The sequence below is a fragment of the Taurulus bubalis genome (assembly GCF_910589615.1).
Source record: "Taurulus bubalis genome assembly, chromosome: 2".
Classification (NCBI taxonomy): domain Eukaryota; kingdom Metazoa; phylum Chordata; class Actinopteri; order Perciformes; family Cottidae; genus Taurulus; species Taurulus bubalis.
In genome coordinates, this window is record NC_136590.1 from 30,929,224 (window position 1) to 31,203,597 (window position 274,374).

The 274,374-nt window shown below is 40.3% G+C and overlaps 11 protein-coding genes across 12 annotated transcripts in view; 5 read left to right on the plus strand and 6 right to left on the minus strand.

Annotated features, from left to right (window-relative positions):
* The window catches only part of LOC306733284 (serine/threonine-protein kinase PAK 3), a gene marked incomplete at its 5' end in the record, with an annotated part of 12,989 nt that extends 8,246 nt beyond the window's left edge, over nucleotides 1-4,743 (minus strand). Inside the window, 4 exons of one of the 2 annotated variants that reach the window (XM_079214499.1) lie at nucleotides 1,962-1,999; nucleotides 2,113-2,266; nucleotides 4,336-4,436; nucleotides 4,572-4,743. In XM_079214499.1, coding sequence (XP_079070625.1) covers nucleotides 1,962-1,999; nucleotides 2,113-2,266; nucleotides 4,336-4,436; nucleotides 4,572-4,743 — 465 coding nt within the window. Of the gene's footprint in view, nucleotides 1-1,961; nucleotides 2,000-2,112; nucleotides 2,285-4,335; nucleotides 4,437-4,571 lie in introns of both variants that reach the window. The other variant, XM_079214500.1, reaches the window with a different exon arrangement.
* A 25,609-nt stretch (nucleotides 4,744-30,352) lies between these two features.
* Nucleotides 30,353-39,980, plus strand: LOC306753535 (7SK snRNA methylphosphate capping enzyme-like). Its single transcript, XM_079237415.1, has 5 exons — nucleotides 30,353-30,717; nucleotides 31,424-33,276; nucleotides 36,730-36,948; nucleotides 37,102-37,225; nucleotides 37,321-39,980. The coding sequence occupies exons 2-5, from the start codon at nucleotides 31,480-31,482 to the stop codon at nucleotides 37,353-37,355; spliced, it is 2,175 nt and encodes a 724-aa protein (XP_079093541.1). The 5' UTR covers nucleotides 30,353-30,717; nucleotides 31,424-31,479; the 3' UTR covers nucleotides 37,356-39,980.
* Nucleotides 39,981-46,983: 7,003 nt separating this feature from the next.
* On the plus strand, nucleotides 46,984-51,210 carry spag7 (sperm associated antigen 7; the record flags this gene model as incomplete). Its single annotated transcript, XM_079214558.1, has 7 exons — nucleotides 46,984-47,068; nucleotides 48,262-48,329; nucleotides 48,730-48,818; nucleotides 48,929-49,013; nucleotides 49,103-49,192; nucleotides 49,905-50,061; nucleotides 50,176-51,210. The coding sequence occupies 7 exons, from the start codon at nucleotides 46,984-46,986 to the stop codon at nucleotides 50,289-50,291; spliced, it is 690 nt and encodes a 229-aa protein (XP_079070684.1). The 3' UTR covers nucleotides 50,292-51,210.
* A 2,840-nt stretch (nucleotides 51,211-54,050) lies between these two features.
* chrdl2 (chordin-like 2) lies at nucleotides 54,051-59,727 on the plus strand (the record flags this gene model as incomplete). Its single annotated transcript, XM_079237432.1, has 11 exons — nucleotides 54,051-54,117; nucleotides 54,493-54,605; nucleotides 54,722-54,815; nucleotides 54,914-55,059; nucleotides 56,215-56,308; nucleotides 56,780-56,841; nucleotides 57,403-57,571; nucleotides 57,694-57,882; nucleotides 57,983-58,156; nucleotides 58,668-58,760; nucleotides 58,835-59,727. The coding sequence occupies 11 exons, from the start codon at nucleotides 54,051-54,053 to the stop codon at nucleotides 58,966-58,968; spliced, it is 1,335 nt and encodes a 444-aa protein (XP_079093558.1). The 3' UTR covers nucleotides 58,969-59,727.
* Nucleotides 59,728-68,202: 8,475 nt separating this feature from the next.
* Nucleotides 68,203-73,227, minus strand: xrra1 (X-ray radiation resistance associated 1; the record flags this gene model as incomplete). The annotated part of the gene is made up of 17 exons (XM_079237822.1): nucleotides 68,203-68,964; nucleotides 69,051-69,156; nucleotides 69,276-69,391; nucleotides 69,496-69,616; nucleotides 69,700-69,855; nucleotides 69,943-70,061; nucleotides 70,147-70,240; nucleotides 70,317-70,394; nucleotides 70,474-70,526; nucleotides 70,620-70,738; nucleotides 70,867-70,971; nucleotides 71,908-72,056; nucleotides 72,355-72,452; nucleotides 72,543-72,615; nucleotides 72,693-72,764; nucleotides 72,861-72,982; nucleotides 73,137-73,227. The coding sequence occupies 17 exons, from the start codon at nucleotides 73,225-73,227 to the stop codon at nucleotides 68,771-68,773; spliced, it is 1,866 nt and encodes a 621-aa protein (XP_079093948.1). The 3' UTR covers nucleotides 68,203-68,770.
* Nucleotides 73,228-74,216: 989 nt separating this feature from the next.
* On the plus strand, nucleotides 74,217-76,646 carry LOC306752485 (sialidase-3-like; the record flags this gene model as incomplete). The annotated part of the gene is made up of 2 exons (XM_079236247.1): nucleotides 74,217-74,441; nucleotides 74,548-76,646. 2 exons carry the CDS (start codon nucleotides 74,217-74,219, stop codon nucleotides 75,553-75,555), a joined length of 1,233 nt encoding a protein of 410 aa, XP_079092373.1. The 3' UTR covers nucleotides 75,556-76,646.
* Nucleotides 76,647-81,301: 4,655 nt separating this feature from the next.
* On the minus strand, nucleotides 81,302-98,467 carry LOC306753491 (voltage-gated potassium channel subunit beta-2-like; the record flags this gene model as incomplete). The annotated part of the gene is made up of 14 exons (XM_079237366.1): nucleotides 81,302-81,391; nucleotides 81,543-81,631; nucleotides 82,251-82,371; nucleotides 82,515-82,609; nucleotides 82,704-82,824; nucleotides 82,923-83,008; nucleotides 83,104-83,190; nucleotides 85,490-85,533; nucleotides 85,620-85,664; nucleotides 86,126-86,170; nucleotides 86,380-86,459; nucleotides 86,732-86,769; nucleotides 86,855-86,898; nucleotides 98,172-98,467. 14 exons carry the CDS (start codon nucleotides 98,465-98,467, stop codon nucleotides 81,302-81,304), a joined length of 1,281 nt encoding a protein of 426 aa, XP_079093492.1.
* Nucleotides 98,468-114,896: 16,429 nt separating this feature from the next.
* LOC306751054 (ephrin type-B receptor 4a-like) lies at nucleotides 114,897-145,283 on the minus strand (the record flags this gene model as incomplete). Its single annotated transcript, XM_079234568.1, has 17 exons — nucleotides 114,897-115,006; nucleotides 115,286-115,444; nucleotides 115,892-116,085; nucleotides 116,374-116,523; nucleotides 116,702-116,917; nucleotides 116,996-117,243; nucleotides 117,673-117,786; nucleotides 117,940-118,004; nucleotides 119,191-119,290; nucleotides 119,593-119,758; nucleotides 120,726-120,850; nucleotides 120,939-121,274; nucleotides 123,031-123,183; nucleotides 125,363-125,753; nucleotides 127,239-127,520; nucleotides 129,448-129,518; nucleotides 145,205-145,283. The coding sequence occupies 17 exons, from the start codon at nucleotides 145,281-145,283 to the stop codon at nucleotides 114,898-114,900; spliced, it is 2,958 nt and encodes a 985-aa protein (XP_079090694.1). The 3' UTR covers nucleotide 114,897.
* An 11,599-nt stretch (nucleotides 145,284-156,882) lies between these two features.
* dlg4a (discs, large homolog 4a) lies at nucleotides 156,883-196,569 on the minus strand (the record flags this gene model as incomplete). The annotated part of the gene is given in 22 exon segments (XM_079214488.1): nucleotides 156,883-156,989; nucleotides 157,846-157,937; nucleotides 158,054-158,163; nucleotides 158,405-158,577; nucleotides 158,723-158,824; nucleotides 158,931-158,958; nucleotides 158,961-158,975; nucleotides 159,652-159,694; nucleotides 159,848-160,024; nucleotides 163,258-163,372; nucleotides 163,631-163,733; nucleotides 163,846-164,002; nucleotides 164,150-164,285; nucleotides 164,685-164,829; nucleotides 166,043-166,179; nucleotides 166,347-166,516; nucleotides 168,913-169,037; nucleotides 169,190-169,240; nucleotides 170,103-170,156; nucleotides 178,654-178,710; nucleotides 184,655-184,816; nucleotides 196,468-196,569. Coding segments are annotated over 22 exon segments (2,361 nt in total).
* Nucleotides 196,570-234,964: 38,395 nt separating this feature from the next.
* zbtb20 (zinc finger and BTB domain containing 20) lies at nucleotides 234,965-255,944 on the plus strand (the record flags this gene model as incomplete). Its single annotated transcript, XM_079214137.1, has 4 exons — nucleotides 234,965-235,138; nucleotides 250,555-250,699; nucleotides 251,958-253,481; nucleotides 255,409-255,944. The coding sequence occupies exons 3-4, from the start codon at nucleotides 251,978-251,980 to the stop codon at nucleotides 255,942-255,944; spliced, it is 2,040 nt and encodes a 679-aa protein (XP_079070263.1). The 5' UTR covers nucleotides 234,965-235,138; nucleotides 250,555-250,699; nucleotides 251,958-251,977.
* Nucleotides 255,945-270,245: 14,301 nt separating this feature from the next.
* On the minus strand, nucleotides 270,246-272,684 carry LOC306753188 (ADP/ATP translocase 2). The gene is made up of 4 exons (XM_079237047.1): nucleotides 272,501-272,684; nucleotides 271,115-271,601; nucleotides 270,884-271,024; nucleotides 270,246-270,679 (listed from the first exon to the last, which is right to left on the minus strand). The coding sequence occupies exons 1-4, from the start codon at nucleotides 272,609-272,611 to the stop codon at nucleotides 270,522-270,524; spliced, it is 897 nt and encodes a 298-aa protein (XP_079093173.1). The 5' UTR covers nucleotides 272,612-272,684; the 3' UTR covers nucleotides 270,246-270,521.
* Nucleotides 272,685-274,374: the final 1,690 nt, after the last annotated feature.

Below are 274,374 nucleotides of genomic sequence, written 5' to 3' on the forward strand. Positions count from 1 at the left end.
TTTTTGTGAAGTTGAACAGCAATGTCGACAATACACAAGAGATGAAATGTCAAGTACAATGTGAAGCAGTGTGAAACACACACTCTGATAAACAAACAGCCAATACTGAGTCATGTGGTCTGACACTCAGGACTTCCTGGTTTGTAGCAGAACTAATATGACATGAAAGATATGACTAAACTGACAGCAGCAACAAAGAGGTAATCAAATGGATCCTGAAACACAGCCAATGTCTCTTAAGTTTGTGTATTATAAAAGTGTTTGTTTCAGAGAAGACAATTTCCTGGTTGAATATTGGCTGGTGCAGGTGGACAATATCAAACAATATTTAGCCCGTCAGGCACATGAAGTGAAGTCTTAGCGAGATCCTAGAACCTGAAACTTACATACAACTTGGTCTGACCAAAGCTTGAATTATAATGCAACACAGTGCCCCCTCTCGCTGCATTATCCACCATTATAAATAGAAGGTGATGCACGTGATCGACCTACAACACAAACGACTGGTTCAAACAGACGATTAATGGAGTTAAATCAAACACAGAGCTCTTACAGTGTGAGTCTGTTTTTTCCATCTGACTAAAAGAAGTTATTTTTCTCCTTTAATCCCTAATGACAAGACTAGAAAACTGCAGGGTAGACATGGACTGCAGCAGGCGATAAGAAGAGAAGCAAGTTGCTCGAGGAAAACAACACGCCAGCTCTCAAACATTCACCTGCATTGCAGGTCAGTAGAAGTTGTTGCTGTTCAAAATCATCTGACAGGGAGCATCAGGCAGCTCGTGTTTGGTTTCTCTTCCTCTCTTAAAAGGAGAAAGTTGGTTTCACAAATCAAATATTGGCACCTCTCCTGCAGTTCTGCTTGCCTGAGACAGTGAAGAGGAAGTTTGTGGCACCGTAGCCAACAGCTGAGTCACCTCTGCAGGCCGAGGACCTCAGTGACGCTCAAGAGATGCTCTCAAACACCTTTGCTGGGCTCGCACAACCTTTTAGTCTCACTGCCACACCCGCGTGCCCTTCACTGGCAAAGAGCTCTCTCAATCAACAGCCCTGCATTAAGTGATGCCTTTGTCGTTAGCCCGGGGCAGCGAGTCCCACTGAACAGACTTGGTTTTCCACTTCTTCACCCGGCTGAGCGTGTGCAGGCCAAGGCATTCAAAGCATAGATTACTCTGGTCAAAGCCTGGAATGAGGTCACCCCAGCGGGAGTCCTTCTAGATGCGGTTGAGCCTGCAGTGAAGCTTGTCTATCGGTATTTCAAAATCTGGTTGAGTAGATTGGAAAAATAAACAATGAGCAGCGGTGGCTCTCACAGCCGTCAGCGTTTCCATGCAGGAGCTGCCGACTGATTGGCATGTACAACAAATTCAGGGCATTAGGCCGCATAGTAGGCCTCTAGAGGGGAGCACACACAAGTTTCACCCATTAGAGGCAAAAGTTAGTGTGAAATGAACGCGCTGCAGAGTAACACAGTCTATCACAGAAATTCACCGATAGAGTTCGTGGGAGTAAAGTGAGGAAGATTCACTGGGGTGTCGTTGGAGAGGCAGAATTACACTGAGGTTCAAGGCGATGAAATGAAGCCATAATGTTGCAACTTACCTGTTTTTTATTTTATTACATAGTTAAATGTATATAAATCATGAGGAAATACATATTTGAGGTGAGAGATGTTCCAATAAAATGTGTCAGAGATTGTGCATAGCTAAAAACCAGAGATTGGGTTGATTTGTATTTTTATTTTAATAACCAGACAGTCTGGTGAGGTCAATATCTGCAGTGCAGCAATAAAAAACCTTCATGAAACGGACAAAGGAGCAACCTCCAACAAAAAATTATCATGATTCATTTATAATTCAACATTAAATAGTAGGTTGTATTAACTGTATGGTGCCTTCTCTGTTATTAATTTAGGTTTATCCAACACGAGCCAAGTATGTTTAGATATTAAAAGAACTCACCAGAGTGTTTGCTGCTATGTACCCATGTGCCGACTTGTCTGAAACAGAAGGGAACATTGTTATAATATGTTGTATTATACATAAGAATACATATGAAATGTTTTTGTTGTCTTGGTGGATTTTATTCTATCAGTGCTCTGGTGCTGTTTACCTCCCGAGGTGAAGCTCATGTATTTCTGGTTGTTGACAGTCTCTTTGGAGTCGTAGAACTTCAAGACGTCCAAGACGGCCTGCGGGTTCTTCTTCTGCTCCAGCTTGGTGATGTTCGAGGTCTGGAGGAGCCGTGCCCATTGCTCCGGGATACCCTGCACAAATAGAGAGGTCTAATGTTCAAGTTTTGTCTTGAGGAAAGCGTGTTGGTTGTTAATACTTCTTCAAACACTGCCAGAAACTGTTGTGGATGTAGAGCTTCACACACAGGCTTTTAGGAGCGTGAATACTGCAGACAAGCGATCACTACAGCTGTCAATCAACCCAACATATCCCCAAACCTACCGCTATTTAACCCTTAATACGCTTTATAAAGAAATATTTCTTCACATTGCCACTCTTTAGAAGAACATACATTTGGTGAAGAAAATATTACATTTTCTGATAAACTTTTTTTTACTAAAATGAGTTACTCTCTGAAAGCCTGTACTAAATTAACCGTAAAGGAATGGTTCGACATAATCAGAAATAAGCCAATTCGCTCTCTTCTTTATCTTATAGCTAGCCTAACCATTACATGCTGTTTTCACATTTCTGGTTAAACAAACCAGGTTAAACATACTAATTAATTAGCTTTACAGATGCTGGTAGGCAGATCTTTTAAACTTTTGAACTTAACTAGTTAGAGCCAAGCTAGTTGTTTCCCCCTGCTACTGGTTTTAATGGTAAGCTAAACTAACTGGCTGCTGGCTGTAGCTTCATATTTAATATACATATATGAGAGTAGTACAGAGCTTCTCATCTAACTCTAATAAAGTGTATTTCCCAAAATGTCGAACTAATCTTTTGAGGGACTTTGTTTTGCATGTTTGAATGGTAAACAGTAACACTTTTACAGGAGCTGAATGCAGGATAAGAATCGGTTTCATTCATTCTATCTTGTGGATATATTTACACTTAAAGCAACTGTTGAAAGACATAGTCTACTGTTCTATGGAAGCAGAAAAAGATGATACTCGGGAGGGGGTTCAAGGAGCAAATCACCATATCATGACAGAGAGGAAATCAAAGTGATTTGGTTTCAAACTTAATGAGGGTCTGTGTGTTTGTCATACATTCACAGCTTATCCAATGAACAAGGAGCTGCTTGTTACTAATGTCATGGATTGAGTGCTGGACATTAGGAAGTCAAACAGACATGCAGTATTCCTGAGAGTAAAAGGGCTTTTAAGTCGTAGATTGCTCATCAGTTATTTTATCTCAAAATAGTTATTGTCAACAAACATGACTATTCCTGGTATTGTGAAACCATTTCCGATTCATGTTTTACATGTTACAGTTCCATTATAATGCTAACATGCATGTTTTCAATTGCAAAATTAAAGGAATTAACAGTAAGTACATTAACATCAGTTTATGTATGTGTTCTTTACAGCTGGAAGTCAATACTTTTCCCATAACAGAAGATCACCTCAAGGATAAATTATTACCATAAAGAAGCGCAACAATATCATGAACCCTTTTACAATATAATGCAATACATTGCAACAACTTCCCCTCCGGTCTGTAGGATGAACAAAATTCAAGGAACCATAGTAGAATATATATAATACAAGACCACGAGAGCTGAATATGATCATGTCAAACAGATGTCTAAGTGTAATAGTCCAAATATATATTTGGACTATTATTATTATTATTATTATTATTATTATTATATATACAATTGTTGTTGTTTGTTCGAAAGTTCTCAATTGTTTTTCATCCAAGGATCCAATGAACTACGCACATCACTTTGGGAATCACCAAAAAAATTTAACTATTCCAGACCTTCTATATGAATACTGTAACTGAAAGAAATTATGAAATTCAGTGTAAAATGCAATATACTGAGAAAATAAAAGAAAGAGAAAATACTGATCATATTATATATCTTGGCTTGTGTAAGAATAAAATGTCTCCTGCCAAGAGAAACTGCAGCTAAAAGAAGCACTGCAGGATTCCAGTGCAATATTCACCTCATAGCGGAGGGTTCGTGATTGTTATTCAAGTCACTTGTATTACCAACTTTATGTGAAGGAAAAGATATCATTTAGTTGACTCTGTCTCCTCAGAGAATTGTGATTATATGAACGCTTGCCTGGGCTTTCAGATGGGAGGATGATTTTAGAAGCACATCAGTCCGTGTTTATATGCCTGATTATCAGGTGAAATAGATACTCACTGTGAATTCTCCTGTTATCGCATCAAAGCCGACATGAATGGTGTGTTCAAAATCTGAAGGTAGGGATATCTCAGGACGTTCCTTCTCCTTCTTCTTGTTTGCTACAGGAGATGGACAAAAACATGATCACAGGCTGATTTCTAGTATTTCTAGACACAGGTAAAATACATGAACCAATGTGGGGTAGGGTGTGTGTATGTGGGGGTTGGTTGGGGGGGTATGGGGGGGGTACTCACTCTTGTCTCCCCCGGGGAAGATGGAGCGCAGGCGGACCTTCTTGTTTTTCTCGTCGGGAGCCATTGGAAGTGGTTTAGAGGCGTGATTCAGTGATGTAGAGTCTCGGGAACTACTGTTCATTCTCAGGGGGGGGGCTGGTGGTTTCTCTTCAATATCAACACTATCAGACATCTTTAGCAGCACTCACAATGTCCTATGAGAGAGAGGAGAGAAATGGAGGAGTTCAGTACTTTAAAAAAGCTGGGTATTGATGTGCAATCGTGAAGTTTATTAAATCACTCTGGATGTACCAAACATGAGTCATGACAACCTTGATTTTTGACTTGAGTGTAAAGAAAGACCATATCGAGGGACTTCAATTAAATTCAATGTGGCTTTATTGGCATGAAAGTTCCAGAAAAACAATGTTGCCAAAGCATCAAAATAAAAATGTACACATAATATTCATATGAACATGAACACAACGCTAACACAACATTACGATTGGTATGTTTTAAGATTGTTATAATCTGCCCTAAACATTCATGTCTGAGCTTCTTGTTTGATTTTGTTACCATCCTCTTGTTTCACTTCACTTCCTGCCTTTGTGTGTTTTCCCGCCAGTATTGGTTGTCTGTCCCGTCCTGATTAGTTTCACCTGTCTCTCATTAGTCCCGTTCACCTGCTCCCGCTTCACCAATCATTAGCTACATATACAGCCCAGTTCCTTTGATCTTTGTTTGTCTTAGTGCATCCATATGTAGCCTTCCTGTCGTTTTGTTTCTCCTAGTGTCAATTTCTCCCAGTGAGTTGTCTTCCTGGATTTTCCTGTTACCTGCCTGCTGGACCGACTGTTTCATTTGGACTTTGTAAGCTTTTTCTAATACATCACTAAAATCATTCTGCTGCCTCCTCTACTGTCTGCATCTGGGTTCACTTACTTTATTTCTATCTAACCAACCATGACAAACCAAACTATATAAAATCTAAAATGCTGAAATTCATAATAGAAAAAGCTGGGACCAGTGAGTTTTCTTGACATCTTTTGCAAAATGAAGGTTTCGTTTCATTAATTAATTCTTCCAGCATAATAACAGTCACACATTTAATTTTTTTTGTTTACACGTGAATCAAAAGTTTTCTACGTCATGGACATCTGACTTGTAATTTGCTTTGTACCTGAGTATGCTATTAAAATGTGGGCTAGTTGGGGAAGTAATACAGTAGAAGTTGCAGAATTCCGTGTCTGGTTTCTGAAGCAGCAGAACTGGGGAAATGTGAATGTGACGAAGCCATTTTAAAACGTGTTGGCTGCTTTCAAGCAGATCAAACGCGTACAGAAGACTCCTAGTTACAGTTTCGATCTATTGTATTTTTAGAGCTTTGGCCTACTTTAGCATTGTAACATGAGGAATCCTGGTACAGCGACACCGGCTGCAGGTTTGAAAGATTCTCTGCCAACACATCTGATACTTTACAGCAGATTTAGATATTATTTAGATTTGCTATTTGAATGGAGGCTGTTTTAGGGTCTGATGTTCTGTGAGTCTCTTCAGCTGTGAAAACAGTAATGAGGAGTTGATTCTAAGAGAAACCGGCAAGAGTAAACGCTCCCATCACTCACCCCGCTCCTCTTCCATCTACCCATCCCGCGACCATCTTAAACTCCCTTCACTGCCTCACCCCGAGGCCAAGCCCATCATGTGATGTGCACTGCGTTCGTCCCAGAAAGCCGCCCCCCCCCCCTTAGTGGAGACCTACATACGCAAACAAAGGCCCCTCCCCGGCTCTTACACAGGGCTCACTGCCTCTGACAAATTACACATGTGTCTTCACGGTGGCCTTTACCATTTTATGTAACCATCTTTCTGCACGGGACAACATCTGGATGGTTACACCCTGACTTCCCAAACGCATGTATGAAGCAATGAGATGAGTGGGGAAATGTAATATTGATTAATAAGAAGCCATGATTTAATCAGTCTACAGTAACATCATTATTGCATAAGACATTCGTCAGAAATGTGTCACTTCCTGTTTGGACAGGTCAACCAGAATTTGTATTACTAATACTTGTTGGGAATTGAGTTTAAGTCCTGAGCTGATAACATGTCTGGGCATTTCACCTAGATCCCTTCATTTACTTATTAGCTACTGGACAACTACAAGTTCATGTAAATACATTTTATCTCCATAAGGACGGAACAGATTCTCATCCAATCAGTTATTTTCCCCTTAGATAACATCAACAATTAATGTGTAATTAAACTGATTATGTTTTATTCATAAAGACTAGACTTCAAAATATCTGCCAATACCTATGTGGAAATAAAACATTGGTCTGACATAAAAGACTACCGACTTTATCTTCATGCTTTCTAATAAACTGGACAGAGTTTTTTGTTCCACTCTGCTGGTGGCGTGATGAGAATAACAATTTAGTTTCACTTGGCAAGAGAATGTAACACAGAAACTGCATTGAAATCATTTCAACTGGACAAATGCTTCTGATATCTGCAGTAAATCATTTGGCACATAGCAGCCCATACTTTTCTGTCGGCACGCTGTAGATTAATTCTCGTTCAACAAATGGTGGACATTCATGTTACACACTGAACAAATGATTGCATGAGTAGTATCTATGACCCAAGACGGGTTCATGAGAAGGTGACTCACTCCTGACAGATTGGTTAACAACACTAATAAAAGTGACATGTTGATTCCTCTTAGCTGAGGGGAGGGGCGCACACTATTAATAAATAACCAGGCATTTAACAAGAAACACTTTATGATCTTAATGTCCTTTTAGATTAAAAAATATTTTCCTGGTGTTCTTCCAGAGTCGTGTGCGAGATGCCGGTGGTGGCGGTGACTGCTGGCAGTTTCTACCGTGTTGGGTGACTTCCAGGTAAGAGTCCAGACAATAGCAGCAAACAGGTTATTTTAGGTTGGAGGTTAGGCGTGTCACTAACAACAAAACCCAGTGAAACTCTGTTGATACGCTGTTTACAAAGAAATGTCTCAATGTTGACTGTGCAACGGGGAGCTGCTGACAACATGGCTATCGCAACAAAACAAAAAAGCTACAAGAGGTTACTAAGGCAATGAAGAAGACATGAGGAAGTCTGATAGACACATGACAAATATGAAGTTAAAAGGACCATAGGCACTATTGTCTACCAAGCAATATATATATATATATTTGTGTCATTACAAAGACACATGTTGTTTGCCTGTTCAGACTATGCAGCTGTGACTGATGCCCCTGTTTAAAACCATTAACATAATCTTTTTAACACATTATATGCATTATTATAACTGCTGCCGCATCAAATAATGACGAGGTTCTGAACCATTTACAGAAAACATTGATAATTGCTTGAGGTTTATTGGGGGAATCCTACTGAAGAATCCACTTCCATAAAAAAAGTGAAGGTGAAGTGAATGCTCATCAATATGATAATTTCAGACACAACTGCCACTGGAGAGCAGCGTTGATTAATTATGTAGCGAAAGGAACTCTTCAGTGTCTGACTGTGGTCACTTCTATATCAGGTAGCTGCAGCAGAATGCAGAAGGAAACCACAGCCAATCAAATGATCTTCAATGTTGCACAAACTCCGGTCATCACTGCCGTGAATCTGTTTGGCTAATCACCTGCAGCAGCTCTGCTAAAGATGGCAGATTAATGGAGGCCCAGACATGACTTGATTCTTCCTTCACATAAAACACTGACCTATTTACTGTGCAGACTGACAGGCAAGCAGTCAGTGAGTGCACTGTCCCTGAAACAAGCAGCTCCTATTTCTGAAACACACATAGGCTTGTCTCCCAACATTATAAATCAACTGAGGCCGAACTAGCATTTCAACAGACAAGGAAGCAAAGATCATCAAGAGACCAATCTCTGTCGTAAATGCAGCTATTACACTGATCCAAAATATGCAAATGTGTTAGAAATTACAACCAGACCTCATGCTGCTTGGCTCGCTTTGGTAGGAAGTGACGTTTTGACAGCAGAATCTGTATGAATGCACGAGTGTCTGAAAAAACACACGCATGGACGACCACAAACATACCGGATCAACTCAAGATATTGCTGAGAATGTTTTCACATTTCTTTTCCATCAAATATTAATCTATCCATGAAGAGCAGACATTTTCTCTGCTCTTTCAAACATTAATGCAGAATTTGAATGGGTAACACAGGGAGAGGCTCTAATCTGGAGACCATGGCTGCCCAGTAATGGCCCCGCAGTGGGGGAGGGCTCCATAAACCCAGCTCTTCGTGCCCCTGATTAGGACACACTCTCTGTTTGACTTGGCTTTAGCTTTGGCTGTGCCTCTTTGAACGATGCTGATTACTTGGATGGGACGGACAGCTAGAGGACATTCAAAGGATAAGGAGGCAGGGAGGATACTAGAGCTGCAGTTTACCATTGTTATCTCCTTCATCTTGGTGCTGACGGTACTTGGTACTCTGGTCAGAAAAGTTGGCCCATTCTCCTGTCGGCAAGAGCAAAGAATGACGAGAGCAGTTCACTCGACAGCCTTCATATAACACAGAACCTTCACACGGACACGAGAGGCCGACGACACACAGATGTCAACATGCACAAATGCTCCTCTCTCACATGGTTGGCCTCTCAAGGTCAGAATTTAACACATAACATCACAATGCAGATGCCCTCCCCCCTTTTAATTTAAAAGGGAAGGTTGAGGGGGGAGGAGTTTGGCGTCAGAGTTTAATTCTGTAAAAAAAAAGGACACGAGTAGAAACTACGGCCACAAGATCAAAATCGCATGTGGTCAAACGAGGACATCATCAAATCAAATCTCATGTTTATTTGTAGTTGATAGAAAAACTTAACATGAGGAGAAATGCTTTTTACTTAAAAACACTGTTAGGTGACTGAGCCTCATGGCTATTATGTAATAGACCCTTTTCCTGAAGATTCATTACTTCTACAGGATTTTGAGTCCAGTCTCAAATGGGTGTGTATCAGAGTTTGCATCCAGTAGCAGACCTGGAATTGATGAACGTATTCCAGGCTTTGTTAATATTCTTGTATGGCGACGGAATTTGGGCTTTAAATGTACGGCTCACTCCGAATCATAAATATATTTTTTCCCTCTCACTTGTAGTGCTATTAATCTAGATTGTTTTGGTGTGAGTGGCCTAGTTTTGTAGCTATCGGCCAAAGAGATGTCTGCCAGCTCTCAAATATAGTGGAATTAGATCGTACTCGGCTTGTGATGCTCGAAGTGCCAAAAACAAGCATTTAAAAAACTCAACAGCAGTGTCTCTTTCTAGAAATCATGACGCAGTTACTTGAAGATAATCCACAGACCTTGCTGTGAGCAGTCGCTTGTTACATGAGTAGTTTAACATCCTAGAGAAACACCTATTTGCCGTCTTGCACAGAATTAGATGAGAAGATTGATACCACTCTTATAGTTGTATGGTTAATATTAGCTTAGCATAAAGACCAGAAACCGCTAGCCTGGCTCTAAAGGTAACTGAATCCGCCTGCCAGCACCTCTAAAGCTCCCTAATTAACACGTTATATCTGGTTTGTCAGACTTCGTAGATTAGTGACATAAAAGCATAACACATGCAACAAACATTGAACCTTGAATCTCCAAAACATAAAAATACAGCTGGCTACTGTTGAACACAATTGACGGGTGTGACTTGGTTTCTGTGATATAAAAATGTTTGACATATCATCTTTTGTCTGAGGCTCCACCTCTCTGGTTTGGTCCCCGTCCTGCAGAACTCTGCTTTGCATACAGCTGCCAATGTTTGGTTCAAGAAAGAAATACGTCACAGCCATCTCATCCGTTTGCTTATAACAGGTGGCAGGTGAGATGGGAGTGTGTGAGTTTATTCTCAGTTCGACAGCTGAGCATGAATCTGGTTGGTTCACTTTCAGTTGCCGTCTCTTATTTCATTGCAACAATTTTGAAGTGGCGGCAAGCACCTTTTATACAGGGTAGCAACAAATATAAACTCAATAACATATTAGTGATGCTTGATTAAGGCTTCATTACATATTCATGCGTACTGATTGATTCAGTGGACAGCTTTCATGAAGTGTGAATTTATTCTTTCGTTGTTTGTCTATTACATCGCAGCAGTAGAGTCATGTATTTCATTACCGAACAAAAAAGTGAAAATCAAACTTTTCTTTTAACTCCTATTTGTAGCTGATGTACATACATACCTTGGGAGAAAGCCATGGAAATGTTGAACGTGAATATCTTTTAATAGTGTTGGTATAAAAGGCTTATACCGTTTATAATATGCTAACTAGAGCATGATTACACCATGCCAAAAGCAAACCTAAATGGATGAAATAGTTAATCTGTGTCTATTCACACTGACCTTCCACATTACACCCTCGGAGATCTGAAAAACCCTCTACGCATAACCCTTTCAAGATTATTTTTAATAAAACTAGCAGTTCAGTGCATAAACACCTCTAATCGGTAAATATTGATTTATTATTAGCCACCAACAAGATGTCGGTCTGAACTTGTTTCACTTCATTCTACATGAGCAGCAACACTGAGATGGAACAACCATGACAAAAAAAAAATAAATCACACAAATAATTCTTCCCACAAATTCAAAATATTACCACGCAATATCTGACTTACTTAACATTACTTATATTCAAAACAAAGCAGAACAAAACAGGATATCCATTTATTCACCACAGCCTTCAGCACCATGACTCTCCTTGCAGGCTTCTTCCTCTCCATAACTCCCCTGCCGGAGAGGCTTTTGAGCTTGTTGTCATTTAATATTTAGTTTGGGTGAAACCGCCCTTGTGCTGCTCTCTTAGAGCCCCACATGCATGTGTGTGCACAGACGCACCCAGTTAGATACCTGTCATGCTGGTTTTCTCATTTTCATCCGATTTTTGTATCAACATCTCAAAAGTACTCGTTTTGGTATGTGTTTTCTGGGGCAATTTCATTTTCTGTTTGCACACTTTATATAAACATTACATTAAAAGCGTGAAATACAATTGAACAGTGCAGCTGACAAAACCGCTGTGCATCGTGTTGTGACAGTTGGAGCGCCTGGATGAGTTACCGATAGAATAAAAGTGCTTCAAAGTGAGGCAGTTTATTTTGTCAGGTGGCAAACTCTATGAAAATGGATTGCCAGCAGTCTTTTTTAGTCAGCAATCTTGACCAGGACTGAGGATTATCCTGGATAAATAAAGGTTAAATACCAAAACAAAATGTGCTTTAAAATATGGTGCCTCATTCTGTCAAGAAAAAAAGATAATAAAAGCTTAGCTACCTTATTTACACTCCTGGCTGTCTGTTAGAAAGGCCTAATTTTATTCAAAGCACATTTCTATAATTGTTTATTCTGATAGGCATTTCCTGCCTGACGGAGCCAATTTATCATGTTAGTACCTTTTTTGATAGCTTTTCTATTCTCCCTGACAGAACGAACGCTTCCTCACTTGTCAGAACGCTTTATTTTCAGAGTCCATCAAGACAAATAAAGTATTTTTGCATTCATGTTTTACTCTTACTTTTCATACATTGTAATTCCAGTACACAATAAAGACACAAGATGGATGCTTTATAGCAGCCCATTAAACAGCTTGGACATCGTTTGATGACATGTTGTCTTTATTTGACAGTTGCTCGTGGAGACTTACAGATGACAGCAGGATGATCAAATGAAGACACTGCAGCTATAAATCATGTGTCTTGGACCAGGCCTCAGGGAATGGCCAAAACCTTGAATACCTCAAACCATTTTGAAATTCCAACTAACCTTCATATTTATGCCCCATGTTGATGGCTGCAACCATGAACACTTGAATGGAATACTCTGACAGTAAAGAACGATACAATATGTCAGTGTTCAAGATGTCAAGTAAGAGACACCAACGGTTCCCTGTATGTGACTCGACCGTCCTTCAAACTCACACTTTCTCGGCCAACCGTCGCTGTCAGTATATATGAATTTCAAATATACTGTAGAATTTAATTTCAAAACTCTCTCCTTGAACTTGAAAAGGCATTCAAGCAATCAAGATAAGCCCACTATTGGTTTCATATGATCAAAAACTTAGACTGTAACTAGTCTTGAATCAGTAGTGTGGCTTCTTCCTCCAAGAGACAATGTCAGCTTCATTAAGTTTGTGCCTGACAAAGATGTGGGCACCAAGCACAGGTATGGCTCGAATTTTCCACTTTAGGGGACAAAAGTGTGTTGTTGTTTTTTTGCATTTGTGTGGCATGGGTGGGCATGTTTGAGTGCCAGCTGGAGGCAGAGAGGGGAGTGGATTCCCTCCTGCAAGGCCAGCTGGTGCACCTGCTCTGATTCCCGTAGAAAGGGTTAAAATGCACATTGAAAGGAAACATTGCATGTGTGCAAGGTCAATCAGTGTATTGTTTTGAGATTAAATGTAATATCCTTCTGTGTATATCATGTTCTACAACAGACACAACTTTCTACACACACAGTAGTTGCACCTCCATGCAGCAGAGAAAAATAAACTGAATCCCTCTCAGTTTATTTGTAAGCTAAGTAACAGTGTGACAGCGCTGCTCTGAATGTGTTACTTGTTTGAGACGGATGAGTAGTTCCCTTCTACCTGGAGATACACATCTTGGATCCTGTGGTCATGGCAACTGCTTTGCTAAAAATCCAGGCACCAAAAGTGTGCCTGGATTTTTTTAATTCAGTAATTCAGCTTCATTTTGTCAGCATTCCTGTTTAATGTCATTGACAAATCATAATCAAACACAGGCTGGATGCATTTAAACTTCAGTTGAAGTTAAAGCCTCCCTTATCTTATATCTATAATATTATAGTTGGAGCCTGTGTGAAGGCCTCATCTCAGAAGATGGAGTATACAAAACAGAACAAGGGCCACAATGATAACTGGTATAACAATCACAGCAATTATTCTTATGGAATAGAATAAATAGTACATTTTCTAACCACATCTAAGTCATTGGCAGTCTTTTCATTCTCTCTCTCTCAGACCCCTCTCCGACTCTCGGCAAACTTGACCCAGTGAAACTTGTTAATCTCTTAAACCCCCTGAACCTGTTTCCTCCTCTGCAACATTTCATCCTTCTCTTCTCGCCAGTCTCTTTCCATCTAGAATGTCTACCCCCATTGCATCATCTTACTGTAAAGGCTTGAACACCTCTCCCTTACAGACATGGCCCTGACTTCCTCGAGGCCACATTTGCAGTTTGTGTTTGATGTCAGAAACAGGACTGTTTTTAACACACACACACACACACACACACACACACACACACACACACACACACACAGAGAGACAACCCCAATCTAAGTAGCAACAGACATCAAGTAGGGAGATTACGAAAGGAGCTGTGTCAATGTGTCAGTGTGTGAGCGTTTCCTCTGTCTGTCTCTCTCCCTGTCTCTCTCCATCCATCTCTCTCACTTACGTCCCCCCCACCCCCCTTTTCCAAGACAAAATGGCCAGATGGCTTCCAATCCTACATGCTAATCCACAACACAGACTGCAGCTCTGACACACCTACCTCAAGACTACAGCTCCACTTGAGACCGCTATGCCCTTAAACACACAAACACCCCGCACGAGGCCACTGCACATTTATAAACTGTCAACAAGAGTCCGAAATGATAACGACATTGAACAATAGCAGCATAACTCATCCAGACTATAAATCCTCAACGGATGGAGGCCCACTTGTATGTGTTGTGCATCTGACTATCGTATTACAGGCAGCCCAGTTAGCCGGCTACGAGCCAATATGAGGTTCGGTGTCTACTGCTTTTGTTAGCCGAGGTGAGGTAAGAGAAGCTGTGTGTGTTGGGTTACACTGGCCAGTGGAAAACTAGGGAAAGCCCAGAACAGCACGCTAATAGCCATGGAGACAGGCAGGGAGATGTACTGAAAAAAAGAAATGGTTCACCAATAAAATTCTGATGTGCTGTCTGTGATCGTAATAAATAAAAGGTGCAGGGCATATTATACTTATATGTTGTGGCAGATTAGATATTTCATTTTGTTCACACAGGTCAATGTTAAAAACCAAGGAGAATGAAACGTATAGTACATGTATCCAAGTAGGCAAAGTGATAATGAGGCCTGGTAGGGCATTGCACAAAATACTTGCCTGACAAATGAAGATAGAATAAAATACTCCATTATTCAAGCAAAATTTCACATTTCTTTTGTCAAGCTGCAAAATACATACCATAATTGATTACAGTGGCATAGAAAAATACATTACAAAAATTACATTAAATAACAATCCATATGTGAATTTGGTTAATAGTTTCCCTCCCTTCAATCCTGAAAGGTATTCCTAACTTTAGGTATTTCACAAATATTAATATTTAGGGATGCACCGATTGGACTTTTTCAAATGCCTGTGTATTGGGTATTGGCCAATACTGAGTGCCAATGCGATACCAGTGTTTTTATCAATAAGCTGTATGCCTCATTGTGTGGAAGAGGCTGTGATCATTCTTTATTGTGAGGAGGCATTAGGCTTGACTTCAATGTTGCTTTTTTAACTTTGTAAAACTAAATTTAACAGATATGAATGTGCTGAATTATTACTTATTAAAATAATTGTGTCTGATAGCAGATTGGCCCATTGTCACCAATACCTAATCCAGTTTTTTGAGTCAGTATTGATCTGATATCTGATATCAGTATCTTTACTGTATCTCTTTAAAAGAGTAGTTTTGGTTATGCAAGTTGATCACAAGGGGCAGCTGTGAAAACATTTGCATGAAAAGCGAAGCCCCTATAAGCTTCAAATTTGCCTCCACAATCCCTGTTTACACTATAAACCGTCTGCTTTAGGGAGCAGCTTCACTTTTATTTTTAGTATTACAGAGCAGAGCGCACATGCAGATTAAGTCTGTGAGCTTTCTTCGCAGACATAAAATGTTCATGAGGTGCCTGTAACCTGCACAGAGACAAAGGCCTCTGTGAACACTTTGAACTGATGGTAGGCAGCTCTACCCAGACTTGCGTACACAAAACAGAGCTATTAACGGCCCATTTGCCTGTTACAGACCTGTGTAGATAAAGGTGATATGAACATATAATGCTTGGGGCATGTGTAGCGCAGTGTCTGAGACCCAGAGCGGCGGCCAAATACCCAGCAACGATTTCACAGATCACTTGAACAGCAGGATGTATAAAAACACTCTCATATATATCGCAGCACCTCTGTCTGATCATCTCTGACGCTGCGTTAGATTACTGCTGAGGGCAGGGTGTCTACTGCCAATCCCAGAGCTGTTGTACTGACACACAATATGTTATGCACTGACAAAATTCCCAATTATACTCCAAAGAAACAACAGTTTAGATCCTCAAATTATGTTATTGATCTAGAAGAACAAAAACGACAAAGGAGGGGCCATCATGTTGGGGGTTAGGGATGTTTGATATTTCCATCCCAAAAGAGAGAGAGAGAGAGAGAGAGCTGTGGTGTCGGGACAGATATATTAGTGATGAATGGAAGGGCAACTATCACATCCATATCAATACAGCAGGCCAATGTTCACAGGGAGTAGCACCTTTGGCATCCCATCCCCCAATTCCCCTCTCCACTCATCTCAGGCTCCCTCGATCACTGACACGACTCTCTTACATCCCTCCTTCACACGACAGCCAGACAACAGGTCTCCCGTCAGGCCCTGCTTCTCACAAACCGGAGGATGACTGCGCCCCCTTGGAGATGAATCCCCCCCCCCCCCCCCCCATCTAAATGAGCAGAAGAGATGGGGAGACACACGTTCACTACTGTCGCCGATCCTTCCTCCCTCCACCGATGGCTGTGGAAGAATCCGAGGCAGAATAGCTCGGCTTTCATAGGACCGTCCCCAGCCCCCACTCCGCTCCCCGATGAAGTCAGGTGACCAGATGTTGTATATCTCTCTGTCACTACAGCCGCCATGAAACTGCTACACACACATCCATGTTAAAGCCAGCAAACAGCAGAACAGCTCTACAGCTCGTGTGTGTGATCACTGAATGAATTACATGGAAATAAAAGACTTGCCTTCATGAAACCCTTCCTAGAAAAGCCATAGGTGAGGCAGTGCAGAGATAACAAAAGAGCACCTATCAGCATGTTACACCCCCCCCCCCCCCCCCCCCCCCCAATTCCACAGCATACACACAGCTCTGATCCATCCGTTAGCCTCTGGTCTACAGACCCAAAATAGCATCGCTTCTTTTTTGTCCCAGTGTAGCCACTGCAGCTGCTGCGTTTCTCCAGGACTGACACACACACACACACACACACACACACACACACACACACACACACACACACACACACACACACACACACACACACACACACACCACAAGGCCCGCACAAGCACCACCATTGATTCTAACACCTCCCCATCAATAGAAAAATGCTATTTGCGAGGCACAGGGGAGTGCATACATAGATGATGTGATGCAGAGGAGGGGTATATGATCACAAATACGTCCCCAGCCCATCTGATACATGCATCCATTTCCATCTCGCCCCTCTCACGGACGGACTGCTGATAAAACAGCTGCCTTCTTAGCAGGGCAGAATGAAGAGTGGAAGGAGGGGAAAAAAAGAAAGGTCTACAAAGCACCCCTACATACACAACCTCCCCCTCCTCCTCCTCCTCCCTCTCCTCCTCTTCCTCCCCCCCTTCACATCCCCCATTGCCATACACAGAGAGGGAATTACCTGAAATATGTCTTCACATTCTCTTGCTCAGTGTTTCGCCGTTGAGCCCGGAGCTCTGGTAGGTTCATCGTCAACCGTGCAGTCCTAATGACAGTTTAAAGGCAGGATTGCCATTCTCTTGTCAGACCAGTTCCTGACCCTAAAAAGCAAGCTTGTTCGGCAGGCTGGATGCTTCACTGGCTGCTCGCTGTTCCCTAGCCCATGATGTCATCCGCCCTGCTCCGCTCATTGGCTGCGAGGCCGACTATTAATGCAGGAAGCGGTTCTGTGGGAGGAGGCAGCCGACGGGCAAACAGAGTTGGTTTTCTGTTTGACAGAAGAAACCTGCTCAGTGAGAAGGCCAGGAGGGAGGGATTATATATTCATTTTCTAAGGCGGTGGTCTGTGTTATTAAAAGCCCCGTATGGACCTATATAGGTCCTTTTTTTTAAAATTTTAATTAAACTGTGTAAAACATTACAACAATTATGAACACATATATTGATGCTACATATCAAATTAAACAAGAGAACCTGGGCTACAATAATTAGTCAGCCATTTCAACACAACTCAAACACCAACTAAAATAATTATTAAAATAAAATAGTTACAATTTTGTCACGAGTCAGCCCACTCTGCATGTTTCCAGAACTAGCAGGCCGTAGCTTGGTGCTATCAGTAAAAGAAATAGCTAAAAGCAAGACAATTTCTCACAGATTCCAAATCTATTCACCAAATCCCTCTGCTGCAAAGCATCACCGAGATACGAACCAAAGAATACAGCAACATAAATCGCTGAGTCAGCATTTTGAAACTTTATTTTTTTTTGTAGAAAAAATGCATTTCCCCCAGTAAATCCACGCTGATACAAGTTAATTTAACACCATAAGTCATATGAAAGTAAAATATAAGGTTTGCTACATGAAAAAATTAAAATGTCACAGATGCGCGAAAATATGCGCAAATGTGCCGAAATGCAAATTTTGGAAACCTTGCCTGAATGCTCTCTGTACTTTACCCAATCTGAGTTTGTTCTGCTTCACTTTTTCAAGTGAAAACAGTGCAGAGAGACTGTTCACATATTGTGCTATGATTTGGGAGAGCCTCAGGGCTTAGTGAAGCATCATTTCAAGGAGATAATCATCCTGAAAGTGCTTTTTTTCTATAGGCGGACCTGGAACTTCTATTTGTTCTGTGTTTCAATCTTCATTTACTCTTAGCCAGCAACATATATACTAATATTTACACATCTGACCAAAAGCTCACAAGGGTTGCCTTTATTATTACACCAGAATTATTCAAATAGCCCTTGTGGTTGCAGAGATACACCCTTTTTAGTTTGGGTATGCTATTTCGAGCTAAATCCTAAAAAATGCCTTGGGGCTTTAAAGGTTAAATACTACAGAGAGGCTGGTAAAACGTGATGCATCAACTGCAAATTTAACAAGAACAGGCTTTGCAAAGATGTTTTTTTTTCACCTGCAAAATTTGAACTGGCAAGACCTTTAAAGATGCACTCGTTCCTCTCACAGTTATAGTTTCACAATGTATAGATTACGTCGAATAATTCAACAACAACAAAAAGATACAATAAAATGTGATCATTTGCTACAAAAGTGATCAGTTCAACAAACAGTACACAACTAATCATATCCAGAAATGTCTGCTTTTTTAATATTTCTGAAATGAATCGTACCTCCCAACATTTATATACAGTATATCTGCGGTAAATGGAATAGTACGAACACATGTTTTTATCGGAAGGGGGATTCTTTCATTTTAATAAATGGAGATGATAAACGGTAGTTAATTCTGGCCAAAAGTGTAGTTGTCTTTTTTTTTTACAGGTAGATGCTGCTGGTATATTTAGGAAATTCCTTGTAGTGCTATCTACTTCTTACGATGCTTAAGATTTCACAAACACTGACAGTAAGTTTCCATGTGAATGTATTCTAAAATACATATACAAAGAAGATACCCTGTTGATAAAAGGTAATGGTTCATGTTCTGTGCACCAGTGGGCATTTCTGGCAGAATAATGTTCATCTGATGTTGTTAAGTAACTGTAATGCTTTTCACTTATTACATATATGTGTATGTATATCTAGGTTGTCTGTTAAAATGCTTCACTGACAGTTTTGTATGCACTCTCCAAAAAATGTTTTCCCCCTGAATGCCATGGATTTCTTTATTCAGAGTATAAAAGTGACCGGATTCATAAGCAGGCGGAGACGACAACCAAAATCCTCACTGCGTTTGCCCTAATTTGCCTATGATGTCATCTTTTTCCTCTGTCTCACCTGTGATTGGCTGACTGGCACAGCATCTGCTCAGTCTCATGGAAAGTGCTTCTAGCCCAAGGTGGAGGCCTATCTGAGGCTCTGTGAATCATGGCTGGTTGTCCTGACAACCCCTGTAATGTCGACTCCTTGTCAGAGAGTAATATGGCTGTTCGGTGACAGTGTTCGCTCAAATGGAGAACCTGATGGTAACGAGAAGACAATGTTCAGAATCAGAAGGGGACTTTTAAAAACAAAAATTACATCCATATTTTCTGAAAAACCCGAAGAAAAAATTTAGTTTTTAAATAATTGAGATTGTAGAATACAATAAAAACATGCAGTATTTTTTGGTAACAATCATGAGCCTTTCTGAACTCATGGGGATTTTATCAGGAAGTTTTTCTCCAGCTTTTCAGCTGCAGGGTTTAGTAGTAGTCGAGACCTGATTAGACACAAAAGAGAGATGCAAATGTGTCTTCAGTTCCACGCAGAGAGGAGGTTCTGCTCTGACTCCTGACAGCAGACACGAGGATCCACCGTACACTTACAGATGCACAGATAATTAAAAAAAACTATGACAAAGCCTTTAAAGCGTGACAAAACAATTATGATATTGGCCCTGCAGCTAAATTCCATACAGATGTCTTTTATTTTATTTTTTAATACAATCCTACCACGAGTTTAAGAGAGCAGAAACCACTAATTCATTAATTTTCCATGCTTATGACTTCCATACAGACTGTAATTATGAATAGTCAGAGACACGGTGGGACAGGTCCACAGACAGGTCCAACAACCTCAAACATACGACCATTTTAGGGTCACCATTAATGTAATTCACAGGTCGTTGGATGAAACATGCAGAATCCAATAAGAGGAACTCTGTGAAGGGTCAGTGCTTTATCAATTTAAGTCTTTTGTGTTCTCAAATATCCAAGTGTTTTGTTTGCCAACCGTGTTTATGCCATCAACTACATGGTGAATGTTATGGTATAATGAGTTATAAAGGGCTGTTATTTCTGTTGCTGTGCGAACTTCATGTCAGCCTCCTTCAGCCAATGAACAGGGTCAGCTCTAACACGCACATACCACTTCCTTGAATGCAAGTTACCCAAACGATGCTTAAGTCCTTCTCTAACCTTTCTTTTTGCTTTCATTTAGCAAATTCAAGTAGATTTAACGGGTGATATGAGCAAAAGATTGTGTTTCACCTGGATTAACGTGCTGAGTCCGCTCCAGGAGATGAGCAGGTGTTTTTGTATTCTGAAAAAAAAAAAACATGAGATGCAACAATGATTAGAAAGGTCACAGACTTTCTAATAGCCAGTGTCCTTTCACAGCCATGTGTGTCGTTGTTTTGTCCTTTTGAGAACCCCTACCTGCTGCCTCGGAAATCTTCATAGATTTGACATATGATATAGTGTATATAGAATCAGCTTCATAAACATGGATGCAATTTTTGCTCCATTCTGCTAAATGTGACTCACAAACCTAATTGCCTAAAGCTTAGCACTGAAAGCTCAGATCAGGAGCTGACAGAACAACCTGCAGCTGCAGTGAGGAGGAGCATGATGTACTAGAATCCATAGGCTGTTGTGAGTGATCAGGTTTATATAATGCATCCTATAATTATCCTGGGAGGCAAAGCACATCTCTGTGGTGACATTTTGTAATAAGCCCCGTCTGGAATTTAGTAGTGTTGCGGGCAGAGTCTGGAAAATTGCTGTCAAAGTGAAATCTCTATCACCTACATGTGACCTATACATATATCCTGACTAATTATCTAATCAGAGAAAATACTAATAGAGGTGTCGGTCAACCACTTTCGTCCTGACTGAAATGACCAACTATTAGATAGGTTTAACCCTTGTGTGGTGTTTGGGTCTGTGGGACACATTTACATTTGTTTATCAAAACCCCACAAGGTTGCTCATTTTAGCCTCTTTTTTGTAGAAACCCATCTATATTTGCTCATTCTCTATCCCAGCTGCAAATTGGGTGCTGCCCGTGTGGTTCCTTATCACAACCGATCAAGTTGGCCAAAGGATTCTCCGCTCAGAGGGCCTTGCAATTGATTTTGGAAGAGGGAGAAGCTTTTGATGATGATGTAGAGGCAGAGGTTTCAGAAAGTGAGGATCACATTTATGAAAATTCAGAGTCTGACAGTGACTTTAAAGAAGAGGATAAGATTGAGCATCAGCTAGTTTCGAAATGAAGACTAGCACCAGAACAAGCCCGTCATCAGCAAGTGAAGAAATATGGATGATCTGAGGGTTCTCAGGGTTCTATGCTCTAACCTCAAGGTTCTATGCTCTGATCTCAGCGTTCTATGCTTTGACCTCAAGGTTCTATGCTCTGATCTAAGGGTTCTCTATGCTCTGACCTTGGGGTTCTATGCTCTGATTTCGGGGTTCTATGCTCTGACCTCAGGGTTATATGCTCTGGTTTTGGGGTTCTATGCTCTGACCTCAGGGTTCTCTGACCTCAGGGTTCTATGCTCTATCAGCATGTTAGCATTGTCATTGTGTGCATACTACGATGCAGATGTTGGCATGTAGCACAAACACCACTGTAAGCACAGTAACTAATGTTCATCAGTAAAATGCATGTGTGCATCTACTATTGGTTATTTGTATTTATAAAATGAAAAGGGTGTATGCTTGTGATTAACAAGTTTTCTCATTGCATGGCCGTCCAGCTCACTCTATTTCCTCTGCAAGAGAACTTTGGTTTACCAACTCAGCAAGGCCAGCCATTAATTCCATGAACAGATGATCATATAATTTTTGTTTGCAATATAAATATGAAATGTCTTCACTGTTCATGTGTGTGTTGTTGTTCCTGATTATCCTCCTCATCAGACCAAGAAGAATGTATCATTCTGCAAAATGGAAAGAAGAAATTGGAGATGATAGGTTCTTTGGTCCAGAATCAAATAATCACAGCACTAGTCAATCGCTACTGTATAAACCCTATCAAATTATGGTTGAGATTATCATATTATGGCAGAGCACACTGTGCCTTGGGAGCAGATGTAGAGGGAAGCTTCAGAGAGACATGCAAGCCTCGCAGGAAATGATGATATATGAGGAGGAGATGAAGCGTGTGGGTGGATCCCACTGAACTAAACTTTGCTTTCTGCTAAGGCGGTCAATAAAATATCTCACCTGTGCCCAAAAATATATCTTGAGATAATAACTGTGCAATTTGCTTTTCGTCAATGCTGAGATCAGGTAGTGCAATTTAGGAAAACACACTGTGGAGTTTGTTTTCAGTTGATTTAATTTGCCAAACTGCAAATACTGCTGTTACTTTAGCTAAATTCAGGAACACAAGACACTTGACGCTTGTTTGACCTATTCAAACTGTGGTTTACTATGATGGGGCAGTTATATTGCTTAATAACTGCGGATATTTGCTATGAAAAAGAAAATATCCCTACATTTTGGAATCAGAAAATCAAGCACATTTAAATCAAGAAAAAAAGTTAATCTGCATCACATTTTACGATCAAAATGTGTTGTGTTTAGACTCCGCTCATGCAGCATTATAGTGTGTTGCTCTAAGTATGCTGCTGTCGGTGGATCAAACGCAAGAGAGATGGCCGGTATGGACAGTGTATTAAATGCTCGTCATTTTACCACATCAGATTAACTTCTTTAAGGCCTCCTTGGCAATTTGGTAACTTGGCATGGAAAAGATAATGGGTCACGCTTATCCATGCCACAGCTAAATCCACAAACAGGAACACTACTTTTTGTGTGCGCTGGCACAGCAGAGATTACCCCCAAAGGAATATAATTGAGGTCAGTAGGCCTCTATCCTGCTGATCATGGTTAACCTATTGATAGGTTAGCGACTGTAAGAGCTCATTAAGTCACCATTTTTCATGGTGAAAAACACTCAACTGTAATATAAGCGCTGACAGCTGATTGCAGTGATTGCAGTAATTACAGATTACGGCGCAGTTTAATGTTGTGCACTTAACACCTTGGCTGTTTTGCTAAAATATTAAATGTAAGTTGTTACATGTTTTAACTTGCTGCCTCAAAGAAGATGCTAAGCCCAAGAGGGAGCAATTCTTCCAACTCACGCTACCCTGTGTTTTGGATCATGACTGCTAGTTTATGCTATAAAAACACAATTCCTTCCTCACTCTGTTAATCTGTGGTTGTAATAGTATCATCGTGTTTTGCAGTCGGCTGTGTCTGATGGCTGGGAGCGATGTGTTTAATGTGAGTATGGTTGCTGTAAATATAATACAGGATCACATGTGCTGCTGAACCAATTTGGGTTGATAAAATATGATGATATGAAAACTATTTTATTTGCACTCAGGGTACTATCACTATCTGGAGGAAACTCATTCATTTCTTAGTAATATAAATCTTTCTCCACAGCTGGAAATGATTCAGTTGTAACTGCAACAATGTAGAAATGTGCATGAAACTTGTGGATGCTGCACTACATTTCAAGACTAATCCTTAGTTTTTATTCTTCTAACACGATGTTCAGTCACATGCAGCTGATAAACATTTCCCATTCAACATCTGGATTGTAACGCAATCTGGTAAATCCATTCTTAAAAGGGATTAGTGGATTTTTATTATGACATTTGAGTGACAGTGAAATCTAAAATGTACAAATCCATCTTACACCTGAATTATCTTGGGCTTTATATGTAAGCTGTTTGATGTTATAATGTTGTGAAACAAAGTTGATGTATGTTGGCAATATTCATTAAAAACCAATTTGAGCAAGTGTGTCAGATATTAAATATACATCTCTTACCTCATTTAAAATGATGTTTAACACATAGCTGAGTTTAACAATCAGGGAGGCAAACACCATTGTGGAACTAAAGGCCACAATGAAATGTTTTACAAATGTTTATATTCCTGTTGCACACTGTCAGACAGGCCAGGAACTGCTGATATATCCAGTAAAACTGTCTAAAACTACAGAACTAAACAGCTCTGTTCTATATTATTTCAGTGTATCATTCCGTGTAGCAGCAGCTCTGATGCGGCTAAGAAGAAGCTCAGAGACACACCTTTGAATGTAAAACAGGCAAATGAGCAGCCGTTGTGTGTCAGAGCGAGGGCTTACAAAGGTAATTTATTATGAAAATGTTAGGCACACAGTATTTATGTTTTAAACAATCACTTTACATACTTACAGACTATCCATATACCCTGCTTTAACTCTGTCCTCAATTAGTACATGACAGGAGCACCTATCTGCTCTCAGAGAGCAGCGCAACACAAAGGTCCTATCCATGACAACAGTGGTCTGAACAAGCCCCTCCCACTGACAGCTGGTTTATTGTGTGCTGTGCCTCTCAAGCGGCCTTGTTTCCCTTTGCTTGGACAGTTCAATAACTAATCTCAATGCAGCCAGCAGCATGTAGTTTTGAAAGTGAGGAGGGCAGGCCTGATGGAAAGTTGTGTGTGTGTGTGTGGGGGGGGGGTAACTGGGAGGTTATCAGATATGAGTCAGAGAGGGCGCACACACCTTGGCTGAACAAATAGAATAAGAAGAAACTGATGAGTTCAAATTTGCGTGTGTCCATGTCCTCAAGTTTTTTTTTTTAATGATTCTTTAACAAGAAGGTCTTTTCACCAAAGATACCTTTCTGTTTAGCTGTTACATTGTATCCAGCCGAAAGCTCGGCACAAGTCTCGGTAATCACATTATTAACCTATTGTGCTTAATTTAACTTTGAATATTTACCACGTTGATTTAATTTAGCATTTGGTCTCCGCAGAATAATTTGGTTTGTAATCAAGTAAGTTACACCAAAAGGTTATTGCAGCACGTGCAATTATTCTTCCCAAGATTGCAAATGACATTTTGATCTGTCATTCTATCGTCCCACCCCCCCAGTAATGAAATTGGGAAAGGGCAGCAATGGATTGGTCTCCATCCTTAAGTTCATTCATCCATCTGTCACAGCTCAGACACTTCATTTTGCCTGAGCTCAGTGGAGATGATTCATGTCAACAAAGCTATATTCACTAGCTCAAGGAAGGCACGGTATGCCCTCCCTTCATTTCACGATATGAAGGATTTACTGGATCTGTGACTCCAAAAAATATTGAGTGGGTATCAACATAACTTCTATATTACACTAGCACAGAAACCTTTTATATTTGTGTGGTGTTTTAATTCAAGTTAAGTATAAAAGTTAACGTATCTATTGTGTGCAGATTGTTGTATTGGGAGGTTTGCATCATCACACCATTTGAATGAATTATGCTTCACGTTCAGAGCACATCATCTCTGATATATTGTGCTACTTTATAGAGCATGTTGGCCGGTCAATCCAACAGTTACTTTCAATGACATCACACGCAAGCAGAACAAACGGTGGATCCCGCTGATGTTACTGCACACGGGGCACGCGAGTAGACCCCCTCCCTCCGTCACATGTAGGCTAATGAACAGCAGGCTCGTGCTCTTGATGGAGGAGCCTTTTGGACCACAAGAACCATGTGTACTCACCACTTTCTGCTTGGACACACACAAATAATAGGACACGTCTGGAGTGCTTGGGGCCCAGACCCCGAGGAAGGGCAGATGGTGCCCGGGATCGAGTGCCGCACCCCATTAACATGAGAAAAGAGAGGGACAGAGGCGGGGGGAAACAGGTACCCTCTTCCCTATGTCCCCCTCTTTTATAGAGATTAGAGAGGGGGTGACATATTTAACCAAGTCTGTGGTGCTGATGTGGAACCCAATTAGGTGCAAGCTGTCAACTCGACAGCAGATAAAATCAAATGTGAGGATCCTGTTTTGGGAAGAAAACAAAATCTCATCAATGCTTAATCATATTTAAGACTTGCAGTTCATCACTTATTTAGGACATTACATTGTCCATGTGCATTAGTTTCCGAGAGGAAGTGACTCAAAGCTATCTTTTTATTACAAAATTATGGTTAAAAAGAATATATTTGAGGTTTCTACTATAAACATTTTGTTGTGTGTGTGTGGCTACAGTTGATCATCTGGATTGCTGTAATTATTTTGTGAATAAATCAAAAGATGGCTCTTTTTTTCCATTCAATTATATCCATAAGTTTAAATACCAGCAGGTGGTTGAATCAATACAAATGTTTTTCTTTATCTGCATGCATCTCTGGTTTAAGTTGACCAGCTGGCCATGCTAACTTTAAAAGCTAGATGCTCTCTTTAATGTGAGAGTAAGTATTATAGAATAGTTATCAATTATTATTTGCATCAGTTATCAGATCACTTCTGGATCTGGTTAAGATTGTTCTATATGTCTCAGTACATTACGAAACCTTTGATTTGGAGAAATCTGTTGTGCCAAAACTTCCAGCCTGTAGTATCAATAGAGAAACCGGCTGGTAGTGTTTTCCTTTCGTTCCACTGGAGACATCTTTGACGTAAAAACATAAACACTCCTGTTGCTGCAGCTGCAGACTTTAGCGCTGGAGCCTCTCTGGGTGGAATGAACCCGATCTGTTGTTTTGACTCATTAGTCATAATAAACTCAATGTGAGAATTTCTCATGGCCACTAAATTACTTTCTGAAAATGAATATCTTCCTTTTTATTTCAAAATAAACTAAATTATTGGGAAAGATATACTACAACATTTTTATGTGCAGCAATGCAATTATTAAATAATTATGATAACTGTGCAGTATACTGATGAAAAAAAAATTGAGCGAAAGAGGGAGGGAGAGAGAGTATTGAAACGCTGCTACGATACATTTCTGAAAGTGTACATACAGCCTCATGATGTACAGCATATTTAAGATCACATTTTGTCTCCCCCTAGTGGCGACATGGAGGACAGCTAGCATCTCCAGTAAATTCAGATGTCCTGAATTTAAGAAAAGGAAAAGGTGTACTGCTGACATAACATCAACTCTCACACAACTCCTTGCCATCGTATAATGCCTTTCCCCCAAACTATTGTTGCATTAATCACGGTCGCACTGTATGGTATGGCTGAATAATCACCATCTATTGTTTTCTCTAAGTATATAAAACGATAAATTTGACAATAACACAAATAGATGTAAAGGTCACTCTGCATAAAGCATGTAACTTGTATACAATTATATTATCTATAACACTAAAGTGTAAAACCTAGGTTTCTCGAGGAGGTTAAGATTCAGATGACAGGTCAAATAAAAGCTCTTATGTAGAGAATTAGTTTGGCATCAGAATCAGCTTTAATGGCAATGTAAGTTTGCACATACATGGAATTTGACTCCGGTTTCACTTTGCTCTTTGTACTTTTTCACACACAATATACAGTAAACAAGATACATTTCAAAAAAGACATTAAAGACAGTAGTAAAAAAAAAGTGCAGATAGTGCAGATGGAAGAGTCTGGTTAACTGTTCATAAGAGTGACGGCCAGTGGGAAGAAGCTGTTTCTGTGTCTGGTGGTTTTGGCGTACAGTGCTCTGTAGCGCCTTCCAGAGGGGAGGAGTTGGAAACAGCTTGTGTCCAGGGTGTGAAGGGTCTGTAGTGATCTTTCCAGCCCGCTTCGGAGGCTGTAACCAATGGTTCTCTCTGCAGACCTGACGATCCGTTGGAGTCTGACTCTGTCCTGTTTGGTGACCGATCCAAACCACACAGTGATGGAAGAGCAGAGCACAGACTGGATGATGGCGGAGTAAAACAGGATCAGCAGCTCCTGAGGCAGGTTGAACTTTCTGAGCTGGCGCAGGAAGTATAGCCTCTGCTGGGCCTTTTTGCGGATGGTGTTGATGTTGGCAGTCCACATCAGGTCCCGGGAGATTGTGGATCCCAGAAACTTGAAGGTCTCCACAGCAGAAACAGTTGTGAATGGTGAGGGGGGGGAGAGAGAGGAGAAGAGTGTTGAAGTCCACTGTCATCTCTACAGTTTTGGCCTTGTTCAGCTCCAGGTTGTTCTGACCACACCAGAGGACCATCTGTTCAACCTCCCGTCAGCAGCACTGGGCCCCAATACTCGTACATGCTTCTACTAAGTTGATTATCCAGCTTAAATTACCCCGATGATTGACGTCAGGCTAACTCGGTTTCTCAAAGGCCGATCCGTGTTTAATCAGTCTCGTTAATTCGAACCAGGCGTCAGTCATCTGGATAATGTGGAAATAGTTGAGCAATGAATCCATGATCTTCTATATTCACAATGCTTTTGGTGTGAATGCAGCTTAACACCACCGCTGTGAGGGCAAAATATGGCAAAAATATCAGACAAGTTAAATGCGTAAGTGTTGGGAAAATGTAGCAGTAGGCTACTGGCAGTAGGCTTTTTTAGAATAAGTAGATCAAAACAAGCCCAAAGAGTATCTAATTGATACAAATGAATATATACTTATGAGGATATATGTACTGTATGTGCGTATGTATCATGTGCTATATATGTCTATATACATGTATGTGTAGATTACCATATAACTAGGAGTTTGAATATGTGTATGGGCGGATCAGTGTGTATGTATTATCCATAATCAGAAATTCATTCAATTGAAGCAGTGAAAGGAAATTGTGTATGATTCTCTGTATTCTTATCATGAGTCCACCTTAATCAGTTTCTACAATAATGATATGTATTGTGTACTAATAACACTGTCATATAATTATGAGTGCTTTCAACTCATCCATAAGTTTCTTAAGCGCTAAATAAACGTTACCAACAGCACGCCATGCAGTGGCTTTCCCGATGTTCTCTGCATCGCCGGCTGTACAAACATGTACCACTCGCAAAAAAGCACAAGGCTGTGATCCAGGCTATGCATACTGTATGTGAGACGGTCGATGCTCTGCTGCGCCGTGTGGTGTTCAATGGCTCGAGAAGGTCTCGTAAATAAGTGATTTCTTGTCAGCAGAATCGATAGCGCTCGTACAGGAAGTCATCATGATGTGCGAACGGATCTTGGCGATCTCGAAGAACTTTCTCCCTATAAAACTAATATAACTAATTTCGCTCCTTCATCTCTGAGGAAGGGAGCTGGCATTTTTGTCCGGTGGGAGTGGCCAGCTTATCCAGTGAATTTCAGTTAGCCTGCGCTGAAGCAGGTTAAGGGATTTTGATGTGTTGCTATGGTGATTTTTCCAAACTTACTTTGTGGAACCGAAAAGCCTGACCTGCATCAGCTTATCCTGTACATTCAAGTCTAGTTTTTAGTCATTTTTTAATATTACATTTATTAATACACACTATAAATGTCATATGTTGTTTATTGCTATATTTATACTTGCACCTTTATTTATATTTTATATTTGCGCTATATCTGCCTTTGTACTGCAAATTCTTTAGTTTTATTCTAAGTTTTGTGTTTACACATACATGGAATGTGACTCCGGTTTCATGTAGGTCTGTCTCATAGTACATATTATATACAATAAACAAGATAAATATTAAAAAAAAGACATTAAAGCTATTAAAATGTTATATGTTTATAGGGCGTGATCATAGATATGCATAGTGATTGCATTTTGTGTTGAAGGTACATTAAACAATTACCACAATGTAATGTGAGGTTAGTCAATAATTTAAGTAGTTTATCAAGGAAAATGCAAAACATTAAGTTTCGCGGCTTTGCTCTGTTTCACACCACATAATTTGAACAATAGTTGACTTATTAATCGATAGGGGACGGACTCGGGCGCTGCAGCCTTAACGTTTCCACGCATGAGGAGGATCAGCGAGGCTCATTATCATATCGACGGAGCTCTCCTCCCAGTCAGAGATCTCCGCCCCAGTCATCTTGGACTTACAGCTCGGAGCCCGGATGCGCCGCCATGCCGACTCTTTTAGCGAATGGAATAATGTATTCACCAACCAGCCTGACGCTGGGTGCCTACTAGGAGTTTCGTCGAAGAAAGTCTCGACAAGACAGCTCGGGAGACCGAGCAGCCGTTTACCGCGGACGGGACCGTGCCGGGTCACCTCTCGCGCGCTCGCCGACCGTTGTGTTGATGTAGAGCCCTCGAGTGCTAAGCTAACGTTAGCAGAGAGAGAGAGAGAGAGAGAGAGAGAGAGAGAGAGAGAGAGAGAGAGAGAGAGAGAGAGAGAGAGAGAGAGAGAGAGAGAGAGAGAGAGAGAGAGAGAGAGAGAGAGAGAGAGAGAGAGAGAGAGAGAGAGAGAGAGAGAGAGAGAGAGAGAGACCGGAGGCGAGGAGAACCGAGAGGTGAGACTGTTACTTTGATGGTGACTACACTGTTGACTGCGTATAGGTGGCCATCTGGTAGATAGTATTACTTTCGTGAATGTGACTCGTGTATTTTTCTTCTTTAAAGGGGGGGGGGAGTCGGGCAGCAGCGTAGCGAGGTGGGTACTTGAAGCTTGTTCAAGTACCCACTTGAACAGTTAACGGCTTTTTTTGTGCGGAGCCGAACGTTGAGGCAACGTTTGAGTGTGCTGGCCCGCGAGAGAGGAGCTAGGAGCTAGCTAGATAACTGTCTAAACTTTTCAGGAACGTGAACCCCTGAGGAAGTGAGTAGACGCGCCTCAGATGTTAGAATTAAACAGTTTAATAATGGCGTGACGTTGACGTTAGTCCGACAGACTCTGCCTCATGCTTTTGTTATTCTTCTAGCAGTATGTTGGGGGGAAAGTGACAGTAGAAGGTAGTGGTTCCTCTCATGCAATACAAAGTGATTGACCACGACGTGCACTGCAGCTGACCCTCGTCTTTTGAGATGCAGGATCTCTGGATTTAAATTTGCGAATTTCAGAAACATATTCAAGTAGTTGTTGGTATATGTAACTTTGTATTGCAGTGCTGACTGTGTGATTGCTTCACATCAACATTGAAAACTATACTTTAAAGGATTTGTACTCTTTTTTTCTTTCTTTCTTTCTTGATTTGACTCATCTTTTTCTGTGACTTTCAGATCCAGAAAAAAGAAAATCCATTCCATGTCTGCATCAGCCCTGAGAACCAAAAGCGATGTCTGTTGATGAGGATACTGTAAAAACTGGCAGTCCACACGCCAGCTCCACTTCATCCCTGCAGCTCTCAGAATGCACTGGAGGTTACAGTAATATATCTTTGATGGTGGAGGGCACAGCAGCCACCCCTGATTTTGCAGCCGCATGTCCAGTCTCGGGCACTGAAGCCTCGCCAAAACACACCAGCACAACTGACGTTCTTACCAACTCGGACGATGCTGGACAGGGAGCCAGAGGGAACGAGAATAACATCAATCCCAGGAACAGCTTTCATCATTCCAAACAACCACAACAAACGAAGCTGGCAAAGCGCCGTAACACCGCAAACCCTAGTTTCAAGCATCCAATGTCTGGCAAGAGAAGGCGAAGGGCCAACTCTGAGAGTGACTCCGTTCTACCTACCAACTTCCTCCTTGGTGGGAACATTTTCGACCCACTGAATCTCAACAGCCTGCTGGATGAGGAGGTCAACAGGGCACTTAATGCAGAGACGCCCAAATCCTCCCCGCTGCCAGCGAAAAGTCGAGACCCTGTGGAGATCCTCATCCCCAGAGACATCACAGATCCACTGAACCTGAACAGCGGGCTAGCAGACGGTAGCTTCATGGTGTCTCCCTTCAAGAGTGGCGGTAGGAAGAGACACCGCAACAGACACCATGGGGGAGGAGGGGGTGGTGGTGGGATTTCAACCGCACAGGTAAACTTCTCAGAATCAGGAAAAAGTGAGGTTAAAGCCAGCACCTCCACACCGCTTCCAGGTATTTTAGCTTTGTGTTCTGCACTAGATGTCTCCAAAGAGTCCAACAGTTTCTCCAGTGTCACAGAGGATTCCCATGAGCCCTCAGCTGACAACTCAGCCAGCTGCAAGGAGGAAATGACATCTGTATCTATAGAGGATTCCACTTCCTCCATATCAGGGGCAGCAAACCAGCACACAAGCAGACGCAAGCGAAGGCGCAACTCTGGTAAAATTGAGACCCCTGCGACCCATTCTACGCCCATTGGAAAGTCAGGATGTGGAGACAGGAGTTTTGGGACAGGGGGATCAAGATATCCTCAGTCCTTCCACACGCCAAAGAGTGGTCACAAAACCGTCCCAGGATGTCGCCAGCAGCCCCACAACCAGGTGAAGGAGAAACATAAGAAGAAGTTTCAGTATGGAAACTACAACAAGTATTATGGCTACCGCAACCCAGGTGCCAGTGAAGACGCACGGGTCCGCCTGTTTCGTCCAGAATGGTTTGAAGGTAAAGATGTTCTGGATTTGGGGTGTAATTCGGGCCACCTAACACTCTATATTGCCAAAATGCTAAGACCTGCCCGCATATTGGGCCTGGATATTGACAGTGGTCTGGTGCATGCAGCTCGTAAGAACATCAGACACTATCTATCCGAACTGCAGACCCAAGAGGCCAGGCATGCATTGCAGGAGAAAAAGAGCACCAAGCAGGTGGAGAGGAATGGAGGTGAGAGTCACACAGGCACAGACAAGAAGCACAACGAAGCCAAGAGCAGGGAGGAAAACAGGGAACCGGTGAAAAGAGAAAGTGGTCTTGCAGAAGCTGGAAATGACAATGGCTCCTGCCACACAGATGAGTTGGGGACCCAGAGGCAGGTCGTCAAAACAGAGGAAATGAAGCAGGAAGGCTATTATTCACCTCCCGCTGATCACTCTGTGAGCTGCTCTTTTCCTGTGTCCCTACGGATCTCCAGGGGTCCCATTGCTGCACCTCCACTAACAGAAACATCCACCACACGGCCCGGAGAATTCCCCTCAAATGTGTCCTTCATCAAGGTAAGATGGTGTTCTCTGTGTGAATGTTTGGTGGCGACATGAATGAGGTTCCTGTGTTATACATCTTGGGGGGGCCTGGATTAAGGTAAAAATGTGAAAAACATTAGTTTACAGTTAGGCACTTAATGCATTCTGTCTGCATCATATACATATTCATCGAGACTAAGGTAGCAGCAGCATGGTGTGAAGAAACTAGCTCTTGTCCATTGGGAAACATAAAATGCACTCATTAAGAGCGAAGCAGCATGCTCGGGGGGAACACTCTGAGGTCTGACTAACTTCACAAGAGGATTTGACATAGGTGAAATATTGTATTATAGTGATAATTGTCTTGCCTTTAGATTAGCTATCGTATACTATACTGTAGATTAGCATTGTCACAGTACAGTCAGTTCAAATATAGCATACAAGTTGCACTGTGTGGCTTATCTGGACAAGAAGCATATGGTATTAACTTACCAGTTTTGAATTGCATGCAAGTTAGCATTGTACATGTAGTTTATTAGTCAATTTTTAAATGTTAGCCTACAACGATGAATAGATAAAACATGTACAGTAGCTCCCGGACACATTTCTAGGGCTGCAACAACGAATCGGTAAAATCGATAAAAATCGATTATCAAAAGTGTTGGCAACGAATTTCATTATCGATTCGTTGTGTCGCGCGATTATTACGCCGGGCAATAAGTCACGGAGAAGAAAAAAAAGAGCGGAGCAGAGCAACTGGCCGGCCAGCGTTTCTACGATTGGAGTGAGACACGAGAAAAGCTGAGGTTGTGATGTTCTCAAAAATAGAAGATCTTTGACAAGTCGAGTCTTGGCCAATCAGCGTCTTCATGTTCCTCAAACTTGTTGTTAATGGAAGTTAGTCAGCTTGCTATCACGTTAGCTAACGTGTTTGGGTTGTGTATTGTCGTTAAAGTTACGTTATGTTCAGGTTACATTTCAGTCTTGCTTGTAAAAAAACGTAACGTGATGAAACATGCCGTCACCCCCCGGTCTGGATCAGTTCACGCTGTCACTTGTAACGTTAAACCGGCACACCGGCGGATCTGGCTGCAGGTTTTTTTTTTTTTTTTACTCAAAGTAGAATGAAGCAAATCACGTAGTTGGGCTTAGCCAACAACTTGACGTCGTGGTCATAAGAGACCCGGAATGAAAGAGTTTAAGGAAGAGGACGCTCTATATGGAGCAGTACAGCTTCCTACTGTCCCAGTATTTCATACATATTGATAAAGCAGGGTATGTAAATGCAGCCTCTGGAGGGATCAATTACAGTAAAAAGGGCTCACATTTGGCAGATGTAAAGTATACATGTGTATGTTTTTAGTGTTAGTCCATTTTGTTGTTTTAATTAACAGCTCAGGGATGTTCAAGGAGCAACCTGTTTGTGCACTTTCTGAAGATGTTTTGCACTGTCACTTCTGTTTTTGAATAAAGGGTTGGAAATGAACGCTTTTTTGATAAAAACATTTTTTATCCGATTAATCGAAAAAATAATCAACCGATTAATCAATTATTAAAATAATCGTTAGTTGCAGCCCTATACATTTCCACAACTGTTTTGTTTTAATATTTTGTAATCAATATAAACTTTTAAATATTGATTACAATTAAATAAAATTGTTGTTTTCTTGTCAACCAAAAGCTGCTCTGCTCCCAGTCAAAGGGACACAGGTTTCTCTCCTCTTCTAAGTTAATACAAATGGATAAAGCATTCTCTGAGTCGACTGAGTTTATCTTTACTTGCTGAAGCTGTGGAATCTTCCACTAGTTTGTCCACCTTTTACATTTTTGTATCTATTGTAGTGTGTTTAACCAGAGGCTAACTATTCCCTGAAGCTGCCAGTGATTTTAATAACTGAAAGCTGGAAGCAGGCAGTAAAGAGGTAGCTGTCCTTTTCACAAGGCTGATGTTGCAATGTGGCTGGAAGCTTTTCTAATGCCATCGGCCTGTCATTGCCACCCATGGTTGAATATTTGAAAAATGTTACAACAGCTTTTCTCTTAAAAAAGAAATGGGTTTCTCGCGAAGGTTTTTTTAATTGTTTTAATTTCAATTTCAGTTTGTTCACTCCATTGGCCCTATGCCTACGCGGCTTTGTGTAGGCAGCTACATGAATTGGTGAGATGCGGACGACGTGGTGTTTCGGAATGAAATCGATAACTGCCCCCTCCCTGCTACGAGCATTAGAGATAATGGCAGTGCAGCACAGAGCTTATCTTTAAATGAGTGAAGCCTCACGATGACCGCCTGAGCCCCCTCCCCCCTCAGCCTGCTCAATAAGATGGATTTAAGGGAGAAATGTCATGCTGTCTAATATTTACTTGACAAATTTACCCTGGTATCAAGCTAACCTTTTGGCAGTACCTCTGTGGTCCACTAGATGGCACTCTGAGGCCATGGCCGAGTGGTTAAGAAGATCCGAATTCGGCCCGATCACAACAATATGCGTAAATGTAGCATAGAATGTATGGACTTGCCCATTAGAATTAATTACTCTTTGGCTAATTAACAATCACCGTCGATGCAGAGAAAGAAAACAGATTCTCAGTTAGCAGCTGAGTGGAGCTTCTCTTACTTTACTAGATGTTTCGTGCATACGCTAAGATTTCCTTTTGATGTGTCCTTAAATTTGACCCCTATTAAATGTGCATGCATTCAATGTAACATTGCATTGTGGGATGTGAGTAAACAGAGTCTGTGTATATGACAACAAATTAACAGTTACACTGTAAACCTGGGGGTGTGTAATTATGCTAACTATTTAAAGTTTTTATGCATTTTTAAATATGTATAGATGTTTTTTTTTAATATGATCTAAAACTGGGCTGTATGTAGCCAATAAATTCTGGTCTATATCAGAGCATAGAAGAAATGTTGAAATTGCAACTGTTGCTCCGTCTAATATACACCAAAATAATAGCGATAAGATTCACTTTTTACTCGAACTGAACTGGGTCTGGTATTAAATGCTATAGCTACCAACTGAGCTTTAGGGGGGATTATCTAATATACATTTTATTGTTGTCTATTCTCCATCTAGACTACAGCACAGCTATATTTGGGCTGTCGGTGAACGTTTAAATGCCTAAGTATAGCCTAGCCGTCAATTAGACCAGGGGTTCTCAACCTTTTGGGCCTTACGGTCCACTTTTGAACAGATTTAGATTTTGGAGGTCAAAGGTCAAGATCACTCTGATATCACAAACAGGTTTTTGACCATGACTCTAGAATGAATATGCTAATTATGACACATTCACGTAAATTACTAATAGAATAAAATGATGAAGTGCCATTTTTATATAACAGATTTTCTGCTCTGGCCAGACCCCTGATGTGTTTGTTTCAGAAAAAGTATTTACTTTATTACAGTCATAATGAGTAGCACAAAACAGTTTGTCCATTCAAGTCCTTGGTTTCCTCACCACACCTCTTTTTCTCCTTTTTAGGCCAATTATGTCCTGGAGAACGATAATCTTCTTGTGACTCAGCGGCCAGAGTACGACGTGATCATGTGCCTCAGTGTTACCAAATGGGTTCACCTGAATTGGGGAGACAGTGGCCTCAAGCGGCTCTTCAAGAGAGTCTACAGACATCTCCGTCCTGGAGGCATGTTCATCCTGGAGCCACAGCCCTGGGACTCCTATGTGAGGAGGAAGAAGCTGACTGTAAGAAACTAAGATGACAGGGCTGATGATGCAAACCATGTTTTTTGTAACAAAGCAAATATACTTGATATTTACCAGGGGGATTAGTGATTCTAAAGTCTGGTTTGATTAGTTGAAACATAAGACATATTTGTTTTCCCTCTCATTTGACAGGATGATATTAGCAGGAATTTTCACAGCATCCGCCTCAGACCTGACCAGTTTTCATCGTACCTTACAACAGAGGTGGGCTTCACCAGCTCTGAGTACCTTGGGGCCCCCAAGTGTTCAATTAGAGGTAATTCACTTATTTTAGAGCAACTGTATGCATTACATGTCATTCGCTTGATTTCATTCTTCACTTATTTTATATCCCCCCCCCCATCACAACAGGTTTTCAGAGGCCCATCTACTTGTTTCACAAATGACCACTCCTGCCTTGAAGATCATTGAATGTGAGTAGCCGAAGCCACAAACGTACATACAAGCCAGCCAGCTGCCCTGGACTGCAAGGAGTCATCTGGGTCCTTCACAGTAGCTCCAGCTTTTCAGACACGGATGATGAAATTCAGAAAGGAGAATGGGACCAAAAGTGGAATTAATTTTGTAAAGATTTGATCTGCCGAGAAGAGGCACCTATCAGAATCCTCTGGGACTTCAAATTCTTAAACCGTATGGAGTGAACTCCGATAGAACTCCACAAAGTGTAACCTTGAGCCAAACATTATAGCTTGGCCTGACTGGAAGAGGTGCTCATCCGATCATTTCCTTGGACTAGCTTAGTGCTAATGATGCTCCATTTTGATGCACGGCCATTACATGCGTTTGCAAATCTTTGGCCATATATCTTTACTTTCATAACTTTGTTCTTTGCCACCACATCACCATACGTTAAACATATTAGGGTTGGTCGATAGGGCAGACAGTTTCCAATTGTCCACCATCACCACTTTATGTGGTGATTGATGGTGTATTCACTACGTTGGCTCCATATGACCAACTGCAGTATACAACTGAATTACAAAGCCATTTAACAGACTGACATGATGTCTCTTGAAAAAGACACACTAGAGTGTGGGTTATGTTTTTCATGCTAAGTAGGACACTCTGCAGACTCCATCACAATGACTGTAGATACCATATACATGTACTCTTAGTGGTTAAATATCTGCATCATGTTTGAAGCCTTAAATCCCGTTGCAACACGCATATAATTGCCCACATTTTGGTGAATTTTAAACAGTCAAACAAATTCCATTGGGCAAAGATTCAGTCTGTTGCTAGTAGTTGATGTATTTGTCCCATCTTCCAACCCTTATATCTAGATTTGTTTTGTTATTATTTTTGCAAAATAGGCCTTAAAGCTGAATTAACTTAAAGCGGTCTCAGAGCTGTGAACATGTTTTAAGTCCACATTTTTTTAAAAGGACAATATGAAAATTTCCTAAATTGCACAAAACTAAGACGCTATGGAGTGAACAGTGGCTCATCTAAGTGATGAAGTCGGTGATGCACGATGAGAGGTGCACTCAAAACAGCCAAAACAACAAACATCTCGTGAAATAGTGAATGCTTATCCAAATGTGCAGCCGAGGTTTGGAGGACTGTTTAGAAAGCAACAAATCACTTCCTGCGTTCTTGAAGCCTTTTCAATGCTCCATCCTAATGATAGGGGGCATATATGAGCTGTGCCGACACCCAGCTGTTGGCTCAAGATAATTCAGCACAGAGACCACAAAGACTCTTTTGCAAGGTAAATCTGTAGCATGCAGTGATTTTATTTCTTATTTTTTTAATGACACTAAAGTCATAGCCCTACCTTCATATGTCATTCACAATGTCAACAATAACTGTGAGCATAATTAAATGTAAAGTATAAGGCAGAAGCCTGTTATTAAGGAACTGCTCCAGCGTCTTCAATGCTGTGTAAATCACGAGGTCATTGTTACCGGACAGACATTCAAACAGCATTAGAATCACTTTCTAGCTCCAGAGTTGGACTCAACTTCTGTCAGGCTCAACACAAATTTGTAGAAAATGGTTTGTTACTAAGGGTAATTAAATATAACCATAAGATTTTTTTTACCAAATTCAAATATTAATATGCTGTTTGTAGTGAAGCGCTGCCAAAATATTTTATGGGTCTTCTGCTTCTTGAATTTGACAAAATATGCCATTTTAGTCTTTGGCCTACCGAGGACAGTTATGGGTTCCAGTGTTTGTGATTGTGTCTTTACTGGTGTGCACTGCTCATCTCCAACTTCTCATTCAAGTGGCCGGGACTGAAAATCTTCCTTTTTATTGTGACTCGTTCCATTATAGCGTTTGGCATACGAGTGTCAGATATAATGGAAAAGATGGATGATATGTTTCTATTTTAGTACGTGATTAATGTAAATATGTTTGCAAAGATTTGTTTTACTGTTGTCAATATTAAGTTCATAACTGCTTTTGTTATTTTCCAGTGGATTTTTTTTTTTTTTTTTATGTTCGCTGCCAATTTGTGAGTGAGTCTGAGTTTTTGTCTTAAAATGGACCGCTAATCCAGCTCTGTAACAACACATGAAAATGTACATTGCAAAGTTCTGATATGTTTGCTTTGTTCTGTCCTGGCAGGCACATGGATTGTTAGATTGGCTCTTTATTTTTTTATAAACAGTTTGAAAGGAGTGTTGTTGTCAATGCACTCTTATTTCACTTTGTTTGACATCTTGTAGAGGTTTTAAACATTTTCAGAATAGAAAAGATTTGATTACTTTTTCCATCAAACTTTTTCTTCCTTAAATTGTGGAACACTTTAACCTTTAAAATGAAGCGGCGAGTTACATTTTGGATTGAAGGAGAATTGGCTTAAACCTCAGTTGGCACATCAGACACACCGCGCCAAATCCCATTTGTCTAGCTTAAGACAATCAGTTTCTCAGGCTTAGATCCGCCCGATGCTGTATTTGTAAGGGCAGTTTGCATAATGGACAAAAGATTTCCTTATTGAGTATTTTATTTGGGAAACAAATTTGAATAGGTAGTTTGTGCTTTGCCCCCAATGTGAAAGATTGCGCCTTACTGTCTCAAAAGCAGTATCTTCAGATTTTAATATATATATATATATATATATATATATATATATATATATATATATATATATATATATATATATATATATATAAAATTAATGAGAGTGCTGTGTACATTGTTGTACTCCCCTTGAGGTTTTGCACAAAGTTGTGATGAGGTCGTACTTACATTTGTGTACCTGCTTCTCATTTATTTGAAGGTACATCAAATTGTTCTACACCTGTAGTGAAATAGTAAAACTGGATGTCTTCAACTGCAAAAAATGCATAAACTTAAGGGGTGTATTCATCTTAATCGTGCTGAAATTCACCTCTTTGTGTTGAATTTACACTGACTCGAGGGAAATAAACTACATTACTACTTTTTTGCAGTGGTTTTCCATGTACCTTAATTAGATTTCCTAGAATTAGTTTTCTGGAGAAAATACACTGTTGGAATAAAATCCCCACCCCCACACTGTCAGGGAAGCTTTTAACTGTCATGCCGCTGAACAACAAGCTATATCTGCATGTTTCTCTGTTTTACATTTCTAATGATTAAAAGTGGTTCAAAATTGGTGGTTCGGTATTTGATTATACAGCAGCTCATTAGGTTACTTAAATGAAATGTAATTGTCTGTAGCCAGTAAGTCATGGGCTGCTCTTATAAATGTGTTGTTGTACCATTGATACAGATCTATTATGTGGTTCTGTAATGCAGCATTTTGGTACCTTTCGCATGTTCGTTCTTCAAAAGCTGCTTTGATGAGTAACAAGTAGTGAGCAGTGGCTGTGCTCTTATTGAGGCGGCCATCACGGCATCTGTAAAGAGGTTAGACACTTATTTTGACGGAAGCGGTGAGTTAAAAGTGAATCCATCCCCTTCATCTGCAAACAGGTTGATTGACGTCGCCAGGAAACTTTTTCACGTATGTGGGAAGGGCTACGGCGTCTATTACTGTGTTCTGGCTGCTCCTGTATAAAGGGAATTTATATATCATGCAGTTAATGTTTCCTTATAAACATGTCTGTATGATGATCAAACACAAAGACCTACAATCCAAAGTTTGGTTAGAATGCCAATAACAAAGCCTGTACATTATAATGCAAGCACACAACCGCATCACAATTATTGTGTTTATTGCAGGGCTATTGTCGTAGATTGCAAAGTACTGAACATGTGTTATTCTGTTGTATGGTACAATTACATTAGTAAGTATGTATTTGTCTTCATTTATTTCCTGTGGTTGGGAGAAATACAACATTTTAAAATGTATTGTGCCGAGAGCCTCCGCACACAGTTGTTATTCATTTACAGACATAACTCATGGTCATGAATTCCGACCCTATGCTGTGATGCTATACATTGATCCATTTCCTTAATATTATGTACAAATTTCAGGGCAAAAATCTAAACAAATGAAGTCAAAAGGAAACGAGCTCAGACAATTGCAGTGAGAAGCAGACTTGAGGAAGGGTGGAGAAACATTTGCTATAAATTGAGGTGACAGAAGACCTAAAGTTGAACTCTAACAGCTTCAGAGATCCTCTACAAGTGAACTTGCCACGACAACTGTCCATTAAGGTCCTTTTAGAACATATTCTCTGGAGTGCTCTGACTTTGGCAAAGATTCACCGTTTATCTAAACAGTGACCAGAATTACACAGGCGAGTTGCTTCAGGACAAGTCTGGATTTTTGCGATTTTTGTCTTTATAGTTGAACTTTTTTTTTCTGGCCAGGCTGCAGACTTGCACTGCTCCAACTGGTGAGGTGGAAATACTTTTATTTTGTTGATTTATAATATATAGATTTAGCTCTGACTCAATGCCAAAGCAGAAGATACACTTATACAACTTGTACGTGATAGGTTGGTATGAATATATGCCCAAATAGTATTTGTACACTGGATACTTAAATGTATATATGTATAAGTTAAAGATAATCATTAATGCTTTTACACATTTCTTGATGATGCCATGTGTTGAATGATTTCTGATTACATATATGGTATATCGTATTTGAGAATAACAGTTTGCCAAAAACAATACTAACTTTATTTATTACATTGCATGCAGAGATACAACAAAACATAAACGATGATACCATCAGAGTTAACCCAAATTAGATTAGGTATGTCAACTTTTGCAGTCAAGACACAATTGTTTTGGTCAAGTGTCGGATTTGTGATTTCTCCTTAAAGTCACCATTTTATTTTGATAGAACTAGAGCAGGGATTCCCAAAGTGTGGTGCGCGAGCTGCCTCTAGGCCCTAGAGGCAGCTCGCGCATTTTTCCTCTCGCGCAGCCCCTAGAGTCTAGGGGGTGCGCGAGAGGAAAAATGTAATGGTGGTCTAATGGTGTAATAATTAATATTAAACATAATTTAAAAAAAATTAAGTAGGATTTTTTAATTATAAAAAATCCCTTTGTAAGATTTACATTTAATTACAATTAAAAACGTACAATTTAATAAATAGATGCACTTCCGGTTCGGCCGCCAGACTGTCTTTTACATACACACTAGCTAGCTTGTGCACCTAACGTCATTTCATTCATTCAGCAACATCCATGAAAATATGTTAAACTGGCTGAAATCGGGGAAGCTGTCAGGTGGGACATCTGAAGCTATCAGCAATAAAAGAGGAGAGGGACAGAGAGAGAGTGAGGAACCATAGGCGAGAGAAACGGAGAGATGCGTTGGGGAGAGACCGGGAGAAGAAATTGACCGGGAGTCGGAGAAAGAGGAGACGGAGCGGGAGCACAGAGACCCATCGCGCAGTCAAGGTGAAAAAAGAGGAAACGAGAGTGAGCATCAGACTGGGAAAAAAAAAAAGAGGAAACATGATGACAATTATCTGGGTCTGGGCTTCACTTGGATTGGCAATGCAGATTGCCCGAAGCCACAGTGCGTGTTGTGCAGTGAGGTTCTGGCTAACAGCTGTCTGAAGCCTCTTATTTGTGCCGCCACCTGAACACTAAGCATGCCAGTGCAAGTCAGAAGCCCCTTACATTTTTTAGATCAAAATTGGAAGAGTTACAAAACAGCCAAAAACAATTGCAGTCTTATTCATGTGTTGGGTCTACACCAGGGATTCCCAAAGTGTGGTGCGCGCACCCCTGGAGCCTCCTTTTTTATTTATATCTGTTTCTGAGCCTATGCATGTGCCAGTCTTTGTTCTTTACGTGGCTTACTGTGTTTAAGTAAATACATGTGAAATGCAATCTGCCTCTGAGCCTGTGCGTGTGTCCTCACCATCCTTATTGCTCTTTAAAAGTGACGCCTTGTGTAACTAAAATGTATACAGCGGACTAAATCTTGTAACAAACGCCACAGTTCTCGCATTGGTCCGATTTTATGTGGCTATAAATAGGCTCTGTTGCGTTTTTTTTTTAAGGTGTGGGGAATTGGGGGTGCGTGAACCCGGTCGGGATGTAGAAGGGGGTGCGTGGCCTAAAAAGTTTGGGAACCGCTGGACTAGAGGAACTGCACCCCTCAGCAGGACTTACTTGGGCTGCAGTAGAATCTCTCTGTGTGATTTCTCCTTGACTTCAAAAGCACCCACAGCATCTTCAAACCCTTGTTTCTCTGCAGCAATGCAGTTCTGCACTGATGCAGTTTAAAAATACATCAATCCCGTCATAACTTTCTCATTTAAGCCGTCGGCTTTGTGAAGACAGACAGCCTCATGTAAACAGGTGCGTGGCTGGTTACCGCCTTTTGTAGTTGGGTCACGCTGCGCTGTCTGAATAGCACAAAGATTCCACTCAGATGACAATGCAGGGCACAATACAGCGGCTCGTGTTTACAAATAGCATCCATGCCTTTAACACCTACCGGTCCGGGCCAGCCATAAACCATCTTCAGATCCTGGCTTTGTTGACTGATAACATGTTTGAAAGATATAGTTGGTTGGTTGGTTGCTAAATGTTTGTATTTAATGTTCTTCCTCAAACCAAGGTGAGTATATTGTTTTTTTAGCTGGCATGTCACTTCCTAATAAAATTAAATAAAACAAAGCCAAATGGTCACCAACAAAGACGTTTGACCTACCAATCGGAGATATCGGACAATACGACAATGAATTTGCTTTGCAATCATGAATGGTGGATGGTGACATTAACGCAGACAAGAGACATACCACTTCAATTACAACATCTCTATTCAATCACAGCTATTTGGGTCAGTCACTTGACCGTTATTGTGTCATGTCTGTGCAGCCGGGAGCAAAAATAATGCTGTTCTTTCCCTGAGGTCAAGTCAAGAAGGTAAAGGGCTGCAGAGTTAGTGTTAACACTATATTTTATTTTTTTTTCACACAAATAATTACTTTATTTATAAATTTTACTTTTATAATTTTTATACTGGTGCCCCGACGACCCGCCGGGGTTATGGGATAGATCAGAGATCAGAATTACTTTGAATTGAAATTTGTATGGTATATTTCAAGCTGATGGTGATTAATATCCTAACTTAACAGCAACAAATCAAAACATCAGTCAATTTATTTTTAATGCATTTATTGGCAACACTGCATTTCAGAGAGTAGAACGGACCGTTCACAAAGCTCTGAGGTTAATAAATGTTAGATACAGGATCAGACGCATTCAGTTTCAGGCAACAATGTGCAGCCGGATTGCAGCTGCAGGCCTAATCTAACTAGGTCCAACTCAATAAAGTCCACTTCAGAAGCACTCATTCCACTGCATGTTTGACGTCCAAGAGGGGTTCATTCAGAGTAAAGTTATCCACGCTGTTTATCCAGAAGAATGTTGTCAGCTACCAGGGTTTCCCCTGCCGGCTGTACTGAAGATGTCAGCCCCATGTTGGTGCACGCAGGTGCTAAGACCGCACGGCACAGCACCTGAAAGTGAGCACAGTACAACTTAACTTGAGTCTTTCGATCAGCAATCATTTCTATAGTTTTGTATTCGCGCTAAAAGTAGAAATACTCCAATGTTATGCACGACTCCGATCTTAGCAGTCTTACCGGTATCTTCGAGGGCAACCGTGATGACCAACGATGTACTCCTGAGCATAGCAGAACCGTCTGCAGAGTCCTCTATACCCACATGTCCAGTACTGCATTTCTGGATCATTGCCTGTAAATAATTAGAAAAGAATCAAAAACTTGTTCAATGACTGAAGTTTTCCTAAACTGTAAGCACAACAACTCCATTAATCTTGAAGTTATAGCCATTCAAATGGGTAAGAAAACTGTAAAGTTGTGATGTCATAATTCAATTTTACTTCTCCTCAGAGCCACGCAATAAAACAGTGTAGTCTGAGCTTTTGCCACATCATGAGTTGCTTGATTTGATCTCACACAGTAAGAAAATGGGTGTATCCACATTGCTTACCTTCCCCGACTGCGAGCATTAGGAGAAGCACAAGGAGAACCAATTTCAGTCCCTTCATGTTTGGGTACCAATAAGCTTTCAGACACTGTTGTTGACAGGCTGATGCTGCATTTATACAGCATTTCCACCACGGGGGAGGAGTCCGTCGTGCTCTGTCCAAATCACAATAACAAAGTATCGCTGAATGATGGCAGTCTGAGGTCTGTAGGTCAGGACTATCAGCTTACTCAGCTCAGTCAACAGCTGCAGCTTCTTGAGAATTTAAGATCTCTTTCAGACATTTTACAAATTCATGTCATTTTGTTTGCCCAGTGTGATAAAACAATACTTTATTATTCAACCTGCTCTGGGATTTAGAGATACTGTAAACTACATGCACTGTTCACCAGAACACAGAAACACAGAAATCTAAATGAAAAAGGGTAAGTTCTTTTGAATTGTACTTACATACACCCTTATGGCTGTACCACAAAGGACTCCTTCAAAAGAACAAGCCCTCCAAAAGTTACAAGTATAGGTGAAATACGAATGAATCTGTTTGTTTTAGACACAGTAAGCAGCACAATGCTGTCTGTCCGGCTGTGCTTTCAGGGCTGCCCTCTGTTCGACCAATGCTCTGCCCACATGTGAATATGGCAGTAGTTAATGTGTTATTGCTGATGCTGTGAAACTACAATCAAACAGCACAAAACACTCTGCTCCAGTGACACAGGGGAGAATTGTTAACAAAACAATAACAACACAAGGCATAGACAGACAGACATGTACTTGTGTAGCATGCCCCCTAGTGCTTATGTACACACACGGGGACCAAGAAACCAACTTTAAGGGACACATCATGATCCAATCTGTTATTAAAAAGGTGTTTTTCGCCTCAGCATCCGAATGAAGCACAGGGCAGTTACACGTCAAATTTAAAAGCAACTTTCCTTTTCGAAGAGTAAAAACATACACAAGTTCTCTCATCTCAAATCACACAGGACCGCATACTCCCTTTTGTGATACATTTTAAATATTTGGATCAATGACAAAGACATTGAGACATGTCATTATCTTCTTCCCAATGAATAATAGATCATGTAGATTCAAGGTCCCTCTGGATAACTTTTTGTGCTGAAAGTATACCCATCTAATCCAGTTGAATAACGAATGTAGCAGCAATAGTGCAGAAAGCCATTTGCTACTACGCCACAATGAAAACAAATACTCTGTTACAAGAAACCCTGCATTCAAAATCGTACAATCACACTTATTATAGCCTATATTTATTGTTGGGTTATATTCCTGATTCATTATCATCTACGTGTTTTTTTTAATTGTATCACAGGGACAATAGTGCTGATTTCAACAACTGTACAGTTGGATAGTTTCCTCCAAAACAATGCTCAGTTTATAAATTGACGTATAAATCATTCATATAAAGTACTATAACGTATTAATAGGCCTACTCAAGCAGATGTAGAAGTCGGCCTTTTAAAATTCCGACACTGGTTGGTATAACTTCCTGGTACGCAGGATGGCGACACGTGTTTTAGACGCCGGTTATTCAACCAGGCGAAGAAGAACTCCGTGAATCTGCGCCTGCGTAGCTCGGTCCAGCTGCCGCCAACAACAACTGCACGGCGTTCCCCCACTCATTCCAAGATGGCGGACCTCCTAGGCTCAATCTTAAACTCGATGGAAAAGCCTCCAACTGTCGGCGACAAAGAAAGCCGACGAAAGGCTAGAGGTACATTATGTTTAGCCTAAATAAAAACTCGTGTTGCGGTCGTTTGAAGTGGCTGAAATGTACATGATGAGGGACTTAGATGTGTGTCAAAGATTAAAAGGACAGGCGAGGAGAGCGTTTCCTGCTGTTGCCATTGGCCAGTTGCGCCTTCAAGTCAGCACTGTGGCTCCCGGTTTACGTGCAGCCCTCGTGTCCCAAACCTGATGTCCGAGTCTGGACGAGAGATGTGGGACGCTACACCTTCTCTGTGCACTGAATCACAACGAAAGCACTTGGAGTTGGAAAAAAATGGTTCACTGTGTCGAGGCATTTGATGCAGTCAAAATGGCGATATCTGCTGGCCAAATCCTTGATGTGAGACCATAATCAAACAGCCAGTTTACTACAAGTGGCACTGCTGTTACTGTAATACAAGCCTGCTTAAGTTAAAACACCACTTAAACGCCCAACACCGTTTCATCTGATACAGTCTATTGGATGTTGACACAGAAAAGAAGATACATCAGAGCATTCAATAGTGGTCTGCCTTTATATAAACATCCGCCATATAAACATGTTTTCTAAGACCGTATTATTTCCATGCAGGACCAGTTTTAGCTGACTTTTCAAAAACACTTATATTTGCTCAGGCTACTTAAAACACACAAAAAGGTAGATCATGTAAATATAATGTGAACACAATGCATTGGTTGTGATGAATACTGGCTAGATAGTAATTCCCTTTGGTTTTTAAAAATAAAATGATCTATGTCTATTTGGGCATATGTTGTATTATTTCCTGTCTGTAGATATCACATTAAAAACTACTTCTCCATAACACCGTGCCAGTGCTTAGTGGAGTCTTGCTACAAATAAATGAACGTCATCCAATTTTCAGTAGTGAAGACATAACCACAAGGCGGTGGTGTTTCTGTTTTGAGTGTGCCTACCAATAAAACATCTGAGGCTGTTTGCTTGTAGCCACATGGAACAAATAATAAACTTTGTACTAGCCCCGAATGATTAGGAAATGTGGTTTTGGAAGTAGAGGAATTCTGTCCCTTGATTAGCCTTTTTACTGACTTTAGTCTTTGAAATTATAAGCAGGCCGGTTGTAGCTGCAAGACTGTGATGCATGTTTACAACGGAACTTTAAATGCTATCGGACACAAAGTAACCAAATAAAAACATACATTTCTGTCCTTTTTTTTCAGAGCAAGCAGCACGACTCAAAAAGATGGAGGACCAGGAGAGAAAAAGGAAAGCAGAGTTCAGAAAAAAAGTGAGTGATTCCATCTAATACACATTGTAAATACACATGTGGCCTGTGTATCAGACACACAACAATCTAATGCAATCCAATACAACAGCTCTCTCATAAATTCTACCTTATGTTTAGTTTTTGTTGACATGTTTCCAAGGAAATGTGTAATTTAAATTGTGTTTATTGCGGCTGTTTTATTACGGACGTGGTTAAAGGTGGTTGTACTGGTCTAAATTATATTGATAGCCTTTATTGAACCTCTATGACGATGTCAAGAAAAACATTCCAGGAACTTGTATTGCATTAGATTGTAAAAGTGTATCTAATAAAGTGATCTTTGAACTCCTGCGATCTCCCTTCATCACTGTTGGTATTTATCACACTGTTGTCACTGTTTCTCTCTCCATCGCTTGTTTAGTTGGAGAAAGAAGTGTCGGATTTCATTCAAGACAGTTTACAACAGAAACGAAAATACAATCCTATGGGGAAGATTGAAAGGAGTATATTGTAAGTAGTTACTTCAGATAAATACAATAATCGACTTTTATGCAAGAAAACATGACTTGATGCATCATATGCGCAAATGTCTTTACATCTCCTTCGTTCCGGTCTCATAGGCATGATGTTGCAGAAGTGGCTGGTCTGACTTCTTTTTCTTTTGGGGAAGACGAGGAGAGCCGCTACGTCATGCTTTTCAAAAAGGTCAGAAATTGTTTGCTTTTAATGAAGTGTTGGATAATAATGTGACGATGTGGGGAAATGTGACTGATTTCCACTGTGTGCTGTCGCAGGAGTTTGCTCCGTCAGATGAGGAGCTGGAAGCCTATCGCAAAGGAGAGGAGTGGGATCCCAAGGTGGCAGAGCAACGGCGCAGAGTAAAAGTAAGACTGGGTGTTCTTTTTCTTTTTCAATGAGACATGCACCCCTTTACATGAATCTGATTAGACTCATGTGTGAATAAGTAAGAAGTCACAGCGGTATCCTACTAGATCTGACCTATTAATCCCATTTTAAAGTTTACATTGAATGCAATCAAAGGCTTCAGCAGCACAAATGGAAACAAGCAGAGAGGGAGAGAGAAGTTTAAAATAATAGGTCAACTGTTTCACCTGTTATGCACAAAGGAAATACATTTTGTACAGATTTAACACAGATGCAAGGAGAAAAGTCCTTATGTTACGTCAATTGAGTTTAAAGAAATATAATCCCATCACGCCTCAACTTACTTTGCCAAGAAGGTCTTCTTTGGCTATAGATATCATTATTGTGGTGCTCGTTCCATGTGGTTTATTGGCACAATCTACAGTTGACTGCTATAAATCCTATTAACCTCTTAGGAGGGATGTTGAAATAAGTCAATTAATTTACAGTAGAAGCGGGCGAGGCAGGTTGTGGAGAAGCAGGTATATTTAAATATGTTTTACATTTATATTGCCAAGTAACTCCTAGAATACTTTTCACATTGCAGCTCAATGATGTCTAACATTGTATTGTATAGGGTGGGAGGAATTATTTTGATAACTGGTTGATTGATTTTTTTTTTTTGTGGTTTTTAGTAAAAGACTCAGATTTGTTGTTCCCTCTTCACTGCAGGAACAGGCTGCATTGGAAGAAACAGAATCCAGTCAGACAAAGAAGCCAGAAACGTGTCCCAACTCCAACTACAGAGACAAGTACAGTCACCTGATCGGCACCTCGTCTGCAAAAGATGCAGCACATACACTAGAGGCCAACAGCACCTATGGCTGCGGTGAGTAGATGTTGTTGCAATGATCGCTGTATTGCTTTGCCTCACTTAATTCACATCACAGTTCTCCTTCTGCGGCATCTGTATTTACTCATTACGTTTGTATTTCCCCCTCAGTGCCGGTGGCCAATAAGAGGGACACTCGCTCAATAGAGGAAGCCATGAATGAAATGAGAGCGAAGAAACGTCAGAAGCAAGAGAGCGACTCAGGGGCACGCAGCAGCAGCTCTTGAGTCTCCATTTCCCCCATCTCTGTGTGTGTGTGTGTGTGTGTGTGTGTGTGTGTGTGTGTGTGTGTGCATGCATGGTGTAATTCATCCTATAATGCAATATCTCTAGAAGTATAACTTAAACGACAGGCGTTGAATCCAGCGTTTATACCAATGTCTGTCTTGGACTGTGTAGAAATCATGGAACCCTGTTCGGTGGAGGATGCTCAGGTGAGTCTGATCCAGGAGGTGGATTTCCCTACGTGTTTAACATTTGCTTGTGACGTCAATTATCAATCCTCTCGCACACACACGATTGGACCCGTTGCAGTATGAGGAACCTGTTTTGAGTGAAGAACAACGTGTCTGGGTGTCTAGCTTTTAAAGGACATTTTTGGCAACGATTGACATGTTTGATACAGATGTGCATTCACGGTCCTAAGTGACATTTTTATTGAAAAAATATTGACGTTTTGAGAGCAAGGTTTTAGGAAATCATGGCTGAAAAGTCAAAGTTCCAAATATCCAGTGCAGCTTTTAAAAGGGAAACAGGAATGCCATCTAATAACCCGTTTTTGGTTACATTTTTGTGGATGTTATCTTGGTCTCAACCTGTTTCAGATCTTTGTAATGTTGGAAGCATACCATTTCCTCCATTTCAAGAGGAATCTCATTTCAGAAAATGCTGTTTTGTGGGTTTTAGGAATCTTTAATTAAGTCGGAGATCTTCTTTGTTTCAGTAGATCTGAATTTAACTGGTTCTTCAAATAAAACATTTTATTATGGCTACTAGACTAATTGTAGGAATATTGGTCACATCTTTTTTGTTTGTCATTTCTTCAAGTAAGTTTAAGGATTTTAATGTGATTTTTAACATGGTTGCACTGTTAAATTCCCCCATGTGTGTTAATAAATGGAAAACAGTGTTCAGTCTGGAAAACAGTATTCATCTTTGCCCTCATTTCTTTGTAGCCTAATTAGTTTGAATATTGGCTGTTTTTAGACTGGTTTTGCTGTCAATATTATTTAATCCAATACATCAGGAAAATACAGGCTAAAAAATGAGTGGGAGAGGATGGTGATTGCTTTTCACAAAACACAATCTATATTAATTTATCTCACCTTATTATGGATATTCATGCTGATATCATATTGGAATATCAATCAGTCTTAATGTAAGTGCTGATCTCGTTGCATGTCATTTCAAACAAGCAGTCCGTCCACTGCCTTTTTTTGTTCATCATATTGTGTCTAACTCGGCAGGAACAGCTGCTTCATAAAGATGTCTGTATGGATGACGACGTGTAAAAGGAGCGAGACTGAGGAAAACAGAAAGAACTGCATCTTGTGAATTGTGAGGTCAGTTAGAGGCTACACAAACAAATGGTTGCTGCGTCCCTTAATAACCAGCGGTAACACAAATGATGCGAAGAAGAAATTAACAGATTATTGTGAGGAGGAACATTAATATGAATTCCGCCTGTGGATGAGCCTGTTCGCTGATCAAAAACGACAAGTGCACAGGTTCATGAACAACATTAGGATGAAACAAAAAGATGGGGAGGGTGATGGCTGATAATAAACGATACTTACAATTATTGTAAAGTTTAAAAAACAACTATTTAAATAACAAGGCTACTGGCAGTAAAATTACTAATGTGACACTCATTTATTTATCGTCGTCGCTTGTTTCCATTTCTGTGTGATAATGTAAGTTTCTTTATAACTGGAGACTTTATTATACATTACAAACAAATAAGTGGAGATGCTCATCCTGTGCCAGATGTGTGTAAATTAGGCATATTGGAAAAGTCTGAGTGTGTGCCAAAGACTAAACACATACAAGAAATGATCAGAACAAAGTCACATCCACTCCTTTCCAAGATCCTCGACCACTGAAAGGACAATGTGACGGCCGTGTATAAATTAAAGGGATAGTTTGAGTGTTTGAAGTGGGGTTGTATGAGGTGCTTATTTATACTTGGTGCAGCAGAGGACGGTCGGCCCTAGTTTGGAGAAACAGGCAGGAGTACCGACACCGAGCAAAGCATTCTGCTGTGCAGCCAAATGTATTTAAGCCACTAGAAATAAATGCAGAGCTAAAAAAAAATCTATATCCATCCCAATATTCGATATATAGCACTTATATGGATATCTACTTTTTTTTAGGTTTGCCACTGCAAAAAGATTTTGCTGCTACTTCAATCCACAGCAGCATATTTATTTGCTTCCTGGCTCAGTCTGTTTCTGAAAACTGTGGGTTGTCTTCTGTAGGCGATACACTGATGATGGATAAATACCTCATACAACCCTCCTAAAACAAACAGACTTTTCCTTAATAACTGATTGAATTAATTATCTCATCGCTGTATCTGGCAGGAATATATAGTTACAAAGAAGTGGCTTGGCAATTGTCAGCATATATTAAGAAATCCTGGTAAAAGTAGAGTATAGTATTTCAAAATAATAATATAGTTAGACAAATGTCATAGTACAGTATGTCATGGAAAATATATTTCAAAAATGTCATAGTATAGTGTCATAAAAAACAATAAAGCTAGTCATTAAAATGGTATGGTATAGTATGCCATAAAAAATATCAAGCTAGTCATAAAAATGACAGGAACAAAATACTTTTTTTTTAGTATGCCATAAAAATATCATAAAAATGGCATAGTACAGTATTTCATGGAAACATATAAGATAGTATGCCATAAGAAATATGTAGTTAGTCATAAAAAAGTCATAGTAAAGTATGCCATGAAGTCATAAAAAGTCTAAGGCCCAATGTCCCCCCTCTTCTGGCCTCAAACCCTGAACCCTCACTGGTGTCACCTGGTGGAGTGTGAAAGGCTGGAAGGGCTTACATGCTGTGCATACAAATACCACCACAATGTCAACACATATTTTGTTAAATTGTGGGTATTTATTTTATACTTTTTACTCCCTGATTTGATAAGAGGTCATTTCCAATAATCGATTTACTTGTTTTTGTCCTAAAAAAATTAAACAGTTTGATGAATAAATGTGTAACATAGTCTCTGCTTGCATTCCTTGGATTTCATGAGTTTTTATGTTCCATCTTTAATCCTTAATGTTGGTGTGTAATTGTAACAGCCTGAACACACGTGCCCTCCTCTTTGTTTATCTCTTTTTTTGTTTTCCGTCTCCATACTTCCACTGGTAACCCCAGGTTTAACGTCACATTGCAATGAATTGTGAGTAATTCCCTTGGGCAAAGTCTGCATCTAATGCCGAGTTACAGAAAGGGTTCGTAAAGGGCTCTAAATGTCTGCCAGAGAGCCCTCAAACACTCAAGTATTTGACAGTGAGACAGCACTAAACCTTCAAGGACTTTACAGGAGATTGGTTTTGAATGAGGGGAGTTCCGCATGGTCCTAGTGCATGAAGGACATCAAGTTATCAATTATTTTGTTTATATAACGTTAGTTGTTGGACTGTGGAGGTGTCTAATGCTACCTTCTGATGAAGTGGAGTGGTCGTGTCCCCTGTGTCCTCTCCGCAAAATACGTCCTGTTATTTATAAAAAATATCTCATCACTTCCTGCACCTCTGTTATTCTCTCTCATCCCTGTTTTTGACCTGGCACTACCTTTTGTATCCTGAGGGAGGCGCCATAGATTAACCAAGAAAAATGTTGGATTTCTTTTCTTTTTTTTTTTTCTCTTTTTTTTTTTACCTTGTCTCACACTGTCCTGCATATTCTGTCCTGCAGAAACACACTTATTACGAGCTGAAGACTCAGTCACGCACATGTAAAAAATGAAGCCCACATTTTTCTTCTTTTTCATCATTTGGTTTACAGAAACGGAGCTAAAACCCAGGAAAGGTAAGGCCGAGACCCGCTGAGGCTCATTCTGTCCGGATCAAAAGGGTGTAGTGCTTAAAAGTATGGGAAAGCATGACAATGTGAGTCTCATGGGGAAAGTCAAGTTAACACTAAACTGATATATATATAAAATATACACCCTCTGTTGCTCTAAATATAACTGTTTTGTTTGTTGGTAAAGCTTATTTATATAATTCTGTTAAACTTCTGGTTGTTAATTGGATCAGTGGCATTTGCAGTCCCCATGTTTTTCTTTGGTTTGGTTTGTGTTTGACAAATGTTGTACATCATTAGTTCACCAGGAAATGTTTTTGTTGTTGTTGTTCGGTGCATCTGTGCCACATGTAGCTCATCCTCCTCCTGTTTGACACCCAGGGCCCGGGGTGGTATGCACTTTTAAAGACAAGACATACAGCCCAGGAGACAGCTGGCATCCCTATCTGGAGCCCTTCGGATTCATGTACTGCATGCGTTGTGTCTGCTCAGAGGTACATTTATAATCAAACGTCTAAAGGACTATTGCACTAAAATCGCCTGACTGTCTGAAATGATCTGTGGTTGGGATTTAAAGGTGCTTGTAAACTCTTATATTGCTCTCTCTTAGATAGGTCATGTGAAATGTAACACAATCAAGTGTCCAGCCCTGCTGTGTGAAAACCCGGTAGCTGAGCCTCAGCAGTGTTGTCCAAGATGCACAGGTAGACTGTCCAAACAACTTCCTCACAGTTGAATAAGAGGGACTCGATTCTCGGTGTGACTTTAAATATGATCCTGTCCGGTCTGATGTGCCCTTCAGATCAGCTCAGGATCCCTGCAGGCTTGAGAGCGTCTGTGAAATCCTGCAGGCATAATGGAAGTATTTATCAGCCAGGGGAGACCTTCACTAAGCTCGACCTCTTCCCATCCAGGCAAAGCAATCAGTGTGTCATGTGCACATGCTCTGTAAGTTACGTTTTATTGACTACTTTTATTGATCTGGTGCAAAAATATCACAATTGTAAATGCATGCAGTATTTGAGACATTTAAAGTCTACAATTTTACACGAGTTTATCTGTGAGATGTTGTTCATGCGCAGCTTTTAAGAGAGAAGTTACCTTGATAAAATGTGTATTTTCAGATGTATTTTAATCTTGAAAGACATATGACCATCTCAATCTTTGCCAATGAGTTTCACACAATCCTCCTTTGATTAAGAATTGCCCTTTTCTTCTCAAACAACATAGATACAAAAACTGTACTCAACACAATATCTTCCTAACAATTAGAATGTGTGTGTTTATACTCACCAAAGCATTTTTATATTACTGTTTGATGAGCCTCTAAGGCCACTTGTACAACAGTTTATCACGCGTTAAAATGTCTCATATTTCATGCAATGAAAGATTTGAGATTTTTCCCAAATTCGTTATGTGTGTTTCAGGTAGCGTTTGTTGCATCTACTAGCTTATGGCTGCTAATGCTATGCACTAAAAGTTGAAATGTATTATGCGTTGGCTTAGTTTGGTTGAGGCACAACAAAATTGATGACACTGTTAATTTAGAAAACCAAAAGCAGATATCGGAGAGGAAGCAGAAGTGAGGCCAAAATTGACATCACCAGTTATCCTTTTAAAAGGCTGCGTGATGTGAGAAGTTCATTTTATGACTTGATAAGTGGTGTTTGTTTGTTTCCTGCGAGACAACACAAAACAATATTAACAAAAAATGTGAAGTTGTTTGTGTCCTTAAGCAAAACACTGAAGACATAATTGCCTCCAATCAGCAGGACAGCACCAGCTCAGTAGCCACTGGTGTGAGTGTGTCACTGTCTCCGTGTGGCAAAAGGATATTTAAATTAATTTGGACAAAAGTGAAACAAATGTTACGTCTCATCACATTTTTGATGATGTGTTTCAAGGGTATTGGATCTCAGAAGACACTGTGATTATGTTGTTTGCACTTTGTTTCTTTTATTCTGAATCACATGAATCTGAATCCACACAGATATGGAAGCAGGTCTTCGAGAGACCTGCTGAAACCTTGCAGTACTTGTGCTTTGCTTTCTGGAGCTCATACTTGGAGATAAATGAAAACAATCCCTCTCCTTCTTTTCTCAGAATGGAAACATCTTCTGCGGTCTGAAAACATGCCAACCGATCATCTGTTCCTCACCAGTATCAGTCCAAGATACCTGCTGTTTGGTGTGTAAAGGTAATCAAACTCCTCCAAGCTGAGAAAAATGGCTTCATTCTGTTTTCAACCTGCAATAATATTTTGAGTACTAGGCCTGAGCATATGGCTTGTTAATAATAATTGTTTTGATGTAAAAACAACAAAATGCAAAAATAATCAAAATTAAAAATGGGTGACATTCGTAACACCCCATGTTTCTTTGTTGTTGTTTATTCTATGTTTTTCATCCCTTGTTTTATATGCGTATAACTAAAATGAGCATCATCTAAAAATCTGCACATGCAATGGCAATTGTCTGAAAGATATCTGTAAATGTCTAATTGATATCAATAATAAAACATGTGTTATCAAAATTAATGAATGCGGTGAATCTGTAATGGATTTAATCAGATGGCACAAAACATCACAATGATCCTATCATCATGATACAACCCTTGGCTTCCGTATTAATTACATTGTCCTCACTTTTTTTCTCTCTTTGTTCTTTAGATCATGGCACCAGCGGGTCCTCGTCCACTGAGGATGGAAACCAGCAACTGAACAGAGGCGTGGTATGTTAAAATTAACAAGATATTGCTTTATTAAACTTTACTATCTTTGAAAGTATATGTTAATGTATGCTATCAGCTGAGCAGCTGCACTTTAATGACAGGCCTTGGGTTCAAGTCTCACAGGGAAGTGTCAGCTCTGATGCAGTGTCCTTCAACATAACACTGAGGTCAGTACACGCTCCAGGGGAGCCGCTCTGGAGCCCTCGCTGACCTTTGAGCTCACTGTGCAAATCAATTATTTTTACTTGAGGATCACATTATTCAAATCATTTCTTAAAACTTCAATTTTTCAGTGATCATTAAAGACAAAGCCGTCAAATGTTCCCTTAAGATCCTTGGACCACTCGACCTGATAATAAGACTGAATAACAATATTCAATTTTAATTGCTGAAAAGAAATCTGAAATGGCAGTGATTCAGTGACTTCTGCCAGGCTCCAGACTTCTAAGATGTAGGTTACATTTGATGGTCTTTCAGCTATCACACATGGGAAAGCAAGTAAAGCCAAGAGCTGAATAGATGAAAAATAACTGTGTTTTATTATATCTATGTTTACAAAAGAGGCATTCAGTGGACCAGTGCTCTGGAGAGCAGAGCAGGGCACGGTTCGACCGTGCCACTCCTTCCAGGGTCAGGACTTTTCCTCGAGGCCTGAGCCTCAGTAAACTTAACCTCAAAGGGGCTTCAGAGACCACCGTGAAGATTTTTTTGCAGAGGAAACACCAAAGAGGTGAGACTTTGTTCAAACAGAATGATCATGTACAGGTATTTGATTTTATAGACATTTTCCTCACAACTTGACGATCACTTCCACATGTAGCACAAAACTCAGATGTTTTCCATTTCTCTCAGCTTGTTTATACAATGGCAAGACGTACTCACATGGAGACATGTGGCACCCAGTTTTGGGGAAGGTCCTGGAATGCATCCTGTGCACTTGTACTGATGGCCTCCAGGACTGCAAACGCATCACGTGTCCTAGACAGTACCCATGCCAACATCCTATGAAATCAGCGGGAAAGTGCTGCAAGACTTGTCCAGGTAGTCAAATATGGTCAACATAATGAACTGTTTAAACTGACATCATGTTGATTGGCTGTAAACACTGTCCACATAACTTGTGTCTGTTGTTTCTCTTCAGAAAGTAAAGCTGGAAGTAACCAGACCCGGTGTTATCTCGGATATAAGAATACCATCTTAGTGTATAAAGTAGACTCGTCTTTGAAAGTGGATCCACCCCATACAGTTAGGATCATTGCTGTTGAAAGACAAAGCACTGCTGAGGTTGAAGTGCGAGTATGGAAGGCTGTAGAAGGTACTGTAACTCCTGGTGGGAACTATAATAAAGGAATAGTTTGACAGATGAGAAGATGCATACCACTCTGATAGCTATCCATTAGATAAACAGCCAATCATAGTCTAGCATATAACCCTCCTTAAAAACTGAAAGACTTCAGACTTATTTTTTGTACAAATTAAAAAAGACTAAATATAACAAGTTATGTGGGTTTAGAGGTGCTGGTTGGAGGATTTTGTCAGCAGGCTCGCTATTTCCAGTCTTGATGCTAAACTAAGCTAGCAGCTTCTGGGTGTACTTTCATATTTATGGTATAGACACAAGAGTGGTATCAGTCTCCTCAACTGAAGCGGTCATTATTTCATTGTTTCTCTGGGCTGCACTTTATTTCATATTTGCAAACATATTTGAACGACAACTGCATACGTTTGCAAAAGAACAAATGAGCATTTTCCAACTATTCCTTGAAGACAAATGCACAGTATTGCTTCACAAATGTATGACTCATCTGAGTTCTTTATTCATACAGGTGTTTTACAATTAATGGAAATCGGTGACGTTCTCAGAAAAGATATTGTGGATCACCCAGAAAATTACACATTACTTGCAACACTTGATGAAGGTATTATTTAAAAATTCTGGAAATCCTCATTTTGATGACTGATTTATATATTAATTCAAGCTTTTTTTTTTCAGAGACGTGGAGAAAATTTAAAGAGCAGGGAGGAAATCTAAGTACAGCTCCTCAGACCACAATTTGTGAAGACAGCATTCGGGAGATTATGACTTTCCTAAATCCCAAGCAGATACAAGATGTATGTTCACCCTAATTGTTTTTCCTCCCCTGACACTTTTTATAGCCATATTCCCGATAACTACATGGTTAACATACACTAAATACTTTATTCATACATGTTCTGCATCATTCCTGTAATACAAGTGGAATTATTTCTCATTTTTATACATTGTGGTCCATCATATTTTAATCATCACATCATTTTACATGTTAATTATTAAGTTACAAAAGACAGTGTTTGATAACTGACATGGTCATAAACAAGGGTTGACACTTTGTTGACTCAGTGATGATGCTGAATGATTGAGTACATTTTGCAATCAGTATTTCTCCAACAAACCCTTTGCTTTAACCACATGAACATAATCTGTATTTTAGAATATGTTAGACAAAGGGCCACAGTTCGTATAGAATACAAGTTTTTTTAAGGATGTTATATGATCATCAACATATTTATTGTAAATTAAAACTAAGGGGTTTTCACCTTATTTAAAACATATTGTTTTTGTATGATTTCTGTGTATATACATTTGTCTGAATGGAATTTCTGCATGAAATGGAAAGAAGCATTGCATTCTTCATAATTCTGTATGATGTCAAACTACAGACGTACTGTAGCTATTTTTGTGCAGCCACAGGATTTGGTTTGTTAATTTAGCCTTATGACATTCTGCAGCTACACATACCAGAAATATTTGTACTTTAAAGTGGTCAATGTATCTGAATGTACTCTGTACCAATTTTATCACGTAAAGTTTCCTCAGTGTTTTATTAAAGATATGTTTTCTTTTCAGCTCTAACTATTGTAATTAAATGGTGCCTACATGTAATGAAATCATTTGCATTTGAGTCATACACAGTAAACCACTTGGAATATGTACTTGAGACATGGCTCAAGATGGGGCTCATGGAGCTCAGAGTTGTATTTGAAGGCGTTGCTTGAAAAAGCTTTGCTGATTCAGTTAGAGTCTGTATGCCGACAGCAGCAGAGCGGTTCGTACGCTGGCCGTCGCCTGAAGGCTTCCATTAAATAGAGCTCCGGAAGGCTGGATAAAGTGTTTTCCCGCTGGAGATGAAATGTTATCAGAGGAATGGAAATCAAAAGCAGAAGTTCAACCCCCCCCCCTCTCCTATCCAAACTCTCACCCACACAATATTTATCCAACATCAGTGTTTTCCTAAAAATCAATGACACTAACGTTCTGATTATCGGTTGTCTCCGTCTGTAACCTTTGTAATCACAACTTTTTTCCTCAAAATGAAAGCATTAATATAAACGCAAGGCAGACTTTTTCCTGAAGAAGGCAGGAAAATTCACCGAGCTGTATGTGCACTGGTAGAAGAGTGACTTCCTCCTGTTCTGTGGCATAAATCAATCAGTAAAAACGTATTTCTAAATCCAGTTATCCCAGCACCAAATAGAGGGACAAAGTTAGGGACTAACTGGTGAACTGAAGAGACAGATATTTTGCTCAGGAGATGGTAGAGACCAAAAATGGAGCTAAAAAGAGAGTAAATCAAGCCAGAAACACCTGAATACTAATGTTACTGCTGGATGTGTAAACAAGCACTATACACATATATATATATATATATATATATATATATATATATATATATATATATATATATATATATATATATATATATGTGTATATGTGTATATGTGTGTGTGTGTGTGTGTGTGTGTGTATGTATGTATGTATGTGCATTAATACTAATGTTACTGCTGAATGTGCAAACAAGCACTATATATTTAAGCAATAAGGTACGAGAGGCAGTACCGTGTTGTGCAATAATGTACTGTTCAAGGGAGTTGTTGGGCCCGACGTGCAGCGTAGGGCTGGCAAACCCTTGAACTGTACATTATTGTAGACACAGTACTGCCTCGAGTACCTTATTGCTTTTATAATGGGGGTTCCTGCGACTTTATAAATAGTAATAGTAAGCTCCCTTTCAGCACAAAATAGTTGTAGCCACCAAACCTTGTGTATCGCATTTCAGCAACAGAGAAAATAGTCCCGTACGTGTATGGCGGTTGCATAGCAACCGCCATACACGTACGGGACGCACATACGGGACTATAAAACTGACTTCCTGGTCATCGCCAGATCGGTTGGAAGCAGGTGGAGGATGACACGCAGCCACCGATGTAAAGAAGTGCTCTCGCTGCTTCTGTCCGTCTTTTCTCTGTCATTTTTCTCCTCAATGATGTTTAGAAAACTTGCCTCGCGTCAGGAAATGACCGACGTAATTATCTCTCACTAGAAATTATCACGATTTTGTGGTCAAACCCTTTTCATTCCTCATCTCATTTTAGGGAGGAAGTGACGTTGTGTTGTCGTTCGTTATGCTAGTGTGGGGGATGCTACGTGAGCTTGTTAGCTGTTCCGTTTGAGTTAACGTTACTGTTAGCGAAGAGCCCCGTTGCAATACTGTGAACACTCAAGCAATACACCTGCAAGTTAAGGAAACCAACGTCTATATATATATATATATATATATATATATATATATATATATATATATATATATATATATATATATATAGTGTGTGTGTGTTTTTATATAAATATATATGTATATTGTTGGACGACCTGCAATTTTATGTGAGTATTTCATCAACGTAGGGCCCTGGTCTTTTACTGCAGCTTTAACATAGGAAATGTTTCAGAGTAGAAAAACAAAATACCTTTATTGGGCAAATAAAGGAGCACCATCTCTCCCAGCCAAGTAGACTAAAAAACCATACATAGACAAAAAGAGAAGTAACGGACATTGGGGGCCTTGTGTAAAGGCACCTAAAAGCGGACCAACCCAGGGGAAGGGGCTATAGATGGCATATGACCATTAGGTCAACCCTTCCTCAGTTCCCGTGGGACAGCTAGGTCGAACCTGCTGCAGTTCCTGTGTGTAAGATGTGCCTGCGGGACTAGATATACACAAGGTCCAGTTTTATCTCGGAGGAGAGTCGCAAAATTAAGATAAGCAGATGAAGCAGATGTTTTTTTTGGAGATTCTGCTATGTTAAAGTTTAATTTTGTTGTGTGTGTTTATTTTAATTTGACATAGTGATGCTCAGGTTTTGGGATAAAAGGTGTCTATTAGAGATCTTTACCACCTTGCATAATAGTATAATATATTTTGGTGATGCTCTTACCGTATAGTCAATGCTTGGTAAAATGCATTATGAAACAAGAAGAATTGTAAACTCATGTCTTTATTAGGTTCATATGTACAATCATGATGTCTAATGTTCATTCATACTTTGTAACACCATGTGATTTTTTTGATAAAAATATCAAACTGGGAACTTGGGCAAGACAAGGCTTGTGAAACTGGGGTGTCAAAAAGGAGAAGTTAAAAAAGGAGCAGAAAAAGTGGGGGCTTTGATAAAGCCCATTTCCCTCAGCATCCCGGTAAAGGGGGTCAAGAGGTTAGATATAGGACCAAAAGTCACAAGTTTAGTTAGATACGTTTAGGCGTGTTAGGTGAAGAGTTGGAGCAATATGTAGGTGTAGTTGAGTCAATTATTTTCTCCGCACTTTCAGTAGAGTCTCTAATTTCCTAAATTCTCAATTTTCCTTCTAAATACTTTTGAGGTTGCATTTGTAACTGGTACATCCTTCTCTATCTTTTGTTAAAATAAATATTGATTGTATCGCAGTCTATATCAAGTCAGCGCGTCCGTAGCCTTTTCTTTCGTCTTCTTTAATTCTCGTTGATCGAACCACTGCATTTGGCTGTCAGGACATTGTTAATGCACTGTTCTGCAGAGACACTGTGACAGAGACACTGTGACGGAGACACTGTGACGGAGACACTGTGACGGAGACACTGTGACAGAGACACTGTGACAGAGCGCTGGAGAGAGTGTGCGACGCAGTGTTCTGCTGTGCTGACTTTATTAGAAACGTTCCACTGCTGCAACATGAATAACATGTTCCGCGCACGTTTCTGCAAAATATCTGTCTTCTGTTTTGATGACAGTCAAAGCGTGTGAAGCAGCACCCAGTTCATCAATATAATGAACTGTGTAAGTAACTCAATATGTGTTCTAAAGTTAGAAACGGTCAATTTTGAATGGAGAAAGAAACGGTATTAGCACTCCCCCGAAGAGGCACAAGTTCTTACCTTGGTTTTGGAATAAATAAAACACATTTAAAAACAATCAATCAAAGTGCAAGACCATCTGTAGGAGGGGTACGCTACAAACTGTAACTCTGAGATAACTGTGGTTACAGCGATGTCCAGTAGTCTCAGTGAGAGCAACAATTGGTGCACGTTGTAACGTAGTGCGCTCCGTTTCATACAACTTGTGTATTCTCCTAAAACGGTGCATCTCGAGGCTCATACGCCTCATTCGTTGCGATTCTAAAAAAACATGCGATTAACGCATGATAAAATCATTGTCGCTGTTAATGGATTGCTGCGTTAACACATTTATAACGCATTTACAACACATTTATAACGCATTTATAACTCATTTATAACGCATTTAGAACACATTTATAACAAATTTATAACGCGTTAACGTGCCCAGCCCTAATATATATATATATATAACAATAATAATGTCAGTGTTGTGGTCGCACCTTCCACTGCACTCAAGTGGTAAAACAAAATCAGTTATTGCAAATTGGTAAAGCATTGAAGAAGCCCCATTTGTATTTTTACAATATAATTTACAAAATAAAAAGTGCAGAAAAAATACACTTTCATTTGGCTTGAACATTTTCATCTATTTTTTCCTGGCCATCAGATGGCCCATTGTGGACATAATGGGTGAGATTGTGCTGATAGATCTAAATGTAGGCCAAGAACCTGAAGTATTTCCAAAATACTGAGTAAAGAAAGTAGACAATGCTTCCAATCCAAACACTGACATAACACAATTTCATGGAAATAATGAGCATGTAAGCATGATCTGAGAAAGTGGCCTTTCTGCTCAGCCCTGTTTGATCAACGGGTGTCAAATTATCACCGTGGTTCCAGTGACTCAGTGTGCAACTGCAGATTTTGTAGACTGAGTGGGCGCTCCAGAATAATATTGCTTCCCTTCTTTGTGAACTGCCGACGTGCTCTTCTCTCTCTTTCTCTCTCTCTCTCTCTCTCTCTCTCTCTCTCTCTCTCTTTTTCTCTCTCTCTCCCCTCCCCTCCACAATGAATCATTGTGTTTCTTTTACACTTTGAGCCACACAACTCTGTCTGTCTCTCACCAAAGGCATGAAACAATATTTTGAAATGGACGCACTCCCCTTGTATGCCTTCATTACACTCAAAAAAAGGCCGTCATATTTTCGCGTAGTTTGACCTGACAGTTTATAACAGTCTCCCTCTTAGTTGCCCAAAGAGGCTGTTCCAGTCAAAAGGGTGAGAAAGGGTTGTTCTACTTTATTGCTGCCAACTGAAATTAGTAATCAACATTTTCACGTTGCCATTTTCCCATGCAGGTCATTAAATGATGAATATGAAGTGTCCACATTTACAACAAGATGGATTTTCACCAAACATGCTGCATCTGCACTGCCTGTTTTCGATATCTTTGTTTATCGTTTTTTTTCAGTCCTTATTTTGAGGATGTTTGAATTCGTCTCACGGGCCAATTCTGCTATGCATGCTTAGTCCTGGCTCTGGAAATTGTAACAGCTGGGGGCAGTCAGTAGGTATAAATCATGCAGTCGCTCAGCTCTCTGTGTATGTGTACTCCGCCCTGCTGCCCATGCAGCCCGGATTGTGAAGAAAGGGAAGAAAATATGAGACTCAGGGTCACGACTCGGCCCGGGATTGGAGGAACGTCTGAGCAATTGTTGTAATATTAACACATCTCAGAGAACATCAATTCATGCATGTTACAGAAAAGGCTTTCACATACTTCATGTTGAGGGATTTCGTTACAGAGTTCATCTTTGAGCCTCTGCAGTAAACAAAGGAAAGCAGATGAAAAAAACAATTGAACATGTTACAGCATGTAGTTCCTCGCTGATGCATCTGCAGTGTTTGTGAGGAACTGACCATTGTAAATCAATCAGGCAGTCTTTTGATCCAAAGGGAGCCAAGTTGTGTTAATTAAGTCTGATAGATGTGTTTGCTTTCGTAGCTGATTAAGGTGCTCAGCAGAACCTGTGAGTTTATACTTCATCAAATACTTCTGAAATATATCAAGGGCTCTGTTTTTTACACCCTTACCCGCTCATTAATTATGTTGATCATTTTAGCGGAGGATTGGAGTTTGGCCAAGAGAACATGGACAATACCGGGATACATGTCATGAACACTTTGGTCTTTATCTATTTATCCTGAGCAGCTCAGTTTAAGGGTCATGAATTTAAACACATGTTGCTGCAACTGTAAACTATTAAAAACAAAGCAGAGCGAGATGTTTTCTTTCACTGGATGGAGAAGACCAGCAAATATACGCGTAATCTGCAACTAATAACGACCTCTTTTCAGATGCCAGCCAAAGTATTCAAAGCCTTTCCAGGATTTAATGAAAAGAGTGTTACAGTTCAATTGTCCTATCAAAAGAAATAATGAATAGGTCCGGTCCGCGGTGAACTCATTTGGCACTCAAGTAAGAAGGAGTGTTGATGAGATATTCAAGCTTATTCTTCCTGAGCCAAATCTGGTGTCTGATTCTCCACAGGGTCTTTCTCAACGCTTAACTGTTGGCCCTCAATTTGAGAGTCAAACAAATCTTACCCAAACATTTCTCAAGGCTCGCAGCGATGGCTGCTCCAGATGTGAGAATGTGCTGCGCTGAAATATACTGACAAAAATAAAAATACGCTTATAGATATATAAACAGAGATCCATCTTGCTGAAGACACAAACCATCGACGCCTTTGGACAGAGTATCTTGCTCTGATGCCAGAGTTTGTTATATCACTGAGAGAATGGATGAAAATGTGTTTTCAGTTAATAACTCACCTCATCAGTTGTTCATGAACAAAAGGAACAGTTCAACTGAGTCTGTTTATTCTGTGTTGAAGTTAATGTGAGGGAGAGTCCAATAAAAATAAAAAGAGACATGCATCTCTGATGGCTTAACTCTACAGCTAACGTTGTGCTTATTACAAAGAAACATTCAGAATAACAACATATTTGTAAGAAACAAATTGCAGACATGTGTGGATTTGTGTGATTATCTCCAGTCTTGAAGTGATTTGTCACATAAAAAGATCATTTTCACCTCTTTAGCATGCATGCCTCCATGAGGCAGGACAGATTTTTCGTAGTGATGTTTGAAAAGCCGTTAGCACACAGTTGGATGCTAATCAAAGAAACATCAACCAAAACATCTTAAGGAGTATTCCACCAATTTTACACATCAAGTTCAGTTTAACTTACTGTAAAAATGTGTGTATGACACCATCAAGTCTAAAAAAAAATAACCCTGATGAAGTCATCAGTGTTATCTCTGCTTGGTTTCAAAGACTATGGATTCCTAATATGATGTGGGCATTTAACAGACAGGGAGGTTTCAGTAAAAGATGCCATCGAGTGTTCGGGTGTCACGAAGTGTAGTGTTTTTGGTCTCCACTGCTTCGATTTTTGACCAGACTTGTTTGTAATATATCTCCAGTGAGTTTCCCAACTTAATGGAAGTGCAACAAAAATATAAAATACAAAATGCCTGGAGTTTCCCTTTAACAGTTGCTGTGTTTGATGCTATTGGTATTTTGTGATGATGTTAGCCAGGCCTATCTCCACAGTGGCTGTCTGCGCTAAAGAAAGCTCTGGCTCCACACATCATCCTTCTGGCAGTTTATATTTGTTTTATAACAGCTGGCACAAAGTAGAAAGCATCTTATCACGTTACTGCTATTCTCCATCTTCTCCATGTCAACATGATGTACATTATGAGGGGGGGGTCGGGGGGGAAAGACTCAGATTTTCTGTGAAGAGTTTTATGAGTCTGTGATGAAGTCAGTTAACTGCTTGGAATATAACAGCCTTTACTGTGACTGATCACTGTCCCAAACTGTTGAAAACGTAAGTACATACCTCTTGCAAAATAGTCAATTTTCTGTCTAGAATTCCAGCATGAAAACACTGCACTTATTTAACCATAAATGTCCAAAATACTAATAATTAACACTTCAAAATTACACAGTAACAGCATTCCGGTCAGGCAAAAATAAATTCATGCCAGGACTCATTGTCCAAAGAACAAACTCCATCATGTTACTGAAAGCAACAACCAATCGTCAGCAGACCTTTACTTGAGTTGCACTCGAGCCTGGATAGAGCAGTGAAAGTACTGAAGAGTGAATTCTGAAGAGATTCATCAACATTTTTGATCAAATTCAATCACACTGAGGATCAGATATTTTTAGCAGCTGTGGTGTACAATACTGTGGGATATCTTTGCAACACAGACGAGCTCTGCTGAGCCGAGCCGAGCTCCAGCGGACTGGAAAATAGTATTTCTGCAGCATGTCAAAGCTCTGCCATTTGGCACGGTGTCCTCATTACCAGCAAAGATACCGCTAAAGATGAAAAGATCCCAACCAGACCCTCAGACTGAAGGCCAGGTGTTTGATCGCATAGATCAGGAAACTTTTTAAAATGTGAATTTATTTACCAGATCAAAACGGTTCCATTTGAAATTAGACCACACTGCCGTGTATGTACACTACTCAGGAAAACAATATTGAAAAAGATGTGGATTCATAATAACAATAATAATAATACATTTTTGTATTCAATTTGAAAATGAAAAATGTGTGTTATACCTTGGCTGAACCTGCATTCCACATCTGAACACTGCTCTGGAGAAAAAGTGAAGGATGAAATCAAAAAGAGAATGAACAACAAAACCAAAACATGACTTTTTTTTTTAAAGCACCCATTGTAAGCTTTTAGGAAATGTCACATATGACATATCAACTTACGATTGTAATACTCAAGACTATGAGAGCAGGTTCCAATAGACTCAACAAAACAGAAGGCATTAGACAGTTATGAGATAGAGCATAAATGTTCTAGCTGATTTTAAGGTGTCAAACATTTGACATGGCATCAAACCATACAAATGCACATCCTCAGCCTTAGCCTACTATTGAAAAGAACATTTTTATTAACACGTTAACACGTTTACTTTACCGGGCTCATTGTGGATTTTATTGTGATGTAAATCTACACGGTTCTGTTGTCTTTCTCCTCTCAAATGGTAAAAGGGTGAAATGAATAAAGAAGTCAGAGCAGTCTTTAAAGCAGCATTGCTTTAATGCTTCAGGACACTTCAGCAGCATGGAGGCTTATGAAATGCACGCTGGAATCCAAATCTTCCTGACTGCTTATCACAGTATGTTGCATAGTACTGGAATTACACATATGACTCGACAACTAGACTCTTGGGTGTTCAAGGACATGCTCATGGAAAAAGGCTGGGCCTGAGAAAACACTGGAACTGGAACTGAAAGGATACAAATGTACACAAGTGTTCTTTTCCCAAAGAAGCTGAACTCTGGCAAACCGTTGACGCATACTATACATGCATGCTAGATTAAGTCTGCTGATAGCAGCTGTCTAAAACCATTACTCAGTCCTTGTCCCAGCATTAATCAGAAACACGCAGGGGAACAGACAGAAACACAGTTATTTCACAACACTACCACAGACACTGTCATTAGCAGCAACCTAAACCTCTCAAAGATCATATTTATATATATATATATATATAACTTCAAAATAAAGTTTATTTATCTTAGTTGTTCAATAAGATGCACAAACACCACTTTTACTTAGATTTTCTCATCAATTCCACTCACATCAATTCTATGCCAACATCTACACGGTGTGATGCTGCCAGAAAGAACATCCCAGTGTAGCTAAGCAGTGGGGAGCATCTGCACAGGTGGAGGTTCAGCTCCAATTTGGTTGGTGTTCATATCAGACTCAATGCTGGCTGCTTGTTCCATTGTTTTCTTATGCACCATCTTGTGCTTCGTCTTTAAGTCTCTCAGCAGCGAAAGAGCTTCCTTATGCTCCTGCTTGTTGACACCTATGCCTTGGAGGACACAACCTGCAGACAGACAACAGAGTGTTACATGGAGAAAGGTCATGAAAGGTGAAGTTAGCTGACTTTCATTGTGTCTGAAATGTGCATACTTAAGGGGACTTCTCTGATCGTTGTACTCTCCTTGATTTCCTTGATCATTTCATTAACCCTTTCCACTGGCTGCTTTATTGGCTTCGCAGGTGGAGGTTCCTTAATATGTGTACAGACAAGATTTTCTTTTAAAGTTATGACATACAGGTGATAACATTTTCCTTGATCTTTCCAGTCCTGGCTAAATATATTATAATATTGAGTGTGAATGCAAATTGTTCAACCCTTCTCTCTCTTTTTCTGTACGGCATCTGGATGCTATCAAGTTTTGGTTTTGAGTCTCTGTAAACGTTAAGATTCTTCAGTGTGTGTTCCAGCATTCGAACAGCGGTTTGGATTCCTGTTGAAAGACCCAAAAAAGTGAATATTCTCCTTCACTCGGTTTTCAAGGCTTGAGGAAAATGTCCAAAAATAAATATCTGCAGGTGAAACTACAGTGCTCACCAATGGGCTCCACCACAACAGGACTTGGTTTTGGTTTTGCATCCATCAATCTTTCCTGGTTCCCTGCAGTTTCTTTCTCGTCAGCTGGAAGACCAAACTCATTTTCAGGAACATCTGTTGCCTGAACATGAAATAACATCCAGCAAAGTGAGAGAATGTTGAGACTAAAAGAGAGGAGGAATATTAAAACCACAAAATACATACCTGAGTAACAAAGAAGTGCTCTGTGTTTTCTTGGAAGGTGTCGTCTCCGCTGTGCCCGCCCTCAGATTCTGTTTTTTTCTTCGTCTCACATTGGACAGAACAAGATGCATCCATCCACAATAACTTCTTTGACACCTTTGGGATTTTTTCCTCCACCTGTGATGAAAAAAACTAAAAACAGATGATTCGATAACTTTCATGAGGCGAAATCTGGAAGATCAGACACCAGGGCAGAACACTCACCTTCCATTTAGGATCGGCGGACACCGTCAGTGGAAGCTTCGCCACCTCTTGTGTCTTCTTGCGCTTTATCACAATCCCCAGTCTCTTGTGTAGATAATAGGTCAGTAAGGGAGGGTCTCCTGTGTCCAAACAGAGACATAACAGCATTGACATTTCAGAACTGATCTTTAAAAATGATCTATTTTCGGAGGAGGGAAGGGTTACCACTTCTCTGTGTGGTCAAAGGGTTGGAGTGAATGTCAATCTCTCGAAGCATTGGGAAAAGAGCAACAGCCATCAGTGCTTCCTCCTCTGCAATCTGATGACAAAACAGAGACACGCTCACTCATTTGTCAATGATTGGTTGATTTATTTGCACAAATCATCCAACACACCTTGTTGTTGGCTAAATTGAGGAACTGGAGCTCAGGCAGTGGGGAACTGGATCTTTTGCGTTGCTCCTCCAAGTTTTTCTCATAAGAGATGCAGAGATTTAAAATATGGGAAACATGATGATGAAACATCTCAAACACCAACTGTATAATTAGCTACCTGTGAAATCTTCTTAAAACCTTCAATGGTGTTCGGACGTGTCTCAGTGTGGGCTGGATTGAGGATAAAGGGGATAAAAATGACAAAATGTTTTATATTTTTTCTAAAGATGATGAGGAAAGTCATCACGCTGTTATGTTATTTACCAAGTCCTTCTACTTCAGCTTGCTCCTCAACTGAAGTTGGCCACGGTTTTGAACACACCGTCAGTTGCAAATATGGTATTTCAGAAATGAGGTTCCCCTGAAGGTTTAAATACTTCAGCCTGTAGTTGACAATTATAAATGCTTAATGAATAATTCCACATATATAGTAATGCATTGCAATATACGAGTCTGCCATAAGTAATGCCTTATGTTAGTTTAAATAGAAATCTTCAAACCACCTCATTACCTCTGAAGGTTTGCGAGACTGTTGAAGACTCCAGAGGACAGCTTGTTATTGTCGAGCATCAGAACTTCAAGCGCTCTAAACTCTGTGTCGTCTTCTTGAGCCGGCCTGTACGAAAACAGAAAAGAAAAACAAGACAATTCACCAACATCATGAAACGTACACAAACAATGGTAATACGTACATTTGTAAAATTAAAGTATATATAAATATACATACATAAATGTACATACATAAATGTACCTTCCTGTTGTGCAGATGTATAGAACGCCATTACATTTGCTTCAACATAATCAGGAGTGTGAATTTAGAACATTTGTGCACCACCTCTTGGTCAACATGAAAACATGCACCTTGAGTTTGTGGCCGTCCTCTAAAAATAAGTATTTGGTCAAGTTGATGTGTTTCATTATTGCTGAAAGGACTTTGAATAGCTTGCTATTTATTCTTACTTGTGAACTGTAACCATTTAAGGCATTGTAATACTTTGTAAGACATATATTTTATTATGTGCCTGCTTAAGGACATCAATCAAAGATATTTTCTGTCCTAATAATTGTTAAAAGCAGACTGGAGGCAGCGTCAGACTATAGTTAGATAATTTGCATGTTGTTGCATGTTGCTGAAAACGTGTTATGAAAAAGATTAGTTGTCTTTCACTTTCCAGTTATTACATGACTCACATTAAAGAGTTCTTGTAATAGCTGTTATATGGAAAACAGCCTTTTGTGAAGCTGCCGGAAAGCAACACCACGATAACTCATTTAAATCAATTTGGTATTTGTGTTTTTTTCACAGAACAAATGAGAAAATACTGTTAGCAAGGAAGTGTATTAATTTGTGTTGATTTTCTTTAATTAATTAAAATCCAACTAGGCAAAAACTATTAGCAAAGAACAGCATATGTATCCTCTGACTTGACACAGCGAGTTGTCTGATCATAGGTGAGGCCTTTTTTAAATGCTATAAATAAACCAAACATCTCATGACACACTCTGTACCTAGTCACACACAGTACTGCTTTATGGAAAACAAGGTACTAACTGTTGAGTCGGGTCATGGTTGAAGGAAGCCAGATTAGGAGGAAGATGATGAAGCTTATTTCCAGTCAGATGAAGGACTTTTAGACGTGGAAGATGACCGATGGAAACAGTATCATCAGCTGACAAACCGTTGTAGGACAAATCCAAAACCTGTGAGGAATTAAGTACATGATTTAGAGAAACATAATCACATCATGAAGACAGATAGAGAAAGCAGAAGAGTTATTGCTACAAGCTCACATTAGCAAAGTACAAGCCTGACATACTGCAATTCTAAATCAATATTACACATTTACAAATTATCGTGATCCGCGGCTTCTCTGCCAGACGCTGGCATGAATTAATTATGAATTTTACCCTTCCTCCATCGTCATCAATTTTGTTCAAACATCAAACAGGTACAAATATTGAAATTATGTTTTTTAACAGGCAAAGTCAGTCATCTTACCTGGAGATGAGGGAAGTCGGCAGCATGAAACGTCATGTTGCAAAGCCCATTTAATGACAGATTGAGTTCTCTTAAAGACACAAAACTGCTGAAAGACCCTGTAGGGAAACATTTTATGAAAGTCACCCCTTTTTGAAGAGAGCAAATCTTCTTGAAGGTAAATATGCACAATGTTTCAGAATAATCACCTAAAGAGAGGGAGTTTATAGATGCATCTATGTAAGCCACATTGTCAAACAGCTTGAGGTCTTCTGCCTTGACCTGTGCACAGAGAGGAAACACGTTGGTTTTACACGCTGCCAAATACATGTAAAAACAATGTGGAAAGTGATACTTACAGAATTCAGTTTCTGCTCACTGATGTCAACAGAGCAGAGCTCAGACGGTTTATCAACACAATGCAACTGGAGCTACAAAACAAATGTAGGTATTTGGCATCACCAAAAGGACAACGGATCTCGCTACATCTGGTCAAATAGGCACATACATAAATATCAGTGACTTACCAGGAAGAGGCCATCTAATGTGTTGTTCTCACATTCATTATAAGTCTCTTTTATTCTTCTTTGCACATTCCTGTATTGCTGCGCCTCTTCCTTTCTGTAGGCCACAAGCCAATGACCAGCACCTACAAGGGAAATACAAATTAATAATAATCAAATGATATTGTTTTCAGATTTACAAAATGTATACTTAATCACTATGTAGAAAGCCTTTGAGAGCCTCACAAGCTTGTTAAATATTTTGGCTTTTATTTAATTAATTTGTTTTAATCAAGTCACCTTCTTTTCTTCGTCGGTGTAATGCCCGAGGTGGGAAACATTTGGTAGGAGTGCTCTGTCCATCATCAAGTTTATAGGATGCTGCAGCCATCTCGTTTGCTGGTGAGATCCATCACAAACAACTCTTCGTGAGTTAGTGACCCGACACAAGTCACCATGTAGAGATAGATCCGACACTGTGGCGCTCTGTCTCCTAGCAACAGCACGTAAGGCGGCAGTTGCGCCTCCAGTCCAGTGGGGGTGGTAGGGAGGAAACACGAGGAGTTTATTCAGAGACTGAGCGGAAGAGGAAGAAATCAAAGATTGAATTCAATGATAAGATAATGGTCCACCTAACCACCCGACGGTATTCGATACATTCAACGTATATTATCACGAAGATGCCGCGGTTTTCCATAGACAACACACGGTATCCACTTACTCACCCAGACGAGTTTACGTTTGACCAGTTCGACCTTTGTTCGTTTAAACAGTTCAGCTAGCGAGCGTCTAATCGGTATTTAACCGTATTGCGCATGCGCATGGAGCCCGTATGTTTTAGCTACTCCTATACCAATAACGGTGTGTAGCTACATTGTCTGCCATTCAGATATTGTGTCATCATAATACAAACAGGAATGCTTGATCCAACTGAATCTGTGGAGCTCTGTCCGACGTTGGTGGTTAAACCTGACGTCTAGTTTAGTCAGGAAGCATCTGAGCGAACACGGAAGTGAGTGCCAGTGTGTTTGTCGCTTCAGCGCCGTCTTCTTTTCTGATGAACCCATAGCATCAGTGTCGTGAACATCAGAGGTCCCCTTCTTTGTGGCGTGAGATTAGACGGTATAATGCCTTTCACGCAAAGATCAAAGGGGACAAATGTGAAGAGTGACAAGTGAAGGTAAGGGTTTTGTTACGCGCGCTAATGTATACTGACAACGTTAGATGCAATTTGTAACAATGCAATCATTTGTGTCGACGAGGAGCTGTTGGAGTGTGACTCTTTCTGAATTAAGATTGTCATACCAACACTAAAAAAAACAAAGGCAAGACTTGTCACACATTTGGACCATTTTCAATTCGCAGGAACTCTGATCCACCATGGGAAACACGCCATCAAAGAGTGGCAGCGGAGAGGAACCGGCCAAAACAACTTTGTTTGAAAAGGAGCTAAGTGGGATAACATACAGAATCCCTGCTCTCATTTATCTGAGACACAGTCACACCTTCCTCGCCTTTGCAGAGAAAAGATCCTCTCCCTCTGATTGTCATGCCAAAATTCTTGTTATGAGAAGCGGGACGTTGAAAGATGATGGATCTGTTCAGGTTATTATTCACATGCAATAACCATCATATATCTGCTTGAATACTGACAACTGTAAACATAATCTGTGCTCCCCTTTTTAAAGGTTGTCTTTTGTCATGTTTTTAGTGGTCATCCAGCCAGGAGCTGTCAACAGCATGTCTGCAAAACCACCGCACGATGAATCCTTGCCCTGTGTATGAAAAGAACAGCAAAACACTGTTTTTATTTTTCATCTGTATCTGGGGGAACACCACAGAGCACAGGCAGATCATCACAGGTAAGAACAAGGCGCGTCTTTGCTGTGTCAGCAGCAGCGACGACGGGCAAACCTGGAGTCAAGCGAGAGACTTGACAGAAAGTGTGATTGGTGAAACTATCCATAAGTGGGCCACGTTCGCTGTGGGTCCGGGCCACGGGGTTCAGCTGGAGAACGGCAGATTGATCATCCCAGCGTACGCCTATTATGTCCCTTACAGATGCTGTTCCTTCCCCATTCCTTTTACAGTCTACCCACGTGCACTGTCGGTGTATAGCGAGGACTTTGGCCAGACGTGGCATATAGGTAAGATGCTTCGTAAAAAGTCCTGTGAATGTGAAATGGCCGAGATCATAGACCACGAGGGCAGGAGTCATCTTTACTGCAACGCTCGTAACATTGGAGGCCACAGGTGTGAGGCCCTGAGTGAAAACAGCGGTGTGCATTTTGACAAACCTCACATTGCCCCAGAGCTCGTCGAACCACCCTCAGGCTGTCAAGGCAGCGTCATTGGCTTTCCAGCTCCTGAATTTGTCCCCAATGATGACGCTGAAAGCAAAGCTTGTGGCACGTCGCTCTTGTCTCCAGACACACAGACCTGGCTCCTCTTCATCCACCCGACTAACAAGTCTAGTAGAAGGGACATGGGCGTGTATTTGAACCGATCCCCCCTGCACTCTTCAGGGTGGGACAGGCCCAGGATCATCCACAGCGGGCCCAGCGGCTACTCAGACCTGGCTTACAACGGAGACAAGGATCAGTTTTCGTGCCTGATGGAGTGCGGGAAAGAAAGTGAACTTGAGCAGATTGCGTTCATGTCGTTTACCCTTAATGATGTCATGCAGACGGGCAGTAAGAAAGACAAGAAGATGCGTTGAGCTCTCTAACATTCTCCTGCAACCTAAAAAAAAGCAACGCAAAAGCCACTAGATATGCTGTGCAGTAACATCTGTCTGTGTTTACTGTTGTTCTACAGTGTGGAGATGATAATGCATGCATGAGTCGTGTGTTTTGTTGTCTTCTTGTTTACATGAAAAAGTAATTCAAGTCTTAATCGTATTAATATGCAAGCTGTAAGGAAGGAAACTAGTATTAATAGGTTGGATGGCGGATTTTAAAGCATGCTGGGCTGGACTATCATCTTTTAAAGAGGCTTTGTGTGTAGCATGTTTGACAAGTACTTCATGCCCATCTCTGCATCTTATTAAACTGTCAGTATATTCTGAGGAGTGGAGTGAATTTGCCTACCTCTTTTTATTTTCATATGAAGATCATAGCAGGCCTTGTAAAGTAGAGCGTAGAGTTTGCTCCCTGCTCCGTCGCTCCTTTACATTTCGTATACTCTGATTCACATTTGCCTTCTAGCCTGCCAGTGCACAATCTTTTCTGTAGGTCACAGTGGGCGCCTCAAAGTCGGCAATACAACTGGACAGAAAAGATAAACATTTACTTTGTACTTGCCACATCCAGCTAATTGATGAAGAGACCAACCAAACTGTACCACATCCACGAGTCAGAGGAGAGCAGTTGATGGTTTAATAAAGCATTTGGGCTACTTTGTACTGTACACAGATTGTTATTACATTCATTTTTTAAAAGCAATATTTCACATATTATTAAAATATTTATTTTCCATTTTATGGTGCATTTAGCAAGATTTTCGGAACAGGCTTTTCCCCTCTAACATCACTATTTTAGTGCAATATCATGACCAGGTATGATTGGCTGGCTGTTGGTTATCAAGTGAACGCATGTAACAGCATGTAACAGCAGGCAGGAGAAGACTCACTATTTATACACACACAACCTTCTACTGAGCAACTTTAACATCCATCTCTGCCTAATATTGAGGGGCAAAATGCCTCCAGGTGGTTCCACACTATAGTTTAATTGTGTTTTTGTTGACTGTTGTGGAAAGTGACAAAACTGCATGAAACATGTATTTTAGTAGAAAATAAAAGTAACCTGTTATCACTCAACTCATCTTTGTTCACTTTTGTGCATTTGTTTTTCTTCTGATCATAATGTAATTACAGTAATCATTGCTTTTAACAAGTGACTGTTGGGATCCTTTTACATACACAAGACACGTTAAACAATAATTATCGGTCAAACAGGGATAAGGGATAAAACAATAGACAGCGCATGGGAGTTTTTTTAAAAGCTGCTATGAAAAACACTTTATTGGCTGTTGGGAGTATTTCATTCCCTCAGCAACTAAAGTAGGCTTAGGGCATGTTGAAATGATGTGAAGGACTTTTGTTCTAAAGCGACCTGGGGAGTTGAATGTGATTCAGCAGATGTGCAGACAGCCGGGATGAATTAGGGACAGGAAGGAGCGTCTAAGTTGAGATGGAATGTAGATATTCTGTATTTTTCAAGATATTTCTAATGTTCAAGAGAGGTAGTTATTTTTTGATGAACTGCAATTAACAAATGAAAACTAGATGTGTCACGACATGATTTAAATGCTGTCTGAGTATCTGGATGAATGAAAATAATGTAACAATACAAATAATAATTGGCTACTTCACTAACGTCACTGGTAATAGCAACGCCACTACAATTATGTGGCTGTAGTTTTTATCATACGCTACTCGGACAGGAGTCAATTGTATTGTAAGCTTATTTGAGACATACAAAATTTGAGCTGTGTTCCAAATCACATACTTTTTCTTTTTTCTTTTCGTACATACTGCATTACATACATGACACAATCACTCAGTCTTGCTCTATGAAATTACTCTAGTTGTAAAGAGATTTCAGTTGACATCTGTGACCTTTGGTGCACAGCAGCAGCAGCTACAGGCTCCTTGGTACTTCATGCTGTGCCGGATCGTTTATATATTCACTGAACTTGTGGTAAAGCAGCAACTAGGCAAGGTATCAAGTGTCATTTATTAGACGTGAAGGCTTCGTCAATCTCAAATGTGGTAATCTACTGGCTTGTTTGCTTTCTGTTTTTCATCACCTTTTCCAACCAGCTTCTTCACAGGGAGGATGAATCATGCGGTGAAACCATTTTTTTCCTCTGGCGGTGTTGCCAGTGACACATGCTACATTTTTCAGCACATATGATCATCTTTATCAGAGGGTGCCTTTTGTGTAATGCGCACACACAAGGCTAGCAGTAGTGTTGGCGTCACAGATGTGTTGTGTTTGTATGCATGTGTGGAGTCCCGGCAGGATCTGCTCTTCCAGCAGCACAGATCAGCGCAGGTCACACAGATAGCACATTGTTCATCCATTTGAATGAGCCAGAGGCCCACTGGTGACACTGCCACACATTTGGAAGGATGACAGGACTCCATTTAGTTTGTGGTTTAGTTTCTGGCGCTTTTTTCTAAAGCAGTGGAACAATCGTTTGACTTGATAGCTCTAAAAAAATGTAGCTAAAACTGTTTTTCCATCTCCCTTATACTTGTAAAGCAGTCATTTTTTTCTATTACATATTAAGTATCACCAGGGATAAGAGTAATTTACCAAAACCTCAAAATACATATAACTATAACCTGTGTAAATTTACACCTGTATTTGCATATGCAATTGTACATCTGTGTATACACAAGGGCAATAATTCAGAAGTGCCATTTATCAAACCTCAATTGCCGAATGCCACCACAGATATTTAGTAGATCTGGGCCTTTGTTACAAGTATGGGTGAGTCAGCAAAACAAAGCTGTTTAGTCGGACAATATCGAAGAAAGGTAAAAGGTTGGTCATGAGAACCACTCAGGAATAAAAGTTACAGCTTACTCTAGGTCTGCATGAGCACGTGCAGTATTTCACAAGCAGTTTTGCACTTTGCAAAAGCTTCTGATCTGCCTAGTTATATTTAAAACATCTCCACTACCACACCAGGAAGTACACACAAAGGCACATTTAGAGTTTCACTGGGTGTGGAAATGCTGCAATCAAACCGGTCCAGGGTTCAAGGAAGCCTCAAAGTATGTCTGATAAGCTTTAGAGGAAGGCATTACGCCGACTGTTGGTGTTATCTACTGGTGTCTTTACTTGCTGACTTAATTTATGAGTGCAGACGAGCTTCAACAATGAGAAAAAGCAGTCGTTCAAGGAGCTGCTGCTGCTTGTATTTACTTCGTCTGCATAAACATGTTGAATCTGAGGGATTACAGTTTTGTGCAAATACAGTCAGTAGTTAGTGAGTCATCTGTGTGACTGTACCCGTCAACAGTATGTTGTGCTGTTAAGTGTGAAGCTAAAAACCAGGAGCACATGGTATGTTACATTGGAGGGCGGTTATAATACTAGAACTCACAGCACTGTGGGTAATGGCCAATATGCAATTTAGTGTATTTTGGGGCGATAGGTTCTTTAAATGCAGCTCATAAATGTACATATATACAAATAAACTGTTTATTCCAAATGTTAACATGGAAGGTTAGATAACTTTAACATTATAGCTATGGTTGAGCCTATAGGTTAAGGTCATGAATAATAAATACACAAAACGTATCTGACTGTCGATAAACATTTTGACTCAGAATGGTGTGTGTGCATGAATTCCTGAATGGACACCCTCTTTGTCCGAATTCCAATGTAAATGTTTGCAGGACAGCTGTGAAGGTTTTTTTTTTTTTATGCAGCAGTTTCAAATAGAAACTACCTTCAAAACAAGTTATGTGCTTTGTTCCTTTAGGTTTGAGCAACAGACATGGTACATTCAGTATGAGTTGTCTCTCGTTTGGTTTCTCTTTGTTGCAAGACAGTAAAATATAAGTTATGCAAGCAAAAGTTACATTTTCAAGGTTTGATTGAAGTATCTTTGTACACTGCAAGCTACACTCAAGTCTAACTGAACATCATCAGAGTCACAGAAGGGAGCAACTTTTCAGCTGCTCCTTGAGGAATTCTTTCAGGATTCTTATATTTAACCTTTTGTTAACTCACTGCCAAACAGAAAAGCCTATTTACAGTACAATGTAACCTTGCACCAAATAAAACAAATTCATGTATCAAATCATCCGCTCTGGAGATTGGAGATGTTTTCATGAGAAAAAAAAATCCAATAAATAAAAATAAAAAATGAACAAATCCCCTTTTACATTACCAAGTATTGAAATCAATACAAAACTAAAGGAAAAATACATGAAATGCACAGTATAAAACGAGTTGTGCATGTGTGCAAGAATATAGGGAACAAACAATACAGAGAGATAGATAACTCCCAGAGAAGCTATACTTCCACAAACAAGAAATAGTTACATTTGCTAAATCTTACCCCAAGTGACTTGTGGCAAGAGTAATATCACATTTGATAAACTCAGTAATATCATTTATATTCTATCATTTGAAAACTTGTAGTTCCCCACAGTGTCTCTAAATCTTTGTGTCAGATGCTCAGGGACCTTTCCACATAGTCCAACTATCTCAAACCTCTGATTTAGAAACAATTATGCTCTTCACAAGAATGGCATCGTTGAAAGTGAGGTCAACATCTTTTGATACAGTTTAGGACAATGCAAAGTCTATACGTCAGATGGACACACCCGTGTCTGCAGACTGCAGATTCTTGAAAGCAACAGTGCACGCCGGCACAGATCCTGGATCAAACTGCCAGACCATTTATAGTAAGAAAAAATGGCACTGCAAACCTACATAAGCTATAAAAGCCATGCCACATTTACACCCTTGTTCGGGCTATTCTCTCTTAAAGGGACATGCGCACAGTTTACAAACAGGAGAGGCAAAAAGACTGCTGAGAAAGCAGCAGGGTTGGGAGAGTTACTTTCAAAATCTTACCCACTTCTGATTGCCAATTTTATATTTTAATAACTAACTTAATGCACTGTAATTAAAAAGCCAGTTTATGAATTACTGTTGCAGTACAATCCATTCATTTTTTAATTCAGACCAAGTAATTTGTGCCATCATTATTTCAGCATGTGTAAAAATGCTCACAATATTTGGTTACTTTCAAAGTAAGAAATTAATGTTTAAAACATGTCATCCGTTTTAGTTTTTTAAAGTTGTACCAGTTTATTTTTTCCCCCTGCAACAACTTTACAAGTAGTCCATTGTTCCCAACCCTGTAAAGCAGTGAGCGTGGCAGACCAGTCACATGCACAATATGGGAAATGTTAGGCTAGACACATGAGCACTAACCTTTGGCTCTCTGGCTGCTGGGTACTAAACATTATACAGAATAACAGGCAGCTGCGAGGGGAGGAAACTCATGTCCAATGAAAGCACCATTCACACTTTAAAGTTTCATTTTAGCACAGAGGTGTTTTTTTTCCTTCACATAAGAACATTTGATTAACAAGAGTCAAATCTGCTTTGATATCAGTTGAATATCTTTCAACCTGTCTCGGTCTCTTTGGATGGCAGAGACTCCCCTCTGTAGATCTAATTAAGCTGTGAACAATCGGCAATGAGCAATGTATGACCTGTTATTTCTTTTTTTTCCCCAATTGAGAGATCTTTTTTTTCATACATGATACAACGTATTGCGCAAAATGGTTGTGCGCGCATACTGGAAGCATAATGTTGCTGAGGACATGCAAGTTGTTGAGTATAGAGCAGAGCAAAAACCGATGTTTCCCTATGTCATTTGTCTTCTTCATTATCTCGAAACATCATCTGTCACTCAGATTTGCATCTTCAAGCACGCAACTCTTTCTTCGAGTGTGGCTTGTTTCCCAGCAGGGCATCGATCTCAGTAATAGTTTGAGGGGTCATTTGGGTTAAAATCTGCAAGCAGGAAGAAAGAAAGGCAATTAGCATTATTTTGTTTGTCATTTACATTGCTCACAAATAAACATACCTATTGGTTCTTACAATTATGGGTCAGTATGTCAGGCAATATTCTTTATATCAAAAGAAAAAAGGAAATCAATTATACCCGTAGGGCACCCAGGTTCTCAAGTAACTGGTCTGTATTTGACACACCCAGAAGAACTGAGCTGACTCCCTCACTGCGCAGACACCAGGCTGTAAAAAATACAAAACAATAGGAGAGAGAGAGAGCGAGAGAGAGAGAGAGAGAGAGAGAGAGAGAGAGAAAACCCCCAAAACCCACAATCAGTTGAAGTGAGTGATATCAGTGATAACCGAAGAAAAAGACAAATTTGAGTTTTTTTTGTATTTTGCAGAAATCAGATATTTAGTGTTGTCAAATGGGCAATTAAACACGTATGTACCAAACATATTTGCATCGGAATTCTGACGTAGATCAGATGACCAAATTTTGTAATAGATGGTCAAGAATACATGGTGAACAAACCATGCATTCTCAACACTATTAAACACAAAAATGGAACCCATTTGCGTTATTGACCAGGAGTAAAGTGGTTGCACAAAGGCAGACGGCCACATAGGAAACATTTGAGTGAAGCACTAAATCTGTTATTATTAACTTTGTCTTGACACAAACTCTTTTATCTTGTGTGTGAAATATGTGAACAAACATTTTTTAATTAATAGTTGTGTACCCTAAACACATTTCAGCATTGAAAAAAAGCAAATCTAAAACAGATCAATTGAAACCTTGAGTCACACAACAATAAAGCAAACCAAGTATCTGTATGTCTGTTCAGCCATGGTATTGTACCTATGGCTAACTGTGCAGCAGTGCAGCCCAGTCGGTCTGCCAGTAGATGGAGCTCCTTGATTTTAGCGAGCTGCCTGCGGCCCTCCTCGCTGTTCACTCGCTCCTTCAGCCACTGGTATCCCTTCACCAGGAGCAAAATGGAGAAACGCATTAATACAGTACTGATTTCACACCGCAATACCCCACTGATCAGGGAGAGAATTACACTGAGGCTGATTTCCAGTGAGAGTAATCCCAGAGGAGAGCCAGTCAAATCCAACTGACCTTCATTGCTGCTCTGGAGCACTCTGGAACACCATCACTGTACTTCCCTGTGATTAATCCACAAGCAAGGGGAGACCAGGTCATTGCTCCGACACCTGAAAGTGTGGAATAAGAGAAGATGTTTGAATGAAACAAAAATAACCTTCAATTTAAAGAATTAATAGATTTGTAAGAATGTGGATGTCTCACCGATCTTGTGGTAGAGCTCAGGAAGCTGCACCTCCACTTTATCCCTCTGGAAATAGTGATACTCTGCCTGCTCACACACAGGTGGTATCAGGTTGAACTGGCGTGCCACCGAATACGCCTCCTGGTGCCAAACAGGCAGAGACAAAATTGTTACCAATCAGCATTCATGTCATAACCTGACAGCCTTCAGTTTTTCAAGAGTGTGAGACCGGCATTCACCATGATTTCCATGGCACTCCAGCGTGATGTTCCCCAGTACATAGCCATACCTTGGTTTATTACAAACGTCATGGCCCGTACAATCTCTGTAAATTACAGCATACATCATATTTACATTACACTCTTTTAAACAATTCATTCAAGCAATCAGGAATAATAATTTCAAACGCCTGTAACTGACCTTCCATCGGACTGTTGACATCGTTTCTGTTGGCAAAAACAATATCCACATAATCTAGCTGGAGTCTTGATAAGGATCCTCGTAAGCCTGTCATAAACAATGGTCAGTGATTAGACGTCATTATTATCAAAGTGATTATGAATAATGACTCTGCACTTCTAAGCTAAATCCTAAAAACATGCTCACTATGAAAATGCTATTGCTTAGTAACTATATTGTTTACAATCTTAATTTATATCCTGTTGTGATAGCCTGAGTATTTTCTAATTGTGTTAAGAACTTCAGTGCCAGATGGGAATAACAGTTTCAAGTGAAGTTAAGAAGAAAACAAATATATTTCTATATACATTTGTTAATCGCATTTTTAGCGGTAATGTTATGTTTATGTTTATGTAAGTGTGATGTTAAAATCCCACAAAATATTTCAGTTTCAGTTTCAGTATGTGCTTGTTAATATCAATTAAGATGACGTGATGTGTATCATATGATTTAATCTAAAGACAATATATTAACATATTTAATTATCGCCTATCCTTATACTAATTAGCACTGAACACAAAGTGTTCTTCTGGTTTAAATAAATAAAAATAAAACATTGTCGTCCATAGAGCCACACTGCTAGCATGTCTACAACCAAGTCAGCGTGGTAGGAATGCATGAGAAAAAGACCATCTAATACAATATTTTGACAATACAGATTCCCAAAAAATAGTTGATTAACTACACTGGTCAATACAGTGCGTTACAGTAGGGCAAAAAGGAAATTATTTTTACAGAGTAATATTATGTTAGATTTTCATCTTCTCAAATGTTTTGCGTCGGTGTCTTCTGTGTGCCAACTTTCCACCCCTGGATACGTTTAGCAGTTCGATGTCGAGGTTGAGATCACAAATTAAATTAACAATGAAGTCCAAATATGAGGGCTGTCCTTGTCCACTCACTTATGCAATGGCCTCAAATCAAAAGACTCATGACAATGATGGTCAAACAGCCCATTCAACTCCTTGGTAAATGGTCACCCAGAGGCCACACTTCTTAAAAGGCCAACAGCCTCTTTCGGATTTGGGTTTTCTTTCAGATTATCTTTGGGGAGGGGGAACTGAATAAGTGTCTGGAAAGATATCCCTGTTGATCCTGACATGTTATTGGCACTGAAACGTCAGCTCCACGTTCCCTCATCTGACCCCTGTACCTTTTGTACTTTTGTCTGACTTGAAAGACAGACTTCAGTTAGCGCCAATATCTGATGGCATCCACCAAAACATCCTCGTCTGATTTCACTCTCTATTTCATCAACTTTCTCCCATTTGCTATAATCATGCTCCTCATCTCCGACCAGCAAGCAGTCCAGTGACATGCCCTTACAGCCATCAACTGTTTTAAAGGACATCGCTTTCTTTTTTTATGATAGTTTATTTGATTTAAAGGCATGTTGACACAAGACATGGAGAGGCTTTAACTGAGCGAGACAAACATTGCACGCACTCAAAGATCAAAAAGGGTCCTCAAATGATTCATCAAATCTCAGGGTTCTTGGGCCAAAACGAAAGTATTCTGGGAAACCAAATAAAAATACAATGCAATCCAATAAAATAGATTTTTAAACTTTAACCAATTCAAAACCAATCCCCTACTAGGGGGGGAAGACTGAGCGATGGTTATATAAAACTGTAAATCATAGCTTGTTTTATGAAAAAAAAAGCCCCAAACTGCCGTATTTGGATGTATTGAACACAACACAAGTTATGGTTATACAAGTGAAAATATCTGGTTTGGTACATGAGAAAATTAAAATGTCACAGATGTGCACAAATGTGCGCAAATGTGCCTGAATGCGAATTTTGGAGACCTCGTCTGAATTTTCTTTGTGCTAAACCCTCTCTAACTTTGTTCTGCTTCACTTTCTCAAAGTCAACCTTTGCAGAGAGAATGTTCACATATTGTGTTATGATTTGGGTTAGAGTTAGACCTTACAGCTGGATAATTTCAAAGAAATAATCATCCTGAAAGTGCTTTTCTTCTAGGCGGACCTGAAACCTTTTCATTTTTGCTGTGTGTCATCTTGATTTACTCTTAACCAGTAACATATAGATTGATATTTATACATCTGAACATCTCACATGTGTAGCCTTTTATTATAACACCAAAAGTGTTAAAATAGCCCTAGTGGTTTTGGCGATACACTCTTTTTAGTTTGGGTATGCAATTTTCGAGCAGAGGCCTAAAAATAGGTTGGTTTTCAAAGTAGGTTAAGCAAATACTATACGTAGACATCTTTATGTTTTTTTCTTTCCTGGAGCTAACCCTGAGCCGTCTTGTATTTGGTAATGATTGTTTATAAATATATTTCAGGTAATTCATTGTTAATAAAATAAAAATATGCTACCTTCAATAATGTGCTTTCTAGAGAGTCCTCTCTCTGTCTCTGCTCTGTGGAGAGATGAAAACACAAATTATTGATGTTCTATTGAAAGGAAAAATGAAAACAATGATTTTACCTTTAGAGTTATACTTACTGGCCTCCCCAATAGATCTTTGTGGTGATGACAAAACTTGAACGCCTGGCAAAGACACATGAGGATTAGGAGCACAGTTATCATGGGAAATTATTTTAAAGAATGTTAGTCTGAAATCTGTGATTTTCTGATTTCTAAATAAACTGTTTTCTTTCTGCAATCATTGGTACGTTTAAAACAAAAATGTGGATACTTTTTTTTCTCCAAATAAAAATATCTCAAGGATTTCCCAGACACGCAGGCAAGTCAGCCACCAGTGTTTATTTTAAAATGGTAACCTTTGAATCCTTTTATAGTCCTTCTGAGCCTAAAGCTCCTCATTTATCTAAAAAGTATGAATTTCCCTTGAGATATTTTAATACGCCTTTACCAAAAGTAATACAAACTGTGGCCATTTCAGGAAAAAGACAGGGATTTTAAATTTCAAAATGTGAATTTATAATGTAAAAGAGTTAGAAAGCTTTTGACAAGCATTCGAGTCAGTTTTGAAAAATGAGTAATATCACCTCCATCCTTTCTTCTTGACAATGTTCCCTAGAGTGATTTCCGCTCTGTGGAGAAGAAACACATAATTTACTGTGATAGGCTGATGCTACATTCAGATTGCTGCACAACAATGTTGAATCATACAAGAACTCTGCAGACATGTTATATGCTAAAGAAACCTGAACACTCAAGAGAGAAGTTGCATTAGAGGATGTGAAGAACACAGAAGCGAAAGTTTTTCTCTCCCTGCTTGGAGGAATAAGCGAAGCCTGACCTTCCAGACGCGTACACCTCTGCTGTGTCAAACAGGTTCACTCCGTTCTCATAAGCTATGGTCATCAGGTTCTCGGCCATCTGGGGGAACACAAACGTTGAGACTGAGAGAGGGGGACGGTAGACACATTCCAATTACACAGAGGTCGTCCGTGAAGGGCACAATGCAGAGAGGCTAACACAGTAGAGATAAAATCTAATATTGCACCAAAGCTACTTTAGTTTCTAGGTGTCAAGTTTGTGGGATTTTCATTTCTATAATTGAAAAACACAGATTGAACTCACAAAAGCAATACGAGTGAGGGCGTTTAGGAATCAACTTCTCATACAAATAGAGACAATGGAGAGCTCACCTCATCAGAGATCTGTGATCCAAACGTCACCCAGGTGCCTGAACGAGAGGAGAGACGGAGACGTGGTTTTGTTTGAGTGGTTGAAACAGAGATGAATATTATCCTGCCTTCAAACCAACTCACCTAACCCAAGGCAGGACACACGTAGGCCCGACTTCCCCAGGTTCCTGTGAAGAAAGAAAGAAAGAAGAACAATCTGTGAAGCTCAGAAATGAAAAACAGAAGGTATGATAGGGGGCATTTAGGATACATTTGCACAAACAATCACAGGCGAGACCCCATCTTACAGTCCGCTGATGTGTGTGAATGATAAGCGATGCATCCAATACTTAGTAGTAGATACAGTAGTATCAAAGTATTTCAGAATATTTTAACATTTTGGAAGTGCGACTGTGACTCAAATAAAAGCATTAATTTGGTTTTGTCACTGTGTACTAAAAATACTGAAAACATCAAACAAAAAGATTTATCTTAATCTTAATTTATACCCTGTTATAGCCTGAGTATTTTCACATTTTGTTCAGAACTTCAGTGCAAGATGGGCATAACAGTTTCATAAAAGAAAAATATATATATATATATATATATATATATATATATATATATATATATATATATATATATCCATATTAATTAGGGCCCGAGCACTGATGTAGTCAGAGCGGAGGACCTATTGTTCTTCAAACATTTATTATTATTATTTGTATATGTCGTCATTGCGTGGGGAAAAGAGATGCTTGGGCGAAACCTACCTTTTTCATTGTAATTGCATTTGTAATGTAAAGTTAATGTTTGTTAATAATAATAACAATAATAATATAAATATGTAACACAAATCAGATGTTGGGTTTAAAACGTAAGTTTAACACAAGATAAAATCCCATAATATGAAGTTCATTATTTCTACAGTATTCCTGGATGTGAATACTTCCTCCACCATCGCTGCTGATTGAAAGTATTTCTCGCCTGTGGTTAAATTACAGCCTGCGTCTAATTATTTCTGAACAATTGACCTTTCATCCTTCGTATGTTAGCAGTTCAGTGTATAACACGGGGGTCAGGTCAACAGCTGGAGGGAACAGGCCTCGGCTCAGATAAAGCTTCGAAAGCTTCTTTAGTCTGTGCGGTAAATGGCCCAAAATGGTCCACACGCTTAAGAAGAGTCCATTACCCAACATGCCACATCTGATTATTCAGACAGCTGAGTTTTTGAAGGGCGAGCACGGAGAAGAAGAGAGCTGCATTTCGTACCCCAGGAGCATGTGCAGCTGAAAATGATGTGGGCTTCATGCTTGCTCTCCTCCTCCATGCGTGCTCTCCCTCATTCTAATTAGCCGGGGAGCCAGCTGGAGAGGCAGCAGAACTGCAGTGCAACTCACTGCTCGCCGTCTTTTCATCTCCAGCGCCTCTCCCCTCTCTGCCTGCTTGCGTCCGCCACAAATAGCCAAATGCAGAAAGACAGACTGTCAGAGCATGTAGACTCAGTCGAACGAGTCCTGCTTTTATTTTCCCTGGTCTATTTTTAATGCTTGACCTTAAGCTATTTTTAGATTCCTGCATATGTAAGCATGTGTCCCAGTGTGTGCGTGTTTGATGCGTGTGGGCGTCAGTGTTTGGGTGTGCGCTGCAGTGTGGGTGTGAACCGCCTATTGTTTGTGTCATTCCTTTAAACTCGTCAAAATAGCACACAGGTGGAAGGTCAGGAATGTTATATCGAGGGGAAACTGTTAGTGGGGTTTGATGTTGATGTCTCCTTGTATGGTATTCTGGCTCTTGTTTGTCAACCAATGACAGCTCTGCCTGTTCTCACACACTGACAGTCACTTTGAACACTGGGAGTCAATATAAATGAGGCACATGGGAGAAAACACACTTCAGTGACTTTTTCAAATCAAATATTCAAATGATTTTTTTACTGTAAGTTTGGTTTTCCTGTACTGGTATTGTTTTGTAACATCCATCAAATTGTGCCTGTTTTGCCTCAAGTTCAGTCAGGGGAGGTTCAAGGGAAATCTTTGTCAACATTTGACAAGGTGGGACCAATAAAAGCAACCCCAAAATATTCCCTGCTAGTTTCATCCAGCTTCAAAACAGAAAAAAAGGTTTGAAATCTATATTCAAAAAGGAACTTAATATCAACTGCAAGATAAATACTGTCTGTATCTGCATACCGTGTACATACATGAGATTTTTGTGTCTGAAACTAATCCGTCTATCTATCTATCTATCTATCTATCTATCTATCTATCTATCTATCTATCTATCTATCTATATTTATTTATATATACATGTATATATATATATATATATATATATATATATATATATATATATATATATATATATATATATATATATATATATATATATATATGCATGTATGTATGTATGTATGTATGTATGTATGCATGTATGTACAGTATGTTTGTATGTATGTATGCATGTATGCACCCCTTATTATTTAGCACAAGGCTATCTTGCTCTGTTGGTAAATGTTCATTGCATCAATAAAGCTGACTGTGTTAACCACCTTCATCACACAAGAGCACCATGATGGAAAAACAGAATGCTATGTGTTATTTTACAAATGTAATGTGTGACAAATAGAAACTAACTATGAGTCAGCATTCGAGCATCCGTAGCATCCACAAGTGTTACACAAGTGCATGCTTTTTTCTGAGCCGGTATTCAATATGGATTTGAAAGAAAATAGGTGCACAGAGCTGACAGAATAACGTGTTTGTATGGGCACATCATTACAGGAGCAAAAGATAAACCAGTTTGCATTAGTGAGTGATTTCATGTTCGCTGTGCCACATAAAACACAATTATTTTCGTTTCTGGGCTATGTAGGGATGTCATTGTTTTTCTGTATGACAACAGACCGCCCCCTCCCCACTCTAAACTCAACCGCTGCAGTGCTGCAGTCTGCTGAATTACTATCAGTGAGTTTGGAGAGACACATGCTCTCTCTTTCCTCTCACTATCTCCCGTGACTATTCTCTCACACTTTCTCACACACATGCATCCAGACACAAAACCTATATTTCATTTGACATGCATTTGAGTGGCGTTGTGCGAAAAACTAACAAGATCTATATTGTGCCGGAGTGAGTGTGTGTGTGTGTGGGGGGTCATGTGAATGTTCACGCTTGAAGGGAATTACACTGCAACGCAGGCACAGATCTACATACAGTCACGCATGAGTGCACACAGAAATACAGATGCTTCTCTGTGGCTTTTAGAAGTCAGGCTTTCTGTGTTTACTCATCTATTTTCTTTCTCGCCATGAATCATGAACTCCGAACAAGGTGATTATAAGGACTTGGACGTTCCATACATTGTTAATGGGGGAGAGGAAGGAGGCACACAGGTGCTCTGTCACGGTGTAGTCAGCGTTTTAACCTGCGCTGACATTTACACGTAGTTCGCACTTGAGATGGGAGGAAGACACTATTTACAGTTGGTTAGGTGCAAATGATGGAGTTTTTCCCCCCCTGCAGTTGTCATGAAATGCCACACACATGCTGAGCAGGCTCTTCTCCAGAGGGAAGCACACATAGAGATGAATAACACTCACGTCAGTGTGTGTGTGTGTGTGTGTGTGTGTGTGTGTGTGTGTGTGTGTGTGTGTGTGTGTGTGTGTGTGTATGTGTGTGTGCCTATACACGCATTTTCTGAGCACTAACTGTGGAAAGGTGGTGGACTGTCTGTGCTCTTTAAATAATGCTGTATTCACTGTTTCAGGGTCATTTCACCGAAATTACAAAGAACACATTTTCTTACCTATGCAGAGATTTCAGTTTCTACTTCAAAACAAGGGAGGCTAATTAATTATTTCTTGCACTGACAAATTACATTATTGTTTTAATCTTTCACCAACATCTTTTTCCTATGATCAGTGTCCTTGTTACTTGATAATCCCCAGGGACTATTTCTGAAATGCATAACCAAGGACATTGTTTCTGTTGAATTGCATATTTTGAGCACCACAAACAGACTTCATCTCACTTCTATTGTGTTGAGGCAGACATTTCTGAGATATACGTCTCACAACTTGGACAAAACAATTATATCTGCACAGCTAGATACCACTGTGAGAAGTGAGAAAATGCATATAGTGTAAATGGATTAACTTTAAGGGACAAGGACCCAGTGTCATTCTGACAGCGCTCTAATTCTTGCTTCAGCTATTATTAATGCATTAGGCTAAACAACAGACTGTTCATGTAGTGTAATGTTTTTCAATTGAGATGTATTAAAACATATATTAAAACAGTTAGGAAAGTAGGTCTGTCCTAATTATGAAAATACACTGAGCAGAGCAAATGTAAGAAAAAGAAGCAGATTCTCTCTCTCTCTCACTCACACACACACACACACACACACACACACACACACACACACGGACACACACGATCTCAGCTGCTCTCTTCTAATGTTGCGTATCATCCTTTTTCTCCCCGGAAGACAATTGTTTTTTACAACAACACATGACAACACAAGAACAGAGACAACACAGTTAAGGAAATGTGAGACGTCCTGAATATAAGTGGGACGAGTCGTGTATAGTTAGTTTATGTTTTAAAGGATCACTGCACTATGACCTGCCAACCTGCATTATGTCTGTTGCGAGGTCTTACAGTAAGCCGGATATTGGGAAAGATATGTCTGGTCCGCTGCCTCATAAATATAGTCTCTGACAGCTCGATGAATTTAAAATGATCAAATGATGTCGCCAAGATGTTTTTGAGTGTCCTTCAGTTTACCTATAGTTTCTCTTGTTGTTCTGTGATTTAAAACATCTTTGCTACTTTGCCACAATTAATTAAATAGTGAAGCTATTGGAAAAACTGAAATTTCATTTGCAGTCTATGTTCCAGACAGCTGAATATTGGATACAAATGAATTATGCAAGTAACTAAAACTCCAAAGAGCTTTTACAAAGATCTTAAAAGTTGGATGATATATTTAAATACTTTTTGAGACGTTTACAGGACAGTTTTATTAGGCTGTGTTCCTGCTCTTACATAATGAAATATTATAATGACTTTGTCTCTGCTGAAAGACAACATCAGACTCCGTCTTTGACTAGACAGCCTTTTGAGAGGACGTGATGTGGATTTTCCAGCCCTGATTTCTACGCTCGCTGTCCAGAACCAGCCTGCTGACTGCCGCTGTTATCGCTTCCATCCACAGGCAAATATTGACAAATGTAAGCCTCAACAAACAACACTGACCCCACAGTCACTTCACATTTCGAAAAAGATTCAGTTATACGTTTTAAAAAACCCTTAAGGTCTCCAACCCTGCAGCTAAGCAAATATCAATCTAAAGTACTACATGGGTCTATGATTTATAAAAATAACATTCAGCAACCGGTTCATATACTGCAGGGGTGGCCAACCAGTCAGAGACTAAGAGCCACATTTTTTACTGTGTTACCGCAAAGAGTCACATCATACACATGGGCACACATGAACATCACCCCATCCCTCTGTCCCCGTGAGCCAAAAATTAAAATGTCTCTGTTACTATGACATAAATCCATTTAATTTAGGGTTAAGAAACCCACATTACTCTATCAAAGATCAAACTTAAAACAGATGAAAATAACAAAGACAAAGATTAAACGCACGTCATTATATTGACTTTGTTCAAAGCTTTTTTGTCACAGTTGAGAAGGACATAACTCTAATAAGAACATGCATGTGGTCTGGGGCAGTGGTTCAACTGGTCTGTCTGCAGGACTCACCATCACCCGGGAATGACAAACCGCGACCAAAGCGAGGAACATTTTCAACTTCTCAATTTGATTTAATGAAAATATGGTGTCGTTTGAACCTGAGATAGTATCACAGTATGCCAAACACAGAAATATTCCCTTTCACACTCAATTAAAAACCCCAAAGTGCATCTTAAGGACACAAGGTAATACAACACACATAATAATGTTATATCTTCAGCCTTTTTGAACATAACATAAAAAAAAAGTTTGGGAATGAAGCGAACTATCACAAATAGTCCGGTGTGTAAACTCACGCAAGTAAAGTGTGTTGTGAACGCAGCATTGAGGAGTGTGTGAATATTCAATTCAATTCAGTTTATTTTATATAGCCCAAAATCACAAATTAAAATGTGCAATCTGTACACATAACATCCCTGTCCCGGGGCCTCACATCAGATCAGGAAAAACTCCCCAAATAAAGATAGTAAAAACCCTTTCAGGAAGAAGCCTTCAGGAGAGCAACAGAGGAGGATCCCTCTCCTCCTCTCCCCGGACAGAAACAATAGATGTCATGTGACCAGAATGAACAACGTAACAGAGTTACAACACATTACATGAATATGACTGAAATTGAATATACTGCACTCTGCCGCATTACAAAAATCCCTTCAAAATATAAGCACAGTATTATTTTTTTTTGCCCATGCAAAGGCCCGTGACAGACTGAAAACAGCTCCGCGAATGACTGAAAACGGCTCCGCAATTTCATGGCTTTCAAGCCGTCGCGCCTTGAGTTTGACACCAGTGATCTAAAGTATTTGCAAAATCAATAAAAAGATTTTAAAAAAACAACAACAAAAAACACAAACACAAACTTCGATATGAACGTAAGAGCCGCATGAAACCAGGCAAAGAGCTGCATGCGGCTCGGGAGCCGCGGGTTGGCCAGGCCTGATATACTGTATACCAGTAGGTGGCAGATGAAATAAGCAGCCAGATTTTTGCCGTTTAACAGTCAAAAAAGTATCATAGTTTGTATATATTTGGATTAGGAGACGGGATGAAATCAAGCAAGTAAATTGGGTTACTTTGCCTAAATGTTGCAGGACATCAACGTAACGTTACTAATCAGTGAGCTGGAAACTGAAAAAAGTTAAAGGTCAAGGTTGTTGCAGCATGTGCCCTGGTTTTCTTTCCCATTTGTTTTCAATGAAAATCCTAATAACAATGAGGCCAAAGCAATTCATTATTACTCAATTAGTTATATTCATCACAACTGCACTCTGTGAAGTCCATATTTTATAACTGTTTGCTATTTATTATGGCGTCCATAGGGTTTTTAAAGTGGGAATAGTCAGCTTGCTTCAGTTTTTTTTTTTTATCTATGAGGCAACTCTAAAACTACATTAAAGTAAATAGTCTGGGATCAAATTAACTAGCTGAAGCTGAAGCTGTGAATTCATTGTGCCCTCAGCGTGTGTAAAAGGGTAACTGAGTGAGTTATAAGACTGGGGCTGAATCACTGTCTAATAGCACTAAAGGACCACAATGTTTCGGTACAACTTGACAGGGTTATTCATCAGTACAACTCAATCATTACTTCATCAGCTGCTGAGAGTTCAGGCTTTCAAAACTCACTGTTCAAGAGTACTTTGCTAGGCTAGAGAACAGCGCCTCTCTGCACGGTTGAATGTCAGGACACCTCAAATCTCCACACAAATGCAAAGCCTTGTTCTCCAGCTCAAAATGCAACTGAATATTGGTATTATCATTATTATGGTATTTTACTTCGTGGCATATCAATGGTCACTTTACTTTTAGTCAACTACAGGCCATCAAAGTACAAGAAGAAATCAGGAGCAGCAAGTTATAAATGTATAGAGATTTAGACCATGTGTTACCTTGTAAATAGTAGTTTGAAAAAATAATCTTAACTCAATGGTCACTTTTCCAGGGCTTTCATCCTCATCACCGCATCTGTGAAAACTTCATATGTGCTGATGAAGACCATGAGATGTGGGTCAAGTGGAGAAAATAGGCAGATGCTATTTGCACCTGTAGTGTCTGTAGTAGGACAGGGACAAGCACCCAGGTGTCTGTAACATGACAGCGACACGCACCCAGATGTCTGTAGCCAACAATACTATTTGCACCCGACGCGGACACACATTAGATACTGTATGTGTAACCTGCTGTCAGCTATATGTATTTTTCTTAAACCTAACCAAACAACTGATAACCGAAAATACTCAAAATAATATAAAAACAAAATAATTTGACACCTAAGTGAAAAGAATAGGCTTTTCACAGGACTCCATCTTGGATTAAGTTTGGTGAATGTCCTAAATTTGACCCATTCATCAATAACAACCGATTTCTTTCAAATACCTTACGCTCTTTATACTATTACTATCACCACTACTAGCTAATTACCATTATTAGTTGCCTTTTGGCAAGCTAACAATTTGTAGCTAAAAATTGCTAAATTAAGTAAGTTTTCAACTTTGGTTGGTTAGATTAACTAGATCACTTGCTGGTTTTGCTCCCAACATTAGTCTAGAGGGACTTATTGGGGCTATTAAGCTAAAGTGGTCGCAGCACACAGACATACAGCAGATCCTTGTGGTGTCTATAGCTGCCTGAGATGCAAGGTCAGGGGACTGTGCACTGCTTCAGCACCAACAACTACCACTAGCTGCTGCCATTTCTACACTGAGGTAAATAAAAGAAGAAAATAAAATTACAAAAATTTGCTGGAAATGTATTTAACAGTAAGATACCATGACAAGATTGGAAGAGACTTCATGTTTACCTGAGGCAATTGAACTGTAAAATGAATAGTTAGAGTTTCACAAACAACGTGGTATCATTCTTCTCATATCATGCGAAAAAAAAACGAAGGAGTATATTTCCAAAAATGTAGAACTATAATATCCTTTAACATATATAATATGTTAAAAGGATATAACATCATAATATCCTTTAACAAGTTGTGAGCTAAATTGACTGCACAGAACCTAAATGTAGCCAAATGTACAGGACTCACTGAGAAAACCATGATGATGCATTTAGAAACAGCAGAGAGCTGTGTCTCTCCTGCTGTTTCTAACGTTGTTTTAGAGTCTCATCCTCAATCTTATTTCACAATGTTAAGCTTCCCAACTTGTCTCTCTCATGCATCGAGGTAGCTGCATCCAGCTGCCTCCAACTGACTCAATGTGCCCTGCGGCCCTCACTAAAATCCATGAAAAATGTCCAACAGTGGCAGATAAATCTATCTTGGAAATGTACCTGACCTGCTTACCGGGTTGCTGTTGGTGAAAAGAGAGGACCGGTTACCATAGAAACGGCCAATTTGCTGAGTAACAGGACTTTGCAGAAGACTCGCCTCACCTCAACAGGTCCCGAAAGAAAAGAGACTGTATCTGCAGTTTTCCTATTTAGGTTTGTGGGATACACTTTATACATTTTATTGAAACTCAAGAATTTCAGTTTCAGTTTTGTAATCACAATATTTGATCAACCTCATTACTCAAAGATATATTATATGGCAACGATTGAAATATAATGTTTGAAGGCACGATGAGTCGGATGTTATAGACTCATATGAAAATAATCCCTCTCAATAGATGTGTGTGGTAGTGCTTGTTTCTGCTCTCAGCATGCATTTTCTCTTTTCTTTTCATCTTGCTTTGTACGCAAGTATAGCGAGACGAAGCGCCAAGCAGATAAAGCTCGGTTCATGGGTCGGCTTTCATCCACGGACGAGCACCCTAACCCTCATTGAGCTCGAGAGGAGGGGCCAACTTTGAGTGTTGTGCAACTGACATATCCGACCAATTGTGCCTTCTTTTGGACATGAGCAGCAGTAAATATAGTCAGAAAATATCCCTGACTGTAGACATTTCTCTGTCGTTTTCATCATTTGCATATTGGTCTTCTTTCATCACCTTTCTCCTTATCTTATAAACTACACACACATTTTCAACTTAAAAAACTGAGAATGCTGCACTGCAACATTGTCCCCTGTCATATTTTTTTTGTTTTAATTGTCAGAATTTGAGAACTGCTAATCAAAGAAAGGAGATGAAGGGAGATCCAAACGGAAGTGTTGGGGCAGGGGGTTGGCAGCAGGGGTTCATGGGAGTGACAACTGGCAGCAGGTGCCATCGTCTGCGACCTGCCGGTGAGTGATGAATGCTCACGTTAATGACATAGCGTGAGATTAGAAAACAAGCAGTCAAACGGTGCCAAGTCTGGAAACGATGGGTGCCATCTGTAGATACAGGTTTACTCACAACTGTTCACCTCTGCTCTATTGTGGTTTTCTCCCCCATGTCTCTGCACAGATTTGCAGACTCATTCATAGGGCATGCAGGCATGTTTTATGTAGATCCTGCTCCTTCCTGACCTCAGTGCGGTCGTGACAGCAGTGTAAAATGGAGAATGTGCGACCACTGAGCTGCCACAAACGCACTCTGCGGCCGGGCGGTGGGGCTTTGAGAAGACTCATTTGCGGAAGGGACTGATCAGCGACAGCAGCGATGACTGATTGGGAAATAAGGCAGACAAAAACTAAAGGCAACGCCTGGGGTGTTGCCACTGGCAACTGAAGCCGGCCATATGCTGGATAGACTTATTGTGCTGCTGCAGTCCCTGTTACCGACACTTTTCCAGAGAGAGCAGAGAAATCAGAATAACATCAGAAGAATGTATGCAATTCTCAAGGGAGATTAAACAGTAGTGAAGATATCCTGGTTTCATCTGGGGCCTCATTCCCTTTTTAAACATCCTATTAGGCTGGAGCTCTGATCCATTAAGGTGATCTGAATCAAAGAAAAGCTAAAAGAGAAAAAACCTTTCTTGCTGTTTAGCTAGTTTTCTCTCTACATTATGACTCAGGCCTGGAGTGTGCAACAACATAATATACCCGGCTGCAACTCTATTTTATAAAAATGAAATGCTTTTAAAACCTCCAAGAAAAGCTGCGGGGTCCCGAGGTGCTTTTAGGAAAGCTGGTATTGGAGGCAGGCTTTTTAATAATCTGTGGTAAAGAGAAGGAGACCAGGGCAGAATCTGCATAAAACACCTAAGCCTATGGTAGATGCTCCTATATGCATGTCTGTTATACTACGATAACATTATGGCTGTTTGCTATGGATTATATCAGCATTTTCACATCCATCAGTGCAATGCTTTTTAAGAAGTTAATATCCTTTTTTTATAATGTCAGTAAAATCACTGCTGTATGTGCGCTCGCTGAGTGCTCGCTAATGGATATGTAGGCAGCCTGCACAATGTTACAGTTTGCATGTTGGTGACAATTTAAGATAACCCTAAGTTCCCCTCGCATCTCCACAAAGACACTGACAGGTATAGAAACAGAAAGGCTGACTGGTAGCTTCGTGATTAGAGGAACCTGCCACCTCGTCACCTGGCTGGCAGAGGATTTGCCACCGATGCTCGTTATGATTATCTACTTGTGGGATAATCTAGAGGTCAAAAGGCCAAGATAATAAAATGAGTGAAATGAAAACCAGCCAGATCCCTCTGATGCAGATTAACCCTCCATCCTGATCCGATGTGAGGTCCCGGGACAGGGATGTCGTATGTGTACAGATTTTAAAGCCCTCCAAGGCAAATTTGTATTTGTGATTTTGGGCTATACAAAATAAACTGAATTGAATTGAAGCTGCTGATCTCCATACTCACCTATACTTCATACTGGTATGACGCCCGATGGCCTCCTTCATGTGGGCATGGCCCTGCGGAGTCTGACGGGACCCGGGCCCCTCCCTGGTCTTGCCCGAGCCTTGAGACATGTAGTTGCCATTGCTCCCTTGTCCACTACCTCCTCCTCCACCACCTCCACCGCCGCCTCCTCCTCCACCACCTCCCCCTACGCCTCCGCTGCTTCCTCCAGGAGGTGGGGCGGTGCGAAGGCCACAAAGTCGATCCTCACTGCGACTCTTGAGGTTGTGCTCAGTGCAGGCGAAAGACACCTGCATCCTGACCCTGGTTTCCGGACGCTCTTATTTTGATAGAGGGGGCGGGCGGGCGGGGGGAGGGGGTGGGAGACAATCACACAACCAGTAATGTCTGCAAACTGTTGGTGCTGCTCGACACTGCTTCCTGTTGCGCTGTTGTGGCGAAGCAGTGATGCTCATACAAAAGGGCTCAGACAGGACAGGTCAGAGATTTTGGCTGAGAGCTGGAGGGAGCAGGCAAGAGTCCAGCCTCTAACATGGCACACACAGAGTTACCGTCTGCTCCTCTCCTGTCTGGTGATGCAAACCTGGCAAAAGGGTTTTCACGCTCACAAGATGCATCAGGGCTGCCCTCCAGAAACCATCAGGAAGCTTGTAAGATCACAGCAGTCCTCAGACGGATTTGGGGATGTGGCAGTTTATTTGGGAAACCCCAAAAGCCTCAGTGCAACAGAAACCGGGCCTTCTCCCACACACACATGCACGGGCTGGTATGGCTTATTTTGGTTGGTAAAGCACTGGATAGCTCGCTGTCTTCTCTTCAGCTGAGGTTAGTTGTGTTTGTCTTGAGCCGAGGAGCTCCTGAGTGTGCTGCAGCAATGACACAACCACAGCTACAGGCATCCTCGCACCTCGCGTCGAAATAAGGCATATCGTTCTTTTCTTCTTCTTTTTTTTTGTCTCAAGGCTTGTCAGCAAAAAAAAAGAAGACTTTAATTGCTGGAATTTACATTGCCGAGGTGATCAGTCCGAGTCTATTCCCCTTAATAGACTTGATATGATGCGAATTCACAGAGTCAAAGCCCGCCGATGCATCATCGCCCAGCAGTCTCGCGCACCATCAAATTGATGCAACAGAAAGAGAAAGAGAAAGAGAGAGAGGATATAGAAGCAAATCCAAGCGCAAACACCGAGCCGGTTTCTTTTATTACCTTCAGCGTGTGAAGTCGCTCACATACCGGCAGCAGCTGTGCAGTTCTCCCGTTATTCGACAAAATCTCCCGGTGCACGGATTTGAAAAAAACGCCGGCACACTGGCCCCAAAAAAAGACATTTCAACCGCCCCGTGCCCTCCTCCCTCAGCATCAACCTGTCAGTTCACAGTCCGACTTTTCTTTATATCTTTTCCCTTTTTACAGGGGCTCCAAAATGTTCACGACACACACGCAATGTGGGGTTTTTCAAGATGCTCTCTCTCTTTCTCTCTGTCTCTGTCTCTCTCTCTCTCTCTCTCTCTCTCTCTCTCTCTCACTCTCTCTCACTCTCTCTCTCTCTCTCTCTCTCTCGGGTGTGATCTCTTCATTTTTCATCACGCGGGTGTATACATGCATTTCATCACATGATCATGTTACTGGAGCTTGAACACACCAGTGTTTTGATATTTTTTTAAATGCCTACATCCATTTAGCAATTTCTTCATATTGGCACACAAAAGGCTTGATATCACATATGATATTATATCACTTTGATGTCATCATCATATTCACACACGCCTCTCTCTTTTTCCAGGGATCTCTACATACCAATGTTTCCACCTTAAGCTAGTCTTTTTTCCCCCATTGATCTGCTGTGTTTTTATACCAATCACCAAATACTGCACCACTGTCATCATCTCACAAAGAGTTCTAAGTCACCTCTCATCACATCACTACGTAGCATAGCGTATCATATCGCATTGCATCAGATCACATCATGTTCAAATAGAACTGATGTGTCATTTGGTGGCCAGGCAATGATAACAGCACCTTCAAGGCTGTGCTTACAGTCTAAACTATGCTGCCATGACTTTAAAGATGACTGTCAATCCTAAAAGTTTCAGTCAGTGTTTGTTCTCTGCAAATAAAAATGCAGACACGCACTTCGAACAAACATTCATCCTTTCTGTCAATTTGTTCTTCGGAGTCGTGTCGAATGAAATCTGGCTTTAGAGCAATCTGCAGTCCCAGGATGATCCCAGAGCAGTCAGCTGCCAGCAGACTGTAACTTGGACTCTTTTTAAAGAGCTATTCGGTACATTTTGGGACGAGGAAGTTTCCAGCTGTATGGGCGGAATGAAAATGCATTGTGACATTTTAAGAGAGAAGATGGTTTATCCTGTCGTGTTAAAGCGCTGTTTGCAGACACACGTTTTCCAAGAAGCACTGTGTTCCAGACTCTGACAACCAGTTAAGCTCAATGGCATTTTTTTAGGATTTAGCTCGAAATAGCATACCCAAACTAAAAAGGGTGTATCTCTGCAACCACAAGGGCTATTTGAATAATTTTGGTGTTATAATAAAGGCAACCCTTGTGAGCTTTTGGTCAGATGTGTACATGTTAGTATATATGTTGCTGGCTAAGAGTAAATAAAGATTGAAACACAGAAAAAATAGGAGTTTCAGGTCCGCCCACTTTAAGAAAGATTATCTCCTTGAAATGATGCTTCATTAAGCCCTGAAACTCTCCCAAATCATAACACAATATGTGAACAGTCTCTCTGCAATGTTTTCACTTGAAAAAGTGAAGCAGAACAAAGTTTTATGTTGCTGTGTTCTTTGGTTCATATCTCAGTGATGCTTTGCAGCAGATGGGTTTGGTGAATAGATTTGGAATCTGTGTGGAATTGTCTTGCTTTTTGCCATTTGGTTTCCTCTGATACCACCAAGCTACGGGATGCTAGTTCCGGATACATGCAGAGTGGGCTGACTCATGACAAAATTATAACTATTTTATTTTAATAATTATTTTAGTTGGTGTTTGATGGTGTTGAAATGGCTGACTAATTATTGTAGCCCAGGTTCTCTTGTTTAATTTGATGTGTAGCATGATATATCTGTTCATGATTATTGTAATGTTTTACACAGTTTAACTAAAATGTCTAAAAAATGACCTATATAGGTTCATTCGGGGCTTAAAGTGTGAGTAGAGACAAATCTACATAATCACTCTGACTAAATCTTCATCAACACATAGGCTTAACCTTCACCTTCCAACCTGCTCAACAGCTTAGACCCAACAACACCAGTGAGCTCCCCTTCACTCACACAGAGCACCAGCTGCTCCATGTTGAAGTTCTGTATTGATAGACAACACACATGCATCTTTAAATACATCTATTCACTTCTCTGCAAATGAGAAGGCTGTTTGAAATTTCCGTCTCAGGAAATGAGATAGATGACCATCATTCTTTTGAATATATATTATATAACTGATTGGATAATGAGAACGTCCTTGAAGGGGAAGATTTTATATACAACTCTGTCATTAGACTCACCGCCAAAGCTGCTCTTGTCTTTTCCGAATGTGATCCTCTATACACAGGCGAGTTTCCGTCCTTGATAAAAATGCTCAAGATTATTCACAAAATTATTTTTCTTGTGCTGTAAGTCTCATATTTGAGGAAGGTATTCTGCAAAAACATTTGCCCATTAATTGAGTTTAGGTGTTGAATAACTCATGTCATGATATTTGTTTGGTGATTGATCTCTTCTTAGCATGTTTTAGAAAAGGGGGCGTAATCTCATTTTGACTTTACCATTCAAAGTCAAAATGACTTTGAATGGTAAAGATAACAATATAGTTAGTTTTCAGATACACAAATGTTGCCAACCAGGAAAATGAGATGAAGGAACAACATCTCTCACAGTGTCATTTTTTTCTGGTAGCTGCAGAAATGAACAGCTGGTTTTCACTTCCTTGGATTTAAGCAGAAATAAAGAATGCTGAGAAATATTTAAGTTGTGCCTCAACATGAAATGTGCATGTAGTTTAACAAAGCTGAGGGCATTTATCCTCTCCGAAACTGTAACTTTGATGTATTCCATCTGACATCTCGTTTTTCTTGCGGTTTTGGTTCATCTTAAAGCGATGCAGCCCGGCATTAAGATTGTCCCAACAAGGACAGTCAGAGGACATGATATTACATATTTTTTAGGATTGCTTTTACTTTAAATCCATCAACATTCTGGATCCATCTGACACATTGCAAATTTAAGCTTTTCCCTAGTAAAACAAGATTACACTTTCAGTCCCCCATAATCTGTTTGTCAAAATAATCTGTTTTATTTTCCCAAATTTGCTCTGCACTCAGGAGATCAGCGGATGTGTAAACATTTGACATAACGCCGGGGTAGATTGTTAGCTGTTGTATTGATTACAAGTAATGACTTTCAATCACGTGGGATTTGAAGTTGGATGCATCGATACATAAATAAACCAAACATATCACACACAGACTGCTGCCATCACAATTCACACATTCACAGTTTGAGAGATGGAAGCAGTAAAGTATCGACAATATCCTCGGTTCCTTCATTCCTTTCTATCAGTTATCAAATGTTTGCTGATAGAAAACACTGCAAAAAGATCAGAGGGTATATGAGGCATGTGTTCTGAGACTGCACGAGTCACTTATTCAAACTAATTATTCTCTATAAACTGCTATAAATTTGGTTTCTTCTCTGGTTTTGAGTCATTGAGCCACAGGGCTGATTTGTCTTCACACCGGAGTGACGCTGCCACCTAGAGGTGACTTTACTGGGCTCGTTAATGTTGTGTGAGTCTGTTTTGGACATCCATTTTCAAATAAAATGTCATATCGTGTCTGAATGTTTCCAATCTTTTTTTTTAACTCTAAATAAATTAAGTGACAAAGAAGCCACTGATATTACATGCACCAACATCTACAACATCTGTAATAACAATCTGCTGTTCATCCTCTGTGTATGCTCTATATAGTTTAATTTTGCACATTAAAAATGGATTCATGGTAACCTCTTCATCCCAAAATAGCTTATCCAAGCCCATAAAACTGAGAGATACAAACAGTGTAGCAACCAACTGCCTGTCCCCTGCTGTCAAATCACGCATCATTAACCCTAAACTTATGCCCCAGTGCTGTTGACCCTGTCAAGCTGTCTGTTTGGAAGAAAATTAGACAACAGCTGACATACAAGTCCCATGTAAGTTACTGTATCTGGCTTCAACTTTAGTGATCCCAAACAACCAGATGTTTCTGCAGTCCAGCCACATTTGTCCAGCGCTGCTGGGCTTTAAAATCTCATCAAACGTGTGATATTTCTTTTCTAGGTCACTGGTGAAAAAAAGAAAACTGCAAATATATTCCTTTTTTTCACCCATGAATGATGTCGCTACTCTCTGCCTTCAACTGAAGCCTCTTCAAACACTCAACAAATCATGCAGAATTTATATATTACAAAAAAAGTATTAAGCATGTTATTTAAATAGCTCATCCACAGATGGCGGAGTACTCAAGATGGTCTGACTCTCTCAAACGTTTAGTTTGTCTCGCTTTGAAGCGCTTAAAAATCTGACTTCGTATTATAACTGTATATAAAGTTTGTTGTTTATTTGTTATGTTTTATTTATAGTATTCCCTATTCATGAATGCAACAGAGAGGTTTAATTCTCAGGTGTTTATCTGTCCATCATCTTTTTATTCTCCGCACTTAATTCACACTGCGGTTTCACATCATTATTTTCCCTGTAGTTCTATTTTTCCACTCTTTCTGCCACCTCTTACTTGTATGTCATTGCAGAGCGCTCAGCCTCGCACTCGGCCAGGGAGAGGCCACATTCTCTCAGGTAGAGCTCCAGTCGACGTCGCTCCACCAGCCTGTGTGCCGCCTCCAGGATCTGAGAAGCCAGGGCTTCTGACTCGGTCCTCTGGTCCGGGGTCTTGCTGCTCCGGGCTCCAGATTTGGCCACAATACTCCCCGAGGAGGACGACGCCTTGGGCTTCTTACTGATTCCATAGAGGTCTTCCACTGAGTATTTCCCTCCCTTACCTCCTCCACTACCACCACGGCTGGCGAACATTGTTATGTCGAAACAAGTGCTGCAAAGTGATGAAAATCGTTTTGTCTCTGCTGCTCAGGTTTGTCTACATCTACTTTAGGCAAAAGCTGCTTCTGAGTTAGAAACAAAACAACAAGGCAGAGCTATTTTGATAAAGATTCGTGAAGATTTGAAACATCCGGCCCGAGGATGTCAGGCATCAAACCGCTGGAAAGAAGAACTTAAAGCACCTGTAAAATATCAAAAGTCTTGATTGCTCCTTTGTGGAGTCTAAATCCAAAATAAGACAAAGCCAGTCCTAACATTTCAGCAGCAACACCCAGTCACAAACAATGACTCCTGCTGATGTGTGGTGTCCCTTTGAGTAAAGATGGATGGGGAAAGCAACCAGCATCTTTCTCTCTTATCTCCTAAAAGAGGGATTTGTGTTGAAGCTCCACCAGCTTACATTTGTTCAGATTAAGAGAGCGCCCGGATGAATTATTTGTTCTTCTGTGGCAGCCATATAATCTGATACAGCAGAGGCTGTGATAGTTCAGCCCTCTGACATTTTCTTCAAATACTGTGAGTGTTAATGAATGCTTTTTTTTTGGTACCTCAGTTCATCTGCAGGGGCAATGTCATCACAACTAACAGTCCCACTGCCTTCCAGCTCCTGTTGGCTCAAACAAAAAGAGAGTGGCATCCTCCCAAAGCCTGGCAGTGGCTTCAGGCCAGTGCTGAGTGTTACTGTCGAGGTCTGGGTTAATGTGCAAACACCCAGCGCCAGGTTTTCACACAAAGCATAAAGCAGCACAGAATGTGGGAATCTCTTTCCACTGGAGGGGCAAATAAAATGCCTTACCACTGATGTGCTGTTCATAAAACAAAGATTCGGACATCATCTGTGCACTTAAATTAAATGACATTAAAGAGAATAAAGACAAACAGAAAACCGGTATAAACAGGAAATTGCAGTTTACTAAATGATGCTGCGGATGGAGAGGATTACTTAGCTTTTAAACGGTATGTGTGCAACGAAATCCACCTTCTAATCTCTTCGGGCATAGCTGTTAAAGCTCAGTAATGTAAATTTAAAATGCATCTTGCATGAATATAACTAATTCACTCCCAGATATCATTAGGATTTTATATGCACATATATATTTTTCTTTGTTTCAAAAAGGAAAACAATGAGATGAGTCTGAAGTTAGTGAAAATGCTTGCTCAAGTCTCGCACCTTTCACTCTACAGCAGGTTATAGGTTGGATACATAGGATCAAATAACTATCAATGACTTAATGGATGATTGCCAGTGCATCAGTTCACAGAAGGCACGCTCATTGACCGCCTGAGAATCCATTCATGTATCTGTCTATCTCTACCTGTTCCTTCATCTTCCAGCCATCATGGCGGACAGGCGTGACTCCTAAACTGCGGTCCTCCCTGACTTTGCTGCAGTGGCTTTTAGAAGCAGAGATCATCTGGGATTAAGCCGCGATAATCGCTCTTTCGATTGACCACAGGCAGCTGCTGGAGGTCATCCTTGATCTTCAGTATAAATTACCCCCATGAGTGTTTCCGGGCCACAGAAGCTGCAGTTCCCCGCAGTGGGATTATTGCAGGTGAACTCGAGAGAGAAAAATATGTTTGCATTCTGTGAGAGCAAACCTTGTCTCTGCATTGTATAACTGTCAGATATCTGGGTTAGAACGGTTTGTTTTGAGTAAACTGTTGCATAACTGTGCAAAGATAGATTTATAGTACAATATAGTAGCTCGGGAATATAGAGCACCAAACTGTGATGCAGTTGGCTATTATTTGCCACCTTGTACATGCTGTACAGTGATGAGAGGGTGGCGAGCTCAATTGTTTGTGAGAGCAGTGGGTTCAGGATTCCATGCTTCAGTGTTACACACCCTCCAGCACTTTTATACACTGATGCACTGCTGGTGTCAGATCCATTTTACTGTGACTACTACGGGAGACTCTGGGTGAGACAGTCCGTAAAAGTCAACTCACAAAACCACACTCAAGGGACTGCATGAAAATGATTGAACATGATCTTCAAATGAAACGACAAAATGCATAGTTTGTCCATCATTTGTCTGTACCTTCCAACAGTATTTTTTTCTTTTGCCCCTCCTTGTGACTCAAAGAAAAACTGAAACATCCTTCACATAATATCTTAAAATAATATAACGATATGGAATTGGTACAATTTATTTTGGCCAAAAGTGCACAAATAATTTAGGATGGTTAACTTCCAATTTAAACCTAAATTAGTTAATAATGTTCACATAGCCAACAAATTGATACATTTGACTTTGCTTTGCTTTCTGTTAAGAGGAGCTGAATAAAATTAAGCTGGCAACCATCTAACAACGGGCTCTCTGGAGAGATTCAATTTAATCACTAAAAACCCTCCCCATCCTCCCAAATAAGTACAAAAGAACATTCCCTGTGCAGAACCGCCCCCTCTAATAATTTTCATACAGTCCCTAAGAATGTATGGTGGCTTAAATCGCCATCTTCTTCCCATTATTGGGTTTTATGATCCTGCAGTGCTTCATGTCCTGTAGGGCATTGACTTGGTGCAATTTTTATTTGAAAGGGAATTGGGAAAATATTTGGTCATATCCTACAATATAAAATACTACAGTAAATACCCCTCTCAAGAATTTTGAAGCTTTTACGCCTCCTTTAAAAGGCAGTTTCTAACAACTGGCTGTGCGAGACAACAAAACATCATCCTGCAGAATACTTCACAGGTTTGTTGTGTATACTCAACGCTCATTGGTCCGTGGTGTGGTTCGTTTATAGCTTAATGTTGGACGTTTTACACATCAATTGCATTCATGCTTCACAAATCATAAAAAGGGTATTATTGGTGAAGATCATTATTATTATATTATAAGATATACGTATATTATTATTATTATTATTATTATTATTATAAGGTAATTTATTTTCTGCAATAATCCAAACTCCAATGGAAAAATCCTATAGGTTTTTTTCAAAGGTGAACCAGAGCGACCCTAACTTCCAGGGTAGGCCTCAAAACACAGGTGATATCTGCAGCATTTACATTTTGAATGTCTTTTATAATGAGTTTCAAACAGATCAGAAGGGCTCCACTTTGAGAGGGTGATGTATTTGTGCTCGTGCACAGCCAATCATCAAATCGCTCTGTATACTGGAGCCAACGTAGAAACACAGCAATATGTGTGTACATCCTCTTGGACCTGTGGTCGGATCAGGGTCATCCAAGCGAAGCATGACTTTCCTTTTCTCTCTCAAGGTGCCATTTCGTCCCCTCGCCGCTGGGTGGCGACAAAGCAGCGCGGATGAATGATCATACCAAATACATGTCTGGTAGTCGATTCAAAGTTACCGTGAAAAAAAAATGAAAAGCTAAAATTCCAATTAATTTTGAGACAGTAGACGACTGCACCCTGTGACGTCACGAGGAGACAGACATTGTCCCTCAAAATTCACTAATGAAACACATTGATAATCTCTCTCTCTCTCACACACACACACATGTCGCCTTTCTCTCTCTACATGTGTCCTCGTCTGATTTCACTCGACCCAGATGTGCGGCGGCAATGGCGCGGGCTGCACATCGCGTTGTAGTTTCGGGGAGCACACTGTGAACACACTGTGGCAGAGGGAAAACAATCAGCCATCAACACGCCCTGCTTTATGCGTGACACGAGCTCATCGATCCAGACAGCGGTGTCGTCTAATTGACAACTTGGACCGATGTGTGGGATCACAATGTGCTGAGACAATGAATACACACGGCGACTCGTCTCTGCGCAGGCAGTGGAGGCTGGTTCATATGCATGTTTTTTCAAGCTTTCATTAACTTTATATGTCCCACAGTGACCATAATTTAGATTAACGTGAGCAAAAGGAATTGGTATTTTCTCCCGGTATTGGCTGCTGCAGTACCTCTGCTGCACGCTAGAGGGCACGCAGAGCACAATGAGTAAAGCATGAAGCTACTCTTTTCTTTTTTGGCATCCATTCTTCTATCCTATAGCTCCTATGCTATATGAATTTGAAGAGGGGTTGTTGGTCATTGCTGCTGCATATGCATATGTGTTAAATTAGAGAGTATGCACATGGTTGGCTATAGTTACTTTATTCCTGTAATCTGATTACATTCAATACACATTCACTGACACACACACACACAGGCGCGTCATACTTTGAAAACCTGCTTAGTATTGCATCCAGATGCTGGTTGAATCATAACCATATGCCCCCTTCCTCAGATTTCTAAGTGGACTCTGCACATGGCGGAACAAAGGTGACACACACGTTCCTGACCGCCCTGCAGACTGTCACGCCGCGGGCCCGGAGAACACGGTTTGTTCATGGGGTCAGTAATGAACGTGAGCGGTCATGTTTTTACAGTATAATCAACAGTTGTGATGGACTGTCATTTATCCCAACCAGGCTGAAGCAGCGGGTTTTGGTTTGTAGGGGGCCCCGGGGGGACAGAAGGGGGCGCTTTAATCTCCTGGCCTGATGTGTGGGGAGCTGCATTCATGCAACCCCCCAAGTGACTGAATCAGGTTCAGACTTTACATATAAGAGCACAATAAGTTCTGCAGTGCAGTAACTCACGTTTGTATGATTGTGTACATGAATATTCAGTGTTTACCACTCATTTGCTTTGTAAACATCCATGAGAATAGCTCATTTAGGCGATCGGTTACCAAACAATATAATTTAAATGTAGAAAAAGAGGTGGAAACATCCAGTGAAGGTAAACAGCTACGACCACAATACAAATAGAAAGACCGGGCTTCACTATAATCATGAAAAACAGAAGAAGAAAAAAACTGGCATGAAAAAAGCCTTACATGTTTAAAACTGATGTTATTTTGTAGTTTCTCCAAATCCTGTACATTCTTTAGACTTTGTGGGAAGAAAAGGCTGTGTTTGTGATTTTATGTGGATACTGATGCAGATTTCTGCTGGTGGGGTTCAGAGGTGAGGAATTAGGTTGAGTTCGGACATAAAGGTGAGGCCTGTGAGAGAGTTAAAGCACAACTTCCAAAGAGTGAACTCATTCATCTGAGTTCACGAAGCAGAGTTAAAAAAGGACATCAATCACTGATCAGAAACATCTTTAACATGAGATGCTTGCCGTTTCTGAATCCTCACTTTCAGATACGCACACACGCACAATCCTTTTTGTCACACAACACCTCACTACCTCTGGCTTGTAGAGCAATTTGATAGTCTTCCCCGTACTTTTAATCCCCCCCACACCACCACCCCCCTAGCATAGTGGTTCTTGACACATGTGGGTTGAGTTTCAGAAGACCGGGTGATTCACACAGAGAGGATAAGAAGCAGGGAAGGTCACACTACTTTCATTTCCTCACAGAAGGCAACGGGCACATCTTAGCGAAGTGGAAAACAAAAGGGCGCCACAGGGGAGACGGATGGCTGCTGTGTGTGTATTGAAAGCTGAGACAGAGCAGGAACCGGCAAACACCTTTGGAGGGGCCAGTCGCTCGTCCTGAAGGTGTTCATATTTGCATTTTTCATCCCACTAACACCTTCATCTGTTCCTTGAAGTCTGGTGGAGGAGAAGTAATATACAAGCTTCATGCGTTATGGCCACTTTGGAGTTGTAGCATGTATAGGAAAACTATTTGGCTTTATGAAAAATCAATTTTTACAAGCAGACAGATGCACAAAGGAGCAGACATGGATCTATAACTGTGGAACTTGCAGACAAGTCAAATAAATTGAGATCACACCAAAATAAATTCATCTGGAGCTGACAGCCTGGAAGCAGATAATAGAACAACTCTGCCACAACAAATAATAACAATAATAAAACTGAGGGTACAGCAGGGGCCTGTAATCTATAAAGGTTTACATTGATTAACTGGATTAAGGGCATGATGAAAAGTACAATACTAATTCCACATCAAACGGCGCTGCAGCATGAAAGTATAATTAAATTCTTACAACCTTTATTTGACCAGGTGGGTCAGCGAAGAACAAACTCTTATTTACAGCGATGGCCTGGCAGAAACTCCAGCAAAGTCAACAGAAATGCTGTAGAACAGCGGGGAGGGACAACTTTCCCAGTGATCAAATTTAATACAAAACAGAGTGGAGGCGCTCAGCCGCGCAATGTGCCTCCCATCTTTCACCACAATCACGCTGCGTACACAGGTGAAAAAATAATCTTAGCTGGCTGCTCGCAGGATTTGCTCAGAAATATTGAGCCATTTCAATCAAAATTTCCTGCAAGTCATCTCTGGGAGGAAATCTGGCACCAGAAGCAGAGAGAGAGGAATGACAATCTATGTAACTTTCCATCTCCGAGCTTCTGCTGTTAAGGGAAATCAAAGCAATGCTGCATCCAAAAAGAAAAAGGATGGAAAGTTAGTCAGTAGTTTGACATGTTAAAGGGCAATTACACCAATTTTACACATTAAGGAATACGATTCAAGGTTGTTCTATTATCTGGAAACAAACTAGTCTTCCGATTACTTGCTGTTCCAAATGAATGCAACTGAATTGTGGAAAGCCGCCTGTCATTAGACACAATAATCATTCAAATATGGAGATGATGGCGCACACCTCATTGATAGGGCTGCACTCTTTTGTGCAAAATAAACGATGGAAACCTCTGCACACCTGGCCTGTTCGCTGAAAGTTACATACATATGTAAGACACGTCCCCTTCAAATACCAACATCAGAAATGTTTGAGGGACGTGGTTTTAGGCGTTGACCCTGATGATGTCATCAGGTTGTTTTCTTTGTATCAGTTTGTTATCTCGGATTAGGCTTAAGATGCTTTTAGCAAAAAAGCCTGAATTTCAGGTGTGGGGTTTGAAATAAGTCTGCGTTTAGAAGAATATTGAGTTGCTTTTTTGTCATGTTTGAAGCTTGACCCACACTACAAGCTGTTTTGAAGTTGACCATTCATTTTGGTTTTAAATCCGTCTCGTGAGATCCCCAACTTTATGTTCGTGCAACAGTAAACCGCTGGGGGACAGCTTGAAGTACACGTCTGATGCAGGATCATTTTTTTGTGCTGTTTACTGCTACAGACACGGTAAAATGCATTTCTTATCCTTTCCCTCCCTCCCTGCCCCCCTTGTTTGCAAACACAAATGTACCTGTCCCACTGGTTAACCCCCACCCAGCACTACCATCCACCCACCTACCCGCACACACTCCACACTTGAATGCACACAGGAATGCGAGGGGAATGACACAATCCGCTAAATGCTAAAACCTGGGCGGCCTGGTCGGCTCCCCGCTCAACAGCAGCCCTAATGAATGGCCATTCAGAGACGCAGACAAAGCCGAGGCTAGATTTCTACTATATGGTTGGGTCAAGGGTCACGCAAAGCACTGACAGAAGTAGAAACCAGAGATGAATGCCTGTCCCTCTCTTTCAAACAATGAATCACTCTGACACATACACACCATAACACACTGTGTGGGGTTGGGGAAAAAAGATGCAAGAAAAGTTATTCATCGTTATTTATCTCGACTACATGGAAGCTCCACTGGCGCAGGTCTGTACTTTGTGGGCCACAAGAGAGCAGTAGAACAAGAAGAATGAGTCAGTAACACGGAGATAATCAAAGAACATTAATCAATGAACCTAAACACTTCTTGAAGCCCAGACAGCTTCGCCTGGTTATGGTAGCTTTGGAGATAGGAGCATAGAGAGAGACAGAGAGAGAGAAATATTCTGTGTGAGAGTTTAGTTTAAGCTTATGCTGCGCTCTAAGCTGCTCTCAGCCCGAGGCACAGGAGAAGAAAAGAACATCTCTTCATGATTAAAAGGGCTGAGGACCAGGAAGAGGAACATAGGAGAGGACAAGCTTCCAGCCCTCGAGGGGTAAAGGCTCTCTGGAGAGACAACAGGCAAAGAGGAAAGGCAATGCCGGGAAATGTAGGGGGAGTGAGATTCAATTCTCGCTCTCGCAGTCTCCTGTTTCTCTCTCATTAATAAAAACGAAGCGAGGGAATAGATGAGAGACATGTTTGCAACAAGAGCCACAAAGGAGACATAAAAACACACCCCATTAGACATTTTACTTGCACATTTCCTCTATGAGCGTGGCCAGGGCAAATGAGGCATTATCTAACCAAAGATAAAAACAAGAAAACCAAGAACAATTTATTTATTTCACATCTGTGAGAACTGAAATGATAAATGCAACGACAGCATGAAAGGAGCTAGCAAATCCAGAGGCATCAGTGTGTTTTGGCAAAAGTGGAGCTTTTTTTCTATGAATTTGGGACAACAGTCACAGGGGTTACTGGGACAGATCGGCCTGTCGTCAGGTAAATTATGTGGATTTTCACTTTCAGGTCAGGGAGGATCTTCCTTTGACGTCCGTGCAATGACGTCCACATATATTTGGTCCTGTCGTCACACTCCAGTTGAGGTGATAATAGCTTTGATGATTATCTCCAGAGGCCAGCAGACACCTTAATAAGCAGAAAAATGAGTCCTTGATAGTAAACACTGGTGTGTATCTTTATTATGAATACTGAATACAGATTAGCCTACACACAGGACAGTAATCAAAACATACTTTATCTATTCATTATTTCAAAGTTGATTTTATTGAGATCTTCAATATGAAGACCACATTGCTCATAATTCTTAAAGGAATCTCTCAGACTCTTGAGTGACAATACCAGTGTTGTTTCATTATGGGCCTATAACATAAATGTATGTTAATTAACAGTTAAGTGTATGATTTTATGGTATCGCCAACATTTCGACCACACTTTTTCAAGTGTAACTCAGAGTGTGGCCATTACTACCACCCAAGATTGGCATGAATCAATCTGACTTCAATTAATGTTATATATATATATATATATATATATATATATATATATATATATATATATATATATATATATATATAATAAAATGTGAATGGATTTTGAATGTGGGTAATTTGCACTTTAAGCTTCTTGAAACCCAGTATAATTATCGCACATGATATAAATGCCATGTTTGAGTCCAAGGAAGTGCTCAATGGCACTAAGGTAAAAGCCTTTTAGAAAAAGCAATCATACCATTTTGTATTCAACATAGTTATTTGAGTATGTTTTAGCAGCTGTTTAAACTTAATTTTTCCTGATTCACTGCAGGAAAATGATGTACGACTTGCCAAAATGACTGGTATTATCCTTCGAGAGATCTTTGAGCAATACTTTGATATTTTGAACTCCAGCCTGTTATTTTTCTTCAAGCACTTGTACTAATGGGAGGTCGGCCGCTGTACTAATCAAACAGCAGCTCATCAGTATTGTTAGCACTCCAATCAGAAACCAATGGATACTACTGGCTACAGGCTAGCATGCTAGCTTAGCTGGTAGCTGTACAATGTCGCCAATGCAAAATGTTAAGAATTTCAAGGAGACTCATTTTGTATAGCTTTGAGGCAAAGGCAGAAACAATTTGCCGTCTACACCACCAGCATGAAGGAACATAATACACTCAACTTCAAAATGTCAAAGTAACCCTTTGAGTTACATTTTAATGAGACAAGAATCACTCATGGGAGATTTCTGCTTTATAAAATTGGCATTTAAGTCCACAAAGACGACTGAATGGCACTGGAAGATGGAGAATACAGAATAAGAGAATTAAAAATGCATTGTTATATCAAGAAAAACAAGTTAGAGGCCAGATAGAATCGTTGGTAAATTTCTACAAAGAAAACCAATTCTACAGTGTTCTCTGGTCTCTGAGTCCACTTGGTCCGTGTGCACTCAGTCTTCAGACTATAATGAAGCTGAGCTGCCAGCAGAAATAACCAACACATGTAGTTACTGAAGATCACAATTCACTCTGAAATGACAAAAGTGCTGATATGTCTGTGTCTCTCTTCTCACATGCTGTGGAGCCGATGAAGAAAGAGACTGAAGAAGATGAAAGAAGTCTGATTAGGGCGAACGAGTACAGCGCTCTCCAAAGTTTGCATTACACATCACACCTGAGTAAAGAGGAGGTAATGTTGAAATCAAACAGAAACAAAGAAGTCAAATTCAACTGTTAAAATGTTCAGTCTCAATGTGAAAACATGTCTGTGTAGTAATGTAATCCAGATGGATTCGATGCAAGACACCCAGGTGAAAGCAGTCGTCATTCATAATTACAACAATATGAAAACTGAAATCTTTGGATTGTCACTGGCATTTCTTTTTGTCTCCTTCGATGAAGTGACAGAGTGTGGGACAACAAACCAGTCCGCTGCCAGTTTCCAAAATGACATGATACAACAGAAATGTTGTAAATTCTGATCAGTCTCTCCTCTTGGTTTAGCACATTTACTGGGTCCTTATTTCAGGTAGATACAAAAACACTGACCACAAACTGTAAAAAAATGAGGCAGAGTCAAGTCTGCACAACAGCAACTTTGTCCCATGGTCACTGTGGTCATCCGGGACATGCCTGACAACTTTTTCTGATGGGAAAATCTTCCTTAAGTTTGTCATTTTTTTAGTAATTTTTTTGGTCATAGGTAAATTCTGCTGATTTCCCTTGAAGTCCGTGTTCAAAGCGGGTCCCAGGAGAGCATCCAGAGTGCTCTAAGTACAGGGCTGCACTGGTGTGCTGGCATTCACGTCCAGGTTACAAAACGGGGTGAGCTAGAAGGTCACAGTCGCAGTGCTCTTGTTCCGAAAGGTCATTGTCTGGATGCTGGAAAGGATTTTCCTCTGGTGCCCAGCCAACGTCACTCCCATGTGCAGCAGGTCCCTGAACACAGACGAGAAAAATCACTAATTAGAAGAAGAAAAGAAAATGTATAATTGGATGGGCATAAAAACAATATTTCAATCTACACATTTTTGCTCTCTGGGCTTCCACGGTTTTGAATTTAAATAAGAAAATGCACCTCAGGAGATTGTGATGAAGAAGTTATTTAGCCTGTTTGCAAGTGTAACTACTAAAAGATACGAGGCGAGCTCCCAGACCTTTGCTGAACCTTTTGCTTGGGAGATAAGTATCAGTTTAGATAAGAAAACGGGAACTGACTGTGTGGTGATCTGGGCCAGCTGGTCCACCGAGTTGAAGCCGGCCTGCAAGAAGCTGTCTTCGTAGCGCTCCATCTTGATGGCCCTGAGCCATTCCCCCACTGAAGCACACGACGAGAGGTCTAAAGGTGCACGCTGGTCCAGCAGGGGGTAAGACGGCCTACGGCACAGAGTGGAGAGACAATGGACAAACTTACTCACACTGTCATCAAAATAACACTGAGGAGCTTATAAATATCCAGCGGCAACATTCCAGTCGTCAAGAAAAGGTGTAATCTGAGGTTGGGTGACTGACAGGGCCAAACAATGGGATTTGTCAGGGGTGGAGTGTCGTCCCCTGTATGAGACCAGCTGACAAGCAGAATGTGGAGGACGGGAAATGGGCACAGCAAGTGGCTGACAGGTCCCAGCAGGACATTAAAGTGGTACATAAGATTGGGCAGTAACTGTGACTATTTCAACTCTAAATGGACACTAAAGACAGGGACATCATGAAATGACTGGCATGCTTCCTTTTCACTGTTCCTTCTCAAGCTGTATATTCACTGCCACTGTAACCTTAATCAGGAATGTTTTCTGTCAATCACCAAGAAACCGCTGCACTCACCCTGCTCCTTCTTGAGCCACTATTTTCAGCGATGCGGGGTTGCGGATGAGTTTATCGAGAGCACTGACGAGGTCCGAGAAGCGAGGGCGTGCCGAGCGGTCTTTCTGCCAGCAGTCCAGCATAAGCTGGTGCAGATGGGTCGGGCAGTCAGGGGGCGGTGGCAGCCGGTAGTCTTGCTCTATGGCATTGATAACCTGATAGGAAGAACATTTTTCACTGTTCAAACCACTATTCAAACCTATTATTTCATTTAAATAAACGTTGTGCTGCGAACAGGAAGAAACAATAAACAACACACTTGAAATGTGCCCTTTATGACAGTGTTGCTTGGCAATCTCATGGATAAGCTACTATCCAAACACTTCATTTATTATCTGAAAAGTTCATACTATTGCTTTTTTCAGAATGTATAATGTTGTTTTGCGGAAGCTCAACTCTGTGCATCACAAAACCTTCAAAATAATTGTCAAGAAAGGACTTACATCCTGGTTGCTCATGTCCCAATACGGTCTCTCTCCAAAAGACATGACCTCCCACATGACAATGCCATAGCTCCATACATCTGAGGCTGAAGTAAACTTTCTGAAGGCTATTGCCTCTGGTGCTGTCCAGCGTATTGGGATCTTACCTCCCTGCACAGAAAAGAAAACAGTCAGCACTGCAAAACTTAAAATAAACATGTTCAGACAGGGCTCTGACAAGGAAAGTATATATATATATATATATATATATATATATATATATATATATATATATACATATATTTCATGAAAGTGTTTGTTCAGCATCATCTGGAGAGTGTCATCTCACCAAGGAGCTGGTATAAGTCGGGTCAGAGGAGTTCTCCTGCAGGAAGCGCGACAAGCCAAAGTCGGACACCTTGCACACGAGGTTGCTGTTGATCAGGATGTTTCGGGCAGCCAGATCTCGGTGGACGTAGCTCATCTCCGCCAGGTACTTCATGCCAGAGGCGATGCCGCGCAGCATCCCCACCAGCTGGATGGGAGTGAACTGGCTGTCGTTCAGCTACGGAGGACAGGAACAGTTCAGTTGGAGAACGACTGAAGCGGCGGTGTGTTTCAGTGCTTTGTGCGTCACACTCACCCGAAGAAACGAGTCCAGAGCTCCGTTCTCCATAAACTCTGTGAGGATCATAACTGGACAGCTGGCTGTGATGATGCCCTCCAGGTGGATGATGTTGGGGTGCTGGAACTGACCCATGATGGACGCTTCAGAAAGGAAGTCCCGCCTCTGCTTGTCAGTGTAGCCTCCTTTTAGTGTCTTAATGGCTACGTAGTTTTCTTTTTTCCCTGGGACCTTCAGCCGCCCACGACACACCTCCCCAAACTCTCCTGCAGCACACAGACGCACAAACACACATGTCTTGTTTAACTGGTGTTAACCACATTAGGAGGAGGACAGTTGTTTTCTGCAAACCTACAGCTCGCCTGAAACTAGCGGTGCACTTTAGTTTGAATAAGGGCTGGAAACATATAAATCAGTTTATTGCTTTATTAACATGCCAATATTGAATTTTGTCTGATAAAGAATAATAAAGACAATTGTTTTAAATGTCACAGAATCAATTTAGCTTAGTAAATTAAATATATTCCCCATGATGTCATGTTGAAAGATGAAAATCTGTTTGAATCGGCTTACAAAAACAAAACTGCCTGTGAGTCCACAGAGAGAGAGAGAAAGAGAGAGAGAGAGAGAGAGAGAGAGAGAGAGAGAGAGAGTCTGATTGTGAATAATGGGAAAAGCATAGAGCTGTGGCTTACCAGCACCGATAACCTCCTCGATCTTGACAAAGGAAACATCAATTTCCTTGGCAAATTCTCGCACAGCCTCATTAGGGTCCTCATAGGTGAAGGGGTCAATATAAACCTTGACCCCTGCAAAATTAAAACCAACAGAGTCGTGGGAAAGGAAAAGAAGAAATGTTAGAGTACTATGAGCAGCAATGATCACATTAAAAGAAAACTTCTTGACGTGAGCGCGGTGTAAATCACAGCTAAGGTTTATTGTGCATGTCCTTCATCCGTTACCTTGGCCAACAAGGTACTGGCTGTTTTTGTCGCTCAGCTCTGGATCCTTTACCCGGCTGTGTCTGCTGCAGGTAGAAAGAGATCGGGATAAATACAATACAGATTAGGGATGGCAGTGCAGTTATCTGAAGAATGAGAATTTGACATTCTTTTGGCAAGCATTCTTAGTGCTTTATCAGCCCAATGTTATGCAAATCCCAAGTCTAAAAAAGGAAAAATGAGCCAAAGAATATTCACACATTGTATGACTATTTTTATTTAATGTAAAAAAAAAATCTTGGATGATGGCAAGCATTACAAAATATGCTAATTGTTGTATCCCCTTAGGAAATATAATGCTATCTTGGCCCCATTCACTGAGCGGTCAGAGGTAAGATCAGCTACAGACCAAAACCCTCTCTTCCAAGAACACCGTCGTCATTTTGTTATTTTTTTAACACAAAATCTTGTTGATAAAACAATCCTCAGCCATCTCAAACACACAACACTCGATGCCTTGTGGTAACGGTGAAGGGACCGTTAAGGTTCTGCTCTTTGATACAAGCAGCTCCATTGTAACTCTGCTGGTGCAAACTCATCCCTGCAAGACTGTAACAGCCCTGTAGCTACTGGATCCCTGCCTTCCTCCATTTCTCTCCTGCTCCCACCTCATAAGCCTAAAATAGCAATAATGTGCACCACCCTCCGTTAGTGGCAGATCTGGGCCTCAGCCACTGGTTTGTGTGTGTAAGTGTGTACGTGTGTGTGTCACAAGGTCATAGCTATTGTTCTCCTGCCCTGTGGAAACAGGGTTGGGACGCCTGCATCCTGTCTCTCCCTGCCCTCTACCTCTACCGTCATCTCTCACACACACACACACACACACACACACACACACACACACACACACACACACACACACACTCCCTCTGATGGAATCCAACACTATTTACTCAAACAATGAACCTAAGAAAAATGTTCTAATGAGCACGATAACTTTTGGCAGTGTAAGCAAAAGACATCATGAGCATTGCTTTGTGTCTGAACTGCCTCACACAGACAAAAATGGTGTGGGTAACAGAGTGCAAATCCACTGTTGATAAGATATGATTCCTATAAACAAAAGAACAAAGTGGTGCAAAACTGTAAAATTGGGGTCACGGCTGTTATTGGTTTTCAATTCCCCCATATGCCCCGTTTCCTGTTATTCTGTCAGCTTCTTTTCCTTCAACATCTTTTTCTCTGCTTCTACACCCTTTCCCTCGTTCTCACCGTATGCAGAAGGCGGCCACTAAGACGAACGTGACAAGAAGCAGCATCCCCATAGCGATAAGGATGCCAGGTACTAAGAACTGGGTGGCAGAGTCGAGACCTGAGAGAGGGGACCGAACGACAGAGAGTTAGAGTAATGTAATGACAGAGATCACGGCAGGAGCTTTTTTTTAGGGAGGGTGGGGGTGAAAGCGAAAAGAAAGAACATGACGGGAATTTAGAATATTAAAGAGGCTCAATACAAGGACACCAACTGAATAGAAGGACACAGAAAGTACATTCATTCAACAAAAAATTGCTCAGGGACTGAAAAGAATCTGAAAAAGCTTCCCGATGGAAATGGGAAAAAAGATGTGTGAAAGAATAATGTGTGTGAATCTCCCTCTTCAAGAGCAAACTTACCGTCAGGCAGCGTGTGGAACATGGCTGCAGGACTGAAGCTGCCATAACCGGCCATGGTGCGCGCTCGAACCTGCACCTCGTACTGAGTGGCCCTGCGGAGGTCTGTCAGCACAGCCTGGTTTCTGTTACTCTCCGTGTAGTGGCACTGATCCTCGCTGCGTCGCTCCTACCGCATGAAAATAGAGTTAGTCGGACTGGAAGTGAGTGTAAAACAGGAATATGGGATATAACGAGGAAAAGATCCTAAAAAGCCATCATTGTTGAATGTTGATATGAAGTTCAGTAAAATTGGCTCAATCCAATTACAACACACGCAAACACAATTACACAAACTTAATCAGAAGCTGTTTAACCAATTATGTTACTATGATAGAAGGAAACATATGTTTAGAGATTGATATCGTTCACACAAAAGCGTCTTATGTCTCATTTGGTACGATGGTTTCTGTGAATCAGGTTTGTCTTGTGTGTTGTTGTCAGAGAAACCTCACCATAGTACACACCCATGTGTACTGTATACTGCCTCAACAGTTATCACATGCAACACTGAAACAAAGTCTGGTGCTGCGTTCACAAGATGAGCGACACAGCAACCGGCTACAAGTAATTTTAAATGGAAGCCGCCCTCCAACGATGCAGTGAAGCGTCAACTAATAATATGTTTTTGTCTCACCCTGTTCCGTTCCATATAAAATAAATGCCAGTTCCCAGTGCTGTTAAACAACATAACTACGTCAACGAGGGCTTGAGCAAAAACTTCAACGGGGGCCTCGCCGTCAATGAAGCCGCCTATGCTTGCCGTTTTGTTGCTCAAAGTGTGAACGTAGCTTAATTAACTCGCTTAAGCTGCTTTACTGCAATGTATCATTTCATTCATTTTCATCACTTACTGTCTAATATCTGAGGTATTTATTAGTATGTATATATATATATATATATATAGACAATCTGGTTTTCAGTTCACTTTGTACCGTGTGAGGAAATCCACATTAGCCACTGTGCTACCCTGTTAACATTTCTTTGCAAAGCATTGTGAGTTTTCTAATCCTGATCCTGAAAATAAAATCCTGAAAACTGAATAGTATGTGACCTTTAAGCCAGACACTTAAGAGATGTCTTCAGGGGGATCTCACCTTCTCACAGTAGCGGAGCTGATACTGCAGGATGGTGTAGTGTGGCTGAGCTGGGACTGACCAGTGCAGAGTCAGACTGCTCTCTGTGGAGTCACTCTTCCGAATCACAGACACCAATGAGGGCACTGCACAGATGGCAAAAGAATTAGAAATACCACATGACATGAAATTCAGATTTATTCGCTTCTACCTCTTCCCCTTGTCCTCTCTTACCATCGTGGCTCGTGGTGATGTTGACATTTTCACTGGCGGGGTCTTTGCCGCTAACCTGCGACACCCCGTTGAGTGTCTGGATTGTGAAAGCGTAGGTGGTCTGAGGCAGCAGACCCCACACTTCCACCCTGCGCCCCGGCAGGCCGTGCTGCGCGGGCCGGTAGCTAACGCTGTCTCCGCAGGAGAGGCACGGCCCCTTGGGTGACCTGCACACGGAGCACCCGATGGCGTAGCTCAGGTCCGTTCGGCCGCCGCTGTCCAGAGGTTCGTTCCACGCCAGACTGAGCGTGGTGTCGTTGATCTGGGTGACGACGCTGCGCGGAGCCGAGGGAGGTCCTACAGTCGCAAAAAACAAACAAAGTTAAACTGATTTGGAATTCTTTATATTGTGAATACTGGAAATCAACAGATTTGTCCTTCTAGATCAGGACAAGACACTTTACACAAGTTGACGTCTTCATACTTTCTTTACTGATTAAACAAACAAGATGCAACATGTTCATTAGTGAGCTTTGGATGTGCAGGTAGGTGGATTTGTTTTGATGTTTTGGACGTTTCCATGTTTCCCTTCTTTATCCTAAGCTAAGCTAACTCTCTGCTGGCTGCAGCTTCATTTTTACCACACAGACATTGAAGAGTAGTACTAATCTGAAGTAATAAAAATGTCAATCTATTTCTTTAAATGTACTTTTTCCTGGTCTGAACCCAGTCTTTTCTACTAAATAGACTCAGAAGTTATCCACCAAATATTTGTCACATTATTCGGTCAACAATGGCATCACATTTTAAAATGGATGCATCTATTAGCCCTGACGCATTATGATGTATAAAATGTCTCTATCAAATCAAATCTTAATCTCTTCTGTGTCATTTTACTGCTGCTTTACCTTTCCATGACCCACGCAGACCACTTGTCAATATTTTTCCCCGTATGCGCTGAAGACATTTTATTCCGTCTGCACATGCAGTCACGAAGCAGAATAATGCTCCTGCAGTGCCTTTGCGTCACAGCAGGAGCATATGTGTTGCAGAATTTAACTGGTGCAATTACGTTTGTCTAAAACTGGATGATAATGATCACCGTCTGAAAATTGTAAGAAGATAGCTATTGCCTCAAGCCAAGCGTAACTAAACAGTAATACCACTCAGCGACTGTCGATGAGTTTCTGTTCCTGCCAAGGAGACAGAGCTTTGTCACTGAGCCTGCAGCTAACTTAAGTGCTAATAGTGTTCTCACTGGAAACCCAAGTGGGGCAGCATCATAGACGATCTTGGGTGCGAATGAATTCTGAATTTAACATTTGGGAATGGGGATTTTTTTAGGAGGTGATACATTTCATGACTAAACAATAATAATTCAAATTATTAAAATCACCAGGGCTAGCACAGACATGCAAAACAGTTATTTTCAGGGGAAAAGGTCCGTGCGATTTAAGTTGGCACGTCTAGTTTGCAATTTTGCATACAAATTGAAAATATAAGTGATATGCAGAATTGCAGAGGCAATCCAGTACAATAACAGAATAAATAATAAGAACGGCCTAATTAAGTGATTAATAATTAAGATAAAGTCTTTGTAATTAAAGTTATCAGTAAGAATAAAATTGGATGTAAATTCTAGTTGGCATTGATATCACACCTGCAGAGAACAGGAACTGCCAACATCCCCACTGTGTTTCACATCCTCTTTATGGCCATTTCCAAAAGAGTGCACCTAATTACAAAAGCCCCTCCCATTCACACATCCAAGAATTAAAATTCCTGAATCTACATGGAGGTGTTACTTAAGACCATCAATGCCTCCTCCACTTTAGAGAGGACGCCCTGCCCCCAACCACCTGTCACAAAAGACATGCATCTCAAAGCCCAGCAGTGGTACAAAAGACATAAAGACTGATTAGAGGAGTTTGGCTAAATAACACCAAGGGGAAAGAGAAACAGCACCAGAAATGTAAAAAACTAAACAAAGTGAAGAAGAGCAGGGCAAAGTAGAGAAGAGAAAACAAATTAGTGGAGGCTTAGGCAGGTACTTAGGCACGAGCCCACATTAGCACGTGGACTCGTGCCTAAGTACGGTTTCCTCTATACTCACTAGTGCACGGGGTGTTGGGAGAGTCAGACTCTGCGCGTAAGTATCCAGCACGACACGCACACACCGGCGCTCCTCCGGTGGCGGCGTGGCTGAACCCTGGACAGCCTGTGCACTGTCCCTCTGAGGTCGGCTTGAACTGACCAACGGGACAAGCTGGGGAGGACAAAGGAGGGCAAATTATCATGACTTTTGGATTCAGGACCTGCACAACATTGCACCAAATCTCCACACCCACTGTGTCCCAGACAGACCTCGGTCAAACTCAATTTGCACAACACATTGCCGTTTGTTTTTCAGGGTACTTGGAAGCCAGATGGTTGCAGATTGACAGGCAGAATCATGTGACAAGGGCAATAAACTGAGGACAAACGCCGTAATGAAGCTGATACTAATAGTCAATTTAAAACCTGTCTGACATTGACATGCTGCTTATTATTGACTTTACCTGACCATATCAGAATAACGACACCAAACATGTGGCTTCACTTATTGAAAACCAAAAACAGCAGTGTGGCATTCAAGGTGTAAAGAAACTAGTCTGAACTAGTGCTGAAAGGATTAGTTGATCAATCAGTAGTTGACAGACAACTCGATAAAAAACTGCCTTTCTCAAATGTGAGGATTTACTGCATTTCTCAGTTTTATAGCACTGTAAATGTATCATTATCCACCATTTTATAGACTATGAGTTGCAGTCCCAGTCACTCTGAACTACTTCTCCTCTCGGCTTCACATGAACACTTCCCCTACACGTGAGTGCGTAATGATTGGTCACCTTGTAACGCCACAGTCAGTCACCAAAACCAGCATGTCTACAATAACTGTTCAGTGTGGCGGTAAAAATGCTGCGTGAGAGGAATAAAGCAATAAAAACATTGACACCGAGTGGAGCATTGTTAAAGGGTCAACACACTCACACGGATTCTTTCCGACTGACATTTTGCCTGCGAGAGTTTCCCACATGTGAAAACTGGATTGGTCTGTGGTGTTGATGCATGCCTTACCTGCTAAAGGTTGTAAATATACTTTACAAATATACTTCATAAGTCAAATGCAAGCGGCTGTCACAAGACAGAATTATCAAACTAACCTGGGAGCTTCTGAGTTTTTACGTCATAGAAGATAATATAATTGCTAACTTCTAATCTACTTGGGAATATTCAGAGCGTTGTCTTCTATCCTTTTGTGTTATATAACATTGGTGAAGCTACAGTATACCAGCACAACTCCTCCCATGTATCAGTATTTATAGCCTGCAAGAGCTTTACTTCAAAGATGTGTTTAAATATTCTAATCAAGTTCCTCTATAACACTCACTTGACAGCATTCAGAGGTTTTATGTTAAAGGATTGTGTTTGATCCGGAAAATATATGTGTTGAGCAAAAGTAATATAATGTTAAACGCAGACGTACATTTTATTTCCAGTGACTGGCCTATGAAGCAAATTAAAAGTTCAATCTTGCTATGAAAGCAATTTCCCTTTATGGTCTGATGAGTGTTTTTGCCTCACGGCTCTCTTAAGTGACAGAATGCTGGAAATGCCATCGCCACTTCACCGGAAGCAAAATGTCGGAAATGATTTTTTTGTTGTGAAAAAATGCATAATACCTCCCACAGAGATCAAACTGAATCCAACCTTCAACGATAAAATTCAATTTCTTGAGAAAATATAGCATTTTTTTCTCGTGTCTATGGGTTCGGTGCTCAACATTTATCTGTGTTGGTGTGATGCAGTGTGTGTGTGTGTGTGTGTGTGTGTGTGTGTGTGTGTGTGTGTGTGTGTGTGTGTGTGTGTGTGTGTGTGTGTGCGCGCGTGTTAATGCACGAGGCTTGTTAATTGGACTCATTAGACAGAGCTGCTGCACAGCTCCTGAGAGAATCATCCTGCTTCTTCCTTCTTTTTTTTGGCCTGCTTTGCTTTGATGTTCTCAAAGTGATATGATCTTTACCCCAAGCGCCTCCCCTCTCCCCCCCACCCTCATGTGCTCTCACTCTTGCTCCCCTCACCTCTCCAATCCCCGTGTGCTCCCTCTAACTTCGCTGAACAATGAGTTGTCGCAGCAGCAAGCCTTTGACCCTGCTCTTCCTGTCTGAGATAAGTGCTGCTCCACCTGACCTCTCTCTGTCCCCTCCGTGTTATAGCCGCTCCCCTGCCTCATTTACTTCCTCCGCCTCCCATTTCTCTGCTCCAGCGTTTCGATCCTGAGTGACCCTCCACCCCCCCCTCCCATCCCCTCATCTTACCATTGTTTTCTTGCCTGCTCTGCTGCCTGGGCAGGTGTAGGCCATAAACACACTTGTATATGTGGCCTAACCTTGCCTCCTTCTCACCTGTGCATATAGTGTGTCCTTCAGAGGTCTCAAATCCTGGTAGGCAGCCGCAGGAGGTCGTCGGCTGGCCCACCCACTGGCCATCCTCCCCACAGAAGAGCTTTGGCGACCGAGGTCGAGGCCCCTGCAGGGCCGCGTGCTCCACACACACACCCTGCGCCTCTTGCACCAGAGTGCGGGGCACTGTCTCGGCAAAAGAGGAAAGAGCACTGACCAGGGGGGGACACTTTTTGAAGAACACCCTGACGGACAGCAGGGCCATGCTGGCGCCCTGAGCCTGAAAAGCCAAGTAGAAGCCTCTCTTTGATAGCGGGCCGAATCTTAAGGTCTTCACATTGAATTTCCGCTCCCCACCCTTCCTCAGTAGAAAGTCTGCAGCCACTGTGTCCACCTAGAACAGGAAGAAAGAGAAAGGATCTTATGTAATGGCTTCCAACACACAGGGTTTTGTTTTAAAAAGGACCAGCTTGGCGGTTTTGCATGTTTTAGCCATTTGAGCCCATTTGCTAGACATCACATATGCTTTACATTATTGAACAAAGCATACCACTGAGATTTCAGATTTATCTCTATACCTTCCTGGCAGCCATTGCTTCCCATTTGTTACAGTACGCTTTGAACTTAAAACTTACAGGGCCTTGAAACCCGCATTGGGATAAATGTAAATAATCACAGTGAACATTTCATCACTTTTATTTTTCTGTCAAAGTTACATAATCAAGCGGTACTGAAGTCAAGGAGCAGTTGCTTTTATGAAAACCTCTATTTGTGTTCAAGGACATCACAACATGTGATGTTTGCTAATGAGATGCCAAGAAGCACTTTGCTCATAAGCTGTGTTCGGAAAAAACAAAAGCCAGAAGATGAACAATAAGAGAACGCCAGGTTGTGAAACAGATTGAAAGCACCAATGAGGAGAGTTTTCAAAACAGTACTCACATGTGAAGATTATATCACTTGGACAAAAAAATGTAAGTGATTAAATGCCGACTGTTATAAATACATTACTAGATAGATAAACGCTATTTGTCTCTGTTAACTGACGATTGTTAAGGAATGAAAAGGAGCAAAATACAGAGGCCAATTTTAAAAACTTAGGTATGCCTTTGTCTGCAGTTATTTACAGTACAAATATCATACATACATACATGGATTAAACCGCGGCCATAGGCTTTCGTTTTTTTTGTTCTTTTTACTTTTAAGCTTAACCAAAGAAACACTGACGATGTCATCCAAGCTATAATAATAAATAATTATTCATGAATAATTAATTCAAGTGATTAGTTGATTAATCAATAAGTCAACTGATGTATCTATCTAATTGATCTATCTAATTGATGATTAATACATTTTCAAGCAAAAATATCTATGTTTTTTAAATTTGCTCTTTTGCTTGACAAATAAAAGTATCAAATATAAAGTGTCACATAAGAGTCAATTCAATATTTTTGTTCTGGTTTTGGAGTGTTGGTCAGATAAAACAAGTTAATTAAAGCCATCGCTGTAGGATCTAAGACATATTGAATGACTTTCTTTCTAAACCCTTAATTGTTTAATAGAGAAAATAAACAGCATTATTCATTACAATTAATAGTTAGTTGGAGCCTTATAGTTAATTATGTTCTCAGATGTGAAAAAGTTCATCCAGAGCAAAATAAGACATTATAAAGGGCTCAGTGACACTAGCCATAGCAATTAAACTGATCTTCATATGTATTTATACGTAGAGTAACGCTCTAATGTATTAAAAAACAATAAAACATACAATTCTAACAACTACATAGAGAAAATCTGTCTTTTGATAAGAATGAATCCCATAACAATAAGCATTTGAGACTAACTGACATAAATCATCTGAGGGTGGACGTGGACGTACCTTGGTGTATGGGTTCTCCATCCAGGGCGGGTAAGAGGATGTGGCCTCGTTGGAGTCGGCCTGGTAATAGTACAGGTTGAAAGTCTCCTTGCAGCTGCGGTGGTGCGTGCTCCTGGAGGAACACTCCATCATGGTGAATCGCAGCTCCACGTACACCTGAGACGCTCCTCGTCGCTGGATGAAGCCGCTGCGCAGCCAATGGCTGGATGAGCTGTCAGTCTGACAGATCTGATAGATCCTCACGCTGTTGTTCTCCTCATCTAAACCGCTTACTTCCTCCCACTACGGAAAAAAAAGAGGAGAACAAAGAGTTGTCAAAGGTTGCAAGTTAAAATGACATCCGACCCAGAAAACCCGTGAACATTTTTTTATTCTCCTGGAGAGACTTTCACAAGGGTCTTTAAAAATAATTCATCACAATAAAAGCCCAATTCATCATAATAATGCTGCGACTCTTCGTTGGCCCTCTGCTGTACTGCACCTGTCAGTGGCCCGAGGGACAGATCTGGCCTGCTGTGGATTTAGATCCAGCCCAAATTTGACTCTGGGTTGGTAAATCATTCCTCCTGCTGAGCTGCAGCCCAGCAAGTGGGAATACAAGTCTCACTTGTCAAACAGAGCACACTGCTGCACACAGCATCCGAGACAGACACAGATTCCACCCTTCAAACACACTTTTAGACTAAAATACAAGGATACAGAGGGGGATATCACAGATATACGTATAAAGCGAAAACCCTCCACAGCAATCTACATTTGTTGGGGAGCCAAATGCAACCGAAAAAAGCTTTAATGTTTGACTTCTGAGTCAACAGCAAACATGTTCACCATCACTATGTTCCCAAGAGCGGGAAACAAGCTAGAAATTAACATACTCAGGGCAGAATTGAGCAGATTTGCTGAACTTCAGGCTCAGAAATTCAGTTATGTAAATATGTAAATCTTCAAAATCCATTTGCAGATGATGTGTTGAGTGAGGCAGAATACTGGTCTGAATGAATTACAGTGCAGCAGAGCCCTGAGAGCCAGGTTTGAATCACTAGGAGGGGAGACTTTCCCTTTTAATTCCCAAAAATAAATACTATGGACTTTGGCAGCATATGTTTCTGTGAACAAAATGTTTTCTGTGATGAAGATGTATGAAATATCCCACAGGGCTTGTCTAGATTTGACATAAATCATTTAAAGAAATTGTGTTTGAACACAAATCAGAGAGATGCGCAAATACACAGATTCATTACAAGAGTGATGTGGTCATATGTTCGACATTCCTCTCAGTACATTTGTTTCATGCAGAAACATTCAACCTGGTTGATCCTTTGTCATCGCTGTTCACACAAGATTTTAGTCTGTAATTGAAGATCAATTCACATCACTATTAGACCGCGAGATGATATTGATGATTTCATTTTATTGTTTTTTCACACTGGAGCTTTACTTTGGTCAGTCGTAAAAAAAAGTACAATGCAATAACTAACATTTAACAATGATGTTTACGTTTTTAAAGTTGAGCGTATCATAATCCTTTAATGTTAAAAATAAATAACCATATATTAACTGTTTTATATCTATAATTGTGATGCAGACAGCTCACGGCATCTCCTTGTCATTACTGACTAAATCGCTGTTTTATACTCTTTAGTGTTAGAAAACACAAAAACAATATTTTTGACAATGTGAAGCTTTTGATAAACGGCTTCAAATGATAATTGCTGTGCAAACTATTTAGAGACTGTCAGCCTGTTTTGCTTTGCATTTTAATCAAAAGCGTAGACACATTTGTTGAGTATTTGTCTGGTTTTAAAACCATCTCCTTGCAAGCGTCACTGAAACCATTTTCCTTCTTTAAAAAAACCCCAGCAAGTTGAGCAGTTTGGGTCACTGACGCTGTTGGCAAAATATACCCGAACAACCACTCCTCGGATGATCAAATTACAAATATGTCTTTTTCTGGCAGCGGTATTCAAAATTGTGGGCAGCCAGTAACTTCAACTTCCAAGGTTGACGGGATATATCAAAGCATCTGCTTTCAATGTACTTTGAATCCCACATTCACTCTGGCGTTTCCTTTATTCTGTCAGTTACCTGCCATATAAGGAGGTCTTTTAAAGCCAAAGAAACAAAGGAACAGCTGGAAGCCAAAAATCCCCAGTCCCCACAAAGTCTGTGTTAGTAATACAGATAACATAGTGGAGCTGGGGTTACATACCGCGGGTTTGGCATGCGAGAAGATGGTCCATTTGAGATCAGAAGTCTCCGTCTTCGTGTTCATCAGGACCTCTGTGAAGGAATAAACATAAAATAATGCATGACTCACAGCAGGAAATGTAGAAATGACACGTCTAGGACTAATTTACATTCAGAGAAACACACAGGTGACTTTAAAATCAAAGAGTAAACATATTTATAGTCCCACGTTCCCTTCCAAGTATCCGCTATGGCTTACAGTGGGATTACGGGAGAAGATGGAGTTTCACCAGTCAATTACATCTACAGAAACATTCCCACTGCCCTAAAATTGTGTTTCTTCTCCTGTTTGTTTTTATTCCCCCCACGTCCCTTGTGTTCCCGGCTGCACACCATGCCTGTGGTCACACTAAACCTGCTGCAAAGAGTCCAGAGAGAGTCGGGACAAGTAGTTGGAACAGGAGAACTGACTTAGATACACACTCCCAGACATCCGAATGTAAAGATTAAAGCCCTTCCAGTCACGATCTGTGATTACAATAGAATTGATTTTTTTCTCTAATCTTTTGAGGGGCAGGCTGCCAGCTCACAAACAATTGGAGCAGTTCCGCTATGATTCAGTATCACAATAAAATCCCGGGGCCTGAACTGCATGCAACTTGGTACAGAGTTAGCTCCGGGTGAAGGGGCTTCCTTTCATGTGAGGGCATCTTTCTCCCCCAGCTGTCTCGGCAGATTGTCTCTGCTGAATTGTGACTAGTATTGACACTGATGGGATGAGGTTTCTGTCACAGACCGGTTTTTAGAGCCCGACGTGTTCCCCAAAGAAGCTCATCTCAAGGGTGAGGCCGTTTGGTTTTACCAATAAACAGGATTTAATGCGGCTCTCCTGTTTGCCACGATCAAGGCGAGCACTTGCATGAAAATGGATGATGGAGGAAATGGGGGTTTCAGTGTGAGCTTATCATTGTATTTGGGCAAAGAAATCATTAGTTGCAAGTAGAGAACAATACCTACATCTAACATACTTTGTCAGCACATCTCCCAAAGTTTGATGCCTGCCAGTGTCAGTGTGAGAAAATATGCTGCCAGATTCATGGAAAAAAACATCCTTCCTAGTTACTATCTCTCTGTTCAATAACTGATTACAGTCAGTTTCCTGTGGAAGACTGTATACAGGAGAAAAGGATGTTTGGAAAAGCTTTTTACAGAGAAAGACCTGAAAGCAGTCAGGGACTCCTTGTGCTTTATGAATATATTCGAGCACCAACAACGCTTGTAGTATTTTATAAAAAAATAACTGCAATGCCTACAGTTACTAATCTCTATGATCCTGTGTAAAGTCACATTCACTTAGCAACCCACATCCCAACGAAATACGCATGAAGGCAAAACAAAAACCCGGAGATAAAGCAGAGTCTGACTGGCGCTTCCCACTGAGACAAATGTTCCAGCTGACGCCATTGTTTCACACTGTAATGACGGTTAAAGATCAGATACTGCGGACTAGCTCGGCCTATTCAGGATGGACTGTTGAGACGGTCTCTGTAGTCCTTCCACACTTAAAACTGAATGTAAAGGGATGTGTGGATAGTCTGGGAAATCAGTTGGCGGTTCCACTCTGCTTCATGGAGGTGATAACCTTTTAAAATTAAATTATCCTATATCCCAGAGTTTGAAGTTACAATTTTTATGAAGATATACTGCTCCACTGCTTTTCTGACTTTAAATTAAAGCACATGTTAAACTGCAACACATGAACATTTTAATACAAAATGATCAACGGTGAAAGAATAGGAAAACATCTCGTGTCACCTATAAATATCCGACTCCTAATATCCTTGTTTTTTCATAATGATTTCAATGATCACTCGATCACGCCCACTGCTGCTCACATCGTAGCTCCTGCTAATTTAATACATTTCCTCTCACACACACACACACACACACACACACACACACACACACACACACACACACACACACACACACACACACACACACACACTCAGAATTCATCACCTCCTCGTCCCCACTCTCACTGCCGTATGGCCAAATTATCCAAATCTTTCTTATAGCATTGAAAGCGTCATTTTCTCATTCCCATCACCTGGCTGACCAGCACATGACATAATCATCATGGTAAATGTGACTTTAATACATTATTTATTACCATTTTCTCTTTTACAGTCTACTCATTTCACTCTCTCTATGCAAACTCCTCGTAAAGAAACACATACATGCCTCTCTCCCTCTGACCCTTTAAAACCACAGCAGCCCATCGGCTTTATAACAACAATCTGAGGCGATAAAGAGGAAGAAAGAAAAGAGGAGAGAGGTGGGTGAGGAGGATAATTGAATGACAAAGTTCAGGCTTGGGCTTTCCACGCATTTCGTCTACCTTGAGTTCACTCCAGCATAATTTAAAAACACACATTCATAACACTCAGGCTGCCCCGCCTCCACCTATCGTGTCCACCTGTGCTTCATATGCTGATTATTTTGTCTTCTGAAGGAATGGAAAAGGAACTCCACCACCTCTCTGGCATGATAATCACTGTTTATCACTGCTCTATCATTAGGCTTTATGAGACAGGATGTGCGAGCGTGAGTGTTTCGATGAGATGGTGAGTGTTTCTATTATGTGCATGCACGGACCTGCCTTTCACTGAAGTAGACTCAGACTTGAGCTCTGTTAGAGGAAGCTGGCGTTTCCCCGACATTCTTACAGCAGCGGTGGCCACCCACAGCCGGAAAATTGCCCAGAGTGTTAGAGAAATGTAAGAACAATGAAGATTCGTCATCCGGCCATATTTAACACCCAAAACAAACAATTGTACAGTAATTACAGTATAATCGTCCACATTAGGAGAGAGAAGAAGTCTAAACTGATACTGGTGCCGGCAAGAAGACTTAAACTGAGCCTTGGAATGACATTTATGGAAACGTTTACAAATATATATATTGATAGACATCATAGGACTTTTTATTCCAGCTAGAAACACAGAGACAGGTTTAAATGAGGTGTGTTGATTGTGTGGAGAATTAGCATGGTATCCTTTTTATTCTAATAATCAAACTGTATCAGAAAAACACAGACATGGGGAAGGTATTGCGTTTTCTGCATGAAAGGCAGACAACAATAGAGGGTGTTTTCTTTTGAAATGTAAAACCTGACCCTGTATTTTTTTTTACAAAAGGGTAAATATTACACCTTCATTTTCTATAGGGTCGTCTTCAGCTCAAATTCGAGAACATGACCCATTTGCATTGAATCCGTTGTTCACCTCTGTGTTAATTTCTCTCCCTGCGTGCGCACCCTTTCCCCTCCTATTTTACACTTTCCAGCGTGGCTCTGGAGTGTGATAGGGAAATTATAGGCCTATGAACATTTGCCCTGCTTCGGCTACAATTAGACCTCATTTTAATTAAAGAAACAGAGTGCCAATTACCCTCATACACCAAGAGAAATGGAGACAGAGGGGAAGAACGGAGATAATAAAAAAATGGGAATGTGAGAGGGGAAGAGATGTGAAAAGAATTTACAGTCGACAAAAACTAGATGCGCTTGTCAGTGTGTTTTACCACTACTACAGCTGTGTTCACTAAACTACTTTCCCTCAGTGTCATCTTTCATCTCAATCTCAGCTGACATGAAGCCATGACAGGCTGCTAAACACTTGGGATCATTATAATGGATTTCTGTATGCTGTAGTTTCCTTTTTCGTCACATCTTCCCAACAACGAAGCCATCACTTAATTGTTTAAACATATAAACAAAATAAAAAATAAAAATACAGTGCGTTTTCTTTTTCTTCATAAAATAATTGAACTAATACAAGACAAAAAGGTTAAATAGATCACAAATTGCTGAACAAAGGAATCTTATCTACTTGCATGACGTTCGTTTGGTGGTTTGGGACTTGAAGCGGCTCCCCTCCATGCTCCATATGCATATTTCTTGATAGTAGAGTTACTGTCCTCCAGGTATAACTCAAAACCTCATGTGTTTCGGGTGGAAACTGCTACCACATGTTTGAAAATATCCAAAGCCTGAAATCAGACCTGCTTATGGGATGTTCTGGTGCCTCGGGCAATTTAATACTTTGCATGTTTCATATTTAAATGAAAGGAATAGTTTAACATGTTGGAGAATGCGCTTATTTCGCTTCACTGCCAAAAGTTGGATGAGGATACCACTCTCATGTCTGTGCCGTTAGCTTATAGTGCTGACAGACTGGAAACAGCTTGTCTGGGTTTGTACCAGCCTTTCTGCTAAGCTAAGCTAACTGGTTGTAGCTTCATAATCATCACAAAGACATGAGAGTACTTTTCTTTAACTTGGCAGGAAGCCTGAAAAGAGTATTTCCCAATATGTTTAATGATTCCTTGAAAACAATCCCCCATTTCGCTAATTTTTACTCCATTAGCAGATGTGAGGCCAATATTCATACATGATTAACAGGTAAAGCTAATGAGGTTGTCTCCATTAACATTAGCTTGATGGATTACAGCTGCTACGAGAAAAGTCAGTTAAGTTTGTTTTGTTCGTCGGAGTATTCAAATTATTCCTTCGCAGGAGATTATCACTTTCGATATATAATTGGAGCGATTGTCCTCCAGGTATTATTGAGCACGTTGCAAAAAATATCGTTGGTTAATCATTAAAAATGAAAATTGTTAACGTCCGTAGAACTCGGGTTATCTACCACAATGCAAACGGTAAAAAACGATTTCCCTTGACAGGCGTTACAGCGTTGTTTATGTGAGTGTAGGTCAGTGTGTGCACGTGAACATAACAATGTATGCGCTCTGTGTGTGTGTGAGCTCTGTTTGTGCGTATTTGACAAGAGTTGTGTCTACTGAGCTCAGACCTCGGCTTCCTGTAGTTCCCCCTTCCTGTCTCCTGGTCTGGTTGGAGGGGGGTGACAACGACCGCCAACAAGCACATCACTCACTTTAACCCCTCGTCTACTGTTTGACAAAAACCTCCCCCGACACGTGCAGATGAGCTCAGCTACTGTAAGTGTGTGTCATGGAGTAGTGAGGGAGGGGGGGGGGACAAAGAGAAAGTGTGAATGTTTGACACGTTGTTCTTTCTTGTCTTTAGGGACACATATCAATACGTGTTGTGGTTGGTCTCTGTCCCATGACAGCATGCGTTCTGAGTTCTGCAGCTAATAATAAATTCACGTTAACGCGGAAGCTCTTTTGATATCTAGTCATTTGTCCGGCGAGCGAATGTTCTCATCCCCGGGAAAATCCCCTTTTCTGATTGTAGTTCAACGTTAAACATGAATACAACTATGTATCATAAGGAAAAGGATTTCACGAAAAGTTTCTCTCTGGTGTTGGAACACAAAACAAATTGGAAAGTGGAGGGGAAAGCTGTTGCATTATTCAAGGCGCACAAGTTCAAAGTGAATATTTACTTTAATCACAGTGGTATAAAACGTTTCGACCCTCATAAAATGGGAGGTAGAGGTTAAGAGGATATGAGACACCAACTTGGTTCTGAGGCTTTTTATATCGCTGCCTACGAGTAATGAGTCTTGACCCACAGTGTCAACTGCAGAACACCACTTGAGCATCATGGACTCAAACAGTCTTCCTCCCTCAGACAAACAAAATCCACATAGCTGTGAGGCCAAAGATACTCCCATAGAGACTCCCAAACAGACTACCAGATGAAAAATGAACATTATCTACAGAGAGGTGACCGTTTATGACCGTTTGACAATATATTACAGTGTTTTTTTAGAAAGTGTTTTCTGACACGTACGCAACAGGAACTCACTAATATTGGCAAGAAGAAGTGAAAGCAATATATTTTTTACATTTGATTCAACAACAAGGAAGGAAAATAGAAACAGACTTCTTTTTTTTCTGGCTAAATTGTTAAAACATTCGCAACTCACTTGACACATTTAAGAACTCGGGGCTTTAAACACATAATGGCACTTTCTCTCAAACAGTGTGATTGATTAAATTGCTTAGCTTTACAGCATATTTCAGCTACTTTGTAATATTGATCTGTAGCCACTGAGTGAATCCACCTCCTGCTACTTCCAATTATGGGCACCACTCTCTGAAACCTCTTCAAAAATAACCCAACTCTGTGAAAAACTGAAAGCCTTCTTGAGAACATTGTTGCAGGCTACACCAACTCCCTGGTGGCTTTCTGATACAGAATCCGATAGCACGAGGAATGAATTACAAAGGAAAAGTTTAAAAGACTTTTTATCAACTCAGTATATTTTGGGAGGGGGGTACTACACTTTTTAAGACCTCTGAATCTTCCACAAACCATGACGTCTTTAAATAATGAATACTGTAAGGTAAAAAGAGTTAAAACTAAAAAAGTCAAAAAACCCAAGGCTATTACGTTAACTATCATGCATGACAAAAAAACATCTGAGAGTCTTGTACCAGGTGAAGTTTAGCGTTTGTGCTTTTCAGTTGATCTACTAATCATTGCACATCTATCCATGAAATTCTCCTCTCCCATGAGTTTCCTTCCTCTCCTATTGTTTACACTAATTGTCTCTCTTCCCTCTTCATCCATTATTTCTTCACCTTAAATTCCCTTTCTCAGATGACAATGATATGAAATCCACATGCTCCTGAACTAAACTCTGTCAACTAAAAGCCTAAAGTATAAAACTAACTAGATATACAAAGATATTTCAGTTTCCCCACAACGTCTGCTTGTATCTAGTTTAATTTCCTACACTAAATCTCACCTGCTGCTGCTGCTGAGGAGGAAAGCTCTTTGAAATGTGGGTCACACATGTATTGATTAGTGCCGCCAGACACATGTATATTTATCTTTATGTACATCGTAACTCTGCTGCTGGAGTCTGACTGAATTAAGGGAATATACCGTAATTCTAAAATATAATTTGATTTAATTAAAACATATCTGGCCTTTGCAGACATGGGGAGACGAGGAATGCCTTTTTTTTATGAGCATATCGTTCCTTTTAATCTTTCAAACTTGTGCGGTAATTGCCTCTGAGCTTTAAAAAAAAAAGTGTATAGTTTCTTTTCATAGACCTTGATTCTAAAAACTTGAAAGGCAAGTGCTGCATAACACATTTGAGCACTTCAGTCTTTTAAAAAGACAAGTTTTGTGATGACGCTCTTTAGAGGCATGCTTGCTTTGGTGAAAGGTTTTACTTCGTTAGATGCTGTCAAAGGCTACAGTCTGTGGTACTGCAGAGTAGAAGAGAAAATGAGCTAAACAGAGACTCAAAGCCATACTCATCTACATAGAAAGGATGTTTAGATTGGGAAATGGTACTTGTTCAGTAATAGAAATTAAAGATCATCCATCATCCTGGGAGGAAAAGAACGCACAACTAAAATGGAAAGCTGCCAAGACCCTCGTGAACCAACTTTAAGTGTGACAAATGTATGCATACATTCCCCTGCTGTGCCAATAGGCTGTATATAAAGAAGTGGACGTAGTCAATGTTACGTTATCAATAGGTTTGGTCTTTTTGGTCGTCATCATTTTGTTTTTTTGCAACTAGAAGTGACACAAGAGAGGTGCAAGTACAACAAACAACACTGAATAAGACATTTTTAGGCCACCAAAAAGGTTACGATTAACTTGTATTAACAGAAAACACACTGAAGGGGTTAAAGTTGTTGTAGACGAGCAGACAACGTAGAGTTAGCGACCTGTCAATCACAAGGTAACCCTACCCTAAAGCATATCCTGCTTTATCATTTGTTTTACTCTAAATGGGACCATAAGTTATAATGCTGTATTGAAGCACACTTGAAATTGGAGATTGAGACCATAAACTGTTTACTGAAGTTATAAATTAAGTGAGGTCATTTTCTCTTAGACTTCTATTGACTTCTTTTTGCAACCAGAGAAAGAATGCAAGTTTAAAGGCACTTCCACGTTGGCTTCACTTTTGTGCCTGGGAGCGATCACAAACCCTCAGTCTGTAGTCAGATCTGCCCTCAAACCAACGAGCCACAAGTTGTACTCTCCTTTATAGAAGGCTTGAAGGCAGCGGAGCATCTGTGCTGAGCTGTGTCATCACAGCTGAAGCGCCATGAGAAAGTGCAAGTTATGTGCTTGTTTTCAAACACTTCCTCGGTCGTCTTGTCTTCTCCGGTCCACGGGGAGGCCTAAGGTCAGGGTCAGTCATAGACTGGCACCCCTGCAGAGCGGACACTTCGGAGACATGCAGTGCTAAAATCTGGGATGATCTTCCTCACCAGCAGGAGACTTTGCCACCTCCAATGATTGGACCAGATAGTTTGCCAGTTACAACCAGTACAGATGAATTATTAGCATGTGTTGATCTTATGTCATTTAATCATGAACGGAAAAGACTGGGAAACATTCCAAAATGTTGTAATGTGTGTTCACTCACAGGGCTGGAATGATATATAATCCTATAGAGTTGCAGCAGCAAAATGAACTCCCATTCGTGAGAGCGAAAAAAGCATGGAAATATGAGCTTGAAATATGAACTAATATATGACAGGTGGTGACCTATCTTATTTCAAATATGTCTTGATGAAAAACCACATTGCTCTATCTACCGCTGTGATGCATCTAACGAACTCTCAATGAGCCCCAAAAATGTCTACTGCTGTTCTTTTAACACAGTGCTATCAAAGCCTTTACTAAAGCAGAATCTACAATTAATTTTAGGGGGGGGGGGGATCATCTTAAAGAAGAAAATGCCACACACACGCACGCACACACACACGCACGCACACACATGCACGCACACACACACACACACACACACACACACACACACACACACACACACACACACACACACACACACACACACACACACACACTTTCAGTGACTAATCTGCAGTGGGAGGTGGACAGCTTGAAGCTAACATTGTAGACTCCAGCTAAATAAACCATCTAAGGATTGACACATCTATGTAGAGATACAAGATAAACAGACTCTCTGCGAGAATCTTCTCTTGTATCTTGACACATCCCAATTTTTTTCCATATCCAAACATCAACAGACACACTGGGTTAATTCTCTTCATCTGTCTATGCATTGCTCCTCTAAGCCTGTGATTGGATGTTTGTGTGGCGGTGACCGATAGATCTAAAATAAAAAAGATGGATGGATCTTTCTGCCATTTGTTAAAGTACAAAGAGCATACTTTTCCTTCATCGGCCAAATCATCATGGCCACATCATGAACTCAGTAGTTTAAAAAAACAACTGAATTTGACAACCGACAGCATCTGAAGAATGGTCTGAGTTTAATAATACAATGACTCTTCTTCAAATGAACGGACAGAGTTGAGCTGAGAAAGCAATCAGTTATCATTGAAGCAAAAGGGTGATGCGAAACAACATGAGGGAAAGAACATTTTTGTGTGCAGCAATCCTTGAAAATAAGATGCCAAAGCTGCCAAAAAAAGGTGTTTAATGCTTCTTTAACTGAACTGACCCACTCCTATTTGGAGCATGACTCCCTCTAAAAGCTCTTAGCGTTGTGCAGGCTGTAGGAGGGCAGCTAGCGTACAGGAATGTGTCTGTTATGCCGCTGGTTCAGTGCGGTATATGAAAGCAGGCCCTGGGAGACATGCTGAAGCCGTGTGCATGCATGAAGGCGGAAGCAAAATATGCACGCGGGTCTCCAGGTTGATGTTGAACCAAGTGAATTCCATTTTAACTTAAAACGGGCATATCCAGCACCAGATGTAGGTCAACCTTTGACGCAGTGAGAAAAATATCCCAGACTCATATTGAATCAAGCCTATTGATGGTGCATGCTTTAAGCTGAGTAATCTTGACATCAAGGTTGCTTCATTTTTTTAAATCAATTCTTGCACACCACTCCCCCTTCAAGATTTCATTCTACTTTTGAATGTAACGACAAAAACACCACAAGGCACCAGACAACAAGGTGGAAATGGCCTCACAATATATTTTTTTTGCGACACAATGCTCAGTGGGCCCCTCACAGCTGTGATTAGTGTGTAAGATAAATGAGAAAGATGGACCTGAGATAAATAGCTTCTCCTTCTCAGTATAATTAAAGGCCTTTTTAATCCCTTTGTCATAATCACATATTCATCCCATCACATATATCTCACATATCTGGCCTCAGGTGTGCGTGATTACAGAATGCAAATAGGCAATATACATACTTTGCTCATTATGCAGCATACAGAGTGCAGTCTCTCTCTCTCTCTCTCTCTCTCTCTCTCTCTCTCTCTCTCTCTCTCTCTCTCTCTCTCTCTCTCTCTCTCTCTCTCTCTCTCTCTCTCTCTCTCTCTCTCTCTCTCTCTCTCTCTCTCTCTCTCTCTCTCTCTCGTCTCCCCGTCTCTCCTTGACTCACTTCAAAGAGAACCCCCATCCCTCTAAAAGTGCCATTCTCCTTGGTGCTTATGGCTGATAGGCTGTGGCCTCATTCCCTCTCTGCTGCAGCCTGTCCCCATTGTGTCCCACTCTCAGAGAGAAGCGTGTGGGTGGAGGACAGACTGGCTCTCCAAAGAGAATGCCTGACATGGATGTATGGGCTGGGAGAGTATCCTCTCGCCGAGCTAAAATATCATCCACCTGCAATTCCCGGCTGCCATATGCATCCTTCACAGCCAGAAAGGGGGGGAAAGGGTGAGAGAGAGAGAGACACGGACTGAGAGTACTTGTGGCACTCGGGTGCCTGTTTAACTCTTGAGGAAGCTAATCATCGGATTGAGGTGCTGAGGATGATGGGCTACAGGCTTTCAGAGAGGGGGGAGGTTGCTTTAAATGCAAATCCCTTTCTTATAAAAATCGGTTCCGTTTAAAAGGATTTCTGGGAAACCATCCACATTTCCACGGCAGGGGAGACAGTCAGCAAGAGAAAACAGCATAGCACCAGTCAAACATCAAGGAGACAGAAGACGTGGAGAGAGTAGCAAAAGAAAAGGCTACATGTCTGTGAAAGAAGGGATTGAGGCTCAAGTAAGGCCTCTTAGATAAAAAACATCCTTTCTGCATTTGAGACTCTTAGTGAGTTTTAGTTTAGTCTGAGAAGCATTGTGCTATTCATCATGCTAGTTATTTCACGGAGGAGATAGAATAAACAGATTGTGTGGGAGACGGGAGAATATTTCAGTGGGTTGATGTCAATCTTTTCTTCCACTGAAAGCGATCCATCAGCAGATTACATAAATATGAGCATTGGATGTTTTCATTCCATTTAAAGACGCCTGTCACGTGTTATTTGGCTGACTGGATATATATATAAGCAACTGGTGAGTGTTGCAGTATTTGTTTAAAGCTAGATAGAGATGTGCAGTGGCTTCCCTCGCCGCTTCCATCCAACCACGACCAATCAACAGCATCGCACAATATTAACAGAGGTGCTTGTGGGGAAATTCTGAGCATCTTCGTCAACCCACTCACATAGAGCGTTGAAATATATCCGCTTCTCTCTTTTTTTAACCGCATACAATATGAATGGATGCATCATTTTTAATTTACAGTATGTTTTAAATCATGTAACTCTAATGGAAATGAGAATGTATTACTCTAGTTGTCTCATTACTCCCACTTGGCCCCTGGTGCATCTACTTGTAGCTGTGTGAGCTCATTGTTCAGGATGGAGGCAGCACGTGTCAATTCAAGCGCAGAACAAAAGACGTTAATGTCAACTCCTTTGTTTAGGGTTGCTTTGGTTTGGGGGAGTGCGATATGTAACGAACCACTGCTGTGTGTAAAGTTTGCGGGAGACAGGATGACACTACAGCCCTGTTTCCATCAACAGAGGCAAAAAAAAGAAGTGCTGATGATATTTTTTACCCCAACAACAAGTCGGGCTTCTGCTTAACAAATCACACTGGCAGCTGCACTCTCTTGTTGCATTATATAAAAAGATGATTTGTAAATGGAAGGAGGTAACAGCTGCAGTAACATACCATGCTGCAGAAGCAGGGAAGATGGATTTACAACGCTGTTAAAATGGTAAGCACTATAAGTACAAGCCTCCCAGACAAAAATAATCAATTTTGCTAAAGAGACATTGCCTTTACTTGATGTTCAGCAGTCAATCACACATCAACTTCCGAATCTGAAATGTTTCTCCGCCACAGCGGATCTACAGTCAAGTTGCGTGAACTCGAGTAACACGATCCTCACGGCGGATTTTTCAATCCACCTGATTTTATGTACAATTTTAATTTGCACATCAAAAACCCGAGCAGACGTGAAAGACTTTTTGTTGTTGTTGTAATATCACAAAAAGGATTTTACGCTCAACTGAGGTGGTAAAAAAAAAGGGCAATGGAAACACTTAAGAGATTACTCATGACGAACAGGAAGCATGTGACATGTGTGTCACTGAGGCTTCCACTACACTGAAGTAACGCAAAACGTCAGCAGACGAAAACATCCATTCAGTGTGGAGCAATCAGGAGACTGTAACCTTCCTCAAATTAATAGATGAAAGAAACATAAAAGCCACATTTCCATCACATTTTCCACTTCCTTTTTGTTTGTTTGTGCTTCAATGGTGCTCTTTTAACCTCGTCATCTCGTTGCGTCATCTTCTGAGACTATTAATGGCAACCTACGTGAGAATTTACAGCTGTTTTTCTTGACGCAAACATTATCATAACAGTTGTGGCTAGAAACTTCCCAGACATTCTGTTGAAATTTGCACTACATTTGGACGCAAATGTGTCTATTGATAATAAGAGTGGCTGCCTGCAAAGCTGTGACACTTCAGATGATCACACAGGTAATTCAGTAGCACGAGCTCTCAAAAATGGCTTTAAGCCACGGAAATTAAAAAGGACAGAATAGAATATGCCATCCACCAGAGTGGAAAATTGTCCTCCCAGTTTAGATGAGTGCCGACAAGTTTGCATCACTTTCTAAAATTATGTTTAATATCATTAAAGCTCTGGACCTGAGCAGGTGGAGAAGACTGCAGTGCTTTTGTCACTGGCTGCATCTTGCCATCGGTAAGAGAGAGAATGTGTGCAAGGAATAACGAGGGGCAGGGAGAAAAACAAAATGGGTACTTTACAGGTTGAGCTTGTGTGTGGGAGGATAAGGAACATTTAGAGCTTACATTCATAATGTCAAATATTCTTGAAAATTGCAGTAGGGCTACATTTGTGAGAATAAATAATTCTGGATATAAAAAAGCTTATACCTTTTCAGTTTAAGGTTCATACATTTTCTTTACATGACACATTATACATTTCAAAAGCGAGGCACTGCTAAAACAGTGTTTGCTTTTTCAGTGTGTGTGTGTGTGTGTGTGTGTGTGTGTGTGTGTGTGTGTGTGTGTGTGTGTGTGTGACACTGTGTGTGCATCCTCATTACTAATTTCCACCCAAAGCTTGTTATTAATTTGGAGCCAAAGTAATTATCTGATCAAGAGGTCTGTGCTTTAATCTTCACAGAGACAGAAGGAAGAAAGATCCACGCGCTGAACGAGCAAGTGGTGTGTGTAAGTGAGTCATTTATCCTTTCGTTGGAAAAGGAGGAGAGATTTGGCAGCTGTGAGCTTCTGCTACCCTCCCACCAGTTCACTACAGAACCCCCTACTAGATGGAGAACAAGGGGGAGAATGATCCAAGAGTGTGCTGGCAGAGGAGCGGGCCATTACCCAAGACATGGAAACCAGACATCTTGTTCACACTTGGTAAGACACAGATGTTCTGGAGTCGGACGGCGAACCGCTACAAGCCCTCAGCTCCCGTCTACATGTCTGCCCTCCACATTGAGCCTGAGCTGCACCTGTTTGGAACCAGCATCTCACAACAGCAGCACAGAGCCAAGTCGACTATTTCTGATTTACTCAAGGAACATGTTTGATAATTCTGCCACCAAAAAACCTGCGGGGCATCTCTTCCCTTGTATGGATCAGAGGTTAAGCATCTCCTATGTCCCAGAGAACAAAATCTCCACGTTGAGTCAAAGAGGTGTAGTCCCAGCTGTGGAAGAAACTACGGCTCCTCTAATGGCCTGATCTCTGGCTCCCAGAAAACTCTGAGAAAATGTTTAATGTCTGGGAAAATCCCAAACTTCTCGCCTGAAATACAAAGTCAACAAGGCTTTTTTTCCCCCCACAAGGGCTCGGACTCTCAGCTGCGGTCATTTTTCCTTTAATGCTGCTAATCTAAGCTTTAAAACACCCTTCAGGAGACCGTGGGTTGTGTCACATACTGTGCGCTGCATCCATGTGCAGTTTACAGTAGATGCCGTGCTGTAAGTCCAGTCCCTCCAAGAAAGGGCATTCAGTACCAGCGGATACATGACGTCCAGACTCAAAACCAGAAGCAGTTGACAGATTCATGTTCCTGCCACAGAGTATGTGAAGTCATGCATGTTCATGGTGTTCCTGTTTACAGCAGCTATTGATTGGAATAAAGATATCTTGGGAAAAGTTTCATTGTAAAAGAGCCCATTGTTTTCATGGCAAATTACTTTTTTTTGGGTCACAAAACACCTACCTCATATAGCAGTATATGTTGGGAACTAGCCAGAGAAATGGCTGCCGTGTCAATGTTTTGTATTAAGTTAATATTAGCATATGTCTCCATTCTTCACTCCGTGGTGCTAACTAGTGAGGGGAAATGAGATCCAGAAAATATACTTCTTATACCACAATGTCACCCTAAGCAGCTGTAAGCCTGACACAGTGCCAACCAGAAATAGCACGATGGAGAATAAAGAGTATAGTCTTCAGAGGAACACAACAGCATGCAGCCTACACAGCAGTAAGGTGCTTTACAAAAAAATCAACTTGTGGTTCAACAGCTCTTAAAGAAACCCAGTTGTGATCCTCGATAAAACACAGCTCTATCATTTCCCCAAAAACACGTTATAGCCAATGTTTTACAGAAATGTTGCCTCTACATTATTCCTAACAAACTTAAATCAGGGTTTAGTTCACTCCAAAGCACTGAAATGTCCCTAATAGTATCACAAAAAGAGAAAGACATGGTAGGAGATTAAAGATAATAAGACACCCAGGCCTAGTTGATTCTGATTTGTCAATGTGGCTCACTGAGGCTCAGTCTTGCACCCCTGCATTAAGCCAATTATCCAGACACTGGCCCTGTTGTTATGCTGATGATGGCAAGCTTTACCCGCCCGTAAAGAAACAGACAGTTTGAAAGCATTATTTATTTATTTTTTACTTTATGACAGCTTATGTCTTACTTGTCCCTCCAGGGTTCCCAAAGCTGATCCAGGACCTGTTAACGTCAAGTCTGCTGCCAGAAACTAAAAGAAATCTTGATCCAGATTATGTAGGAAGTGTTTGATGTATTTCCCACAATGCATCACATGGAGCTCTACATCAAATCACAGAAAAGGACATCTGCCCTGTATCATCCTCAGAGCACTGAAGGTCTAGTTATTGATTTAAGGCGAGCGGGTTATGGGTCCCAAGGGTGCAGCCTGGGGACCTTTGACTCTCAAGTGAAAATGTGTGTCTTAGTCTTACATATTAACTTACTGAAGATATCAGGGAATATAAACTCATATTTTTGTTATTTCTTTGACACTGAAGAAGGAGAAAAAACAACAACATTGTGTGAACACTTCCATGGCGGTATTGGGATCAATGCTATGTATGTAACATACAGTGGTTTTAATTATTGAGGTGTATTAGCACGTCATGCTCTTAAAACTCCTTGTGGTTTTACTGCACTCTCTTTTGGAAAGGAACAGGATGTCATACTAATTGGGCATCTCACTCAGCCGTGCAACCACAGAAAACAAGTCCAGGCAGCATTTGAAGGAAAAAAAACTCCAGACTCACCTTCCTCTGCAGAAGCCAGAAGAGCCCGGTGAAGGAAGATGCAGCCCAGCAGCACAAAGCTCCTGTATGTCAGCTCCATGTTGCTGTTCCCAAATGGTGAAAAAATAACCTGTCCTCTGTTGCTCTCTTATGTCTTGAAGTAAAAACGAAGTGGCACTGGCAGCTCGGCTGTGCGCTCACTGACAGCAAACCAGTCCGCATTTAAAGTGGACTTCGGGTTCAGGGAGACTCACACTATGGTCAAAACACTGCAGTCATTTGTTTTTAATAACACTATCTATCGTGAAGTTTCAGTTGATCGTGAATGTAAAAAAGCACGTTAAACTGGTCTGATGCAGCTGCGGACGGACTGGAAACTTCTCTGAATTGTCCAACTTTGCGTTGTGATGAAAGTCCGGATAGGAAACAACAGTCGGTTTATCTCTCCCACCTCTGGTCCTCTGTCAGCACACAGGGTGCATGGTCCGAACTTGTTGTATCCTCGGCTTTAAAACGCTCTTTGTGCTCCACGCGACTTCTCCCAAAGTGTCCCCCCCCTCGGCTCGATGACCGCGCAGGCTGAATCCGCACCCAGGGCACCTCACTGCATATGTGTTAATTGCGGAGATAATCCTCATCGCCAGTCGGTTCGTACCTACTTCCACATGTTCTCGTCATGTTCGGCAAACAGTCCAAAGTGTGTTGTTGTTGTTTTTTCTCTCTCCTTAAAGCACCAGACTGTTTTTGCTGCGGGGGGAGAAAAAAAGGAAAATCACGAAAGGTGGTGGGGGTACTGTGCGACACGTCTAGCCTGGCCTGGATTAACAGATGGAAAATAGACTGGAACTGGGGATACAATGTCTAGTTTGTTCTCTGGATATTCAGCAGCCTGAACAGTCTGCGGATACTCAAAGTTGTGCGCTACAGAGGCGCGTAGGGACGACGGCTGTGCGCTGGTCAGCGAGGACTTCACCGCCGCATCAAACCCCCGAGTCGAATGGCACCAGCAAGCTCCGCCCACAGACTATGGTTTCCATAGCAGCAGAGTCAAATACACGCGATAGCATACTGCGTTTCCGGTAAGCGCCTACAAAATAAAACCAGACGAAAATCTTAAATATAGAATTTAGGTGTCTCGGTACAGTTTCACTTGCCATCAATATTTGTTCTTCTCACTGTTTCAAATCCAGGTCCTGTCTCACCCAAATGTGGTGGGTTTTGTTGTTTCTTTCCCCATAAAGCAGGGGTCAGCAACCTTTCTATTCAAAGAGACATTTTGACTTTTTTCCACCAAAAAAAATTTGTCTGGAGCCGCAAAAATTATTTGATATCACAGCTTCTGAAGTTTTATATATAGTCATATTATATATACAAAAAACTATAGTTTGTTGTATTTATGAAGTTATAGAACAAGAATAAAGACTTTTTTTTTTACATTGTATTGCTATTTTACCTGTTTATAACTATCAAACAAAAAATAGTCGTGTCGGCTACATTAAGGTTAATTAAAACTACAACTATGCAGACCTTCAGTACTATCTATATTTGTGGCTCATGTGGTAGAGTGTTTGCCCTGTAACTGCAAGGTAGCAGTTTCGATACCTGTCTTCTTCAGTGAGTTTTACATTTGAAACGCATACTTTTTGCTACGTTTACACTGAGCGTCCTCCTCACTAGAGCACCGCAAACGGAGGACGGATCCGTTTTTACTAACGGACGCCTCAGTGTCTCATGAGCTGACACAGAACCAGCAGCAGTAGTGGAGTTTGGAGACGTGATCCACTTCCTGAAAGTATATCTACTTTACTCGGTTTGCTGCAGCAGTTGAGAAATCGCTCTTCTGCACTCATCTGCGCGCGAGGGCGGGGCTCTGAATCACGAGTAGCAGCTGCAGGGGCGGAGGCTTAACAGCGACGTGACGCACATTTTAGTGAAAGAAATATTTAAACATTTATTTTTATTTTCAGTGACCCAATATCACCTAAAACTCCAAGATAAGAGGACTTCCCTTTAAAAGTTTTTCCACTGGGCAAAAAAAAAAAAAAAAAAAGTTGTCTTTCTTTTTTCTTCTTTTTTTTGTCAAAGCCTCAGGGAGCCGCAACAGACGGGCTAAAGAGCCACATGCGGCTCCTGCCATAAAGCATGGCTCGGGTTAGCTGTAAGCTTTTACTTTGACAACAGATTTACACTACTTTCGGTGTTATTTAGACTATTTACGTGTGTCTTGACTCCAAAACATCAATGTAGTCTGTTTTATCGACAAGTAGCCTATTGGCATACTGGTAACTGTCACCCAGATGAAATCTGCAGGTAGGTGTTGGTACTATAAGCACAGACACTATCCCAATCCAATATCCAGATGTTGGCCGGATCCTATCCCAAATAGGGATTGGCCTGTTAAAGTCCCAGTTGGTATGGTATGCAATCAGATTGTGTATGCATTCTTAATGCTAAACAAAATCAAATGAATCTGTACTGAAATATGTTTTGTACAACATGCAACAACTCCCCATTGAGCCATAGAGCAGCACTACTGAATGATATAATACAGGACTTCAAGGACACCTCTGCTGGCCAGATAACATTTTGCACTGGGGATTTGAACACTCGGCCTGCTGATATGGTCTCCAGTTGAGGTCAATTATGCTGAAGTCTGCGAAATGCAGATAGACCAATAGGCTGTCACCTGACTCACGATGCCAGCAACCTGCTTTCTTGCAGTCTAATGAAAAAAAGATTTGCATAATTTGCTCTGTGAGCATTATAAATGAGCAAGTATGCATTTGTGCCGCCTTTTTAAAACGTGTATGTTTTATGACATCTCTCTTTTAAAAGTGCATGTTTTCCCGCAATTTACCATCTGAACACAGCCTATTTTAATAAGGGCCATGACATTACCGATTCATTACTACATCAGTGTTGCAGCGCAGCCTATTTTCTTATTTAATTAATGGGTGTTTTCCTCAAGGGGAACTGAGTGGAATCACTTTTTGAAGATGGTCTGTGGCATAAATAAGAGAAAATGCTAATTTTAAGTCTAAATGACAAAATGTAAATAAGATATCTGCAATTCAAGCTCACTAACAAGGCCAGACCAATGTGTAATGTTGGCAAGGCGAGGCCAGTGTTTCTTGTTTTTTCTAATGTCTGTAAAGTAGAATAATTGGGTGAAACACATTAAATGTAACCATTGACGTCGCCACAGGCTAATACATGCAATGTTGTATCTCCCAAAATTATTGAAGAAGAAATATGAAAACGTTCAGACACACTATGATGAGATCTATGGCACAAAAGAACGTTTCTCAAAATCCGTCCCCATTTTAAAGTATTTACTGTGAAAGATATCTTTCCAGTGAGATCAAAAGATAGAAACAGCACAGTTAGGACTTGTCCTTGACTTATGATTTCTTCAAAAGATAACGCATGCTTTGATTTCCATTTGCATGATCAACTGCACTGCACATATTGTATGGCCACAAATTATAATCTGTTAAATCAAAAAGAACGGTCTTCAATTCCTCCAGACTCTGTAATAATCCCTGTTGCTCACTTCTGCAACAACTGCCTTTTATTTCCCTTTCTGTCCCTTTGTTAATATGTTAGCATGTTACATACGTGGATATAAACTCATAACAGCAAGAATAAGGTTGATGCTTAAGGGTATACCAGTCACCAAAGCTGTCGCATTCAGTGTATGCCGTGCATGAAATTCTTCTTCATAAGCTTTCACTTCTAGCATTGGCAAGCCGTAGTGGGAGCTTCAACGGGAAGTAATTCTGAAACAAACAAGTCAGAAATGTCTTTGAGAGGTTACAGTTTTCTTCTTCACAGTAAGTCTGATTCGTCTTGAGTGTAAGACAAAAGAGCTTTTGCATCAAAATGACCAACAAAAGAAAACAAGGCTCTTTGCCAGCTGTTTGTGCACCCAATACTTCTTTTTTTAATACTTCCTATTTCAACCTTTTTTTTGCAGAGGCTGTGTTATCAGACACCTGACTGTCATCCTAGTTTTATTGATTTGACTTTGGTGAATCCCTGACTTTTTGTTTAGTGCCAACAGCAAGTCAAAGTTGTTTACTTATGCAGTGAAATATCTCACAATCTAGATGGACTGACACCTCAGTTTGTACAGACATGCATGGCTCCTATATACGTTTAACAATCCGGCTGATCAGTCCCCTGACTCCTCCCCTAGCGCCACCATGTGGTTGACATTTGTGATTTAACTTGACATGTCTCACAACTATTGGATGGCCTGCCATGGCATGTGATCCAGTCATTATTGTCCCATTATGACTTTTGGGATCCCTCAGGGTTTTCTCGAGCACCATCGTCAGGTCAAAGTGTCATTTCGTCCACTATGTTATGACAAAATACTTTGTATTTAGAGCTAGCAAATGTTAGCATGTTAAAACACTCAAATAAGACAGTGAACATGATACACATCTGTTAAACATCAGCATGTTTGTTATTACATTGGCATTGATATTAGCATTTAGCTCAAAGCACCTGTGAGCACTTTTTTGATTCATTGTTTTGCACTGTGAGCCAGGGATTAGACCATCAATGACCCTGCGAACAATGGCACACCTCCCTCTGCCTGAGCTATAGCCATGCTTGCATTAGTGTTTGTTCATGTATTCTTTCCATATTGCATAGAAAGGTGGTCCTTTTTAAAAGTAACAACACAATGAGAAGTTAACTGCATTTTTTTTCATCATTTGAGGTGGCGACTCCATACAACTGAATGGTCATAATGGCACAATACATGCAATGACCTAAACAGCTAAAAAGTATTTAACAGTACTCTATAATTGCACACCTGGAACAACTAGTAAAAATATATGTAAACATTTTCTTTGCCAAGCCTCTTGTGGGACAATGCAGGAGCTCTTTTCTTGACTCACAACAGAATCATTAGATAGGCATTTTAATTTCTGATTCTGTTCTCGGAAATAAAGCACTGCCTCTAATGTCCCCAAAAAGTCTTTAGGTTTGCATCTAGTTTTTTTCTTCTTCCAGCAGCACCTATCCGGTCTGCACTCTGTACAGTTCACTCTTTTGTAAATCTGTATTCAATATTATTTCGGGAGGCACTTGGGTGTGTCATCCAAAGCATTGTAAAATTCCAAAGCTTGCATATTCCTATATCCCATCATCCTAATTTTGGGATCATATGTCATCCTTGCTACTACAAAATGGAAGTGTGCATTTGGCTCAGGTGACATAATAAGCCTTCATGGGCTAAGCTCTGCCCTTGCAGATGCAGCTTATAAAAGGAAACCAGAAGGCTGTGTTTTGAAACCGCTGTCCTTCTCTTTGTTGGTGAAACTTCACTGAACAAAAGAACAGAATCTTCGTCACTTTGTATTCGTTTCAAGGTTGTTAAATATTAAACGCAGAAGGTAATATTCCTTTGAAGCAATCGTGCTATGTATTAATTAGTGGAATGGGCATAGAGTTGACATAAAAATGCCAAAACACTCCTCACCATCCATTTAATTCTCACATAATTCCACTATGCTCTGCAGGTATGGCTACAATAAGATGTTTTTTCTTCTTCTCTCGAACAGATTATTGTAATAAGCCTCTAAGAGTGAGAAAAAGGCAGAAGAACCCATTAAGTTTAATCCAACTAAATTCTGGGAGTGCTGGCACAAAACCACAGGAGTCTTTGTTATCTTAATCTTAAGAAGGTAGCTCTTTTCAAACAGCACAGAGCAGCATCTTAGAAACCCTGCACCACACCCTGCGCTCACCGATTTGAGGATGAATCATCTGATCTCTGGGCAGTTGGTGTGATATGTGGTAGAGAAGCACTAAAGCAGCCAAAGTGACTTCATCCGGAGCACAAGACATAAACAAACTCAAGTTGTTCTACGCAAACACGTTGATGGGGACCAGCTGGGACCTCATGTGTGGAGGGGCAATAAAACGAGGGGCCGAACCTCTATGAGGATACGCAGCAGGCTGAAATAAATAATAAAATATGAACATGGAAAGGATCTGTGTTGGATTCTCTACTCCAGGCTGTAGCTGTCATGTTGTAATGAAGGTAACACATGCTGCTGACAACCTCCTGTATAGCCAAAGTGTTTGGTAGACAGATTGAAATGTCTTTGTGAAGTCTGTGACTAACCGTTCCTGTTGCAGCTTTGGAAACTGCTTCATAGAAACATGCCTGGGGGTACAATCATCTTGTACCTGAGAGAATTACCTTGACCAAATAATTATATCTGAGTGAAAGAATACAGGCACCCCCATCTGATACCAGAAAGGTAAAGAGACATGTTATAATCATGATGAGCTAACATATGTGGATCTATTTACTGGAAGCTGGTCACTCATTATAAATACATATTTTCACCCCAGCATTTATTGTGATGAAGTCTTAGGGTGTGTACTGCAAGTTAGGGCTCCAAGTAAAGGTTCAGTAAAGCTGATTTTGATTCTGAGGTTCAGCTGGTGTGCCTTCAAGATGATAATAATTGGTTTTGGGCTGCATGTGTGATGGTTTGTGTTGTACTAAAATGCTTTCCGGTTTTCGGGTGCAGAGATATATGAGCAGTTTAGAGGTTGCTTTGAAATCTTGAGATAGACCCCGTTCTTCTGTCTCCCATCACACATGTTCTTTCATCCAAATCCAGCCCCGCCACTGCAGCTCTGGACCCCAGCAGCAGGCACAAAGAGGTGCTACTCCCCAGCCTATTGTGAAACAGGCTGCGATTAAATGGCGGTGATACGATATAGGACTGACTTGCAACGCATAATGACTATCACCTTGATCCCACTAAAGAGTTCTGGGATTGAACATTTGACAATTATATCGCTAATTTCACTCCAATAGTCTCCTCATTTTCATCATGTTTGGAGTGAAATTTGAATTACTGGCTTGATTAAATTATTCCATTTGGAGGCATTCATTCCTCGTTCCTCCTTAGTTTATAATGACTGTCCACCCTGGCAGTGAAACAGGATGTTGGAAATGGATTGTGCGTACATCTGGGAAAATACAGGTTTTCAAGATTTCCCAAAATATGAATCATGTTAATGATTAAAAAGAGAGTTTATCCAGTGAGTCAGTTTCTAGTTAGGAGGAAAATTCAAGTTCTAAATTTGAAATAACCACATTACTTTGTCAATTTTTTCCATAATCCATCTGTGAGGCATCTGTCTGCTCTAGCATCCAACTGTGCATTCTCCCACCAGCTTGTGAGTAAGATTCATTACACCCCCTGTATGGAGTAGACACCTGTTAATGGCTGAAAGGAGGATAACAGAAACATGTGGACGGTAGTAACCTGATGTCTGTAAGGCCATAGCGTTGAACCAGTTGCAGGTTTAAATCCTGTTTATGGGCTTTGATGGATGCTCTCCCCTCTCTGTCAAATCCTTTCTATCACTTGCAGGTATTATAATACAGCAGAGACCAGGCTGTGGTCCACTAGGTGATTTATGTTTTGAATTTCAGGAGTGAACCTCAGCCTCCCTCTACCTTGAACAAGTGTTGAGAAAGGGACTAAATCGATATTTTAAACCCTTTAACATACAACATTTCTCACCCATAAATATAGGTTTAAGGGTGGAGAAATAACTGTATTCACTGTCAGAGTTTATTCAGGCTCCTCATCGACACCATATGCAATGTGCCCGGAGTGAGCTATTCAAACCCAAACTTTCTAATGCTTTTATCAGATACTTTTGTACATCACTTGATACACATCCATCTCAAAATTAAACTAGGTATATTAGGGAAATGGTGGATTTACAGAGCATTTACAATACAGTTATGGCTGTAAAGCATGACTACATTTAGCATTCGTCTGTTCCTTAACAAATCACACTTCATATTCGAGTGACCGTTTCTTAATACACCATAACCATACAGCATCATAAACCATTGGTCAAATTAGGTGTGTGGGGAACAAGAGGTCTAATGTTTCAGTTGCACTCATTTATTCAATTTTCTTTACATTTAAATCACAGATTAAATAAAACTGTTCAGATATTAGAAATATGCGACGGGCCCGGGGAAGCACATATATATGACCCAGACACACCGTGGATGTCACATGTTCACAAACACACATACTATAGCATGACATGCAACCAAATCCTCATTGTGTGTTTTTCTAAAGAGAAAATGGTTCCCCTGATGAGGGAGGGGGAGGTGGCGGAGCGACCGGCGAATAAGAGGCACAGCAAGTGTGTGCAAATGCATGAGAGCAGCTGTAAGCAGCTCAAAATGGAGAATGAGTGCCCTCCCCTGGTCACACTGTTACTTTCTAGCAGTCTTCACCTGTGGAACTGTGAGATATCAAATCATCAAAGAAAGGCTGCAGAGTCCATTTTCAGAAAGCATTTTTAAATTCATTTTATTATTTTATAGCTAATTTACAACAAGCGCTTCACTGAACTGGAACATTTTATTTTGCTTGATATTGTCATTGTTAAATATATTTTTCTGCATCAGTTGACTTTGTTGTAACTTCGTAATCAGTCTTTTCTGTAAAAATTCATATATTTTATAAGGAATATCACACTATGATACGGATGGCTGAGAGAGATATTATAAGAAATACATTGAACCCTCAAATAAAGAAATTTAAAACATATTTCATTCATGGATGTGTTGTCAGGTGTTGTTGTTTCTGTGATTCGCTCAATGTGTAAATGTAAATGGATGTACTGGCATCTCGTGTGTGTGTGTGTGTGTGTGTGTGTGTGTGTGTGTGTGTGTGCGCAGATGTTGTTTCTGTGTTTGAGCAGGTAAACTGGGCTGTGACTCTGATGGATCCTGTACTCTCATCAATTCTGCAGTGTGCACGGCTAAATGTAAAGCCACACAGCACGCCAACATCTCTATTATATTTACAGCATTTCTGTCCGAGACCCAAACGCTCTCTCAATGTGGAGAAAAGAAAATACGAAAATATACAGACTTGAGAGGGATTCTGTGACATATAAATAAATCATAAATCATAAACCAAAACTTGATACTTGTCATTCACGAGCCTCGACTGTTTCACCTTGAGCTGAGAGAAGCAAGTGAGCAAAAATAAACAAACAATAAATATGAATGGTCACTTCCATCAATACTTCCACCTTCACTCTTATAATTCAGAACAAATTATAAGTAAATACAAACACATGCTCATAAAACCTTTGAGTCCTCCGTCGTTTTCTTGCTGATACCTGTAGCATATAATGCCGTCAGTGCAAACTTTATAAATACTGTTTAAATCTTAGACACACGTAAAACCATCTTCATTGCATAACATCATAGCAGTATTGCACTACATCTTCATGTGCGTCTCACTCTCTCGCTCTGGCACACACACACACATACACACACCACCCATTAATGTATTATACATTATAACCACCAGTGGATGTTATAAAGGATAAATATTCTCATATAGCATCATTTATATTTTATACAGAACACACCTTTTCTTGTCACCCGCACACACATACACACACAAGCAGCAAACACACGTATGCACGCGCACACAGTCACACACAGCTGCATTGTACATGTGTTTCAATTCGTTTTTGACATACACAAGAACATGTCAAATATGTCAGTTCAAAGCTCCAGTGTGAGGTCTGCTTTACATTGAACGGTTCAGTTATTTCTGTGTAGATTTTTGCTGCATTTTACAACAATAAAATGGGAATGTGAGTAAATTCAACAATCAAACTGCAATATTACCCAAAGGAACCAATGGAATATCGTTTGGTGATGTTGATTTTTACAGACTTAGTCCCGTTAGAAATTGTCATAAAAAAGATATATATATTTATATTCATATTTATATTTATATATATATTTATATATATATATATAGGCCATTTATTTGTTAGACATGACTTAGCTTTAATTTGTGTGGACACAGGAGGGAGAAAGAAGCAGAGAAAAAGTGGAAGATAGACAGTAAAAGAAGACCTATTCCTCCCACAAAGAGGAGTTTCCACTCACAAATCACAATCAGAGACCCACACGCACGCACACACACACGCACAGACGCACACACACGCACGCACACACGCACGCGCACACACACACACGCATACACACACACACGCCATGGCTTTTACTGCGGCCACTGGAAACGGTGTGTACGTCTGCGGCTGAGGGATTCTTTTGGAAGAGTGATCAGTGAGTCGGCTGCGGTGCGATGAAGCTAACAGCTCTGCTGTTTGTGCCTAGAGAGATAACATTCATCCTGGATTCTGACTAGCAGGTCAGAACAGCCAGTCGCCCTGTAGAGGAGTGTGCTAGGTTACAGCTGAGGTTACAACTCTACGTGTGTATGTGCGTGCGTGGATGGATGGGTGTGAGAGTGTTGCGTGAGTGTGTGTGCGTCAGAGAGCAAGAGGCTCAACGTATGTCAGAGTATCTACTGCACTCAGGTTTGACCTCTCATGACCATATCTCATGACTGTGTCACTCTTCTCTTCTTCCTTCATGAGACATGCTAAAAAAACTCCTCCACAATAAGGAGGTGGAGAAGGAGAACACACCCCACTTACTTACTTTCTTTTTTTTGGTAACCTTTTTTTTCTTTCTTTTTTTAGTCAGATTTTTCCAAAGTTTTTGTCTCCTGTCGCCATTGTCTTTGAGGATGCATGCACAAATTCAGCATATGAGTTTTTTTTAATCATTATAATTATTTGAACGCCTTTAAATAACGCCTCGCAATATTCAACATGAGTGATTAGGCAAACGTCAGTCTTGGTCACTGAGGTGTTATTCTGAGTTCACACTCAGCACCAAGAAAAGGAACACTTTGCCGAGAAAAGACGCCTCATCAAGAGGGACTCAGCAGGATCTGGGCGTCCTGTTCTCAGTCTTCCCCCTTTCCTGTCCTGAAACAAGGCAGAGCTGACAGGAGGAGGAGGACAGAAAGCCAAGAGGTGATATAAAAAGAGGGGCCAGAGTCTATTTGGGCGCCTCCATCTCAGACATAGGCGCGTGGAGATGTTCAATGGGGGCGTGAGAGGTTGAGGTGGTCTTAATACTACCTCGGGGTCCGTCCCTGCTGGGTCATCCTCTACTCTCTTTCAAGCCGCGTTCAGACCTAATGTCTTGTGTCCAGACATTGTTGAGATCCAGATGGACTGCAGTTCACACATGGCATCAGAATGCATCTGACATCTCTTAAGTAATCGCTTGTGATTGGATTTCGCTTCACATTTGCTTTTATCTGTTGGGAAACTGCTTCTAAACAGAGAAAAACACACATTACACACTATGTTTTTTGACAACGCTAAATCAACTGCGTCCCCAGTTTTGGGTGCAGTCACAGCTGTATTTAGAGTTGTCCATTTGTGGCCAAGATGCATTTTAATGCTGAGTGTGAACATGGCCTAGACACTAAGTCCTGCCTCATTATAGTGGAATACTGACTAAGTCTTTTCTCTCAGTCTCTTGCAGTCTAATTATACATCGCTGTGTTCACATCTGTCTCAGAGTCTCTTTTTTGGTATCGTTCCTTGCCTCGCTGTGTTACTTCCTGTGTCTCTGTGTTTGTCGTAATATGCATTTGTCTCTCTGTGTCATTCTCAGTGATTGCCTAAGCACTGACTTTGCTGGAGGACAGACAGGCAGGCGAGGCTGGCTTGGCCATGAGGGTGAAGGGTGGTGTCGGTTGGTGGTTGTGAGAAAGGGGGTGGTGTGGACGGGTGCAGCATCACAGCCTCTCCCGGGTGGGGATCCAGATGTAAGGCCCTGATTGCTCCTCGATCACTGTCTTTACTTTGTGATAAACCTCTTCAAAGCTGTCCCCTTCCACGACAGCTGCAACAGGACAAAGGAAATGTGAGGGAAGGAGAGAAAACAATGAGGGGTGGAGAAAAAAATAGAAAAGAGAGATAGTATAGGAAAAAGGGGAAAATGGAGTCATGAGGAGAGAAAAAGAGAGAGAGGGACAAAGGAAACAAAGGATGTTTATCAGATGTGTTTGCCAGACAATGAAAGGAATAATTAATTATGAATACATTTGTATGATCTGCATACATTGCAGATATTGTGTGAACTAACAGGCATATTACCAATATGCATGTATTTCTACAAAGTGTCCCACCTATTTATTCAGTCTCGTACATTCTCTAAAATCTCATATATGACAGCTGTTCACGATTTGAAGAAATAAATTGAAGCCAGCCGGATTTGTGTGGAAATCTAACCATCCATATTCTGTCCACCGCTGTGATTTGCTCTAAATGTGTCCCTTAAATGTTAAAGTGCCCTGAGTCCTCCCAGAAGACGCTCACTCTCTTGTTTAACACACTCAGCTCTGTCAGGAACATGGAATAGGAAAAAAAGTATATTTTTGTAGAGGAGGCTTGTTTATCATTGTCATTTGTTATCACCCTCTGACGTATGCCAGCAATAAACCAAGAATATGAAGAAATTATTGTTTTAAAAATATTGTAATCATGAAAAGGAGGATTTTTTTTAATCACCACATCAAATAGATTAGCGTACAGCAGAGAGCAAACACGGGTGTATGTTTTACCATCTGACGCTGCCATAATCCTAACCAAGATCCACTAAATATACCAGTTTGCCAAAGAGAAATCCCATGCTCTGTATGTACTCATCATTTCTGTGTGTACATCATGGAATATAGACACAGATTCTTCACACTTACCCGAGAAACACTCTAGGAAGTCTTGTTCTAGTTTGAGGGCTCGGTCCATTCCTTTCCTGGCCTGCTCCTCCGTCAGTCGAGTGTTGATCTCTCTGTTAACATCCCACACACAATCTTTATTCCAACACATATCTTCATGATGTGCAGCACATTTAATGTATGTTAAACAAACATTGCAAAATGTAGAAGGACTTTCTGAAGTACATACAGAACATTTTCCAGTGACTTGGGCCGGACAAAGATGGCGATGGGATGAAGCTGAGCTGCTTGTAGTCTGCGCACAGCGTTAGCCGATACATCCAGGATGCAGTGTTTCCCCTGCTACTCGTGCACACGTGCAGGGAAAAAAATTACATGGATGAATAAATGCTGTTATTTTCGTAATTACTTTTAAATTGCCAGTTAATTTGGTAAGAGGTCATGAGAGGTTGTGCCTCTTTGCTGAAAGTTTCTTTTTCACAATTTGAAAAATACTTTTATCACTTAAAAAATGAATCTTATTTAATTAATATTTTCATATATATATATATATATATAGGTCCAACATGTTGCTGCGCACCTGCTCCGCCACCTCACGGACACTCTGCACACTGGTGCCATACAGGTGACTGTTGTACTGGCCCGCCTCGATGAACCGATGGCTCTGGATGTCCTTCTCCATCTGCTCCCGTGACGACACAAAGTGATAGTCCCGTCCATCCACCTCATACTCCCTCTTGGGCCGCGTGGTGTCTGTCAGGGGAGGAACGAAGCAATGAAAAGCAGCACATATACCCTTTACTCTGTATTATACAGACATCCCCCTAAAATGGCTGCAGGTGGCAGCACTGACATAGAAACAAAATCAGTCTCCATGAGTGACAGTATAACTACTTACGTGGGACACAAGATCCAAACTTATCAGGGAACTCAGACAACAGATCGTCGTTTATCCGGTCTTTCACAGGACCCAGTATGATGATGGGCCTCGCATAATGAACTTAGCATGAAGAGAAAGAGATAAGATTGTGAGTAGAAGCATTCAGAAAAAGGGAAATTAAATCGAATATAAAATCCTTAAATAATGGATTTTTGTATGACCTTACCTTCCACTTGAGTGACGGTCTCATAACTTTGTGAGGGTTTATCTCTCCCTGGTGAGAGTACATAGAAGCATTCAGGCGCATTTCTTTTTAACATTAAAAATAACAGAGGCTCATGAGTCTGCATGTGTGTGTCTGTTTGTATTTGTTTGTAGCGAGCGTGTCACAGCTAATATCAGACGTAGTTACTGACAAGAACCGTAAACATGTGGCTCTGTTGGAGGTGAGGTGTTCTTTCGACTTGAGTGAGTAAAAACGGCTCTTGTTGATTATTGACGGTGTGTGTAATGTCCACACATTGGTGGTGTGGCATTTGGAGATTACAGATATGCCAAACAGTAAGGCAAAATTAGGGAAGGAACTCAGTTATGGCAATTCAATTTACACCTTCAATTGAGCTATTAATCTGGTCATGGATATTAGAGAGTTTGTCGGATTACTATTTCTATATATAGAATTTCCATAAAGTGTATGTAAATAAAATAGGGATATATCTTTTGTGTATACAACAGCACATTGTGTGCCTGTGATGCTGCCCATTACTATGGTAAGTGGTAGCTTTCAGTGTCAATAAACGGTGCATTATTGCTTCATACTAATTACCTAGAGTGCCCAAGCTGTCTCGACCATGGTCCTGCAACAGAAAGAACAGCAGAGATTCACACACTGGGAGACAGTGTTAGGACCAGTCAGTTATTCACACAGCTCTGGTGAATGAATTTACCCTCTCTTTGGTGTTAACGCGAGACCACTCTTTTCTTTCCACCCTATAGAGACGAGGAGGAAGAACAATTTACTTATTTGATTTTGGAGATCGAACAGTCAAGTCAGAAAAGTTGAACCAAAGTGTTTTGTAATTGTTGAAGCACAAAGAAAGATAAATCAAACCTCCCACACTCACTCACAGGGAAAAGTCTGACCTGTGCTTGCTCGGGATGAAGCCGACCTCCTCGGCTTCGTTCTGGGGGCTGACCTTACGGGCTTGCCACCACTCCTCATCTCCACAGTCCAACACGTGAAGCACATCCCCAAACCTGAAGCCCAGTGCCTGGCTGAGGAAGCCACAGTCCGCAGTCTTGTCATAGTCAAAAAGAGCCCTGAGTGAAGGAAGAATTAAAATCAGTCACTAAATAAACACCAACAATTATTAATAGTTTTCTTACATTTTGTCCCTTGTGTTGTCTTGGGGTCAAAATGACGCATCAGCACACATACATATACAGGGTCATTTTGACCCGGAGACAACACAAGGTTAAGTGGCTTCATAATACCAACATTTGATTTGATTATCCCACTGTTTGAAAATAACACATACTTTAGGCCTGTATATTTCTTTTTAAAGTGTTTTTAGTATAAGTGATTTATATATAGAGAAATATACAAACACAAGATGGCATTTTGTGAAGGCAAATGCATAAGTATGGATGTTTATATATTGAATGCACGGAACAGTTCTAACCTTCTTTTGTTGAAAATTCAACCTCAGTTCTGTGTAAATTGTCATGAATCAAACTGTGTACAGTAGAATAATCTTTAACTGATCAAATGGAGAGACCCCAAAGGAAGATGTTCAAGCTTTTCATAATGATGAAAGAAACCCTCTGTGGTCGACTGACCTGAGGGCATCCTGCTCCATATGTATTACTGCATACTATTAATAATGTTTCAGGCCACCATGTGGCAGCACTGAGCTTTGAGCTTCTATGCATGAACGCAATCGCTGAGTAAGGAAGAAATTCCACGCCATTTTGGATTTAAACATGTCTTAATGTGTGAATGAGTGCTCATGCTCTCCTATGGCATATGTTGTATTTTTGTTACTTTAGAAACCCCTGACTCTACCATAAATTCTGATGATCTGTTGCTTAGAAGTTCACCTGTCCTCTAGTTGTTTATATGCCCTTACTTTATCTGAATAACAACTTTTTGAGCACAGAATACCTGTAATGGGTGCTTCTGTCAATCAACCATTTAGGACATTGACAGGTAGCCGGTAACGTCCAACTGTATTTCATGGCGAGACGAAATGGTCGGGCAGTTTGTACGAAAGACACTGGAGCCAGAGGTACAGGACCACCAGCCTCTAGACCTCTGGACCTGGGGCCGAGCTAACGGTTTTGCTCAACGGCAAACAATTTAAGCTTGTGTCGCTGTCAGCAGCCAGTAGGTAACGGTAATATTACGGCGGATACATACAGTAAGACTATATTAATCCGACCGCAAATGGCAAACAACATGATCTATTTGATTGAAATAATAAAAAATGAGAAGGAGTTTGGTTCTCAGGAGAAGAAGCAGGACGAACGTGGCAGCATCTCGAGGACGGAGGAAGTTTTGGAGGGAAACTACGACAACATGGCAACAGGAGAACCCAGTAATGTTATCAAGGAATATTTTAAACCCACAGCAAACTATTTGAATTGTCCTATCATTGCTGCTGGTTATTGAGTGTAATGGCAATTGTATGTGTCACACCTCGACCTGGTAAGAGCATAATTATCAGTTTAGGACACTAATTAAGAAGTTCTTCCAAAGGTAAGACCCATATTTACAGTTTGCAGTTTGCTAACTGCAGCAGGGTTTTCGGTTTGAACCGGTTGCACAGATTGTGCTGATAGTTATAAAAATAATTTCTAATTAGCATTAATCTCTTCATGAACTTCAAATCCTGTATTATGTCACTGGTTGGTTGGTTTGATTGGTTGGTGTAACAGTGATGCTGAAACAGTGGTGACCTTCTCATATTGTTTATCTCACTGTATTTACATAACTTTGCACAGGTTAGGATGTGCATGGAAGGATGCAGCCTTCGCTGAAGCAATTTGGCAGTTCAACCTCACATTTACTTGTATAAAGTATAATATGGCACATAATGATGTATACTCTTTGTCATGTAAATATCAGACGTTCCTTAGCATATGGTGTGAAGTGGTGAAATACAGCATTTCATTTACTGTGTTCCTGGAAATATGAACTTTTTTTGTGTAAATTGAATTTGCAGTAAGTCCAACACATCAAGCATATCCCCAAACCTGAAGCCCAGTGCCTATTATCGGCGGGGAATGTCTTGAATCGGAAAAATACACGTAAAGCCACAGTGAGTTGTACTGTTGTATATGGTGTCTTCAGTCTTTACTGGACTGTGTAACGTAGCAGTTAGCTCTGATATATGCTTACTTATGATAGGACTAGGGCCTGGGCAATACAAATCGATCTTAAATTAATAAATCGTAATATGAGACTAGATATCGTCTTCGATTTTGGATATTGTAATATAGCATAAGTGTCTCCATTAATAATTTTCTGAACATATACTATTTTTTTTCTAGTCGTTGTCTTATACCACTTAGTCATTATGTCCACATTATTCCACAATATTTTTATAAAAGCACCAATAGTAACCCTATAATATCGTCTCAAAATCGAAATATTTGGTCAAATATATTGTAATATTTCCCTTCATATCACCCAGTCCTACTTTTATACAATGTAAATGTACATTATGCATTCCTTTAGTGCCACTGCCTTGTCATTTTATGTATCTGTTGTTACTTACACTCACGCAACTTCAGAGCCTCTCTGACTTGTGCTTGACTTGGTTGTGGCTCATCGCTTAGAACTGTCTAGAGTGGCTACAGTTAATCATGTATGTCTAATAATCAAATTCCCTGCGGCGGTCATGACTCATATTTTCACTTTCAAAACTAAACATTTCAGCGAGGATTTGCAGTTACTTCATAATTTAAAAACAACAGTTGGCATCATAAGAGCGCCTTAGTGGATGACTGGAGGGCTTTGCTCCAATTATGACTAAATATATAACGATGCCACAAAAGATTCCGTTTTGTAAGTGCAGAGCAATCTATTCATGTCAAGTATAAATGGTAAATGGTTTTGCATTTGTATAGCGCCTTTCTAGTCTTCCGACCACTCAAAGTACTGTACACTACATGTCAACATTCACTCATTCACACCCATTCATACACTGATGGCAGAGGCTGCCATGCAAGGTGCCACCTGGCCATCAGGGCCTACACTAATGCACACACACATACACACACACACACACACACACACACACACACACGCGCACACACACACACACACACACACACACACACACACACACACACACACACACACACACACACAGACCGATGGCACAGCCTTTGGGAGCAATTTGGGGTTCAGTGTCTTGCCCATATCTAGTGTGAGATTGCTGGAAACGCTAACAAAACATATCACTGACATTCGTTTTTGGCTAAATATCCTGAACATAATGTCGGCTAGCGTGCTAACTTAGATTCATTAGCGTGCGACTGTGCAAGACCTGATGTAGAAGCCTCTCTTTGGGTTGCTTCTTAGCGTCGTGGTCCCAGAGCCCATACTGCTGTTCATCAGCTGTTCCCTCAAGTCGTGGATCTTAGCCTCAAAACGGCTGTACTCTGAAACAGAGAAATACAAACGCATAGGATTGCACCTTTTGGCCAAAACTCAAACGCATCAACAGTTTGTTTCAGTGATAGGGATGCACCAATTACAATACCCTGAAGCGCAGTACTGATATAAAACCAGTTGAGTTTATAATTAATCATTTTCAGTTCAAATTGTTTTGTGAGACACCATTCGGGACGGATTGACTTTAAACTTGTATAATATTAGAAAACTGATGTGTTTGTTATGCATGACAGTTGTGGTTTTACCATCGGGTCTGTACTGAGCGATGATGGTTACTGTCTGGCCAGCATTCTTCAAGGCTGCAGCGGCCTGTTCATGTGTGGCCATGCGCAGGTCCACGCCGTTCACCTGACACACACACACACAGCACGACTGTTAACAACCACAGCTGAAAAAAACACTCAGTGCAACTGAAAATGCATTTAATGTGCGACTGCTTTAGGAAGATAATAGTCTTTACACTGAGGATCTGATCGCCCTTGTGCAGCTCTCCGCTGAGGTCCGCTGGCCCCCCTGCCAGGATGAAAGAGATAAAGATACCCTCTCCATCCTCTCCTCCAACAATGTTGAATCCCAGACCAGTGGAGCCTCGGTGGATCAAAACTCTGCGAGGCTCCCTGGAGGAGAGATGGGGGAGAGAGGAAAGTAGAGTCATGCTATCAATAATACTATGCACCACACAAAATCAATATACCACTAATACAGGTAATCCAAATAATAATAATAATATACAGTACATGTTTAGCTGAATAATCATTTCTCACCTGGGGATGTCATCATCTCCCATCATGCCATGCAGAACCGGAGAAAACCGACTCGGTGAGGTGGGAGTGAGGGCTTGTGGGTAATCTGACCCGAGATAGTTGGGGTGGCTGAGTTCAGTGTCCATATGGGAATATGCTGGGGAAATACAGACAAAAGAGGTGTAATATGTGGCTTTTCCACAAAATAAACATGTGGAATGTGATATTTAGTTATTGTATGTTGAGTTACAGAAATTCTCCGTAAACATCTCATGAAAGTCTATTGCATAAAGAGTATTACTATTCTCAGATTATTTTAATACAAGGGTATATTTTGTGTTTTTGTGAGAACTGAATCTGTACACCTCAGCTTTGAATTCCCACAGTCATCTCAAGTGTTTTAGAAACAACAACAATATATTCCCTCTACTCTACAAAATACCATTTTTGCAGGTGTACTTTCTTGGAAATACATCAATTCAAAGGCAGGACATTTGGTTGTGTGTTTACTGGTGAGATTATTAGCCTTTGCAACACACAGTGTAGATTGGCTTACTGCTAGTGAGGTCGGGAGGGTTGTAGGAGTTGGTTAGGAACAGGTTGTTGGGCTTGGCCACCCTGAGGTACACCACCTCGGCTGTGTTCTTCAGAGCCCCCACCGCATCCTCATGCATCACATCCTCAAGACACACATTGTTCACCTGGTTGTTTACGACAAGCAAAACACAATCAGAATCACCAACTGCAAACGACAAGGCTCAGTACATTTGTTATGAATGATAGTCGCTCTGCAGAGGAACATAACGATGGTATTCAACAATTAAGATCAGACAACACTAACAGATCAAATTTAGGTTTCATAATTATTTCAAAATGTCATTCTTTTAGTATATGGTTCCTAATGGATTAGTCAGATAATTTAATTTAATTCATCTTGTATGCTCTTTCACGCTGAATTACTTATTTCCAAGACACTTCCAAGGCACATCTCTGGTAACCACAACAAGTGTTGCTATTGTGTGATTCTTCGTCAAGAATTTTACAGAACTGTCGTTTAAATCTACAACTTTTTTAGTCAACTTTTTTAGATCATTTATTTGGTCAAGGACGGCCCTACATTTTAGTAATAAAAGTAAAACATATTTCATAATTTTCTAATGCTCGAACAATCAGCCTAAACGGATTTGTTACTGCACACAGACCTATTTAAACGATACACAATGTAAAATTAACTGCTAACTGTATTATGAATTCCTTTCGTAGGAATTATAAGATACATTGCTAAACATAAATCAGATTAGAAAGGTAAAGATACTCTAAACCACAAATAAAGCTGGGGGTCCCCTCTGGCTTGGGATCCCTTGTTAAAGTAATATACATATGTCCACACTTAACTGTCTCTGTGTGTTAAGGTTTCATAAAAGAAGATTATTACATGTGACTTCATATAGCCACTGATGGTCAATGTATGTTTTAACGGAATCATGATGAGCAGAAGGCTGTTGCCGTATCCCATTTGGAGCATTTGCTCAGACACCATTTAGCAGAGAAACCCAGCACCATTTTGAAACTGCTGGTGTTGAGCTTGCCATCCGCTGCTTCAGTACAGTCTCTCTGTTGTCCAGCAGGTGGCAGCAATGCTGCTCGAGACTCATTGTGGCAATGCTCCAGTTAAACATTAAAATCCCATCCTACACAACTATTAGCATATTAATGAAAGCAAGTTCAGGCCATGACAATTACAGCAGTAATTTATCTTGGCTCTTGATACGTCAATGCTGCTTGTGTACACACATGAGTGGGTGTGCATGTGTGTGTATGTGTGCTCAAAAGGTGAGACTCTGATGCTATTAGTGACATGTGTATTGTGTGTGGGCATGTATTTCTAGTAGTTAGTCCATATGAATGACCAACCGCTAAGATCTTGTCCCCAATCTGCAGACGGCAATCTTTATGAGCCGCTCCGCCTTCAATGATCTTGGTGACATAGATACTGTTATCTCCTGGTATGTGCTGGTTTCCCACCCCTCCAGCAATGCTGAAACCTAATCCTGAGAAAAGGGAGCAATGAGAGAGCGAGAGAGAGAGTGAGCAAAAGAGGTATGGGTTAACAGAGCAGATTTGCTAAATCCAGGGGGCACAGTTTAGCTGGCTATAAAGCATCTTTAAACCCACACAAAAGCATTGATGCTGTACACCAATCCACACTTCCACATACCTTTAGGCCCTTTGATGAGTTTGATTTCAGTGACTTTCTCTGCTGCTGGTTTTCTGCGGAGAACATAGAGGCGTACGATAGCACCTGCCTCCTTAAGAGCCTCCACAGCTTGGCTGTGTGTCACTTCCCTCACATCTACATCATTCACAAATAGGATGCAGTCATTCACACTAAGAGAGAGAGAGAGAGAGAGAGAGAGAGAGAGAGAGAGAGAGAGAGAGAGAGGGGAGAGAAAGAGAGAGAGAGAGAGAGAGAGAGAGAGAGAGAGAGAAAGAGAGAGAGAGAGAGAGAGAGAGAGAGGGGAGAGAAAGAGAGAGAGAGAGAGAGAGAGAGAGAGAGAGAGAGAGAGAGAGAGAGAGAGAGAGAGAGGGGAGAGACAAAATACAGAATTAGTTTTTGTTTTGATGAGGAAGTTGGTGTAATCCTCCACCAGACGAGGTCAGGAACAGTCAACTATATCTCATCGACAACTATCTATATCTGTGTTGGGGATCCAGTTTCACCGCAGACGACTGGCCTTTCCCCCAAATCTCAGAATCCAAGGTAGAAACCCTTCTAGCACAGAGGTTAGCTGCGGTAAAGCTCTCTTTGCGTTAGCCGTTCCTGAAAACGATGAGGAATTGATACGTGAAGAGCAAGTGACAGCATGTGTGCAGAAGAGAAGCTGATTTTCAACCAAGAAGATTTTGATGAAATAGCTATTTTCAGACGCACACATTTCTTCCTCCAAGGGCGTAAAAACTCTACTTATCACTATTCCATTCATGTGTTTAAAATTGATTTTCACGGCCATGAAAATTATAGGGTGTAACATTTTGTAAGACTGAAATAACTCTTCAGGGCTGCAAGAGGTTTAACAAATGAAGCTTAGCGAAAGTTCAATCAGGGAGACTATCTTCATGCTTGCTCTATTTATTTACATTCTCTCTCTCTCTCTCTCCCTTCTACCGCTTCGAACTCAATAATTCACCGATCAGAAGTTGCCACGACCTCTGTGAGCCAATCGTCTCGTTGCTGTCAAATGTTTTCTCTGCTGCTGTCAGCTGTCGTTTCATTGCCCTTCTCCACCCCGGTCACCAATAGTTTTCATCACAACCACAACAACCGCTGAGCTCAGCAAAAGTCCTCACCCAGATCTTCAGCCATTGTTCTCCACCCTTCACCTCCACAATCACCCATGTCTAGACTACATCATGACAGGACTTCGCTCATAAAATGATGACTCTAAACATATTTCCTCAAGTTTTCCGATTGAGCACACTATGTCAAATACATTAATTGAACTACTCTCAAGCCTCACTTTGAATGATATCCCTCCTGATTGAAGTGAGATATCACTGAAGCAAACTCCAAAGGGAACCAATGGCTGCAGACATCTTTATGCAAAGGATTTTACACCGACAAAGTCTGAGCTGCATATTGTTTGTGAGGCAATATTAGATATACTTGCACGTAAAGAAGTGCACATTGTTATCAAAAACTAACACATTTGTTTAATGCAGACAATTCTAGTGCAGCTCCACCATAGAGCGTCCTTTTAAGGTTTCCTCCTATTTACATACAACCTTTATTAAGCTATAAAGAACAATTTATGTGCATACTGCATAACATGATCCAAACCCGCACTATCAAACCACACTTCCATTAACCTCACAGAGTTCTTTCAAAGGTTATTAAAATAAAAACATAGCAGCCTCTGAGTCACTTAATGTAGAAGACGGAAATCATGTTTTGGGGTTTGAATCGTCAAACCATCCGAAAGCAACATGAATTATGCACCCACAAATTGCAGGTTTCGTAAGGTTGTCAAGGAATTCCATTTATTGAGTAGTTAGAGTTTAAGTATTTTCCTCAAGATATTTGGCATATGTTGTTAATAGCCGAGGGAAAAACACATTGCGTTTAGGCAAATATAAGCGTTCTCTCCAGGCCTGCTCAACACTCATTTCAGATGGACGTTTATAGGTCAACTGTAAAGAGAAGGATGAGATGGATGCCTCTGTACATTACTTATTCATTGCATTTGCTGTTTATTGCTATTTCCTTCCCATTCAATGTCATGTACTTTAAAACAGGATCTCTTTAACATAAACGCTGTCTATAAATGAATGAACGATGTCTCTGTTTAACCTCCCAAGAAAACCATTCATAAAAGTGTTTTACAATTCTTACCCAAAATACATATACCTATAAAAGTAGTAGAGGATTTGGTGGAGGCATTTAGATCTTGAATTAAAGCGGCAGGTCTTCTCTGACGTAACTTTGATGCTGAACGAGCTGGACAGTCAATAGGCTGTAGTTCTGTGGTACAATACTTTTAGACTTAAAACGAAGAGGTGAGGTTCCACTTTGGCTGTTTCTCTAAGTGTGTTTGCCAGTAGAAAAGTGACTGGCTGTCTGAATCAGTGAATTCAGGGAGGGTAAATGGGGGAAGTAGAGCAGCATTTCTTTCATCTGAGACCCGAGTCGGCCTAGTGGGCCTATGGGCTTTTTTGATTGTTGGATTTTATGTTTGTGGAATGTGGGAACATGAACGCACAAAGGCTGGCATTAAGTGGGATTTTACCTCAGCCGTCCATCCTGAGCCGCAGCTCCTCCAGGTATGATTTTGGTGATGAAGATGCTGGGGTCGTCGCCCACATGAGGGTTGTCTGTTCCTCCTGCTATGCTGAAGCCAAGACCGGAGTTACCCTGCAGTAGCAAACAAAAAGACACTGTTAATCACATCAGGGGCATTTGACTGGCTTCGAATATTGGAGACAGTAAGTTGAAACTATCCCTTTTCTATGTCTACATGTAAATATGTCACAAATCAAGTTTAAAAGATAGTTTCTCAGACTCACTCTCTCCAGTGTGATCTCCTCGTATTCAATTTCCCCTTCAATCCCATTTACCTGTCAGAGAAGGATGTCAGTTAATATTGTCATTCAAAGAAAAGTATTTTAAACATATATACAAGTGATGAACAAATGATTTATAAGCAACAATCCCAATTTAAATCCTAAAGAGCTAATGTTGATTCAGCGTTTGCCCTCTGGGCCTGATCCTCATATGTCGCTTTATCAACTGACTCATAAATCCTGCTTGGGGGGATTTCCCCTCTGCTCCTGAACGCAGCATCATCAACACCAAAATCTAATTATAGCATCTCTTAAACGGAAGTTCTCTCCTCTAAATTTGATTCAGAATTGTGGTACCTGGTAGAAAATAGCAACGCTATTCTTTTAGTCTAATTCACCTTCTGGCTGAACAACTCCACCACACATCAGCTTTACCTCTAGAATTAAGCAAGTCCCAGAGGAAAAGTGAATTTAAAGAACTTCAGACTTTACTGTTTTGGTGTCTGACCTAGAAAACAACTTTTCTTAGCGCCGTAGTGGTGCAAAAATACTGGTCTGTAGTGGGAGTATATAGAGGCTTTTCTCTTAGAAGCCTCGTTCTCTAATCCCTTACAATTCATGACAATATGTTCAACGTATCTCACTGCTTTCATTTGAGAAAAGGCATCATTAAAGAACGTTGAATCTAATTAAGTAATGTGTCTGTTCAGTCTAATGTATATCAGACAGAGAAACTTCATTTTAATTAAAAAGAGATACAATTAATTACTTTTATTATTCAGATTAAAACAATGCACACAGAACTACCTGGATGCTGAGAAACGAGCAGAACTACTGATAACAAGGACTGAATACGAAGGCAGTTCAATTGAGCCTATAACAATACAATAAATGGAAGATTAAACATAATCCTTACATATGGGGAGCCATCAAGTGTGTCAGTGTTCACCACCACTGGAGGAGTATTTCCCTGGAGGCAGAGAGAGAAGACGCATTATTAAGAAATAATGGCAGAAACTCGAAGATGAGGCAGTTCCTGGATGAGCTCTCAGTGTATCTGTGAAACCTACAGTCACAGCCAAGACTGATGACCATTTTAGCGCTTAGCTGTGATAATACTATTCTCATTCTACTATGGCTGTCATTCTAAAGGATCGGGAGCACTGCTCGGGAGAAATGTATTATTATCCACCGATGATGGACCCAGAAATAATTAATGGTCGACTCCATGGTTTTTCCATAATCTTTGTCTTTGGTGTATCTTGGTTGAATGACAGTATAGCTTGGGTTACAGATACTGAAAGGTTATTTAGTGAATACTGTGGACATGGTCGTATGCCTCACGCCCACCAAGCGCTTCAAAACAAACGTTTCAGGTCAGCAAGTCAATGAGAGGAGAGGATTTTTTGGGGCATTGTTTTGGTTTACCTGCTTCTCTGTCAGCTCATATACAGTGTGACCTTTACACTATTATTATTATTATTATTATTATTATTATTATTATTATTATTATTATTATTATTATCTATTCTTATTCCTCTCCTTTTAATCATATTTATCATTTATTATCATTCCTTTCATGGATTCACTCGCATCATCAAGGTATCTGATGTTGTCCGATGTAAATACATTATTATGTACAGTACTCTTTGGAGAACACGGTGTGACTCCCCATCTAAAGTCCTGTGTTTATTTCTTTATTTCTGCACTCTGATTAGCATGGGAGAGGCACTCTGAAGTGCTTACAGAGCAGCAAACAGCAGCATAAAATCAGCCTGCTGACCTTCACAGACACGACAGCTCTGGCACACATAAACAACTACACAACAAAACTGAATACAGTTTCTCAACTTTTAAGGAAAACTATTTCACATTCCTGCCCAGTGGGAAGTTATTTTTTCCACTCAGTCTGTTGCTCTCTCTAAGAGATTTAAGTTGTCATGGGAACTCGGAAGAGGAAACGCTCACTGTGTTTTTGCGTAGACTATTACAGTATTACCAGTTGATTAGGTACACCTAGATGAAACTAATGCAACAGTCCTGCAATAATCCTACCTTTATGAAGGTTATAATATTCTCCTTCCATCCTATCCTCCAAGCCCCATTTCTTGTAATCAATCAAGTTGAATGACACTAAATATAGCTGCCATTATAAAGAGAAAATACTCATCCACATGAGCAAAAGACATACAACTCTCCCCCAGCACGCTACAAAAAGCCAGAGCTCTGCTTTAACTGCAAACGGTTCGATTATAACAGTGCCATGTGCAGAACTCCACCGTGTGGCTGTGTCCAACGGGCTGTGCTGCTGAACGTTACGTCAAATTCATCCTTATCTAGAGACAAAAATAATGAGTATAGCCGGCAGAAATCTAAGCCCAGTGCAGGCAGTTTCCCTGCAGGGATTTTGACAGAGCCCTCTCTCCCTCGCTCTGCTGTCAAGTTGTTCGACGTTGCGGTTGTTAGGATTTACAGTGTTTGGCTGCTCTTTCCCACCTATATTTTAGCACCACCTATTCAGCTAACCCGTCCCCTGCCATGTCTGTACAGGCAGCACCACCATCCATCCACTCTCAGACCTTTTCCTCTTCATGGATTTCGAGTGCTGAAATATGCATATTCAAATATAACTGATTTATTTGTTTTTTCTTCTTACCCTGATCTTCAGATTATTGTAGTGTTTTGTACCTGTGATTTCATGATTTCTTTCATACAAAAGAATATACACATATCAATATTTTAGCAGTGGCAAGAAACAGAGCAGCAAAGGAGCGAAGCGGTACAGATGAATCACACGATTTTCAGGTGATCTAGTCATGCTCTGCTCTGTGCACGTGCGCCTGCATACGTGCATGTTTGTCTGAGGCTCATAACCCATTTTGTGCACGCTCACACCGCTAGTCGCTTTCAGTCTGATTTACATTTTTAGTCGAATGAGGTAAAATAACACCGATAATAACATTCACTGGTTTAGTTAAGCCTAAGGATATTTAAAACTTCAACTGCTGTCTTTGTCTTTTCTGTTGAGATTAAGCAAGCAAAGAATACTTCAATATGATCAGAGGGGATGATGTCACATTGTGAGCTGGCACTGGATACAAACCTAAGGTTGCATTAGAGAGGCTTTAACGGTGCATGTCCTGCACACCTTGCAGAAGCTGGAAAGCCTTTAACACATAAAAGCCTTCCGGGCAATCAGCAAGATAATGACCTCTATTGAAACATACGCAATGTCAAACTATGTATTGGCATGTGTTTGATAAATACAATGTTTTCAATGTCTATCCAAAGTACTGCTCATCTGCTTCAGAGACAAATAGGGCCAGACAGATAACAGTACCAAATGCTCCAGATTGACCCTCACCTTATAGGGCTGTGCAAGGCTGTTCAAGAAATGGAAATAAGAGGATAAGACTTGTGTGAAGTATTTTGTAAGATGTGAGTCAGGTTGGATAGCTGGTGCCTCTTTGTCAGTGACAGAGATTGATTTGGACATCACATGCACATTGTTCACTTATTGACTTCTTATTAAATCCCAAGTATACCTGAAGTGTAGGATAATGGTAGCATACTTGTATGTGTGAGGGTTATGGGGTTGTGGAGCTGAATATTGAATGAAATAAACGGCACCTTCACACCATTAGAGAAGGACTCACAAACAATTGCACAGCCCGAGCAAGAACAGGATTTGATTAGCATTACCAGATTTGATTACTGAGGCTTACTGTGATTAACATATCCATCATGGGCCTTAAGTGCAGCCATAGCCATGACTTTTTTTCTATCTGTGCAGATCAACAAAACAAAGCCATGGTACCATAATAATAATAATATAATCAAACATACTCTTCAAACCCCACCTCCTCTGAGCTATCAAAATTGGCATATTCAATAAGCTTTCCCAGATATGAGGTAGAGTCATAGTAAAAAAATAAAATAATAAACCAGTGAACATGTTTAAAACATGCCTACCATCTTATGATGTCGATGTCTCTTGGCTTTTCGTACATTGTTGAGGAACCGGCAGCCCATCTTTTTGGCGTGCCACACAGACATGAACATTGTGCTTCAGTGCCAAAATGTAAATTGTGGTTGATAAGCTGGGAGCAAACCCTGCTCACCTCCTAAAATGACATACACACCCACCAAGCGTGTGGCTAGAGTAGTTTGAGTGTGCTCCAGAAGTGTCTGCTTTCACCAAAAAAGCATCATTGCAAAGCGAGCCATTAGGTCTAGGCCCTGCCATGACAACTGGTTATAAACCACAGTGTCCAGATTAGGTGAATTAAAAGATATCTATTTTAACTTAACATGTACCGTTTCAGCTTTGCTTTCCATTCAATCTAAATAAAACATAATACCAATGGTGGCATGCTTAAGACACAGGATACACCTTTATACAATTTGTAATCCAAAATCAAAGAAAAAGCACAGCCCTATTAGCGTCCTCATCCTGCCGAGTCGCTGCTGGAGACTTAATTTGAGGAAGCCCAATAACAGCCTCCAATCCAGAGCTCGAGTTATAAAAAATTATTCATCGCTGATATGGCTCGTTATTATCCGAGACACAATTGTCCTGTCTTCATTCAAATCACCTATCCAGAGTGAAAAATGACCATTTAAAAACAGATCCCTCCAGTGATCGGCATCCGTGGCAGTGTGCTGCGATAGCGGTGCCTCCCTGCTGCTGGTCTGTGCTCAGCGAGAATGCTGTTCATATTTTCTGCTGCTACTGTACTGTACCCCTCCCATCCCCACTGCTCAGGGAAAGAGGAGCGAGCAGGAAAGTTTGATGGCAATTACTTAGCTGTCTCTCTGTATAATGTCCACGCTGGTGATGCGAGAGGGGGAGGATATATACGTTGGCTGAACTTAGAAGGACAAGCAGCTCAGACCAGCCTGACTCGTCCCAGGGAGCACTTGGAACTGAGAGGGGGCTGGAGGCCTGTGAGCCCCAATTTCTACAGTCAGTCAGTCAGGATAGTGAAATGTAAACACGGTGGTGGCAGCGAGGGTGGAAAAATGTAGCTTGACATCAGATTATTTTAGTTTGTGTCCTGTGTTTTTTTTCTTCTGTTTTCAGTTTTAGTAAGGATCAGAAATCTTGCTGATATTTTCGAGCAATTTGTCTAATTTGTTGCTGCATTAAAAAGGTTTATAGTTGAATTGTAATTCATATTCATTCAAGTTGGTTGTGTACAGTTGATTATTTTAACAATAAATAGCAATTTAGTAAATGTATATCTTTGTATGTATTAAATACATTTTGTTTTACAAAGAAAACACGGTTTAGGTCAAGCCTGATGTATAGCTTATTAATTAAACACTGCAATTGGAATTGTATTTGGCTGATACCCAAAGCCCAGATATCTTTATCGGTATCAGGAATAAATCAGGAATCGCTGCGTCCCTACTTCTGTTGTCAATAATTGCAGCACCATGAACAGCAAAACACTTGAAGCAGGGTAAAGAATAGGACAATATGCTTAAAAAGGAAATTACACATATGCTTGCCATATTTTGATTACTAAGTGGTGGCTGTAACCTTACAAAGGCACACAACTTCTTACAAAAAGATTAGAATTCCCATTTAATCAACATCTTTTTTCCCATATCTCTCTCTCTCTCTCTCTCTCTCTCTCTCTCTTTTTGATAGACAGATGGATCGACAGGCGTGTAATATACATGCGCGCACACACAATGGCATGCACACTGAACAGACTTATGTAAGGACATGCTGAAGGACAAGCTGTCAGCTGATGTTCTCATTTTGTTAAATAAAATTCCTCCGTCCACCTATCTAATATTCTCACCCTTCCAATTGCAAGGACCTCTCTATCTGTCTTACTCTGCCATTCAGCATGAACAGCTCTCTCCTCCTCCTTTTGCATGCATATTTTTTCCTCCCCTCTCTCTCCCTCCGCTCTCTTTCCCAAAGGACCTGAGCTGCTGCTGCACTGTAATTACACCGAAGCTGCAGGGACATATTTAAACATTTATTAAATAAAAGTAAGGAGGACGGAGAAAATGAAGATAGAAACCAGATACCAAGCAGACAAGTGCAGAGCAGAAAGGGGAGGGTATGATGGGGAGCTCTTGGGCAAACACTACAGAACACAGTAATTGAATCCTTCCAGTGAAAACAATTGTTTTTTTTTTGCAAAGAAAAGTGCCAAACACATCTTAGAGGGGTTGAGTATTTTGTCTGAAGAGGATTTGTGTGAAACGTATTGTGTATGGGAACATTCTGTGGTTTTAGAGGAGAGAAAGTGATGAGCATCGTTTTTCACAGAGGAGACAGTGTAACATAAACTGGGCGGTAGGTGTCTTCAGTAAGCACTTTATACCTGCTGGTTCTCACTCCCGGCTTGTCAAATGAAGAATGAATGGCAAATGTTTTCTTAGAGGGACAGTGTGGTGCATTTGCTGGCATCTAACGGTGTTGTTGCAGATTGCAACCAACTGAATACCCCTCCGCTCACTCCTACCTTTGCAGGACTGCGGTAACATGGGCCACCGCATGCAGAGTCCTGGTTACGGCATTAGACTCACTCGGGGGCCAATCTTACAGTAACAACACAACTTTAGGAGCGTAAGTTGTTGAGAACTTATCAAAAAATAAATATATGAGAGATATATGAAAAGTAAAAAGATATATATCACAAACTGATTCTGATAAACTGGTTCATTTTCATTTTCAACAAATTAGGTTCCTGCAATTACCTTTTAAATGGATTATCAAAATGCTCAATAGAAAGACTTCAACTCACTGAAAGCATCATCGCATTACTACAATACTCAAATCACCTCATTGGCTTCTCATTCAACAGATAATTATTTTCAACATCCTCCGATTGGTATTGAAGGTGCTACATGGTTATAGTATAGTATGTATTATAGTATATTTCTGACCTGCTCGCTAACTTTACCTCCATCAGACCTCTTAAGTCTTCAGGCCGTGGCTTTCTGGTTGTGCCAGAATAAGATTTGCAGTGAGTAAAGGTGCTCATGCTAGTGTGATACCTCCCCTCTGGAATTATTTTCCTAATGATCTGCAATTTACTGTATAACAACTGTACATTTAAAGCTAAGCTCAACACCTTTATTATTTTCTCAGGCTTATAGTGTTAGTTGTGAGTAAACCATGTGTATGTATGTATACATATGTTGTTTGTATGTTTATTTTATTTATACGGTTGTCTTGCGTATACCTGTATTTTTTTTTAATCTCTTTCTTTCTTTTAATTCTTCTTTTATTTTGATCACATCTGAATATTACATATTCTGCTAATATATCCCTCAAAATGCGATACACTGGCCCTTTAAGACTACTTTTGAGAGAGTCAGTGAATGAAGACAAAGGTAGAATGTTATGAAAAGAGACGGAGAGCAGCTACAGCGCTGCCTTCAGGGTAGTTCATGTGTGAGTGAGCCTCATCCAAAATATAGAGAATGAATGGAATTCTTCAGACAGATTGGATTTCGGGTAATTGTGGCATTTTTCCTGCCTCTTTAGAGTCGCACGGGCATGCCTACTTTTATATCTGTATAAAGAAAGGTTTCTTGAATGCTGAATTCAGCCAAGCTTAATTCAATAACCAGATACCAGTGGTATCGACTGCAAAGGCAGGGGAATACCAAATCCTACTGAAAGTTGAATACTTAATGCGGACAAGAGAGCAAATAATGGATTTTCCTCCTTGTACAGAAGTCTTTTTATGCAAAAGTGTGTCCAATGTGGTCTATGAAAGCATGTATTTGGATTATTTGTTTGTTGTGAGATAGAACATGAACTTTCAATGTAATCACAGCAGCAAGAAAAATACCTGTCACAACAATTTATGTAGCCCCATAACAAAAGTAGGACATGGTACGGCAGACTTATAGAGTCATATAAGAGGTACAACGAACCATTAATATGAGCACAGATCAATACTTAAAGTTCTGTGCAGTGAAAAAAAAAATCATTTCTAATTACATTATGCCCCAACTTTAAAAAAAAAGAATGTAATTGGAAGCTAAAGCACCTCTTCGCTAAATCATGTACATAACCCAAAGACCTCCTCTTCCTTTGCCAAACCAATGCAGCGCTTCCAAAGACAATCCTACCCATAAATCAATGGGGCCTAGAGTGGTACTGGCAAACCCCACACCATTAAAGCAATAAAGAGACAGACTGGCGACACCACCCACACATCAATGACAAGCACATGGACGCTACACTAGCTGCAAAGATATGCACACACATATAGGCGTTTTTGCAACACACTTTACTGAACCAGTGTAGACAATTGAGTGCATGCATATGCAGAATGAGTACGACTGTATGCGTGAGGGAATGAAGGCAGACATGTTTTTCTTACTGATGACTTTATGTGTAACAGTGTGCAGAGTATGTTAAACAGTTTCGCTATCAGCAGGCACTTTTAGACCGGGTGTGTTCAAGGTCGGGGCAAGCAGACAAAGACGAGACATGATGAATAGTTACAAGAGTAACTACTTGTTCCACGGAGACAGAGAGACTGAATGCCAGATATTTATAATTTAAGTACACATCTCACCAACTTTAGCATTCAAGTTTTGCAGTTGACTCGAGTTATACAGATACATTGTTTCCTTGATTTCCTTGTTGTTGTTTCTAATGAATTCCTCTTCCACTTTATAATTTTTGCATTGCAAGACAGACAAAGTTTTTGGAGCAATTCATGGCGCATGAGGCTAATGCAACCTGTCTGATCATAAAACAGTTTTATCGAGAACGCAGCATAGCCATCTTTTCAAGGTTATGGAAGTCACTCTGCACAGTCTAACACTGACACCTACAGGTTTCAGTCTGTCCTGCAAACAGATCTATCTGTCTATCTGACCCTTCACACTATATGACACCCTCGACACACCACTGAAGCTTTAACAGTGATGCATATTAAGGATTGTTTTCATCTTTACTCAAGTCTCACAGCGTCACGGCTACCTTTGCATCAATTTACATATTTCAGGCCTGAGATTCTAGAGAAATATGGCGACAAAATCAATAAGACTTCCTTATACTGAAACAGGATCCACAATGGTATAGGCTTTTTTTTATGTGTTCACGTAGGAGTAGAAATGTGAATACAACACAGGAAATCAATAATATGATGTGTTGGAAGCAACATTTAAAACACTTTGCAGTCGCAGTCCATGGGATTCCAGGCCCGAAAATAGTCATTGAGTGTAAATGGAACAAATCAAATGACAATGAGTATGATCACAATGATATCATGAGAAAACGGATGACCTCATACTCTGGCAGAACAGATACAATGGCAGTGAACAAGGCAACTGCCTGACTGCAATCAGACAGCCAAACTTTGAGTGACACCAAAGACAGGAAATGAGGATCAGACAAATCAGACTGATGATGATGAATGATGATGATACCGTTAGCTTTCAGGGTGACGGAGCGACTCGGGTCGCTGTGCTCTTACCAGTGTGGAAACAGCAGAGGTGTACATTGGAGTGTGTCCCGTAGACATCAACACAGGCTGCAAAACAACAGAAGGGAGAGGGTAATTGTGCAGAGCATGCGGATGGGAGCAGAGGAAGAACAGCGGGTACTGATAAGTTCAACCGACACTCTCACACATATTGACATCTGGGTTCACAGCAGAGATCAAACAGAACCAGGTTACCAGAAGTATATTGTTAATACAATCTATATAAGCTAGTACTAGATGCTTTGAATATGATGTACATGCCACATACAGTGTGTCATAAAGAAAGCATTCAGTACAATGTTTCATACATTCTGTATAAAAAAGAGACACTCAGGGAAAACACCGGCTGTGTTTCCAGGCATTTTTACAGACCAGTAAAATGGTTTCACAACAATTATACAAACGAGGCACTTGCCCATTTATTAACCTGATTATATTATGCACTGATTATTACATAGTAAACCACCAATTAAATTATGAGTGATAACAGGACAGAAAACCACATAACATATGCTTGATGACAGAGCACCTCTTTCCCGCCACCAGTCATTGATAACTTATTGATGGACTAATAAAAAATGTTTATTCAGAACCGTTTATAAAGAACATCGGGATCGTTACGCCTGTTAAAGCAGAATGGACTTTACCCTGCGCAGCTGAAGCTGCTACTCTAAACATTGCACCTTGTGAATTTTACAAAGAGCAGCAGTGCAGCATTTTCACATGTCAGGAGACACTTTTCCTCCTACTGGAAAAGTTGTATATTGCACAATTGAGCACATCATTAAAGTATGAATGTTGGGACAGCTGTATCTGCTGATCCAAGTACTACCTGGGAGGTGGATTAATGCTGATCCTGATATTTACAGATACATGTCTCATTCCTAATATCAACATGTCCTTCTATTAAACGCTCCACTGAAGACATTTTGGACTTTAGTGCCTTTTTTTATTTTCTTTGTGTGTGCTGAATTTGTGAGCCTCTGTGTTGCATGTCATGTCAGTACTTGACAATGTCTAAGAGTCTCCTGAATGTGACACTATCTATTTCAATATTCTCACCCTATTCATTGTTTGTGCATGCATTGTAAAGCATCAATATTGTATAACCTTGTATATTTGAAACTGCCTCCCGGAATGAAAAATAGCCTCTTGGTTAACTCTGACGCAGTTACAGAAATGTTTTTATTAGTGTGCACTGTGCCCTTATTAAATAAACCCTTAAGAAACTTGCTCGATGGCACATTAGGAGTGGTTTCATAATGGCAAAGAGTATTTAACGAGCACTAATTTATTTAATCACACTACTCCCATGATGACCTTCCTTGCAGGTGAATTTGTTCAAACAGGTAATTTGTGCTGACAAGTCAACTTCCCTCAGCTTTCTGCAGCCAGACACACAGACACAAGCAGGGAGAGGAGGGCAGGAGGGAGAAGGGAAGGAGAATCATACAATTAATAAGGCATGTGAATGTAAAACAAGGGGAAATGAGATTGATTTAGTCCAGGGTAGCCGCTAATAAATCATATCACACAGTGATGAAAAGAGTCACAAAACCAAAATCTCAATACTGAACCACCATGAGGTCATCATGACAATGTGTCAAGAAGTGCAGATAAACCAGCCACTATCATAACAAATATCACATCATCATCATGCCATCATCAGCCTAATTCGCATAATCACAATCATCATCATCAAATAGCAAAAAACAGCCCTCATTATCTTCATCATATTATCCTCAGATTAAAAAATGTATTACACTTATGCAATTATTATTTATCAGACATAAATCAGAGTTGCAATGCAGCCGGGAAAACCATTATTGAAAGAAAAATGAGAGACTGCACTTTTTTTTAAATCAAACTTTAAAATCAGAGAGGAACATATTAATGTCTGGCCCTATACCTGTCTGTCACACCAGCTAGTTAATCACTGGAAATGTTCTGGCAAAGTCCTTGAAAAGGATCTCTAGAAAGGAGTGATCACCCGGATACATGTTAATACTTTCATGTCCCTCATGAGGCTCAGAAGGTACAAATAAAATGCCTCAGTGTTTGTCCACAGCCATCTATCAACCTGAGATTGAGCTACTTTTATACAAATATGTTTAAAAAACATACTTATTCAATGATGCAGACAACTGACATAAAATGATGCAAACAATTCACTTTGAAGTGAGCCCAGACCTTTATACTTCACAGTGCATTCACTTCTCCCTGAAGATAAACACAAGACTTCATAAATAATGGCAGCATTCCAGAAATAGAAAGAGGGCAAATCCTGGTTCCCAAAACGTTGTGAACAACATCAACATTCTGCCTTTCGTGATACGACAAATATCCTCAAGATGGAATTGTACGACAGTGCAGTGTCTTAATAACAATTAGTGCTACACTTTTAAATTCAGTCCCTTCACATATTTTGTACCTCGCTCTAAAGTTTTGATTTTGTATTATCTGCAGACATACTGAGCACCAGAATAAATGTGTGATTTTAGGCTAATAAAACCAGTGTATTTTTACACGAAAGTATCACCTCAAGTGGTTATATCTGGCAGGATAATATGAAGAAAACTTTTTTGCGGGCTAGTATTAAATCACACGTTCCTACAGACAGAAGGGCTTTTTTTATTTTCTAAGGACAAACAAGGTAGTGAGGAACAAACCCTTCTTTTAGATCTTATATCTGTCACTGTCAAAGATGCTTAAGCTTAGTTTGTATTTGGTGTTCCTCTGTGTCACATTAATCGGTTTGTGAATTAACGTAGTGCTTTAGACGCTAGCATTCAGGCTAGTTACATAGTATGCCTGCCAATCGGATAATTTGACATGCAACAAAGATCCCCAGCTGGAACTGGAACAAGGTAATTTGCAAAATGAAGATCACATATAGAAGGGTATGTATTCAGAGTATTATAGCCTACAAAGTGCTTTCAGATAAAACCATCAAAGTAAATCAAATACAACGTGGATATTATTGGAACAGACTGTAATTAGTTTGAGTAATTGTCAGAACACTTAAAACAAAGGACTGATTTATGTGCATGCGCTTGGTGTCAGAAAACCTACATTAGGTACAGGACAGTGCTAGTTACATGATGCACGTTCTCAGCCCACACAACACAATGGCTTTAGTTCTAAATATGGAGTATAATTTATATTATATTATTGTATTTTCATTTATCTTTTAATTAACTTTTGCTGATAGGTGGTTAAAACAACATCAAGAATCGAGAAAGCTAATGTTGATGTAGGAGTCCACAATGCCCACACTTTTACCAACACTGAAGGACAATCTACATGTCATACACTATTTAAATTTGGTTTAGGTTTTAATAAACTTAATCTGGAGTCGCATTACAGATAACCTTCTTAATTACAATGTAATTACAGCTTGGCATGAAATCATATTTCCTATGTTACCTTACAGACAAACTGACTTTCTGATCTCACAAGCCTCTGGGGAATGAATGAATGAATGAATGAGTCATGTAATGGATCTGAAACACTGCAGGGCACACATCACATTTTCTCTGAAACAGACTTAAATTACTTCATAATGGTTGATTTTCGGGAAAGGACAAAGTCTCCCTCCCCGTCACCGTAATAGATTGGTGCGCCCATCCACTGTTAATAATTACTGATCCCTTGGCATGTGCTGGATGACAAACTCCAGCAAGACAAAGGGAATTAATAAAACCAGCAAGAAAGGTCAGAAAAGGATAGCAAGAAGCAAACCATTACAGAGTTTTACACTGTTTTACTAGTATTTTATCATGATGATGTCTGTAAAGAAAAACAGTTGCAGTACATCACCCCTAAATATCTCTCAAAATGTAGTTTAACAGAGACTGACATGTGCCACCTTTCTGGTGTCAACCACCAGCTACAAGCTGCTGCCGGATTCACAATCAGCAGCTAAGCAGCTAACAGTCAAAGGCATACAGAGACTGACAAACAAAACTACTGCGATCACATTATGGCCAGTGCTTGTTTTCATTGAACAATCTCCATTAAATGAAAACCTAGCATTCAGCAGGTCATTCGGCTCTGTTCAATTTGCAGTTTGTTCAGGTCGTTTTTAGTAGCAAATGACCAGAGAGCAGTGACTGAAGGGACACAGACACAGATTGTAATGTGTAATGTACTCCAGGATTTCAATAACCTGCGTTATTTTTCATGCTTATTTAGTATTCGTGTTTGCACTGTGCCATACAGTTGTTTCTGCTGTCCCATATGATGACTGGAACTGACTCTCCAATACCACTCATTTTTTATTTGACCGTGTTGCTAAACTGAGCACTATATCTCAAATAAAATCTCCATTACCTCCACAGCTCATGCAGAACAGCCTCTGTACGTTTTGAATAGCAGCGGTGAAGCACAATAACTCCTGTCCTCTCCGCTCATTAAAAGAAAGCATTTTAATGGACATATCAGCTCCTCGGGGACTTCAGTGTACTCCCATGATGGAAATTGAGAAACACTTTCCCCCTCAGAGCAAATAAATATATTGGAGCTCTTAAGTCTTAATAGCCAATGAGGCTGTTAAATAACATGTGTGGGTGTGTGAGATGGATCGTTATTAAGTGTACATTACAGCCTACACCTGCTTGCATTTGTAGCTACAGTATGTATTCGTTAATGCACTCCAGGCAACATGACTCTGCTCATAATCCCACTGATGTCAGCGGTACCTTTTGACTGTGTGACCAGTCGATCTTATGTTGTCTGCAGTGTCTCCTTCTTTGTCATGGAGCTCTCTCCGAGGTTCGTTTTTCTGCATTTGTAAGACACGTGTCTTAAATATATTCCGTAAAAAAAGTAGGTCATTGTCTGTACTGGGAGCTGCTTTGTATCTTACATTTACAAAGTTCTGGATTACTCTTTTCACTTCAAAATGTGAGGGTACCTTTCCTGCGTCAAAGTCTCATCAATCTCATAGTATCCACATGTATTTGTTTCTCAACAAAGGCATACTACATGCACCAATCAGTTTCTGTACCTTCAACGACATGTGCAAGTCAGGTTTTTTGAAATAATGAGAGATTGTGTAAATCGCAATCATTCTGCTGTTACACATTGTATTCAATCTGTTTTCAAATTGATCTTTGACCACATCCTTAAGCGGGTCAGGTCATCCGATTACTAAATGCATCTTGTGTCTGCTTGTCTTAGATTTTCATGCTGTTAAGCACTGATATCAAATTGCCCAATATGCATGGTGTAGTTGATCCGACACTTAAAGGTGCCAAGAGGCCGGGTTTCCTCATAAATACATTATATTCTCATCAAAGTATTTAGAGTATGTTGCAGAAATAGAATTTCAAAACAGACAAAACAACATTTTAAGTGCAAAGTTATAACAGATAATGTGTAATTAACCAATTGCGTGTGAGCTAACTGAAATTCGTAATATACATTTAATAAGCTTAGTGCATGTTATGTCTCTCAATGAAGCAAATTATAAAAAAGGAAACCACATTGCCATGACTATAAATCTCTCAGACCTGGCCTTTGTAATAGCAAACCTGTAATGCATTGTAAGTAATTTGGCATATAATTTTTTTGGGTCTCATTTCAATTTAATTAAAAACATTAATAAACAATAAAAACAGCGTGCTGCACAGTGCTGCGTCTCTCGTCGCCAGTTAGGACACGTTGTCATGGACATAAAGCTACAAAATTGATAATTTGCTCGTCCTATGTGTCTTTTATATGTATCTATCATATTGGCTCACATGACAAATGTCGCAATTCATTTGAATATAAGGTAACACGAAAGATACAGTACTGGGATAAAGATTTAATTGTGACCTATAATGTGTGATGCGCTTTGCAATATGGTACAATATGTTCACCTTTGAAGCGTGTTTATTCTAACACAGTAAAAGTCCCTTCCTTAAGCTCTCACAGCCGAGTGTATTGTGCTGTTGTGATAGCGTTACGTATTGATCCAACAATGTGTATGATTGTGTGTGCGTCCTACCTTGACAGGAGAGATATGTGTGTGTGGTGTGTAGCCATGTATGGCCTCCATGGCAGCAAGATTCTTGTCACTCATATGAAGCATCTCTGCACTTTTCCCTGGAGCCAGATGTGCTGGACTGTGCTCCAAGGGGGGCGTCTCCTCATCCTGGTACCTGTACTTCTGCAGACACACAGACACAGATGAGGTCGTTAGTCCAAACAGGTCTCACGTGTAAATAGCAGCTATTGGCTGAGTGTATTTTTATTTTTTAAAAACAGGGGCATCTTAATGCCAAATGTGGGCAACCTGTGTGTACAGTAAATCTTGCATATCACATAACATGTGTGACGCCTACAAGGGCCAAGTGATAACATCACAGAGGTCTCAAATATTTCTATTGTGCATTGAGCAAGGTGATCGTCCTCCACAACCACATGGAGCGATCCGTGACTCATAGTGACTCTACAGTAGCAGAACATGCAGCTTCTTCCTAGTAGCCCGACTCCCCTACCGATGGCCCACACCTGGGCAGCCGGCCAGCAGCCCACTGTTCTAGCCACACATGGCAGATTTCATTCTAGGCGCGATCACACTAAATCTGCACACCGCGTTTTCCATTACAAACGCATCAGAAAGTGGGGAGCATCACAGCGGAGATCTACCACACTGTCCTGTGAGTTAGCCCTTGTTTTTGTTTTTTTCTTTAAAAGATCCGTACCGTCCTAAAGCCCCCCGGGCTCACAATATGCTCTGCTGCACTGCAGATGTGAAGCATCACCATTTTGAAGACAGAGACATCGTGGAGGGATCATCTGAATTTTGGCTGATTGCCTGATGGCCAGCTCTGCCACTCTCCCCTGTCTTTCTTTGTTTTGTTTGTGTTTTCTTTTGGGAAGCAGACTGAGAGGGAGGTGCATCACCGAGCCCTGTCTCAGACAGGCTGCTTAGCAACCAGAGCAGAGCAGAGATTGCAGTGCCACAGTTGGGGCTGCCAGCATCGGTCCTGGATCACATTACACTGAGACAGCAAGAAAGAGAGGGAGTGAAACAGAGATGAAGATAAAGGAGAAAGTGAGGGGGATGGGTAAAAATGTAAAAAGTGAGATCGCCCACAAAGGGAAGTAGGAGAGAGTGAATAGTCCCAAATTACAGGTTGATAAGCAGGCAATTATTGTTTTTTCTTTATTAAGCACTGCAGAGTTCTAGCATGGCTACAATAAGGTGAACAGATTAAATATTATGTAACTGTATACCACCAACTACCTATATACAGTGTAATACTGCTGGTTGATTCATCTCCCTGTAGATGAACCCTACTAAGTCAGAGTTATATTAAATAAGAAAACATTAAGTTAAAAACTCTGAAAGATTCATATATTACATGAATCACAGTTCAAAGTAGCCTTGAGCACTTTGGTCTCCGCTGCCTCCCCCTCTCCTGCATGACCAACATTCATGCTGCCATGTTGCCTTCTGTCCTACTGGTGGGGGATGTGACAGTCAATGCTTATATGCTACAAAGTGTCCTTTTGCAGAGGGCTTTAGGTGCATTTTATATGACCAATGACAATTGTAATGATTGTTGTACCTAGTGTAGCACAACAGCATAATTTATAAAATGCAAACAATTTCTCCAAGATTAATTTATTTGGAGGTAAATGAATACCATCTGATTAATCCTGTCATGATGAATGCTGCTTTTGCTATGGAGAGCTGAATTATGACAAATGCAAATTCAAGTGAGCATTTTCCCCAAACATGTATCACTGAGAGGCAAATTATGTTCAATCAATAAAGGTTAATTGAAGTTAATTGTATTCGTCAACCTGGCGTTCCAGATATCATTCAGTCCCCGATTAGAGGCTTAAAATTTACCGGTAGCTCTGAGTCCTGAGAACAAAGACAGTGAACTCCTTGAGATGATGACACCTTAACATTGACCTTTTAGGATTTTCCTGGTCCATACATTTTTACAAACCCACATATGCAGCATAGTTCACTTAAGCCAAACAATTTCACACTAATTCACTCACTATGAAATATTATGATTGTTATCCCTCACTCCTGTGCACACCCTGGTGGTCAAAGCTCCGCCTCCTGTTAACTACATTTTTGAAGTGCTGAATGTAGTACTAAGAGGTTTACAAGTGGATGCCACACTGACACAATGCAAAAAAAGTGGGGTGGAGCACAGTGTATACAGACAAAAAACATATACAATCACGGAGTACCTGATAATTATATTATAATATTATTTCATCACATAGTAAATGGGGCTTTGAGAGGGATCAGACTTAAGTCATTGTTAATCAAGGATCCCCAGATCTATGAGGAAAAAAAATGTGCCAAAGCCCCATTTACTATGTGATGAAATTAGCTATTATTATCATCCCTTTTAGACTGAAAGCTAAAAATAAAGTGTTCTTTGCATAGATTTAAGTGTGCGGATATCAGTTTGAGCTTTTTTGATACTTCCAGCACATTATTTAAGATAATGCCAGAGGAAGCGGTGCTTATCCTGCATGATTGTTATAGCTAAAAGCCTTCGAAAGTGCAGCATTTCTATAATCTTAGACACTTTAACAAGTTTTGTTCAAAGATAATATTGCAACACAGGTTAAAACAAAGAAAAAAGAAGTGAGCTACCACCATGAGAACCATTATTAAAAAAAACATCAGAATAGAAAACATCTGGGATTCCTCATTTACACTATTTCTGTAAGATCCATGTATTCTATTCTGTTGATATTCATCACCTTAGTCCATGTAAACATTTAGTTAATAAGTGACTTTTCTTTATACTGTTTATTATTGGTCTACTATTTAGTTCAAGACAATTAATGTGCCTCAGTCTGCAATATATTCTGTTTGAATAATTGAGATGACAAAATATCTCAATTAGATTCTATGAAAACCCCCAAGTATTATATTATTGCATTTAAAGGTATTAAAGCTTTAATGTCTTACAATTGAAATATAATTTCCTTGACTGTAGTGAGAGTGAGCTGTGTCTTTTATTAAAATACTGGTCAAAATTACAACAGGCCGAGATACTAACACATAATACTTTAATCTGTGCCTTGCTGGTGTATGAAGATAAATTGACAGTATTTATAAATAGAAAGGCAAATAATATAGGATAAATTATTAGATTATCTTGTTTTAATATATGCACTCTCAATCCTACTAATATATTAACACAGAGCTGGATTGATACATGGAGAACAAACGTGATATGATACTACACAATATCTGTTTTACTAAGCATAATTGTACATATTGTCAATGTAATTAGTTTTTCTAAGATTCTTAACAGCTTGCAGCAATTAAAATGTGCTTCTAACTATACACACTCTAAATTACAACTGGAACAAAATACTTCTGGGTTTCCTTTGCTTTATTGTACCAGTATATCACCATGGAAAGAATCCAGTAGGAATTACTCTGTTGTAAAGGTCAATATAAAGAAAGTCTCAACAGTCTGCTGCTGCATTTGTTGGCCCTCTTTTACTATAATAAGAACCTCACTCTATGTGGCTGAATGAGCTGTTCCTGTAATGGCTATATGAGTTAACTTAATATAGAGCAAATGTCAAATTATATCTACCATCATCTCAGTTTGTAATTCAAGGACTAGGCTTTTAAATTACTGTAATGGAATGAAAGCTAACCTCACCTCTCAGGCATATCATTTCCAAGAAACTGCAAATGCATTTGACGTGTAAGGTGTTACATGAACCACGAGAAGCTCTTTAGGTGCAAATTAAAGGTGGCAACTCCCCACAGCATCTTCACAGATTTTAAGCTTTTCTGAGTTCATCTATTTGCATTTTCTTTAATGATGGTTAATCCATATTTTTTTCTATATTTGGATTAACTTTAACATTTGCTGCTGTGATGAACCCAAAGGGATTTTGTGCTGGGTGTTAAGTCTCTGTGACGCGTCACAGCGCTGTCAGACTGAACTATGCTTGAATTTAATTGTATGCCATACAATACATCGCAATGAAGTAAATCTGAACAGGTAAAAGTGCTTTAATTAAACTGAATTTTAATGAGTTATATAAATAGATGGTTAAATGATGTATTTAATTTAAAACACAGCTCCAGAATATACAAACAGTGATGAATTATCTAAAAAATACACCATCACAGTTTTTTTTTATAAATACTAAAAGTATCTAACTCTTATATTGTAGTTTAATATATTGACTCATCTGTGTATCACTTCAGACAAGGTTTGTACTTAATAAAAACAATAGACATGACTACATAAAAAACTACATATTTGGGGTAAAAAAACATTTTTCAATGCATATCACCTGTTTAACAGTGACCCAGGCTCTCGCCTCAGTTCATTCATCACTAGATATAGAAATTGACTTCTATATACATATCTTATGGGCCAGACACCTGCTAGAAGAGAACACCTTCACACCCACTGGCACCTAGAAAACCGCCACACAGAATACTTGCCATCATGTTTAAAATCAGAGTGTGCATAAGAAAAAAGACACATTAACTTAACATCACTGTCACTTTGATAAAGTGCCTATAAGAGAACAACGTTTTGTACCTGATGGTCACCTGAACATTCATTTTCCCACTACAACCCATCCAAACCAGTTCCTGTTGCCTTCTCAGTTGATTTTCACTCTCAAGTGTCGTTTCAAGTGAGAAACCCCAAATACAGCTTTCATCTCATTTGCATTATCACAACTTCTATTGCCAGCCAACACCTACCAGTACAACTGGGTGTTTTCTTCTCCTTGTGCATGTACGCCTCAGACGACAGAAAATTCACTCATCTTCTGCCAATGCTAACTTCAGACTATTCTCCAAGGTGTATCAGCACAACACTTTGACAACTGTTAGTATCCTGTAGCTGTATGCTGCAACAACAACAACACTCTTTACATTTACCATGGGGCAGAATGCTTACAGCTGCATGAGGAGGGATTTTAAGGTAAGAATTCGATGCAGCCTAAATCAAAAAGTGGGGGCTACAACAAAGAGAAGCTTCTTATCCCCCCATGGAGGTGCTCTAGATTCACCCACTTGGGCGTAGGCCCTCCAATCTCATTGTGATGCTGGAAATTAACATCAAAACTTCAACCTAAACATGTCAACCACAAAAATATGGCGTTCTAAGAGTGTAGTTTATAGAGTACATGCCTAATGAAAGGAAGAGTGGATGTGTTTACTTACAGTGGCTTGCAAAAGTATTCATACCCCTTGAACTTGTCCACATTTTGTCACATTACACGCCACAAACATAAATATATTTTATTGAAATTTTATGTGAAAGACCAACACAAAGTGTCACACAATTGTGAAGTACAAAGAATATTATACATGTTTTTAAATTTTTTTCACAAATAAATGCTAAATTTATTCAGCCCCCCTGAGTCAATACTTTGTGGAACCGCCTTTTGATGCAATTACAGCTGCAAGTCTTTTGGGGTATGTCTCTACCAGCTTTGCACATCTAGAGACTGAGATTTTTACCCATTCTTCTTTGCAAAACAGCTCAAGGTCAGTCAGATTAGATGGAGAGCGTTTGTGAATGGCGGTTTTCAGATCTTGCCACAGATTCTCAATAGGATTTAGGTCTGGACTTTGACTGTGTGTTCAGGGTGATGTGCAGTTTTGGGTTTCCGCCACACATAACGTTTTGCATTTAGGCCAAAAAGTTCAATTTTGGTCTAATCTGACCAGAGCACCTTCTTCCACATGTTTGCTGTGTCCCCCACATGGTTTCTGGCAAACTGTCCACTGAGCTGTGGATCTCTGCAGTTCGTCCAGAGTCACCATGGGCCTCTTGGCTGCATCTCTTGTCAGTGCTCTCCTTGTTCGGCCTGTAAGTTTAGGTGGACGGCCATGTCTTGGTAGGTTTGCAGTTGTGCCATACTCTTTCCATTTCCGGATAATGGATTGAACAGTGCTCCGTGACATGTTCAAACTTCTCCACAACTTTATCTCTGACCTATCTGGTGTGTTCCTTGGACTTCATGGTCCTGTTTGCTCCCCAATATTCTCTTAACAAACCTCTGAGGCCGTCACAGAACAGCTGTATTTGTACTGAGATTAGATTACACACAGGTGGACTCTATTTAGTCATTCGGTCAACATTCAATCATTCAGCAGTCATCAGGCAACTTCTGAAGGCAATTGGTTGCACTCAGAGAAAAGGGGGCTGAATAATCTGCACTTTTCAGTTTTTTATTCGTGAAAAAAATTTAAAATCTGGTATAATTTTCTTTGTACTTCACAATTGTGTGACACTTTGTGTTGGTCTTTCACATAAAATGCCAATAAAATATATTTATGTTTGTGGCGTGTAATGTGACAAAATGTGGAAACGTTCAAGGGGGATGAATACTTTTGCAAGCCACCGTATTCATGATTCATAATGTATTATTCATTTATTATTTTAAATCAAGCTCCAAAAAAACAGCATCCAGCAGCACAGATAGCTTTGTGTAGGCGATCATTGAATGCAGTGGGTCTCCTGGGCTGCAGCGTGATGGTGGTTCATATTCGGTATCACCTGGGCGGCATCAGCGCTTGGTCCCACGGGGAGATAACCATGGTGCACATCCTGCCAGTACTCAAATCGTCCTGTTGGACAACCTGCAATTTTATGTGAATTTCTTAGACGAGAAATGGCGTGACCCTTCACTGTGGTCTTGTGTCCCGCGGGGCTCTCTGCGCACCGGTCACCTGTCGGGCCGTTCGAGCCTCTCTCTCTACCTATTTCAAATTAAAGCCTTGAAAGTCAAAATAAATAAACGGTTAACTCGTAGAACTAACACTTTCACTACAGCGATAAAGAGCAAAAGCAAGCGCTGGTGCTCTTTATTGTTGTAGTGAAAGTGTTAGTCCTGTTTAACAGTCCAAAAAAAACTTTGATCAAACATGTAAAAATACTTCCAGTGGTGGGTGTTCTGAAGCATTAATGTCCCAAACAACTAGACTTTCTCTAAAATTAAAAATAAAATCCCTAATGTGCTGTCTTCACCACCAAAAGGCTTATGTTACGACATACAGTGCAACAGGAAAAGTCATAAAAAATATGTAAAGAAAACGTTGTTTTTTTTACTCCCTGGGTACATGCTCAGCACTGTTTCAGAAACTCAACATTTAGTCTTCCTTACGTTTCAGTATTAAATATGTGCTTGTTAATTTATGCTCATCTAACCCAAATTAATGAGATTCTAAGTCTCATTTCTGTGGGATGATTCATATTTGATAAGACCCACACAGATGTATCATCCTCAAATGTAATAATCAAATTAGAGTCATAGATATAATAAATGGTGCGTGCTTGGCTGCAGTGCTTCTGCCGAGGGTAGTGAGGGGGGAGGTTTCCATCTTGTCTTGTCTGTCTGGAGCCTGTTTTCACAGGAACGTTATGCTTATTTGTACACCATGGAACAATATTTATATGATATGTAGAATGAATTGCGGACCATTAACTTAACCAGGCTCGGCTTTGACATCAAACTAATTGAAATCATGGCGAATTACTTTCCTTAATCTTGCAAAAATAATGAACCCAGAGTTAAACCCTGTACAACTGCCCCACAACAACAAATAATTGCCAAAAATGAAAGTTGCTTGTATGTTGAGAAATAATAGAGCGTCACATCTGTGATAATACACTGCCATTATAAATCAACCGAAACAGCAGTGCTGTAAACAGAGGACAAACAATTTTCCGGTCTAACATGCAGACACACTTAATTAGCTAAAACGTATTCATTTAAATCTCATGTAATTTTGCAGTTTACAGGTCAGGTGATACCTATTCCCCCAAATTCTCCTCATAGGTCTCACAGTCACACTAAGCTCAGTAATCTTGATCATTTCATCCCCTCCCCCTCTGCCCGCAGAAGCATGTACACATCATTTTTATGCTGAGTACATACATTTGTATGTATGTTGCACTTGTAGTGGAGGATTGTGGCATTAACCCTCCCCAGCCCTCTTTTTTGTCCACACACACACACACACACACACACACACACACACACACACACACACACACACACACACACACACACACACACACACACACACACACACACACACACACACACACAAGCGGAGGCCATGTTAACATACAGCACAGTCTGGCTAATGGTTCCAATAGAAACAAACCTGCCATAATGGCAGCAGTAGCCGTTTTCTTTTCTATGATCATGAGCACCAAAAGATAGAATACACTTTTTATATCAACAGAGACACACACATTTCACTGCTTCACTGTTTTCTATGAATACTGACCTTGGTTCCATGCTATATTCTTGCCTTATTCACATTTAGCTGTCGCTAACTATCAACGAATGAACCAACCTTGTGTGGGAGTTTGTCTGTGTGAGTCTGTAAACATGGTTAACGTGCCTTCGACTCGCATACTGTTCACTTCACATGCAGTCACCCTGCATCGAATATTATTATAGGTCTGAAATAGAGTTTATTTATGTTTTGAATGCTGCAGGTTATAGTTTCATGGAGGGAAAGTAGTTTGATTATGTCTTTGTGCTACATTGAGACTGAATTTGGCTTCAAAGGATGATGATGCACATCTTTGCAAGGGGCTTAGCGAGGTGGGTTTTTAATGTATTATGTTCTTCTTTGTGTTAACTGTCCGACAATCCAGGTAAATTAAAAGTATCTGTGATGAACAGTGGCTGTAAAACGTGCCTCTATTACTTAATCGAGTAGTCCATCACCATTTCTTCAGCGTTGATGTGCTCACCTCAAGGTTTTTAGGGGCGGATCATGTAACTAGACAACATGTTGCAATAATATGCAGAACATTCTGATGTTTTAGACATTTTCATGAGGGATCATATTGGGAAGTTTATATTTTTTATATATGTTTTATAATCAAGTCCCTTGCAGAAAATCCATGCTGCTTATTTTTATGAGAAAAATATTGTTGGGTTGCTGGTATGATTATTGTTTTCATTGCTTTTATAGAAAGATGTGCTTGTTTTTATACTGCGAGTGCGCTACTTTCTCCTACAACCTGCAAATCCATTGCTCACACAACACCAGCTGCAGTATTAGATAGCAGATGAGATGGGAAGAGCAAGTTAGCAGAGTAGAGGCGACCCTGAATGCTCCAATCTAAGACCTGAACAGAGCATTAGCAAATATCTGCTGCCGCACATTGTTGTTCTGCATCTCTCCGAGCTTGTCAGAGCTGAGGCTCACTGCTCGTAAAGGAAGATGACACAAACAGCAGGATGAAATAGATCAAACCCATAAGAGGAAGTATGTGTTTGTAAAGCTATAAAAACAGTTACAGTACGGATGTGACATGTAAAACCAGCACCTCACACACAGGAACACTCACCACACATTGCGGAGCAGCAAAGCGAACCACCTCTGCTTTGATATCACCTGCTGATATTTTTCACAGCATTACTCTTGATCATTTGATTGATCCACTGGTAATGAGTAAGAGCAGCTCGTTTTCCTATCCATTTTCCAGTTAAGACGTCTGAGAATCGATTCTCAGGGTGAGGTGATCATCAATCTTGATATTGAGATGAAGGCACACTGATCCCTGCGTCGTGAATCATTCATTACATTAACGCTCAGATTCCATTTAAACTCTGTCCTTTGGCTAGTTTACATTGTGTGGCCTTCTATATAAGCACTGTGCTGAATTGTAGCGTAAAGAGAGACTTCAATGAGGCAGTACTGTATGTCAAGATTAAATGTTATGAGGCCATCAATGAGCATTTAGCATAAAAGAGGATATTAAAGCACTGCTGAACCCACATAAAGACCCACCTTTAAACAAGATCCTGAATTGAAAATGACTGAGCGGCTGTGTGCTGGGTTTTGTTTAGAAACAATGGCTATGCAAATAAATAACCTTGGAACATCACCTTGGGAAATGTGATAGCTATTGTCACATAGATGTTGAACAGATAGGGCAGTCCTGGAGAATGTTGGGAATAAAAACCAAAAAGGTGAAGCTGTAAATGTAAAGATAAATAGTGACAGGATGGCATATTCCTACTGTACATCCCAAAAGATCTGGCCAAATCAAATCCCACCGATGACAACCCACCACGCGACAGACTGGATCCAAGCTGTTTGGAGGCTACCGAACCTGCTGGAAATATGTACAGAGCAGGTATGTGGACACGTTTTGAAGGGGCGATACTATGGCACTAGATAAATGTTTGTGTTGACATGCTGATAAAATAACAAATAGAGGCTAATATAGAATAATGGTTTACAATTAAAAAAATTCAATTGAAATGCTTGTAGCGTGTGGTTTAGATGAGCTGAACTATTATACACCAGATATGCTATAACCAGCATTACTGCAAGCACAAGCCATTATACATGAGTAGTTAATCACATGTTTTAGCTTTTATTACAGGCTAGATGTTTGCTGTGGAGCCTCATTTCACTGGATGCTCATGAAGACTGTGGAGGCAACTTGTGGGAGGAGGATTTAAATTTTTTTTTTCACAAGGAAGGCGTGGAGGCTCAGCTGGAGATACAGAGGAAGATATGAGCCAGCAGGGAGTGAGGCGGAGGGGACACATGGGGATTATCTGTGCTAGTATACTCAACACTGAGCACAGCAGGACCTCCCTTTCACGAACCCAGAGAGCAAACACCTACAATAATTTACCCAGCGGTGTCTCACAAATGGTTATTGTCTACCAGACTAATTGTAAAAATAATCACAATTAATTAAATATCAAAAATATCCACCTAGTAGTTCATATCTAATATTAAAATTAGAACACAAACCAAAATGTCTGAAGTGAATTAACAAACCAATTATCTAAAGCTCTGTACACATGTACACATCCCTTTTGGCAAGCGTCAGGAGAAAGCTGGACAGAGCGGAGCAGTGTAGTCAGAGTTGGCTTCAACATGCCAACAGAATAGAGTGCCATGTGGAGAGAAGCTCAGAGCTGGCTGCCATACATGGAAACACCTGAAGCTGTGTGGGAGGGGCATCTGGTATGTTATGGACAATCAGTGAATGAATGCTCTCTTATTGGACATAAAAAGACGTTTACAATTAGGATGAAGTCATACTGTGAACACAGCTAAATATGAGCTTTTGTTGTTGTTGTTGCTGTGAATAAGCAGCCTGGCTTGGATTCATCAGTGGGTTAAAGAAAACAGTAGGGGCACTGTTCATGTTACCTGATTTCAAGCCTCTCTTGTGGTGTACAGTTTCTCTGATGATGAATGATATTTAAGTGGCCCTGAGCAATAAAGTGCATTTCCCAAGGTCAAAAGCATATCCCGTGCAGTTTACTGGGATGCAAAGCTGAATGTGAAGCGATCAGCAAGGTACACACATGCTCCGCCCTGACGTGACCTGCCCTGCACGTCAAGGAGTAGACACTGATAGAGATTGATATTTCATTCAATTAATATCAGTAAACATTTGTGGAGAAAGCTAAACAACAACAAAAATACAGCTAACACCAAACGCAGCCATGCATGCCAATGATGCTGTCGTCTGGAAATCGGCCATACGAGCATGACAAAAAAGGCGACCACGCGCTGATATGAAGGTATGGTGTGAATAAGCTAGTATCTGAAAGCATATGGACATAACCGTAGGTGAGTGTGATCCCTGTACTAATTACCCTAGTGGCTGTGTAATGAGAAAAGCGCGGTTCAAATGAGCCACAACTGGCACAACCCCAAACGCGATATTTCTTACAAAGGCCTTTTTTTTTGTCACACATTTATACAAACTAACAGTCCACATTGTACGTCTCGACAACAGTCGCTGCTGCAACCATCGGCTGCTTGCACCCCAGGCTTACCTTGCATCCGAACATGAGGGAGAGGGTCCGGTTGCTGCAGATGACCTTACACTGGCACATGACCGGCGAGAGACACTTTAAATTCCTGACAGGCAGAGACATCAGTCCAAAGCCTCACACCAAGACAGACAGCACAGACCAGAGCTCGTCGGTCCGCCGCCACGCAATCAGAGCCACGGTACAGTTAGAGAGCCGCGGAAGCTCACTGGGGAGGGGGCGGGTGATGCCCGGTTAACAAGCAGGCTTCTCGGTTGACTGCGGCGGTGCTCGGGTCCAATGTTTCTTTGCAACTTCATGATCATCCATGTTTGACACGTTTAAAGCGTCGGTCTGACGTTGTACGGTCGCTGTAGGTTTAACACTAGCAGCAGCATCCATGATTTGTACCAGTCTCTCTCTCTCTCTCTCTCTCTCTCTCTCTCTATCTCTCTCTCTCTCTCGCTCTCTCGCTCTCTCTCTGTATTTGATTGACCGTAAAGTTTGTACTCAATGCGCAGATGGAAACATAAGGGGAAGCCATAAAGGGACTAAATAGAGAGCAACGCTGTATCTATTTTGCCCAGCGGCAGCATGCAAATAATATTTGTAGTAGTAGCAAAGCAACACACAAACACACACTAATCTCGAGCCAGTGTAAACTGGGAACTATTAAATGGCCACATCAAACAGCCTGCTCCACCACCACCACATGTTACAGTGTGATTACTGCGGCCCCTGTTGGATCTTTAGAAAAGTGCTCGAGGAGCTGTCCAAGGTGCTGAAATGTTTAAAATCACTTGGACAGGACTCGATGGCTACAAAATATACTGGCTGGCTAATTGAGTTAAAGTTGCGCGTCAAGGCTATTCACTGTTTGTCATCTTGCAAAATGAGCCCAAATATCACAAGTTGGACATGGAACTTGCCTTGCTTTGCCTATACAGTGAATTCATCCACAACAAACAAATAGGCATGATGTGCAGTGATCTGCATGCAACATAACCCACTATTACTATTTTTGATTTGTTCACTTGACTAATCTCCCAAAATTACAGTGTAGAGCAGTGGTTCTCAAATGGGGTGTGTACCCCTGGGGGTATGTGAAGGCACTCCAGGGGGTACGTGAGATGAAAGAAACAAAAGATGTAAAAGTAACATCCATTCAAAATCCCTTTAAAATTGTTATTTCATAAATATTCAATAAAATATAAGTGCATATGCTGTGTACTACATATTTTTTTCAACCAAGAATGCGGCGCTTAGAGGGTACTTGGTTGAAAATATATTTTACACATCACTGAAAAAAGGCTGAGAACCACTGGTGTAGAGCAGTGTTTTTCAACCTTTTTTGAGGCCCGGCACATTTTCTACAAAAAAAAAATTCCACGGCACACCAACAACCAAAAAAGTTACAAAATGTCACATTGTAGCATAATACAGCATATATGGTTGGTAATTATTGTTCTACCTACTGGCATGGAAGAGTATTTAATTACTCTGCCAGCCACTATATTGCAGGCTGTGACGCTCAACAATGGAAAATTATTATTATCAAATACAGAGAGAGATTATATCAGGTGTGATCACACCTGACGGCACAGTGGTTGAAAATCACTGGTGTAGAGACAGTTCAACAGGCAATTCAGGTAAAAGCAAGGCCACTTACTGTTAAAAAAGTTTAAATAAAGACACAATATTTTAAAGTAGGATACAATTTGATGTGTTCAAATTCAGTGTTCAACTTTTTTAATTTGTTTTCAATTGTTTTGAGCTGTAACAGTTATTTGGAACGGACAAGTGTTTAGCAGAAAGTTGTTTTTTCACTCACAGAGCTGATATGGCTCCTGGTTGGCTGTCAAAACAACTAAAAGTCTTAAAATAACTGATTAGTGAGACTGTCAAAAGCGACTTAAAAGTTCCTGTAATATGTTTGGTCTCATTGATCTCTAAAAAATAAGATATATTAATAAAAATCGTCTCACTGCCGAAGTTAAAACCCCTTTCTGTACTGTCCAATAATTTAAAAGAAATAAAGTTGTAAAATAATGTTTTTGAAAGGACGATAATAAAGTTATAAAACAACATTGTAAAAAGGACCAAGAAGGAACATCAATAGCAAGTAACTTCCTTACTGTTTTACATACAAACAGTCATTTTATCATAACAGTTATTTTCCCTCACAAGATGAACGTCTCATTTAGTTTTCATTTGTGATTTGTTCCTCTCCACTCCTGTGTGTGGTTGTGCTGACATGTTGAGCCCACAGGGTGGAGTGAGAGAACCAGGTAGGCTAGATTTAAATATTGTGCATTCATCTCAGGACCGACTGCGGCGCAGAGCTCAACGCTCCCGGGTGACGTCAGCGTTAAATCGAAGACACACAAACCGTTCCAAATACGCCAGTGTGCTGCTGATGGTTAAAAAAAGGAAGGAAATAAATCCTCCCAGAAAGATCCTGGGAAATCTACTATGTTCTAAATACATCAGCAGGATTATCACAGGCCTACAGAGGGAGGTTATGGATTGAACACAACGTAAGGTGTCCCTTTGTCAGGAAAGATCTCCTTCATCATTAACTCAAAGACAAGAGAAAACAGTCCATAAATCACTACTCAATACAAAAAAGCGACCCGTACAACGATGTGAGCTCCAGAACTATGATTGTGAGCGTCATATGCAGCGAGATAACCCTCAGTCTTGATCACATAATAGCAATAGGTGTTGTGTGTTTCAGTGTGTGGGCATGGCCTTGTTCACACTCTTATTTATTCTCTCGACGCGTGACGTTGCTATTCCTCACAGTCTAACTTTATACTTTGACTCTTGTCTGTGTTCACATAATAATACTTTTCATGGCCACAACAGTTTCCATGGATATTGCTTCATAGAAAAGAAAAACCCTGTCCTTGATTGCAGCATTGACTCTGGCATTGACTATACCTTGTGAAAGATTCCATCAGTGAGTAACATATTTGCAGTAAGCCACCCACAGAAATATATTATATTATTATTAATAGATTCCATCTTATATTATCCATCTATTTCTATGAGACCACCTCTTCAAAATCATACATGGGTGATTCCACGCTTTTTGTCCACACAGGTTTTCTTTTTGTGCTCCTAACTCCACTCTGAAAGTAACCGACTGAGCTCTTGATACAAGTTCCAGGCATGATCTAGAATAGGAGCAATATCCTATCATTTAATCGACAATTTGCCACATAGTAAGACGCTTATACAATCAAGAAAATCCCTTTAAATGGAGGTCATCAAGAGAAGAAAGATGTGTGAAAATCTGTGAATATTCTTTAACCCCAGAGCCCCGCGGCGCCTATTATCGGACAGGAACAGAGAAAAATAAGTCAAGTGGCGTTACCTAAAGGATATCCGGAACCACAACGTTGATTAACTTCATTTAAATTGCTGAAATACAGTAATGCCTTGTGGGAAGAGTCCTATCCGAACAGAACAAATTAAACTTACCGTTAAGTTTATGTAATTACTTAAATCCCGTAACATCGCCGTCATTTTCAGCGGCAGCCGTAACGTTTTACAAAAGCGTAAGTACACTTTATAAAGTCGGATTTAAAAAAAGACACCTCTTTGTAACCCTACGAGCTTGCAGGTGTCTAAAAATGTAAAAATATTCATTCACTACTGTATATTAGTGCCTGAAAAATCAGAGTGCACCGAGACTTTTTCTTAGACTGCGTCACACGCCTTCGTCAGAGCTTCATGCAAATATTCTTACCCAGCATGCCCCAAACAAATGGTGAAAAGACATAAAGCTAGTAACTTTTACATTTTTGAACCGAACGACACAGTTTTTTGACTAAAACTCCATGGTAACTCCCCAATGCTTCGTTTTATTGTGATTTCTTGCATATTCAGATTCTGTAGGTCATTATCTTTACAAAGAGGGGTCTTACAACTCAGGTTGTTGTTGATGCCTTGAAGCATAGAGTTGGAAAAACTCGGGGGCGGCTCGACAAGGCATTTTTGGGGAATCTTGATAAAACTATGCCCAGATCATGCTGGATGTTCACACTTATGATCAAAATACGGTATCAAAGTGAGTTATTTGAAAATATAAAACATTTTCACAACTAAATTCTGAAAAAACCTATATAAAATAACACAACTATTAGAACTCATAGGGGGTTCATACGACTACTTGAAGAATGGGTACAGGGGGTGCTAATAATCAGTCGCCATTTAAGTTTGGAGGTAATGTTGAAAATAATGGGAAAGCTGCAATTGTACCTCTCTTTTGCTACAGTAATAACTATACAGTAAGTATCTGATTTCTTAGCGGGCTGCTTTGACTTGAAATAATAGTTGACAGAAACAGGGGAAAAAATGAACACAAACCTTTTCATTTCTCAGTCCACCGGGCTCTGACAAGACATGTTAGCCTCTCAGTGGTTTCACAGGAACACTGCTTTCACAGACATGTCATTGAAAGGCTTTAAATAAAAATTGTAATAACTCTCCTGTATGTTGGATCAATCTATTTGATTGTATTGTAACAGCATAATGTGTCTTCATAGAGTTAAGTAGATGTATTTTGATTCGAGCAGAATTTTCAGACGAGCAAAACATTAATATGTATGTCATAATCATTGATACAGCATCATTTCCATGGTGATCATGTACTGTAAATGGCTTCTCCCATTTCCACTACAGTATTATGTAAGCGTGGGAGTCGCATGGAGACCTGAACTGTGATGTTCCAGTGTTGAGGATAGCAATAACATCCTAATGCTGCATTGTGTGTGTGTGTGTGTGTGTGTGTGTGTGTGTGTGTGTGTGTGTGTGTGTGTGAGAGTGAGAGAGAGAGAGAGAGAGAGAGAGAAAGAGAGAGAGAGAGAGAGAGAGAGAGAGAGAGAGAGAGAGAGAGAGAGAGAACCCCAAAAGAGCCAGAGTTTCCATGACAACATCTGCAGGGGGTGGCAGATCCCTAACAAATAGTTCACTTTCCTGCGGCTGCATTGTGGTCACCGTGTCCGTAAGATGACTGCTTCTGTCACAGGTGATTGTGCACACAAAGGCGTACCGTCATGCTACTACGACATGCCTCACATGCCATGACACATGCCAGTGTTTTCTCGAATTCACAGAGAATATTAAGAAGTGCTGTGACTCGAGGAGCAAGCTGCTAGTGCTGGCATTATTTACAACTGGCTGTTATAGAAGCTCACGGAGCCTGTGAGTGCCAGAAAATGGTGCTAAGCCTAATACACTGTAGGCTGAGCCAGATGTGCCATAGTTAACATGTTCTCATCTTTTCTGCAAGTCTTGATAGCTTTTAAAATGTTTATTATTTACCTTTACATAATAGATTCAATCATTATCAAAGCCTGGCTGTATGACATCTGAAGTATAAGATCCAGAGTCATGAAAATGCATTGATGCATTTTTATATCTCTGTATGTCAATGGTTTTAGATTAGCTCAGTTCATGTTTTACATGTCTGTAGGGAAATACACATATTTTGAATTCACACTTTCATATTATTTAGTGTTCATTTTTCCTAATAGAGCCTGCCACAAATATAATCTACCCAATTACAATAAAGCTGCAACTACTTTTTCCCACAAATATGCACATTCATATTGATCTATTGCTCCCATGAAAACTGAATTACAATACGATTTTATAAGACTAGTATTAACCTCACATGTTTAAAATTTTTTATCACATAGCCCATTTTCTCCACATCCTCCAATGTCTCTTAACAATGAACTATAGATTCAGCTCAACTCTGAAAAAGGAACAAATAAGGGAACAAATAGAAGCAGAAAACGTCATATGAGACCGTTATTTTCACTGCTTGAACTCTCTGCAATGTAGAAAAGATGTATTTCCACCCTATGGTCGGTTTCAAATGCAGCACATTCAAACTACACTCAAAATGGTCTTCCTTATTTCACGTTTGCGTGTCCTTTAGCTACATTCAGGTAAGACCACACTGTAGGCAAACCTAAGGAGAATTATATGTTACACATTGTAGTCACTGGCATCTACAACTACTCTCATATAAAGAAAGCATGGTATCTAACCTATCTAAATTTGGTGGGGATACATGTAGATCCCACTTACACAACACACATCCAGTCTTCAGCCTTCTATAACCCCCCAGCACTCAGTAGCTTTGACACTGAAATAGTCTAACTAAAGTGCAAACACAACTGGGAATCTCCTGAGGCTCTGAGACTGCCTCAGCTCTACCGCCTAGGAAAACACCCATGGTGAGAATTGTAGTATTTACACCTACACAGAACCTACTGTATCTGAGTTTTCTCAGCTTGAATATTTGATTTCACCTCGTACCGCTACACAACACTTCAAAAAGGAAATGGTCAGACAAAAACATTAGCAAGAAGTAAAATAGAGAGTGTCAGTTAACTAAAATGCATCTAAACAAATGAATTCACTCTGCACAATGTCAGTGAAAGTATAGGATTCATGGTCACCCTTAAAACACATTCCACATCCCCAGGTAGCACAGGGATTCATTCTGCCTTGTGAAAGAAACAAAACATTGCTGCGCACAAAACCTGCACACCCTGTGGCAGAGCCTTGCCTCACCTCAGCTGCAGGTGCAAAAGCAGCACTCAAAGGTCGCTCTCCAGGCAAACTGTAATTTTTCACATCTGATATTCCTGCTTCTGTCTCTTGCAAAACCACCCAGCTGTGTAAATGTAACAGGCCGGAATGGAGTCATCACCAACAGTGATGACTTGGAGCTATGCTTTATGCATAAAGCATGGTGTGCGTGTTGCACCTTCAACACACTTCAAAAGCTCCCAAAAAAACGATTAGCCCGAGAATACACTTATTTTTCTCCGTTTGGTAGCTACAGATCCTTAGAGACCGTTATTAAATGGTTAAATTGAGCTCTTGGGTATAATTATCTGCACCACCCTCTGACTGGGATGAGGGCATCTACACCATAATCATGAAAGCCAAACTGATGATCTTCTTCCTGTGACAAGGGAAGAATGTTTCACAGCAACTACTGGTCTAATTCTAAACATCATCATCTCACTCCCTCTATCATGGTCTGGTTCTGCTGTGCCTCCTCCCACACTGAAGACAACAGAACTGAGATGATCCTCTGCCAGCTGTCCTCCATCTGATACTTATACATGTATGTTGAGAAAAAAATGTGGAAGAGCGTTCACTACTGACTGCCAGCTAAAATCGGTCTATTGTAAACCAGAACCACCTACAAGCTGCAAAGCTTTCTCTCAGCTCAAGCTGCCCCCATGTGCCTCTCCATAGTTTCTATCGTTGGAACATGCTACCACATTGGCTGGCTCTGCTGTTTTTGTCATAATATAATGTATGTTCACTGTGTAACACAAGACGTGTCTTCAAAATGAGTCTTATTTAATTTGTATTGTGTTCAGCTTAATGTATTTTATATTGTTAAACACGTCACATAACATCAAATAGAGCAGAATGATTAGAGGAGATTTTTGGTAGAATATAGAAGTTGAAAATGTGTACTTACTTTTTACTTTTACTCCTTTAATTTACATTTTCATTAGGGCACTATTCAGTTAATGCTCGCTGATGTCTTGTGTCTGGTTGCGAGAAGCCATGTGCTGCTTTACCTTGCAAAATCTAATAACTGGTACCTTGGTGGTCACACACACACTACTAAGAAACACACTTATTTGTTTCAAATGTCTTTTAATGAACATAGGAACACATTATAGAATCACTCCATAGGGTTGAAAAGCCTTTGCCATGTGTTCTATTACCAACTGAACTATTCTGTTTATTTAGCTTGGGGGCATCACTATAGCTCAGTCTATAATTAGACATGGAATTTGCATTGTGGGATTGTGTAGGTTATCTATCATGACCACAGCCAGGAAGTAGGCAGTAGATTGCTAATCATCACATTATATGTGTGTAAGGGTTATAGACCCCAACCTTAGGCTGAAATATAAAATCACAATGCTTCTTCCATCCTTACGAACCAGTAATAACAAAATTGCAGTTCTACTTACAACATTTAACCTTCATAGGAGTGAATCAAGTATTACATTCGATTTGTCTACTACTATTCTCTGGTTTTGACTGAACAACTTTAACTCTGAAGTTAATGAAGGCAAGTTAGCCAAACACATTTGGTGAATAAAGCCCTGTGTTGGAAAAGAGTTGTGTGACAACTTTTAATTACAATGGACTCCCATTGATGCTCATACGGATCTGCACCACGCTGTGAGTGGCTTCTCAATTTTAGAAATTGCCTCAACCTTTTAACAGAGTAAAAGCATTTTTTTCTTTGGACCCACCTCTGATGGAATGCAACAAAGAGGCTCAGACCACCACTGATTTGGCTCGGCATGTAGCGAGCACAGCAGGGTGCCAGTCTGGTCAGCCACGGCATCGCTTGGAGCCAAGATGATGAAAAGCAGAGCCACCAGGTGCCAACAGGTAGAGCTAACTGGCAGTAGCTATGCTCCAGTTACCCACCACTCCCACCTGCGGGGGGGGGGGGTGGGGGGTGGGGGGGGGGGGGGGGGGGGGTCATGTGACCTCTAGTTCACATACACTGTTTACCTCAAATTCTGTTGCGGGGAAAATGGAAAACTAGTGTGTGTAATTACAGGTTTTGAAACTGGAGAAAGCACCACTCACAAAAGGAAGAAGAGAACTGCATTTACTCAGTTGACCCAACTAGCAGTAACTTAAGAGCACATAGTAATTAACAGCTTACCATAATTACCTAGTGTGCTGACTGGTAAGGCAATGTTTGGTTGAATATAGGCTCTTACCACAATTATAGAAAAGAGGAAGATAACCACACAATGAGAAGAATTGCTTCTTTTTAAATTGGTAACTAGCTGGAAGGACCTGCTTTTAAAATTTGTGTTCAACAAAAGCAGAACTTTAAACTACATTATGATGCAGGACCCTGCAGGAGTCCATGTAAGCATTATGACGCATGACAACACAGACAGCATCCTATTATCTGATCAGGTATAGCAGTAAAAGATAGAATACGAGTCTCAGCCAATCACATGGCCCAGCAACCTCATTTTGAAGCTTTTCATGGCAATAGAATAGCAAAGATGTTTAAATAAAGGACAAACGGAAGACAATGGGTGCATCAAACTGAACAAATCAAATGTATTATCTAGTGTAGTGTTGTGGCACCATGATTGAATTAGTCAGACTATTGGAAGATCATGTGTCATTGAAGTCACACTGAGGTTAAACTGCAGACTCTTAGCTATCAAATCAGGGGTTTACATCCACATTAGATGAACTAAGTAGGAGATACAGCCTTTCACTGTCCCCCTGCTATCAGCGAAAATGTAGCTTAACTCATCATATGTGGTTGAAATATTCCTTTCCAGTCAATGACTGTTTGAAGTTTGCGGCCCACAGACCTCAACTGACTCTGGGTATCTTCCCTGGCGATGCTCTGGCAGTCCTGAATTGCTGCCATCTTCACTTCCTACTTGTATGTTTTGTTTTGTTTTGTCGTCTGTGGTAAAGTATTGTGCAATGAGTTCTGATGCATTCATTTGAGCCTGAGCGCTGTTTTCTGTATACTTCCATATTCACCCTGCTGGCTGCCACCGTCAGAGGGGAAATTATCAATGAACTCAAGTGAGATGACTCCACTGGACCGTGACATCACCTCCACTATGTTTGACAAATGAGGTGGCATGCCTTGGATTATGAGCCGTTTCTATTTTTTCCCCACTTTGATCTTTCCATCACTCTGGCACAGGTCGATCTTTGTCTCCTTTGTCCTTAACGCTACAGGTCTTCCATGCTGTAACTGAAGCCCGACCGATCTGAGGTTTGCATCTCATGGCGAACCTGTGGAGGTTTTACAGGTGTTGTCTTGTTCTGATGGTTGTCTCTGATAAATGACACATCCTGGACTGTCTTCTTGATCTGTTCTGTTTTTTTCCGTCAAACTTCCTGTTCCACTACACATGGTCTTCCCGTCTCAAGCAGGTAATTCACAGTTGCTGAAGTCAAAAGTGCATTATTGCTTTTGTGAGGTTTCCTGTGGCGTTTTAGACCTCCAGTAGAGCTGTTTTCTACATGAGGGGGTCCTCGGCATGCAGTTGATAGGCATTCCTACAGATGGTGTCACACTTTTCCACTGATTTACAGGTGATGGAAACTCAGCAACCAAGACAGGATGTGAACAATGCAGGATTTAAAATACTAAATTAAAGAAGAGTTGGGACACAAACCTTAGATGTTGTTTCATTGTAAAACCCAAAATGCCAGTGCACAGAGGCAAAACAACTAAATTGTGTCAATGTCCTATAAATTATTGACTGCATTGTATACTCACAGTCAATTTACAAAATCTATTGCACAATCTGTTGCACAATGAACTGAACTGCGATTCAAACTGAAAATGGGGGCTTATATTTTTGTGTTCGCTTTTGCAACAACAACTCTAGCATCGATAATAACCAGTGCAAAGCATTTTTAGACCCCCCACACACACAGACAAACACACACACACACACACACACACACACACACACACACACACACACACACACACACACACACAGATACATAAACGTAACACTCAACCAGCCAAATACAAGCTTGTCTACTCCGCTAATTATGTATTTCTCTTGGCTTCTCAGTGTTTACATTCAACACACACCACTGCATACGTATGTACACATCAACATTATGGTACTTCTACGCCCTGGACGTTCTCTCACCTCTAACCCTAATCTATATCCCTAACCCTGATGTTGATCCGAAGCCTTTAGCTCTAAAAATGACACAACCTCTTTGTAAGTGACGTCAATTTTTTTTGTCAACTGGACGATTGTCCTTATCTTTCAGCACTGTGCTTGTGCCCTTGTGTCCTTACAAGGATAGAGGTGCACACAAATCTCAATTATATTCAAATCAACACAGACACAACTTCACTTCTCCAAACAGAGAATAAAAACATTGCATACACAAATCTTTATAATGCTGCTTTAATCAACAAGTCTGCAGGAGTTTTACTCCTACTGCGTGTCGAAACATGCTCGCACATACACACCCACATGTGCCAGGTCACGTTCATACGTAATACCCAAAGTGCATGAATAAACCTAACCAGAGCACACGCAGAAGGAGAGCAAAAAATGTCTCATACACATATTTCGGAGATTTCGAGCATGTTCGATGCAATATGCATAGATGTAGAAGCAGACCTCCCCAAAGCCTGCCACAACGACTGGCAGACTTTAAAGCTAACATGCAAAACAGAGGCAGCAACAGCGAGATGGAAGGAGAAGAACGACACGAACGGAGAGGTGAATTTACCTACCACACACGGGCAGAGGGAAGGGAGCTTAGTGCGGCCCTTCATGAGCGAGAGACAGAGGATAAACAGCCTCCCAGACACCCGCAGTAGAGGAGGAGAGGGATGGGGAGAAAGAGAGAGAGAGATGGGAGACTGGGGAAGGGGAAATAAAAAAGAGGGAGGGGGAGAGAGGGAAGGGGAAGGGGGGGGTGTCGTAGCAGACGAGGAGAGGGAGTTTTCCTGGAAGCCAGAGTTGTTGGTGTTGGATGTATCTTGATGGTAAAGGCAAGGGTCTGAATAGAGAGGACTGGCAGCCTGCTCCAGCCGTGACTCATAAAATATGTTTGTCACTGCTGGTGAGTGAGGGAGGGGAGAGAAAGAGACGTAGAGACGGAGAGTGAAGCTTCTATATTATGTTTCTTCGCTTTTCATATGAAGTAAACACGGAGGTGGGCTTCCATCAACGCTGCTCTTTGCTCCCTCTTTGACACGCACGTCGAGTAAAGGCTGAATGTCCCGAGGATGATTTAAAATGAGAACAATTTTGACACAGATATCTCTGTTATGCAACTATTATATAATTACATATTTATCTGTTTACACCTCGTGTTTTAACTGTAGCCGCTATGTGTATTTGTGAGGTGTAAATTCACTTCATTGCCATCATCTACCGCTTACTTGTGAAGATGCAAATACACAATATCAGCCATATTCATGAAAGTTATTCCATAGTGGCCCCGTCGACGTGGAGACAATTTTGATAATCAATTAATTGCTTGTCATCTCTTAGGCAAACATTTGCTGGATCCATTTCCCAAATGCAAGGATTTACTTCCTTTCTCAGTTTTATTTTGTATTCTAAATTGAATGCCTGGGTCCGGCAAAACTGGTCATTGGATCGTTTGATGGGCTTTGAGAAGGTGTGCAAATAAATGTATCACTATTTTGTCATATTCTTTATAATAGTGAAAAAGAATATTATGGGATAAAGAATCTGTTTTGTGGAATGTACAAGGACGTTGCCCATTGGAAAAGAGGAGCCGATTTCTTGTTGTAATATGTCATATCTCATTGATAGTGTGTGTAAATGGGACTAAGTCATTGTTTTGCAAGTCACGCCTCAAAAGTGTTTGACCTCAAGTCCTGAGTCCTAAATCCTAAACTTTGAATTTTGTCCTAAGTCATACCGAGCTCTTCACTAAATATAATGCCATTTGCGCCTCCGCAAATGTTTTGCATACTGCAATTCCTTTTTGTTGATCACCGCATAGTTTCTCTATATCTGAACAAAATTGTCCTTGGTGTGATTTTTTCCAACTGCCGCTCAGTAATAACGTTAGTTTTTCATGGTTTTCTCCTGCAACAAGATTGAATGCTGTCAGATTGTTTCAAACAAAGTGGATCTGGAGAAGTGCTTGCTGAGAATGAAACACATTTCCTTAGTTGATTTAGGAAATTAAAGAACATGAATAGATATTTGAATAACATTTACTTTAACTTAGGCTTGGGGGAAGGTACCAATTACTAATTATCATAGATTTGTCTTACTAAATTCAAATTTAATGTAATTTTGTCTACTGTACTTTCTCATCTTGCAGGGCACATCAGCCTAACAGAAATAGTTGATTTATTTGGCTAAACACCACTTAAGGATATTCAATCTTAATGTTCATGTCTACATATTGGGATAATATGTACGTATATATTCATGACATTTCATTTTTCTTGTAACAATCAATTTCACATCAAAGGTTATACTTTCTTTTTTTTCCAAAAGCCTATAAACCACTCGTATGTCTTGTTTTTTGTCAAAAACAGCCGCAGTTACTAGTCAAGTATTTTCTGGGATATACAAATTGAGATTTTTGGGACAAATACAAGTCTTTTTACCACATAAGAGGATGCTAACTTTTCTATCATTGTTGAGAAATCAAAGCTTCGCTTAAAGTGTATGTTTTTTTGTCCTCTTTCACTATTCAGCTAGTGGGCTAGTTAGCTTAGAGACACTTGATCAATCTTACAACTTTAACATTTGCTTTGTTCACACCACTAATTTATTCAATGTAGTTAGTATTCTGACACTATATATAATTCTGCGTCTTCTCTGATTCACATAGTAGCTTAATTGGCAACATGATGGGTGTGCTTGTGCGTAGTTTGTGCTCTAGCTCTCTCAGGCCCTGATTCTCTCTGCTCCATGGCTGTATTAAGGGTGAAGCAGAGTTGAGCAAGGGAATAAACAGAGTAAATGCACCATGACCCCATTGGGCTGTTTTACAGTGGACTTCTGTCGGGTGATGGATGGGTTATGACACCTGCGGAGGTTAGGCCCAAAGCCCTCTGGACCTCAGCAACACACTGAGCTGCGGCTTCTGCATCAGCCTCACTGTCTGTGACTAAAGACAACTGGAGCACATCGTGACATTTCCATCTGGAATGAAGCCCGTGCTGTTAGAACAGTGTCAAACGCTGTGCAACCCGCGGATCCAGCCGCATAAAACCAAACATTAATTTTCTATTCTCCGCATTCATGAGCATTCTCTGCTGCCGCCTACACAGAGGTCATCCTCCTACCTGCACACTGTGGGCTTCACATTATCAGCACCCTTCAATGGCAGGGCTCTCTCTCTCTCTCTCCCTATCTCTCTTTCCCTCTCTTCTCTCCCTCCCTTCCTCCTTTCATCTCTATTCTCTCCATGATGATACCCCTGCCATGTTGTCATGGCAACAATCGGGCCCTGATTGCTCGGTTGCTAGGCAACTGACATCACCTATAAGAGGAACACGAAGATACAAAAAGCCAGAGACAAACAAATCGCACAAATAATGTGCGCTTGTACATTACTGTGTGGAGTGTGAGCGCGTTGTGTGTTTGAACTCTCTCATTTGCTCATGTCAGGTTTTTCATTGAAATGTTCACTTTTTCTTTTGTCAGTACGAAAGCCACACGTGTAGGCGGTGAGCATGCAAATCATATATTTGCGACTGGTACTCTGGGCCGTCTTCTGCTCTTTACCAAACAGGATGTTGAAAACCTCTGAATCCATGACCTTAATTTCAGATGAGAACATCTGTGACAAGGGACTACTCATGAATAACAGATACAGGATCCAGCAATTTCCGATTAATTATGAGGAAAAAACGCAAGGCTTTGACCTCAGTGGATGCAGACCATGTATGCACTCTAACGCTCAGGCTGATGTTGCATAATGTAGCGTCCACACACATCCAGCTGCGTGTGTGGACACAAGGAGCTCTCATTTGACAGTTTCCCTGAGCCAGATTGTCTTGGACTTATGTGCTGTAGTTTAACAACATGCCACAAGGTGTCATCATATGCTGTATTGAAAAATATGACCACACCACTGTAAGAAAAACCTGATCCCATTTGCAAGGCTAATGCAAGAGCTATTCATATCGATGATATCATCATTAGCATCCTTGTCGTTCTTGTTTCCGTCATTTTTCTTCCACCCTTGTCTTTTCTGCACTCTTGCACGTCCCAGTCCAACCGCACCACTCCACATTGACAAACACACTCTGATTACATAACAGAGTATGCTAGTTAGTTGACTCTTTTAATGCCTATATAGTGTGGACAAACAGTTTAATTACAGAGGCCCCGAGCAGTTGACCCTCCTTGACCTTGGCTACTTAATAAGGCTCACAGCACCTCTCCTATTGAATCTACCCACATCTTTAAATGTACATCATAATCACTATTGATTTAGCATAGTCATCAGCCACAGCCTTCCTCCTGGTCCTGCTCATGTTTCGCCATTAGCCTCCTCAGTCAATGTGAGACGACAAAGTCTCCAGCCCAAACAGGCCATGATGGATCTAATCTGTCACCTGTCATATGGTCAATTTCAAGACAGACAGCGATGCTGACAGCCAAAAACACAGAAATTAGGCAGCAGAGCCTGTAAGCAGCGAGTGGGCTGTTTTAAAAAAATATAATTAAGAAGAAAACAAAATATTTGATATTTCTTCATTCAGTTTTTTTTACTAGAGAGGTGTGAGGTCCTTTGCTGTTTCCAATGTACATATATCACCTTAAATTCATCAACAAATGGATGATAAACTAATGTGAACAAAGAGAAGGGTGCTTAAGCCATTCACTATGAAAACATTTGCCTTTTTCATTTCATAGATGGAAAGATGAAATATTTCATGAAAAACACTAAAAAGTAATAAAGATACAGACGGAGCCGGTGGCCTCGCCACATTGTGGCATACTGAAATATCCATTAATAGTATCTAAGCATTCAAGGTGAGATTCAAAAGAAATGATTAAGCATTGCTCATCCTGTCGCTAGATGAGACTGGAGAGGCGAGGGAAGCAAAAGACAGCACAGATTGTGTTGTGTGCATTTGACAAAGAGAAGCTCTTAAAAGCCTCTTTTCTGGTGGGGGTGGTGGGCATCATAGAGTACTTGAGAGGCAAGAGGTTAGCATTGCATTGGCAACATGTTATCAAAGAGACTGATGAGCTTGGATGAGCCCAAATATGAAGTCAACTCTGTGGGCTAAAGAAGACGAAACAAGTTGAGTTGCAAAACATCCCAGGTTGAATTCCTGCAACAACACCACTCACAGTTGCAGCTGCTTGAATTCAGCAGTTGCAGTAAGAATTAGCATCATACAGCCGGCCTTTACCTCCTGTTTAATTAGACCTGACAAGTTTTTGAAGACGTGCGAGCTAAGACATGCACTTGCACCAATGTTTTAGCTCGAGCAAGGCTGCAGTTTCAAAGTGCAGAAGTCACTTGTGCTGGATGCTCTGTGGTTTGTGCGAGTTCTGTCTGATCATGTAGGTGTGTGGCTTTCTTTCGGGAAAGCGGTTGAATGTGTGGGTGAGTGGTGCAAAACATGTACTAAAAAGACCAAACGAAACCGTAGATGACCACAGAGATTTGCAATATCTCTTCATGAGCACAAAAGCAAGCTGTCATTTGAGCAGGGATGATGATGGAGAAGTCAAGAGAAAAAAAGAAAGAACAATCTATATATAAACACATCTCTGCTATCTATTCTCTTGTTGCTGTGTGTTTGTCGGACAATAGAGAACCTCGGCACTGTGCAGTCATGGCATCAGACCGGGGCAAGCCCTGCCTCGCTCACTGTGCCCTGGGAGCAACTTGGCAGGATCAGTGTCTCTGTGGCTGCATACAAAGGCCTCATGGAAGCTCGTGCCCTTGAGCGGAGATCATATGAGCTCTCCACTGGATCACTAATCTTTACCCACAGCACACTGTATTGCATGTCACACACTCGTAAAGACACGCATCACACGACACTGTGAATGGACACTTGTTTAGATGAGCAGAACTGTGGACGAGCTGAATGAATACCGAGCGGAGGGTTTAGCTTAACTCCATTTTGGAGACTCTTAGGACTGGAGCAAGATGCAGCAGTCAAAAGCTTCTCATCCTTGAATGCACACACGTATTCACAAGATATAAATATTCATATATATTGAACCGTAAGAACAGCTGGCAGCACAAAATAATTACAAATGTGAATACTAAAACCTTTTCCGGGAAGAAGATGTCCATGTTGGAGCATGAAGCCATACATGATGCCAATAATGTGCACACGAAGCTGCTGACTTTGACTACATCTTGTCAAATGTATAATTTATTTGAAGGAGCACTAACTAGGGAAGCCTTCAAAGTGCTGAAGAGGAGGACAGGAGGTAAGCTAGAGAGTAGAGAGCAGGAAAGAGGAGAGTAAGCAGAAGGGGAAGGAGGTAAAATGAGATAAAGGAAAGAGGAAGCTGGAAGAGAGGACTGAGTGAGGGATTACAGAGGTGAAGGAGGCAAAGAGGACAAAAAAAATGTGGAATTGGAAATATGAGAGCAGAGAAGTGGAACGAGGGTGACAACAGGAGAGGGGTGATAATCAAAGGAGTGTAAGACTAGCGAAGCAGGAGGAAGGCGGTTAAGAGTTAGCAGAAACATGCTGTATGTCCTCCTTTCCACACAGGAGACACATTCCTTATTGCAATCATTTTCTATCAGGCATCAGGATAGCTTTAAAAGAAGTGGCTTTCAGAGCCTAAATCTCTTTTACTTTGCACACCATATTTGTTCTTGCCTCTCAAACATCAAATCGTCCTTCTCTGACTCAGTGCCAAACAGGGAGGGAGAGTCAAAGGTATTGTCAGGCTCGCAACCAAATATAAATCCTGTGACGTCTCCTCAAGCGGATATGCCTTAATACTCCAGTTCTTAATGTTATGTAATACTACTCCTGTATGATGCACAGCCATCCCAAGTAGCTATTTAATAATTTAGCTTTTAGGGCTGCACATAACGATTATTTTCATTGTTGATTATTTTGTCAATTCACCGATTTTTAGTTGTTTGATCTTTAAGATGTCAAAAATGTGTTAAAATGTTGATCCCACGATCCAAGATGATCCCAAATGTCTTGTTTTGTCCACAACTCAAAGATAATTACTTTATTGTCACTAATATCCATATTTAAGAAGTTGGGATCAGATCATTTGGGGTTTTTTTCTTGAAAAATCCCATAAATCCATTAATTGATAGTGAAAATGGTTGCTGATTAATTGAATAGTTGACATCTAAACAATTAATCATTGCAGCTCAAATTTGTTTCTAATATTCTAAGTCAAATTCAACACCCAGGAGAGATAACACATATATATATATATATATATATATATATATATATATATATATATATATATATATATATATATATATATATATATATATATATATTCCCACGTAATAAATTCAACTTTGAATGTTTGTGTATCTTTTATAAATAAGATGAAATTGTAGGATGTTCAAGGCTGACGTGGAGTAGCTACTCCACGTCAGCCTTGAACATCTTAGGTTACATCTGAGGTTAACTTAACTTCCATCTTCCTCATATTTTATCCAAGCCAAAGATTGGAACTTGTCAGGGGTAGACACATGTGTAAAGACAATACCAGCGTTATAAAAGGAAAATAAATACTTGTCCAATTGTACTTTAATTGCCTCAAGGACAAAACAATCCTATTAAAATATTACTAACTTGAGCTTTGTACAAAGGGTCCTACCTTAAGTGCTCTTTATTTTATCACATTGAATTGGAGTAATTCTGCCTCCATTGCCATCAAAACAGCTCCATTTATTACTACCTCATTGAAAATGCAAGGTTCAGGTGAATTGCTCAACAAAAAAACAACACAACACAGTGGCCATTTTAGTCTAAGGAAACGCTTGTATTGTGTTGTACTGTATTTCAAGAGCTGCTATTCGTCAAACTTAAAGCAGCATTTAGCCCTGTGGTGCTTAACTGTTTACAGTGTTATCAGATATGTGTCACTCACTGACTGACTCTGGCTTCACCCACACACACAGAAAAACTGTGTTTCACTGGCCTGCACGGGGAGGCAACAATGTTCACATAACTTGTTCTATGTGGGTGTCAGGGAATAGCTCACCCGGGGAACTGCTTACCCATCATCATCTACTACATGACGGCAAGCCATGCTCCTCACCTGCAATGCAGCCAGACTCCATGAATGTTTAATAACACATTTAAAGGAATATACCCGTTTTTGGCAAATCTGATCCCTGATCAAGTTAAATTTGCACACTGGTAAGACGAGCGAATCTCCAAAATAATATCAGCGGATTTTATTTGGCTTGTGTGTTTAAAGTCACATGTAGCCACTGCAATGGAAATCCAACCAATCATCACATTGGTTGATCAAAGACCCACTTTGCCAATCAGTCCTTTACGCACTTGTGTGCTCTAACTTTCTCTTTTATAAACTGACCATCTGTCTCACAATCGCTTGGTAAATGTCCGGTGTTCTTTGCCAGCTTTACAGTAAGTCTTTTCTCACTTTGATTCTGGAACCGGTTTGTTGAAATATCCACTGTGGTCTTTCACTTAGTGTTTTTTGCTCCAAGCTAACTCAGTGAGTCACACTCAAGGCGAATAAGATGCACGAGGGACTGACGTTCCAGGCTTACGGAGAGATACCTCGACATTCTCATTTTTTCATGTTTTTTCTCACAAAGCATTTGTCACACTGCATCATGTTAGGTAACGCAATAGGCCTGTAGCACCAACAGTAGCTTATCAGCTTGAAAGTTAGCTCACTAGAAGGAAGATGTGAAATTGAGTGTTTGCTTACATTTTCTATCCATATCCCAATAACAGATATGAATGTAATGGTCATTCATGTAAATTTACAGTGTAAATGCTGTCGCTCCGCTCATCTGACTGTGCCTATACCTTTCTATGTTTAACTGACCAATAAATCTCTGTTGCCAAGGAAACTGAGAGGTTGATAAGCAAATTAATGTAATGTGCCACAGTTAAACACAAATGTATGTTATACATTTGACTCACTTCTACTCCACACACATTTAGTCCAAGTTGAAATTTCAAATCATCCCCACCGTCACACAGCTGTGAGAGGTGCTGTGTGTGCACGCGCGTGTATTTCTGTTTCCCACTTTTTGTCATCACTTCCTGCCAGAAACTGGTGCAGCTGCTTCAGTTTATTGTTCACCTGGTTTTGAATCTGTCCACCAGGGTTATTGCAGGTGTCAAGCTGATTTTAGCCGTCTAGTGTGTGTCGGGAGTCAGGCTACATTTTCTTTTTTTTGTATTAGCCAATTTCATGACACGGTCTGCCTCAATGGAGCGACGAGCACATGTGTATGATATAACACATCACTCATATCCTGTGTGTAAGATGCAGATGTGTGCAGATGCACAGTGGGTAGCTTTAACGTGTGCCTACAGTCGAGGTTAAGAGAAAGCAGCTGAATTTATGAGCAGATTAGCATGCCGGATGCACTCCCCATGGTCTCTCCCTGACATATTCTGCAGCTTCGGCATGACACAAAGCCCTGCACAAGCAACTAAAGCGCTGGTTCTCTCCCGCTTTTACTACATCCACGCAGGTCAGCCATCCCCTGTTTATCCACTCCCAAAGCATGACAGAGTAGGAGATGCAGAGAGAGTGGGATAGAGTCATCCAGAGAGGGACACATCAAAGAGTATGCTGTCTACAACACTCAGGTAGCCCAGCTTACCCTGACGTATTCCTGACATATGCAAAGCTCCCAAAAAGATCACAAAGACATTGTGTTATCTCTTGCAGAAGAAGAACACTTTGATAATTGAGAGATGGCAGAACGATGAGTGCTTCCTTCTTCTGTGTTCACATGCAGTTGTGGCGCCTCTCACTCTTTCTCTCTCACACACACACACACACACACACACACACACACACACACACACACACACACACACACACACACACTTTAGTAAGAAACAGCGGATAGCCTTACCTTTGTAGTCACAATGCAGAGGCAGTCCATGGTACTTAGAACAAAATATTGGGGTGTATCTCAACCCCCCCAACCCCCCACGACAGAGGGCTGAGACCCCACACCCCTCTCCCCAGCCTGCCCCACTCCTGCGCTCTCACTCTCGTCCTGCCTTTCCCCCCTTTTCTCTCCTTCCGTGAATCTGTTCTTTGACTAACTGAACCAGCGAGGGAAAGAGAGGATGGAGGGAGGGGGAAACATGAAAAGGGAGGGGGAGGGCCACAGGGAAATAGAGAGAGTGAGCAAAGAAAGAGAGGAGAGAAGAGAGGGTGGTCTCGGAATTTAGTATGAGAGAGAGAGAAAGAGAGGAGAAAAGGGAAGGTGAGAGTATATCCGCTGGGTTTTTTCTAAGGCGAGAGAGAAGTGGCAGAATAGAAAGAGAAAAGATGGGGTGAATATGAAAAGAGATGGAGGAAGGGGAGGATGGAGATGGAGAGCAGAGGTGGCGGGGGGTTAAAAAAAGGGGGAGAGGGAGGTTCACACTGTGGAAAGAAAGGGAAAAAGAGAAACAGAGAAAAAGACAGTGAAACAGCAGAGGATGAAGAGGAAGAACTGAGGGAGGGGACAGTGATGGAGAGAGAAAAGGAGAGGGAGAGTGGGTGAGTGAGTGAGTGAGTGTGTGTGTGTGTGTGTGTGTGTGTGTGTGTGTGTGTGTGTGTGTGTGTGTGTGTGTGTTTGTGTGTGTGAAGACAGAAGGAATTAGACCAAAAGAAAATGTGTTGAGGAGGAGAGTGTGAATTACATATGCATTACAGAAAAAGAAAACACGAAGCACCGCGAGAGTGACTTAAAGAAGACCAAATCCCACAAAGAAAAGCATTAACCGGAAGATGTGATGAGATTGGAAATGCACGGAGGTTTTTCTGCTTGTTGTAGCACTCTGCAGCTGTTGCCTTAGCAATGGTGCAGTTGTTGCCATGGCAATAGGGAGCCTTGTTGTCATATGGTCATCGTTGTAGTGCTGAGGACCGAGTGAGAAGTCTGCAGTGGATTTACACACCTGTGCATTAAAATGTGTGCGTGTGTGTGCGTGTGTGTTGCGGTGTGTATGTGTGCATCTGTGTGTGCACTAATTTAACATAATGACACATTTAGAGCAGAGTACCATGAAGGACATTCATATTTAAATAAGCAATTACCAAAAATTACCTTGTAATGATTTTAACATTAGCTATCGTATATCCATGTGATTCAACACACGTTGAAACATGAAACTCATGACATGAAATGATTAACAATGATTGATTATGTGATTTTCAGTGCTTTATCACCGTGTTAACCATTTTGTTTAGCTTAAATAAAATGGTGTAAAATGTATGCACTCATCTCGGATGTACACTCTACCTTTAAGACTGTGGATTGTACCACTCAGGGTTGTGAAAGGGGGTGGGGGATGTGTGCTTCAGTGTCTTTGCATCATCAGTTCTATAATTGTACAAATCCACCCCTCACCCCACCTCATCCCCACTTTCCAGCTCCCCACAATGCCAGAGCAATGGTGCAGCATTAAAGTAATTCTAAATGATGAACACACATTTATTCCCCGGGGTGAAGAGTACAGCGTTTGATCAAATCGCACAGTGCAATACAGCAAACAGGCAGTTACATCCACATATGGCACATCCTACAGATAGCCACGGTTATAAATACACTCACAGTCATGCGTTCACTTGTGTCAAGCGCTGTAATTAAATGCAAGGGAGGGCTACCTTAATTACTCCACTTCCACTCAATTACATACCTGTTCGTCTACACTCAAATTAGTTTTTTTCTTCTTCTGTTTCCCTGGCCTCATATTTTAACTAATATTGAACTGGTTAACTACCTACAAACTTAATTCTGAAGAAACTAGACAGCGTCTTAATGGGATATCCAGCGGGAATTCCAGCAGATGTAGTTTAAGCAATATTTCACTGTCGTCATGTAACATTTAATAACTCCAACTGTCCCTTAATACCTTCTGACATCTCTATGTATTATACATTCAAAGACTAAAAGGACTTCAACTGAGTTTTCTTTTGGAGAAGATTTATCTTTTAAGAGAGTACGTTTGTCTGTTTTCAATTATGAATAGAGGGAGAGAAGACAATGTGATAGCAATGAATTGGTGAACAGGATCTCTGAGCAAGTTAGTGTTTACACTGTGAATATTTTTCCGTCAAAGATATAAACAATATAATAAACAACTGAAAGTCATGTTATATATATATACAACATTTTTGTTACGAACATATAACATTCAGTGGCAGTGAAAAGGCAAGAAAGTCATGCATAAGGAGCTGAACAAACTGAATTGCACTGGAGTGTACTAGTATCTCGAGACATATTAAAAAAAGATGAAATATGATTTATTTGTTATTTCTTTGTGTATTTGCAGTGTAGACAATAGATACTTTTCTCACATTGGCAATCATGAGCCTTGAACTAGGAGTTTAATGTACCTTCAAGTGGTAGTGTTGCAGTGCAGCATTTAACGGTAAATATGTCTACTACTTTTGAATGTGTTTTTGCTTTAATATATATTTGAAAAGGGTCGTAACGCAAAGAGGGAATTTAATACTAAAAAGAAGTAAAACACTTATTTTGTCTAAGACTGAAGCTTCAAATTAACTTTAGATAAACAAATATACCTTCGCAGAGCAGGTCAGGCAAAAGGGCAGGATGCGCCTGTGGAGCGCGCCCGTACGTAACCGATCGCATGAAAGGAAAATGCGCTCAATCACTCCCTTACTTGCTCCCTCGCGCACTGCGGCCTACATGAAACTATCAGATGAGAGATGAGTTCCCTCGTTCTTTATCACATACTTCACAGCTCGCTCACCGCCCGACAGCTAACTAGCTAGCCAGCCTTACCACATATACTAGCATCAAAACTGGAAGACGGGGGTAAAATAGTCAAGCCATCTTCTCGCTTGATATGATTGGCTGCTTGGGCCAAGTGTGACACTGACAGTGTCACAGTGAGTTGAGAATATTTTTACTTTTATGCACGTCTAAAAAACGCTAGAAAAACGTAACACGCGTCGCATGAGAAGAGAGCACGGCAGACTCATACCACATAAACAATGCTTTTGTGGGCGATACGTTTCTAGCAACGGGTTTTTGTGACGTGCATCCGTGGGATCGGGGGCCTGAGACAGACTTGAAAAATTATAAACCTACCCTTTAAAATAGTTTTTATAGGTTTTATAAAATCCATGAACTCTGCTCTATTCCGTGCTTCCCTCTGCAGCATGACATTAAAGTGTAGGAGGCTCCTGTGCGCTCTTGACGAGGTGCCATCTGAAATGAGTTTACAAAATCACCTATGAATGTCACAGATAATTAAGCATATCCACTTCACATCACATTGATGACGTGAGGCTTTTTTTTCATTACGTTGTTCAATTGTACAGCACTTGATGCGTCCTCAGCTGACTTATTTTTGACGTTTGACGTTGGCATGCAGCTTCCTCTTCCACTACTTCCACTATCAGACTGAAATACCTCTCACATACACAAAGCAAAAATGAGCAAAAATCCTGTGAGCAAAATTGTCCCATGAAAGTGAAAACATGTTCTATAAATTCAAGAACATTTTATGCTGGTGTAAATATGTTAGTGAAAAACTGGGAGTAAATCATATTTATGTGAATGCATTAGTAATTAATGGTAGTGTGTGTATGTGTGTGTCAGCATGTGTGTGAGGTAATCTGCTAACCATGACAGATAGATATGTTCTGATTAGAGTATAAATGGCGAATATTACTTTTTGTGCATCGGAAAGGGATTGTTTGTTTGATTTATGGGTCATATAATGTACAAAGGACATTTCTCAGAAGAGTATCCTAATATGGCTGACCTGTATACAAGATTATATAATTCTGCTCTCAAGTGAGCAAGGGGCTCTGCGCTCACATTTTCTTTGCTAAAAACTTGATTATTCTTCTCACGTTCTCAAAGTTATGATTCTTCTGGTGCACACACTATGAGCTTTAACTGTCGGAACAATTAGTTACAGGAGAACAACGAAACCTTCCTTCGCCCCTACAACACCCCCCCCCCCCCCCCCCACACACACACACACACACACACACACACAGGCACACAGGCACACACTTACACATTATGTTAAAAATATATCATGCTAGAAGCCGCAAAGAGGAAAAACCTCTCCCTGTGGACAAGCTCCAACACTGAGAGCATGTCCATTGACGTACATTCAGAAAACCTCCATTATGATCATTCTTGTTAGGATTTGAAGAGCACTCACCCATAAATATGCTGCATCCATCCTCCTGTGCCTCTTTGCTTAAACACTATAGTCTGTTGGCTCTATATGGTATCCTTCTGACCAAGAAGTAGGCCAAGGACAAACACTGGTCATCTAAACAGGCTAAACCCAAGCAGAGAATCCAGATCACGGGGCTGCTGACGGAAAAGTGGCCAGATATATCTTTAGCAGAGAGCAACTTTCATAGGTACTGCCTTATTGAAATTAGCATATATTATTCATAATATTTTCCATTATAACTTTTGAATCATGAAATAATACATACTGAAAGAATTGTTGACTCAAAATATTAAACATTTTAATCAAGAATACGTAAGGACGTTCTTCAAAATGTTAGTTTCAGTTAAGTGATGCAGGCATGCAATAAATTGCTTTTTAGTATGGCTCATATATTACAACTATTACTGGTATTGTTGGCATCTACCAGGCAGAATCTCCATTTCCCTGGCCCTAAAATATTTAGCGAGCAGGAAAACCGAGAGACCGTTTCTGAGCCGTCAAAGCCGAGAGACACCCACAGGTGTCTGCACGCTCGCTCGAGGAAGTGTCACTTTTTGGGTGTTGTTTAGGGGAATCGTTGTGAGGAAGATTTTGGCGGTCTCAGTTTTTCAGCATGAATGTCACTGCAGCTTCCCTGAAGAAAACTATACTTAGTGCAGGTGATTACTGCAATGTGTGAGCTCCTCAGAAAACAGGCTGCAGTTTGCATCCTGGGATTTTTGTGTGTCCCAAGGCAGATGTTCACTGATTTGGCTAATGTATGTAACATTTGTTTCTGAGCGACATGAAATAAATTTCTCGCCAGATTGCTTTTGCATGCTGTGTAGATTCAGGTTTTTGGTTTTGTTAGATGCTCATAGCGTTGGAGCTGTACACCTGCTAACAGGAGGTGACTTGGGAGCATAAGTATATAATCATGCACTCATGGGAACCATACAGCTGTGCATTTTCATCTGATTATACTATACTCGCAGGTCTTTAAAAACATAATGCACCCTTGTTTCTGCTGATTTTGACATTTTGAAAAAAGGCAAAATAATTTGCCGAATATGAATCACACCCCAGCTTTGTGACAAACATTCATGATTGCATGTGCAATAAGTTAGAGTTAAAGTTCTGCGGGGAAAGTGATTTTAGATTAAAACATTCATGAACAAATCTCGTTCCACAGGATTGTGTGGGTGTGGTAATCAGATTTTACATGTGGTAGCATTGCAACGGAAAATGGAGCTTGCATATATTTCCAGGTAGACAGACAACCCCTCATTACATTTTGATTAAATTGACTCATAGATGCATCACATCACCATTTTCCAACTGAGCCCCGCCCACCTCAAACCAATGAGAAGAATAAAGACAAAAACACCAATTAAAAAATATTTCATGTGAAATAATCAAAAATAACATTATGAAGCTAATTCAGAAAATTAGCTTTCAAGGCCTCTAAAGTTGACAATTAAAGGAAATCATTGCTGTTAATTATGAGGACGTGTACTGTGCCATAGGTCTTTGCAGTCTAGAGGGTACTGTATAACTGCCTATTTGCTGCTCATGCTAACAGAAAAAGTATTGCTCTCCAAGCTCAGAGAGTCTGTCTCACAGTGCCTACACGTACCAGCATGCTTAGCACATTAGTGATGAGTCAGTTGTGAATAATTCAATCTTTTGAAAGGCCTTCGGTACTAATTAAAGAAAAGGAGAGCGGTTGACAGGACACGTATACTTCTCACAAAGTGTCGATGACGTATGTGTGAACCCAATCATCCAATCACGTGTTGCGCTGGGATCGTGAAAAGCCACTTGATCGTCATCTTCACGAAAAGGTTAGACACCGGTTAATGAGTATACATCTTCATCATTATTGCACCGCTTCCGCTGCCAGGTGGGGATGAGTGGCAGCCTGGGCCTGATCTCCTCTTTGTTGCACTTCTTTAGCTGTGGATGAGCTGCTTTGACTCATGTATAGAATGGAAAATACCCATAAGCCATACCTCGGATAAATTGAGAAGTTGTGTGACCATCGAAGATGCTGCTCTGAAGTCAGACTGCTCTGTGATACCACCAGGCGGAAAGAAAATGAAACTCAAACCCTCCCCGTAGTCCTTGATCATTTAGCAGACGGTGGAAGTAAACCAGGCTGCTACAGAGAACACTAAAAAAGTGTTGTGGGTGTTATACAAATGCCAGCAGCATGACTAATACATGCTGAAAAATCACACAAGGCATAATTTAGGTTTCAAGTTCTTTGCAGATTATGTCCATCAAATACAAACAGAAGATAGATAGATAGATAGATAGATAGATAGATAGATAGATAGATAGATAGATAGATAGATAGATAGATAGATACGGTATTCATCCCCAAGGGGAAATTAGTTTGTCGCAGTAGCAAGCAAGTTAAATAGAAGACACAAAATAGCAGGAATGAAAAATACTCAATGTATACAACAAAACAGCAGAGCGTATAATTTTGGGAAATTATACAATACAATAAAGAAAGTGCAAAAATGCAAAGTATGTGCAGTGTATATGAAGTGTATATAAGTATGTACAGTGACTAACTAAACAACAAAAGCGGTGCAAGGGCCATTGATATTGACGTTGAATCAATTGACGGAGGAAAAAGAAAGACAAAAACATTTGTTTATTCATCATTTGCAACCAGATAGACTTCTAGCCGTCTGCCTGGTTGCCCACTACTGCACACAGTTTGAATACCTGACTTTTTACCTGAATTTCTTCAAAAAAGTGAAACTACAAAGTGCTATAAGTAAATGCCATTTAAGTGCTACTAAAGTGCTACTACCTTGCTACCTTCCCTATTAAAGGTATAGTTGAAAAGATGTGTTTTTAGTTTGCGGCAGAAGATGTAGAGACTTTCTGCTGTCCTGATGTCAATGGGGAGCTCATTCCATCATTGAGGAGCCAGGACGGCAAATAGTCATGACTTTGTTGAGTGTACTTCTAGTCCACTACATCTCAGAGGGAAACATTGTACTTTTAACTTCACTGCTCTTATTTGACAATATTAGTTACTATTTAGGCAACTTTACAGATTCACCTTATTAATGCAAAAGATAAACCAACTAATAAACGTCAATATATTATTAAGTAGTATATAGCCTATTTAAATTTAGCGCCACCTTTACCAGCTGCAACAGTAAAGCGCTGAACCCAATAATGTGTGAATACACATATAATATAATAATGTAATGTATGTAAATATATTATTTTATGTGGCCCATTCTGCTTTATGACTTAACTTTTACTTTTGTTACTTCAAGTATCTTTTGATGCTGTAAAGTTGATACGGCCGGAGACACTTTTAGTCTCTGAACTCAAATAGAGCCGGTGACTGCGCACCGCTGTGGAGAAAACATGCATGGAGAGGGCCAGCCAGCCCATCCATTCAGAAGTGGAAAATATTTTTGGTCCATTATGAAACCGTGGCAGAACCAAAATAGACTGTGGCGGGCTGTCACAGTCCAGGTAATTAATCGGAAACGCTGATGTATGGCAGTTACAGGTAGCTAGCTGACTGTCCTTATACTAACAATATGTCACAGTTCAGCTTCCCTTCTCTTCTGCCATCCTACCTCTCACCCGCCTGATCAGTTAATTCAGTACACCTGGTAGGCACACCCACCTCGTCAGCTCTATCACTCTCCCCTGCCCACTCTGCTGCACCGGGCTACTCCCTTTAGTATTTAAGCCCCAGCTTCACACAACACAGCATGATCGTTCTCCGTGTTAAGACAGACCTTCCAGCACTTTTCCTTCCGACCTAGTGTACTTCCCTAAGAATCAGAAATGGTTTCCCTGTGTGTTTCTGCCTGAATAAAGCTTGCTCAAATGATTCACTATGTCCGTTGTACTGTGTCTGGGTCCTCAACCTTCTGCATAGTGTTTTAAACCAACTCTATGTTTTGTTCATATTACTGGAGCAAATAGGCTATTTTTATGTATTTACTTATATGTTCTAAATGTGTCAGTTAACCAACAGATGGAAGCCTAAAGCTACAAGACTTTTTAGCACCTTTTAGTTGTTGTTTTTAGCTAGCTGTTTAGCTTCAATTAGCATGATACATTTCAATGTATTCTTTTCGGAAAACCTTTAAGTAAAGTAGTTATCTTTATTCCCTAAAGTGTGCATGCAGCCCACATTGCCCCCTCATCAAAAAGACGGATGGATTTAAAAAAGGTGAGGTTCAATGTAAAGTTGGTCAGAAATTAGATTTTTTTACGATTAAACATACTTGGCATAGGCAATTCAGATTGTTTCCTGAGGAGGACGCGTGCCAGGAAGACAGTGCTTTTTACTCCCCGAGTGTTGACTGGAAGGCAGCCACCTCTTCCTTCATGGCTGTCAGCAGTGGGCTAACAATCTTCACCTAGCCAACCGCACGCCACGTGGCAGTGTGCCTTTATCATCCTCTCAGCCAAAGATAACATTTTGCTCTCCCCAATTGGTTTAAGAGCTGTAAATCCTAATATTTGCTTTAGGCTATAGTGTCTTTAACATATAAAGAAAATGCAAAAAAAAATATTTAAAATTAATCAGATTGTTTCACTTCATTGTATCATACAAATTATTTTGTTTTTCTTAAAAATTAAACCGTTTTGAATGACCATAATATGGATTTTCCTCATCTAAGAAGCAAATCTTCTACTATTCATTTGATGAAATCTGATTTATGTATATATACAGTTCAGTTGTATGCTGCTTTATTGAATGAAAATATTGATTGTATTTCCTCCAATTTCCTCACTGCTTTCTATTGATTCAAGTACAATATGTGATTACATGTCCTATACACTAAATAATAGTTAGTCTTCATTAAACTTTGAACATCGTTAAAATTTTTGACCGTGGCTATCAAATTGACAGTGAAATAGACAGAACATGTTCCTTGTCTTTGTCCTGTGGTTGATTTATGAGAAAGTCTGGTGTCTTATTATATGGAGTTGATCGCCATCTCCTGGTAAAAGACTGTACTACAAGAATCCACTCTGAGTTTTACATATGGCAACTTGTCAGATTATTTTTTATTTCCAACTTTAACTGCTGCTCATGTTGACAAGACAACAATATATGTATTGACAAACATAAATGTTGGCGTGATTGTTGCATCACATAATGTTAAATTGAATATCAAAAAGGAATAGTCCTCACAAAAGACGTTTTGACATGCCACAGCAGGAGAAAGCACACCTGTAAATAATTAAATGAGTGATGGCTGAATTCCATTTTGCTGCTTCAGATTCAGCGTCCTGTTATTGTGCATGCAGGAACACTGTCACACTGTCATGGCTTACTGGGACACGTAAACAGAACAAATTAATTGGTAATGTTAACACCTGTGCGTTTTCTCTGAAGAGTCAATATCTCTACTTAGAGAAATGCTTTTTTTGCATCACAGTTACATTCTCAGTCTCTGACCCTGTGTGTAAATAAACCTTGACTTGAAGTTGTCTTTTCAGTGATGTGGGATGTTTTTGGGTGTGTACGCCATTTCCTGCTGATTTATGTCAGATGGGTGTGCCGCAGGGATGAGTTTTAAATCCCGGAAATTAGTCGGCATTTTTGCACTTTTTGTTTCCTGGTCTCATGTTTTTTTTTGATTATTGAAATAAGGTCCGTGGTTAACACAAGCTAAAGATATATTAATGCTTTGTTCTATGACATAAAATACATCAGTAAATACCACACTTTGACATGTCTTTCAAAGGCGGCTAAATTAAACACAAAGTTTGTTGGGGACAATCACACCGACTCGTCCACCTTTACACCCTGTGGTGGCAAAAGGTACCTTTCCTGCTGTTGAGTCTTTTTAAGCTGAAATGATTAATCATTTAAACATAACTTGTCTATGAAATTATGTTTTCTTGTAAGAAGAGGCACAGTTATACAGAGTTGCAAGGAGTCTGTAGAAGTGAACACTTCAGAAAATAAATCACAAAGAGATATATCATGAGAAAAAAAGGATGGAGCTGTATTGGAACATCCTTCGGCAGTGGCAGACAAAAGGAATGCGAGGTCGGCTTATAGTTGCAAGACCCTTACGGTATGGAACATGTCCAAATGCGTACTTTATTACTCAACAACAGGTAGTACTTTATTACTTGACAACAGGTAAGAGGATGTGCATGCAACTTAGGCAGCTGCTGCGTGACCCCACCCAATGCAGGCAGTGATGATAGTATGCACAATAATGGCTTGTATACCACTTAGAAAAGACAAATACGAATATACAATTGCCATTACAAGCCTTGTTGTGTCTATACTAATGCAAACTATTCTAACTAAAACTTTCCAACAACATAGATTTACGTAGATTTAAGCTAGATGTCAAGCTAATATGAAAAGCTTTTGTGGAAGAGGTAAGCGTGAAATATCAAATTACAAGTTGGAAGCTGATGATGTCGTTGAAGTGATGCGACAATGGTGTGTAGAGGGTTTATCGCCTAGCGTTAGTTTTTTTACTGTTGGCAATTATGCTTCAAAATTCATAAAAGTGGGGTTCATTTGTGAAGATTATCTTTCTTAACAAAACGTTTAAGTATCATAAACTTGTGTCTGCCACAGAATTTATTTCATGCAATAATCCAAAATGCAATGGAAAAATCCCATTGGCATTTTGTCGTGGAAACAAGATCAATGGTAACTTCTGGGTTGGCTTACAAAAATACATCGTCCCTGCAGTGCTTTATTAAAGCAAGGTTTGTTGCTGCAGTGTCTGGAACTCATAATATGTTGAAAACAAATAAAAGATATTCAGTGAGAAAGAACAATGAAACTGAACATGTACTGCAGAGAAAACCTGTTTGAAAACAGGCCGTCCTTTTTAACCGCAGCGCAACTGTTAGCTCTTAGCTTGTTTGTTAAAGTTGCAAGCATTACTCAGCCACAGGCTATTGAAGGCATTTCAAGATATTCGACTCTTAAAAAAAACTGTCAAGGTTCAGGGTGTGAACCGTAAAACTGAGGTAGAGGTTTGTGAGTCTAACGAAACACTTACTTCCTGAAAGGAAAACGTCCATCTTCTGTTGAATAGCTTCAACACTGAGGCCAGTTAATGTGTGAAAACCAAGTAAAAAAACAACACTGGTGAAATATGTGCTGGTGTGCGCGCTGCTTAGGTTTACGCTGATTCATCCAGTAGGCCTCTTCATTGTACTCAATGAATGAGGTCATTCAGTCATTTCAAGACGCTAACGGGCAGTTTAACCTTCTACTTCTGCCCATATATTGCGTTCTGTAGTAGCACCGGCCATGTGCAGAAATTGAAAGCAGTGTTCCTCTCAAAGCCCCTAGCCGTTGACAGTAGGATAAATGGGAGTAAGTCAAAGTCCAGGCGCTGCCACCGGCCACTGCTCCGACCGCCAACCACCTCACCTTTACGGTCATTTAAGGTCGAGGCCAAGCTTCTGACTTAGCAGTCATTGACGGATGAATGTCTGTGCTTGTCGCTTTCTACTTACTAATTAATTCCAATTAAAAACATTGATTAGACTCTTGAATCTCAAATGGTTGTTTGCCAAGTATGTGTAACAAACAAGGAACTTGGCGCGTAATAATAAACATTGTGCAATTGTAAAAGACATCATTTAAAAAAAGAAAATTATAACCACATAGAAGGAACAAAGATATAAACAAAGAGTGCTTTCAAACAAGTATGTTATTAAACTGTCAAGTGTCGATTTATAAGCATGAGGTGTTTTTGCTTCAGGCAGATGGGAGTGAAAGGATGGTGCCTCCAATGTAAGACAACTGAATGTATTTTACATCGACTTGGATTAAAGTTTGATTCTAATCAGGGGAGAGAAGTCATTTCCAGCACAATAGAAGGGTTCAAGTATTCACCATCTAATCACTATTCTGATGTAGTATTTTGGTGCTTGTGGCAAACAGAGGTGAGATGAAGTAGGAATCAGAAAGGAGTTAAGGAAGAATTTGTGACACATTATTCTTTTAGCCCAGCGACAAGGCTGACACAGACGTGGGCCCTTGTGAGCTGAAAGACAAGTGAAAAAGCTCATTAATCATTTATACCACTTGGACCGTGTTCCCAAAAAAAAAACAGCATTGCGATAACTCATTTATGTTACCTCGATTGTCTTTCTAAAAGGGACAAGTGCAAGGCAGGGCTTGGGCACTTGTTTGAGAGTAGCACAGCCTCAGTCTCAATATTTCACTGCAATCCATATACAGTATGGACTCTATATATATCAGATATTTGTACATAAGACATTTAAAAAAAAAAAGTCTCTTATTGTAACCATGGATACATGTATCTATAAGTTGTTTTAGAAAACTATGACATTTTGCTCACTGAGGCCCTGTGCTTCATCAGTCATCGCCTCATTTCTATCCAAACATGTAAATGTTGTCGTACAGTGTTGTGTAGTAGCAGCCTGGCTGTGTGTTTGTTGCTAGTACACAAATGATTCCTCACTTTACTTGTTCTGTCAGAGGGTTGAAGTACAAGCAGCGCTCCAGTGTGAAGGTAAATCAAACTAAGACTGAGTTAAACCCAACAAACAAGCAAATGATTTTACAGAATCTTCTTGTTCTTTGTTTATTCTTCCTCTAAAATCCATAACCTCAGATGGTGCATGACTCACAGAACAGTTGGTGCGATTCTGTAAAGCGCAAGAGCTACACTATTTGTCTCACCTCACACATGTAACACAACCTGAGTAGAATAAGTACAGTTTTACAGTTTCTGCAGAGTCTAGCAACACCTTGGTAGGAACAGAGAGGAGTCCCAACCCAAAAGGAAGAAAAACACATTTGTCAGCATGTGAAGAGGCCTCATTTCTGTCACGTCTGGCTCGTCTGTGATCATTTCTTGTGAGTTTCAATGAAACATGTAATACTAATGTTGTCACTGACATACTGCACATCCACAAAATAAAGTTATTTTAGGCCCAATAATTGTCAAATTAAGACCAAAGACCAAATAACCCAAAAAAAGGGAAAGAGACGAATACCTTACAAAGCAATGTTATTGTCTGTACTTGTCAACTATCTGCCTGCAGCCAGTTTTGAAGATGAGAGGAGTAGCTCTCTGCATTGCAAACTTACTGTGCATTTCAAAATGCTGCAAAAATGTTAGCAATTTTAATTCTAATGGCCATTCATTTTGTCTTTCACAAACATAAAACGTTACAAGGGACCAAGCAAAGGTCTTATGTTTCCTGTTGTTTCTTTACAACTGCAAATATGTGAAGAGGGAAGTATGAGGAAGTGGAAAGATGGCATTGCTGTGGCTGCTGGCTGACTCCCAACCACCTCAGCATGCGTGCAAACTCAAGGTATGATACACTATATGTATGCATTCACATGCAGGTCATGAATGAAGACCCCCTTTATCAGATACAGCAACAGTAACAAGCAACAATAAACAATATAATGACATACATGCACACATACTTCATGTTTAACCTCGTAAATGTATAATTTTCACATGGATGAAGTGGCATACAGTTATTGAGTATTAAGGTGTGTCTCAGTTGATTCATGGTTGATTCACTGGAATTCACAGATGGGTTGTGGCTCTCAGTGGTAACAATGTGGGAAGATGGTTGGTGGAGCTTGGCATGATCAGGGTGACTGGTTTAACAAGCATGGAGGCCCGTTTAGGTTAAGTATGCGTGACATTAGGATCGGCATGGCCATACCACACTGCCACACCTGTCTATTAGTGCTGAACATGTGACTAACTACAGAGCCACCTCCATTAATTAGTGGACTGCATACACAATAGGCCATTTAAATTTTTTATTCCACAGCACTTCATGCTTGCTAATATCTATAGCTAACAGAAACTAAACCTTGACCCATACTGTGTTATGGAGTGCATTTAAATAAGAAACAATGAGAAGGAATAAATAGAGCAATCCAAAGAAAAGCCATGTTCCTTCGCACACATTAACAGGTTTCTACTAGGTGGGTTTAAAACAAAGCAGGCTTAGAAAGCTACAATTTTGGAAAGAAATAACATTTTAATTGCAGTGTAAATTGAATGAAAACTAATTCCACCCACCCTAATCCAGTTTGCATGTTGTCAGTTGCAATCCAACCAGTAATGAGTTGTCTAGTAAAATGAATAGGCCGTGGGCCATTCACTTAGTGGAATATATTAAAACGGAACAAGATATACAAGGACAGGACCCGTGAGTGGACTTGTACAATAATGTTTTAGCTCATACAGAAGCTGTAATGATTCATTTCCAAGTTGAGGATATTAAATTGTCTAGTTTTTTAGCCCGAAATAGTAGCTTGCAAACCTCCATCTGAGTAAAACCTGTTTTTTTATTCAATGTGTGTGTATGTTAATCGATTTTGGCAAAGAAACCAATGTTACCACCGCCATCGTCAACAAACCACATATTACTGTGAAATACTAGGCACCTCTGAACCATCAGAGATCCTTTGCGAATGGAGGAAAGGTGTATTTGAATAGACTGAGGGCAGCATAGAAGCAGAATGAATGAATGAAAGGATAAACACATAAATACATAAATGCACATAAAGAGAAGTCATATTGCTGCCCTCTGTTGGTTACATTTAAAGCTTAGCGAGACATGACTTGACCTGCAAATGTCAAGTTCCTGTTTTGCCACACACAATCTTGTAGCTGTGGCAAGAATTCAGTTTTCATGTTTTAAATAATCTCTCTTAGGGTTGCTAAAAGTAAAGATCAGGTTTAATAAAATCAAATCGAAAAGGGTGTTTATTTTTTTCTCTATATGCAGCTTTTTATCAAATCTATTTTTACTTTTGTATCTATCAGTAGGAAAATGAATTAGAGGTTTGCTAGTGTTGAATGAAGACCCATGCTCAATGTGTATTCACCGCAGTTTGGAAATTCAAACCAAAAGACACAAAGTAAAAGCTGCCATTGGATTTTTTCATTTTAGATAATAATCTTACAAATCTAGCAACATTTTAAACGTCATATACTTTGGTTTGCTTGACTGAACTGTGATGAGGAACAACATTTGGGGACTTTGAATACAGAAAAAGTAGTATTTTGTAAAAGGGTAACTGCTGTCCAGGTTTACAGGTGAGAATGTGCATTATCGGTTGCTCCTTTACTGGTGTTTGAATTGGCAACTCAGCCAATTTATAAATATGTATAATAATAAAATATTACAAAAATATACTTTATTATTTTTTGATCTGTTTAATTATCTTGAGAATCTGCAATTGTGTCCCAGTTAAAGTCTGTTTATAATCACATAGGTGACTTTACCAATCAATTAATAATATATATTTTTCTATGAACAAAATATTTTTGATAGAGGCTCTATGATGTGGAAGCTCTGAGGAAGCATAACATTTTAGATTAATTGATCAGGTATTTTATAACCTATTTTTGTGTTGCTTTTTGTGCAATTTGGTACAATTTGGTGGAACAGTTTCACAGTTATAATGTAATTTGTATTTCTATTCACTACATTGGTCAAATAAAACCACGCAGTGACACGTTTTAAAAAATGCCTGACTCATTAGTCTATTCAGCGAATAACCTATGTTTTTCTATAAAACAAAGAAATAAACATACATACATAATCTACACATATTTTATATTTTAGAGATGTTTTTTTCATGGTGGCAACGGCACGTCAGGCCATGTCCAGTCAAACATGCAAATCACTAAGAGCCACCACTAAAACAAAATGTTCTCTGCGTTGAATCCTCCCTGCACGTGCTGCCGGTTGAGCCGTGTTAATCAAGCGGGATGTCTAAAACACGTTTCCGGGGAGGCGCGCACCACACGGATACGGGATGTTCAGTCCGTGAGCCTAAAAAGAGACATAATTCAGACTTTTAATGAATATTAAAAGCATTTTTTTTCAAACGTGCCTCGTTGACGGATTGCGAGGCAGCGCATTAAGGCCGGTGGCGGTGTTCCTACGGTGTTCCTGGTTAATGTAGGTCAAAGCAGTGACGGAAGGGTGTCCTCCGTTGAACCCGCGGTATTAATCCACATCGCAGTCCTGCAGATGGCGCGCACAGTCAACTGAGTGCCCTGGGTGTTCACCACGGAGCCCACACAACAATATCCCTGGAGTCTGTTCAGCTTGAGAGATGGCGATTGTCTGAAGCGACACCTCTGTTTGCCCTACAGCTGGAGAGCTATGAAAGTTCAAGAGTGCAGTGTTAATATATATATATATATATATATATATATATATATATATATATATATATATATATATATATATATATATATATATATATATATATAAGAGCGTTGCGCAGGTTTTAAAACGCGCTGCAGCTCAGGAGTCGGGACGGTTTATCCGACGGGCTGGTCGAGCGTAACCTTAGTTGACCTCTTTGTCAGTAAAAGCTTGTTTTTCAAGATGCAGAGCGGCTTACACTGAACATCCTGTACCCTGTATACTAGAATCACACTCATGAATAATATATTGAAAGTATCTATTAGACATTACCATCCGCGTGGTTCATTATTCTGATCTGAACTACAGACAAGCGTGTGCGTACACACGCACACCTGTCACTGTCTAGACAGGGAGGGGGCATTAAGGCGGTGGGTGCGGGGGGGATCCCTCATGACCCATTAGGCTACTGCCTTATTCTATGCCAACTAGAATATATCTCAAGGCGTTGGATAATGACAAAAAAAAAATCAACAACAACAAGAGAAAAAAACCAATCGCTCCATCAAATCTGATTGGCCGGCTGAACCGACACGAATTTTTTCCCCCGCTCGCAAACCCGAGGTCAGCTCGGGACGTTAAAAAATAAATAAATGAGAAAATAGAAATGCGTAGAAAGTAGAAGACATGGCAGACAATCTAGCTTGTTGGTGGCGGGAATGATTGACGGCGCTGCTGTCCAATGGGAAGCCGCGGCGCAGCTGGCTCACTGTACTGGCAGAGGCGGTGTCCAATGCAAAGTTCAGACGCATGATGGACACATAACTGACAATTCCCCTGTCCTTTAGATTCAGACTGGGGAGAGATTTGAGTTCATTCACAATTGTGAACGTTGATGTTTTCACCAGCAAAGCGTTGGAGCCCGCACAATAAAAACACATAGGCTTATAAATGAAATAACAACCGGTTTATGTGGTTAACGTGCACGCTCTCGCTGAGGAGCGATACCACTGCGAACATGTTTTAAACCTCATCCTTCACGGGTTTCGTTACGCACCATGACCTCCATTTATACATTTGCTGCGTGTCTGCTCTGGCAGGAGCGGACTTAAACACCTCGAGTAGGAGGAACATTACTACAACTACTATTACTATAACTCCCACCACTTCCAGAGAGACATAATGGAGCCGGTTTCACCGTCCCACTGTGCTCCCTGCGATTGGGGCACAATAATGTTGACGTATTTCTGATCCAACCCAAGACAGTACACTGTTCTTCCAATAGCAGCTTTAAGTGAAAAGGCGTGCCTGCCTGCATGCCCCCCCCCCCCCCCCCCCCCTCCTCCTCTTCCTCCTCCTCCTCCACCCCTCAAAGTACTCGATGTATAGTTAAAAAATGGGAGGGCACACTTGAACCGAGCTGCTCTATGAAGGTAGGCTGCAGCGTGTGTTTATTGATGAGATGAAAAGAAGATGGAAGTGAGAAATGAAACAAAGTAAAGGAACATATTAAAAAAAAAATATATACGCGCTTCGTCGGGGGAAAACAAGAGGAGCCGTGGAAACGCTGTCGCCACTTTTTGAACGAGCTTCGAAGTACAGGTAAGAAATTGAGAAAAGTAGGAAAAGGGATGGGTCTTTACAATATCTATAACGCAATTATTACAGCGGAGAAATAAGAGGAATTTTCTAAATGAGAGGGGGAAACATGCTCGTAGACTTTAGGGTGATGTGCATGAAATACCACGGACTTCCATGTAGTTGTGGCCGGCTTTACTAAGCAAATATTAAGCTGTACATAATCGGAAACTTCATTCTTTAGAGGATCTCAAACATTAAATAAATGTGACGCCAGCGTGTACGAAATGAAATGAAGCGAGTCCCTCATGTTACGGGGCTCAGTTTTTGTCTGCCAGAGGTTTTGTTGTCCATTTATATTCGACTACCAAAAACGCGCTGCCCTGGCATGACGCAAGTTTCCCCATCTGTCATTATTCTCAACATGCCCCTTTACCTTTAGCCCTTTACTTTCGGGTTTGCCCGCGAGCCGGGCCAGGGGACACTTGAGAGAACAATATACTCTCGGAAAACTGTGTTCACAGGTCTGATTCCTTCAATCAGCGATGCTCGCATGCAGCTTGTTCACGTTTTACACACTGTGAGCCCGGAACAACTGTGGCAGCCGACGTGCGCATTTGGCTTTTAGGTCAGTTATTTGAATCCGAAGGAAACGCGTTTCCTTATTGCAACGGACCGCCACAGCACACACTCGCTGCAAATATATTTGTAAAATACATTTCAGTTTGTGGAACTTGGCGGAAAGATGGTTTCGATGTTTGAAATGCATCGCTGTAGCAGCGAGCGGCTCCTATACAGCGCTTGTACTCAGACAGATGTCTAGCCTACATTTTTTATGAATTAATATCAATACGGCGTGGCATTTATGAGAGATGGGCTTTCATTAAGGCTCAGCAGGCGGATGGCGAGGCTGGCTAATATTGTGTCCGAAGCTAAAACAATACTGCAGGTTCATTTGAGATAAATCACAACTAAATCCAGTGGGACTCTGGTCTGGATTGTTGGTGCCATATTTCCCCAAAATGAATGATGTCTTTAATGGTCGCTATTCGTTTTTATGTCTAGCCTACAGTTCGTAAAAATGTTCCGATGTGAGGATGTTTTGGCAAACGGTGGCCTAGATATGGGGCCATGCTCTGGTGTAATTAAAGTTGCAGGAGACGCTTCCTGCGTGTCTTTTGAGACATTTTGTTGCAACATATTCATGGGCAACTCGTGATTCCTTTGCTCTTGCTTATTAGATGGCAGTATAGAGGCACTTCGCCCCCTTAAATAAAGTTAAAATATGTATCTATACGTTCAGCTTTGGCGCCATTAAAAAAAAATGGAGCAATGACTGCCCAAAAATTCACAGAAAGGGCCATTGGGAGTTAAGCCGGAGGAGCATGTCTTGTTCTTTTAGGCTCCATCTATCCGTGCGAGATCGTGCGCGTCTCGTTGTGTGTGTGCGTGCGCGTGACTGCGAAACGGACAGAGTGTGCTTGCCCGGGTGCGTGCGTGTGTGTGTGGCAAACAGATGTTGTCCCAAAGCGCTTGGCTTTGTCAGATAAAGAGAGTAATACAGCGTGTTCTTGTGCCTATTATGAGCGATGCTTTCTACAATACGGAATGCGTCTGCTTTTAGGTACATGCAGGCTCACCCGTGTAGCCCAGAAGTTGTGTGCCGGTATCTTTGGGTCTACACACTAGTCATGTTAGAGATAGAGACTCTGGTGTGGTCACTGCTGTTTACGTGAGAGGACGCAGGTTTGCACACACAGGAAAAGGCCGGTCCCGGGTTTGGCACATGTGGGAGGCTGCGTGAGAGCGCAGCGCTGCGTCCACCAGCTCCCCGGTCTGTGGATGTGTACCTGTGGGTTTCTGTGCGTGCGGGTTTATTTTTTTACCACATAATTGTGCGTTCATCCCTTCTCACTTTTGTTGTGATCACTCCCCCTTCCTCCCTCCCCCAGCGCCTTCATTCAGAATATGTTTCCACAACTTAAATGGGCTGCGATCCTATAGGCTTGGTTATGTAATTCACGGCTGCACTGGGTCGTTTGTTTTCTGAATGGATACATTTGGAGAGCTGAGCGTGCAGCCCGGTGTAGCAGACATCCAACATTACACTTTGATGTACGATTTCAGCTGGGCATGATTATAAATCTGTACATGAATTGGAGCATATTGATTGACAGGCTGCATGTGGGTGAGTAAAGAACAAATTGTATTGCCACAGAGCCAACACTGGTTGGAATACCCTTCATCTGAAAAGAAACTCCACACAAACTTAATACCGGTATTTTTGGACATTTTATTGTTTGATGAATTGAAGGGTACTTGTCTTGTGTTAAGCGAGCTCTCATCAAGGCTTGATGTAAAAAAAAAAAAACTCTGGGTTTATCAGCACAGAGAGGTGTACAGTAGCTGCTGAAAGAGAGACAGCCAATATGTGCGTTGGGAGTGTTTGTAGTCCAGAGTATCAGGTGCCCAGTTTCATCTCCATTAGGTCACTAATGAGTATATATATGTATATATTCCACATGTACATTAATATTCACAGTGTTTGAGCCATCGCCATTTGCCAGCTTCCTGTGTCACGGCTAAAACCCACCCATGACTAATGAATATTTAAGAGCATGTCTGCAGACCAAGGAAACTCATTATTATATGAAGGAGACCCAGCAGATAAACTGTGGACCTCCTCAGATGAATGGGGGGGGGGGGTCAGCCACACTCAGCAATCAATCCCAATTTTCTTTTGGCTTCACCATCCTTCACTCGCCCTCTGTTCTGTAGCTCTCTCACTCCACATTCAGCCATTTATTATTGACCAACAAACTCACACAATGTGTCCACAGCATTCAATTTTGAAATGTTTCGAGCTGATTTAGTCACCCTTTCGCACATATCTCCCACCTGATTCTTTGGGTTTACTCAAGTGAAAATGTGTAAGGAAGCCATGCTGTACCAATGTAATGAGTGCTTCTTTGGAAGGGACGTATAACAATCATCTTGTACTGTACTTGCACACAGATGGCAGGTCAGTATTCCAAATATTTTTTAAGCGCAGCGAAGGCACTGTTGCCCAAATAGTAAAGATAGAGACGTCTCTCTGAGGCCTCCGCAATTTGTGGTTCTTCCTTCAACAGGCTTTTATCAGGTAATTCTGGTGGCCCATACACCTACATAATTACATTTATAGATATATGTTCATTATGTTGTTTCAATACAACTCTCTTGAAAAGATTTTAGGCGTTGGTGTTCTTTTTGGAAAGGACAGGAGAGGTACAAGAGAGAATTTAATATTGGCCATGGGCAGAATTCCCCTAAATCCATTCTGTATTTTGCTGCGTACTATTGAATTGTATTATATTTAACAAGGACGATTTAGAAAGTGTAAATTTGGTTGCAAATGTAGTAATACTGGCAATGTAATAGTAATGCAATATAAATTATTGGATGCAGCACCGGACTTTTACAGATGGAGTTAAATTCATATTGTAATCCATAATTCTAAGCAGGGTATTTTACTACAGTATAACACAAGATATACACAAAAAGAAAAAAGAAATATGCACTTGAGTCCATCTTGGCACTTTGTCTACTCCAGTTGAACATATTTGGCAGCCATTTTGGGAATGCAATAGAGATCCATCGATATAACGAGCCACTTTGTGGATTGCATCCAGAATGTCACAGTGCTTGTTAACTGCATGGCCCTTTTGTCTCAGACAGTGTTTATCCCTTTTCCCTCCTTTTCGGTTCCTGTATAATTCTCGTTAGAAGAATATTCCCCCATGGAGCAAAACTAATCTTTGATGTGATTGCCAACTGAGACTGCTTTCAGGTGCACATCTTAAAGTTATTGTTGGGTCTTATAATGAACTACAGCGTATAGCCTTTAAGCCTTAAATAGACTTTCAGGTTAAAGATTTGGTTTTGTTTAACAAGAACTGCTAAAGTTTCTCACATGATGTTAATTGCAAATACTGCTGTTTTACAGCAACTGCTGCTTTAATACTGCATTTGAGTCCCCAATTACCATGACAACCCTCAAATTAACCTTAGATACCTCTTAAGCTTCAGTCTTATTGTAGATTAAAGATGTCATACCTTTTTCTTTTCTTCATATCTATAGTCAAATATAATCAAATTATTGATTACCAGCTAACTACACCTTGTTAGCATATTGATTTATTTTGCGACAAGAAATTATTGGCTGGCCAGTTGGCCCCTGGCTAACATAACATGTTTTTCTTCACATTACATTTTTTTTAATTCTTCAAAATATGTATAACATGATTGCAAAACCTATTGAGAATGCATCCAAGTTGCCTTTGTAATTAAGGAGAGTTTTCCTACAGCTGCATTATGAAACACAGAAATGCTGTTACAATGAGTTATGGCGATGTCCTTCCTGCAAAATAATATGCCTTGTTTGACTGGAGGGAAAATGTATCTTGTTTATTGCTGATCATTTTTGCCAGGATAAAAAATATTTGGCAACCGGTCAGTTATGCATAACGCTAGAAACAGTTATATGTCACATTTTTGAAGACAAAGACTTGATTTGTCAATTCTTCGAGCAGGGACTTTCAAAATATTCCGCCTTTTAGTAAATTGCCTGATAGAATTACTTTTATAAAACTGCTTTGCACTCGAAAACCCAATGACTTTAAGGGCATGCAGCATACAGAAAACTGACATACAAAAAACTTTAAATCATGTGTTTTTTCAGTTTTCAAAGGACTTTAGTTTTGGAATCTCCCCTCCCTGCAAGTATCACAGGAATGTGTAATGAAAACACACATCGAGACTAAATATGTATTTGCGAATGTGCCATGCTGTTGTCAGGCAGCTTTTATTCGGTTCTAAAACTTTATAAAGTCCTATGAAACACAGGTAAATATCCTTGTGCAACATTGTTTAAGGAATAATCATTTAATATTTCCCCAAATATAAATATGCACATCCCACATGGAGAAGTTCAACACACACTTGCCCCAGGCTCAGCCTGTGGTGTCATTCCTTAATGTTCACATTGAAATGTGGCATAGCACCCACATTAATAGCCTCTTGTTAAATATAATTGTCATAAAATGGCATCCTGTAAATTACACTATATACAGGACAAATACAATCCAGTTGTGGGTGTAACCATGTGTTTCCATTACCTTTGATCAAATTGCTAACAGACTCTTGATTCATGCTTCTTTATGATTTCAGTGCTGGTTTTAAAGCTTTTCATTAAAAGTCATCTGTTTGAGGAAGTTGAAACCGGAGGTTGTTTTTACAACAAGTACAAACGTGTTTTTAGTTTGTTTTCTTTACAGATCTATGCAACCTGTTGTGGAAATGTATATTTGAATGCACATTTTTACTTGCATGACAGAAGCAAGCATTTAAACTTTATTTGTGTTCCCTCTTGTTAAACACACACGCAGGCCCAGGCATTTAACTGATGTGAAAAATGTATCCTGGATTCTAATAGCAAACTTGTATGTTTGCCAAGGTGCATGTGTGTCCTCAGTTCACCCTGCTACCCATATGGTTTTCTACAAGTCATGGTGAGATCACTGCCTAGTAGAAGGGGGAAAGTAGCTAAAGAGGGTTGAAGAAAAACTAAAAAAGTAACAGAGTCTTCAGTGACTTTGAAACCAGTTTTACAGAGAATAAGTGCCGTGTATTCTCTGTGTCTCTCTTGGCTTCAGGAAGACTTTGTAAGCCTCGTGCCAGTAAACAGCACTCGCAGCAGCCAAACTGTTAAGATTGTGCACAGTCTCATTCAATGTACATGGGTATGCACTGTGCAATGGGGAATTATTTACACAATAGTGTTTGTGTTGGGTTTTATCACAAAATGAAGATTGCTGGAAGTATTTCCACAGAATCTAAGGTTGTATTTTCTTTTCTTTTTATTGACTAAGTCATTTTTTTTTTTGTGTGTGTGTTTTTTTTCAAATACAGCTGCAGGAAATCACTGTCATACATTTTGTCATTTGAAAGAAATTCTAAAACAAATAATATTCGTTTTTTATTGTAAAAATGAAAGGAATTTCTGCTCTGAAACTGTCGACATTGTTTATTGCCCTGAAAATGACCTTAATAAAGACAGATTTCAAAATAGACTCTTTTATGAAGTTGGAAACCATTATTAATTTGACTAACTGCTTATTACGGAGATATTTTCTGTTCTTAGACCTAGTTAGACATAGAGGTGGTGATTTGCGACACTTAGTCCATGTGATGCAGGAACATAGACAGAATAAAACATGGACGTAGTCTCCGTGACGTCCCCCGTATGTTTCTGAAGAGCCTTTGTGAAGCTCAAAGGGGGGTGCTCTGGCCGGAAAAAAGAGTTGCACCAAGAGGTGCATGTTGGTTGAGCTCAACCTGTGCGTGCCAAGGTGATGGCAGAGGAGACGGCAGCCACGCCCTAAATTATGCCGAACTTTAAGCCTTAATATAATTTAAACGTTTTATAAAAGTTGTTTACAAATATGTCGATAGAAACCAAAATTATTGTTTGTAGCAGGCGTAAACATGTTTTTTTCTGCTGTAAAGTTGGGCATTTGAAAATGCCTGTCGAGGGAGATTGACCCTCAAGTGGCCATTTGAGGAGCTGCAGAGCCACTTCCGCCTTTGCTTCATTTCTCTGTACCAAAGGTGTAGCGAGAGCATGTGTAACCTGTTCAACAAACAAATAGAAAAACAATTTTTAGCCGTTTCATCCGTGTTGCTGGACTTGTTTCTAAATACATTTCGGGTTCAAAGAGATTCAGATGATTCTGATAACGTCAACTGTTGTTCGTACCACCTGTGTTACATTTTCGGTACAGATCCACTCCACGTGTCAGGCTCCACAAGATGTTTAGTACAGCATTGCAATATGAATGGCAGTCAGAATAAATCCTGAAATAACAAAGCTTGTGGCAGTTGCTATGTAATCTAACATTAAGCCTATTTTTCGTTTATAATTTCTATGAGCTGATTAACTGACATGAATGCATTTGATTGAAACTAAATGTCTTTCAGAGCCTTTGACTCCAGTAGCCTTTGCTGCTTGCTGAAATCTCAAGGTCCATTCATCCGCTCAATGTAATTTCATTCATAGTCCCCCACGGTCATTTCAACGTATCTCAACATGCATTTAGAGGAAGGCAGGGCAACGCCCTGGGCAGGTCACTGGGCTAGCACACAGACTCATAGATGTAGCTGGAGCTAGTCATTAAAGGCGTTACTTTTACATAACGTTAAAAGCCCTGTTGCTCAAAGATAAGTGAAAAAATGGAAACCCTCCTCCACTTCCCAGTCTAACAATGACATCACAAACAGCCATGTGTAGGGATTTTTATGGTAATGTTACCCGAAATGGCAGATGATCTGAGGTTACACTCTGCGGCTTATGTGCTATAGATTGTTACCATCAAGGATAATAATTCTGCTCCATTCAAAGAAGCCCACACTGACCAGCAATTCATGTGCATTAGCTAGGCCAAAAGGCCAGATAATTATCATAAACGGGGCTGATCGGTCGTCATGTTATCTCTCCTCTTTGTGCTGCGAGTTGACTCTCTGGTGACTCTGCTTTCTGTGCAGAGGACACAACCTGAACTACACCAACATTCAATCCTAATAGGAGGTGTACCTACTAATAATGAGCTAGTAGAAGCTTCCATGACACAAACACTGAATATATCTTCGCAACAGATAAAGGTATATATGATCAGTGTTAAATAATGTGCAACTTTTAATATAGAACAAGAATAACCACATTGCAACAGAGCTTTCCTCTTCGGTCGTTCCTGAGCTCGGTGAGTAATACAAAGAGTTGGCCCGCACAAGGTTGCCTGCAAAACTAATTCACAAGAGAATTTAACACAAAGTACAGCCTTAAATTAAAAAAAAGTGATTTATCACAGACTGTAATTTTTTCAAAATATTGCAAAATATCTTGACACATTATTTAACAGTTTTTCTGTTCCTGACGCAAGTGTTAGACACAAACGCATAATGAACTTGCTGACTATTATAGTATTGATAAATGTGGCTCATATGAAGTTTCTAAGCAGTATGATAAGTGGTTGTTTATATACATTATTGTAACTTTATATGTGTCACTTATTGTCATCAGTTTTTGAGGCTGGTGTTGGTGAGGTAGTTTTCTCCAAAGACGTAGTTACTGAGTAACAGTGTGTTCAGTGTTCTTTGGATATAGTTCATAGATTTGTAAAATGACTCCACCTGTTATAAATGACCTATGGTAGCTGATACTTTCCATAGATTACTGACTTTATTGTTCCTAATTAAAACCTTTATTCCATGGGGCCGTTCAGTGTGTTGTACTGTATATGGGGAACATTCTTATCAGATCAAATTTCTAGATAATATCTAGTCTTCTTTTCAAGTTTGTCTTTACTTGAATGTCTCCTACCCCAAAAGGGGTCAAATCTAGATATATATTTTTTTTCTTCCTTGGACCGTTCTCTCATTTCTTAGGAAATTCTGTAGTTGTCTTGCAACACAGTATTGTGTAAAAATATAAAGTATAAAGGACGAATAAAGTTGACTAATGTGGTAAGATTGCACCTACTCCCATTAGATTAACAGAAAACTGTACCTTTGTGCCAACTTTGGTTAATGTCAAACTGCACTGCTGTAAGTTTAACTCTACATCTAACTTGTATTGCTCAGCTGGCCTGCAGAGCAGACTGGACCAAGTGGTGAAAGTGTGTGTATAGGGCACTCATGTGGTCGGCTGTGTTTCAGTGTGTCAGCATTACACTTTTAGATATGTCAAATGACCCAACGAGACATATATAATCTGTATTTACAACACAACAGCTTGCCAAACTAGAAATACACTGTGCTAACACCCATAAGGCTCAAAATAAGGACAGAATATTTAGTATTAAGTCATCTGGATTTTATATCTGTGGTTGAAGACTACCCATTTTGAAGGTCTCGGTAGTTTACCTGAATAATGGCACACTTTTATCTCAGCCTGATGGCACGTGTATTGTTGTTGCCGTAGCTACCGGCTGAAGAAATATGTTACATCACGAAACCTTTTCACAAAATTGAACATTTTCACCATTTCCTTTGCCTTTGCCTTGTTAAGATGCAGCATGTTATCAGTTTTGCAGAGCGTCAAATTGTTTTCTGATTGGAGATCCTGTTTTAAAGGCCAGTATTGAGCCTGCCAGATTCCAGGAGAGAGGCTAGCTTTGCTGACCCTTGAAGCACAGACCGGCTAACAAATAGTGCAGGGTTGTGCTGAACTGCTTAAAGCACCCTTGTGCATTTGTGAGAGTTCAGCTCTGTGCTGGACCAGCTGCTGGTGTGACACATGGTCCAGAAGTTCTCAGGCTCATCACATTCACAAATGGGGAAATAATGAAGTAGTTGTTGGTTTAATCCGATTTTGAATCATAGTCAATTACAGGTTAACTTCATGTACAAATGTATGTGGCAGTGCGAGCCATATTGTAAAGTGTGTCGGAAAAAATATTCTATTTGGTTACCAATTGTCATCTCATCCATAACACATCACATCAGAGCTAATGTCATAGCCACATTGACATAATTCACATTGTTAAGACACGTCGGTGTGTCCACACACACACACACACACACACACACACACACACACACACACACACACACACACACACACAGAGTGAACAACCAGCTTGTTCCAACAGGGCCCTTTAGTCTCCTTTGTTGTTTATTCTGTTTTGTACTTGTGAGAGTGTTTTTATTCTGTTTTGTCTCTCTGCTGACAAACATAATATAGCCTACACTTAACCTAAACGTTTTCAGAGGCTTCGCTGCATACGCTGTACTCTACCGTGCTTGTTAGCAGAAGTCCCACAGTATCCTGTCATCATTCAGCACAGAACATCTTTGTCCTGTTTTATCTCCCAAGGACATAAAGTGAAGAGAAACTTTGTTTTCTCTCAGAGATATAAAGGTGCCACAGCCCCGCTATACAATACAATTCTCTTGTTGAGAACGTGCTTGCTTACGTAAAATCCGGGAATAAAAAGATACACATAAGACCACGGGCATACGAGTAGATATCTCCTGCCAAACAGAATTAATTAACTGGCCTTTATCATGATACACTAGTAATAGACAGAGAAGTCCTGTATGAGCATCTTTGTAAGTTCATGAAGATCTCTCAATGGCCCGCAAGGTCCTTTTTTTGGAGAGGCAAAATGTCCTCGACGTGTGTAGTAGCTGTAGAGAGGCAGTTGCTGTGGACACTTGAGCCTAAATGATAACTCTTGAATTTAGCATTATCTGCTTTGGGGGTTAGAGGTGTTTTGGAGACTATCATATGAGTAGTCAGATGGTTCTTTTTGGTCAAATGCTCATTAACAATAGCACAGCCATTTGCCAGTTCTGAGATATCTCTTAAAAGCCTCTTTTCCAGCACCAAAGTGAGATACTGCCTTTATAATTGTAATGGCCGTGAGCCAGCAGTGTCTGTTTGTTTTTTGCCCTCTATGCTCTTTTTGGAAGCTCTAAAATACAGTTACTGATGGCACTAATTCATGAATGTTTGTGTTCCTGAAAAAGTATATTAGAAGTAGATTATCCTCCCATCTGCAAATAGACAAAGGATGTGCTATGGATAACGGGTGGCGGTGGTGGGTGTGTTTTTGACAGAAAATGACGAAGTTGAACAAGCTGTCCTGTCAAAAAATATTTAAACTGTCCTTTACTTGTGTAGTGGTATTGTAGTGTGTGTTGTTATTTGTTTGCCTGAGGAATTTATTTGAAAGCCGCACATCCTGTCACATTGAGATTCAGTTGGACTGAATGTGTTATCGCATTGATCTGCTGTGCTATTTGAGAGATTTTAGTGGCAGGAACTAAACATGAACAGTTAGATTGACTTTATGAGGACTATAAAGAGTTAACAGTTCCAGATAGTGTATGATGCACAGAAATGCATGAACATAATATAGTTATTCAAGCAATCTCAATTGAGCAGCGGCCATAACATTTCACTGGCACTCTGTAATTACTTCACAATGCTTCCACCAAGTAGAGAGTATTCATGACAGGAGTTGTGAATTAATGGAATGCTATTTTACAGCGTTTGCATATTTTTTAAACTGTCCCTGGTGGTGAGCTTGAAATCGAAACTGTATTTTGAAGGGAGAATCACTGGTCTGTGTTGTAGGTGAAGGGCCAGTTCAAAGTACAGCAACAGGACGTCTCATGTCGAAATTGTTAGGACAACACCTGGTTTAAGTGTAATTCATACATGTTATAAGTCAGACATTTAGACACATTTCAAGACTATTTCATTGGTGATGTTACACCGCACAATTTCAGTAAAGGGAGAAGGAAGGAGAGAAGGAAGAGTGAAAAAAAAAAAATGTTGTGGAAAAATCTTGGCTCAACTTGTCAAACAGCCTACATGCTTGTTGATGATTCTCAGTGACTGCTATAAAGGCAAATCAATTAAATTGTGAGACTGTGGGGTGTTTTCTTTTGCATCTCCTGAAGTGTGTGTGATTTAGGTGCATACCTTACCTGTTAATTGCTTCACAACGTTATGGACGAACATTTGAATGTAATAAGAGACACGGCGCTCTAAATTAATCCGATTCAATCAGCCAACACAACATTGCTGGGCTGAGATGAATATTTAGTTACCTAAAAGAATATTTTTTGAATTGTGCTGATCAGAGGGAACCACGACACAATAGCATTAGCTGAGGATTCATCATTTTTTTTCTGAAAAGTTTGAGACGCACTGACTGATTGCAGCGAGGTGTAGCTGTAAATTGTTTTGCCAGAGGAGTGAAATGAACGCTGTGTCTTCATTGAACACACCTCGAATTATCACTTGTCAGAAAAAACACATCAGTTGATTACTGCTTAAAATTTCCCAGTCTGCTCGCCACACATTTACATTGTTTACTAAATCACATTAGATCACGTATCCAAACCATACTATTAAAGTATGATTTCTGGTAGTTTATATGCTAATGCACTTGGGCTAAATAGATCATTGAAATTAATAATTACAACGTTGGACAGCGACGGTTAAGCAGCAGAGATTTCAAACAAACTCATAAATTATTATTAATTAGACGTAACACAAAACACTCTTGATAAGGGCAAATCTGCATCGGATGCACTGAGGTGCTGTATACACACATGCATGGACATGAGCTTTTCACAATACCCCGTGGCCCTTTTGTCTCCAGATTTAAATGTATCAAGAGCCTTGAATATATGCTTGTAGTGTGTGTTGTAAGCAGTATTTGCATATTCAGGATGTATATTATTCACATGGCTGATACTGCTCCTTTCATAAGCACGCCTCTTATGTCTGTCCTAAACCCCATCCCCCATCTTCCCATTTTACCCCCCCCCCCCCCCCCGATTAACTAATGTCCGATTCGATACAGCGTATTTCATGAGCTTGTCACCTAATACAGGCAGCTGATTAACCTGAAGTCTGGCTGGTGAAGTTACAATCCTCATCTCCCTGTCTTCAGTTTTTTTTTCTCTCTCTCTCTCTTCGTCTTCTTTTTTTTTTTGTTGCCCCCCCACCCCCCTCTTCCCCCACCCTCTACCCCTCCTCAGTCTTTGTTGTGGCGGCAGCAGCAGAGCATGCATTGCATTGACGGTCTGAAGCATTGTGTCTGATTTCCAGCAGACAAACTGACCTCTGGGGATTTATTGACAGCAAACTCCACAGAGGCAGACACAGAGCTGGGAGCATGGAGAGGCAGCCAGAGAGGGGCGGAGGGTGTTGGGGAAGGTTTGTAGGGAGGACGGGAGGACGGGAGGAAGAGAGGAAGGTGGGAAGGAAAGAGGGGGGGGGGGGGCACACAGACAAAGAGACAGACAGATGGAAGAAAGGACGACGAGAGAGTTTCAACGTGATGAAACAGGAAACAGGTAGCAGCACACAGAGATATATCTCAATATGAGGAGGGTAATATACACGCCCCGATTTTAGTTTAATTCAAAAATGTGTTTTTTGGTGGAGCGTTTGGAAGTGAAAGAAAATGGCTGCCTCCTACAAGGATCTAATTAATTTTGAAGGATCATCAGCCCCTTTAGTCCAAGGCAGGGTACAGGAGGGAGGGAGGGCGGGAGGGAAGGAGGGAGGGGGACAGACCCCTGGGCTGATTAGAATTCACTGCAGGTAGGCGCTGGCTGCTGCTCACCCACTGTGTCACGGCTAAAATGGAATCACTGTTGTGAGTGGCAGTCTGGGCAACTGAAGCCTGCTTCTCTTGGCCTGCTCCTTTGTTGCCTGCGTTCACCTCACTTTACCCCTTAGGCAGGTGGATTTACATGTCTGGGTGGCGAGGGAAGCCAGAGAAGGAACATACATGTTTGCATTCTCTAACAGTCACGAAACAAAAAGGCCCATGGCACCAGAATACATCCAAAGCTAACCGTTGCTGTAAAAGAAAAAAAAGGTCAAATATTTGCCACAGTTATGGATTCAAGCATTTTGGCTCATGTTTGCAGTACTTTTACAACCAGGATTTAACCATGATATTTGTGTTGGTTTTCACTTCGACTAAGTCAATTTTTAATTATTTCAGTGGCAGCAGTTGGGTTAAGGCAAAGGTTACACCTACTGAAGCTTGTTATGGTTAGGTATTAGAACAAGGCTTATGTTGGGGGTTCAAGCTCATATTAAGGTCTCTAATAAACAGGCTGAAGGTTGCTGTTAGAGTTATGTTTACAGCTACGGTTGGAGAAAAGTTTAATTTTAGATTTAGGGGTTAAGGATTTCACCGTAAAATATATTTTCTATCCTGACCAAGACGGAAGAACTAACCAGTGTGTGTGTGTGTGTGTGTGTGTGTGTGTGTGTGTGTGTGTGTGTGTGTGAGTTTTAGTGCCAAAGAATGATCCGTCTCAGTATCGAGTGATCACCCTCTACTGCTAGACACGCTATTACTTCTCTATATCTAATCACTAGATTTGTTAGTTGACAAGGACATTTAAAAAAAAAAAAAAGCACATGTCTCGCTGCCCGCAGTACTTCTCAAAGTGGGGCCTGTGGACACAAACCAGGCTGTGAACACAGCTATTTCAGTTTTTAAACTTTAACCCCTCGACTCTGGTTTTCTCCCAGATATTCTGCGTCTCCAATCTAAACTTATTCAACCATTTCAGAGGCCTAAAATCTATTACCTTGACACCGTGAGTGGAAAAACACACAGGTCACTTACTGAAAATCACATGCCTTTCAGCGGTAGATTTCACCTTAGTGTCTCAAAGCGGGAGGTGTGTTCTCTGAAAGTACTCGGGATTTGTATGAGAATAATATGCGTCAACATTAACGTACAGGTCTGGTCAAATCCTAGCCTTGTTCTGTTCATTCAGCAACATACTGTTGTTACTAGCATTCCACAGAGAGCACTTGATGTTCATGTTGTAGCCAGCGTGACAGCTATGAAACATTTTTACTTTGTTTCCAAAAAATATGTAAGAGTGTCAGATCACACTTGTAATTCTGATCCAAACTCCAAAGAATGAGAAATATTCCCACCCCAACACACAAAGTAGTTTCCACATACCTTTAAAGCTTTGTTGGTAAAAAATATTTGAAGGCCCTTTTGACTTGACAAGAGAGAAAATGTAACAACATTTTTCATTGGTTTAATGCATTTTTTTCAGCTTGCCTGACCATAATGTGGTCAGTTTTGTCTCCACTTTAGATAAAGAGATAAACCCTTTGCATAATAATGTGTGTGTGTGTGTGTGTGTGTGTGTGTGTGTGTGTGTGTGTGTGTGTGTGTGTGTGTGTGTGTGTGTGTGTGTGTGTGTGTGTACAGTAGAAGCAAAATCGTGTGAGGCTTTCTAACCAACTCATCACATGCTTAATGTTGTTGAATGCCTGTCTTGTGTTTTTCAATGAATGCTTTGTGTAGTTCATTTGAGACTTTTTTTCATTATTACAACTTATAATGTCTAATGTCTGTCTGTATTGGACATTGTCTTGTTTAATTTGTGGATATGAAAATGAAATAGAACAGAAAAATGTCCACACCCGCACACATTCACTCTCTCTCTCTCTCTCTCTCTCTCTCTCTTTGTGGTGAGTGTGACAGACCTTTAAAAACATATTTGATCTGGGTAAATTTATAAGGAATTTAGATAAATTTTCTTCTTTTTAAGGGTGTGTTTTTTTTGCCCAGTGGCACAGATAACGACAGAGAAGAACTGGCTCTTATACCAATATTATTTTCAACCTTGATTTGTAATTGGTGGTCTTGTGCACACAGGAACGTCCATTCATCTCGCTTTGAAAACTCTTCACACATCTGTTGCAGCGTGTCGGTGGAAGATATTTGTGTTACTGTGGCTCCCGGTTCATTAAGGGAGTGGCAATATCGACGAGGCAGTATGTGGCATTAAGATTTGTCTTTGTCTTTTCTCTCCCCCTCCAAACACTGTGGCAGAGCAACACATGATTTGGACATAAAGGACTGACAGCCTTGCCTAGCACCCGGCCTGTGATCAGCCATCTCCACCAGCAAACTGAAGCTTGACCCGCACTTCATCACCAGCCACACAAACATCTTCGGAACAAAACGTCATCTAACTGTGAGTATACCGGACGGCTTATGTTTTTACGTTTCCCCTTTATGTGTAAGTTAGAAATAACTTAGCACAAAGTATTCATGCTTGTTTCCAGCACTGTATTGCACTGTTTCTGCAGTGAATTTCAGCGAAATTGTACTTCATTTGGATAAATATATATATAAATATATATATATATATATATATATATATATATATATATATATATATATATATATATATATATATATATATTACCACTGTTTAATTTATTTCTGTTCAGTGTATAACTGCATTCCAAATTATAAAGCAATTCTCGTTTAAGTTTTGTCCCATAAATACAGTAGATAAGTTATGTGTTGATTCTTTTATTTCATCACCAATCTGTTTTCATAAATATATTTCTTATTCATTGACAGACATAGTGTAAATGAATTATCTACAACATTTTGGACATGGTGTTCAGTTTCCATGATCAAAATGAGGAAATGTATCTTCAATAAAATGGCCGTGTTTAATAATCAGTCAAATAAGGTCAACCGCTTTAATTAAATTATACTCAAGCATGTTTATGTGCAAAAGAAATTGATTTTACAGCAATTATGGAAACCCTCAATTTGCATAATTGTGACACTTTCTACCTCTCTAATTTAAATTAAGATTTTCATTTCTTTTCACATCTAACTGGTAAGAAAACCATCTTAAGTTATCTTGCACACTGATCAGCCGGGTGACATCTAGTGTGTTCCTAGGATAGTTAGGAAGCGCCATCACAGTGAACACATGGCTAACAAAAGAGGCCTGTTGTCATCTAATCCCAGTGCACCACCTACTGGTGGTTGAAAGAATTGTAGGAATACACATAGAAAAACTTGTAATAATTAGACAGGAACCATCTTAATTGTCTTTCAACTTGTCAATGTGGAATTTTTAAACCATGATTTAAAGAGACAAATTTAACGGGGATGTTGAAACTGAGACCAGAGTGATTAGAATGGCCATATCAGTATTAATATCGCTTATCACATATTTAATTGATTGTTGTAATATGAGCTGGTTGTGTTTTCTAACAGCCCAAAAGATTTGTGATGCATTTGATCATAACTATGCTATTACTAAGTGTATATTTGATTATTCAATTACTCCTTATATATATCAGTAACACTGTATACAATAATGTAAATATGTTGTTGTTATTGTAAACTTCTTCACTTCATTAGTAAATCCAGTTTAACAATGTAGTGGCTGTTTTTAAGTTAGCTGTGTTGCATCCTACTTGCAGGTGACATCAGTTGCAAGGGGATGACCGAGCGCATTCATAACATCAATCTCCACAACTTCAGCAATTCTGTACTTGAGACCCTCAATGAGCAGCGCAACCGTGGGCACTTCTGTGACGTGACTGTTCGGATCCATGGAAGTATGCTGCGAGCTCACCGGTGCGTGCTGGCTGCTGGAAGCCCCTTCTTTCAGGACAAGCTGCTCTTGGGCTACAGCGACATTGAGATCCCTTCTGTGGTCTCAGTGCAATCCATCCAAAAGCTGATTGACTTTATGTACAGCGGGATTCTGCGGGTATCTCAGTCAGAGGCCCTGCAAATCCTGACTGCTGCCAGCATCCTACAGATCAAGACCGTCATTGATGAGTGCACCCGCATCGTCTCCCAGAATGTGGGCCTGGCCGGGCCGGGGGGCTTCCCTGGTATACCAGGAGACTCTGGTCAGGATACGCCCCGTGGCACGCCAGAGTCCGGCACCTCTGGTCCCAGCAGCGACGCAGAGTCAGGTTATATGCAAGCAACACCACAAAGCATGGACCGTGCATACACATCACTGTACTCCTACCCTGGCCTCACTCTGCAGAACGGCACCCGCGAGCGTCCACTGTACATTAACCCTATGTCGACAAATTACGATCCGACTCTAAGCACTCAGGAGGTCCAGCAATCTCAAGATCCGCCCTGGATGAACCGCATTCAGGAGAGATCTCAGCAGGTCGACCGCTTCATCTCCACAGCAGAGTCAACCCACTGCCGCAAGCAGCCCCGACCGGTACGCATACATACAGGAGGGATGCACATAAAGCAGGAGGCCGAAGACGAGCACAGCTGCTACGATAATCTGGGGGACTGCCAAGACGACACTGACCATAATGAGGGTGTGGAGAGTGAATCCAAGGTTGAAAGTTTTGACTCAGGGGTGAGCTCCTCCATCAGTACTGAGCTAGATGCTATGGAGCAGCAACCATACCTGACGGGCTTTGGCCGAGACAGGGACGGTCAGCAAGATGATGGAGGTCCAGTGCATATAGAGGTCAATGACTCGTCCCCAGAGCAAGTGCAAGACCCAGAGGACGGGGACACATCCCACAGCACTAGTGACAGTAGCATGATGCAGACCCTGCCAAACTCAGTCATGCCCCAGTCCCTGTCAAGTGCCCCGCACTACATGCGCCAGGCAGAATCACACACCAGCAATCTGAGGATGCCGCTCACCATGACCAGCAATTCCCAAGTGATGGGCACTGCTGGAAGCACCTTCCTGCCCACGCTCTTTCCTCCACAAGCGAATAGAGACAAGTCTTTCATTTACCTTCCTGGCCAGCAGCAACCCCAGTTTGTGTCCGTGCCGCCTCCTGCAATGCCATCATTCCCGAACCCCATGTCGGTACAGCAAGCGCCATCGCAGCAGCAACAGGTCATAGGAGGAGTTGGTCCGGGGGAAAAGAAGCCCTATGAATGCACTCTCTGCAGTAAAACCTTTACTGCTAAACAGAACTTCGTCAAACACATGTTTGTCCACACTGGTAAGTCAGAATGTCTTATGTGAAGTAACATTTATTTTTATTTTTTTATGTCAGTAGCTCAGTTAAATTATTTGATTATGTATAAGTCAATGTCGATAGTAGCTGCAAAAATACTTTAGAAATATCTTTGAGTTGGTGGAGGACAAACTCTTAATATCAGAAGTCTTATTTATTTATTTAAGATGCAATGTTTCTTTATTACAATACATAACAATATTAGACAAAAGGCTATTCATTTGTATTAATGCTATTATAGCGATGACAACATAGTAGCAATAGAGCTGTGTCCTTTTAACACAATGCATTCCCAGGGTTTGAGGTGATAGTTTGTTCACATTGAGAAAGTTACAAAATTAATACAATGAATAGATTAGTATATAACATGTATAGTGTTAGTATGTAAACACTAGAAAATATACTAGAAAAGTATAAAAACACAGCCTCCATTTTGACATTCATTAGGTCACAGCTGACTAGTATTTGTATTATCATTTTCATCTGACTTACAGTGCCGTTAGATTGCTCATGCAGCACATCATTACACCGTGCACTGCTTTCCTCTCGCACTGACAGCCTTATCAATCATAAACTGTAGAAATCACCACCACAGATAGAAAGAATTAGATATCATGTAATTAGAAAATTGCCTACTCAAATAGCCATTATTATTCATAAGAATCCATTGCGTGTCCAGAGCCAGCTATGAAGGCCATTTCAAACAAAATGTCCCAGTTTCACTCACACAGTTGTGCGGAGTAGAGCGATGACATATTGAAAAGGAAAGTCACTGATCGATCAGTCCCATGGGCCGAGACCTCAACGTCTCATGACAATCAATGATGGATTACCGTTACTTAGTCTTGTAACAAATAGTATTAAAAAAAACAAACAGATGTCAGCATAATTTATCTTAATATAGTATAGATCATACATGTAATATATGTGCAATTTACTATTTCAGTAAAAATAAAAAGTAAGAGGTATTTTTGCAAATAATAATATAATTATATTTGATTTCATCTTAGTATAGCACATCGATGACGGTGAGAAACACCTTACAACAGTCATTACAATAGAATGATAACTCCTAAAAATATAGATGTCTACAATACACACTCAAAAAAGCTAAAAGACAGTGGACACAGCAATACATAATACACGTGTGCAGCAGGGGTAAAAGAAGAGTTCAGTTGTATGAGTCATTGTACTGCAAATATAATAGCAAAAATAGCAAAGTATAGAAAGTATACCTGTTATATATGTGCAAACTCAATGGTGCTAATGTGTAACTGATTTGAACAGATAAAGAAGAAAAAAAAGGGAAAAATGTGATAAAGTAGAAGTATAAAACATTGCCTTCATTAAATCAAAACCGGTAGCTTCACATTAATTCAGTGCAACAGCAAACAGTAGATACACAGGACTTCATTAACTTGCATGATATACATTGCCTATTCACAGTTTTGTCATTCTCTTCCTCTACCTGTTTGTTTTACGCAATTATTAATACTTTAATATTTCACAGACAAGAATTCCATAATTATGTAAATGTAGCTTGCGTCTGAACGAACCAAATAGGAGCATACATGATTTGGTTTGGGATCGTATAGGAATTAAAATGATTGTGTGTTTTTCAAATTCCTCTATTTTTACTTTTCATAAGATATCATTGTCAATGTGCGTACATGTAACCAATTATAGGACACCTTTTTCTCACGAAGGTGTAGCATACAGCACATAGTGGAACCAGCATCATCACAAAGCTAACACAGGTTTAATTAGTCCCTGTGCTGGAAAAAAAAGTATCACTGGTTTATTCAGGGGTCAAATGTTGCTCCTCAAGTTCTTCCATATTTTGTAAACTTGATCCTCAAAAGGTCTCTCTTCTTTTCCCCCCTTAATGCTTTTGTCTTGTATGTACATCCAGGTGAGAAGCCTCATCAGTGCAGCATCTGCTGGCGCTCGTTCTCCCTGAAGGATTACTTAATCAAACACATGGTGACACACACAGGGGTGCGGGCCTACCAGTGCAGCATCTGCAACAAGCGTTTTACCCAGAAGAGCTCTCTCAATGTCCACATGCGGCTGCACCGTGGAGAGAAGTCCTATGAGTGCTACATCTGCAAGAAGAAGTTCTCACACAAGACCCTGCTGGAGAGGCACATGGCCCTGCACAGCACAGGCAGCACCATCACAGGGCTGTCGGGGAGCGCAGGTATCCCGGGCCCGGTCTCCATTCCCATGCCTATGGCTGTCCCTGAGCCTGGAGTTGGAGTGGTGGCCCTCGCCATGCCAGTGAGCGGAGGTGCTGGAGTTGGGGCTGGGGTTGGAACCGGAGTGGGTGTAGCTGCAGAAGCCAGCTGCCAAGAAGGGACCACCTACGTGTGCTCCGTCTGCCCTGCCAAGTTCGACCAAATGGAGCACTTCAATGACCACATGCGAATGCATGTCTCCGATGGATAAGTACTAATAGATAAACTTCTTTCAAAAAGAATGACAAATAAAATGGCACTAGATTTTCCTTTTCTTATTTTGAGGTATGAAGAGTAATGAGTATAGACACTGGCACATTAAGTTTCCCAAAAAAAATTTTTTTTTTTTTTTTTTTTTCTGTTATTCTAAAAGAAAAAAAAGATGGTGGCCTTAAGGCTTAGTAGTTTGATATTGATCTACTGGATGGATCCTAACTACAGGCCTCTAAATGTATGCTTTCCTAAAATATTGATTTATGTGTTGAACACTACCGAAAGGCCTACGAAAGAAACACATACACACAAACACACCTTTAGTGTAGAAATGTCCGAATGAATATTCATGTGCATATATGTTTGAGCGTTTGTGCCTGTGTCTGTTTTTTCGTCTGTGTGTGTGTGTGTGTGTGTGTGTGTGTGTGTGTGTGTGTGTGTGTGTGTGTGTGTGTGTGTGTGTGTGTGTGTGTGTACATTGCCATGAAACATTAATCATGGCAGTTGTGAACCCATACTGACCAGTTTGGAAACTATAGATGTCCAAGCTTACTGTGGTATAATTTACAACAACAATAACAAAAAAATCATTATGGGGTTGGGCTACATATTCCCTCTAAAAAAAATACTGATGGTCACAAGATTGCCTTCTTCTGTAAAATAAAAAAGGAGAGTAGTTAATTTGACACTGGGTTTTATTTATTCCTATGGTATTAAGGGATTATAATGCAGCTGTTGTCAAGGTACCAATTTCAATCATTTTACTGAAATGTAACTTCCTGTCCGTGGTGGCAGGGACAAATATTTCTCACATGTTTTGTAATTGTTGTCCATGCATTGTGATGGTTAAGATTACGTTAACTAAATTAGGGTGTGTTGATGAGACAGTATTTGAGCAAAAATATGTTTCTTTTTTTCTGAAGTTTGGAGTTTAACTCATTTGCATACACTGCCACTAATATCCTAAACGACTGTTAAGGCTAGTAGACCTCTTCCATTTCAAAACATGAGAAAAAAAGAAAGATTCTTTTGCTGATGGTTTTGTTTTAGCCTTTCACATTCACAGTTATGGCAGGCTGGCATATGCGACTAAACTCTCTCCTTCATAATTGCTGCTCCTCAACTTGCACCTGACTGTTATGGGATGTAGAATAAAATTGTCACTTTAATTATTGTTATTGATCAGCCCACATGGTTGTAATTTGATAATTGGATTATAATATTTGGGGGGTTTAGGCTTATCGTTGATTGGAACAGTGTTAAAGAGGGAGGGATTTAATTTGAATCAATCGGAAATAAATGCCATCCTCATCCTGAAACCCCTGTACAACCAATTCATTACTATTGCAAAGCTATTTCAGCAAGTGGGAGCTAAATGCATAACTCTTTATGTATTGGTACCACTCTGCAGCTCAAATGGCATGCAACGTTATGAAAGGAAATGCAGTCTCAAAGCAAAACAAGTAGCTCCTTTTGAAATCATACTGTTTCGTTATATACCACAAGTTGCAGATGGACTTATAGACAATAGTATACATTCCTGATTTTTCTAAAAACCTAGACACAGCATGTACAGAATAGATTTGGAAGCCAGTGTGCAAAAGTTGTCATCCATGCATCACATCACGTAAGACTCATTTCTAATATTTGAATAGTTTTGTATTGCTTTTTATTCAAAATAGGACACACACACACACACATGCAACTGCCTGCAACTGCAATCTGGAGGATTTGCTCATTTATTTGAGCAAACAATTCCGTAGTTGTATTGTTAAAAGAATAACAAACTGCATACAGTGGTCTTAAAAAGACCCGCTGTAGATTTAAAAAATCAAAGTGCTACTTTGCACATTTTCTTAAAATGCCTGTGCTTAATATTTAATCATTTTCCTTAAACGAACTTCTATGATTTTCTTCGATTCAATTTCAAAGGAAAAAAAAACAACTTTTTTTTTTTTTATCTTGATAAGTGGACTGCATTATTTTCTTGCATATATGTTGCACTGCTTAAACCAATAAGTGCACTACTGTTAACAGAGATATTATAGTTTTAGAAAAGAGGATTTTTTTTAATCTAACATTTGGTTGTAGAGTTCACATGTAATAGAATAGCTTTGTTTCAATTTATTCATTAAGTAATTCAGTGGTTCTTGGCTTTTGTTATCGCTTGCAGTTACCTACAGTATATCCTTGTGCCGTGTTAATGCAAGCATTTATTTTTATTTAAATATGTACCATAATGTGTGCTCACCTATGTTTTAACCTTTTGAATTCATTCTTTTATGGAGTCAGCTCCCTATAACAGTTAATCAATCGCATTTCTTTAGAAACAGACAGAATTTTCCTTCAAGAACATCCAAGCCAAACACCATTAACAGTGAAACAGTAATAATAAACACGACTCCCGTCCAACTCCGTTGGCGGAGGTAATGATAATAATAACTATTGTATTATTAATAGTAATACATTTAAAATGTGTGTGTGTGTAACATAAATGATATGTGTGTCCTAGAACAACTTTCTGTGGGTTTTAAGGTGTGGGAGGTGATGGAATGCAGCTTCTTTGATATCTGTCTGTCAGTTGTACACAGTTGTGTCCCTTCCTTAGTGTTTGTATGTCTGTGAGTGTCTGTGTGGTATTTAGCCTAATCAAACTGTTAATAAGTGGAATATCTGAACTGTAGGGCTTCCTTTGCAATATGCAGCGCAGGTACTATGAGAAGCAGCTCTCCAAACCTTTTGGGCAAACACGGCACCGGTAACATTTGTTCTGAGATTTGACGAAAGCCTAGGTCAAGTACTGTCGTACTTCATTGTACCCGTTTGGAGAAGTTATATCCAGCTTTTTGAAATTTCATATAATTGCTACTAGATTTTTGATCCCTGTGGAGTCAGCTGAAGTGAAGTCAAGTGATGAGCATGTGAGACCTGGAGAGATTATGTATTCTGGTTTCTCCTCGGCAAAAAAAAAAAAAAAAAAAAAAAAAACTGAACAAGCGTGAGGTGGGTCCTCAGTAAAAGTAGCACATTATTTAACATTTGATTAGGCCTGTCTCCTTTGGTGTGCATTTACGCCTAAATTGTATGGTTCCTGTTTGTAGCTGTTGTTGCCAGGATGGCAATATTGCTGCATTCTAGTGCTATATTTGTCTCTACACAGCACGTGGAGGGTAATCTCATGCCTTAACAGACAATGCACTAAATAGAATATGTTAGCAACTGCCGAGATCTCTTTCCAACAGTACTGCCACATGTATGGCAAACAGCTCATGATGTTGGTGTTGTTGTCTGTTCAGTACCAAGTTAAACACTGCCAAACTAACATCATCACTTCTTTGAAAGCAAAGGCAGAGACATGAATTGAATTGTTTCAGTGTAACGTGTGTTTCAGTAATCTAGCATTCCTTCATGGCACCTACATTTTTACATATTTTGTGTAAACACATATATCAAATGCACTATTGACTGTAGCTAGATGAGTACAACCAGCTTTGTGGTATCATTGGTCTAAATAGTAGGTTAAGTAGCTCGATGTTGGTTTTTTGAACTATTTGATTTCAGAATTACACTATCAATTGTTTCTCTATCTTCTTTTTTTTGGAATAACAATAGTAGCCAATCTCAACGTTATCCGGATGAGGGCTAATAACTCGTCCAATCGTCAGTTGACTTCTTGTATCATAAGGTGTTTGATAGCAGACCGGGCTCAGAAGGAATGAACCTTCTCTCCAGTGTGTCATAACGTGCTTCAGCTAACCCAGGCTTTCCCCCCTCTCCTGTTGCATTAGCATCACACGCTCTTCACTGTCCATAGTTATATATTCCTTATTCTGCTTCAGCTACTCGTGGTGGTGCTTAATTCTCTTTTCTCATTGTTGCAGAAAAAGTTGGTTAAAAATTGTTGAAAAAGTTGCAACATTATCCATAAAAATAAGTCCTTATCTCAATCGTGCTTCTTCTAGTTGTTAGTTTGAAAAAAAAAAGTCTAGACTTTATGTTTGCAAAGTGTTCGCATATTTTCCAGAACAAAACATATTGAAAAGTAGATAATAGCCTTGAGCCTGCAGCTGTTTGTATTGTGTTTCAAATATATTACTGTTCATGTTTTGTTTATCTAGTGTAGAGACACAGGGTCTACAGTACATTGTTGTCCTTCTTGCAGTATGTTTAATTCATCATTATATTTCTTAATTTCAGACTTCCTCCTGCTTTTTTTTATGGTGATCATAGTGGTGTTGTTTATACATACATAGCTTCATGCAACTGGATAAAGGATAGTCAGTTATTGAGTCATATTTCACAGTGTACTATATATGCTTATATGCTTTGCATTGTGATGAATACAAGGAAACGGAAGATAGTAATGGTGAGGGTCATGTTGAGTAAAGAACAGGTTAATTTTATTTTGATAAGCATGCGTCTGTCTTCCTGTTTGTCTTTCAGTCTGTCTCCATGCATTTTTAAGTCAGATCTTTTTATTTAAGCTTGAATAAAGTCACAAAGTTAAGAGTAGAATACAGAAAACGCATGAAAACATCCATATAATACTTAACTGCATTTTTCTTTTGGGCCTTCTACAGTACACATAAGAGTGAAATAGATAACTTCTTACAAATATACTATATATATTTAAGTATCACCATCTATCACCACACAGATGAATACAGTTTCAGATAGTTTGATAAAGACATAATTGCAGCTAGAGTATACAGTATCTTGTGGGATATAGGGGATATGCCTATCAAGTGCCTATCAGTACATACAGCAACTATACAGAATATTCATAGTTTTTCTCTCCTACATTGCACAGATACAGTATATACACAATGGTCTATTGAAATAAATACTATTTATACTATTACTGCTAAGACCTGGAGGTTGTAAGTACATCCTAAGAGAACCCTTTAAAATACCTGAAATGCTCTATTAATATACAGTAAAAGCTACATCTGCAAGTTTTATTTTTTATCTTACATTTATACAGCTTGGAGGATTCAAAGATATCAAATGCGATCACATTTTCACATTTTTAAGTGAAATATACAAATAGGTTTCGTGGGTTCAGATGGTTCCTGAGACATTTATGTCATTTCGTAATTGAATGACCTTTTTTCCACGCTGCTCTCTTTCATTGCTGTTTGGCATCTTACACATTTGCAAACATGCCATATACTGTACTGTATGTGTGGGGGGAAAGGGCAGTGGCACTTTGTGCACAGCAGAGGGAGCTACACATCAACTGGAAGAGGTTAGGTTAACGCTGTCTACCGCAATGAACAAAAATCCATATAAGTTGAACATTTGGATTTTTTTTTATTGTGTTATATAATATATATCTAGAAGCTTGGCAGTACCTACCTCCACTGGCAATTTGTGTCCTTTGACCCTGATGACTATTCCACATGGAAGTCATTGCCCAATTTCCTCCCAACGGTCATTCAAGTGTTATCTTATCAGACAGCCTTCTTGTTTACGTGCAGCTTGAAATTGTAAAGGGCAAGCAACGAGCAGCGTGAAAAAAAAAAAAATAGGTCATTTAGATACTTATAACCACTTGGAGGCAAAATGAGATTACAAATTGAAAGTTTTGGAAACAGAGAACACACGAAGCATCCGAATGTCTTTAAGTGGTTGCTTTAACCGCATGAAAACACAACTAACAGAGAATATAGTGAGGTAAAAGCATAAATCAAGTTTCAGAACTGAGTGGCTGCAAGATAAAAGGTGTCGGGATGGCTTATTATTCTGTCCCCTGTGGACTAATTAGTTTTCTCTGTAACCTTCTCCAGCCTAGTTACTGTGCCAAGTTTAGGAGAAGAAAAAAATTAGACTTTTTAAATTGTACCGCAATTGTTAAATTAGATGCGAGAATGAAAGCAGGCGAACAGAAATTTAAAATTGTTTTATATTTAAATCCGCAAAACCTATATAAACATAATATGTAACAACAAAACATGCATCATACCAAAAGCAAGTGATTGCTTATATTTTGAATCTTTAAATCCTCCATAATCCATAGTTTTCAAGTAAATAGGAGAAAACAGCTATGATTAACAAATGCACATTTTGAAGGCTTAGTTTCATATACATTTAATGTTCATATGAATCATTAATATTAATATAGGCTAGTCCCTATCATCCAGCCGTCACACTATGGTGCACACAAACAGCATCTGTTCAGATTTTACTGTCAAACATCCAGATTCTGTCTTCATTTTGAGCTTTACACACCAACGGTGTAGCAGCTGTTCAGATTTTAAAGTACAACTCAGCTAAACTAAGCTATAAAAACATCTACAGTATATCCACTATGACGCTTTCTCCGAACATGCAGTTATCACACTACCCTGATGAGGTTTTTAAGAGATATCATCATCAGGTAACAACCATCCATCAGTCCAAATGAAGCATGCAGTCCTATCTACACAGCTTTGTTCCTGTAGGGGAGAACTTTGTTTTTGATGGAGCACAAGCTATATTTTGAATGTCCCTCGATAAACGGCTTTCTGTATCTTTTTAAATTTGTTTCTCTCACAATGATGAGGAGACTAGAGCACGGTTGAGACTCAGAAGACTAAACATTGAGCCTCTTTGTGTTCTCACTCGCTGTAGTCTTTTTTCTTTTTGGCTTAGTCCACCTAGACGAGACGATTCGTTTTTAAAGTGCGTTAACTAAAAACATGCATTCCTGTTCAAGTCCAGAGCATTCCAACTCGTAGTCTGGCATTCATTTTCCACACTTCACTAACCTAACATTAAGGAGGGTTTCCAGCCCTTAATGGTTTTACACATCTGTTGATTATTTGGTCATGTCGTAGCAAACATTGCCCATTGCATCAAAGTTTAGCATTATGTATATTTCCCTCAAGTTGTTTAATCTATTCTCGCTGTAAATTCAAATTTCGTCACAACTCTCATCCACTTTGAGCACAGCTCAAGCTTGTGTTGGACCGGTTCTATAGACAACATGCACTATGCTATCACTCTGTCTCTCTATGTAGGTCTCTCCTTCATAGTGCAGAGACATAAAATACAAAAAAAATACAAAAGTTGTTGGCCACTGTCTTAGCCAGCACATAGTCTGTCATCATGTACATTCAGACTTAGATCTAAACTTTTAGCACTGTAATGTACCTAAAGGAGGCTGGTGGTTTGTAAAGCGGGGCCATGCTAATCATTAGAAGTCAAATGAAAAAAAAAGAAACTGTACTAGACAAAGTTTGTTTTCATAAACCAAAGAAGGGTTAAGAGAATTTAAGTTTGATGGAAAAGTAACATTTATTCTCTCTGTGTGTGCGTGAGGTTCCTAAGCGATCGGGTTAGTTTGCTATACAGTTGTTTTTTTCTTTGTTTTTCTTCTCATTGCCAGGTGCTAGTGAAAATGCATCTTTGTTTTTTGTCACTTGATCAGTTGTTTATAGTTTTGTGGTTGTGTTCATTTGCCTATTGTAGACCAAAATAGATTTTTTTTTCTTCTTTTTTTTTATAAGAAATGCAACAAAACATAAAAATGAATCTGACACAGTAGCTGTGATGTAAACTATCGCATGTTAAAACATGTGTAAGATTGTAAGTGTTGCATCGTTCCTCTGACAAAACATAATAATCATTGGTTATGTCTTCTATACACACATTTAGCAAATCAGTGTAGACCTGTTCACCTTCACATTGGATTATATCTAAATAGTTTTGTGATAGCAGTTTTCTTCAAATATTGGCACTGTCTAATATTTCGAGGCTGTCCGTAAAATACTAATCTGACATTGTGACTTCGAGAACATTTAGCCATTTATACTTGAGATGGACCAAGTTGTTAAGTTTGCACATATTTGTAGGTTGTTTATTAAGCCAAAAAAGAAAGAAAAGAGAACAATGATACCTTCAGTCTCAGCAATTCAAGTCAAACCTAGCTGATGTGTTCATGATCTCTAAGCAAATATTTCAGTCGTTCATGTTCACTAAAAAAAAAAGCATCAGAGCCAGCCGTCACTACATGATAAAAAATCAATTTAAAACCAAACTGTAACACGCATTTTAATATCACAACGTGGTCCAAATATTTATGAAAGTGATTACATATATTTTTGTAAGAACAACACATCACCTGCGAGCAGAATGTAAACCATTTGGCTAAATTTGACGATATTTTATTACTGTAAGGTCTAATTCAAGGTGAATCTGCTGTATATTTTTCATCTTGTGTGTTCAAAATAGGAAACGTAATTACTGTAATTCGGGCAATGTTTTGTACCTGGGGCAAAGACAGAACTTCTCAAACATTGGCATTAAAATCAGAAATGACATGCGCCCTAATAAAAGCAGCTTAGGTTTGTTCCTTCATTTGGCTTTCAGGCTTTTTGCTGCCATATCTTGTATGTAGATGCTTTTTGTAAACATGCACTTGAGTTGAACTATAAGATGTGCTTATAAATATGTGTATATTTTGTTAGGCTTTATTTTGCCTAAGTTAGCTTGATATTTTATTATTTCCCTAAAAAAAAAGACTTCTCCTGTATAGTTATGAACTTGGCAGAAGTGGAGCTGTTGTAGTAAAGGTAGTTAACATCACAACTAAGCAACCCTGAAATATATGCTGCAGTAATGTGTTTTCAGTTTGTTTTTGATAATTTATGCTCCAAGTTGGTTTGTATTTTGTTATTATTGTTATGAAACAAGCTTGTTTGAAATGTATTGACTGCTGTTTTGAAAGAGGGGATAAAGTTTGTTTGTTTTTTAATGTATGTGCAAGGACGTTTTTATGATATGATTTGTCAAACACTGGACTGGAGTGAGTTTTCCAACATTTCCAAGTTGAGAGATGTATTTGACAGACATAACTGCACAGACAACACCCGTTAGCACAGATGTGAGCTGACAGAGAAGCACATCCTCCCAGCTGCACCGGGCAGGGTGACTTAACATGGCCGCCATCCTCCCGTTCAAAATAGGAGTCATTCAGATGTAAGAAGTTATGACATTTCCTGTGTGCTAGTTAATTGCATTTTTTGGGTGATGGGACATATAATAGGAACTATTTATTAGGGTTTTCCTTCCAAATTTCTACACAACATCTACAGGTAACAGTTATTGTTTTGTTTGCTTCTGAAAAAAAAGAGTGCTCTCTTAAATATTCAGAAAAATCGTAAAGGGATTCCACTTAACAGCTATCGAGCGATCAGAATCACCTGGCATGTTCTCGCTGTGGTAGAGCAGATATGACAGTTGAGGCTCATTAACCCAAACGCCACTTCTCAAACCAGAAAAGAAATTTGCACTAGACTTATTTTGGTCTTCTTCTATCTAAAGCAATATAAATCACTCAACACATTTTTTAACCATAGTTGTCGCCCATGCTGAGTAAATGCTGATATTTGACAAGTTTTTATTAGTTTTTGTATTGAAAATTGGTCGCTTTTTTTAAATGCACATCCACATATTGTTGTTGGTAGAAGGGTTTTACTTCTCCCCGAGTATTGGTGTCCAGATTTGAGGGCCATTCAAACTTGTTGTTTCCTCCTGTGATTGTTTTGGACAAATAAAGCAGCTTTGAAAGTCAGAGACGTATGAGGGAAGGAATCACTTTCCACAAATCAAATGTTGATTGTTTTCATCACATTTGAAGACAAACACAAATACCAAAAGTTAAACCCAGCTGTCCACCGTCGTGCACACCTTTCCCGTAAAAACACTCGTCTTCTCTGCATATTTGGTCACTTTGAGTGCTTTTTTTACCGGGATGTTACAAAAAAATGCTTTAAACTGAAATCATAATACTTATTAGACGGAAGAAAAAAAAATCCAAATGCACCTTTTTGTCGTATAAACACAGCAGCATTGGCTACATATGTAGAGAATCTGTGTCCACCAATATGTATCATACGTCATCCTTTTTCAACAAGGTCATTCACAACAGCAGTAATTATTGACCTTAACGTCATTATTTTGTTGATGGATAAGTGTACATTTTTGAATAATTCACAAACAGCAAAACTTCACCATTTTATCTGGATGTAGTAGCTTTCCTGTTTTCACCGCTTTGTGGTGTTGTTGAAAGATGTTGCGGTTTGTCTAAATATGTTGCGTGTTAGAGGAAGCATAAGTATGTGCCTTCTTGTAATCTCCTTGGTGAGCTTGTTATTATTGAGAAGCTGAAGCCAGCCAATTGTGTTTGCACTAAAACCAAATTGCTTTTGTGATGTAGACTATTTAAGCAAGCTTGTTGCGTCACTTTAACCGTACAGTATGCATGAGGGTGAAATTGGTAAGTCTAGGGCTAGAGCTCTCATCCGTTGACCTGTAAACCAGTGCAGCTTAGAGGATCTTGTGAATATATCTTGGCTTAGTTTTGCATAAAATTTTCAATTCCATCTCCTCACTCATCAAGTTTGTCACAGTTTCTACAGTTTAAAAAACAAACAAAAAAAACAAAAAAAACAGCAAATAACACATACCATGAATACAATACAGCTTTTACTTTCACATGCCACAGTTAGAGAGTTACACAACTGCAGTAGAGATATTAATTTATCTGAATCCATGGGAATGCATGAGTAAACGAGGTCGCCTCAAGACTATTGGTCAAATTCATTTAGGTTGTTTTTAAAAACTTGTATTTATTACATATTTTGTCGACATCTAAGAAAGGCCTACATGCTTTGAGTCTTACAAATGCACCTTATTCATGTCAGTCCATGTGGGGGAAAAAGGCTGGCAATGTAATATCTCTGATTTAGCACCTTACTACACAGCATGTTTTCACTTTATGCCAGTTTAGCTATTCTTCCATATTTATAATTTCAAAAATAAATCTCAGACTTTGTGAAATTGTTTCATGGGATGTGCCAAAGTTTGGAGGCGATCTCCCAAGTGTTTATGCTTATCATTTTATTTTCCTCCTCCTTCAGTTATAGCAATGGTATGTCAAAACTTTCCTATAACAGTGTGTGGAATCAATTTATCTCAGCAAACAGTATCATTACTTGCCATTTTACAATAAGCCCTGTATTTCACATATATTTACCAGTGATGTGTATTTGTTATTATAAAGAAAATAGCCGTAAAAGCTTCATTATGTTACATAATATTGTGACTTTTTTCGAAAAACTGTGAAGACTTATCTTGCATATACTTTATACAGAAGTATTAAGCCTTAATACAAAAGACTAAAAAAAGTGTGGAAGAATAAACTGATTGTTGCTAAGTAAGGATGATTTTTGTAAATGTTACCAGCACTTTTTTTGTAATTTTCACTCTCTGAGGTATTGTACAAGTTCAAGCTGTTTGTGAAGTTTGATTATGAAGGAATAAAAACTAGTACTTTCCTGTACTTCACAGAAAGTCTTGTTGCTGTCTTATTTTTCTGTTCTTTCTCCTGCTGGTCTCCTCATGAATATACTTCATATGTTGAATATATAGCTGTGTAAAGTTACCATTTGTCTTTAAAAGGTTAAAGTTTGAAAGATGGATGGATGATTTAGTTGATCTCAATTTAGTCAGATAAAATAGCTGCTTTAGCTAAAATTAAGTCAGTAGATAATATTAGCCTGCTGGTGTGTTGATTCCAAATACAGTTGGAAGTGACAACAACAGGCTGGATTGTCTCCCAGTATGCACTGGGCAGAAGGCAGGAAACACCCCGGACAAGCTGCCAGTCCATTACAAGTCTAACAATGATTAATAAACAATCACAGTCACACTTCAATTCACACCTACAGGCAATTCAACAGTGAAGTCCACTTCAATCACAAGTGTTTGGACTTTGGGAGAAAACTGATGCGTAAAACTCTGCACAGAACAGATTTTCCAGGCAGCAAAGACTTGATTTATCCTGCTGTGAGGTGTCTGCATTAACATCTGAGCTGCTGCACAGCACTACACACAGTATATATGTGTGTGTGGCCCATAAAGGGGTTTTCACACTCTGATTAGACGGCTGTGTCTTATCTACCAGAACACAGTCAGTATTAGCTTTTACTGATACTCAGATTGTGAGTGTGCGCTGCTAGATTAGCCAACCACCGAGTGTTTAACTGCACTGTTACTTCTACAAATAAAAAATAATGATCACCATCATGACAAAAAGAGATAAAATGTACTAAAATTCATTATGCATATCTAAGTCAAAGTAATTTCTGATAATAACCACCATGTATTGTGACATACGCGTGAGAATAAATTAAGACTGAGCACTCACCGTAGTCAAATCTTATATTAAATAGTTTGTGTTAATGTTACAGTTATGGCTCCTCATACTGAGGTTGTAAGGGGAAGGTAGGCAGGGAGCAGATAAAGATGTATTGTATTCTAACACGAGATTCAGATTGTGTTGAAATATTGGTTTGAAAGATGTATTTGCTGCAATAAATTATACATGTTTATGAATTCCGAATGAGCCTGTCGGAGAAAAAATATGGCTTTTTTATTTATTTTACTCTGGAGCATTTCATTTTTCTTAGCTTTCTATTTTGGCTAAAACCACAATATGAATGAAGAAATGGCTGTAGTCGCCTAATTACCAAAATGATTTGTGATTTGAATAAAATACATATTTATTGGTCTGTAAACTTCTTTTACCTGAACATCAATTGGGGACATACCACTGGTATAAAACAAATCCAAAAAAGTATGCTCTTTGAGTAATGTCTGTGACACACAAGTCCACAAAGTTTAAAGTGAAATAGCCACACAGCGATTCTGTGCCCATCTATATTATCTGCTTTATAGCTATACTTTAATAACCACAATGTGTTTGCTTATTCATTCATGCAAATAAGACTATTTGTTCCTTTCTTTTGTGATGATACATGGCATTATAGTATTTTGTTCAATGTCTTTATTTACATAAAAACGCTTTAATACTTAAAATACAGACTACTGTAATTCACCAACTTAATATATATATATATATATATATATATATATGTATGTGTACTACATGCATCAACATCTGTCATTCTTAAAGTTAGCACTTCTTCAAATATGTAAGTGAACTGTGGAACATTTTATTGCACAGGTGACGGACGGTACTGTGTCCACCATTATAGACTGTCATAATATCCGGATAACTAGATAATTCAACAATACGCGCGGGAGGCTCCGACTAATTTGCCACGGGCGCCCCCTGCTGGCAGCCTCCGGTATCTCAGACCAAGTAGAGGAAGATTTTAAAAAGTAGCGTACCTTGAAACTTCCGCCTGTATGCCCTAAAATGTTTCACCTTTCACGGCTTCTTCTCCTTCGTCATCTTTCACTGGACCCAAAACTGCGAGGCCTGCAGGAAGGAACGATCATGTCGTGTCCCCGTGAGGCGGAAGCGGTTTCCCTACATGACGGCTGATAACGCCTACGGAAGTACCAAGTACGACGTTTTTTAAAGTATATTTTTCTTCAATGATCAGCTGAACTGGAATAGCCATGGCTGCAGATTTTACTGCTAAAAGTAGCGTTTCCTACCTTCACTGGCATCTCACACATTGTTATATTTGTGCCAACATATTTGAAGTCAACCATGGGCACAGCGCCAAGTACATTCAGCACTGTGTTGGCAAGTTTCATACGGTTTACTATCCAATAGTGGCCGCTGTCAGGTCATCGTGCACAGCACCCAGAAGTATTGCATGTAATCTGCACTGCAGGGCCTGGTACGCTTTTATCTTTTTTTCATTAAGACACATGTTTGGGCAATATTGACATATTTAGAAGTCTAAACAAGCTTTTTCTGACGTTTAGTTTGTATTTGTTCGAGGGGGACAATGTACATTGAACACTTTAAATTAAAATGTAAATGCACCCAATTACAGCCGCAAGGCTGATTTCCATTGTCTGTCCCCCTGCTAGAATGTACAGGCTGAGCGTCCTAGAGGATGCTCCTACATGTCATTAAAATTAACATGAAGAATTTTAGAATAAATCTCTTCCGAGAGCCATGTCTACATTTCCCTGCCGTTTGCAATAATTGAAACAGCTCTGGAAAGTAATGAGTTTCACGTGAATATATATATATATATATATATATATATATACACACACACCTCTGGAGGTCAGTAACTTTCATCGCCGCAAAATTAACGAGCATAAATGCGTCGTCTGCTGCAGACCATCAGGAGCCCGTTGAGCCTTTTCACGAAAAGAGTTAACGGTCAGGTGGTCTACTCTACAATCCCAGTAGTGACCACGGTCAAACCAGGAAGGCTCAGAGATAAGCACGAGTAAATATAGCAGTTGGGTGTAATCCACTTTGTGCATTTGATTATCCAGTGAGTGTTCATCTCATGCAGTGGACGAGACATGACATCAATGGTTGAGTTTGTTCCCCAGAATAAAATTTATTTAAATTGGGAGCATACAAACCTAGTGAATGACAGGAATAGGCATCAGACTTCTTTAACAGGAATGACAAACGGTATGTGTGGATTTGGAACGTTTAAAATCATGATTTACAAAGTACAGCCATCGCCCAAAGCTGAGGGCAAGACACTATCGTTTGTTCCCATAAATAAGGCAGAATGCAGAGTCCATAGCAATGGAGAGTCTTTACATTTAGCCAAATTGGACAGTGATGTGACAATATGACAAATTACATGACTTTCTTCAGCTCATCGTACAACACCAGCACAAAGGCGCCGCCCATGCCTCTGAGCACATTGGACCAGGCTCCCTTGAAGAAAGCCTTGCCACCCTCATCGCGTGCGATCTTGCGCCAGCAGTCCATGGTCCCAGTGTACATGATGTCAGCTGAGGAAGGCAAGGAAAGAGCAGGAGTTAAATAATGAGTAGAAGTGAACCTATAGTATAGAAGCATGACATCCAAAAATGTCGTTCCATGTCTATGATGCATTTAGTTAATCAAATATGTATTCAAGCAACTATACACAATAGTAATGTATGTAGTTACAGCAGTACAACTGTAAAGACTCCAATTCATTTAAATAAACTCACCTCCTTTGCGACCAGACTGCATCATCATACGTCTACGGACAGTGTCGAAGGGATATGAGGTCAGGCCAGCAACAGCTGTCACACTCTGTGCAATCATCCAGCTCACCAATATGCTGGATTTCTTGTTGTCTGGAAGCATACCTGTAAACATAGAAGGGGGACATTTTCAGATCTCGAACACAAACCAATGAGGCAGTTCTGCAAGTGTTTGCCACTGTAAAATCGACGTACCTTTAGCTGTGTCATACATTCCAAAGTATGCAGCCCTGTAGATGATGATGCCCTGCACAGACACACTGAAGCCCTGGTACAGCCCTTTGATGCCATCAAGCTTGGAAATCTTCACCAGACAGTCTCCCAGACCATTGAACTCTCTTCCGGCTCCAGCCTTTCCCACATCAGCAGCCAGACGGGTACGGGCGAAGTCGAGGGGGTACACGAAGCAGAGAGATGTGGCTCCGGCGGCACCACCGGAGGCCAGGTTACCGGCGAAGTATCTCCAGAACTGGGTACGCTTGTCAACGCCATCAAGGAAGACCTTCTTGTACTTATCCTTGAAGGCAAAGTTGAGGGCCTGGGTGGGGAAATATCTGATTACATTGGCCAGGTTACCTCTCCAGAAGGAGATGAAGCCCTGCTCCTTGGGGATACGGACAACGCAGTCCATGATACCCTTGTACTGCATATCCACGGTAATCTGTTTACTGGCATGCTGGACCTGGAATAATGAAAAAGAAAGAACAGTTAAATTAAAAATTGAGAGAATAATCAACTGTTGAGCACAAGTCAATCACAGTCTCTTTGTTGTGACCTGTGTGTGTGTTAAACCTATTAAAAAGGTGCTGCTGAGTCTGAATGAAAGGGCAATGCAACAGTAGTGTCGACTAGAAATGGAATTATGGCAGCTATATGTAGGGTCTTCATCCAAACTAAACTTTTGTTTATTTCAGATTAAACATCTTTCATAATTAACTATTTTTAGAGTAAAATGATCACTGATCAATATAGGAAGGTTTATAAACAATGTCGTAGTGACGGATCAACAGAAGAGGATGTAAAACGTGTCGACCCGGCTGTGAATCACCGACCGGGCCTCAGTGTAGCCACCTCGCTAACGCTAGCCAACATTAAGAAGCTACACAAGCCACCGCATCGAGTTCAGAGACAATTTAAGCCAAATTACAACCGTAATGTTGTCTTGTTTTACTACACTATGAAATAGTAACGATGTAAATGAACCAGAGGTGTTCCCGTCAATTTGTACATAGTGTCCCAATAGCAGTACGTGCGTTTGTCCTTTGTTAGCTAAAGTTACGCCGGCTAAGGTTAACGTATGAAGCTAACTTTACGCCGGCTATGGTTAACGTAGGAAGCTAACGTTAGCAGCCAGTCTCGTGTAAGCCATTTCCTGTCCGATGATGACCTTAAATCCTTTAACCCGTGACCCTGAAGAGTTTCATTCATTCTACAATAGCACATGCTAATGAGTTACGTTACACTCTGAGCCTGTGTATACGTGACGACGACCGGGCAGAGTTAAGTGCTAAACTTTTCCCCAACGGCAGCTAGCTAGCGTTAGCAAGAACACACGGAAGCTTGCCGGTAACCCGTTTTTACCTGAAGGAGAAGCTTCACTCTCTCGATTGGAGCAACGGCTGTTTTGGAGATGGCAGCGGAGATGCCGCCCGCCAAGAAGTCCTTGGCGAATGAAACAGCTGTCTCATTCATGTTCCGATGTTTTTGGTGTGCCTTTCAGATAACCAGTAAACGATATACCTCACTGCCCTCTACAGTTAATGGCCTACACAGACGAAATGGCCGATTGTGTAGACGCGTTCGGGATTTATATAATACAATAGATCGCGATACAACACGAGAACTGAGATTTGGGCTGCGATCCAATGCCTCGACGTCACACAGCTCTCCGCCAATTAAACTGCAGAGATAGCGAAGCCGTCATTACGCGTATTTTGCCGCGCATTGGGCGAGTAAATTAGAATATTACCACATACACTTGAAGAAACTACATATAAACCCCGATAAGTTAGATACTGCACGGACCTTGCTCTGGTTTGGCTTCTTGCTCTCGGTCACGCCCACAGACCAATGAAGACGCCGCTGGAGCGTTACATAAGTTCATACTGGAACAAAGTCACGTGGCTTTCAAGGAATTCACAGCCGCGTTTAGGTCATAATTGCTCACAACATATATTATTAACTAATATTAAATAACTCCCAGCAAAGTGTCAACCGCTAGAAATAATACAAACGTGTTTATGGTTGCATTTCAGTGAGGTACATTCCTCTGAATTATCATGTTTTACATAACTATTAAGTTTTAGTGTAACCGTCTTTTTATACAGCGGTTATACATGAGGCTTCTGGACGTTGTTCCACTCGGCTGACACTTATGTACTTTTTGCAAAATCCTGATGTTATTCGATGTCAGTTTTATTGCACAGTATATGGTCAGCACCTGCACTGCTGTTTAAAAGATAAATACTAAGTAAGTAAAGTTATGTTACAGTGAATCATAAATTCTAAAATATAAAGTCTCATTTATACAGTTTAGGCTTGACCAAGAGAGAGAGAGAGAGAGAGAGAGAGAGAGAGAGAGAGAGAGAGAGAGAGAGAGAGAGAGAGAGAGAGAGAGAGAGAGATGCTTTATTCATCCCCAGGGGGAAATGTGTCTGCAGCAGCAAGCAAAGTTAGAGCAAACATAAAAATAGTAAGTATAACAAATGCTCAATATATACAATAAAATAGCAGAACATATTACATTTAAGAAAATTAAATAATAAAAAAGATGCAAAGTATGTAAAGTGTATATAATATACAATGAAAAAAAAGTACATACAGTGAAGAATAGGTATTACATTAACTAACAAAACAACAAAAGCGGTGTTATTCATTTAGTTGATGAACGTAACATAAACCTACTGTGTGCAGAGGGACATATGTTTCTATCTCTATCTAAAAAACAATATACTGTATGTTCCATTCAATATATTTATATGATCCAACAGGCCAATGAACTTGACATATTGCTGACTTCCTGTTGCACTCAAGGTCTCAATGTTGTGACAATATGTTCTCGGTGATCATATATTCTCGTGACCGTTTTTAAAACTACTTATGTTTAATTTCAAGCCTCATCAAACAACAGAATTGAAATAAAAATATGTTCCTCATTAAATACCAGCTGTTGAATAGTTGTCTGCGCGGCCTTGGATATAGCCTGTTGTACATTTAGTGCTTAGTGTGACCACACAAAACTCAGATAAGACTGCTCTGATTGAAACACTGGCTGCACCTTTAACTCACAATAAGCCAATGCTCACAGGAATCTGTATAACTTACAGGAGTAGCCTGCATGCCAAGGCTACACCTACTGCATGTGGTTGTCTTTATGACTTACAGGAAGAGCCATGTCAAGGCTGAATCTACTACATGTGGTTGTCTTTATAACTTACAGGAGGAGCCTGCATGTC

Coding starts and splice junctions, on each gene's coding strand:
- LOC306753535 (XM_079237415.1), top strand. CDS start 31,480: ATGTCTGTTGATGAGGATACTGTAAAAACTGGCAGTCCACACGCCAGC. Junction 33,277..36,729: donor CAAATGTGTCCTTCATCAAG/GTAAGATGGTGT, acceptor TCTCCTTTTTAG/GCCAATTATGTCCTGGAGAA. Junction 37,226..37,320: donor CCCCAAGTGTTCAATTAGAG/GTAATTCACTTA, acceptor CCATCACAACAG/GTTTTCAGAGGCCCATCTAC.
- LOC306753188 (XM_079237047.1), bottom strand. CDS start 272,611: ATGAATGAGACAGCTGTTTCATTCGCCAAGGACTTCTTGGCGGGCGGC. Junction 271,025..271,114: donor AATGTATGACACAGCTAAAG/GTACGTCGATTT, acceptor CTATGTTTACAG/GTATGCTTCCAGACAACAAG. Junction 270,680..270,883: donor GCAGTCTGGTCGCAAAGGAG/GTGAGTTTATTT, acceptor TGCCTTCCTCAG/CTGACATCATGTACACTGGG.